The 231546-nt window shown below is 45.3% G+C and overlaps 1 protein-coding gene across 1 annotated transcript; it reads right to left on the minus strand.

The window, feature by feature from the left end:
* Positions 1 to 75014: 75014 nt before the first annotated feature.
* On the minus strand, positions 75015 to 223268 carry MID1 (midline 1). The gene is made up of 10 exons (XM_007084803.3): positions 223035 to 223268; positions 176707 to 177422; positions 142938 to 143033; positions 121592 to 121699; positions 111313 to 111461; positions 103270 to 103397; positions 98020 to 98163; positions 88494 to 88655; positions 84194 to 84401; positions 75015 to 79018 (listed from the first exon to the last, which is right to left on the minus strand). The coding sequence occupies exons 2-10, from the start codon at positions 177364 to 177366 to the stop codon at positions 78670 to 78672; spliced, it is 2004 nt and encodes a 667-aa protein (XP_007084865.1). The 5' UTR covers positions 177367 to 177422; positions 223035 to 223268; the 3' UTR covers positions 75015 to 78669.
* Between the last annotated feature and the right edge of the window lie 8278 nt (positions 223269 to 231546).

Below are 231546 nucleotides of genomic sequence, written 5' to 3' on the forward strand. Positions count from 1 at the left end.
TTTTTTTCTGCATACCTGAAACACTTCATACCAAGAGAAAAACGAAAAAAGATTAAGTTTTTTTTTGTGGCCTTTGTAGTTTTGCCATTTTTTGGAAACAAAATGGTGCGATTGAGTGATGGCATTTGGATTTTTTTCCTACGGCGGAATTTCAGTTTGAATTTTGCACTTTGTGGCTCCAATTTTGAATTTTCTGACTCTAAGTTCCAATTCCAAAGTTGTGTGTGCGCTGCGTGATTGTACTCGCTTAAGAAACTTAATTATTTCCTTTCCCCTCCCAAGCTTTTGGCCCAAGGAAGGAAGCTCCTCCAGCAAGATGTCTAGAAGTACGTGGTAGTATGGGGTAAGTCCAAGCTGTCGGTCTGAAGCATCAAACATAAAACACAGCCACGGGGCACTTGGGTGGCTCAGTTGGTTGAGCTTCCGGCTCTTGATCTCGGCTCAGGTCATGAGCTCATGATTCATGGGATCAAGCCCTGCATCGGGCTCTGCTCTCACAGTGTGGAGCCTGCTTGGGATTCTCTCTCTCTGCCCTTCCCCTGCTCAAGCTTTCGCTCTCTCTCTCTCTCAAAACAAAACAAAACAAAACAAAACAAAACAACACAGCCATATCTTAGGACTGATCGGTTGTTGGGCTCTAAGCGAGAGAGATAGAGAATTGCTGCTTTTAAAGACTTCCGTTCTGGAATTTTGTACGTTTGAGTGTGCATGCAATTCCTGTCAAAACACGGCTATCTGTGACATTCCACGTTTCTGGGCAAAAAAGCAACAGAATGAAGAGCCAGTGAATTCGTTATTAGTTACCTGATGAGGTTAGGAGGCAGATTGCACCGGCAATGAATCAGCATAAGCTCGCCCAGTCTTTCCTGGACAACCTGGCTTCCAGATTTCTCCACACTCCATCTGTGCTCCGGGTGAGAACAGCCTGGGGCAAAAGCGAGAAGAAAGCAGTTTGTGTTCAGCGCTCCTTCTTCAAGCACATCCGGGTCAGGCCGACCTCAAGCTGGCAAGCCCTTTTAGAAATAGAGAATACGTTCACACGGTTTAAAATGCAGTAAGTACCAAAGGGCTTACAATGATAAATCTCCCTCTTACCTGCCTCCTCCGGGCACCCAGTTCCCCAACCTGGAGGCAGCCAACACTGGCAGAATGTTTTATGCACCATTCCAATCATACTTCAGGGCTATCCAAACAAACATGTGGGTACGTATTTTTTAAAAAAACTCACCTAAAATGCACATAGTTCTACGCCTCACGCTTTCCATGGAACATGTATCTTGGTTATTGCATCATACCTGTGTATATTCAAATGTTCTCACTTGTAAAATAACGCGACAATATTCTACTGTATGGATGCACCGTAACTTATTGAAATAGTTCTCTCTTAATGGTCATACAAGTTCCTTAAAATATTTGGCTATTACGAGTCCTACTGCAACGAATGAGCTCCACATACACTGGTATTTGTAGAATAAATTTCTGAAAGTAGGGGCGCCCGGGTGGTTCAGTCGGTTGAATGATCGGCTTCAGCTCAGGTCAGGGTCTCACCGTTCATGGGTTCGAGCCCCGCGTCGGGCTCGGTGCTCATAGCTCAGAGCCTGGAGCCTGCTTCGGATTCTGTGTCTCCCTCTCTCTCTGCTCGCCCCCCTGCTCATGTGCTGTCTCTCTCTCTCTCAGAAAATAATATAAAACGTTAAAAAAAAAGAAATTTGTGACAGGATTCTTGAGCCAAAAGGTATGCGTATTCATAATTAGGACTGAAATGGGTAACTTGCTCTCCCTACAAGTGGTACCTAGACGATATGTAATGAGTGGGCGAGACTGTGTTCCCATAACATTTATTTTGCTTCTTTCTCCAAATTCTTACCAATAATCTGCTGTTAAATTTATTATTTTATTTTATTTTATTTTATTTTATTTTATTTTATTTTAGAGAGAACACGTGAGTGGGAGAAGGGGACAGAGGGTGAGAGAGAATCCTAGGCACACTCCATGCTCAGCATGGAGCCCGACGCGAGGCTCGAGCCCGTGACCTTGGGATCACGACCTGAGCTGAAATCAAGAGGTGGCCACTCAACTGAGCCACCCAAGCTCCCCAAATTTATCTTTACGTTTGCTGAATTAATATATGAGAAATGGTATCTCAATGTGCATTTAATTTGCCTTTCTCTTACTGCCATTTCACCTGTTACAAGTTTTTTTTGACACGGGCCATTTGCTTTTTTAGGTATCAGAAACTTGAAAAAATCCTGTTGGTATAACACATCCAGATTGGGGATAAATTGCAATGTGCTTTTTACTATGCCACTTTTTACGATGCTGTGCTTTACTATGTTCTACTTTTTTCAATGCTGAGGATCCGGTAAAGGGAAGGAAGATTGCCAAGGCAGAACGGGGACGATAATAGCAAAACAACGGGAGCGCATACCAGGGAAGCGGGCAGGAAGCAGACAGAAGCTTTAGTGGCGCTGTGGGCACCGTTACTGTGGGCTGCGCCGACTCCGTGGTCGCTTTCCATTTGCTAATTTCTACAACGCCTGTTGAAGGTGGGGGTGAGTTTATAATGTAGTATGTCACAGGGCTGGTCCCCCCTTTATTAATCTGTTTGTTTTTCCAAAACCTTTCCTGGCTATTGTCTCTCTTCTTTCGTTTTCCATGACACTTTTCGCTCTTCTATTAGCACATATTGACATTTTTATCGAGGGAGTTTTGTATTTTGGACCGAATCCAGGGCGACCTGACATCTTCAGCTGGACAATGATGCGGCAATGATTTATTGTGCATCTATTATGTTCTATTATGCGCATCTGCCGTGTTCTGAGTGCGGGGATAGAACAGTGGACAAAACGGAACGAAAATACTGCCCCATGGGACCTTACATTTTACGTGGGGAAATAGACAAGCAACAAGAAGAAGGAGATACAATAGAGAGTATATTAATGTTAGATGGTGACAGGTGCTAAGGAGAAAATTAAAGGTGAGACGAGTTGGTGGCAGCACGGGGAAGCGTGCTGTAATTTTAGGAAAAGTGGCCAGAGACGGCGTCAGTGCGAAGGTGCATTGGAGAAAAGCCTGAAGAATTGAGGGAGCAAGCCATGTGGATATTTGGGAAGAGCATTCCTGGCGGAGGGAACAGCCGGTACAAGGGTCTGAAGCCCTAGCATCTCTGCAGGGTTCGGGGAAAAACAACGAGCAGACCAAACCAGGATAAACACGTCGAGACGTTGCAGCAAGGGAATGAGCCCGCAGCAAGCAGGGACCGGGAGCCGTTCTAAGGACTCTGGGGCTCATGAGAAACCCGAGCTCAAAGGGACCTGGGAAAGTTCACAGCTTTCCAGCCTCTGTGTTACAGAGAGCCATGCTGGAAGCCCAGTGGAATGAGTGTTGGACAATTTTCGGCGTCTGCCCTGAAAACTAGCCCAAGTCTGTGTGGTGGTGGTGGTGGGGGGGTGTTGAACATGCAACGGCCACTTGAAATCCAACTTTGTCATTGTTAGGTACAGATAGCCTACAGAAGAAGCGCGAGGTGACCAGGAAAATTATTTGCACGCGATGCAGATAACCACGTGTGACCAGGAGCAAACTATTACCCATGAGTTGGGGAAGGAGTGAGGACGATAGGGAGATGAGTCCATTCATCAGGTAGGGGTCAGTGGGTCTAGTGGCCAATGTGACTACAGATGCAAGTGTCTCAAATTGATCTTTGCATCATCACGTATTGATCACTGTAGGGGGTATGTGCCATCGATCGTCGTGGCTACCCAGCCTCTTTGGCAAAGCCTTTCTATACTCGGGCAAACACAGGAGTTATGAGTTCTCACTCACTGACCCAGAGGTTTCCTGGGATGTGGGATTTTAATTGCTGAAACCGGGGAACTTTGCCATTAGTCGGTCACCCCAGGTTTTACCTCTCAGATGTAGAATCAGAGCTCAATCCCCCCAGGGCTCTTTGGGGGCTAGGATGTGGCCTGTCACCGAGACTCGGCCCTTTAGAATTAAAAAAACCACCCAAGACCTAGAATCGGAGCTGAGCTAGGAAGGAAACAGGCTTGCAGTGAGCTTCCTTCGCACTGGCAGGGATGACAGTCCGGTCGGCTGCCTTTCAGGGGCGGGCGCAGTGGCTGTGAGCTTGAGTTCCTGATGCAGAAGAGCGGGAGTCTGGAACGCGATCATCTGCAATCAAGCTGAAGTCTGGGCTTGGTAGTGGTAACAGCACAGCAGCGGTGGTGTCCCCCCCTCCACCCTCCCCAAAATCAGGCTAATTTGCAGCATGGTTTTGGCATTTTTCCTGGAAGCTACGCCTTGGGTTTGTTTTTGCAGCCCTCCCATGATTCCGGAGCTACTGAATATCTTTCAATAAACCCTTTCCTGCTTAAACTCACCAGAGAATGGATTCCAGCGTTTGCCAGACAGAATCCTGACCAATAAAATAAAACTTGAGTACTTCATATATGGGATGATGGCTATAGCTCCTTTTGAGCGTATCCTTTTTTCACTAAGATGTAGATATTCCGAGGGAGAGGCGAGACAAACCGCCTAAGGGAGATTCTGCTATAATTTCATATTCCGAATATATATTTATCAAATTTCTGGCACTCTAGTGCTGATTACTCATTCTTCTTTTGTTCTTTTTTTGGCTTCTTCATACCAAAAAAAACCCAAAAAAAACCAAACCAACCCAGGACTCCACTGGGTTTGCTAAGCAAATATGTATATGCTGCTATGACACCGGGTGAAAAAACGTGGTTAATGTGTAAGCCGTGTGTTTATTTCCATTGCTCTATTCTTTCCCACTTTTGATGTATTTAGCTTTTTGCACGGTATCACTTGAAAAGTTTTTTACGGGGGAGGGGTTCACTTGCCTAAATTGCAAGCCACATCTTGCATTTAAAAAAAAAAAAAAAACAAGCTTTTTATTTTGGAAGAGTTTTTGATTTATGCAGAAGTTATGAAGACAGCACAGAGAGTTTCCACACACCCTTCACCCAGCTTCCCTTAACATTCACGTCTTACACAATCACGGCATTGCTCTTAATTTCCCCTGACGCCTAAATCACCCAGAAGTGCTGGATCTGGAAACGTCACATGCTATCAGTACCTTAACAGCAGGTCGTCATAAATAAACAGACGGCATTTGGGCTTTACCAATGGCTTTTAAAATTCTTTTCACTCTCTCTCGCGATGTATTTTGACACGGAAACCTGTGCTGCCAGAGGACTTCGCTCCATGTAGACTTCATTCTGGCCTTGCCCAGTGTCCAGATTAGCACAGATGTCCTTGACGGGTGTGTGAAGATCACAGGTAGAACTTGAGGAGCCCCCCAAGGGTAGAGTTTGTTGGAGGCAGCCCAGTAGGAAGTCAGCTCAGCGTGTCAACATCTAGTTTACCCAGACTGGGGAAAACAGGACTGGCCACAAATGCGAGATGTTCAATCCACCCGGACTCACAGTACGTCATGGTCCGCAGACCACACGTTGAGTAGCAAGGCTGATTGGTCATGATGCAGCTGTTACAGACAGCATTAAAGGAGCCATATTTGTCGTGGGTGGCGTTAACCTCGAGACCAGAATCAAATGGATTGGAAGTGGCTTTGTTTCTCTCGTAACATGGATTTGCACCATAGGCTTATATAATTCTCTTCACACACAGACAGTCTCTGAAAACAGTTAAATGCTGCAAAAAATGTAATAGACTTGGGTGATCAGTTATGACCATTTAAGTTCAGACTCTAAGTTCCTGCAGAAGAAGAAAACAAAGATTTTTTTTTAAGTTTATTTATTTTGAGAGAGAGAGAGAGAGAAAGTACAAGCAGGGTAGAGGCAGAGATAGAGAGGGAGAGAGACAGTCTCAAGCAGGCCCCTTGCTGTCAGCACAGAGCACAACGTGGGGCTCGAACTCACGAACCTTGAGATCATGACCTGAGCCAAAATCAAGACTTGGATGCCTAACCGACTGAGCCACACAGGTGCTGCAGAGGAAAATAAAGATTTAAGGAGACCCAAGACCATGGGACTTGAGGGATGTTGGAAGCTTTTATGGGTTTGTTGAAAGTCAAAGTTGAAAATATCTCCACAGTCACATGCCACATTAAGGATAAAACATGGAACAGAAAGAATTATTTTGTATTAGGAACCCAATTTAACATTTCATAGGAGACTTTCATTGTAGTTTGATAATGCTAGGTGGACATCTACTAGAGGAATCCAAGACCCCGTGACAGTAGAGAAGATAAGGAAAAAAGGATATTTGTGGAGATATTTATAAATCGAATCAGTTCTCAGTGCGGTTGAAAGAATTGATCTTCCTTAGGATTTCTGAGCCAGGTTGAAAGTTCAACTAAGAACAGTTGAGATTTGAAATAGAAACTGCTACCCATAATATAGAAATGTGATTTAAGTTTAGGAATGGAAGAACAATTTTATGTCAGAACTACTATAAATATTTTTGTGTCGATGTGCAATTTATTCTAAAGGACCAAATTTTAAAAATCAGATGCTACATCTCTATTTTCTGTAAGCTATTAAATACCAAATCATGGGACCTGGAATCCACGTGGCAAAACAAATCGAATGCCGCAAAACATGCTGAAGGTTACAACTCATCAAAATTCATACCTGTGGAGTCCCTCTCCTACCTGGGAGAAGGAGCACATTTTCTATCAACTCCTTGAAGAGAAAGTTGAGAGAGTTGAGAGGTAAATGTGTGCCTGCGGGTAACTTTAGTGCCATAATCATCGCATCGGACAATCGTGGAGGAGTCTGTGTGGATTTACGTCAGCCGGAGAAATCAGTGGGCTTCTGGCCATGGGATGCAAGTGAGGGAGACCCCCTGAGGGATTCCCAGTTCTGCTGGGGCCACCTCTGGGCAGTGTGGCCTTACAGGAAAGGTCTTACAGGCCTTACGTGACTTACAGGAAAAGACCTGTCAGTGTTCCCCTCGACGTTAAAAGCCCACAGTGGGTTTCTCTCTCTTAATAGGACATACCCCAGATTCTAGACTTCTCGAGAATTAAACTGATGACTAATAATAATAAGAAGAAAATTCAGTGTAGTATTATATGCGTTATAGGTACATAGTATTGTATGTATTGGTTTGCTATTGCTGCATAAGAGCAAACTCGGAGGCTTTACAAGGCTGCAGTCAAGGTGCTGGCTGGGTTGCATGCTCATCAGAGGCTGGACTGGGGAAGATTCTCTTCCAAGCTCCTCCTGGTTGTTAGAAGAAGTGGTGGTTGGAGGACTGAGCTTCCAGCAACTTGCTGGCTGTTGACGGGAAACTACTCCGAGGTCCTGGAGGCCGCCAGCGGTTCCCTGCCATGTGCTCTCTCCATGGGTTGTTTACAACATGCCGGTGTGCCAGCAGAAAAGTATCTGTCTCCAGTCTGCTAAGATGGAGTCTTCTATAATGTCACCATGGGAGTGACATCCTGTCACCTCTGCCATGTAACAGCCTAAACATGGAAATGACGTCCCATCACCTTTGCCATATTCTGTTGGTTAGAAACCAATCACAGCTTCTGCTCACACTCGAAAGGAGGGACTCGTACAAGGGCATGACTCACTGGGGGTCACCTTAGGGTGTGTCTGCCACAAATAGTGAGAAATGAAGCAAGATTTGGGGCCCTGCCTTGTGTTGTTTGAGGGCTCTGCTTTGTGCTACGTGGTGCTTTTATTTACCTTTGAGTGCCTGGCTCATAGCAGGTGTGTCATGAACTGAGGGACAGAAATCCTTCTGGAATGGACTTCCTTTTGCTCCCCTCTCTGAGAGGTGATGCTGGAGGCAAACAGGAAGGGAGTTAAAGGGAAGAGACTTCCTCTGCTGCCTCCCAAATGAAACCCTGAGACATGACAATATCTATGAAATACGAAAACTTCAAAATCATAAGTAAAATGCTGCTTCTATCAGCTCAGTGATTGGGGGAATCATCTTATTGGTGTCTGAAGAGTTGTAAAAAAATTACTACTAAATGTGACACATGGGTTTTTTTTTTGCCAGCCTCAGTCAAGAATTCACTCAGTGAATATGGTGTTATTCGTTTGGAATGTTTGTACCATCTTTCAAAATCTGTTCATGAGTGTGGCTTTTATTAATATTTATTTATTTATTTATTTATTTAACGTTCATTCATATTTTGAGAGACAGAGAGAGACAGAGTATGAGCGGGGGAGGGGCAGAGAGAGAGAGGGAGACCCGGAATCCGAAGCAGGCTCCAGGCTCCGAACTGTCAGCACAGAGCCCAACGAGGGTCTCGAACCCACGAACCGTGAGATCGTGATCTGAACTGAAGTCAGATGCTCAACCGACCGAGCCACCCAAGCTCCCCCATCAGTGTCGCTTTCAGATGCCACCATGGCCAGGGCCTGTCAAAAGACACTGAGCTTAGGGGCACCTGGGTGGCTCAGTCAGTCAAGCATACAGCTCTTGACTTGGGCTCAGGTCGTGGTCTCATGGTTTGTGGGTTTAAGCCCCACATCTGGCTCTGTGCTGGCAGCATGGAGCCTGCTTGGGATTCTTTCTCTCCCCCCACCCCTACCCTCTCTGCCCCTCCCCCATGCGCACACTCTGTCTCTCTCTCAAAATAAATAAACTTAAAAAAAAAAGACACTGAGCTTAGAATTTGCTAGTTGGCTTGGCATCTTGAGCTGAATCCATGTATTTTCAGCCCAACGAACATTCACTGGGCCCGATGTCCCAGACACGGAACTGAAGACACGCAGGCCGGGGTGGGGGTGGGGGATGGGGGCTGTTGAGTTGCCTTCTCGACCTCCCGGGCATGACGGTGCTGTCCCCAGTAACGATTCCATGCCTGGCACATGATTGATCCTGTCTCCACTGCGTCTTCAGGGAAGACCTTTTCCTTTTGGCTCTTGCCGGTCGAATGTGATTAGAGAGTCAACGATGGGAATTTAAGAGAGTTTTCTTCTTAAAAAAACACAGTAGGCGAGAAAAATATTTGGTCAGCTTTTCAAAGTGGAAACAACTGGCGGGGGGTGGGAACGCTGCGGCAGGTATTTCCCTTGGTTTTTTTTTTTTTTTTTAAAGTTCAGACTGCATATGTTCTTTAGAAGTAGAACCGGAAAGGAAATGTGGACAGAAACGCTTTGTCTAGGGTGTAGCACGTGAATGCGAGAGAGTGACACAGGCTGTCTGCAGGCTCACGGCCACCCTTCCGAAATATCTTGGGGGCGTTTAGTAGCTGGCAAGGTCCGCACTGGGTTTGTCTCCTCACCGTCCCGGTGTGCTCTGCTAGATTTTTCTTCGGCAAATATTCACTCCCCTTCTTCTCTCCTCCTCACCCTCCCCCGCCCCGCCATCACCCGCACAGGAGTTGATTTCTCTGTCCCATCGGGCTTGGCTATGTGACCGGCTGGGACCAATAGAATGAGGGCAGAAGAGACGATGTGTCAGTTGTGAGGCTAGGCCTTAGGGAGATTAGCCCCTTGGGAGCTTCTGACTTCTGCCAAGAGAGTGCTAAGCCCGGCTGGTTCCCGCTGCTCCAGCCCGAGCCCCAGGACGAGATGTGTGGAGCGCCTCTGGACTCAACCTCCCATGTGAGAAAACTGGCGGCTGTTGCGTGCCCCTGGCATTTGGTGCGGGCGCATTTCACGCCTGTGATACACCCGACGGTGGCAGGACCTCAGAAATCAGAGGGCGACTGCGTTCGTCCACCCCAGCCCTTCTCAGGCTCGAGCCCGTGTCAGAGCCACCTGGAGGGCTTGTGGCTCGGCTTCCTGGGCCCGCTCCCAGAGCGCCTGAGTCAGTTGGTCTGGTTTGGAGCCCCGGAGTCTGCATTTGTAGCAAGCTTGTCGGGCGCTGCCGTGCCGCTGGTCCAGGGACCCATTTTGGGAACCACTGACGGAAAGCCCCGATCACGAATGGGAGCAACCGTGTTTGACACGTTGTGCCACACAAATAGAAAAGGTTGAGTTCTGCGGATGTCGCCCTTTTTGATGTGATCTAAGCTGGGAACAGGCTCCGTTACCCAGAAAGTAGGCTGCAAGGAGAGAAAGCAGGTGGTACCGGTGGTGGGGGTGGGGCGAGGGCGGCTTGTCTTAAAAATGGATTTTGATCCCTGGGGGAACGAAAGACAAGGCTCCGAAGATACTCTGTGGGGAGTAGGCACCTGGGTGGCTTCGTCAGCTAAGTGTCCGATTCTGGCTCAGATCGTGATCTCACGGTTCATGGGTTCGAGCGCTGCGTCGGGCTCTGTGCTGGCAGCTCGGAGCCTGGAGCCTGCTTCGGATTCTGTGTCTCCTTCTCTCTCTGCCCCTCCCCTGCTCATGCTCTGTCTCTGTCTCTCTCTCTCTCTCTCTCCAAGGTGACTAAATGGTAAAAAAAAAAAAATTAATAAAAAAAAATCTGTGGGGAGTAGCCTGGATAGTCGTAGGCTTTAAGAGGCCAGATGGGGGGTAGTGGCTCATCAGCTAGCATTTTGGTCTTGTTAATAAACATTTATGTGTCTTCTATCCTGGTCTGGAGACATGGAAGATGGGACTGGAACACTTGAGTTTATTGGAACACTTTAAAAATGTACAATAAAGACCATGAATGTAGGCATCTTTACATCAGGATGAAAAACGAACAACTTAAGGAATCATCTGGAAGTTTTCAAACATCTGCAGACTTGGCCTCACGTTGATTTTGCCTGAATACAATAAGTGTGTAATTTGGAAATGGGAAGAGACAAGTCTAAAACATTAACTGTTGGATCGTCTTGCACATTCTGCTCGCAGTGTAGATGAGGTCCCAGTGGCCTGATGCTGACGTATTTATTGATACAATGAGAGGCAGGAAGCTGATCACAGCTTGGCCAGGCACAATTCCCAGGAAAAAGAGTAATGAAATCAGATCACTTATTTGTAAAATGCATCCAGCTTTGAATTACATGGATTCCCCTGAGAGCCCAAATTGGTTATACAATGGAGGACGGTTTATAGAAGTCGCTTGGTGGGTGATGGGTAGACAATCTGATTTTGAATTAATATTATCCTTATTCATATTTACCGATAATCTTTTTTGAAGTCACTCGTTGATGACCCAACTGCGATCCTCACCCCTCTGAACTCTGGCACACTGTCTCTCAAACTTTGCCGCATGTTCGAATCAAACCGGGGAATTTTGTGCGTCGGGAAGTCCAAGCCATACCCCAGACCAAGTTCATCAGAATCTGGGGACAGAACTCAGGCATTAGCCTTGTCTGGGAACTGGTGCACACTTTGCTATTCAAAATGGTGCCTGACCCAACAGTATTGTCACCTCCTTGGAGTTCCTTCGATACGCAGAGTTTCAGGCTCCACCCCAGACTTACTAAATCAAAATCTACTTTTTAACAAGCCCCCTTACCCCACCCAGATGATTTGCTTGCACTTTAAAGGGCAGATAAAAGTCACAAAGGACAGCACCAGGCTTCCGTCCACCATTGGCCCCAGCTGCAGGGACCCTTTCCCGACCAAGCCAGGTAGGTCTTTTCGCCACCCCCGCACAAGCAGAGCGCTGATCCCCCCGCCGGTCACAAGTGCAGCATGTCTCTTCCACCTTTGCTACTGAGCAAAGATCAGCATTGTTCAAAGGGAGGAAAAGAAAAGAGGGAAGGAAGAAGGAGAAGCAAAGAGAATGAGAGAAGCTGTCACCAGCACGGATTTCTTATTTTAACCAGAAACGTCCCACACTGAGTCTTGGCCGGCGCAAATTAAAGGAAAGCACCAGTTCCTTTCACCAATGACCAGGAGAAAAGTAGCTTAAGGGTATGCACCACGTCAAGGTCTCAAGGATAGTGGTTGTGATGCCTTTATCCCAGGGGTCAGGAAATTTCTCTGTGAAAAGCCAGGTTGGTAAATATTTTTGGCTTTAGGGCTATATCGGCTCTGCTGCAACTATTCAACTCTGCCACCAGAGTGTGAAAGACGCCCTAGACGATATGTAAATGAGCGGGCGAGACTGTGTTCCCATAACATTTATTTTCTTTTTTTTTTAAAAAAATTTTTTTAACGTTTATTTATTTTTGAGACAGAGAGAGACAGAGCATGAACAGGGGAGGGTCAGAGAGAGAGGGAGACACAGAATCGGAAGCAGGCTCCAGGCTCTGAGCCATCAGCACAGAGCCCGACGCGGGGCTTGAACTCACGGACCGTGAGATCGCGACCTGAGCCGAAGTCGGCCGCTTAACTGATAACATTTATTTTCAAAAACAGGCAGCTCTTTCAGTTAGGGGTATAAACCGTGAAGCATTGAGGTGGTCGTTGTACAACAGTGTGAATGTACTAAGTGCCACTGAATTGTTACTTCATTTTTTTTTAAGTTTATTTATTTATTTTTTGAGAGAGACAGAGACAGCGTGGGGGGCAGGGCGCAGAGAGAGCGCAACCCCAGCACCGGCAGCGCGAAGCCCTGCGTGGGGCTTGAACTCGTGAACCACGAGATCGTGACCTGAGCTGAAGCTGAGAGTTGGACGCTTAACCCAGTGAGCCACCCGGGCGCCCCGAATTGTTGGTTTAAAATGTAAAATTTTAAAATATAAAATGGTTCATCTTATAGTATGTGAATTTTGAATTATACCGCAATAAGAACGTTAAAGGGGAGCCTGGGTGGTTCAACTGGTTACGTGTCTGACTCTTGATTTCAGCTCAGGTCACGATCTCACGGTTCATGAGATTGAGCCCCATGTCGGGCTCAGTGTCACAAACCGACTTCCTATTGTTCCCAAAGAGCCCTAATTAAATTACTGTTTTTTCTCCAGGGAGTGTTAGTTTGCAAGCTAAGGTCAGTGTTGCTGCCTGCCCTGCCCTGAGCACAGTGAGTGATCCGAGAATTTTCCTACATAATGGTGATGCATCTGCCGAAATAAAAGATAGTAGACCCAGATTTCAGGGTCTTCCCTGCTAATTCTACCTCTGTGGTCTTTGTGTATCATTTAACACCGAGCCTGGTGTTTTTTGTCTCTAAAGAGCGCCCAGTCCTCTTACGTATTTCTTTGGTTGGTACCTGAGTGAAATGAGTTAACGTATGTGTGACACTTGTATAGATGGTAAAACTCCTTATTAACTATCAACTAAAGGAGGCTTAAGAGTCCCAGAAGAGCAGTTTATGGCTTTATATTATAACTATATTTTGAATGTCGTAATAATAGAAATATTTCTCATACTTGAGAGAAGTGTCATTCTCCTTGTATTAGTTAGAGACCACTCAGAGCACAGATGAACTACCTCAGCTGGCCCCTTGACCAACCCACCAGCCCCATGGGTGATCCTAAAACAAGGTCTACAGAAGAGTGGCCCGGCTGAGCCCTTCTCAAAACGCTGAACTATAGAATCGTGCACAAATAAAATAGTTATTTTTGTTTGAAGATGCTAAGTTTTGGGGTAGTTAATTATGTAACATAGATGGACTGAAAAATCTCCCAAGAAATTCTATATTCCTAGCAAAGAATAGAAGAATGAAGGGTTTTGTGAGATGTTTCCAAGAACTGGGGAAGAAAATGGCTTACATCGCGTTCTATCACATTCTACTGGCCGGGACTTAGTCTTATGGCCCCCTTCAACTGCAAGGCAGGCTGGGAAATGTAGTGGTCCTGTGTTCCCAGGAAGACAATACAGCACATTATCTGCCATAGCTATTCGTAGCTTTTTCTCTCATTTTCCTTTTGGTGGATGGAACATGATCTTTGTTCTCTTCCTGTAAGTGGTGGAATCACAATCTCATTTCTTAACTGGTGTATCTTGTCATATTCGTTTCAAAACCTCATCAGGTTGGTGTCAAAAACTCTCCCCGACCCCCAAATCAGACCTGATGTTTTAACAATTCTGGCAATTCAGACCTGGAATTTCCCAATGCTGGTATCAGGAAATACAAAGAAATACAAAGTATAGAATTCCTCTCCACTTAAAACCAAAGATGTTGTCTTTTTTTAAAGAAATGCTTATTTATTATTTTATTTTGCGAGAGAGAAAGAGTGAGCTCGAGCCGGGGAGGGAGAAAGAAAGAGGGAGAGAGAGAATCCCAAGCAGGCTCCGTGCTGTCAGCACGGAGCCCGATGTGGGGCCCGAACTCACAAACCGTGAGATCACGACCTGAGCTGAAATCAAGATTTGGACGCTTAACTGACTGAGCCACCCAGGTGCCCCAAAGATGCTGTCTTAATAGGTATTACACTACAAGTTTCCCCATCAACTTTGTGCCCACCTTCCTGACAACCTTAAGATAGTATATCTTAGTTCTTGTGGTCAGAGAAGATTTTATTTTGTTTGTGACAATAACATTACATACAGTTATATTTATAGTCAACTATTTTTTCATTTTTAATTCAGACAAAACAATGAATAAGAAACACTACTGAAAAGCTTAAGTTGGGGCTTAAGTCAGTTAAGCCTCTGACTCTTGGTTTCAGCTCAGGTCATGATCTCATGGTTATGGTTCGTGAGTTCGAGCCCCCCATCGGGCTCTATGCTAACAGTATGGAGCCAGCTCAGGAGTCTCTCTCTCTCTCTCTCTCTCTGTCTCCGCCTCTCTCTCTCTGTCTCAAAATAAATGAATAAACGTAAATAAAAAGCTTAAGTCAGCATATTGAAGAGAAACATTTTAAAAGAGGCAAGTTTAAGATTCAAATTGCAGGCTGGCTTCCAGCGGTTTGAAGTTCCAAAGTGGGAAACTGAGAGCCCTCATGCTCTCACATGTCACACTTTCTGTAACATTATTGAAATTTTCTACTGCATTAAAATAATAATAGAAAAAGTAAATCCTTCTCCTGATACAGGATCCCTCCCCATCTTGTTCCCACGGCACGGTCAGTGGCGCAAGGTTGAGGAGAACAGGGGAGGAAAACAAAAATCTGTAGACACACAGAAAATGGCTAATATTAGCATCTTCTGCGCACAGTTTGCTTCAAAGAACAACATGCATTAAAAAGGAAGGATGAAAGTGATTTCTACTAGAAAGTGATTGTATTTTATTTTGTTTAGAACAGAGAGGTGTTGCTTAGAAGAGGAGATTTAAAAGGAAAAATGTGGTAAAATTATAGAAAGACTAAGCTGAAAAGGAATTTTCTGAGGTTTACCCAATTCTCTTAATTCAATTCACTCAATTGAATTGGTTCCATTCCATTCAATAAAATCAATAAACATTCGCTCCGCATCTATAGTGTATCAGCCTTGGGGATGTAATGACAAGTAAGATCCAGTCTGCCATCAAATATCTCAGTCCTTGTGTGAAGAAACTTAACCTGGAGATCTGAAGTGACCTATGTAGGTCCTATAACTCATTGGCAGGAAAAGCAGGGCTGACATTCCTGCCTCGTGACTCCTGATTCGGCAATGGGCGTGCCACACAGGCTATGGCTTCCCTATGCCAAATCAGAGATCACACCAGAGAACTCACCCAACTATTCGTATGCTTCGTCTATGCAATGCTGAAAAGAAACCAGCAAAATGAGGTACTAAATATAAGAGGTAAGATTTTATCGTTTACTTTTTTAAAGTGTATTTATTTATTTTGAGAGAGATGAAGACAGCACAAGTAGGGGAGGGGCAGAGGAAGAGGGAGAGAGAGAATCCCAGGCAGGGCTCCATGCTGCCGGTGCAGAGCCCGATGTGAGGCTCAAACCCAGGAAGCCACGAGACCATGACCTGAACCGAAACCAAGAGCTGGACGCTTAACCGGCTTGAGCCACCCAGGTGCCCCGAGAGGTGAGATTTCATAAGAAGGGAGAGGGGAGAAGGACACAAGGAATAACAATCCCTTAGAAAATCGCGGTAATTTAGACATTGGAGTCAATTACATCTGATGATCATTGAATTTCCTGGTTTGGAGGAATTGCGGGTCTCAGCAATAGTTATAGTAATAATAACAGTAGCCAAGATATGAGTAGGTAATACTTTTTGAGTGCTTACTATGTACCGTTGACTAGTTTAAGGGGCATATCTGAAATAACTCCGTTAAGTCGAAAAAGAAAACTACGAGGTAAGTATTATACTTATCTCCATGTAATCATTAGCACTTAGCGCTGTGTAACCAACCTCGCCAAAATTCAGTGGCTTATAATGACAGCCATTTATCATGGCACTTGAGCGTATGGCTCAGCTGGCGGTTCTGCTGGTCTCGGCTGGGCTTGCTCGTTCACCTATAGTCAGCTGCAGGTCACCTGGGCTGTAGATCGAGGATGGCCTCAGCTGGGTTGATTCTGCTACATGTTAACCCCCATCCACATGTCTTTCAGATCCCTTCAGCAGGCCAGCTCGGGCATATTCCCACAGTAGAGGCAGGGGTGCACGAACGATCAACAGGAGAAGAAGAAACACATAAGCAGTTTCGAAGCCCGCTTGCATCCTGCTTGCTTGAAATCAGGGGAAGCATCATGACAAGCATCTACCACAGAGGTGAAATAACTTGCTCTTTTGATTGGGATATGGGTTCACCTGTGTGTCATAGAGGTCCAGACCAGTAGTGGATTATTACCACTGTGTGTAGTTGTCCAAAGATAGGCAGTCCAGGCTTGTGTGTTTGGTGTGCTCCAGACTTCCGGGTTTCTTTTATCTGGTTTCTCCGCCTTCTTCTCAAGAAGCGTGTTCATTTGCAAGGTCTAAGATTGGTCATCACTTCAACCATGTTCCAAAGTAAAGATGGCTATCAGTGAGGGAAGAAAAGTATGCATTCCCTCCCCCTTACAAGTAGGGGTAGAAATCTCAGGATTTCCACTTCTGGTGATACAAGCTCCGTGATATGGACCAATCCTCCTACAACTAAAAAAGCTATATGGATTATTTTTAAAACCCAAGAAGCATCCAAGAGCCAATAAGATACTGTGGGATTATTGGTCTGATGCTCTAGAGAGGCTGCTAACTCAGAAAAGTTGAGCAAAGCTCTTGGAGCTGCCTGTGTCCTAGGGGGATGCTTAGTTGTCCTTTTGGTGACCCCAAAGGACTAGGAGAACAAAAATCTAAATCTTGTTTAGACAGGGCAGCAAAGTATTGTGCCCTAGAACAAAGGCAAACTGGAGGTAAACTAACCCTTGCCTCATCTGAAACCCGGCTTTGCAAAACTCCGATTTTCCCTCAGAAAATCTCATACCTAAAACTTAGATCAAGGTGATACTAAATCACAAACACTAGCCCCAGGTCCCAACAGAGGCAAGTATAACTAAGAAAATATCACTTTAGTCTTCCAGTTATTCCTACCAATAATACCTCTGGTGTAATATCAAGCACATGACCAAAGTTAACTAGACATGCAAAGAGACAAGACCATATGGGCAAGAACTAACAGAGACAACAGCAGACTACAGTGATTTGACTGATCACATGTAGACTGTAAAACAATAAAGATTCTTATCGTTAAACAACAAAATTTGAAAACAAAACCTTAAGAAATTGACAGAGAACTGAAAGATATAAAAATTGATGTAACAATTTTGTAAAAAAAAGCCAGACAGGAATTCTGGATTTGAAAAATATGACAATGGAAAATAGCAAGGTTGACAACTGAGAATAAGCCCAAGGATACAGTTCAAAATGAAGCACAACCCAAAGGATGAAACTCGGAAGAGACAGAAGATAGTCATAAAGCTTAATGTATGTTTCATTGGAGTCTCACAAACAGAAGGGAGAGAGAGGCAGGGAGCGAGATTGGAGAGAAGTAATTTTGAAGTGATGAAGGCTGAGAATCTTTGGAGATGATGAAAGACGTCAATACACTGAGGCCCACTGAATCCCAAACAGAGTTTTTAAAAATCCACATATAACATATCTTACTGAGCTTTAGAAAACAGAATTAATAAATCCTACCGCTTTTGTTCTCATTGTCCAGATCATGGTAATGTAGCTACAACTATCTGCAGGAAAAGGTGGAAAATGTTGGTTTTACTCTGTTGTTTATTCAGATGTACATGCTCTGACAAACACTGAGAGTTTATCACCACGAGAGAGATCAGAAGCATCAACATTGACATTGACACCTTTTCAAGGTCACACAGCTAGTCAGTGGCAGATCAGATGTTTGCTTCAACATGGCCTGGCTCTATAGCCTGTGCCCTCAGTTGCTTGCTCTACAAGCATGAGACTATAGTACAATGCTTGGGTTTGCAACCGTTGACCACAAGTCAACAGAGTGTGTTAATTACGCAAAGGGACTATTAAAGACACATTGGAAACAGGATAACCAGGCCGGGATCATGCTAGTAGAAAACTAGCTCTTCTCAAACATTTCAGTGTTGCTCACATTCATTAAAGAATATGGTGCCCGTGACACAGGGTCTGAAAGTGCACATCAGGCTGCAAATACCCCATCTTTAGGCATCTGATTAATGTTTCTGAGCACAAGGGACAAGGTGTCGTCAGTCTCTTAGTGAGTTAATTCTTTGCATCTCAAAATCAGAGTCCCAAGAACACAAGTAGTAGGAGAAGAGATGAAAAGTTGATTCTTGTCTTTCGGCATCCAAGGTCAGTTTTTCTCAAAAGTGACCTTAGATATATACCAAATAGAGTTATATATTTTTATTTTATTTTATTTTTATTAGTTTTTTTTAATGTTTATTTAATTTTGAGGGAAAGAGCGGGGGTAGGGGCAGAGAGAGAGGGAGACACAGAATCCGAAAGAGGGCTCTAGGCTCTGAGCTGTCAGCACAGAGCCCGACGCAGGGCTGGAATTCAGGAACTGTGAGATCATGACCTGAGTTGAAGTCAGATGCTTAACTGACTGAGCCACCCAGGCACCCCTAGCGTTATATATTTTTTAAAGTAGCTCTAAGCCAGGCGCTTGGCAAACTGCGACCCATGGGCCAAACTTCTCCTGCCTTCTGTTTCTGTTAATAAAGTTTTATTGGTACACAACCACATCGATTCACATACATTTTACCTATGGCTGCTTTTGCACTACAGTGGCAGAACTGAGCAGTTGTGACAGAAACCACATGATTTGCAAAGCCGAAAATATTTACTATCTGGACCTTTTCACAAGCAGTTGGCCGATCCCTGCTCTAAGCAAATGACAACTTCATGATTCTAGGCAAAGATAAATTCATCTTCGTCTTCAGCCGCATTATGAAGGAACATCTGGGGTCTTTATCTCCCCTTGGCCTTCTTTTTTTTCACGGGGGAGATTTAAACTTGTTTTTTTTTTTATTATTGAACTATAGTTGATGCATGTTATATTAGTTTCAGGTGTGGGGGGGGGGGAGATTTTGGACTGCGTGAAACCTCCTCATGTTCAGTGAGCCCCCAGAATTGAACTTGACAATTTTGGATATGGATTTTAATAAACAAGCATTTCATAAATTCTTAATTTCTTTTTTCTTACTGGATTAATTTTCTGAATTTAATTTGGTCAAGTAGCTTGATGAGGGTGGGCAAAACAAAGCCATTTTATACAAAGAGAACTCACTGCCCTAAAAGCCCTGCTTGGTACAGGTTTTCCAAAGAAAGGGCGTTTTCTCTACAATGGATGATTGAAAACCAAAGACATGTTTTTCTAAGGTCAGACCATAAGGAATCATAAAATCAAGATTTCTAACATTTATGGATTTGCTCTCATTACTTTTTGGCAATACATGACTTCTTGATTTTTGAAAGAGGGACAAAATGGTGCAGAAAGCTTCTGGAACATGAATAAAATATATATACATATCTTTTATAATTTTAGTGTAAACAAATTCCAAACATATGGATCACATTTCCTTTTAAAAATAAAGGGTTTTAGCATTTAATGGGAAAAGCGATTTGCAAAATATGCTTTGGGTTTTGCCAAAACCGAATCACTCAAAATGTACAATTAACTCTAAACGAAACCAAACTCAACTGTCTTTGCTATAAATGACTAAAAACACATCTCCCATTGTTGTTCATGCCTTTCAGTTCCCAAGTCGAGAAAGGGAAGTCAGAATGCGCTGTGAAACGCACTGTTCTCTGTAAAGTCATGCATCAAAATACAGTTGAACGGGAGAGTGTTTCCCAGGGGAAGATGTGTGACCTTCTCATGTGTAAATCTATTCTGACTAGTTATGATGTTTAGGAGGAATTATAGAGAGGAACTGACGTGCTTCCTGGTAAGGGATCAAGTTGTTAATTTCCACGGGCCATGAAATGCTTATTTGTGCCCTGAGAGCTAGATAATCTGACAAAAGTCTTCTACATTTTAATGACCTTTTATATTTGTAATGAGAGCAGTAGAGTGGTAATAAATGTGCTATTAAAAAATACTTTAGGTTTTTTAAGGTTTTTCTCTTAGATCATATTCATTTGCAGAAACAAACACTGCTGTTTTAGAATCAAGGGGGACTGACTAATTGTCGGGGTGAGACACTAGGGGGTGTTTTCTTTTTTCCTTGCGGTTTCCAGCCGTCCTCCTTTGCGGGGATCCAGCTGACTGTGCCGGCAGGTACAACCCCAAACCGGGAGCCCAAGGCTCCTGAGAACTCACATATCCACCAGTCTCTACTCTGAAAATAATACATGTGCCTCCTTTGAGGAAACATGGATTAGGAATTAGGAATTAGGGCTGGTGTGGAATATGCAGGTGACTCTCATGAGAATTTCAATTTTAAATGGCACTTCTGGTCAGAGAGGATCCATCCGTCTGCCAAGAGTTGAAGAGGGTGATAAAGTTGAGGAGTACCTTATAATGATGCAAATACATTCTCCCTTCTGGACGGAATGGGGAGACCAAAGGGGTGCTCTTGAAATACTGAAACCTAGGAGTGTAATTAGAACAGATTCAAAACCACCATATACACAGAAGAATAAACGAGGAAAATGACAGGAAAAGGAAAGAAGGGAAATCAAGGAACACTCGGCGTAGTGCCCTCCCAGTCATTTTACTGTCCCTCGAAATCTTTCATTTTCCAAAAAGCTATCCAGGAAGGAGAGTAACTTAATATTTTCATATCCATTTCTCCAGCTCTTTGATGCGACAAAAAGGGCATGATAGCAGAAGAAAACCTGTCAATCGGGCATCTCGAAGGTCAGTTTCTGTCATGTTTCAGTAACATATTCTTATTATATTGGCACTTTCCGAATTCACTGTGACTCACAATTTTCCACACCATACATCCGCTTCCAAATCATTCGTTTCTTACAAACGTCACTAAGTCCATTAAATTTAAGCTTGCTATTTTCAGTTTCCGCCGAAGCTGATCTAAATGCAGACCCTGTGCTGTCGACACAGCAGCAGGCTGCAAAAGCCAATAATCACCACTGTTCCTTGTGAATCAAAAACGCTTTTGCAGTTCAGGAGATTGGTCCCAGCAGTCGGATCATTACTTCTTGAGTTGCCCATTATGTGGTTAAAATTTACATAAATATTAGGTACACTCAGTCCCTTCCCTGTGGCTTTTCCAGAAGGACCACATTCCTGTATATTTATTAGCCGCTTTCAAAGCTTCTTGTTGTTACAACTTGCAGAATAGAGAAAGTCGGAAATACAAAGAAGTCTTAGATTTGTACAAATCAGGGCTGTGTTCATATAATCTTATGAAGATTTCATAAGTAAATGGATAACTGAGTTCTAGAAAGCAATTGGGGCAAGAGTAGTCCTGTCCATCTCTCCTTCTGGAAAATATCCATAGGCCACTTCTCGTTCTCTGGCCATTGCACACCTCTTACCCTCTGCCTTGATTTTGAGGGGATACTTCCCCTCCTGATATCGTATCACGCGCGACTCCTTGTCGCCTTCCGTCAGAGCCCTTGGCCCCTCTTACTTCAAACTTCCCTCTTGTTTCCCCTCCCCTCCCCAGCCCGTACCATTTTCCTTTCATCGGGACTTTCCTCCACTTGGGTTACTTTTCCATCTCTGGTGCTCACGGAGGCACCAGAGGTTCACGAGGTTCGGAGGTTCACGAAATTGTTTCCATTTCCTCCCGGGTCCACGGGAAGACTCTTGCATGAAGCGGGCCATGAGATGATACACACATGATGTTGCCCTCTTCCAAGCCTCTTGAAAGTCCTGCAGAAACTTTCACCTCCCTTCCATCCTCCCTTCATGGATGGGTCCATTAGAACGCGGCCGGCTGGTTCAAGCCTCTGGAGGTCCCCGAAGCTGCAGGGGTTGGCGGAATCGCCAAAGAGAAGGAGCCTGGTTGAGAGACAGCTGCCCGGGACAGCTGTGTGATGGGGGACGTCGGCTCTGCATTTCGCCTACTGCTTCCTGCAGTGCCTGGCACAGAGCAGAAAGGCCCTCAATACATCTCGGCAGATGTCGCCCCTTCCTCAAGAAGACGCCATCACAACTGGGGGACCGTCAGACACCGTAGCCTGGGGTGGGGAGGGGGTTGGTGAAAACTGAAGATGTGGGGGGAATTAGCCACGTGCCCTTCAACGCCATCACCTAGTCTGTTTACTACACAAAGAATGTCTTGTCATCACTCACTCCGTAGAGAGTGTAAATAAAGGCAAGTTTACATAAAGCAGTGATGTTGCCTATGTAACCATTTATTCTCTGTGTATCTGTCTTTGCCTGAGTAGTGTTCTAGGCACCAGGGGAAAGGAGGTGGCTATGAGAGATCAGGTCCTCATCTTCAAGAGTCTGTTTTCTGAGCCAGGAGCATTATGATATCTCCATGCTGGCCGTGGAGCCTAACGTGGGGCTTAAACTCATGACCCTGGGATCAAGACCTGAGCTGCGGTCAAGAGTGAGACCCTTGACCGACTGAGTCACCCAGGCCCCCCCGATATCTTTTTTGAAAGGCACCTTTCCTTTGTATAAATCATAGGGATACTGAACAGTATGAAGCATCGTGTATCCCTTTTGGGCAAAACATAGAGATCAGGCAAATGGTAGAAGCCACTGGAAATCTAGACACTGTAAATAGGGTATCCGTATCATTGCTCGGATCCTATCTCCCACCATTCATTTGCAAGGACTTTATTATCTGATTACAGAGGTCACACATGACTTATAATTTAATTTCTCCACTTACATTTTTTTTCCTTCATTTTTTCCTCCTCCTTGAGGATGGGGACTAAGCCTTACATTCAGTTCAACAAATAGTTATTGAACACAATGCTCCATTTAGTTCCCTTGGGGAAAAAAGATTGCAAACTCCTCTAAATTCATTCCATACTTCTTACAAATAATCCCTGTCGAGAACTGGGCTCTCTTTGAAGCATTTACTACTCAAGTCTTTTTTGCCACCAAAGATTTTACTTGTCTCAAATTTCTTTTTTCCGTGTTTTCTTCCATACTTGCTTCCTCAACATTTCAGTCCCTATTTTTGAAAAATTATATCATTCAATTAGTAAATTAAATCAAATGTTGGATGTCCAAGGGAAATTCTCTAAATAAAGGACTTATATGAAGAATTCAATCATTTAATTGTATTTAATATTTATTTTAAAGCAGAACTTTGTAAAAACCAGATTTGATTAAAATAGTGACATGTTTTGGTACGGTCAGTTAAGCGTTCGACTCTTGATTTTGGCTCAGGTCCCGATCTCATGGTTTGTGGGTTTGAGTACTGCATCGGGCTCCGTGCTGATGGTGCAGAGCCTACTTGAGATTCTCTCTCTCTCTCTCTCTCTCTCTCTCTCTTTCTCTCTCTGTCCCTCCCATGCATGCGTGCTCTCTCTTTCTCAAAATAAACAAATAAACTTAAAAAAAATAGTAACATGTTTACATTCAGTGCCAGTTCATTTCATTTTTTTAGTGTAGAGCTTTTCAGAATGAGGTTTCTGATGTCGACCCCACAACTACTGCTCAACTTGGTCCACTTCTGGTGGAAAGGGAGATTAAACAATGTGACAGAGTAACTCAGGAGAGTGGTCTAGAGCCCTGTAAGGAGGTAGTTTGCACCCATCTAAGGAGGAGTTGGAAAGTGAGAGGGAGGGAGAAGTGGGAAGAAGCTGTCAGAGCAAGAAGGAACTCAGACTCACACGTGATACTTCAGAGAATATAGAAAATAGAGTTGCCTAGATTTGGCCAAGAAACAAACAATCAGAAGTCACCAAAAGAAAATGACGATAACAAAACACAGGATACCCAGTTAAACTTGAATTCCAAATACATCGATTGTGTGGGACATACTTATACCTGTGCCTGTTCATTGTTTATCTGAAAGTCAGATTTAACTGGGACTCTGATTTATCTGGTGACTCTAACTAAAAAGCCACGCAGTGTATAAGTGAAGAAGTGTTTTTAAAATCATTTGTGTGCATTCACGACTGGCTTTCTGTCTCACATAGGCCATCCAAAGGCCCATTATCCTACATGTCGTGAGCTAGAACAGTGGGTTAGGTGTGTGGGCTAAAGAGTGTGTTAAATAAAGAATCAAGAAGCACCATGGAAAGAAATGATTGGTTTCCCAGAAGGGACTGGTCTTGTTGGTGGCACTCCCCGGAAGCCAATACTTTCCAACCCAAAAGATGACTTTCCAGCAGGGAGTGAAGAGCCCTGACCCCAGGCCGGGCGGAAGAGACTGGAACGGGCAGAAGGGATAGGCTGAGCTGAGAATGAGTCCCCATGGGTCAGAGCCTAGAGACAGGAAGTGACCCTTGGGAGATGTCTGGGGAAGGATGGGGCACCCGATGGGCACTCTATGGCAAATTTTTAAAACCTAGGCTCTATTAACGTTTCGGACTAGATCATTGTGGTGGGGGCCATCCCGTGCCCTGTAGGATGTTTAGCAGCATCCCTGGCCTCTGCTCACCAGAGGCCATTAGCATCCCTGCCTCCAGTTTCAACAACCAGAAATGTCTCCAGCCATTGCCAAATGTCCCCTGGTAGGCAACGTTGCCCCCGGTTGAAAATCCGTGTCCTATGGACACAGAAGCCAAGGAACCAAGAGCGATAACAGAACCGGAAAATGTACCTACGAGTCAAACGGGGCTGGCAAGGATCTGTGGCAAGCATAGCAGAGTCCCATAATCATAGCAAGATCTCACCATTGGGCTGTTTCCTCGGGAAGCCCGCCCCACCCCCCACCTGCTGCCCACCCTCGCCACTTGCAGAGCCTGCACTTGCAGAGAAATGGCAGCCTAACCAACAGGATCTCTGAGGGCATAGCAGGAAGCTTTGAGAGAAGACCATCTTTACTCTGAGAAATTCACCACCACAGCCTCTGACTGGCCTTCCTGCTTCCACTCCTGCCTGCTGTAGTCTCTTCTCCAATCGCCAGGGTAGTCTTTGAAAAAACAGAAATCAGGCCTCATGATACCCCACGTAAGACCCTCCAGTGGCCTCCTGCTACACTCAGGCTAAACCCCAACTCCTCCCCATGACTTGCCAGGGCCTGCATGATCTGGCCCCTGCCTCTTTCCTCACTTTCACACTGCCCAGAGATCCTCCTTGATCACTACCCCCAATAACACTGGCCTGATTGCTGGTCCTACTCCAGGGCCTTTGTTCATGCTATCCCCCCCTACCTCAGACGCTTACTTTTCATGAGGTTCTGTTTGAATATTACCTCCTTGAATTTTGCCTCCTGACCACCGTATTCAACTGGTTAATTAGCAATCTCTTTACAAAGTTATGCTTTTGCCCCTTACCGTGCTTAATGTTTTCATAGATGTTATCAATGTTTATATTTCATTTATATTACCCATTTATTCATTATGTTCATTTATACTATTCAATATTTTTGTATTTACTTTTTTATGGAATATATGTTTACAGGGTTATTTACTTGCCTCTCTCTGCATTTTCAGGGCCTAGAAGAGAGCTAGGCCCATAGTAGCAGCTCCATAAATATTTGTCGAACAAAAGAGTGACTGGCGATTGGCAAAGCTAATTACAGAAATGTAATTAGTCTTATATGCTTTTTTTAAGTTTATGTATGTATGCATGTATGTATTTGAGAGAGAGAGTGCACAAGCAGAAGAGGGGCAGAGAGAGAGAGAGAGAGAGAGAGAGAGGATTCCAAGCCTGATGTGGGGCTCAATCCCATGAACTGGGAGATCATGACCTGAGCTGAAATCAAGAGTTGGATGCTTAACCGATTGAGCCACCCAGGCACCTTGAATTAGTTGTATATGTTTAATCTAAGCATTTGTAAATGCAATCAGTATTTCTTGGTCATTCTCTGTAATCTCTTTGTATTTTGTGGGCCATTGGAGAACATCAGATCAATAATATCATTTACGGTTTAGGAGGAAGGACCATATGTCCCCAGATGCCCAGGAGTGTCCCAATTTGTGTCTGTTGTCCCAGTGGAATTATTAATAGCACTGTCACTCTCAAGAACATCCTCGCTTGCACAACAGATTGAACTTACACACGGTATGGATGTGTCTTTTAACAAGTAATAGAAGACAAAGACAAAACAAGATGAGAGGGAGGCTGGGACTTGCAGGCATGACCTCATGGAAGATTTGGAACTAGAATGGAGCCTGGAGGGACAGATAGGAAGAAGGAAGGGCTTTTTGGATGCAGAAAGTCACATGTGCAAAAGGACCAAGATGAGATCGTGCCACTGTGGTTAGACCCGGCAAATTGTGATGGAAGGTTTAGGCAAGAGAACAATCAGGGGTAAAATTCAAAGGCATATAAGGGGCAGACGGGAATGGACTACATTCCAAGGCTAAGACTTAGGGCCGCATCCTATAGTTGGTAACCATCCATCTAAGGGTGCTGTCATGCTCCTGTCACTTAAGCACAGATTTAGATGGCCAGGTTGGAATGTTTGACACTCACTGAAAAAACAAAGTCTTGAACACAAATTACTGTTTTAAATCAGTCCCAGATAAGATAGGAGAGAAGATGATACGGGCTTTAGGGAAACCTAGGGGAGGCAGAATCGGCTCGTTAATGGCACAGCTGTTTCAACAGTTAGAATTAAATTCAGCACGATGATCCAATTTAGTTTTAACAAACTCAGATCTTGCATTTCACCTTCTTCATAGCTTCCGCTCCTCCAGAGAGCCAGCAGAGCTTGGTTTTGGTATAAGTCGCTGCCACTCTTGTTTAGTCAACATTAAAACAACAAGACAGAAGAAGAACGTCTGCTCTCGTACTCTTGAGAAAATAATCAAGTCGCTAAGGACTTGATCCCAAAGCACTGGAAAAGGGTGGGCATGACTGACTCATCCACTGAAGTGAGTAATTTTTAGTGTTGGACCAAGTTTACTTCCAAGATCGGTCAACAACATTTTGGAGTCTCATGAAAACAAACCAGTAAAATCCCCTCTTTCAGTCAACTGCACCTCTCTAGAAGTTTTGTCTTTATAAAAAGGATATTTTATCATTCGGATGCATTTTATTCAATAGGTACTTTCTCTAGAGCATACGGATCTCCCCTTTTCCACCATTGTTGGCGAGACACAAAAGAACTCTGCTGACGTGATGATCCGGCACAGCCATGGGTGGTGGCCTGGAGTCTCTAGTCACAGGTGTTTTTACAGAGACACGGTTTGGGAGTTAAAAGCGTCTTTGTTCCTAGGGCACCTGGGTGGCTCAGTCGGTTAAGCATCCAACTCTTGATCTTGGCTCAGGTCATAATCTCCCAGTTTGTGAGATTGAGCCCTGTGTCGGGCTCCATGCGGACAGCACGGAACCTGCTTGGGATTCTCTCTCTCCCTCTCTCTTCTCCTTCCTCTCTCTCTCTCTCTCTCTCTCTCTCTCTCTCTCTCAAAAATAAATAAATAAACATTTAAAGAAGGAAAAAAAGCATCTTTGTTCTCAAACTAACCCTCTGGGTTCCCTTAGAGAAAACATGCTTTATGAAAAGAAGAAACAAAAGTGGAGGCAAATGAAGGTCTGATACCATCGCCACCACCACAAAGTGGCTAGAGCACGAGCAATGGGTACGTTATCTTAATTGTCACCAAAGGATTTGAACTTTGGCTAAGAGTCCTTCATCTACCTTTTCAGGAAAAGTTGGGAAAACCAAAGTCCTCTGGTTGTTACATTTCCGTTGTTGTTTGAAATGTTCCATTGCCAAAAAAATCATTCTTTCCGATGAATGACAGAGTGGCCCTTAGATGGCCAGGCCATCATGCACTGAGCTGGTGGCCAGGGTGGTGCTGAGGAATGTGAAAAATGCCTGTACACAATGAAATTGAAGCTGGTGTAGCATGCTCTTTGCAGTGGACTCAATTTTTATTGTTTCATTGTCAGCGATGGGGATGGCAGCGGTGTTTCCGGAAATGGAATGGAATTTAGATCTCTGTTTGGATAAATGTCTTCAACTTGCTCAAGAATAGATTAGGAAGATTAGGAAGAGAGATGGAATGAAAATGTACGCATACAAAGAGCAATCAAAATGGAAGGAACCATCTTCAAAAAGTTAACTAATCTCTTTTCAGGGTTCGTTTCTATTTCGTTTCCATTAAAAAGGAAAAAAAACCCAAATTATTGGAAAATAATTAGTTGTTTCCCTCAGAATAAGACAGTAGTCCAAAGGGAGCCTCTCTGCTTAATATGGTGGAATTGGCCATTCTGTAATTTCCAAGACTAGGGCGTACGGAGCCTTGCCAGTTTCTCTCGGAATGCTTGCTAGCGGGGAAGCCTGCCACCATGCTATGAGGAAGCCCAAGCTAGCGTGTGCAGAAGCTGCATGGAGAGAGGGATGACCAACCAGCTCTAATAATTCCAGCCATCCCAGGCAACATACTATGAGCGCCAAGCCTCCAGATGACTCCAGCCCTGACCTCCACCTGATAGCTACCACTGAAATGAGACTCCCAGCAAGAACCGTCAGCTGAGCCCAGTCTACCCACAGAAACATAGAGATAATAATACGTGGTTTTAAAGCCACTAAGTGTTGGGTGGTTTGTTGTGCAGTAACAGATAATTGGAGCAGTCGTTGAAAGTAACGTCAACTTTGCCGCCAGGCTGCCCGGGATGGACTCCATGAGTTCAAATCCTGGCCACCGCTTTGGATTCTTACTTGCTCTCTCAAAGCCTCAGCTTCTTCATATTTGTAGAACGTGGATGATGACAACAATAGTATGTTTGAATGGTGGTTGTGAGGCGCAAATAAATTCCTATAATGTATGTAGCACACTGCTTGTCAGAGGGCACACACTAAATAAATTTCACCTGTTTTTATTAATAACTAAAATAACCCACAGAAACTGAAAGGCTTTCGGGGGGGAAAGAACCCATTTGCTTGCTTAAATAATGATCCCTGTATTTGGATCATTTGTTCTGCTTCTGGTGGGCTGACCAGCTCTTTGAAAAAAGATAATCTCTAAGATGGTGAACTTGAAAAGGAGCTGGCACATTCCAAGATCGTTTTGGGGAAATGATGCTCTCTGTCTTACGTCGGTGAAAAACTTCATGTTTCTTCTGAAAACTCACCAACAGAGAAGCAAACACAGAAATGAGTGTGAGAGCATCTGTGGCAAGGTTAACTCCACTGGGCCGTGGATAACGTACACGGTACATTCCAGGAATGGTGGTGCCTTGGAAATTTATTATGTGTAACATTTAATAAAGGGAAGAGTTTAACAAAACACCCTGGAGATCTGTGTTCTAATTGAGTATCTGCTTTGATGTGTGACTTAGAGCAAGTCACTGGAGCTCTGTCTCTTATTTCCAACTATTATAAAACAGGATTAGGAGCACATTCAGAGCACCCTCAGACACTGAAGAATGAAGGGGGTGGGGCAGAGGACCCTCTGCGGAGAGCACCTAAAAATGTGGATGCTTAACAGAGGATAGCCAGAAGGTGTGTGCGATAATATCGTTAGCATCAGGACAATCAGGAGTCCTTCTGGGTTTCAGCAGGGGCAGACTGGGTCAAGGAGCATGATAACGTCCTAGAGGCATGGATGCCTTCCAGCTTAGTACTTTTGATGCCAGAATGAGACTAGAAGGGACCCCCTTCTTATCTGTGGAATAAAGTAGTATGTATATCTATATCTATATCTATATCTATATCTATATCTATATCTATATCTATATCTATATGATCTATATTTATATCTACCTCTACCTATCTCTCTATCTCTATCTATCATCTATCTATCTATCCATCCATCCTATCTATCTATCTATCTATCTATCTATCATCTATCTACCTATCTACCTACCTATCTGGTATGCATGGTGTATATATCAATATACCATATGATCCATATACAACATATATATTATATATCATACAGTCCATATACCATACCCAAGTGTATGGACATGGTGGGGGGCGGGTATCATTTAGAAATCTCCAACTGAAATCATACCCACCTGGCTCTGATCAAACATGAGCCTTTAAAGTCAGTGGAGCCCATGATCGGCGCCTTCAACAGGTCTTTGAAATTCATGCTACAAAATATTAAGCAACGGGAGAATTTTCCAATGGCCGGGAAGGGCATGTCTGTTGGAAATGATAACGAGAGCGTTTAACAGCAGACAGCACTAACCACATTTCACTGGGAAGGACCCCTTTCATTTTGGGGAGAATTATTGACCAATTCATGGCTTTTCTCCAGTTTTGGATTGGAATGTCTATCTCTTAAGTCTTGGGTAGGCCTAAATCACCTTCATTAGCATCATAATTCATTCCAAATTTAGCGCATCCTCTTGTAGACTCAAAGTCTCACGGCTCCGCAAATTGTAAGTGAATTTAGATTTTAACTGGTGTGCAGCTGGAGTAAATAAAAGGCACTTCCATTTAAAGATCTTACAGAGACAGTAATTGGAGCCTCCGGTGGCCCCTGAGACTGTTAAATAGACCCAGAGACTGGAATGTCACTGAAGGCAGGGCCAAGGCATTTTGTCCTGCTCACAGCAGAGATCCCGGCACTCAGGACAGTGCAGGGCGGGCATACAGCAGGCGCTCTATAAATACTTGTTGAAAGGATGGGGTGACTTGAAGGCTGTGTTGAAGCAGAGATGCATCTGTTTGGTGGCAGGTAGAGATGTGAAGAATGTGTGACCTTCAGAGGATCTTGTTTCAGAAACGGTCAAGAAGGACCAAAGAAGACAAGACAGGAGCTTCCACTGGGACTCTACCCAGGCCTTTGGGTCCGGGAAGGGAGACTCCAAGGCAGGGGATTTGTGCGGACAGACTCCTGGGGGACTGCCAGGTTAGGGCTCTGGTGTTTGTGAGGAGGACGTCGCATCCTGAAGTCTGGAAATAGAGGACATTGCTTCTTCTGGAACAGGAGCAGCTTCCAGACTGACGTAGGGTGTGGGAGGCGATGACCACCGATGCCTGATGTATGTTACACTGGGCCCAGTGGAAAATTACAAGACCCATTCAAATCTCTACACAGCAGTCAAGGAGCCTTTGTTTCCTAAATGGCCAAATCAGAGTGGAAACTAGGAAGAGGGCATTTATGAGAGAAGACAGGCAGAGGACTTCATCCTTGGGCCACCGTGTTGGTTGGGCCACCACGACACCCACAGGTTTTGTAAAAGAAATACATTATTAAGTATGACAAAAAGTTCCTTTGTTCTCTAGTAGAGGTGAGGGGGCTGTTCTAGCAGATGATTGATCCCATATTTGACCATCATTTTTCTTTTGTTAGTCCTCTGGGTTTATTACCTTTCTTTTTGTCAACTCCTTTTAAAAACATGTCTGGGATTGCAGAACCTTACCCTGCAATATATGTGAGGCTCTTTATGGATTTCGTGACATCACCACATCCGATGTTCGACAGGCTTGTATGGTCACATAACTGAGTCTGTAAACCGTTTCCATAAAGGGCCAGATTATAAATATTTTCAGCTTTGTGGGCTATACAGTCTCTCGCAACTCTGCAATGTAGCATGAAGCCAGCCACTGACGGTACATGAGAGAAGGAGTGAGGCTATGTGCCAATAAAACTTTACTTACAAAAATAGGCAGTGGGCTCGATCTTTGGCCCATCGGCTGGAGTTTGCGGAGCTTTTGGTCTAGACTCTCGCTATTCAAACTGTGCTCTGTGGACCAGGGGTACGGGCATCACCTGGGAGCTTCCCGGCGATGCAGAATTCTGGTCCCAGATCTCCTGGATCAGAATCTGCATTTTAACAAGCCCCCGGTGATGCACGGGCACATTAAGGTGTGAGCAGCCCTGAGCTGAATGGTGTAGGGTTTCCTAAGGGAACCATTCTGTTTTCCTCCCCTCACTGCCCCTAAAATCTACTGGGGTGCATGTATCTTCCTTACCCCTGTGCCACCAGATCATATCTTGGGCAAAGCCCCTAGGTTTTTTGTTTTGTTTTGTTTTTGTTGTTGTTGTTTTTGGTGTTTCTTCTGGGCACAGCCTCATTTTTAGCTATTAAGAAGTCTGGTCCAATCTAAACTGATGTTTTACCAGCAAACGCAATTCCAAGGCTCTCAGCCTTCCCGTGGCTGCGCTCGCCCAGCTTGGAAACCTCCGGGAAGAAAAGGGGAAGGGACTGTTTCCCTCACTTCCGATCACGGCCTTTCCCTCGCCTGCTGCCAGCGGCTTCTGCCTCCTCCAGGGTGCAGCTGGAGGAGGAAGGAAGACCGGGGAGCAAAGCCTCCCAGTGGCCCCACACTCGTGCGGTCTGCTGCGGGAGCCTCGTCTGGGGAGCCGTGCAAAAACTGGCTCTCCCTCCTGTGCGGTGCTTCCGTGGGGTGATCCCGCGGGACCCTAGGCTCCTCCCAGCTTCCCGACTGCAGCCATCCTCCCTCTGGCCTACCTCACACCTGCTTTGTGTTGGGGGTCATCTCACTCTGGCAAGCGTGTCCTTGGGCACATCATTCTGGCGCGGCCACCACCGTCAGCATCACCCTCTCGGCCTCAGGAAAACTTAGCCCCTTTCCCCAACGAGCTCTGGAGGCGTGCGTGGCCTGTGCCAACGCCAGCCTCTGACGTCTCTTCTCACCTCTGAACTTGGCCAGGCCAGGGTCAGGCGGCACTCTTTGTGGCCCAGATGCCGGGACAGGGGCAGGATCAGAGTCCCCGAGGCTGGCCTCTACCCTTGCGGCAGGTAGAGAAAGCACGCTGATCGCTCTCCCACAGGGGACGAGAGCAGACTCGTGACCCTCTCTCTTCTTTCTATGGGCTGCCCCCTTCTCTCAGTGCCTGGGTCTCTTCACGGGCAGGCAGGCGGCGGGTGATGAACAAGGGTCACAGAGCCAGTCCTGAGCCTCTTAGCAAATCCTTCACGAATTCTGGCCTCACCCGTTGTCTTCAGCTTCGGGCCCCAGCCAGAAATTCCCACAGAACAGCCTGTTCCAGAGAGTTTGTCCTGGTACCTTTATACAGGAGGACAGTGACACTTAGCAAAGTTAAGTGGCTGGCACAGGGTCCCTGGCCAAGGAAGGGTGAGCCGATGATCTTCGATGATCTTCGACTCCAAGGTTGGACTTCTCCCCTCCCAAAGCTTCTCTTTGAGACACTCTCTTAACCCTTCAGTTTACGTGCAAGCAGCTGGGCCCGGAGAGAGAAGTGAACTGTCTTGATTTCCAGCTAAGAAACGTTGCCATTACAGCCTCTTTCCCTTTTTCGTGGAGCGGAAGATTCCGCAATCAGATGAATGAGGGGCGATCTGAAAGATTCAATCACTTAAGAAAAGTCTGCCTGTTAACCTATTTTCCTTGTCGAGAAACCAGGAGTGAACTGACAGGGAAAATGTTTTCTCTGCGAAGAAAGTGGCTCTCAGAACAGGCTACGTTCAGTGATTCCAATTTCGTTTTAAAAATATACGCGCACACGTAGAGAAGTGCCTGGAATAATACATCACAGGTTCCTGCTCTTGCTGGGCTCGAGGATGTTGGTTACGATCTGTGTCAACCTTTCTCATGCTCTTCTGCAGTGTTGGAAGTTTGTTCTGATGCTCGTGTTACTTTTACAATAAGGAATAGGCACACATTTATCTTGACAAAATACAGAAAGGAGGGCTGTTTGTTTGTTTTGAGCTTTTGTTACGATCAATTTTCCATTCCCTATAATTTCAGCATCAACATACAGGGCGCCAATAACAGCCTTTAGAATTTTGGCAAGTTCTTGCCAAATCTGTGTCTTATGAAAAAGGCAACCATGAATTTGATGAAATAAGATTTCCAGGGAAGCGTATGATTTCAGGAAAAAGGATTTACAACCCCCCCCCCCCCAAATCACTTCGTGGAGAAAAAGCCCTGAGTATGTTTAGGTGAATTTAGTGTTTGCGTCAGTTCTGTGATTGACGGGGCTTTAAGCCTGGAATCTTCCCTGTATATGACAAAGTCACCAGGAGCCTGGTCTGCCTTCACCTTTGATCTGCAGAGGTCAAGGTTTCAACGGGGATGTGTGTTGACTCTCCTGCAGCGTTTATTTCTTGGTTTCCGGGTGGCCGGTTTGAAAAGCACGAACGCCGTCCCAAACCCACCAACTCGGTTTCAATTGCCACACCGAATGCATTTGGAGGACACGGTCCAACCGGGTCATCCTAAAGTTGAGATGGGTGAGGCCCCGGAAGACCCAGGAGGAGCAGATTTGCATTGTTCTCTACTTTGCAACCCCTATAGGTTGAATGTTGTCTCGCTATCACGTCTGAGTGTTCTTCCGGATATGTCCTTCCCTCTCCCCACATACCCTTCCCTTTGTCTTCCACCCAGCTGGAGAACAGCACAAAGCTGCCGCAGATAGCCCTACTTTTAAGCTCCCACCCCAAGGAGGAAGGAATTCTTCCTCTTTTCATGGGGCATCATCCTCATGGCTATTTATTTGTGTGTCTCACCTCCCCTGGGACGCTTTGGGACTACACATGATTAATCGCTGGGTTCCCCACGTAGCTTCACGCAGGGTCTGGCACCAAATGCACACTCAGTGGCCTTTCTTTCAAAATCTGGCTATTATTTTCCTGCAACTTATGCATATGCACTGTTTAGAAAGTTACATCGTTCCACAGGCGCGATTTGAAAAGAGGCACTCACCACGCCCTCCCCCCGCTTCTTACTTCCTGCTTCCCAAGGCAACGACCTTAACTGTTTGGAAATTGATCTTCATGCGTCTGGGTTGCACTAAGTTGCACGCTTAGACTGCTGTTTCTTAATTTTTCGCTTTCTGCGTTATCCATTGGCTTGCGTCTCGGAGGTTGAGGAGCGAGCTCTCTGTTACGTCACCACCTCGTGGCCTCCGCCACCCACGTGCACACCTCCTCGCCTCCAGTCCTGGAAATCCAGTCATTCTATAACTTCGGCCAGGTCAAGATTCAGAGTTCGCAGGATTGTGACGAGGTGGTGCTGGCCCAACTGCTCTCTCTGGAGGTAGCAGTAATCTTTTTTACTTTTCCAGTTGGCTTGGTTTTCGTTTTTTAAAAAAAAAACATTTTTTTTAATGTTTATTTATTTTTGAGAGAGAGAGAGTCAGAGCATGAGTGAGGGAGGGCCAGAGAGAGGGAGACGCAGAATCGGAAGCAGGCTCCAGGCTCGGAGCTGTGAGCACAGAGCCTGACGCAGGGCTCGAGCCACGAACCGTGAGAACACGACCCGAGCCGAAGTCGGACGCCCAACCGACTGAGCCCCCCGGGCGCCCCAGGTTGGCTTGGTTTTCTATGCTCATATCAGATGCCTTCGCAAGCACTACCTTGTTTCAAATCTCTCCTCTTGTGGCTTTCCAACACTCCAGGAAATCTATCCAGTTCATCTTCTTGGCAACATCTCCACCCCTACCTGGATTCAGCTACCAGAATCGTGGGACTCGAGTGTGGGAAACAGGGAGAAGGTCGGAGCTGGCGCCTCAGTGTTTAGAATATATACGTATATTGATTCCCTTCTTTCCAATGTGGACTCAATGCTCCAGTTTCTACTAACCTTCCTACTAACGTCTCTACCAACCAAGTCCACTAACCTAGAGTTTCTCAACCTTGGCCCTATTCACATCTGGGGCGGGACAATTCTTCATTGTGGAGGCTGTGCTGTGCAGCGTAGCATGTTTAGTAGCGTCCTTGGCCTCTACCCAGACCCCCGGTTGTGTCTCCCCGAATTGCCAAATGTCCCCTGCGGGGCCGAATCACCCCAAGTCGAGAAGCGCGGTCTTAATGCTACCTGGCGTTTCTCAGGAGAGGAGCTCTCTCTCTTTCCTGAGAATGAATATCCATTTTGGTTCTGGGTTTAGTGGACACCAAATCCTTAGTTGTTCAGAGGATCTCAAAGTGTAACTGTTTCTTAAATCAACATTCTGCTACCCTTTCTATCGTTAGCTTCACATTTGCACTTCTGGGCTGCAGTATCTGAGCCGGTCCTTTCCGGAGCCTTTGTGGGATTCTGTCACACCGGTTTTCCCCTTGGCCTGATACAGGTCCCCACTTTCCCGGGCCTGCTAAATCAATGAGCATATCCTTCTGCACACCAGCTGCTGAAATTTTGTTCCTATGATCTCCTCTCTGTTTCTTTGTTGTCCTGGGTTTCTGCTTTTTATTTTTAAATGTATTTACAGCCTTGGGAGTTAGGGATGGGATTTCAGGAAGGGGAAGAGGGACACGTGCGTATTCTACTTCACTGTCTTTGACGGAAGCTGAGTCAGCCATCTTCAAGTTGTAGAAATGTCATCTACCATATAATGGGGGGAGGTGGGGAGGGCACAGGTAGGGAGCCGCCCTGTGCAGGGATTGTAGGTACCACCTTGAGTCATGTAAAGGCAGCCTTCGGAAGTACTCACAAGACCAACTGAACATCTCATGTTTCCACCAAATGATGCTGTTAGCACACGAAGCACCTAAAAGTGAGGTGGGTGTGGGGGAGAAGTCTATTACTTGGCTGCCGCTTTGGCTCCATGGTAGGATTCTTTAATAGATGAGTCACTCTTTCCTTTGGGATGTGGCTTACAGTGTTTGGTATTAATCTCCTGTCATGCTTCATGGTTCAGTCATGAGGGTCTGCCCTTCTCCTTCTTGTCTGAGAAAAGCAGAGAAGGAGACTTGGGTCTCAGGGAAGCATGGGAATATGGTGGATGTAACACCTCAGTTCCAGAGGCCTGGGCTTCAGATCTTTGCCTGCTCTGCGTGCCCCACCCCCCCCTCCTGTCTATTATAAGAAGGATGGGGAAGGGGGAGGGGAGCGTTGTCACAGGCCCCTTTCTTCCACAGCTCCATGTTCTGGCCTCTCAATGGTTTACCTCCTGCCAGTCGGAGGGGTGCAAGGTGGAAGTGTGAGACCCTTTATTTGTGACTCAACTGCTTTATCTAATGTAGGCGGATGAATTCAACAGGTTGTAGCGGCCTTCTGGCTAGCTTAGGCTGACGGGTACCAAGTTATCCCTAACGTGGAATACACTTTCCAACAAAATGCACTCACTGCCTGAATCCTAAACATGATTAGTTTGGCTTCTTAACCAGTCTTCTTCCAAAAAGAAAAGAAACGAAAAGAATATTTTGTAGGAAAATTCCTGATATGGCCTTTCCTCTTCCTCTGAGATTAGATAAACCCAAAACAGAACTCTAAGGAATGTCCTATGAATCTATTTATGAAACATTTCTCATGTGGTTGTAAGTAGTACAAATATTATGGAGGTTTTGGGGGCTACCCCAAATATTCCAATTCTCCTGTTTTTGCTGACATGCCATGGGATGTCACTCCTCTAATTGCTCTGAAGGTAAGTGTGGCCAGGGCACTTGCATTGGTTAAGAAAATGAGAGGAGATGCTTTAAGGAGTCGGTATGTAATTTCACATTTACCCTTTGCTTATCTCGATTATTATGGAAGAATATCCAGAGGGAGCTTCCTTGAAGTACCGACACCTGGAGGCTGTTTGTTACTGTAGTACAATCTAGTTTCTACTGACTGATACAAACTTGGTACTTGATGGAATTTGTATGATTCAGAAACGTCAATAACATTTCCCAGCAAAATGTGCGTGTGTAAGACAGAAGCAAAACCATTTTGGCTGCAGCTAGGTTGAGAGTCCGGAGACCGAGCTTGGCTACTCCTTTCCTCCCTGTGTACTTCCGAAACATCTTCTCACAATCTTATGAGGGGACAGTTTGAAAATCATTACCAAAGACTTCCAAGCGAATATCGAGAAGTTCTCACGATAAGAGTTTTAAGCATCCTTTTCATCCAGAAGCAATGTGAAAAATCCACTCCACAACCACTCGGTAATAAGCCAAAACTAATTATGATCAGGCAAATGAAATAAAAACTACAACAATGGGGGTCTTTTCCCAGCGAAGGTATCCTCATCACGTACATGTGGGTTCAGCATGAAGACAGGGTTATGTGTTTGCATTTCCATACCCAGCAGAACTTTGAGAACAGGACTGATATCAGCACGGGAAGTGGGAGACCCCATGTTAGCTTGTCCCACCCTGGGTCTGCTTCTCTCTTCTCCTCACCTGATTCCTCATCCCCATGTCAGTTCTGCTGTCAGCTTAGTGATTACGTGTTAGTCACAGCTACAGGTCTCAATACTCTCAGGCATCCTTAAATGTTATGGTGTCCTAGTCCTTTGAGAATCTAACTGAAACCATGATCTCCAGGAACAAAATCACACACACACTCAACACGTACATCGAAGTGCAAGAGTTTTAAGAAATCTTGATCAAAATGTTCTCTACATCTACCCACCCAGAAGGAATTTGGCCTCTTGAAGATGTGTATATTTCTGCATTTGGTCAAGATGGGTGTGAAAGAAAGACACTCTCATAGTTTCACATGTTGGTTAATATTTCAAGAACATCTCAAATGGTAGAATTCATTAATTCCACATCTTTACTGTGGTGAAACGTGTGCAACAAAATTTGCCGTTTTTAAGTATGTATGTCAGTGGCATTGGATACATTCACATTGTTGTTGGAACCGTCACTACCATGGGTCTCCAGAACTTTTTTCATCTTTCCAAACTGAAACTCTGTACCCATTAGATACTAATTTCTCATTCCCCCTCTCCCCCAGCCTCTGACAACCACCGTTGTACTCTCTGTCTCTACGAATGGGACTACTCCAGGGATCTCATACAAGTGGAATCATACAGTATTTGTCCTTTTGTGACGGGCTTATTTCACTCAACATCATGCCATTAAGGTTCATCCGTGTCGTAGCAGGTGTCAGGATTTCCTTCTTTTTTAAGGGCGAATACTGGTCCATTGGGTATATAGATAACATTTTGTTTATCCATACATTCACTGATGGGCACTTCAGTCGCCTCCCCCTTTTAGCTATGATGGTGCTCGCTTTGGCAGGACATACACTAAAATAACTATTATGCATAATGCTGCTATAAACACAGGTGTAAGAATATATATGCAAGTCCCTGTTTTCAGTTCCTTTGAGAATATACCCAGAAGTGTACTTGCGGGAACACATGGTAATTCTATTTTTACCTTTTTGAGGAACTGCCATATTGCTATCCACAGCAGCTGCGCCATTTTCCATTCCCACGAGCAGCGCATGAGGGTTCCAAAACCTCTGTGTGTTGCCAACGCTTGTGATTTTCCGTGGGTTTTTTTTTTTATACTGGCCATCCTAATGGGTGGGAAATGGTATCTCATTGTGGTTTTGATTTGCATTTCCCTAATGATGAGGGATGCTCAGCATCAAAAGATGCTTATTGGCCATTTTTGTATTTTTGGAGAAATGTGCACTCTAGTTCTTTGCCCATTTTTAATTGGGTTTTTTTGGTTGTTGAGTTGTAGGAGTTCTTCAAAAATTCTAGATATTAACCCTTTATCAGATGATTTGCAAATACTTTCTTCCATTCCATAAGTTGCCCTTTCTTTCACTCTGTTGATTGTGGACGTTGATGCACAAAAGTTTTGAATTTTGATGTAGTCTAATTTGTCTATTTTTTTTAGTGTCATATCCAAAGCATCATTGCCAAATCTGATGCTTTAAAGGTTTCCTTTCATGTTTTCTTCTAAGAGCTTTGTAGTTTTAGCTCTTGTGCGTATACGTCATTGATCCGTTTGGAGTTAATTTTTGTATGGTGTAAAGATTTAACTCCATTCATTCTTTTGCATGTAGATATCCAATTTTCTCAACACCATTGGTTGGAAAGACTGTCTTTTCCCCATTGAATGGTCTCGGCACTCTTTTTAAAAATCATTCGACTGTATATGCAAAGATATGCAAAGATTTATTTCTGGGCTCCTTATTCTATTCCATTGGTCTGTCTATCTGCCTTTATGCCAGTACAACACTGTTTTGATGACTATAGCTTAAGTACTACATTTTGAAATCAAAAAGTATGATATTTCCAAATCTGTTCCTCTTTTTCAAGACTGTTTTGGCTCTGTGGAGTCCCTTGGAATTCTATATTAATTTTAGGATAGATCTTTCTATCTCTTCAAAAAAAATCAGTGAGATTTTGATAGGGATTGCATTGAATCTGTAGATCACTAAGTGTGGCCATCTTAACGATGTTAATTAAGTCTTTCAATCCATGAACACAGGATGTCTTTCCAATCATTTGTGTCCACCTTAATTTCTTTCTGCATTGTTTTGTAGTTTTCAGTGTAAAAATCTTTCAGTTCCTTGATTAAGTCTATTCCTAAGTATTTTATTCTTTTTGATGTTATTGTAAATGGAATTGTGTGTCTAATTTTCTTTTCAGGTTGTTCATTGTTAGTGTATAAAAACACAATTGATTTTTGCATGTTGATTTTGCATTGGACAACTGTGCTGAATTCATTATTTAGTTCTACCAATTTTTCAAAGAATGTTTAAGGTTTTCTATATGTAAGATTATGTCATCTGCAAACAGAGATAATGTTCTTCTCATCCCATTTGGATTTATTTGATCTCTTTTTCTTACCTTATTGCTCTGGCTAGAACTTCCAGTAAAGGCGGGCATGCTTTGCCTGATTTCTGATCTTGGACGAAAAAGTTTTCAGTCTTTCACCATTGAGTATAATGTTCACTGTGAGTATTTCACATACGGCCTTTATTATGCTGAAATTATTTTCTTTTAGTCCTCATTTTTTTGCATGCTTTTATCATCCAGTGTGTGTGCTGAATGTTGTCAAATGTGTTTTCTGCATCAATAGCGATGATCATGTGGTGTTTTTTCCCGTTATTTTAATGTGGTGTATTACATTGATTCCATATCTTTTCAAGCATAAGATTAAAAATATTCTCAAATAAACTCCAAGCTAAAGGAAGCATTGATGTGTCGTCTCATTGCTATCTCTGCACGCAAATGAGGCCTCTCCACTCTCCTTTCCAAGAAGTCTCCTTGATTCCTAGGCCTCTGCCTCTTGCTCCTTACTTTCTTTGGGGTCTCCTCGTGAAAATATATTTTTAAGTTAAGAAATATTAACCTCTTGAGAAAGAGGCAAATCTACAATGCTACATCATAGATGGTTATGACCGAAAATGACTTCAGAGTTTATTTTGTCTACCTGTCGCAAGGACACAGAGCTTACTTTGTTTAAAAAATGTGCTATTGAAGTACAATGCATTTCAACAGTCTGGGTTTCACATCCCATTACGTGTTTCAAGCTTGATACACACATATGAACAGAGAGAAAAGTGATTACATACAGGACTAGCTATGAGTAGATTCAAAACTGTTTAACTTCAACTGGAATATGTCTTCTTCCCGGTTCTACTTCTGTGAAAGCTATTTGATTGCTTTTATACGTCGGTGTGCTAATCCAAAAAAAGACAATTTACCCAAGAAATTCTTGTATATTACCTCATTGAGTCCTTAAAACAACTCAGTGAGGTGGATATTATAATTCCCAATAGACAGACACATACAGGTCAAAAGAAAGATTACAAAACAGTGGTCAAAAAGACATGTGGAGAATTCTAGAGAGAAGGGATATGATTAGAGCATGAGAAAGGAGTTAACAGTTTGGATTGTTACCTTGTACCAAAAACAAGGATTAAAAATTTAGATGCAAACACAGGGTTTTTTTTTAATTAAAAAAAGTTTATCTATTTTGAGAGGTGGGGACAGGCAGAAAGAGAGGGAGAGAGAGAATCTCAAGCAGGCTCCATGCTGAGCGTGGCACTTGATCCCAAGACTGGGAGATCATGACCTGAGCCAAAATCAGGAGCCGGCTGCTCAACCAACTGAGCCAGTTGGTTGACCCAGGCACCCCTGTTTTGTTTTATTTTGTTTTGTTTTGTTTTGTTTTTTAATTAAGTAGGCTCCATGCCCAATGTGGGACTTGAACCCATGACCCTGAGATCAAGAGTTACCTGCTCTACCAACTGACTGAGCCCGTCAGGAGCCCCACAAACAAAAGTTTTAAAAGGGATTTACTAGTATTTGCATTATAATGGAAATAACCGCATGAAGCCATGACCATAAATAGAAAAATTATCCTCTTTTTACAATTCAAATCCAAGTTAGTTAACATCTAGTGTAGTATTGGCTTCAGGAGTAGAATTTAGTGATTCCTCACTTGCATATAACACCCAGTGTTCATCCCACCAAGCGTCCTCCTTAATGCCCATCACCCATCTAGCCCGTCCCCCCACCCACCTCCCCTCCAGCAACCCTCAGTTTGTTCTCTGTAGTTAAGAGTCTCTTATGGTTTGCCTTCCTCTCTGTTTTTATCTTATTTTCCTTCCCTTCCCCTATGTTCATCTGTTGTGTTTCTTAAATTCTACATATGAGTGAAATCATATATTTGTCATTCTCTGACTGACTTAGGTCACTTAGCATAATACACTCTAGTTCCATCCATGTTGATGCAAATGGCAAGATTTTTTTTTTGATTGCAGTGTAGTATTCCATTGTGGGTATATATAGGATATATATGATATCATAAATCATATCATATATCATATATATCATATATACACCCTATCTTCTTTATCCGTTCTTCAGTCTGTGGACATTTGGGCTTTTCCCATAATTTGGCTATTGTCAATAGTGCTGCTATACATATTGGGGCACACGTGCCCCTTCGAATCAACATTTTTGTATCCTTTGGATAAATACCTAGTAGTGCAATTGCTGGGTCGTAGGGTGGTTCTATTTTTAATTTTTTGAGGAACTTCCAAATTGTTCTGGCTCTATTAGTAAAGTGACCTGGAGGTCAACTAGTAGCACCCATGTAGAAGTCCTTACTATACACCCTGAATGCCCAGACTTGGGCTTCTATTTCTATTTTTCATTAAAGGAGCATTTTGTGGGGGCACCTATGTGGCTCAGTCAGTTGAGCATCTGACTCTTGATTTCGGCTCAGGTCATGATCTCACAGTTTGTGAGTTCAAGCCCTGCATCAGGCTCTGCATTGGCAGTGTGGAGCCTGCTTGGGATTCTCTGTCCCTTCCCTGCTCATGCTCTCTGTCTCTCTCAAAATGAATAAAAATAAACATTAAAAAAATTCAAAAGAGCATTTTATGGATATTGGATTTCATATCCTCCTGGAGGGAAAAACAAAGTGGGTATAAAATATTTGTTTTTACCCAAAAGTCTTGTCTATGGAAGGCTGAGTCCATGATGAATACTAAGAAGGAGAACAATTAATATACAGTGGCCTGGGTGGCTTAGTCGGTTAAGCGTCCGACTTCGGCTCAGGTCATGATCTCGCGGTTTGTGGGTTTGAGCCCCACGTCGGGCTCTGTGCTGACAACTCAGATCCTGGAGCCTGCTTCGGATTCTGTGTCTCCCTCACTCTCTGCCCCTCCCCTGCTCATGCTCTGTCTCTCTCTGTCTCAAAAATAAATAAAACATTAAAAAAGGAGAACAATTAATATACAGTGTCCAAAAGGAAGTCATAATAAAAAATAAAGATGAGAAGAATGGGAAATAGTCCATTAACTGTATTACAGAAGGGAGTATTGATTTAAAAAGGTGTTTGTGAGGAAGCTGCTGATATGCCAGGGGTTCCCGCTCATCTCAAGAAAATTAAAATAACCAGATTCTATTTATGGTAACAGAGCCAGGATGATGTTACCAGGACAGAGAAGGGATGGGCTCTGTGGAGATCTTCTATTAAAAAGGTAAGGATCTTGCCCCTGTATCATCATCAGTGCCATTGGTGGGAGATGATGTTCTCATGGTCCATCAGACATCCTACTTCAGGGAAACCACCTTTCTTTGGGGGAATATCCACACCCCCCCCCCACCAAAGCAACAGGAATTTGTTCTGGCAAGGCACCCCGCTGGAAGCAGGGGAATTAGAATTGCCTGGGGACATAGGTACCAGGGAAAAGCTCCCCCCCAAGCGATTCTGACCCCCTCCTACTTGGGAGGAGTTAACTCTCCTTGTTGAGAATCAGACTTCCCACCGACTTAATTGCAAGGGATTCAACTTTTGCAACCGTGAAGGTAAGAGTCCGTGAAACAGCACACAGCATCTGATTTCCAAAAGGAATGTTACATACGAATTTACAGAATTTAAAATAAGGACGTTATGATTTACGTGAGTAATGTGTACTAATTAAATCATCTTACGGGCAAAACTCCAAAGTCCTGAGTTTCTTGGTGTAGCTAAAACAATTCCATGAAATATAGCTAAACTACTGAAGGACATAACTATTGTCGATGAAAATAGCGAACCTGAAGGAGCTGCTTTGTGTTTTATTAAGCTGGGAATTAAATAAGATGCATGAAATGCCAGTGATTCAAAATAGCAAATCTGTATTTTTTCCATAATGTGCCTAAGCTAGCAATGAGGACTAAACATTACATGTTGTGTCCAATGCAGTGGATTGCCATGTGTTGAGCACAGCGCCCAGCCGTACCCTTGCCCAGGGAAAGAGGGCTATCGTCAGACTAGAGACGTCTGCCCTGGGCACCGGCACCCATCCCCACACCATGGCCCCCCACACTGGCAGCCATCCCCACTGGCTTCTTTCCAGTGGCATGATTAGAAATCACACTCCCCGTGCTTGATTAGCTTTTGATCTGGTTTGGGAATTGAGATACCAAAAGAGGAGGAAATAGAACATTTCTCAGGCAGTATAGAGACCTTCTATAAAGCTCTCCTATGCCCCTCTTGGAACAATTGCCCTTGGAACTAATTGCTATTTTTTGTTACTTCCATGGCTACTTTATGGCTGCTGTTATGTGAGTACTGCTTTTATTGCTTTCGTGACATGATTATTGCTCCCCTGTTAGCTTGTGATGCCCTCCAGGGCAGAGCCCTCGGCACCCTGGTCCATGCCTCCTGAGCTGAGGGCCTTGGCGGACAACAGGCTGAGCCGAGCATACGAAGAGGGTTGAAGGAAGTCAAGTAAGCAGGCTGTAACTACCAGGCTGACAACAGGCTGAGTCGAGCATACGAAGAAGGTTAAAGGAAGTCAGGTAAGCAGCCTGTAAATACCAGGCTTGTCCTCAGTTCCCAAACCCTTCCCGTTTCCTCACCTCCCATCCCCAGTTTTTCTGGGCCTTTTCTAGAGCCGCCCCATTGAGTATACCAAATACACTCTCAACTTCCAGATAAATTCCTCTTCTCTTTAAGATCCTGAATCAAGTTTCTGTTGCTTGAAACAAAGCACAGTGCCTGGGACATTCTCCCATGGTTATCTGGCTTTTTCTCCCTTCATGCCTTTGCCCCTGTCACCCTGCTTCCTCTGTCACATGGGGAGAAGGGAGTCACATAATCTAAGAGCTCTGGAAACTCCCAGAACATGGGACTCCCAGAACATAGGATTTCTCCTTCCCAACATCCAGTTACCCAGGATGAAGTGAACACAATGTCTACCTCAGGAAGTTGCTCTGGAGATCAAGAAAGATAACGCACACCAGGCATACGGCTCAGTAGACACTGGTTACCCAGCTCCCAATTCCCCTCACTCAGCAGGGATCAAGTCATTGCCGTGTGCACCCTGGATACTGTGACCATTTAAATACTTTATTATTTATCTTCTTAGGTACTGATGCCTTATTTCCCCGATTGCAGGGAAAGCACCTGACTTCGCGCTGGCCTCTGCAGAGGATTTGAACTTCTATTGGGTAACTTTGGGGAGGACGGAAGGAAGCAGGACTTCGCTCTGGATGGCATGATCTCAGAAAGCGGGGCTAATTCTGGGATTGGATATTGCAATAATTCTCAACCAGGAGGAGGAAAGGCTAGAACAAGGCCAAAGCTGTAACTGATAAAGAAGCAGCAATCACTCATGAGGGGGGAGGACAGGGGGAGGGTTTTTATTCCGTGGCTTGGACAATGTTCGTGTTTTGTCTATGCTCCACTATGTTTACAGAGGACTCTTGGTTTTGTCTTAATTCATTATGGTCACAGGGTGGCCTTGTCTGATGTTGATGTTCTGTGAAACTGTTCATGTTCAAGAGGAGAACACCCAGGCCTGGCGGGAGTGCCTGCCAGCTCCTGATGTCAGAGGCTCCTTTTCTTTCTCTCAACAGTAATTCAAGCTGAAATTGTCTCGTCTGTCGGGCCACAGCTTTCATTTATATGGAAAACTTTCTCCATAATGGTTGAGGTTTCTCAAGCCTTTATAATTATAGCAGACCTCCAATTTCCTGCGTTCCTGGAGTGAAAATCCCTGCTGATGGAGAGACCCTGTTATTGGAGGAGTCTCGACTCATAGGATACAGACCAAATTATTTTACTCTTTGTGATAACTGCTAACCCGCGTGCTGCCCTCTTCCTGGGCAGCGGGCTCTCTGAATATTCCGTTCAATATAACGTCACGACTTTTGTCACTTGCGGTTATTTCCAGTCTCGTGTTGGCCGAGGAGACGGGATCCTGCGTGTGGCTAAGGTCTTCACTGCCCGCAGCCTCTGGTGACGGTGGCCGCTCTCTCTGGCCACCTCTGCAGGCAGCGACTTGCCAGACCCGGCACGTTCTGACTCTAGCCTCGGGCTCCACGGACATGGTCCCTGCAGTTGGCCCACCTCGTTGCCCTTTCCTCCGGGTCGGCCTGCCATCCCAATGCCCGAGCATCTCCAGCACCAGCTCTGGGGCCGGCAGGCACAGGCGGGGTCCTCCTTCCAAGCCCGTTGGGAGCCCCCCTCTCCTCTGTGCACGCGAGCATCCCATCTCTCCCCAAGGCTCCTCTCTCCACTCCAGGGGGGGTGTGTGCGTGAGGGATTTTCCACCGAACGCTCTCCCTTGCTTCTGGGAAGGACTTTGGTCCATACTGGATTAAATAAAATATAGTATTGAAATTAATTTTACTTGTTTCTTGTAACTGTTCCTTGAAAATTTTTTAAATTATTGGGGCTCCTGGGTGGCTCAGTCAGTGAAGCATCTGACTCTTGATTTTGGCTCGGGTCATGATCTCGAGGTTCGTGGGATCGAGCCCCACGTCGGGCTCTGTGCCGACGGTGCAGGGCCTGCTTGGGATTCTCTCTCTCCCTCTCCCTCTCCCTCTGCCCCTCCCCTGTTCTTTCTCTGTCAAATTAAAGAAACATTTAAAAAATTTATGTTTGCTTATTTATTTTTGAGCCCCCAAGGGGCCCTTCAGATTTTTAAAAATTATTTATTTCTTAACATCGACGTATAGTTGACATGCAATGTTATATTAGTTTCAGGTGTACAACAGAGTGATTTCACAATCGTATACATTACTCAGTGCTCACCGCGATTAGCACAGTCACTGTCACCGTACAACATTATTAGGCTATAAATTTAACACTACCTATGTGGATCCATTATATTTCTATTGGGCAGGACTGTTCCAGACCAGGTGTTGGCATACCACGGCCCACTGGCCAAACCCAGCTCAGTACCTGTTGGTGTAAATACACTTTTACTGGACTACAGCCATGCCATTTGTTTTCGTTTGTACAAGAGCAGAGCTGAGTAGGTGAGACAGAGATCATTGGCCTGCGAGGCCCCAGGTATTTGCTATTTGGTCCTTTACGGACAAAGTCTCTCAACCCTGGTGCTTAGATTATCACCTAAAAGGTACTTTCTAACCCCATCTGAGGAAATCCTCAGACTAGAGACTGGAAAACAAGTGCTTTTTGGTGAATGCGCTAACCTGACCTCTTCCCAGCCTGCTGTCCTGGACCTGAGCTTCGGCCTCCAGCCCAGCCATCCCTCCTGCAGACTGGCTCCCCCCGACAGCCGTTTCTCTGTTCTAGGGGAGTGTCGTACAGCCTTTCGTTGATGGGGAATCTTCGTAGTAAGAAACCAAGGACCGGTTTTCCCTCTGACATCTGTGAATGCCTTAAACCCCTTAATTCTACATTAAGCCCTAGTTCAGTCTCTTTTGAGAATGAGAGGGGAAGGGGCAGAGAATCCCAAGCAGGCACCCCCGTCCTATTTTAGCCTTACATCTCCAAATGGTGAAACCGTTCAATAAAACAACCATGATTTTGAAAAAAAAAAAAAAAAAAAAAAAAAAGTACTCTTTAAATGCGTGGAATGTATTGAATTAAAAAAAATTTTTTTTTTAATGTTCACTTATTTTTGAGAGACAGACAGAGACAAAGAACGAGCAGGGGAGGGGCAGAGAGAGAGGGGGACACAGAATCCGAAGCAGGCTCCAGACTCTGAGCTGTCAGCACAGAGCCCGACGTGGAGCTTGAACCCACGAACCGTGAGATCGTGACCTGAGCCGAAGTCGGACGCTTAACCGACCAAGCCACCCAGGTGTCCCTGGAATGTATGGAGTTTTTAATTCAATATTGCATATATATTATAGTCTTTTATTTCCCAGAAAGGTGATGCGTTTAGGCTAATCCTGTCTTAAGGTGAGTAGTTAAGTAACCCGGACACCCCGCTGCCCACGTTGGCGGGTAGCAGAAAATTTGCTCCGTTAGTCCTGTCATGCCAGCGTCCTCATGGAGAGTTCGCACCCAATTCCTCGTCGATACACGCTCAAGAACTGGGGACTGACTGCACCTGGGGAAAATGCAGGTTACCACTTCCATACAAGTATGGGTGACCGGTGGGGCTCCATATCAAGATAAGAGTCCACTGCGGATGAGCAGTAGCCGTGATGATTAAACGGAAATGCCCGTCTCAGCCTCAAATCACAGGCTCAAGGCACGTGCTGAGATTACACTGAGCAGAAAGCAGTGTCCTTTCAGGACGGGGAGCAGAATCTTCCGCGTTATCGCAGAATCGTATCTAACAACATGTGGTCCCTTTTCTTGAACGCCTGCTGCAGAACCAATTGTCGCAAATGATTACACTCTTCATTTGCCTCCTGACCTTTCATCTTTTTTATTCTTGTCAATTCTCCTTGTGAAGCGTTACCGTTTTAGTGGGGTGTGTATGTCACGAAAGCACGTTTTGCATCGCGCTGGAAATTATGGCCGCAAAGCCTCCTTAAATTACACTCTAATAGTATTTTCTTGGAAGTCATTATGAATTTTGGTTCTTCCTAACCTTTGCCACTGGGGATCACATAGCACAGCTCAACGTTTCCGTTGCTGCGTTTTATAATGGTGGTAATGTAAGAATTTACTGGGGACTTTATACACGGAGACAATAGCACGCCACTTTATGAAGCTATTAAACACCATGGATTTTCCCACATGAGAGATCAAGCTTATTGTATTTCCCCAGTCTCCCAGCAGCTTCCCCCGCAGCACAGCTCCGTTGTGGGAGATGGTGCGGTGTACCCGGCCGCCCCCTTGCCCGAGCTTGTTAGCGTCTTGACTGCAACCCAGTAAGATCACCAAAGCATGGCCATCACAGACAACTCGTGCTCTGTCACCAGGCTTGTTACTGTGGGACACCTGGCCTCTATGCAGGAAAGGTTATTATATTTCCTTTTGACAATGGAAGCTTTTCAAGGGCCAACAATGCAATTTTTTTTTATACAGAGATTAAAGTTAAAAACATGACAAGCAGAGAGCAGTGTGCTTTTGTGTGCCGATATCCAGCCATTTTTCAGCCCGAGATGGCAGTGAGCTGCACGATACAAATTCTAACTTGAAACTCCCAGGGTTCTCCAATTAGATGCTTATCTTTTCTTTGATGGGTGAGGCTTCGTTTAAGACAAAATTTCTAATGGGGAAAATATGTTTTCACTGCCCAAATGCATCTGCTACGGGAATGGCAGGCCGCTGAAACGCAGGAGACGTTATTTACATTTTTAAAAATGGTCAAATAATATACCTTCATGTGCATAAGATCTTGAAATTCAGGACTATTTCCACTTAGGAAGAGCGGTGGTAGTCATTAAGGCTCCCTTTGGGGTAATGTAGTTATTAAAATCAATTGTGTTTTATGGAAATGACCAAAGCATTTCTTAGGTTTGAAGGTTCGTGTTTAAAAAAAAAAAATTAAGAGTCCCCTGAATCTGGAGGTATTTACTGTGTGGTTTTAGTCCCTGATATAACTCTAAAACTATGTGAAGCTGCCTATGAGATATAAATCATTCCACCACCAAATGTCCTCGTTTCTTCTTTGATTAGAAGAAGGAAGTTTCTTTGTAACGGTGGCTGGTCCGCGGGCTGTGTCCGGGTCAATCGCAATGGGCCAGGGCCCTCTGACTTGTTGGATGGCCGGTTCATTGCCCACGCGAAGACCGCGCTTCTCATTCGCTGAGGTTTACGGAGGGCAGGAGCCCACTCGGGGACCTCCGCGGCCCTGTGTGTTCTTCGTTCCCATCCAGGGTCCCCGGAGAGCTGGACCCATTCCGCCATGAGCCCGCGGGAGAAACCATCACACGCTGGGGACATCCAGCATCCAACTGGACCCCCACCCAACAGTTTTGATTTCGTAATCCTCCTCTGCGAACGGTTTCCCTAGGGATTGGCGTTCACAGCCCGGGTCCGGGGGGACCCTCTCCGAGGCCGGGAGGGTGAACGCAGCTCCCCGCTGGCGCCCGTCAGAGGCGGTCCCAGCACCTGCTGGGCAGCACCTGCTGGGCAGAACCCTGGGCCGCCCTTGACTTAGGTTTTCTCACAGGACGCTGTCCGGGGAATCAAGGTGCGGAAGGTCAGACTTGGTGAATGGGAGTACCACGCGTTTTCAGGTCCACCTCCTGCAAAAATAAAACTTTCTCAGGAGAGAGTGAAATGCCGGAGGCCCTGACCCCGATCTCCCAGTGCTATTTGGGCTGCACATATTTTCAGCATCTGTCATAAAAGCTCAGAGTGTTGTGAGGGGCTCTAAGTTGAATGGTGTGTAATTTTTTTTTTCTTAAGTCTCTTGTTGCTTCATAGCTGCTGCCTGCAAATGTGGAAAAGCTTTTTTTTTTTTTTTTTTTTTTTTGCATTTAGTTTTAGAAGCACAAAGAAGAAAATACAAAGCCCTAAATGCCCTGGATTAAATTCCCAGAGAATTTTGTGCTCAGAAAAACATCCAAATGCCAGCTCTCTTTGGCCTGTGGAAATTTCCAGAAACCCAGGGCCCGAGGCCCTGATATTAATTTTCTTTTCGCTCCTCACACCTCCCTACCCGCACCCACCTAAGGTTGTTGAGGCCCCCACGTCACTGGCTCCCTCCCCCCCGAAACTCTCCTGATAACTGAGGAACTCAGTCCTCCTTTGCCCGGACAATCATTCACATGCTTGGGAATGTGGGGAATGTGACTCCAGGAGAAATGAGAAGAAAATAATTTTTAATTTCAAAGAGAATCCGAGATATCTCTACACTGTGAATATATGAATAATGTACAATTTATGAGGTGCTGGAAAATATACTACATTACATCGTCCAATTTAATGCAATCCATGGAGCTCCAAATGCCCTTTAGAGTGTTTGAAGCCAACATTTACAAATACAATTTTAAATAGAGGATAACTAAATGGGTGTTATTATTCTGTTTCGAGCCTGCTAACGAATTCTCAAGAACGTAGCATGAATTGGTTGTCAAGGTAATGTCTGGGAAGGTGGCAGAAACTGTCACTAAGCCAAGTGGAAAAATTAAACCCTCCCTTCGTCATATTCCAGGAATTCTCAAGCAAAAGGAAATTCCTAGACACCTCTTAGAGCCCTTTTGTATTCTCCTTTCTTTCATCCCTCAATCCTCTTTTCCATTTCCCTGTAGATGACCAAACGAAATAGAATGCTCCCCAAGAAAACTCATTTAAAGAAGTTGAGTTCAGGGTCAGTCTTTTTTTATTTTATTTTATTTTATTTTATGTTTTTTCATCTACGGGTCTTTCTTTTAGTTTATACCCTCTGGGCTGATTCAAATTAGAGAGAGTATTTTGGGCTCTCTACGGAAGACACAGAGTGGAATAACTTAAATTGGAAATGCATGTTTCATGATAACAGACATTTCCACTCTTGCTGGGCATTTCCAATTGCTGGAAAGCACCTCTGTGACATGAGCTAATCCACAGACCCTCTGGAGACTCGGCAGAGAAACTGAGGCCATGAAAGTGATTACAGGGCCATTAAGCATAAATGGTGGAAAAGAAATTACATTTGAATTTTTTTTTCATGTTCTGCTTTCATATAAATTACATAAGACAATGGAAAGAAAAGACCATCTGGGTTTGGATTTCATAAAATGGGACTCACATCTGCTTTGGTATGTCCTATAAATATTCCCTCATTAGAGAGTTCAGTCTATGAAACACTTTTGGTCAAAGAAGCATTAAGAAAAAGGGGGAGAGATTGCTTTTCATGGATGCCGATTATTTTTAAATCCTCAGTTCTAAATATTAACTGGCGAACACCTCAGAGGATTGTGTGTAACTTTATTTTTAGAAATTAAAATACCTTACGCTCTGTCTACTTTGGCCAAGTAGTGCACGTTGCTTTTTTATTTGTTAAACAGGAGAGTTGATGGGCCTTCATCAAAAACGAGCGGCCTTTTGTGCTCGGTTCAGCTTTTAAAAAGGGCTGAGGATGGAAAGGTCTATGTTTATAAAACACGTCCTTTGGCCTCATCAACATGAATGAGATGAATTTAGTTCGCTTTCTAGCAATCTCTCTTGTCTCCTCCTTCTCTCACCTTCCATGTCTTGCTTCCATCTACTGTGTATTGTGTGATGTGCCTATTCTGTAACCAATCAGCGATCCCAGAGCTGGTGGGGGGCTTGGGGGGTCTCATTGGCTGAGGCCTAATCACATGCCCCACGTCTGAATCAGAGGAGTCCACCCAAAACTGATGGGCCAAGAATGAAGGAGGGATGATCCCTGCCTCTCAGCGTTTCTGTCTTTGTTTATTCCTCTCCCCTTGAGTCTGGACCGGGCCTAGTCACTTACTTCTAGCCGATAGAATACAGCAAAAGTGATAGGATGTCACTTCTGTGATTAGGTTACATAAGATTGTGACTTCTGTCTTGCTGTCACATTTTCTCTATTGCCTTATGAGCTTGCACGTTTTGGTGAAGCAGGTTGCCTTGTGAGAGAGGCCCATATGAGGACAACGGCAATTGAGGAATAGAGACCCTCAGTCCAGCCACCCTCTAGGAACTGAATCCTGTCCACATGTGAACTTGGAACCAGATCCTTCTCCAGTCAAGCCTTGAAATGATACCCCCAGCCTTGGCCATCCACTCCACTGCAGACTTGTGACAGACTGTGAAATAGAGGACCCACTAGCCGTGTGTGGACCCCTGACTCAAAGAAACCGTGTAACAGGAGCGCCTGGGCGGCTCAGTCGGTTGAGCATCAGACTCTTGATTTCAGCTCAGGTCATGATGCCAGAGTCGTGGGATCGAGCCCCGCGGTCGGCTCTGTGCTAAGCATGGAGACTGCCTAAGATTCTCTCTCTCACCATCTGCCCCTCCCCCGAGCTCACACACACACACACACACACTCTCTCTCTCTCTCTCTCTCTCTCTCTCGTGTGCACTCATGCGTGCACAAATAAAAAAAAAAGGAAAGAAAGAAACTATATAATAATAAGTGCGTACTGTTTCATGTTGCCAAGTTCGTGGTAATTCGTAATCCAGCAATAGGCAGCCAATAAAAAGAGTGCCCCAGAGGGAACCGAGCATACAGGCACCGGAGAAGGGTACTGTTTAAGGTGTACCTGGAATTTGTTTTAATCAGGTATGGTCTAACACCCAGACCTGAGAATGAGGGTCACGAAGGAAGAAGTCCATACTCACAGATCTCTAGAAACAGGGAAGGATCAGAGTCAGGAGGCAGAGGGGCAGTGGAAAAGCAGGGGCAAAGACTTTTCACAGCAAAGAAAGGGACAAAGCAGGGTAGATAGACCTGGGATTGGCGAGTTGGAACAATTTCAGGGCCCTTCAGGATGCAGGGACTGCCCCTCCTTGCCTGGTAGCTGGCTCTGGCGTGGTATTAGGGCAGGGCAATTGTGTTAGTCTGTTCAGGCTGCTTTGACAGAATACCATGGACTTGGTGGTTTATAAAGAACAGAAATTTATTCCTGGCAGTTCTGGAGGCTAGAAGTCTGGGGTCAGGGTGCCGGCACGCCTGGGGTCTGGTGAGTGCCTCCTCTGGGTTGCGGACTCTCGCTATGTCCTCACTCGGTGGAAGGGGCGAGGGGGCTCCCCAAGGTTTTTGTTTTTTTTAATGTTTATTTTTGAGAGAGGGACGGACGATCCGAAGCAGGCTCCGCGCTGACTGCAGCGAGCCCGACGTGTGGCTTGAACTCACAAACCATGAGATCATGACCTGAGCCGAAGTCAGACACTTAACCGACTGAGCCACCCAGGTGCCCCCCAACACCCCACTCTGGTTTCTTTTTATAAGGGTACCGATCCCATCATAGGGCTCCACTCTGAGGACCTAATCACTTCCCAAAGGCCCCACCTCCGAATACCATCATACCGGCGGCTAGGATTTCAACATATGAATTTTGGAGGGGTGCAAATATTCCGACCATGACGCAGGTGGTGGCCCAACCTGCGAGAGCTTGATCAAGGAGGTAGTTGGCAGGTGTGGGCTGTGGACGATTGCTTTGCTGTCCCTAGTTCTGGAGGGGCAGTCTCTCCAGGATCGGCCTGGCCCCGAATGTCAAAGTGTCATAAAATACAGAAAACAATACATAATTAATGTACGATAATAGTAATTAATACATGCAGGTGAAGTCTAGGCGGCCAAAACAATGGCGCGTTATAGGCACGAGCTCGTTCGTCGTCTCGGCAGCCCTATGGGTAGCATCGCTCTCCCCCCATTTTTTCTCCAGCACAGAGAAAAGAAAATAGCCTGCTCAAAATCATACAGCAAGTCACATCAGCGCTCAGAGACTAGAGAGGGCAGAACATGCTATTGGCAGAGAACGTTTAACCCTTAAGAGACTTGAGATGCGATTGCTTTCTAGTCTTTGTATGGTTTCAGGTGTCCTCAGAGAATTTGTTTCGGAGTCTAGAGATCTCAGGTGCCGCACTAAACAGGAACCTTCTCTATGCAAACTGCTGATCTGCCCCAAGCAGCTGCACGGGAGCCTTGAGAATCCCCGAACCTCGTCCGCCCAATACTGGCAGGAAGAACAGATCATTGCTACCACGGCCGGCCCTGCCTCCCTTCGCCAGCCTGACCCTGGGGTCGCCACCGTATGCTCTCACCTGGGCAGTTTCTGGCCCAGTCCCGACCAGGAATGACAATGTCTCACCAATCTCTAGTCTGCCAGTAGCGGGGTCTGGAACTGGTTTTGCTGTCTTCGACCCAGGCCCTGCGTACTAGGGCCGGGCCCTTAACCCGGCGGGACGCCTCTGTCCCCGCTGCATTAGCACGGCACGCTTGCCTGGCAAATGCCTGGTTTCCCTGGGGCGAACTGCATTTTCCTGACCTAGTAGGGTCCCTGGGACACGATATGTTTGCAAAAAACCTGAGAATTCTCCTTTTCAGGGACAAAGCAACCCAAGCACAGGGTGGGGGCTGGGCTGGATAGATCATAAGGGCTGTTCTTGTCTTGAAAAGCTATAGCTTCATGTTTGCTTGCTTTCCTCTGTCTTGTATTATGGTAGTTTCCTTCATTATTTGGTTTCTCCTATTAGACTGTGAACTTTGGGAGACTTTATCGATGTATCTTACACACAAATATATTTTTTAATGTTTTTAAATGTTTATTTTTGAGAGAGAGACAGAGAGACAGAGAGACAGAGACAGAGCATGAGCAGGGGAGGGGCAGAGGGAGAGGGAGACACAGAATCTGAAGCAGACTCCAGGCTCTGAGCTGTCGGCACAGAGCTAGATGCGGGGCTCGAACTCATGAACCTTGAGATCATGACCTGAGCCGAAGTCGGACGCTTAACCGGCTGAGTCACCCAGGCACCCTACATTTTTTTTTACTTAAAAATATTTATGTGTTGGGCGCCTGGGTGGCTCAGTCGGTTAAACGTCCGACTTCGGCTCAGGTCATGATCTCACAGTTCGTGAATCGGAGCCCCGCGTCGGGCTCTGTGCCGACAGCTCAGAGCCCACTTCAGATCTTCTGTCTCCTCTCTCTGCCCCTCCCCAGCTCATGCTCTCTCCCTCTCTCTTTGTCAAAAATAAGGAGACATTAAAAAGATATTGGGAAAAATTTTAAAAAATGTAAAATGCTTATAGTCTTGATTGTTCTGATGATGGAGATGAAAATGGGTTTAGGAAAAATGACATTCCAACAAAAAAGTCAGAAATGGAAATGACCTTTCATCTTTAGAAAAATGTTTCCCTTTCATGTTGCTCTTTTCTATTTATTCTGTGTGATTAACTCGGCGAACACAGAATCCCAGTGACCTGCACTGTGTCTAATGATGATGAAAGTTTTGTTTCAGTTAAAAACAAACCATCTCACACGTACAAAAAAAGGCGAAGGCGTCCATTAATTTTGCTAATTTACTTCTCGCACATTCTGGAGATGCTAGCCAAGATTAGAGTCGTGCTGCTCAGTTCTGTTTTTAACATCGTGACTGAACATTTTCACGGTGCTGAGCCGACTGGAATGACCCGGGATATTGTGTTTTAACATAGAGCAGGAGTTGGCAAACTACAGTCTTTAGGCCAAACCCTACCCTCTGCTCACATTTGTAAATAAAGTATTGTTGGAACACCATCGTGCCTGAGCAGATGTGACAGAGGTCGTCCACCGGCAGAGCCGAGAATATTTCTTTGTCCCTTTAAAGAAAGTGACTGCTGACGTCGCACCTTAGCTTGAAGGGCAGTTAATAAAGGATAAGCTTTGATTTGACTTGATTTGATTTTACTCTTTTATGGTGCTCATTTCCTTTTGAGCAATGAGGACTAGGCAGTTTTTCAGTCCATTTATAGGATACCTCCCTCTAAAGAATTTTAAGTCTGTTCGCGTATAGATTTGCACATCTGGTCCAAGGCTTATACGTTTTTGTTGTTTTTTTTTTTCCGGACTCGGAGAGGTTAATTGGCCTTCATAAAGTTGCACACGCAGATGATAGTGGGGCCCAGAGGAGCTCTCAGGTTTACAATTCCTCAGTCAGGCCCCTTGCAATGAGCATTTGTGTTTGAAGCTGTGGTTCCTACATTACACCAAGACCAGTATAAAAGGAAAATATTTAGTCGACCGACCGGTTCTGTGTGTACCAGTTAACCTGAATAATACCACAGCCCAAGTGTGTGTCAATGCCGACAACGATACTTGCAGACAAACGTGTCATTCAAGAGGCACTACCAGTGCCATCTGGTCCCTGACCCCTTTTCTAAGTGGCTAGGTTCGAATGACACTTTTATTTTGTACCCCCAGCGCGTCTCCCCTAAACCCGGGGCCAGCCTGAGTCCTGGGCCTTCCGCTTTCAAGGCCCTCCTCTGTCCACACCTTTCCCCAAGCCCAGAGTTCTGTTGCGCTAAGTGGATGCGAAGCCCCCTTCTGGACCATGCCCCTTGGACCCGAGACCTAGAAATTCCCTGCTCAAATGGCTCAGCCTACTTCCAAGCCTGCATGGATTGTTCCCGATGTTCCTCACGTATCCAAGAGCACAGGGCAGACTGTGCTGCTGTGCACACCCCCAGACCTGAGAGTTGGCCAAGGGGACAGCTGTTGGCCTAATGTTCATCTGGCCTTGAATGTGCAAGCCGGGGCGTCTATTCTGATGCGCCTGAGGCTCTTTGTGGTTTGCAGTAGAGCTGGAGACGGGAAAAGGGGTTGTGCTCTGGACTGGCCTCAATTAAAAATTTTTTTAATGCTTATTTTTGAGAGAGAGAGAGACAGAGCACTCATGGGAGAGGGGCAGAGAGAGAAGGAGACACAGAATCCGAAGCAGGCTCCAGGCTCTGGGCTGTCAGCACAGAGCCTGACGCGGGGCTCGAACCCACGAACCGTGAGATCACGACCTGAGCTGAAGTTGGACGCTCAACCGACTGAGCCACCCAGGCGCCCCTGGATAGCCCTGATTTCAACTCTTGCCCGGGCTCTGCAAACTCCTCGCGGAACCTAAAACCCATTCTTGGTTTGTACACTTGGTTTTTCAACCAAGTATTCTTGGTTTTGTAAGCTAACTAGCTTACAAGCAATCTCTCCCTGCTAAAACGTAAATCCCTGGAATGCAAGAGCCACCTCTCCTATGTTTCCACATCTCTGGCACCCGCACAGTGGTCGCGACATTTGGGGAGATCAGTAGATATTTGAGGGCTGAAAGAACAGTAGCCTCTGTGTCACTAAATTGACAACCGCGAGGGAAGTCAGCGCTCCTGCTACTGTTGTCGCATAATGAACCACCCCAAAGTTAGTGCCATAAAACAACCATTTGATTATGTTCACAGCTCTGTGGGCCAGGAAGCCGGACGGGCACACAGGGGTGGCTTGTGCCTGCCCTCCAATGTCCAGGGCCTCAGCTGGAAAGTAGGAGACCGGGGGCGACATCACAGCTGGGGCTGGCGTCCCCTGGAGGCTCGCTCGCTCATACGTCTGCCAGGTGATCCTGGCTGGGGCTGGACCGCCACGTGTGGCCTGTGCACTATCGCTGCTTGGGCTTCCTCACGGCATGGTGTCTGGGGTCCAAGCGTGAACATCCGCAAACCAAGTGGTCTCGGAAGTCACTGCGCTCGCAAGCTCCACAAAATTCAAGAGGAAGGAAACTAGACGCCCATGTTTTGATGAGAGGACAACCCAAGACATCCTAAGGAGAGCATGTGAGACAGGAAATAAGGCTGTGGCCAAACTTGGAAAAATGGAATCTGCCACGGTTGGGTAGACCCTCGTTTAGGAAAATCAACCCATCTCCCCAAACCCATGGAGAGGGAGAGCAAACTTTTCCAAGAAAACAAAACAAGTGAAACAAAGATCTCCTTTCCACACCTCCTCCCCCGCAGTGTTCGGGGAGGACGTGAGGTGTGCGAAGTGGTGTAAAATGAGGACTGTCTCTCTGAGGCGAGAGGGCTAAAACGTGCTCCATTTAGAATAACGATTCGTGGCTTGCAATGGCTTCTTTCCCACTGAGTGGTTGATCGTTCCATTGCACTCGCTTCGTCCCAGTGGTATAGAGTTACTTTTATATGAAGTACTAAAATAGCTTTTCAAAAATAAGACAGGAAGTTTCATGCTCTAATGAACTAATACAGTAAAATGTCAATATCATTAGCTGGAAAAATAGCAGACAAATGTTGAGTTAAACTCAGCTACGAAAGTTCTTTTCTTTGGAAAAGTTCTCGTACTGAATAATGCTTAATTTGGCATTATCGAGAATTTAGAGTCGTCACGTTAATACGGCAAAAATGTATGACAAATAAGGAAATGCTGTAGGTAAAGATTCCATAAATTTGTTGTCCAAATGGTTTAATTTCAGTGTGGGGCACGAGAACAAAACCCAGGGATTGTATGAAATCTCCAGAAGTTTAAAAGTGTATATAAATTTAAAGTAACGAAGTGAATTCAAAGAGGAGAGTCCGAACTGATGGGGGCCCCACAGACACACCATTGTAAAAACCCAGACACGGTAGCCTCCCACAGTGTCTCTCAAATGTTTCAATTTAATTTGCTCTTTTATTTTTTCTAATTTTTTTTTTAATGTTTATTTATGTTTGAGACAGAGAGAGACAGAGCATGAGCAGGGAAGGGGCAGAGAGAGAGGGAGACACAGAATCGGAAGCAGGCTCCGGGCTCCGAGCCATCAGCACAGAGCCCGACGGGGGGCTCGAACTCACGAACTGTGAGATCGTGACCCGAGCCGAAGTCGGACGCTCAACCGACTAAGCCACCCAGGCGCCCCTAATTTGCTCTTTTAGATTCTGAAAGCCGCTCTCAAAACCTGGAGGCGCATGCTTCCAAGGCTGGGTCAGAAGCGATTTTGAATGGGGTTTTCCAGAACCTCCCAGAAGGCATTTCTTTCTGCACCTCATCCTTCTCCCAGCTCCGCCCTCTTAGAGGTTAAGGAAGTCCCTGCTCCCATTCCATTGGCTTCTCAGAAGGGGGCGAGCTTTTAGCTCCAAAACATCTAGCCTCTTCCAAAATTCCCTGCTCCAAATGCAACTGCTGGGTCTAATGTGGCAAGCCCTGGCCTGCCGGGATCGCCAGCGGAGGCAGACCAAATTGACCTTGGAGATGAACTGCGCAGAAACATCAACCAAGAGTAGTTTCCAGTTGAGTAGCCTGTTGGCTTTCAAATCCACTCTGCGGAACATCTGGAGTTCCTGCTTTCGAGAAGAAAAGGGGCTGTAGCAGAGGAAGCCCTGTGCGCTCTGCCCACGTGTTACTTAGATGGCTCTGGGCTTATCTGTTTTATGTATGGCCTTCCTTTCAAGTCGTCGTTTGAAGAGCTTTTATAGGTTAGCGTCGCACATGCGCTGTTTACATTCACCTGAGTTGGTCCTTACAAATCCTGGTGTCACAGAATGGCTTCTGGGCATCTTTAAATAATTTAGAGAAAGCTCATGTCAGTTCTCCACTCCCACCCATGGTTTAGCCTAGTTAAGTCATTGTTTTGGCATCAAGACCTAAAATAATAGTGATAGTAATAATAATAACAATAACAAAAAACAAAAGAGGTCATGGACAAAGTAATGGTGCCCGATGCTCCAGACCTCCCTTCCAAAGCACAAGAGAGAGTCTCAGGATTTGAACATTCTTTTTATTAAGTGATTGAAAATTATTTGCTTAATTATGAAAAATATAGAGAGTAATAGGTCCCAAATTAATGACACATGTCGACCGCGACTTGGCTCTGCCTGGAGCCTCACTGTTTTGCTTGTGTTACGAGGCAATTTGGGGAAAGAGAAAAGGGAGGAACATTGAGAAGGCCGTGTCAAACCTCCAGTTTCGCCAGAAGAAGATCTTGTTTAGCCGAGTAAAAAACATGTGCACCGTTAACCTGCTCGAACCGCACCGCACCGCAAAGAACGGTAGGAAATGCAAACTTGGGCTCAGTGGCCATTTCCTAGCGACAACTCTGCACCGAGGAGAGGGCGTAAGAAGTTTTGATGGATGGACATACTCTCTGCCACACTGCTTCTGGGAAATAGAACACTTTGCAGTGGCGTGGCCAGATTAGCATTCGGGTGTGACCTGACGGGTTGAATGTGCTAGGCCCTTTCGATGAGGTCTATCACTTGCCCCCCACAAAGCCACCCTCCACTCTTGCTTCTTCTTCCCCAGAACCATCCAACCTTTAGCCACCGCCTACGATGCAGTATTGCAATGAATTCAGGTCTTCTGACCTCTCATCCCAGGGAAAGGGGGACATGAGATGTTCCGCTCGACTGGACGCTGAGGGGATTTCTTTTCTCCGCTGTCCCTTAGGGCCACCTGCCATGGAGACTGCAGCACCCGGCAATCTGCATCAAGCCAGGCCTGGCGTATCGCTGATAGACCTGCCTCTGAAGCTTCCCTCATTAGAGTCACTTCCTCGTTCTTAAACCTCTTCTTCCTTTGGTCTCCTTGGACAGCACGTTTCTCTCTCTCCTCTCCCTTAGATGATCAGGGATTTAAATTCTCCTCCTAGACTTATGACTTCCAGTCTTCCAATCTTCCTCTCTCTAGCCTTAATGTCTCCTTTGAGCTAAAAGCTGGCCACGTGACAATTCTGGGTCCATGTCAACGGAAGTCCACGTTTCACGTGGTCTCCTCGGAGACGCCCTTCCTGACTACTAATTTACACGAACCGACCTCTCCTACTCCTTGTTAAATATCCACTTATATTGTCTTTGTAACCCTATCACCACCTGAGGCTGCTTTTCCATTTCTTTGTTTGCTTGTTATATCCTCGGTGAAGATACTCCACGGGTGCTAGGCCTCTGCCTACCTTGTGCAGAGCCTAGCACGGCGCCTGGAAAGTGGGAGATGTTCCATAATTTGTCAAATGAATACGTGAAGAATTCGTTGTAGGCAGGCCCCCTCTGAAATCCTCAGTGCAGATTGAGGGACACGAGGGAGGAAGTAGCAGACATATTGGCTGGAAGAGCTGGAATTACCTTTCCACCAAGACCACTCAAGACAGGGGAGGGGGAATTGCCCATCAGGGTTCTGGAGTGCTATTCTCTTGGGAAACAGGGGTGAGGCAGATAAAACCCGACAGATAGTTACTAAAGTTTGTAATTATGGCATAGAAAAAATACACTTTTGAGCCCCTAGATTCCTGGATCGGGGTGGGCAAAGATTTTTCTGTAAAAGGCCAGATAATAAGTATTTGGGGACCTGTGAGCCATATGGTCTCTGTTGAAACCACTCAACTCTGCCGTTGTAGGACAAGAGCAGCCATAGACGGTATGTAAGCAAATGGGTGTGGCTGTGTGCCAACAGAACTTTCTTTCTGACACTGAAATTTAAATTTCATGTAAATTTCACTCGCCACTACATTTTTATTCTTTTGATTTTTTTCCAGCCATATTAAAAAAAAAACAAAAACAACATTCTGCGCTCACAGGCCAGAGAAAAACAGGCATCAGGCCCGATTTGGCCCACAGGCAGTAGTTTGCTGACCCCTCTTCTAGATGGTCAGACAACTCAGCCTTTATACACATGAGGATTTTTTTTCCCCCCAGCTCCCACGGCTACTTTATAAATAACGTTTCATAAAACATTTTCATGTAATCCTTGAGTCTCTAGGGGTGTTCTGGGTTGGGGGAGGGAATAGGGAGAGAGTCTCCCAGGCCTAAATGGTTAACGTTTATATTGCAACATAAATAACTCTTTGCTCCAGATTGCCTGTGCTATCCATGTAGAATGATTAATGTCAAGATGATAAAATGATGCAGTCTCTTGAATTTGATTCCAGCTGTTCCCGTCTTTGATATGATTTGTGAATGACATTTGTATTTTTCACTGGTGATTAGTTAATGCTGGAAAGGACGGCCAGATGATAGCTGTCTAGAAATCTAAAGCCAAAGATTTACTTGGCTGGAAAGCTGTTCAATAGAATATCGTTACAACATTTACCGCAAATTCATTTAGCATTTGTTATTAGAAGGTGCTCAGCATCAGGGAAGCAATCTATAGCCTGTAGAATTTCTCCGACCATTTGATTACACCATGATTACAGAACAAGGGTAACCCAAAAAGGCTTCTATCCACATGATGCATTACTCTTGTTTAGGTCGCAAATGAACTCTTAAAGAAACGATTCCAGTTTTTCTGAGAGCTCCTTGTCAGCTTGCTCATGGCTAGAGGACATCCCAAGTATGCATCTCGGTTTAGAAGCCACGTGTCAGAAGTTACTGGCTTTGGCCCACGATGACATCAGTGACCATTTACCGAGCCACTGACAATGTGCCAGGCACTAAACTATTTTACACTCATTTTGCCTTCACACCAGGGCTTTGACACGTTATACTACACTGTTAGAATATTTTTCCATCCACCAAGCCATCAGGAGGGCAGGCGGTCTGGTCTCGCTCTGTCTGCATCGTGTGGCCTCTTGGGTTGTGACTCTCTCTGGTCAAGGGGGGGATGAGCTTAACCCCAAGTTCCTCGACCTCAGCCCTGGTGACCTCTGGGGCTGGACCACACTTGGCCGTGGGGGTGTCCTGTACACCATAGGACAGGGAGCACCATCCCTGGTCCCCACCCAGCTAGGTGCCTATAGCACACCCCCAAGTTGTGACAGTAACCCTTTTGTCTCCAGACACTGGCAGTGTCCCCTGCAGGACGGAATCACCCCAAGTTGAGAACCACTGGTTTAACTCAATCTCCCCAGTGTAGCATCGTGCAGGTATTGCAGTCCTCGGGGTTCAGCCTGTGTTTTCACTTCCTGCACGAGACCATCCGGTAATGAGTTTCCTTTTACGTTAGGAATTGAAATGGGGGTCGCACCTACTTTATCATGAGTTCTGCTTCATGGAAAATAGAGTTCATTATGACGTTGGCAACAGGGACTGGATTCTTTACTCTGGATCCAAGTTAGTATAAAGGAGGTATCAATGTTTTTGATAAGTGGAAGGAGCAGATGATAAGGGTCTCTCTGTCTCTCTCCTTCTCTCTCTCCCTCCCTCCCTCTGCCCATCTCTTTTGGATCAACATCTCCATCTCCGGAATCTAGAGGTAGACAAACCAGCGTTTTCTCTGCACGTAGGACCGTGAAGTATAGTTTTTGTTTTCCTCTGTGCTATTCTTTATGTTTGAAACTGTTTGTAATAAACATACATCGTTTTTAAATGTTTTTATTTATTTTTGAGAGAGAGAGAGAGAGACGGAGTGCTAGTGGGGAGGGGCAGAGAGAGAGGGAGACACAGAATCCGAAACAGGCTCCAGGCTGTGAGCTGTCAGCACAGAGCCCGACCCGGGGCTTGAATTCGTGAACCACGAGATCGTGACCTGAGCCAAAGTCGGACGCCCGACTGACTGAGCCACCCAGGAGCCCCTAAACATGTATCGTTTTTTATGTCAGATACAAATTCCTTCAGAAAAATGGAGTCGCTAATCCACGCTTAGATTTATCAATTTCTTAAACAACACGAGCCTCAACTTTCTTTTTTTTTTTTTTTAATTTTTTTTTAACGTTTATTTATTTTTGAGACAGAGAGAGACAGAGCATGAACAGGGGAGGGGCAGAGAGAGAGGGAGACACAGAATCAGAAGCAGGCTCCAGGCTCTGAGCCGTCAGCCCAGAGCCCGACACGGGGCTCGAACTCACAGACCATGAGATCGTGACCTGAGCTGAAGTCGGACGCTTAACCGACTGAGCCACCCAGGCACCCCGAGCCTCAACTTTCTGATACAGACACTGATGCCATTGTAATTCTAATGGTGAAACTTCTTGGAGAGAACTTGAATGGTGGACATGGGGAAATGATGTTACTTAGTTGTGCACATACAATTAGAGCAATGTCCTGAACATTTGAGATGCCAGGGACCTGGAAAAAGAAACATCCCGTCGCCAGTTCTGAGTTACGTAATATTCTCATTAAAGAACAACGGGGGACAGGAACAGCGGTTGCTTTGAATTACATGCTATATTTGGGATTAGCAACAGTGGATTAACAAGGTTTTACTGCATTTCGAAGGCGTATCAATGGTTAATTGTCAGCTTTCATATCTACGTATGAAATGTACATACCAACCTTCCAGGGCACGGGATCTTCAAGGCAGAGGTTATGTCTCTTCTGGATTCTGCACAAGGCTGGACCACACTGGAGAGCCCTAATACACTGGCAGAGCATTCTGACCATTGATAACGGCGTGCGGACCCTTTAGCTCAAGATCCCAAGGCCAAGGTAGAAACAGCCCGGGAACAATGCCTGCAAAAGCTTTTTATGACTATAAAGCCCCAAGCAAGCGTATAGCTTTCCCAATCAGCAAACGCACTTGGCTCTGGTCTGTCATTAAAATGTGGGCATGGGCCCAGCCCCAGGCCCGGGAAAGCAGCCCCCTCATGAGCAGGCTTCCCTGAGCAGAGCAGAAAGGCCTGGCTCTGGGCCCCCTGGAAGCCGGGAAGTTTCCTTGAGTGGCCTGGACGCCAGCTCCCGCCTAGAGAAGTTGGGAGAAGTGATGGCTTTCAGGCTGAGGCCTACAGAAGCAGAATTCCCAAATTCCCAGCCAAAGAACATAATCCTGAAGTGGAAAAACAAATGAAAGTCATACAAACTGAACCCAACAATTCCCTTTCCTCATTGGAAAGGAAATGGCGGGGAGACGGTTGTGGACAAACAGCGCATGGGGGCCACACTCCTTCCTTTTTCTTACGGCGGAAGCCAGAGGGAACTCAGCTCGGAGCTAACGAGGTCGGAAGGGCCAGTCCTTCGGTGGGTCCCGCTGATCGGCAGTGCCCTCCATGGGGCTCTCTACGCCATCAGGACACGTTTCCTCTGGTTCTTAATTTTTGTTTAGCTTCTGGTTCTTTGGCCGATGGGAGCAATCGGATTTCTTCACCAGAATTAAATTGTTAAGTCCCTTATTGCACAAGGGAGGAAACGTTCTCCAGCAATTTTCATTCGGATGAAATGGGGATAAACTGGTCTTGAAATAGAAGGAAAGAATTAAAATAGTAACTCTATTCCCAGGTACGTTTCCTCCCGTAGGAAACAGCGGTTTCAAGTTTGTGGAGCAGGTTAATGAGTTGGAGAACCTTGCCTTTTGGCCCATGTCCTAAAATAAGACTTAAACACACTTCAAAAATATACAACACTTCTCATTAATGGTGAATAAAGAATTAGGGTTTGAGTCAGGATGTAAAGGCTGAATGATGCATATGGTAACGTGCAGCAGAAATGAGGTTTTTCAGAAATGAAATATTTCATTGATTAAATGATTCCTGGAACACCACGGGCATTTATTTTGCTTTGCTTTTTCCCTCGTGCTCTTTGATATCGTTCCACATTTTCTTCCGTCGACATACATGACCAGACTGGAGAAAAACGGACTAAATTCGAGGCCTTTCAAGAAGTGCAGTTGCTGTCAAAAGTCTACAGAAATGGAAAATTTTAAAAAAATATTTTTTCCTTTTTGGTTTTGCTTGAAGGTCGTGGGATGGATCGGAGGACTTGTAACCCGGTTCTTTTATTCTACTTATGTTTACCTTTTATGGCTCCATAGCGGAAGCCCTGTCCTCCCGTCTAATGGGAACGGGAATGGGCGTAACTCGAAAAGCTGGGCATCTGTTGACTAGTTACGGTTACGTATTTTCTCTTGCTGTCAGTTTTCCTTCAGCCGAATTTCTTGGATCGCCTAAACAAACCCACACATCGCTTCTTTCGGTTCTGCATGAGATGCCGGAGGCCGGAAGCAGTACCAGCTTCTGGGTTGGGTGTGGCAAGTGAACGTAGGTTAGGCTAAGCATCAGTGGTGTCATTCTTTTGATCATGGAACAAATTTGATTTGAGTACGTATTATATAAATCTAACACTGATATCCTCCCTCCGTCTCTTCTTTCTTTTCTTCTTTTCCTTCGATTTTCCCTCCTTCCTCCTTCCCTCCTTCCTTCCCTCCTCTCTCTCCTTCTCTCTCTCTTCCTCCCTCCTTCCTTCCCCCATTCTCTCTCTCCCTTACTTTCTTTTGGCAGTAAACATCTACTAAAGACATACAACGCACTAGCAAGTGGGTTAGGCCCCAGAGATATTAAAAGGTAATCAACACAATCCCTACCTTCAGGGAGCTTAAGGTCGAAGAGGAAAAAAAAAAAAAAGTCCCTCAGGGGGAGGAAGGCAGAAATCTGTGGATTCTTCTGAACTGTGTAAGGAAGGAAGGAAGAAAGGAAAGAGAAAATATGATAGCTATACTCTGGGGCTACTGTGTTCTTTCAAAAAGCAGCCCCTCATACCATATGGAAAATACGCTTCCGGCCGTCAGCAAAACCAAAACAGAGTCAGAGACCAAAACACTGTTCTCTCAAGTTAGCCTTGGGAAGAGAAGCTTCATGTGATGACAGAAGAGCAGTGATGTGGCCGTGACCAGGGACCCTGAGGTCTGATGTGGAAGGTGAGGGTGCCAGTATTTCTTGTGCCGCAAGAAAGTTCAGAAATAATCTGTTTTTGCAGAGCAGAGAAATATTTTGAGGGCTTGAGGAAATTCCCATTAAGTTTTATTTATTTATTTATTTATTTATAGAGCAGGAGAGAGTGAGCAGGGGAAGTGCAGAGAAAGAGAGAGAGAGAGAGAGAGAGAGAGAGAGAGAGAGAGAATCCCAAGCAGGCTCCGTGCCCAGTGTGGAGCCCAACTCGGGGCTTGATCTCATAACCGTGGGATCATGACCTGAGCAGAAATCAAGAGTCAGATGCTTAACCGACTGAGCTACCCAGGTGCCCCCTTTTAAGTATTTTTTTTTTAAATTTTTTTTTTCAACGTTTTTTATTTTATTTTTGGGACAGAGAGAGACAGAGCATGAACTGGGGAGGGGCAGAGAGAGAGGGAGACACAGAATCGGAAACAGGCTCCAGGCTCTGAGCCATCAGCCCAGAGCCTGACGCGGGGCTCGAACTCACGGACCGCAAGATCGTGACCTGGCTGAAGTCGGACGCTTAACCGACTGCACCACCCAGGCGCCCCTTATTTTTTAAAACACGTCTATGGGGTGCCCGGGTGGCTCAGTCGGTTAAGCGGCCGACTTCAGCTCAGGTCACGATCTCACGGTCCGTGAGTTCGAGCCCTGCGTCGGGCTCTGTGCTGACAGCTCGGAGCCTGGAGCCTGTTTCAGATTCTGTGTCTCCCTCTCTCTGACCCTCCCCCATTCATGCTCTGTCTCTCTCTGTCTCAAAAATAAATAAACGTTAAAAAAATTTTTTTAAATGTAAAAAATAAAACACATCTAGTAAGCTCACTTTTTTTTTTTTTTGCAGTAATAATAATTTGTATACGAAAGCTTCTTGTATCGGAGTTCCACATTTACCTAGAATCAGATGTCTTGGGTATTTGCTTATTGGCAGCTTCCAGATCTAGGGAGAAGCTGGAAGTGTTTATTCTTCCCACAACCCTGCCTCCCTCTCTCCTGACTTTACTGATAGTGCCCCGGGCACACGGGAGATGTTGAACCGTGAGCCGGACGATGGCTGCATTATTGCCAGACACCCCACAAGTGACCCAGTGGCCCAGGAGCGGAGAGGACGGGATAGAAAATCAGTAGGAAGGTGACATGAGAAGATCCTGTGGACAGAAGGAATATTATGCTAGAACGTTGATGGAACATGGACAACATTATATTGTTATAATGATATAAGGTTGATATTATGGTTGAAGCCCTCATCTGGGCCAGTGGTTCTCAAAAGGGAGTGACTGAGTCACCCAGGGGACATTTGGCAGTGTCCAGAGATATATTCGGTTGTCACACTTGGGAGCAGCAAAGACCAGGGTTGTGGGTCGACGTCCTACAACAGCCAGGATGGTCCCCAACAAGGAATTGTCCAGCTGCAAATGTCCACGGCGCTGAGGTAGAATGCCCCTGCTTTAGAGAAGGGGCATCTAGGGAAAAGACTGAACAATGACAAAGGCAGGGAATCGGAAGACTTTGTCCACAGAACCAGTGAGGTGAGGGAGTATTCACGGCAAATACAGTCAACAGCTACTGGCTTTTCCGTCCTTTGTCTCCGTGAAGGCAGAAGATTCTATGTGGCAATCTCGTTAGACCCTCCATACATAAGCAGAAAGTTCGTAACATCCTGCCTAAACTGAAACGAACTGGAGACACAGACTGTAACTAGCAAGAATGAACAGCGTCCTCACTTTTCCCCAATTCAGCGGCGCATTGAACCCGCAGCCACGTCGTTTCCTTCCAGAGCTGTAAAGGTGTCATGACGTCGATCTCCCTGCCGTGGAGCTGTTCTGCGACACGAAGCCTGGCCGTCCGGCTCCGCGGATGTCTTTCTCGGAGGGCCGTGTCTGACGGCGTTAAGGGAAATTGTTCACGTTTGTGTCTCGGATGCTGTCACGAGCCGTGTCGATTTTGCTCCTGTCAGAGCTGTCCCTGAGGACTTCCTGCTCTTAGGGGCAAAAGCCTCAGGAAGGATGAGCTGCCTTCGCAAGCCGGCCGCCCGGACATGGGCAGTAGCTCTCCGAAGTCACTGGGACGGAAGCCCGGCCCGGTGTTCTGTGACGTCCAGAAGCGTCTCCGGCGCCTGCTTCCCCGAGGGGAAGGGGAGGCCTGTGGGGCTCCTCTGGGCTGTCCTCCAGGCCCCGGATGAGTCCCGCCTGGCCATCTGTGAGGACGACTGTACCCTCATCACTTGTTTAACCACCGGCAGCACTGCTGGGAAATGCTCAATATACCTGTGCTTCAGGGCCTAGGAACGGAGCCCGGGAGGGAGCAGGCGGCCTTCTGTTTCTGGCACCAGGTCCCGTGGCATCGCTTAACGAGAACCGCCCGTGCGGCACCATCAAGGGCTTGGGCCCTGCGGGCCGGTCGGCCCCCGTGAACCCTGGGGTTCGGGTTCACGCCCTGGCACTTCTGCTTCCAGTCAATCACCTGAAGGTTTCAAACGCACCCCCAACGGCAGGCTTCTCCGTTTCAGGATGTCCTGAGCGCCGGGTCTGGAATGCGGGCAGGGAGCGAGAGGCAACCGACAACAGATGCTGCCGCGTGGACACCCGCCCCTCCTCTCTCCGTGCAGACCCAGTCCCCGGGGGGGGGGGGGCAAAGGTCAGAGGCCTCCATCGGGCAACTTGTTCCACGCTGAGGGCCGGACGTCTGTTCGTGTCTGTGTCTCTTGCCGCTTCTGAACCTGGCCTCACCGAGACGGACTCACCTGAGGCGTGACGTGGGGATCGAAACCAAGAAGACTCATCTCTGTCAGCATCTACGGTAGCTTGCTTATTGGGCGCCAACAGACTCCAAAAAGCAGTAGGCCCGGCCAGAAGGCTGCATAGCCGACTCCGCAGCCGACTCCATTTGGATAGGCTTCCTCCAAATCCTCCAACTCCAGACCTGGTTTTCCCCAACTGACCCCGCCTTTGCCATCTTTTGGGGGGTGAAAGAAAGTGAGAGTTAGGAGGGAAGGAAAAGGAGAGTGCTTTACTTATTCAGTGAATCGACTCACAGGAAATGTCCTTCATTGGGAAATCTACTTTGTCCGCTGTCGACTTAGCTACTCCAGCTTTCGCTTGATGAGGGCTGGCATGCTCTATCATTTGCCATCCTGTACCTTTGGACCCATCTCCGTCTGTCTTGCTGAAAGTGAGTTTCGCGTAGATTGAATATTGTGTCGGACGGATTAGCCCGGAGCTGGTCTTGGGTTGCTTGGGAAACTTGGGTTTCCCGAGATAACCTGGGTTATCTTTGGGAAACGTGCCTGTGACGGGTTCCTTTAAAGGGGCTGCGGGGCAACAGGCCTGGGAACGTGGCAACAGAATCTGAAGGAACGGAGGAAACAGAGAAATCGGCCCATATAAAGAAGCAGGCAGGAGCCCCCGGGTGACCTAAGACCAAGCTGAACAAGCAGGCGACACAGGCATTGGGCAGGATTCCAGGTGCAGGGCTACTGCTGCCCGGGGGGGCTCAGAGCACGTGCTGCAGGTCAAGTCAGGGGGCCGGCTACTGAGAAGAAATGAGAAAGGAGGCTGGGGCTCTGTGAACCGGTAGTGGGGAAGCTGGGCAGAAATGCCGAGGAGGCGGGGCACCGAGGTCAAAGGGAACCTTCTCTAAGACCGAGGGGGACTGTGACGCCTCGGAGCCCATTTGATTCGCACCTGGATTCTCTTAGAGTGTGGGATGAGCTGAGCGGGCAAGCGAGAAGTGCGTACGTACGTACAACCCCAGACCCACAACACAGGGACAGGAGCCGGGCAGGAGGTGACAGAGGACACGGAGGGGCGGATTTACTCGCCCAAATTGAAGGTTTGATTTTTGCTTGATGACAAGGAGTCACTATAAAGAGAGGGTGGAATTTGCTAGATGGTAGATTTCCTAGCCTTTATTTTGATAGTATTTTTTATTCTGTAGCATTTGTGGTTTCTGCAAATACGAAGGACATTTTTTCTTTTAACACAAGGCTTGTAAAAAGGAGAATAGTGGATGTAGTAGGTTTAAGAGGCAGTTACAAGAACACACGCATGAGGAATTATGATTCTACTCTCTATTTATTGAGCACATACAACACGGCGAACATTGAGCTAAGTCAGTCTTGGCCTCAGACTTCGGGAACACTACCGTCTAGTGGGGGCAAAGGAACAGAAAAAGTAAACAAAACTTACACAAATACCGGCTCAATTTCAAGTGTGACAGACACGCAGGGAAGCATGGGTTGCTTTACGGATCAAAACTGGGGGAATTTGGCTCAGGCAGGGAGGTCAGGGTAAGACTCTTGGGGAAGTGATGGCTGAGAAGGAGCCTGAAATATTAGGGGTATGGAAGAAGGTGAGGGGAGTAAAGGTCTGTGGCAGACCAGAGCGGGGCTACGGTAGCCACTGTGGCCAGAGTGCAGAGAGTAAGTGGAGAGTGGTCCAAGGTGACGCGGGGGACAGACGCAGGGACCGTGGCGAATCGTATGGGCACCGCAGAAGAGCTCCAGGGAGAGTTTTAAAGTCAACGTATAGGGGTGCGGAGTGGACGTGAGAAAGGCCGAAGGACTGCGCGGGGTGAGTGTGACATGACCCGATTTTGAGATCACCTTGGCTGCTCTGTCACCTGGGGGCTGGTGCGGCGTGGATGGCGGGTTAGGTCAGCTGTAGAGTGGGAGATCTGGAGGCTGGGACTTGGAAGTTGTGTGCAGAGACAAGAGTAGGTCAAAGAGATACTTAGATAAAATCAACAGGATTTGGTGATGGATGGGACATGGAGGGCGAGGGAGGCACTAAACACAAACCTGTGGTTTGGGGTTCATGAAACGGGTTGGATGAGGCAAGGTTCGGGGGGAGAGAGCATGAGTGCAGCTTCGGACATGTGGAGTTTGAGGTAGCCTTCAGACATCCAAAGGAGATGACCAAATAGGCAGGCCGACGTAAGGGGCTGAGCTGGGCAGAGAAATCTGACGTAGAGATTTAAATTTGGGAGGCTCCTTGCACAAAATGGTGAAGGAGGAGGGGGTGTGCATGGCGTTGCATAGGGAGGGATTACGAAAGAAGTGGTCAACATCTCGAAAGCTGCCGTATGTCAAGATGAGGCCAAACGTGTATGGTAGAGCGAAGGCACTGAATGCCTGGTGGAGGGCGCGGGGTATAATGAGAGGTGACGACATAGAGGCAGAACGTCTGAACCTCCCTTTGAGAAGCTGGACAAAAAAGGAGGCGAGAGAGGGTAGAAGCTGGAGGGAAGATAAGACTGGGGAAGTTACAAGCTTTATTAACTGAAATATTTTACTGAAATTGAACAGCTTTTAATGACCAGAAGCAAACATTAAGCTTTGAGAATAAATAGACCGTGTGGAAGCACCAATGTTCATTAAATCATTTTTTTCTGTGTCTCTCCTTAATTGGTAATTGGTTTTCGGCCATGACACATTTGCTTGTTAATTGCTATACTTCCTATTTGATCATGTTTTTATAATTCTCTCTGGACAACATGGCTGCAAAAGGTCCAAAGGGAGACCTGAATTCCTCTCCATAAATCGCCCATGTTGAGACAGAACAGCTGCAAGAAAGCTTTTCCAGAAGGCCTCAACCCCGTTTTAATTTTGTTCTTGAATGTGCATCCCAGGGAGAATGATACTCAAGAGAGAAGGACTTTGCAAGTTCCACTTCTCTCCCTTTCTATGCTCCTCTTCTAATCACAAGCAACTATCTTCTTCAACATATTATACATCTATATATATACATATATATTGTATATGTATACATATATATATATATATATATTTTTTTTTTTTTTTGACAGAGAGCAAGTAGGGGAGGGGCGGAGAGAGAGGGAGACAGAGAGTCCCAAGCAGGCTCTACACTGTCAGCGCAAAGCCCAACACGGGGCTTGAACTCACAAACCGTGAGATCATGACCTGAGCCAAAACCAAGAGTCGGACCCTTAACAGACTGAGCCACCCAGGCGCCCTTGTATTTTTAAAAATAATAATTTACCAAAGAAGGCGATGTGGGCTACTCTCTGGAGTGTATGGCATGCCCTTCAAGTTGACTTTGAAAGGTGATTAATTTCAGCAGTGGTTGTTCAGTTTCAAACGTTCAAATTAGATGTGCTTCAAAACTCTTATTAAAGGGAATATATTTTACACACCTGTCACTTGTGAGGAGGGCTGATTCGAGTCAAAATTATGAAAGAGGTAACGCTAATCATTAGACCCGACACACTCTACTCTGCTGAATGAAAGAATCTTCTAATAACCTTTGAGTGGCCCCGTCTTAAGCACTCGGTAACTAATTCTCCATGAGTTCTGTGATTTCAGGATTGATGTAATTCAAAGGTGGAAAGGACTTGAGAGCTAAGAGGCCCAGAGCCCTGAGGGGCTGCTGAGCCCTCAGGGAGAGAGAAGGTAGTCAGAGAATGTCCCATGGGCTTCGGGCCACAAGTCCAGTACTATATCCGTTATAGCAGGGGTTGGCAAATTGCACCATGGGCCAAATGCAGCCCCGTGCCTGTTTTTGTAAAGTTTTATTGGAACCCAGCCTCACCCATTCATTTACGTATCCTCTATGGCTGCTTTCACTCTATAGCTGCAGAGTTAAATAGTTGCCACAGACATAGGTATGACCTGCGAACCCTATAATAACTCGCTATCTGACTTTCATAGAAAACGTGTCGAGGGGCGCCTGGGTGGCTCAGTCCGTTAAGCATCCAACTTCGGCTCAGGTCCCGTTTTCACGTTTTGTGAGTTGGAGCCCCGTGTCAGGCTCTGCACTGACAGCTCAGACCCCGGTACCTGCTTCCGGTTCTGTGTCTCCCTCTCTCTCTGCCCCTCCCCTGCCCGTGCTCTGTCTCTCTCTCAAAATAAATAAACACTGAAAAAAAAAAGGCAAAAGAAAAGGTGCCACGCTCCAGGTGTCTAGCGCTTTCGAATCACTCGAAACAAAAGGACAGCGTCCCGGGCCACACTCTAGACCTTCTCAGCCCCAGTGTTTCAGAAGGGGATCCAGGAGTCAGCATTTCTAAAAAAGAAAAGGCAAGTTTCGTGCTCTGCCGGGTTAACAATCACCGCATTACATCATACGGCCTCTGAAGCACTTTACCTCGAAAACACACTTCAGGTCGTGAGCGCATTTTTCACACGGGAGAGGGGACTGGGTAAAGCCTTCCGGGGCTTTGCTTCACAAACTGTGGCCAGCATCAGAATCGCCGGGAAGGCCTGTTAGAACTTACTGCTGCTCCCACTCCCGGAGATGCTGCCGAGGAGGTCAGGGCGTAGGGCTGGAGAACGGGCATCTCTAAGCAGCTCGCAGGTGGCACTGAGGCCGGCGACCCACGACCACTCGGCAGAGCCCGGGCTTCCATCGAAAGGGCTTGCACCTCTAACGGGAGAAGGTCAAGTCCCGGGGCCATGGGATGGGGTTGGGGATAGACTTAAGACTCGACATCAAGCCTTCTTGCGCTGGATCTCCACTCCTGTATGGATTTTATTGTGGTTTTGAAATTCCCTAGGGATTATTTCGAGGCTTGTAAAGGAACTGCATTTTGAACGGAGAGAAGCGGGATGCCGGATGGGAGAGTTTCGGGCAGGAAAAGGAAACACCGTATGTTGCAAAGGAGTTCAAAAAACCAGCAGAAGCTGAGTGTTTGTGGAAACCACGAATGCGAACACACAAAATGATGACAAGGCAACAGAGACAGGCGAGACAGAGGGCCTCGGAACCACAAAAATGATTTTATTTTGAACCAGAAAGCAACAACAATGGAGAGAACAGTCCGGGCCGAGGGCGTGGCACTGCGACTCGAGTACCAGGGACTGGATTCGTTCAGGTGAAGGAGCAGGCCTACACAGAGTCCACTCTGCCTTTCCAAACTGAGCAGATCGCATCCAGATCTCTGTGACACCAGTCACTGGATTCCCGTTTGCGCAGGCCTGGACCGCCTTTCAGATTCCAGATTTTTATAACGGTTTTGTAAATCTTGTTTAAACTGAAGGAGCCACGGCAGTGAAGCGTTTGCAGTGAAGCGTCCCCTTTTCTTTTCGAGAGATCAGGCATTGAATGTTTTGCCCGGATCGTTCTTGGCTGTGGGGGGCTGTGCTGTGCACTGTGGGAAGCTGAGCGACATCCCTGGTCTCTACCCACCAGATGCCAGCAGCGCCCTCTCCCAAGCTGGGGTAGCCAAAACTGACTCCAGACATTGCCAAATCGCCCCCTTGCTGAGAAGCACTATTTCCAAAACATCCTCCCGCTTCCTGCTTAACGTTTCACACAGGCAGACCAGATCATCAACTTCCCAACACCAAAAGCACACGTACGCGAGCGTACGTGCGTGTGTCTCTTCAGGCACCGCATACGGGCCTGGAGCCGAAGCCGAATCCCACGCTCGCTGGACGGTGCCGGTTCAGTTCCTTGGCAAGTTCAGGGTCAACATCTCAGTACCGTGATGAACCGCCCGTTCGTCATCAGGCCGTTTCCTCTTCTCCAGCTGAAATCATCGTTAATATTTGCAGTCAGTTTTTGAAGTCATTTTTTGTTTTTTTCAAGCTGGAAAGAAAATCTCCACCCACGCCCGCTCTCCTCTTAATCCGTCTAGATTCCTCCTTGAGTGACACGGCCGGCCACGTTTGACACCGGATGCAGGTTTCTTCATTTGTATCCACCAGGAAGAGAGGTACCATGTTCCTGAGTTCCGTTATGAGGACCGGCTACATAACGTTCGAGGCCCAGCGCAAGATGCAAATGCAGGCCCCTTATTCACAAATTATTAAGGATTTCAAGATGGTGACAGCACCTGTTCACACACCCACGACGTCAGACCCGGCGGCCTTGGTCAGCGCCGCATCAATTTGGTTGTATTAATTTATGGATCTCGAAAACAAAATACGGTGACCCCAGTCCACTTAAAGAATTGTACTGCAGCAAATGTTTATAGCATATATTTTTTTAGACTCTCAAAAAAAAAATCCACATGGAAATCTTTTCTACATCATTACAGCAACGAAAGGAAACACTGTGGCCTTTCACCATATACATATTTTCCTGTAAATAGGACAACAGGGAAATAGTAACTGCTACTATCCACAAGGTTTTTAAGTTAGCAAAGAGTGACACTTCCACAACCAAATTATAACATAATCCCTCTCGTCCTTATAAAAATAGCCAAAACATAAACTAAATGGCTTGCGGTGAAAATTTGAGTAGTAACTTCTTTATGTTGAAAAACATTATATTCACGGAAATATTGTCCTTGTAAATGCTTTACATTAACATCATAAGGCAAACCGTAGCATCTACTGGCACCTGGCGACCATGATTTTAAAAACTCAGAAGCTGAGTTTTAGACCCTTTTATTTAAAACCTGTTGGTGTACAAAGTGCATTAAAATATCCATTATCCAGCTACCAAAACAGTATGTAAAAATTACAACCCTTTCAGTTTGTCCAGGAAGGCAAATACACATTGTTTTATGTTGTAAAAAAAAACCCAAAAACATCGTTTCCAGAGAATGATTAATTTTTTTCCATTGAGGTGTCCATCTGTGAGATGTGAAATTGTCCTAAGTAGCTATCAAAATATTCATCTGGGTATAAATAATATAGTAAATATATAAACTCTGTTACGAAAAAAGGAGAGTGTCTGCCAGTGAAGGGGACAGAAACACCCATGACGTGGCCCACGGGGTCCGGGCTCGCAGTCACATGACGTGATGCTGAAAACAGTGGGTCTGTGGACGGATTTCGGGGAGACAATTGGTTGATTTGGTTAACAACGAAATTGCTAAAAGCAATGCTTAAATTCATCAGTCTGTTCAGTCAAAATGGCCAACCCAGTAGTTCAGATCAATACATTAGCAAATGAAATGACTTACGGGTATCATGCCCTTCGTCAAGATAGAACCAATGCCAGATTCCTGGTCCGGGTCCAAGGACTGCTTAAGAAAGCCTTCCTTCATGGACCGTTCCGTCTTACCGGATCAGCATGTCCAGAATCCCACCTGACAGCTTATTAGCTGGTTCTACTAGCAGGTTCCAGCTCGGTAATAGTTTGATTTTTTTTGCGTGTTTTTTGTTTTTTGTTTTTTTGTTTTGTTTTGTTTTTTGTTTCACAACTCTATCGTAAACTATACTAGAACACAGAGGGTCCTCTACATCTTTCAAGATGTGTTTAATAAAAGTCTTTTTATAACTTTCGAGGCACGTGTACCAGTAAATAGTACTTTACGCAACGTCCCTTGTCATTACCGACTCATAAATATTAAGTGTTTTTCGGGTGAGTTATATTTGGACGTGGTAGAGACAGTCAGGGCCATGTGCTGATGTCCTGGAGAGCAAAGTCAATCCAAAGTGGTGTTGCCATTTGTAACAGAAAATGTGTATTCCCTCAGCCCCAGCAAGCGAAGAAAAATGATTTGGGGGAGAGGGAGATAGGACAGCTATTAAATGTGGTAAAGCAATGTCACAGGCCTAAAGACACTACTAAAAGGAAGAACGAAATAGACTTATGTCATGAAAGCAAACCCTACTTCTGATCAAAGACAAATCAGCCTCAGACGTTTTGAAAAATCAGTAGGATTCAAAGAGACTATTCTCAATTGCAATCTCAATTCTTAATGTTCTCCCAGAATCCTGAATCCTGGGAAAGGTAAGGTCACACATGGCCAAAGGCTTCACAACCTTTCTTTCCAACATTACCCCACCAGCCATTGGAGGGTGATTAAAGCCTGGGCCATGGTGGAGTCCAAGCTCCAGAGTCAATTCAATCAATTCTCTCTTTTGCTCTCCGTTCCGGTTGAGCCAGTAAGTTTTTGACATCACAGTTAAAACACTTCGAAATAAACCACGGTAAGAAAGCCCGTTTACTGCCCTACTAGGTTCAAAGCTATGTTTTCTTTTTAAGATACTTGCATATTCTGTTATGCACGGTCAGGGCGACAGGACCTACAAGGGGATCGGTATGAGATATGAGGATGTGAGAAGATGGATAAGCGCACAAAACTACAAGAGTTTTTCCTCCAGCCCACAGAGCGTGACGAGACGAGGGCTGTTGTGAAGAGCCCGTCCGCTTCTGGGCCTCTTAATGTGCAAAACCAAATACTTTCTAAGAGTTGGAATTCCGGTTACGTTTCTTTTATAAATAATCTATAATTTTCCCTGTAGATACAAAAAAAAAATTGAAGAAATTATTAAAGCGTGTACTTAATACAAAAGACAGCAAAGGGGGAGAATCGCCTATGTTGAGTCCTATCCTAGCCGATTTCTGGACACTTTTTGGCGAGATTTAATCACACTCTGGAAGCCTGTGCTTTCTCGGTCCCTGAAAGGGTGGCCACGGCCCTTTTTAATCCCCCAGAAATCAGCTCCACATGGCCCAGTGCTCACGGCAGCTGCTCTGTGCAGTCCAGATGGTCTGGGATCGGAAGGCCAGTTATAATGGTCAAACACTTGTTCCACAGCGTGAAGGTGGGGCACACAGGCTGCGAGAATGTGATGTCGAAGGTGTAGAGGTGGATGGAGTTCAAAGCATCGTAGAAAGCGATGGAACCGTTATCATAGTCCAGCAGGATGCCGACGCGCCGGAGATGGGGGGCTGGCTCGATGGGGGTTTCCTTGCTGTTGTGTCTCACCACCCAGTTATTGTGACAGCGACACAGAGCCCAGGAAGCAGAGTTCTTGCCGATCCACTCGTGCTTTGGGGCCGATTTGTAAGCAAGGCCGATGGCATACCTGCACAAACAAAATGGTGACAGCGAGAACGGTGAGGCGTGGGGCACAGCTGCGCTAGATCCCTTCTACGGTTTTCCGGGGTCACGAGAACCGGATTCATTCTTCAGTGAAAGCTTGGCAAGGACCCTGACACAGGTGTTCCTCATCTCCTTCCCTCCCACACATACAGTGGGTGGAAATGGGCTGCTGTATTTACTCATATTCCTGTTTTTAGTTCCGACATTACATGAGAATTTGAACTTTGTGTTTTGCTGCCTATCTCCCTTCCCTTCCCTTCCCTTCCCTTCCCTTCCCTTCCCTTCCCTTCCCCCTTCCTTCCTTCCTTCCTTCCTTCCTTCCTTCCCTTTTTTCCTTCTTTCTTTCCACTCATCAAGACCCACACAGTGAATTCTCTAGACCAGCGCTGTCCAACAGAACTTTCTGCAATGAGCGAAAGGTTCTGCTCTGTTCCGCATGGTAGCCACGAGCCACATGTGGCTACTGGGCACTTGAACTGTGGCTGCTGAGACTGAGGAACCAAACTTTAAATTTAGTTAGTTTTCATGAAGTTAAATTATGCAAATAACTGTATGTGGCTCAGGGCTACCATACACACTAGGGTTGGATGGCACAACCCTAGATTTCTCCTTTTGACCTACTTTGAATTTTTCAACCGGCACCGTGTCTGTCATTTTCCATGACTTCAAGCACACTTTGCAAAAGGCAAGTGTGGAGAATGATTTTCATTTGCAGGGCAAGTTCCTCGTCCTCTCCTAGCCATTTTCCTCATCTATAACACAGGGACAATGACAGCGTCTATCTCGGATGGTTATTTTGAGGAGTAGAGGAAAGAATACATGTAAAATCCTGGGCACGAGGCCTGGCAAGGAATCTTCAGTAACTGCTGTTTTATTCTTTTTGCCCAATAACACATTACCAATAAGCATCAGCATCAGTACTTGAACCTCAGATGACTCAAAAGGCCCCAAACTTAAACAACACTCTCCCATACCTTCCCTCACCAGAAATTATGTGATTCATCGTTGCCAAGAGCCCTTCTAATTAACTTCCTACTACATTTATAAAAAAATTCTGAATGTCTTTGAGAGACAGATATCCTGGTTATTCTAAACGTACTCGTGGGGCGCCTGGGTGGCTCAGTTGGCTAAGCGTCCGACTCTTGATTTCAGCTTGGGTCATGATCTCACGGTTTGTGAGTTTGAGCCCCGAGCCGGGCTCTTGGCTGACAGTGTGGAACCTGCTTGGGATTCTCTCTCCCCTCTCCCTTCCCCCTCTTGCGTGCTCACTCTCTCTCAAAATAAAGCTTACAAATAAATAAATGTACTCTCAACCGCTCAAAAAAAGTTGAGAATTCTTTCTACAATGTTCTAAGCTCCCTAATCTCTTTTTACCCTGCTGAGGTATGCCACCATTAACATTTGCGATATTTCAGACATTAAGATAAGCAAAACTCATCATTCTTAAGAAAGAATAAATGATTCAGAGCCCAACTTTTAATATGTTGTAGCAGAAGCCAGTCTAAGTGGATATTGACATATGGTACCTTACCCAGTGCAGACAGAAAAAGACTTCATTGGTCTTTGATAAAATGACATTCTTTTAAAAATCAGATGTTGGATTTCAAATACAATCACTTTAAGAGTGGTGTGTTAAAAAGAAATGAAAGTAACATGCTATCACTGAATTAAAAAAGAGGATGGAATTGAAAATCAGTAAAGGCCAGTGTACCAGCCTGTCTGCCATCACCTTGGCCTCCTCTCTTCCTTCTTGCCAATCCTGTTCTGCATCTCAGGGTGAATCCCAGGACTGTATCTCCCAGAATCCCTTTTCAAGTGGGAGTCTGGGTCTCGTCCTGCCACCGTGATGGCTTTGCAGAAGATCTGGAAGTTCTAAGAGGTGGGGAAATGCCCTTTTCCAGACAACAGACAGCAGAGGTGAGGTTTGCGGGGGCTTCTGGCAAACTCCAGAACTTACCGGGGGGGGTTCTGGTAAGCCGCTGGCTCCCCTCCTCCGTGGGGCTCCTTGACTGACTTCTGTTTTTCTGCTGAACCCTACCTACCTGAGGCACGTTGGAAAGGTTTTTGTTTTGTGTTTGAGTATTTTCCCCAGAGACCTTCACTATGCCCCAGCAGACGCCGTTTCCGTTTTTCAGATAACCCGGAACCTGCGTTTGCGTCACAAAGTAGCCATGTCTGTATTGCTTCCTTCTTGTCGCTGGTCACCACTCTCATGTTTTATTAAAGAACTCTGCCGTTGATTTCCCAGCTGAGCCTTAACTGAACCCGCCGGGAAGTAGCCGCGGCAGGTATGACGGACTTCATTTAGCAAATGGGAAAACACGGAGGTTAAAATTAAGAGCAGAATCCAGAATCTCGCCCCTTCCCCCTCGACTTCTGGCCCAGTAATCCATGTACGAACCCAAGTTTAGTTAACACCATTTCATAAAACACCAAGTGCACATTAACAGCATTAGGGAGTGAGAAAATAACTCTGTGTATAGTCCATTAAGCAAAGGAAAATATCATTATATGATCATTAATCTGTAAAACTATGTACGTATTTCCATCGAGCTTGAAAGGTGCAGGCAGAAGGTAATGTTCCATTAAGTTACGCAGTGAGACTTGGAGAATTCAGAAAGTATAAAAATTACGTTTCTCAGAGCGATGTTAACATGCCTCATTGCAGGGATCATAACATACATGTTAATTGAAAGTCGGGACTGTATTTCACGAGAAAATATACGTGTCGTTAGCTGGTGCAAATCAAGGCATCACAAGCATTTGATCATATGGGTCACCCCTTCCTCTCTAACACCTCCCAGGAAATGTTAAACCACTTTATACATGAGAATTTTTTCTGAAATTGACACAATCTAGTTTGTAATGATCCAAAGTGCGGCAATTAATTTTAGAATTTTCCCCCCCTCATGAGTTGGTTTTGACATCTGGAGGGTGTTTTCAAGGTAATACCGATCTGTGTTTATATAACTGAAGAGGTCTGGTGGAATTTCCCGCACCATTCGTCAATGGGAATGAGATCATAATGATCGGGTATCATTTATCATAAATAATTATTAATGGGGTTGTAATTATTTAGACACTGGATTCTGTCCCAGGTTAATACAGCACGTTAATTAACTAGAAATGTTTGCTCCTTTGCACCTGCAAAAATTCATTGTATTTTCCTTTGGGCTTTTATCTTGCCCCACTGCAGCTATAAATGCCAATCTGGCCCAGAGCCGAATAGGGAGGTTGGGGGGAAGGATTTGTCCTCTATCCTCCGGCAGGATGTTGGAACAGGACAATGTTCTAGGCAAAGAGAATCGTGGGGATCACAACGGAAGAAAACCTACTTGCTTGGCCAATATAGGTACCATTCTGGGGAGAAAGGAGACACCCAAGCTTATGATTTCACTTTTTAGATTTCTGTCGACTTGTACCAACACTGCAAGGGACTTCGGACACAATGTGTCTTAGCATCCTTATCTCAAAAATAGCACTGTTACAATACTCATCATTGCAGGTTATGCCGATGTGAGGTGTGTCTTTTTAAGCAAGGTTGAAGCTCTCACTCGTCAAGCATACCACTGTAAGCCCTAGCGTAATTATAATGTTTCAAAAGCACAAGCACGGTGGTTAAGAGCAGAAAGAGATCAGCAACCTACAACCCATGGGCCAAGTCTGGCTCTCTGCTTGTTTTTAGAAATGAAGTTTTATTTGTGCCCTGCCACACCCATTCGTGGACATACGGTCCGTGGCTGTTTTCCCGCTACAACAGGAGAGTTGAGTTGTTGGGATAAAAATCATCTGGCCTGCCAAACCAGCAACACTGGCTCTTTAGCCCTTTACAGAAAAGCTTGTGAACCCTTGGCTAAGCGCTTGTACCCTGCAGACTTCCTAACCCTGCCACCTCTGAGCTTTGTGACCTTGAGCCAGTGGGCATGTGCCTCAGCCATCTCATCCGTAAAGCAGGAATAGCAGCACCTGCCTTTGTGGGGCTGTTAGGATGAACGGATGAGTTAACATCCGTAGAATGCTTAGACCAGCGCCTGGCACATATGCCAAATAAAAATAAAACAGCTGCCTTTTTGGGCAGTAGCGAACAGGTGTTTGTGAGACGGCCAGCCAGAGTAAGGGGTGGGGGGCAGTCTGTGGCTGTGGAATAGACAAGGTCAGCTTTGTGAGACGAACTAGGCAAGGTTAACCAATTGCAGCGTGGACACCGCACCCTGACTGGATCTAACGGACCTTTCGAAGGGATTTCCAGCCTATGATCGCTGCTTCACCCTCTCGGCTCCTGGCTATTTACAGTAATCGGCCCAGTCCAGAATCACCAAACATACAGGGCAACGGCAATTAGTTTTCTTTAAAGGTCGGGAAGTAGTGTTTTAGAGTAGGAGTCAGCTAACGTTTCCGGTAAAGGGCCGCCGAGTTCGTATTTTCGGCTTTGTGGACCACAGGGTTCCATCTCAACTGCTCGACTCTGCTGTGTGGCTCAAAGGCAGCCACAGACAATGTGGAAAAGAATGGGCACGGATGTGTTCCCATTACACTTTATTTACAAAAACAGGCACGGGGCCCCAGGGCTCTAGTCGGCTGACCCGCATGGGACAGGACTCGATCACCTTAGCTGCAATTCTCGGAGTGAATTTAAAAAAAAATGTTCTTCCTGGCTGAATGGTAGATCAGATGACTGCTTTGCGGATACTCACCCCCTCCTCTCACCTCCACGGGAGGAATATACTTCCCTAGACCACTGGCTTTGGGTGTGGCTCTGTGACTGGCTTTGGCCAATCGGAGGTCAGCAGACGGTGACGTAAGCAGAGGCTCCTTGAGAAAGACATGGCCCGGGTGCCCCTCGCGTCCAAAGAGGATGAAGAGACACAAAGAATGGACCTAGATCCAACCTGCAGCTTAAAGCAAAGCCCGGCTGAGATTGGTCTTGACAGCTAACCCATGGATGTGGGTGGTTGGTGAGCGATAACGAACGATCATTTTGAAGCCACTGAGTTTCGGGGCGCTGGTTATGCAGCATTACCATAGCAACAACGGACTAAAAAGGCTTTTCTGCCTATTATTCTTCAAGATGGGCTCTGGTATGGATGAATGCTCCGACACAGCACAGCCTAAGACGTGCCTTTTGTATAACGGGAGGACGATAGATAGAATTGCCTACCATGTGCTTCCACTTATGACCACCTCCCAGTAATGCCGACCGCTATCAATGAACACGTTTCCAGCGACACCATAGCTCCCTTGGCTGGTGAAGCGTTCAGGCGTGTGACTCTTTTTGGATGATGACTCATCACGTTCTACTGTCAAGTTATCGTGGGACACCTTCAGCTTCCGATGTGCAGATTTGGGGTCCAGTTTAAATGGTTGGCCTGGGAACGAGTTTGCGAAACACAAAGAGGAAGAAGAAAAGGACTGTTTATTTTGACATGACCAAGAATGTCTTTTCAGAATCAGATTTATTTTTTTTTTAAACGTTTAGTTATTTTTGAGACAGAGAGAGACAGAGCATGAACAGGGGAGGGGCAGAGAGAGGGGGAGACACAGAATCTGAAACAGGCTCCAGGCTCTGAGCGGTCAGCACAGAGCCTGACGCGGGGCTTGAACTCACGGACTGTGAGATCATGACCTGAGCCGAAGTCGGACGCTCAACCGACCGAGCCACCCAGGCACCCCTTTCAGAATCAGATTTAAAAAGCACAGTAATATAGTGGAGATGAACACGTCCCTGCCTTCATGAACTCCCCGTCCATCAGTTCCAAGACAGGGATCCAGAGTTGTTACACCTAAGGACTCAACAGTACCATGGGCAGGGCTCAACCACAGCTATCTTCATGGGTCCCAGATGGACCCAAGCAGCACAGGTACATACTGGCCAAACAGTGTCCCAAAAGGAAGGAGAAAATGAAGACTTCATTTTCAACCATTCCCATATTCAGTCCAGCTTAAAATGTGGCTCATGCTCAGCAGACTTCAGACAAGAAACCAAAGAAATCAAGATTGCAGATTTTGGCAGATGGAATATTCTATAGGCTTTACGTTATTCTGAAATTGTTGAAAATTAACAATTGTTCCCGTGAGCTCAGAATGGCTATAGAGATGTGTATTTTGGGGGTGCCTGGGTGGCTCAGTTGGTTAAGCATCCGTCTTTGGCTCAGGTCATGATCTCAGTTTGTGAGATCGAGCCCCGCATCGGGCTCTGTGCCGACAGCTCGGAACCTGGAGCCTGCTTCGGATTCTGTGTCTCCTCTCTCGGTCTCTCCCCTGCTTGTGCTCTCTCTCTCTCTTTCAAAAGTAAATAAATAAACTTTAACAAGAAAAAAATGTGTATATTTCAGCCCACAACAAGGTCAGGGAAAAAAAATGTGATCATAACACCTGGGTTTTCTACTCCTGAGTTGTGTGTGTGTGTATACATAATCAAATAAATATGAAATAAAAAATATATATTAAATAAGGCCCTCCCTACCTCTCTATTTCATTATTCACATTTGTGTTTTGGAGACTGAACCATTAGAAAATCTTGGCAGAGTCCCACCTGAACATCTTGTCATAGCCGTTGTTACTCCTTTGGCGTTAACACTGCTTTGGAGGACCGCCTGCCATCCAACACCACATCGGGTACAAACTTCTAAAGGTGGGAAATGAGTTACGAGAGGACGCAAATACCATGATGCCCAAACTCCACAGCCACTGGTGCAGTTGGTAGGCCTGCTGGGAGATAGCCAGTGGAAAAGTTTGGGAAGTTGGCTGTGGCGATACATGATGCCGCTGAGAAACTGTCACCGAGAGCCTGGGGGAAGGCGTGTTAGGTCACGTGCGGGGAGGCCAGAGGATTTCCAGTCTCCACTCAGATACAAACATGACGCCGACACCTCTAAAATCCTTTTAGATCAGGGCCAGCACATCTTTCTGGTAAGAGGCCGGATAGGTATTTTTAGCTCGGCTGGCCACGTGGTCTCTTCTGTGGGCGCTTAACAATGCTATTGCGGCACGAAAGCAGCCAGAGACAAGAGGTAAAAGGACGGGCGTGGGTCATGTGCCAATAAAACTTTATTTATAAAAACAGACAGCCAAATTTGGCTGTAGTCTGGGCTGAAGTCTGCTGACCCGATTTAGATTTCTGTCCACATCACAGAAAAGGTTAAAGAGAGAGCTGAGAAGATCTTCAAGTGTTGATCAGGGCACGGACATTCTCAGAGGCTGTGAGACCTAATGGATTACCTGTGTCATTTACATTTCAGCTCGTCCTGTGAAATAAATATGCCCTCAGGAGTGATCACATCAGCAACTATTAGGGATAAAGTATGAACCAAGGCAAGAAGAGCATGAAGATAGTTTTGCTTCAAATATTTCAACTTTTAAAGGTGGAAGACGGAATGTATGCAAAAATAACCAGACGCTAATGGGCAGACTAGGAGGAAATGTCAAAAAGGCCGCCATCACGGAAAACGAGGGCCGTGTTCTGGTTGCCCTTCTTCCAGTGAGAAATATCAGAATGTTATAGCCATCAGAGAGACTGGCCTCATGGGGCGCCTGGGTGGCTCAGTGGGTTAAGCGTCCGACTTCAGCTCAGGTCACGATCCCGCGGTTCACAAGCTCGAGCCCCACATCGGGCTCTGTGACGACAGCTCGGAACCTGGAGCCTGCTTCGGATTCTGTGTCTCCCTCTGTCTCTGCCCCTCCCCCTCCCTCTAAAAAATAAATAAACATTAAAAAAAAAAAGAAAGATTGGCCTCATCATGGTGAGATGTGTCCTGTCTCGTCTCAGCTCACACCCTCACCTACACATGCACGGAGCGGGATCACGCCAGCTGAGGTCAGGCCCAACCCCTGCCCCCTCAGTGAGCAAATTCCACCTGTGCCTCAGCTGTGTTTCTCACACAAACCCTCGCCTGCTCTGTCCAAGTCAGAGGCTTCTGCTTTCATGAGGACACATCGGTGCAAGGAACAAATTAATCACTTACTTTACTAAAGAATTCAATTCACTGTAATATTTGCACACATAGGAGTTTGGCAAACCACAGCCTGCAGGCCAAATCCAGCACACTGTCTGTGTCTGTCAATAAAGTTTTATTGAAACATAGCCACGCCCATTCATTTATGCGTAATCTGTGGCTGCTTTTGCACTACAACGGCAGAGCTGGATATGAGCGGATGGTGACGGAGACCGTCTGACCTGCGCAGCCACATTGTAGAAAAAGTCTGCCAACTCCTCGCGTAAAACTTGATAACATCTGTTCAATGACTGCATGTCTAGAAATAGAAGATGACATTATCTATAGTCTACATGAAATGAATCCATTATCTTTAACATTTACTATTTAAATCTGATGGAGCATAAGCAGGATGTCTCCAAGATACAGAATTAACCTCGGTGTATGTATTTACTCATTTTTTTCCCCCTAATTAATCTCTAAAAACATCTCCTCCTTTACCAGCAGAAACACTGGGAGGAGAAAGGAGCCCAGTGTTTAAGAGAATATGTCTTAAACACCTATGTCTGGAGGAAAATAGACGTATTTGACCACTGAAATCAAGGCCTTGGGTTAAGTGAGGGTTCCTCTTGAAAAGCAGTTAACTATTCCGTTGACCAGCTGAGAACCTTATAACACGGTGCCGTACCGACACGCCCCAATTTGCTTTCTCTCGGGAGGTCCCGGGCAAAGAAACTCCATGTTACGGAACATATTTCTAGATCAAAAATAGTCAAGAGAAAAGAGAGGATAAAACAAAACACATGTGGGCAGAGACAGAGAGGGAGACGACGGTGTTACAAGACACATGTATCGGCCAGATCTCTCTTTGTTGTGTCCTGTGTGGTGTGGGATGTTTCGCATCAGCCCCGGCCTCTAACCACTAAATAACAGTAGCATCCGCCTCAGTTGTAACAACCCAAAATGTCTCCGGACATTGTTCAATATCCCTGGGGTGGGCAGAATCGCTTCTAAGAATCACAGACCTAGCCAGACAGATATCTGGAGTAAAATAAAGAATTCCTGAGGAAACAGCTGTTCATGTGCTCTTCTGCTATGGAAAGCAATACTACAGGGGCGCCTGGGCGGCTCAGTCGGTTGAGCGTCCGACTTCGGCTCAGGTCATGAGTTCACAGTTCGTGGGTTCGAGCCCCGCGTCGGGCTCTGTGCGGACAGCTCGGAGCCTGGAGCCCGCTTCGGATTCCGTGTCTCCCCCTCTCTCCGCCCGACCCCCACTTGCGCTCTGTCTCTGTCTCTCTCAAACATAAATAAACATTAAAACGAAAGTTTTTTTTTTTTAAAAAAATGAGCAGACTGAAGTGCAGAGAGGTGGATGGACTCACAGCCCTTAAGGGTCGAGTCAGTTTTGGAACCCGTTAGCTCTGGACTTGCTTCTTGAGGCCGTCGGCGATGCCCGAGGCAGAGAAAAGGAACAGAAAGGGGGGACCGAGGCAGCTGAGAGGAGAGCAGGAGGGAGGCGACACTTACTGTTTGTCTTCAACTTCCCAGGCTCGCTGCTGCGGCTGCCCGCCTGGTTGATGGCCTTGACGATGAAGATGTACTTGGTGCCGCTCTGCAGACCGTGAACGGTGTAGTGGTTCTGCTTGATGTTGGGCACGATCATCCAGCTGTCGGCAGAGTTACACAGACCTGCAAAACCAAGCAGAACACGGTGCGGTGCTTTGGCGCAAGCGTGGGGCGACGTCTGCGCGACTCCGAGTCTGTGTAATCGGGGGTTACGTGAACCACAAGTGGGGTGCTTGGCCACTTCTGAGAGAGACCCCTAGTATGTTCCAGTGCTCAGTCTCCTGCCTACGGTAGGTGATCAACCTGTATTTGTTATTATATATTCCTAGTGTGTGCTCTAAATGGAAAAACCAGTTACAACTATTATCTTGCGGGGGGACGCCTGGGTGGCTCAGGCGGTTGAGCGTCTGACTCTCGGTTTCGGCTCAGGTCATGATCTCACGGCTTCGTGGGTTCGAGCCCCTCATCGGGCTCTGTGCTGGTGGCGTGGAGCCTGCTTGGAATTCTCTCTCTGTCTCTCTCTGTCTCTCTCTCTCTTGCTCGCTCACTCTGCCCTTTCCCCACTCATGCTGTGTCTGTCTCTCTCAAAATAAATAAACCTTAAAAAAGTATTAAAAATTATAACACAGGGGCGCCTGGGTGGCTCAGTCGGTTAAGCGTCCGACTTCGGCTCAGGTCACGATCTCGCGGTCCGTGGGTTCGAGCCCCGCGTCGGGCTCTGGGCTGACAGCTCGGAGCCTGGAGCCTGCTTCGGATTCTGTGTCTCCCTCTCTCCTTGCCCCTCCCCCGTTCATGCTCTGTCTCTCTCTGTCTCAAAAATAAATAAACATTAAAAAAAATTAAGATAAAAAAATTGTCATAACACAAATTCTGTTCAGTGTAAAGAGCAGCAAAGGCACTTCTGTCTGGTGTCTTGTGCACGTGTGTGTGTGCGACGTGTTGTTAGGGGCCGTGGTGATGTAAAGAAAGCGGCGGGTTCCCGCTGGGTCCGCTCTCTGCGCCCTCACCCCACACTCTTGTTACGGTAACCCTTAAAATTTGCACCTCGTCCATCGCGAGACTCAGGAAAGTGAGAAGAGACCTGAATCACGGATGAGAAGCTGAACCTCCAATTCCTCACCCTGCCCCGGATCCAGGCCTAAGTGACTTCGCACTGGCTCGCTCCCCAGATGGGATATATCGCCCTACGACACGGCCTTCGATTTGGCCGTGTGATTGGCTGCAAGGGCAGGCATTACAGGGCCTTGAGACTTTGTGTTGAGCCCTCGTGCCTCTGCCTTTGCCACGGGGAGAACATTCCCCAGATAGCCTGCTCATCGCAGCAGGAGGAGAGATCTAGGTCACAGCTCTACAGGCAGCCGGTGCCTGAGGGAGGCCAGCAGGGCCTGGCCCAGCTGCTGACAGGGGAGCTAGGAAAATGATCATCGGGGCTGTTTGCGATGCAGACTTAGTGTGGCCGTAATTAACCAAGTCAGGCGCCTACGAGGGTTCCCTACGAGAACCCCGAAGCAGGCAGCCGAGGGCCCAGTGCGGCTCTTAGAAGAGCAGGAACGGGGAGTTTTGACCAGCTGCATTCCCTGGCACGGCTGGTTTCAGAGTAGAGTTCCGGCTGCATTCTGCAGGATGTGGGTTGGGGGGCAGGCTGAGGATTTATGATGCTTGGAAGAACATGGAGGGAAAAGGAAGCCCGTTTTGTTTTGCAGCTGGCTGATGCTGAAAACATCTCTTTGGTATTGGGCCCAACTCTCCTCTCTCCACCCATCAATCTCCATCCACTCTAAGAGAACATTTTCCCAGCGCCCCCGCCCCCCCCCCCCCCCCCCCCCCCCCCCCCCCCCCCCCCCCGCGACTGGCTGTCATGAAGTTTCCTGGCTCTGGTGAATTTCCTTCACCATTTCTTGGTAGAGGGCTGGGCCCCTCCACTTCCTGAGGGGCTCCCAACTCCCCCCACTCTTTCCCTTTCAGTGGATTTGCAAGTCAAAGGATTCGTTCTTTTGATCTTGAGGCAACTTATACCTTACCATAATCCCAAGAAGCAGTCCCTTAATCTTTCTTTGGTCTCACCTCTTTGAGAATCTAATAAAACATTTCTAAAGAAAGAAAGTCACATGTGCATTTCCATACCAACCCACAAATATTTGCATAGCATTCCAAGGTATTCACAGCCCCATGACATCTGTCTTTGAATCCTACTAAATGCTTTCTCCAACTCTGGAGCTCAAGTGTTCCTGGTAGTCTCACAGTTGGAAGGAACCCTGAAAGTATTTTGTCAAGTGTGAAAATTCACCTCATATGATTTGTACCTTAGGTGCATAGTATCTTTAGACACACTTCAGTGAGTCATAGATATATACATGACCCTGTGAGTTTTCTGTCACCTCTTTTCATCCCCACCTGCGAACATTTCGCCAGGAGGACTGCCAGACTTGATAAAGCCAGCGAAAAACAAGGGAACAACGGGAAACTCACAGAACGGGTTGAGTGGGTGTCGGAGACATGGCATCCACCCCACTCCTCCCCCCACAATTTCCCCCTAACTCTTAGACCCAGGAAAACACGCATAAGTGGTTCAGCAACATGGGACTCTCCTTACTACGTATCTTTTTTGATACTTTCTCACCTTACTTTTTCCTTGAATGTAGCTGCAAGAAACTCAATGGTTCTGGATAGCGGCATGGCCAAATGAGAGATTTCGATCCAACCAAAGAAGGGCCATTTTGAACGCTGAGCTCTGGGCCCCAAGCCTGTCTAACTCACTTTAGACATTTAATAATAATCTTACAATAGCAATAAAACAAAAACACCGAGCTTTTCTATTGCCTAGGATAATCTACTCATATGCCTAGACCTTTGTCAACAGCAGTCAAGCACGAACGAAAACAATAACAGCATTCAGGAGAATCAAATGAGAATCCTATCAATGTCACTGCGTTTACACTGGTCCCGTTTAATTGCCTACGTTACAGTAAAATGAGTATTGTGGTCAAAGAAAGCGAATGTAAAAATGTTTCAATAAACTTTACATCACTGTACAACCGAAAAGCTGGGCCTCATGTGGTGGGGGAACGCTTTCAACAACATCCTAAAGCAGACAGCAACTTGGCCTATAATCCAGAGTCTTAACCCAACAAAGATTTAATGTTTCAGAACGCTTTACTGAACAGGAAAGGGACTCTGACCATCCTGATTATTTTGAAGAGGTCACTAATTTTTCTCCTTGACTATTAAAAGAACAAAATGTTTACGGCGTAGTAAAATTTGATTGGATGGCTTTGCACTGGGACAATCTGCTTTCGTGAATACTCACTATTCCTGTTTAGGCTTACCTTTGTGTTATTATTATTGCCGGGGCAATAACCGAGGAGTTGATTAAAAATGCCAAGAAAGCAACACCGACCATTTTCTTTTGGGGGCTGGAGTAAGGGGGTGGGTGCCTCAGAGTACAAAGCTATTGCGTGGCTAGCGTCACTCTTGTGCCAGACCTCTCTGCCCCGATACCCCACCGTGTCGGGACTGTCGACCGGGTTTTCTTCACCTCTTTATGAGACACCCATGCAACCATCCCGACAGAAACTTCCCTCGTCTCCAAATTCGTTTTCAATCGTCTTTGAGGGTATTCCGCCGTTCACCTTCTCTAATTCAGCTTGAAGTATTAAAACAACAATGGAACTTGGAAGATAATTAGTTCATAATGAAACTTAATTGAGTTTTTCAATTTTATACATTTTGTTCTCATTCACAACGGGTCAGAAGCATTTCCCTACATAATGCCGCTCATTACAAGATCCTAATTACATTTGGGATTTCAGAGCCTTGTATAGCAACTGTCATCTTGCAGTAAAACATTATGTATAAAACATGATGCAACATGGACACCCTTCTGAGAGGCTGTGCACCGGCTGCTAACATCCTTTGTTTCTTTTCACAGATTGGACAGAAGCGCACATTCTTTTCCTTCTTCTCTATCTGTTTAATAACTTTCATGAATGTTTTCAAAATGACTAAAATTAATTAAATACAGATAACTGCTTTGCCATGAACACTTGGAGAAATGCATCTTATGACTTTGGCTAGTGATAAAAATAGGCTGCTGGGAAAAGGCCCCATTTAAGAGTGCAAATGGTGCACTGGAAGAAGTTCTGGAAGAAAACATGAAAAACGTGGCAAAATTAAATACATATCTACTTATTAATAAGCAATTCATTAACATCTGCAGTCGCAAGTCTGTTAATAAAAATGCATAATAAAAAATTAATAGCATCGTTAATTTTGCATTTGAATATATGAATTTGGTTAGGGAGAGCCTTTTTATAACATTAAAAGCTGCACAGATCTTATCTAATTCTCCTTCACCAAAGTCAGTTGTGGGCAATTAACTAGGATTTATTCTGACAAGTGAAGGCACCGGTGACCTAGCCGCACAAGGAGCCAGGACCAGTTTGGGAGTATAATGCCTTCGAATTTTCCGTACAGTTTTATTATTAGATCTTGTCATTCAATGTGACATCTGCAAGGGATATTCCTCCAAATGGTAGGACAGATGGACAAACAATATTCAGGGAAGGGCTTTCACGTGACGATTGTGCAAAATGCTATCGCGTAGACAATCCAAATGTCATGACAGACATTTACCATATGACCAAAAATACTAGCTTTTTATTGTTTTTAAAGGTTCTTTGGTTTTTGTTTTTAACATCTATTTGCTTTTGAGAGACAGAGAGAAACAGGGTGCCAGCAGGGAGGGGCAGAAAGAGACAGAGAGGGAGACACAGAATCCGAAGCAGGCTCCAGGCTCTGAGCTGTCAGCACAGAGCCCGACGCGGGGCTCGAACTCACAAACCGCGAGATCGTGACCTGAGCCGGAGTAGGTCACTTAACCCACTGAGCCACGCAGGCACCCCCAAAATATCAGCTTTTTTTTTTTTTTAAATGCAATGACAGGCGACTGTAGTCTATATTTTTGTACGAATAAGAACTTTGAATATTTATGTGCCAACACTGTGGCAAATGCGGGGCTAAGACCTATACTTTTGTTATCTCAACCATGTGAAGGTAAAACGTTACCTCTTCTTACAGATGAGGAAACAGATTCAGAGGACGTTAGATGATTTGCCCCCAAATTACGGAGCTAGTGTGGCCCAAAGTTGGGATTCAAATCCAGGTCTCTCTCAGTCACTACAAACACGTATAATAGTTAAGAAGAAAATAATTTGAAGATCTTTGCATCTCACTTGCCTTTTTAAAATGTTTTTTAATGTTTACTTTTGAGAGAGAGAGAGAGAGAGAGAGAGAGAGAGAGAGAGAGAGAATGCCAGCAGGGGAGGGGGAGAGAGAGAGGGAGACCGAGAATCTGAAGCAGGCTCTACGCTGTCAGAGCAAAGCTTGACGTGGGGCTCGAACCCAGGAGCAGTGAGATCGTGACCTGAGCCACAGCTGGCCGCTCAAGCGGCTGAGCCACCCGGGGGCCCCTCAATTGCCTATTTATCTAAGTTTATTCTTTCCTTGTTACAACTTGATCCTATAGGCCTCAGGGCTTCACTATAGTGGCCCAATGGACATTCAAGGGACAAATAACTCTCAAGACCAACAAACGGATGAGTGTACCCCCATTAGATGAGCACCTACAGTGTCCCTGCTTTCCATCCGTCCTGGGAGAATGGCCTTTTTGGCACCTGTGCGTTAAATAAGCAAGGTCTGTCATTTTCATGAAGTCATTCCCATGTATTTTCTTGTGGCCACTGCTCTTGGGGAACAAAACACCTTCCCTGGAATCACCAAGCATAAAGCTGTGGATTCAGGAGCGCTGTTGCCACGGGATTTCCATGGGCATGGCCTTCGCTCCTCTATTCCATTTATATGTCTTGTTGGGGTATTATTTTTCATGCCGACAGCATGGAAGCCAAGTTAGTCACAGCTTAGCCACCTGAGAAGCCCTAAGTTTCAAGCAACAGATCTCTTCTTTTCATTCTGGGGATGGAGGGGCGAGCTGGTATCGAGTTAGGGTTCTAGAGCGGGCTGCCTTCTGGCTCTGCTTCCTTGCTCCTGGCCGTATCTGTCCCCTTTGTGATGGAACCCTGAAGGCCCTCGCGTTCTGACTCTGGCCTCGCCCAGGGGACTTGCTTTGGCCTGTGGCACATCAGCTAACACGACAAAGGCAAGGGCTTGCAAAGCACATGTGCAAGCGGGCCTGCCCCTCCACCCGCACGCTGCGATCGCCAGGAGAAGGCACCTGAGCGGGACTGTGGGAGGGCACAGTGTGCCCCGGCCGAGCAGCCGGACCATGACGGAGCCTCACCAAGGTCAGCGGGACCTCCTAGCGGACTCCCACCGGATTCCGGACACACAAGCAATGCGTGTGGATTGTCATCCGCCACCTAGCTTCTGCGGTTGTTGGCTGTCCAGCAGAAGCCAAGTGATACAAAGGCCCGCCAGTCCAGGCCAAGGCGCTACGTACTGTCCAAACGCTCATAATCATTTGATTCAAGACACCTCAGGAAAAGACATAACTTGGGTAGCCGCCGCGGTTCTCACTCTACTATTCATGATTTTGTGCATTTCTTTCTCCTTGAGTGTGACCAACACCTGTGACCTGCTTTTAACCAAGAGAATATGGCAAAGGACAAAAGTCTTGCCATCGTTATCATCGTTAACGCTCCTGGTGTTATATTATATGGCAAAGGTAATGGGAGTCTGCAAACGTACTTAAGGTCCCTAATGCGTTGTCCCCGGGTTCATCAAAAGAGAGAAAATTCTGGGTGAAAAAAGCAAGGTAAGGAGCTGTGTATGGCATGTTACCTTGTGCGCCCCTAAAAAGGTATTTCTCTGTGACTGTGATTGTATACGCACGCCCGTCTATTAACAGACTGTCCCAGGAAAGATGCATGTGAAAGAGAATTGATGTAGTGGGTAACTTTGTTTTTTTTTCTTAATATTTTTCTTTTTTTAAAGTTTATTTTGAGAGAGAGAGAGAGGGAGAGCGTGTGAGCAGGGGAGGGGAAGAGAGGGCGAGAGAGAGAATCCCAAGCAGGCTCCCGCTGTCAGCGCAGGACCTCACATGGGGCTCGAACTCACGAACCACGAGATCGTGACCCGAGCCGAAATTACGAGTCAGATGCTCAATCGAAGGAGCCACCCAGGGGCCCCACAGTGGGTAACTCTGGAACTGAGGTGGCTGGCGTATTGAAAAGCATCCAATTTTCACTAGATACATTTTATACATTATTATACAGTGTTTGTGCATTGCTCACTAAAAAGAAAGATTTTAGGGGCGCCTGAGCGGCTCAGTAGGTTAAGCATCTGACTTCAGGTCATGATCTCGTGGTTCATGAGTTTGAGCCCCACGTCGGGCTCTGTGCTGACAGCTCAGAGCCTGGAGCCTGCGTCGGATTCTGTGGCTCCCTCTCTCTCTCTCTGTCCCCTCCCCAGCTCATGCTCTGTCTCTGTCTCTCAAAAAAGAAATAAACGTGAAAAACAATTTTTTTTTAAATAAAAAAAGAGAAAGATTTTAGGGAATCAGCGTTGCTTCATGATTTGTGGGGGGCATGTAGGGCTGGGGCTGGGGAGCGAAACCAGACGAATCGAAAATCCTGATACCCCCCGTGCCTCTCAGATGTGCCCCCAAAAGCACTCCAAATAGCTGAAGATAGTAACGGTGTTCCCCGGGGATACGGGTGAGAGGTGAAGTCTTTCTGGAATCATCTTCTCCTGCCCTCGCCTTCTTCGGTGCTAGTGCCCTTGGCGGGTCCTGGCCAGCTGTGCCTCCGTGAATTACTACGGGCCTCCTAGTTCACGTCTCTGCTTCTAGTGTTGCCCTGTCCCACTCCCTCGTCCCCAGCACTGCCCGACACGGCTTCCAACCGATCAGATGGCAGTGCGGCTCCGCGTGACGCCCAAGCCCACAGGGGAAGATCCAACACGCCGTGGCCGGGTCTTTACTGCGGGTTAGGATTTAGAGACTGATGATTAAGGACATGTGCTTTCCGGAACCAGACCTACTCGGGTTTGAGTCCTGGTTCTATTTCCCTGTCTTCACGTCTCCCCGTCTCCCCTTCCTCACTCAATTCTCCAACCAGGCTTTCGTAGGCGGTGTCTCCGAAAACGCCTGGCCATTCTAGGTCTCTACAGGTTTGCGCCTGATCAGGTGGCTGCCTGGCGTCCCCTTACCTCTCTGATACATACCCACTCTCTTTCGAGACTTAGGCCATCATCTCCCCCAAGACGTTTTTGTTACACCTGCCGCTTCTGCCCTCTGTTTCCCCCATGCTCGGGCGGCTGGCCAAAGCTGTTCTCGACGTTTCACAGTTTTCCCCCTTACACATTCTTGGAAAATGGTAAGATTTTAATAAAGCTTCCAAGGCAGGCCAATTAGGGAGGGGAGGGTCCGAGGGGTGAGGAGGGAAGCCTGGGAAACGAGGCGCTAAGGAAGCTGGGGGGTCCATTTGTTGGCATGAGCCAGTGACCTTCAGTTACTCAGAAGCAGGGCTCTTCGCCCATCACTCTTTTAATTAATCCTACACCTGATTTCTTTTTTAAGCATCTCACGTCTCAGAACTGTGTCAGAATTACACGGGAAAGAACAGTGTGGTGAAGCCGAGAAGAGGTTTACATAATAAAAGCACATTAAGTTGATACTGAATTTTTCAAAACACTTCTTTGTTGAAAAGTGGTTTCTATTCTATTCTATTCTATTCTATTCTACTTTGACATGCTCTATTTTAATTTGCTAAAGAGGCTTCAAACTTGCTCCCCTGAAGAGCCACTTCCTCTGGTCCTTTTCCATTTACTCAACTCAATTGAAATAGCTGCGGGGGTGGGGAGGAGAGATTCCTTTGTGATCACCTCTCTGGCCAGCAACTGGGGCGATGTGAGATCATCGCATTGTCTCTGATGCCAAATATCTCACGGGCCTCAGGGAGAGAGGGGCCTCTCCGTGTTTCAAGGAAGGGCTGAAATTCTTCCCAGGTGGGGCCGGTTACTAACATTGCTTGCCTCTCCATTTTATTACATTCTTTTTTTTTTTTTTTACATTGTGAAACAACACTCGAAAAAGTACATAAAACTAAATGTATGATACGATGACCAAACCATGTGACTCCCACCCAGAAAGTAGCCACCCCGCTTTTATCTCTAGCTGTTACACGTTCATATGTATCTCTAAGCAAAAGAGTTTCCTTTTATCTTTAAGTTATGAACGTACAAACGGACTCGTACTGCGTGTATGCTTTGGTTTCCTGCTTCTTTCTCTTACGTGTTTGTAAGATTCATCCACGTGGTTTGCTAGAGATCGTTAATTTTCGTCGCTATTTGGCCAGCTAGTTTTGCTCGTAGAGCACAAGCGAACGCCATCATCTTCTTGGTTAGGAACGGCAGCCAATAAATACCGCGGATTCTTTCCTCCCTTGTCTTCCCCTGATGCTTAAATTTAGAAACGCAATCTATCCGGAAACAGTCACCAAACAGAGAGACCGATAGGGTGCACAATACTCACTAACGACATTGGCTTGTCCGGTGAATATGGTGTATTGGAGCTCATAGGAGACCACACTGAATTCATCATCGGACGTCCAGTGAACGGTGATGGTGTCGTAGGAAGCTGTGCAGAGCTCTTCTCTAATTGTGGGAGGGTTGGGAGCTGTGGGGATCAAGAATGCTCATCAGCAACGAAGCAGGCACCTCTGGGATACGTTGCAGAGGAGATGTGTGACAGTCAAAGCAGGCCTTTCTGGACAGGTCCATCAGGACCACCGTCCTAGAGACGGTGGCCCCAATCCAAAGCACATTTGGTTGGCTGGTGATCGCTGTGATTTTTAACAGGTAGCGTGACTTCGGCCCTCCAGGAGGGACTTGTCTCTATCGTGAAAGCAGGTTGAGGAGACTAAGTGACTAACACTCTTGTCCATGCAAAAAAACATGTTAGGCAGAAAGTAAACGAGATGAACTTTTGGGATTTCATCCGTAGGGGGGGGATGGCAAACTTTTTCAGTAAAGGGCCAGATGGGAAATGTTTTAGGCTTTGCAAGCTATATGGTCTCTGTCACAACTACTCACCTCTGCCTCTGCACTACAAAAACAGCCACAGACAATTCAGACTCAAACAGACATGGCCAGGTGCCAGGAGAACTTTAGTTACAAAACCAGGTGAGCGCTAGATTTGGCCTGAGAGCCAAAGTTTGCCAACCCGAGGTATGTGAGGCCACGTATCTTATGAAACCAATTGGAAAAATACTGATGTTCGTTATTCCATAACAAACCTGCCAAGTAATTGTTTGAAAATTTTCTTTCATTAGGTGTTTTTTTAAATTTATTTATTTTTGAGAGAGACAGAGACAGAGACAGAGAGAGCAAGCGTGTGTGGGTGTGTGTGTGTGTGTGTGTGTGTGTGTGTGTGAGTGGGGGAAGGGCAGAGAGAGAGAATCCCAAGCAGGCTCTGCACTGACCGCACTGTCAGTACGGAGCCTGATTCGGGGCTCAGACTCACGAACCGTGACATCATGACCCGAGCCGAAATCAAGAGTCGGACACTTAACCGACTGAGCCACCCAGGTGCCCCTTTCATTAGATGTTTCGATGCCTTATAAAAAAGAACCCTTATTAGTGTGGCCCTATTTTCTTCTCAGTTTTTAATTTATAGGTGATATTTCAAATTAAAAAGAACATGATGAACAACCGATCATATCTAAGAAGTACATTTTCCTTCCCCGAAGAAAACACTGGAGAAGGCTGCGATTTTATGTCTTGAACACAGTCTGGAGCAGAGAAGTCTAAATCCTACCAAAATAATTATTTTAAGTTGATTTAAAATCTACCGGCTTGATTTCAGTAACTGGTTTTATGAGAAGAGTTTGTGAGCAAGAAAAAGAGTAGGCAGTGAGTGCTTTGCACCGGCAATAATCTTTTAGAGCAGGGGTTGGCAAACTATGGCTATGGGCCAAATCTGGCCCACTGCCTATTTTTGTAAATAAAGTTTTATTGGAACACAGCCAGGCTCATTCATTTACGTATTGTCTGTGGCTGCTTTTGTGCAACAGCAGAGTTGAGTAGTTGGGACCATATGTCCTGCAAAGCCTAAAATATTTACCATCTGGCCCTTTATAGTCAAAGTTTGCCAACCCCTGACTTAGAGAACTGATCCAGGCCTTTATTTCCACTCTTCTGGATACTAGAACCTAACTTCAAAAAAGGAGAAAATTGCAGCATTCTACAGATTGGTAGCAGCCTCAGTTTACATCATTGCAGAGTTCTTTCTTGCTTTAAATTGCGATTAGGATTGATGAGGCCTGAGCAAACCCAAAGAAGGAGAAAAGTTTGTAAACATGGCAAATTTAAGACCCTAATTGTTTTCGTATTCTTCCTTTTGCCACCTGACGGTGTATTCAGGACAAATACGGTAGGTGGCCAAGTATGAAGTATGTTTGCTGTACAAAGTCACATAGACCAGCTTTGTCTCTTGGTTATTGGATTCTACAAACATTATTAATGAGCACCTACCCGTGGCAGAGGCTGCATTAAGCTGTGCATTAAGACAGAAAGGCTCTGTAGAGCCTTTAAAGCATTCTTTCTGGGATATGTATTTACACACCTATCTCCCGAAGTATCCACATGCAAGACTTAGCGTCATGCGCTGTGACTTTGATGTGCATGAATCAGCGACACCAACCCGGAGATGCATTCTGCGGGGGAGGCCCGGCCGCACCATAAAACGTGCTTCCAATTGTCCGTGTTCGTGTGGGATCACCCCGCCTGGACCAGTGGAGAAATGCTTATTCTCCCATGATCTAAACAGTTTATTGAATTATTTTTTCCATCCACCGCTGTAGAAAGGTTGTGTTCTTTCTGCATTGCAATATATGATTAAATATAAAGAAAACTTATGCTCAAAATAAGCGAGTGGCTGGGAGGCACACGGCAGTTGCTGCAATCGGGGAGGAAATGTCACCTCTCCGGGTTATTAACTTGACATACCGCTTAGAGGCATGTCACAGGGAAAAAAAAATCTTGTTTTCACAGCCACGCGGGCTAACCCTGTTTTGATTATCAGCCCAATGGGTTTGTCCTGAAAAGTCAATACCTAATTTACGGTAAATGAAAATAGCACCATGCTCCCAATTTCAATATTCATGGACCGGGTAGCAGAGCTGTTATTTTCCTGCCTCTGTCATAAACAGGACACAAGAAATGGCGGGCTCATATTCCGCAAACACTTCATTTCCTGCTTACGAATGTCTGATAGGCTATTTGGACTTGGCAATATCAGCCAAGCATCCTATGTTATGGCCAGGATCGCTGTTATGTCTAGAAGTGGACCAAATTTGTATTTGAGGTTGACAGTTAAGAAGGCATAAGAGCAGGTACCCCATGTGATCTTTCGTTTGGCATAAACAGGCATCGGGGATGATACATGGTGTGCTTGGTACTAGTCGGGGCCAAGTGCTTTCACATTTTCTCCTTTAATCACTACTCTGGCATTGGCTTAGAGATTAGCCCATGAAGGTGTGCCCACTGAAATACCATTAAACAATTCTTGGGGAAGGGGAGGATACACTCAGGTCAACGAGACACTGATTTTGTGCAGAAAGGCCAAGTGCCCAGCCAAACAGTGTTTCGTTCTTCTGTGTCCTTGGCCGTGACCTTGTGACGTGGATCTGGCCCATAAGACACAGGTGGGAGTTTGCTAGATGGGTCTTCTGAGCAAGCTTCTCATTTTCCTAATAACCCAAGACAAAGCTGGCTCACGGATCTTTGTCATCATCTCCCCTGTGTCCCTCTCTTTTTGCCTGTAATTTGAGCATAATGCACGGAGGTGGGGTAGTTGTGCTGTGATCGATCGTGTGGCGAAAAGGCAACACAGTGAAGACGGCAGAGCAGAAAAAGAAGAGAGCTAGAGTCTGAGGTCGTCAGTGAGCCGCTACCCAGGCCCGGGACACACAGCTCCGTCCTCCTGTTCCTGGGATACAAACACTCCTTGATGGGTTTAGTCACTGCTAAGTGGATTTTCTGTTGTTGCGATCACACTCAACCCCAAATGATGTAAGAAAAAAAGAGCTTTTTTTAATCGGATGTCATTATGAAAAACAGCTTAGCCAGAGAAAGCACTGTCTAATGCAGTAGCCACGAGCTCCATGTGGCTTTTTAAATTTCAATTACATTTAATTACAGTTAAATAAAAGTAAAAACTCGCCGCACACATTTCAAGTTTTTGATGGCCCCATGTGGCTAGCGGCTACCATAATGGACGGTGTAGATATAGAACGTTTTTATCATCGTGGAAGGTTCTATGGGGTAGTTAGTTTAGATAAATCTCAGAGTGAAAAGCTTAAAAAAGGAGGGCAGGGTATTCATAAGTGTTTGAAACCAAGTTTGGTTCCTTACTGCAAATGCATTTTTGAGTCAACTTCTTTGAGTGGTGTGGTTTGAAAGAATTACAGAAGATAAGAAGTTTGTGGGATGACCGCTTCCCTTGCAAATGCAGAAAGGCTAAAAACAGCGCCTCGGATGCTTGTGAAGAAAAAACCTGTCTGGGTATAACGCCCCTTGGATATAAAACTCCTTGATTTTGATCCACAGACTGTAAAAACAAACTATACACAATGTTCCCTTTCTCCTGCTCCGTCTTTTCCAACCACTCTCCCCCAAACACACACACACACACACACACACACACACACACACACACACAGAGCTGGAGTCGAGAAGCTGATGCCATGCTAACTAAGCCAGGGATGCGGTCTCTCGAGGGCCGCCTGTCCTGAGTTCGGTGCACATCTGGCTTCACTGTATACATGGAGCTTTCCTGAAGTCATAGGCACCGGTGGGTTTGGCTAACACAAATAGAGGTCATCTAAACAGTCCACATCCTCCCAGCGAATGATTTCAGTTCTCGCTCTAGAGGTTGACAGCAAAGAAAAATCTGGAAGCATGGTTAGGAATGGGAGGAGGCTAAGGTTTTCTTTTATTGTTGTTTGCTTTTGTTTCTTAAGTTTGACCCAAAAAATGCCTATTGGAAACATGGTACCAGGAATTCGCGTGTGATTTCTGGGACGTTTGCCACGGTGACCTTTGCCAAGATGAAATGCGGTCTTTTACGAGAAAGACCAGGAGGTCTTTGGGAGTCTGTACAGACCCAAGCAAATGCTAACTCTGCCAAGTCCTTGGCTACCTGACCTCCCGCAAGATGGGTGACCTCCGTCCTCTGCAGAATGAGGCTGACAACACTTGACCTCAGTTGGATGTTGGGAAGATTAAACAGGCTCTCACATACAAAAAGCCGGAGCAGGGTAGACACCCAATCGAAGTTAGCTGCCAAGTTTTTCTCTGGCAAGACACCGTGAGAGCCCGATGCCTTGCTGAGATGAAATGGAAAATAGCCACACTCCCTTATGTATCCCTGTGATGGCCAACAGAGCCATTATTTGTGGTACCCACACTCTGAGAGGGAGGGAGAATGGTGGTAAGTATGTTTTCAGTTATTGAGATTCTCCATTTTCCTCTGTTCCCAGTTTGGTCTCAGACTGTACTGTTTTGAGTGAATAAAAAAAGAAAAAAGAGTGCCAGAAATTGTTTATGGGACTATTAGACTCCATTCCTAAATCAGAAGCGCACCCCTCTGGTTTTTAGGGAACGGATCTGGGGGGCAAAGTATGCGTATCCCCGAATGTACACAATATTAACCCCCCCCCACACACACACTCACACACACACACACACACACACACACACACACACACACGCAAGACATTACCTGTAAGGTAATCCAGACATTCTAGCAACTTCTTCTCTCGGGAAAAATCTAAGGCAAAGGTGTCAAAGGTGTCATTGAGGTTGATTTCAGGAATTAGGACCTGGGATGATGCAGTTGCCATGGAGACTCTGTAATGTAAACAAAACAACATTTTAGAACTGTCAAGATGGCTTTCGCTGTCGCTGCATAGGAATGAAAGACAATAAAAGGACAAGAAATACCATTTTAAAACCGTGCTGTTTTCACACGTGAGCCTCAGAAAGGATCTTGGAGTGGCACAGCACAGGAACACCATACTAATGAATGGAAGCTCAAAGACCAGGCAAAGGAATTGGGTAAACAGTAGAATAGCGTTCTGCCTCCCCCCCCCCCCGCCGCCTTTCTTTTTACCTCGGAAAAAAATTCCCCACGGAGGTGAAAGAATATTCATATTTCATGTTGCTGTGTATTTAACAGCCTGGCCCCTTCACATCTAACCCCAGCGAGAAGCTCATAGCTCCGGGCATTTCTTCACACATCTGTCTGGGAAACGGTTTGTTCCTTTCAGACCCGACCCTGCTCTACTTCAAAGAGGAGTCTCCAAAATTTCAAACTGCATAAAAGGCAAAGTGAGGATTAAAAAAGAATGTTTCCAGATATTGGATTAGTTTCATCAATTACCAGCCCCTCTCTGAAATACACATTAAGAAAGGAGTTTTCTCCCTGGCTCGCTCCATTCTCCTTGTATTCATTGTTTTGCCCCATATTCCCGGCAGATGCCATGAAAAATATTCATGAGCTTTCTCTCACATTCCTCCAACGGACACACCGTTTCTCCTCTTCATTTAGGGTTGCTAGTTAGAGTTCTCGTTCATAAACTCTACGGCAAGGTACTGGTGGGTCTGACTCTCCTGCTATGTATGAGAGATCTCCCGAGAGGCCTGTGTTGAGCTCTCAAGTCGATTTGCAAAGTTCGGTTACTAATGGCAGAACAATCTGACTAGTTTAAGAACCGCAGGCGATTCTCTTAAAGGCAATACAATTGTGGCACGATGTAGGCCACTTCTGAGCATATCAGGTTATGCCAGCCTCATAATCTTGGTGATCTGGGTATTTCATTAAGTTTGGTAAACACCACCATTTATACAAGGTCACAAAGCTGGCTGGCCCCAGCCAGGAGGAGAATTCCAGGCCTCTACTCTTCCGTTTAACCTAGAAAAATTTCAACCTCGTTACCTAAGGGGATGTAGCTCCTTCTATACCTCTTAGTGGCTCTTAAAACTTTGTGTTTTATTTTATTTCAAAAATTTTTTAATGTTTATTTATTTATTTATTTTTTTTAATTTTTTTAACGTGTATTTATTTTTGAGACAGAGAGAGACAGAGCATGAACGGGGGAGGGTCAGAGAGAGGGAGACACAGAATCTGAAACAGGCTCCAGGCTCTGAGCTGTCAGCACAGAGCCCGACGCGGGGCTCGAACTCACGGACCGCGAGATCATGACCTGAGCCGAAGTCGGCCGCTTAACCGACTGAGCCACCCAGGTGCCCCTAATGTTTATTTTTGAGAGAGAGAGAGAGAGAGAGAGAGAGAGCGAGAGAGAGCACACAAGCATGGGAGGGGCAGAGAGAGATACACAGAATCCAAAGCAGGCTCCAGGCTCCAAGCTCTTAGCACAGAGCCTGATGTGGGCCTCGAAATCATGAACTGATAGATCACGACCTGAGGTGAAGTCAGCCACTTCACCAACTGAGCCACCCAGGCGCCCCGAAACTTTGTATTTTATAAACATAATATATTTTCGGGGCGCCTGGGTGGCTCGGTTGGCTGTGCATCCGACTTCTCAGGTCACGATCTCGCAGTTCGTGGGTTTGAGCCCCGCATCGGGCTCTGTGCTGACAGCTCAGAGCCTGGAGCTTGCTTCGGATTCTGTGTCTCCTATGCTCCCTGCCCCTCCCCCGCTCACACTCTGTCTCTCTCTCTCTCTCAAAAACGAATAAACATTTAAAAACCCTTAAAAAAGATAATAATAGTTACACCTGTGAAGTGCTCAAAATCCTTAGAAATAGAATTTCTATACTTGTACTTCTGGTACATTTTCAGTTCTGTGGAGGGGAGGGAAGGAGACAGGATAATTAACAATGTAATAATCGAAATGATATTGGGATCCATAGATGAACGTTTGAAGAGGCATAAACTCTGGAAAGAAAAGTTTCAAGTGTTTCAATGAGGGTGGAGAGTCTAAATTCACCACCTCACCTTTTCACCAAGAAACAGTAAATAGCAGAGTTACGGGATCTTGTTGGCTAAAGATTGCGCCCGAGGGAAATGGGCAAATTATTGTGACTAACACACCTGCTAATTTAGACCGATGGATAAAGGGACGGTTGCTAGGCATTTTTTACAGATGGTCAAACTGTACTTAAACATGCTTTCCTTATGACCCATAATCAGAAAAACTCCTCAAAACTCCGAGAGATCCCAGGATTATTCAGCAAATATTTACTAAGCCCTTAAAGTATGCCAGGGGCTGAAGAGCCCGACATATTTGCATCGGTGCAGAAAAGTTAAAAGAAATGCTCTAACGGCATTTGAACTCCTCAAATAAAAATTTCAAAGCGAAACCCCAATTAGAAGGTCTTGGGCTGAGAGGACCTTAAGGCCTCTGACTCTCGCCTTAGCACTTGCCCAGTCCAGGGGCAGAAGCTTCTGTTCAGGCTCATCCAGAATAGAGTTCTCCCAAGTTTCTCCGGGTCCTATGGTCCACAGGTAACTAAAAATGTGCTTCGGTCACGTGACAGGGTTAAAAATGCCTGTCATCTTGATGGTGGGAACTTTGCGGGGTGGGAACGGAAAGGCTGAAAGTCCCTAAGCCTGAGAGGCAAAGACTGACAGCAAGGATCTGCGGAGTTACTGCAGCCTTTAACACCTACACAGTTTTTTGATGGAAGGAAAGATATTTATCATTGGCTACAATTTCAAATTCTTAATTGGAGTGATGGGCGAGGGGAGAGCTGCCAGATTCAACATTTTAGGTCACGTTTTTATTCCCCAAATCCTTGTTGCCCGTCTTCTGGCCTTTCAGATGAGCTGCCAAAATCCACCAGGGCCATCAGTGTTAGGCCACTTTCGCAATTCTGTGCCTTCACAGTTGTGTGTGTGTGTGTGTGTGTGTGTGTGTGTGTGTGCACACATGTGTGCACATGCCTGTAGGTGTATGTGAAGCCTTGGTCATATTGAGGCAAATAAGGACTTTGTGCCCTATGCTGATGTTTAAGAGGGTGGACTGCACATTACTTCTGTTTCTGGTTGTACTTTGATGGCTCTAATCTCTATAACACTCTGTTTGCTAGGAGCCACATGGGGCCAGTTTTCCAGAAGGTGGATGTGTCTAGAATTACACTGCTTACAGGGTTTCTGTCAAATAGTCCATGTCAGGGCAAGATGCTCTACCCTTCCTGCTGAATATCGCCCCCATGCCAGGCCCCCGACAATGGCACTTAAATGGGTCGTCTCTCTTGGGCGAGAGGGCACATCACCACAGTAAAACCCAGCGAGGTCTCATGGCAACAAAATGTGGTTTACTTGGGTCTGCTCAAGATTTCCCGGATGCATTTGGCTCTGGAATTTTGTTGTTTTAATACCAACTAACACCCCACCAGAACACTCTTCAAAAACCACTCATCACATGTGCTTAAATTCTTAAAACACCTTGGATCCTTGAACTGCTTAGGTGTTCAAGGGCAGAGGGGTCACTCTGTGGGGTCGGATACCCTCCTAGAAGGTCTGAAAAATGGGTACCGTTGAGAGGGAAGTTTCCTTTAACCCTCCTCTTGAGAATTCGCTGCGAAAACTTCAGATTTCTCATAACCAGTAGACCAACTTTCTTATGCTTCAATTCAGTGAAAAGTTTTGCTTAACGTGATTTTGTAAAGACGCCCATACAATCCCACAAAAGACCTATACGTTAGCGTGGCTTGAGAATGCGGTATGTTATACAATCTGTTTGCATCAACTCAGTGAGTAGGAAGGACGGGAATGAGCATTTGTTGCACGTTCACCTTGGGACGGGAACTGGAATAATAGTTTTACCACATTATCTCATTTTGTCCCTGTGACAACCGCATTAGGTAGGACTCTTCGACCTGTTTTATAATTTGTTCACTCATTCATTCACGTCAGGCAGTTTGCTACGTGCTGGGGCTATAATGGTGGAAACAAGATGGCTGGGGTTCTGCCTGCTAGGAACGTGCGAGCAAGATTGGACTCACAAGTGTTAAAGGAGCAGCCCCAATGCCGTCCGTAATTACTGCCAGGCAATGAACCCAGAGCCGGACACTTGATTCCAAAGCACATGCATCTCCTACAAGGTAAAGCTTGAGGGTCTCTCTCCTTTTTTTTTTTCTTACTGTTTCTAAATCAAAAAGCTTTTTGCAGTTTGATTCAGCCTGTAGGTGAACATATCCACTTCAAGTGGTTTAAAGATGTCGAAAAACCTCCCCCAAGTCTCACTTTAGGAAGGCTTGCAGGATTCCAAGTTTGTTCTGGGCTTTCCACCCTTGACTAGAAGAATAAAGATGGTTTGGAAGTATACAGGTGCCAACGCCCAAGGCAGACACAATAGGAGGCAGAGAATCATGAAGTCACGTCCCAGAGTGGAATGCTTACTAAGTAAAGGATTGAAGAGTTGAGACAGGCAGAGACCAGCCCCAGAAGAGACACACAAGGCAGGGCCGTACCGACACAATGAACTCTGAAAACTTAAATCCAACATACAGTATGGAGTATCAACGACGTTAAAGGCCTATTCTTAGGATAGGATACCAGCAGTATTATCAAAATTACCGATAGAGGTAGCTATTACGAGCCCACTCCTCTTAGCAGAAAATACCTCACGGATAAACCCCAAAGGATCGCAGTTAAAAAGTGGCAGTGCTGGGATCTGCCCAAGTTTCCCAGGTCCTAGTCCAAGCCCCCTGCCCTTTCCCTTCATTCCAGTCCTAGAAAGAGAAAGGCTCGGGAAGTGACCAAGAAGATTGACAAATGAAGACACAAGAGAGGAGCTGCAGAAACGGGGGGATGAAGGATGTTGGCAAATTTTTACAGGTACTATGTCTTTAAACTTTGATGGAAGTTTAGCCTTCTCATAAACAGGCGGCCGACTTTCTTATGTCTGGACTTAGTGCATAATTTTGCTTATTTACAATAATTTTAGGGGTGCTTGGGTGGCTCAGTCAGTTAAGAATCAAAGTCTTCATTTTGGCTTAGGTCAGGATCTCACCGTTCGTGAGATCGAGCCCTGCATCAAGCTCTGTGCTGACAGACAGAGCCTGTTTGGGATTCTGTCTCTCCCTCTCTCTTTCTGCCCCTCCCAGGCTCACCCTGCTGCATTCCCCGCCCCCCACCCTCTCAAAATAAATAAACTTTAAAAAAATAATAATTTTATAAAAGTGCACACACAATCACAGCGAGAACTATGTATTAGTGATGCTTGAGAATATATTGCTCAGTTGACCTTTGAACAATGGGGGGGTGGTTAGGGGTGCTGACCCCCACCCAGTTGAAAATCCATGTATAACTTTTGATTCCTCCCCCGCCAAACATAACTACTAATAGCCTACTGTTGACCAGAAGCCTTACTGGTAACATAAATAGTCGATTAACACATTTTTTTGTATGTCATATGCATTATATTCTGCATTCTTACAATACAGTAAGCTAGAGAGAAGAAACTATTAGTAGAAATATTAAGAAATATTATTATAGAAAATATTATTAAGAAAATCATGAGAGAAAGTACATTTACAGCACTGTACTGTATTTATTTTTAAAAATCTATGTATAAGTGCACCTGTGCAATTCAAACCCATGCTGTTTGAGGGTCAACTGTATTATACAATTCATTTGTAGAAAGAAAACTCAAAGTCATGTTTCTGTTCTTGAAGAGATGGGCTTGTTACGGGTGGAGGTGAATGGGACCAGTTATACCCTGCTGGATCTGAGGGAGATCACGTGTGGACATTCATGTGCTTATGTTACACTTCAAAGGTAGGTAGGCCTTCTTTCAGAATGTTCTTTTTTTTTTTTAATATTTATTTTTGGAAGAGCGTAAGCAGGGGAGAGGCAGAGAGAGGAAGACAGAGGATCTGAAGTGGGCTCCACGCAAACAAGCTGACAGCAGTGAGCCCGATGTGGGGCTCGAACTCATGAACCGCGAGACCATGACCCGAGTCGAAGCTGGACGCTCAACCGGCTGAGCCACCCAGGTACGCCCAGAATGTTCTGTCTTAACTGGTATGGGGCCACATTCTCTGCCCTTGAGAATTTCTTCATATTACACGTGATCAAATTTTTAGGGATTGCTGAGAAATGCACTTCACAGTAGCCATTTCATCTGGCCATCTCGTGATTTAAAGCTGGAGAAAAGTACTTGGATCCCAGTTGGAAATCATGACATAAGTGTAAACACCGTCTAGTAGACTGCCCTAGGTACACCGGAGTTATTAGTGGTATTTGCACTTTCTAACTTTAGGATGCATATAAAACAATTGGATACAGTCCAGATGAGAGCTGGGAAGACAATTAAACGCTTGGAACCTAGGAGACACGAGGAAAGAAACTGGCTTCTCTTAAGAGTAGGGACGTGATCATTTTAAGGATATAACCAGCTGCTATCCACGTGCTTTGGAAGAGATCAGGTATCGGAACCAATCGCGGAAGAAATTTTTCTCAACTATAACAACACGGCGAGGCCGGTTCAATACGAGACCAGAGTTGTCAAACTACTACTGTACGTTACTCTAATTGAAAGAAGAGCGGAAACGGAAATATCAATGCCTACCTGTACGCGACATTTTGAGAATTAGCACAGTGGCCGCCACAAGCAAGCACTCAACTAATGTTGGCTTTCTTTCTCTTTCCTTGAAGAAATTCAAGTCATAGGATGGTATTTTTCCCCCTGGGCCAGGGGTTGGCAAAATACAGCCATAGGGCCAAATACCTGTTTTGCGAAATGTTTTTAGAAACACCCTTTAGACAGTGTTTCTGTACTGTCTAAGCGAGGCTGATAGAGAGCTATCACGGCCGGGTTGAGTAGCTTCCAAGGAGACCTCATAAGTTGCAAAGCTGAAAATATTTACTCTCTGGTCCTTTATAGGAGTTGGCAGACTCCTGCTCTAGGATAAAGACCAGCATGAATGAGCTGCCTGGGGTTGTCCGGTGATTGGATTCTATTATTGCTCTGGATAAGGGAAAAGTGACTCTGAAAAGCAGAATGAATGAGAGGTCAAGGGCACTGGCAAGGCTTGGAGATATCATTTAGGTGAGTCAGGTGCGTTTTGTGGCTCCACGAGAGCTGCTGTAGGTTTTTGCATCAGGGAGAACAAGTGATTCTGTACCGATCAAGTACTCGGACCAAGGGAGCACAGACTCCCACCAGTTCTACTGCTGAACCGTCCATTCAAATAATGTTATCTCCATGTTCCCTGCCCTAGAATAAGCCACACATTTCAAAGCAAGAGGTAGGAGACTGACAGGTGGGTCCGCTCTCTCTCACATGAGTCAGCTTTGACCTTTCAGAAGAGGTGAAGCTTCTCGACCAAATAAAAACAGGTCTAACGGAAAACAACACCTGGGAGTTTGCTCTTTTTTTTTTTTCCAAATAGATGAGCCCTGAGATGGAAGAAAAGATTCCCTTTTATGTCTTTGCCTTCATTCTGATTCTTTGTTATCAAGCGTACGATAAGATCAGGTCTGAGAGTCACAATAAATGCTGGTTTTGTGCCACCATAAGCTTTCTCCCCCCAAAAAGCAAGGCTGATTTTATTCTTTCTAGCTGGTGGACTCTTGTTTCAAAGGCCTTGAACTCCAGGGCGCTGCTGAAAAGGCTTTGACGTGTCAAAGGGAAGCATCTTTAGCTGGAACAAAGCTGCTCAAAGCCTCTATTCTCCCTGGTACTCAGCCTTGAAAATGAAAACAAAAGCAAGGGGAGGGCAAGGCCAACCAATCGCTCCCCAGACACAGGAGCCCAGCGGCTGAGAACTTCCCAGCAGCCCCCGCACTCACCTCTCAGTGATATTCTTCGCCGTCTGTAGGAAGCGCGCATGATCGTTCTCCTTCAGAGAGTGTTCCGCTTGGGAGATAAGTGATGCCGACCGCTCAATGCACTGCTTGCAGTTTGCAATCTGCTGAGCCAGTTTGCGGAGCCTCATCACCTTGAAAAGAGGAGATGGTTACACGGGTGGGCTCGCTTAGGGAAAACGCATCGGGCCGGACCCTTCTGATGCGTGCGTTCTGTTGCACGTAAGTTGTCCTTCAATAAAAGTCCGACAAGCAGGCAGAGACATATGGAAATCTCCGATACGGGACTCCTGGCTTAGACAGCCTTTGTCTCCTTGGAGAAGCGTTGCTAATTTGTTTTATGGGAAAATACTGAATGGCGAATTACTTCCTTGTTGATGGGGAAACAAGGTGTTGCCCCATGGTAAGTTACAAGGGTCACCAGACCTCTTCCCCCACTATTCCACTCAATTACTGAAAGATCACAGGGAATGCTGGAACTTTCTCTTATCTCAGGTTTGCAGCTGGGCCATCAAGCAAATAAAACATCTCCATAGGTGCAAACGTGTGGCTTCAGTAAGAACCATTTTCTAAAAAGTTCTTTGCAATCCATGTAATAAAATTGTGATGTGAAAACATGAGGTATTACTATTTCCCACGCGATCTAAAACTCATGTGTTAAATTCACAGAAAGAGAGCGTTTTTTCCATTGATTAATATTTTTCCTGTTGAGCAGATGAGAGAAGGCCAAAAAAAGCACAGCTGGGCCGTTTCCCCTCACTGGGAACGTCATTTCCAGGCACTTTGTGCTTACTTGATAACTAAGAACTATTTTGATAAGCGTTTCCCAGTCGGGATAAAAATGCATGTTTGGTTCCAACCTCCATTCCGATTCCTGATCCTGTCTTGCTTGAAAACGACCCTCAAACGTAATTGACCGTAACCTCTGGGGTAGGCCAAGATAAGTGCACGGTAACCCACTTGACCATGCGCTCGGGTGTTTGAAATGTGCTACGAGATGAAGCCCTCGGGCCAGAAGCCAAGTTAAAATTAGATTGCTAATTAGAATTGCCGAGCGCCCGGTGCCCTCTCCACACAGCTCGGGACAGGTCTTGGCCGGCTTTATGATCATTCCGGAATGGAAACCAGCCCTGGGTGAAAGGGTAGGGAGGAGGCCAGTTAATCTGTCTTACAGACAGGGCTGGCTCCAGCTCCCTCCAGAATTCCTGCTAACTCCGAGAAATTCCTTCTTTCTCCAAGTCATCATTACCATTCCCATGCAGCTTTAATCGGAGAAAAGGAAGGAAGGAGATGTCAGAACTCGAGGCCTCTAAGGAACATCTGATTCCAGCTTTGTCGTACTGCAGCAAACAAAGGAAATGAATATGCTGCGCTGAGAGACCGCGGCCACAAAATTTCAGGCAAGAGTGAGAAAAATTCCCGAAAGGAGAGTTAGAGAATGAAGTGTCAAAACCTTGGAGCAAACGGTATATGATACGAAGCCTGGCAAAAGGCTTCACTCGTCAGAATTCTAGTGACCCTCCGCAGCGGATTAACCGTGGTCGTGAGTTGAACGAAGTGACGCTTAGTTTACACGAAACTGAATTTAGCTTCTAACGTGAATACATCCAGAGGAAGCAAAATAACTGAAGAGTCCCTCGAACAAACCAAGTGGATGGAATATTTGGAATCACACAACAGAATTAAAGATGTTTAATACGATTCTAACAAAAGACACATAAGGTCGCAATATTCCCTTGGAATAACTTCGTGTCAATCACTTATCCTTTCAGTACGCCGGTCAGTGATCCCATGACTACACATCTAACAATGCTTGAACTCTATTCTCTTCTTTCTTTTCTTCTATCATGATATTGGAAATTAAAAGTGACATTAAGAGGAGAAGGGAGGGGCGCCTGGGTGGCTCAGTCGGTTAAGTGTCCGACTTCGGCTCAGGTCATAATCTCAAGGCTCGTGGGTTCGAGCCCCGCGTCGGGCTCTCTGCTGACGGCTCGGAGCCTGGAGCCTGCTTCGGATTCTGTGTCTCCCTCTCTCTCTCTCTGCCCCTCCCCTGCTTGCACTCTGTCTCTCTCTCTTAAAAATAAATAAACATTAAAAAAATTTTTTTTAAAAGAGGAGAAGGGAAAAAACCTCCTCAGTCATGCGTAAGTTGAAACAGGCCAAAATGAGAGCCTCCTTTGAACACATAGGAATGCTTCACAGAAAAAATTGTTGGAATAATTTTAATTTTAACTCAAGTGTACAATTCCATCTGATACACCAGATCAGAGCTTTTCAAAATGGTGTGCATAAGAAGCTGCTGGGGATCTTTTAAAAAGAGAACTACAGATGTTTGGGCTCACGTCTCAAAATCCTAGGTAAAAAGCTGTCACGGGCAGAGCAGCGGGATTCTGCATCTCAACAGGCAATGAGGTACAGGTATGATGAAAACTAGCCCTGAAAACACGAAGTAGAAGACGGGCGCCTGGGTGGCGCAGTGGGTTGTGCCCGACTCCTCATCTTGGCCCAGGTCATGATCTCACGGTTCGTGAGTTCGAGCCCCAAATCGGCTCTGTGCCGGTGGCACAGAGCTGTCTTGGGATTCTGTCTCTCCTTCTGTCTGCCCCTCCCCTGCTTGTGCGCTCGCTCCCTCTCCCTTTCTCTCAGAATAAACAAACTTAAAAAAATAAAACATTAAATAGAAGAGGGGAGGAGGAAAGAAAGTAGCAGAGTGTATTTCTGGTACGAAGGGCAAATTAGGTTTTGCAAAACTCTGTGTGTGTGTGTGTGTGTGTGCGCGCGCGTGTGCACGTGCACACAGGCTGGATTTGATGTCCTATGTATTTCTTACTGTGAGTTCCAGTTAAAAAAAGAAAAGATAAAAATACCGCTCTAAGTTAGGTGTTCATAAGCTATGGTCTGTGAGCCATACTCCGCACACACCCGTCTGTGTAAATAAAGTTTTATTGGCACACTACCACATTCATTCATTTAGGGCTCGCCTGTGGCTGCTTTCACACTACAACACTGGGCAGAGAGGTGAGCTTCTGCAAGAGAAACTGCCTGGCAAAATAAAAAATAGTTATTATTTGGCCCTTTACAAAAAAAGTTTGCTAACTGAAACGATTCTGATCAGATGGCCTTGATCGGAACCACACTCTGGGAAACACTACCCTACTTGGTATACAGCCCTTCGGGATCAGACACGGAGCATTTAGCAAAATACTAATTTCTTCATTAGAAAACACTTCGTGTATTATTTTAAAAATCTGACAAGATGAATAAAATTTGGTTTTTGAAAAGAAACACTAGATCCTGACACGTAAGAAGAACCTTTATATTATGTGTTACTGCCACAGGGGAAATTTTTCCGAGTTGGCCCTGCTCTTTTTTCCTTTGGGAAGTGTTGATTGCACACTGTAATTTCAGGAATTCATTCCATACTCATCATGGAAATATCCCGCCTGGTGGATCTCCTTTGACTGGGGACACCGGCTTCAGTATGGCAATTTGCTGGCTGTTTATTATACCTTACGCATGCTTTGAAAAGTAGCCCTTTGTTTTTCTTGAAATGCATTTTAAATGCTTTTAATATATGTGCTTTTATGTACATTGCAGGATTCCACCCCAACACTGTTATGTCCTAGCAACTGATCCTCAGTCATCACAAATACCTGAATGGCCAAGGAAGCCGGTCCTTGGCATTTCAATCAGGCTGAAGAAAAGCCCGAACGTGTAGTCCGGTTAATGATCTTAAATTTTGGAGATTTAGAGTACACAAAAGCAGTGAGGACGAGGGACCCTTTTTCTCTGCGGCTGCGGCTTTCTACCATCGACCTGTGCCTGAACATAACACACGTGATTTGCTTCATCTGGAGTCTGGTGCCAGCTCTTCGTGTGTTGCCATGAAATTTATCTCCCACTACTGAAGAGATAAGACAATTCTTTCCCAGGGAGTCTCATGGCTTGAGACTCTCCAGTCCGTCCAAGTACAAAGGCTGCCAAGCTATGTATTTCAAAGAACGCACAATGGTCTGAGAGCGATGGTCTGTGTCGGCACCAGAGACACATGGTGGCAAAGGCGCGAGGTGGATGAAATTCACCACCACGATCCCCCAAATCCTGCTGGCGCCTCCTCCAGCTCCCCACTTTCAAGTGCCGCTCAGAGGGCCCCCCAGTCCCTTCTCTGCGTTCAGCGTCCTCAGACACGCTTGCCCTCCCTGCCCAGCCCCTCAGATTTAAAGGGTGTAGGTACCCATGTTCCTCTTTTCCTGAAAATCTATCTCTTACACCAACACACCCTGGCCAGGGACCCAGTCACTGTGAATTCCGAGTTTGGGGATCAACTATTCCTTGGCGATATGCCAAAGCAGTCACTCAAGAGAAAGCCGAACTGGGCCTCATCTTTCCCAGGTACTGTGTGCTTTCTAACACAGCTTCTGAGATAATGTCCCTGGGCACTTTCTTAAACAAGGGAGAAATTCCACACGCACAATTTTTCAAGTAATGGGGCAAATTTCCTATCCACAGTACCGGCTTTACCAAATCTCGATATTTTCATCGTATTAGCATAAGATTTTTCAAAAGGAAGTAAAACATTATCGATAGCATTGAAGCCCTGTGTGTCCCTCCCTAATTTCACTCAAGTCCTTCTTGAGAGGAAGACACCTTTTTTGAAGTCAGGGTGGGTGACTCCCAAGCATGTACAACGTGCCCAAACACTGTATGGGATTTTTTTTTTTTTTTGCAGTTTATCAAATGTTATATAACAATTCTCATTCTGTACAAAAGTACTGTAAATCTTGTTTCTATTTTTGTGATTTGTCCATATGAATACATATCACCCTGCTTCATTAATTTTAATTTTTCAAGACTGTTCCATCATATAAATATGCAATTGTCTTATAAACAGCTTCACTGAGGGGCGCCTGGGTGGCTCAGCTGGTTAAGCATCCGACTCTTGGTTTCGGCTCAGGTCGTGGTCTCACGGTTGGTGAGATTCAGCCCCGAGTCAGGCTCTGTGCTGACGGCTCAGGGGCTGCTTGGGATTCTCTCTCTCTCTCTCTCTCTCTCTCTCTCCGCCCCTCCCCTGCTTGTGCTCGCTCATTCTCTCTCTCTCAAAATAAACATTTAAAAAAATAAACAGCTTTATAGAGATACAACGAACGGATAACAAACTGTACATAATTAACGTGCAAATTTAAAAGTTTTCAAATATGCATAAACCCAGGAAACAGTCACCACATTCAAGACAATGAACACATAGATCATGCCTCCAGTTTTCCTGTAGCCCCTTGGTAATTCGTCCTGCCCACCCCTCCCTGTCACTAAGCAACCACTGATCTGTTTCCTGTTGCTGTAGATTATTAGAAAGTGTTATTTCTAAACTTCCATATGAATGTATTCATGCAGAATATACTACTTTCTGTCTGGCTTCCTTCACTCACCATAATTTATTTTTATTTTTATTTTTTTTTTTTACTTGTTTATTTTGAGAGAGACAGAGAGAGTGAGTGGGGGAGGGGCAGAGAGGGAGGGAGAGAGAGAATCCCAAGCAGGCTCCACGTTGTCAGCGCAGAGCCCAACAAAGGGCTTGAACCCACGAACCGTGAGATCTTGACCCGAGCCCAAACCGAGAGTCAGAGCTTAACCGACTGAGCCACCCAGGTGCCCCCGCTCACCATAATTTATTGAGATTCACCCATGTCGTGGCATGTATCGGTAGCTTGCTCTTTTTTGTTGCTGAATAGTATTTCATTATGGATGTGCCCCAAACTGTTTATTCATCTGTTGATGGACATTTGGCTCATTTCCAGTTTGGGGCTATTACCCTTCACACTCACATGAAAATTCATGTACATGTCTTACAGGGACATATGCTTTCATTTCTCTTGGTAAACACCTGGAATGGCTGGATCATATGGTAAGTGTACGTTTAAACTACTTAAGAAACTGTCAGTTCAGGACGTGTGGGTGGCTCAGTTGGCTGAGCGTCTGACTCTCGATTCCGGCTCAGGTCACGATCTCACGGTTCACGGGTTCAAGCTCCAAATTGAGCTCTGTGCTGACAGCGTGGAACGTGCTTGAGATTCTCTCTCCTTCCCTCTCTGCCTCGCCCCTGCTCTCATGCACGCATGCATGCACGCACACACGCACACACACGCTCTCTCTCTCTCTCTCTTTCAAAAATAAATAAATATTTAAAAAAGAAAAAAAAAACTATCAGGGGTGCCTGGGCAGCTCAGTCAGTTAAGCGTCCGACCTCAGCTCAGGTCATGATCTCACGGTTCGGGAGTTCAAGCTCCACATCGGGCTCTGTGCTGACAGCTCAGAGCCCGGAACCTGCTTCGGATTCTGTGTCTCCCTCTGCCTCTGCCCCTCCCCCACTTGCACTCTGTCTCTCTCTCTCAAAAATAAATAAATATAAAAAAATTAAAAAAACCTGTCAGTTCTCCCAAATGCACCGTTTCATTCCTATAAATAGCATGTGAGAGTTCCAGTTCCTCCACATTCTCAAAAATACTTGCTATGGTCCAGCTTTTTAATTTTAACCCTTCTACTAGGTAAGAAGGGTATCACACTAAGGTTCTAATTTGCCCCGATGACTTTTCTTGACGACTTCCTTAATGACTAATGATTTTGAACATCTCCTCATGTTTTTATGTGCCACCAACACATCTCCCTCGGTAGAGTACCTATTTAAATCTTTCATCCGTTTTGGCAAAGGTATTGTTTATTTCCTTACTAACGAGGTTTTAGAAGTTGTTATATATCTGCATACAAATACTTTTTGATTTAGATAAAAATTTGTCCCCAATCCGTGGCTTGTCTTTACATTCTCTTGACAGTGCTTTATAAAGAGTTTTTACTTTTGATGAAATACAATTTGGAACGATCTGTTTAATTTGTAAAGATTTCTTTGATGTTTTTTTCTCATTCTGTATGAACCAATCTTTGCCCAACTCAAGGTTCACCAGGATTTCCTCCCATGCTTTCTTCTAGAAGTTCTTTTTTTTTTTAAGATTTTTTTTTGTTGTCAAGTAATCTCTCCACCCAACGTGAGTCTCGAACTCACAACCCCGAGATCAAGAGTCACATATGCCTCTCCGACTGAGGCAGCCGGGCACCTCCAAGTTCTGTCCCGTTGTCTTTCACGTTACGTATATGATCCATTCAGATTTAATTTTGGGGGGCGCCCGGGTGACTTAGTCGGTTAAGCGTCCGACTTCGGCTCAGGTCACGATCTCACGGTTCGTGAGTTCGAGCCCCGCGACGGGCTCTGTGCTGACCGCTTGGAGCCTGGAGCCTGCTTCGGATTCTATGTCTCCCTCTCTCTCTGTGCTTTCCCCACCCACAACTGTCTCTCTCTGTCTCTCAAAAAAGGAATAAATGTTGAAAACAATTAGATTTAATTTTTGTATATGGCATGAAATATGGATCGAATTTCATATTCTTACATGCGGATATCCCCTCCTACGGGGAGGCTAAAACTCAGTTTCCAAATTCCCCTCGTGGCCAAGTTTTCTTTGTAGTTTCAGGGTCTACATTTTTACCTCCCAAACTGCTAACTTGTTATTTTCCTATTTCTTTCTCTCTTATTTTCTATCCTTTTGTGGTTTCACAAGTTTTTGCTCTTTTAAAATCAAAGTTATGCCCTCATTTATTTCTTTAAACATCTTTTTAATATTTTCCCATAAAATGAATTTCACCTGGGGTGAGGTAATGTCTTTGCTGAGTTTGTCGGCTGTATTTTTAGAAATGCAAGCTTTCCTTATATGCTCCAGAACTGTGGTTTGAGTTTCAGATTTAAAGGGAAGGAGTTAGCCATAATCTTTACTTCCCTCGCCCTCCTTGCTTAGCCCACCCCGCCCAGCGGGTTTACCGTCAGTCGCCCTCACCTCACCCGTGGGGGTCCTCATTCGGGAACCCGGGTATTACCTCCGCCTCTCTGAGGCTTCTGTGTGGGTGTCAGAAATAGTGCAGAGCCAGGCGCTAACCTGACAACGGGCTTGTTCCAGACTCCCAGGCCTGAAGTTTGCTAAAAACTCTGACCCTAGGGAGAGGTTGGCAAGAATCCTTTTCGGTGTCTTTTAAGGAAGCGAGAAGGCTCATACAGCCCGTGGCACGAACCAGTGAGCCTGATTTCAGTCCCCCATACCATCCGGAGCACTGGTACCCTTCAGCCCAAGGCATCAAGAACTATTGACCCATTGGACTTGAAGGCGGAGCTGCTTCGGTCTCTTCCAGACCAAGTCTCCACTAGCCTGTGTTTTAGCCACAGCCGCGGCTTTGCAGGTTCGTCCCATTTCTGGCCCGTGGAGATCTTTCTCTTGTTTTGGGTCCAGCTACGTCTCTTCGCTTTCCTACTTTGCTATGTGCTCCTGTCACTGCACGTGCACCCCTTCACTATCTTGATCCGGCTCATGAGAGAGGTCGTCATGCTGGGAAGTTAAGCAAGGGAAAGGCATGCTGGCCGGGCTGAATTAAGGGCCCCCAAAGATGCTCTTATCCTAATCCCAGCAGTTTTTGAACTATGGCACCTTACATGACACAGGGACGTTGCGCATGTGATTAAGGCAGGGACCTTTGAGAGAGGGCGTATTATCCTGGATGTTCTGAGTGATCCCAATGTAATTAGAAAGGTCCTTAGAAGAGAGAACCAGGAGAGGCTGTGTCAGAGAAAGAAACTTGAGGAGGGAAGCAAAGGGCACAGAGTGATGTGATAGGGAAACCAGGAGCCGAGAAATGGCAATGAATGGATTCTGCCCTAGAGCCTCCAGAAGGAAACAGCACAGCCAAAACCTTGACTTTAAGGCCAGTGACACTGATTTTGGACTCCTGACCTCCAGAAGGTCAGATACCAAATCTGTGTGTTTTAAGCCACCCAGTCTGCAGTAATTTGTTACAGCAGCAGTAAGAAACTACTACGAGCCTTGAGAGGTGGTGCACGATAATGGAAGGGGAAATACATCCCGCGAGGATTCCAGGCGGACGCTAAGTTGTACAATGTGTATGTGGGGAAAAGTCGCTTCTCAACACAGCTGAGTCAGTTCTTGGCCAGGGACTGGTTTCACATTAATCTGTTAATTCACTGTAAACAGCTTCAAGAACTATTTGATTTGATTTCACTTTGACGTCTCCGATCACCGTCACAATTTACCTGTATAAATAGCTTTCAACCTATACAGACAAAGTAATCTAAAATATGATACAATATTGAATGTACCTTTGAAATTTTGTAGAGAACAGAGAAGAGCACATATATTGGCTATCGTTACCTCTGTGCACCACTTAATAGTTGCTAATTTAATTTAATTATACATATTTCATGAAAGTATGGTTATGAGCAGTAGTAGTTAAATCTTGAATGAATGTTTCTGTTTTTAAAATGGCTACAAAATCACCTTTGGAGGGAGGCAGAGAAATGGGTAAAATAAAATGGATCCTAAGTATTTCAATAAAAACCGTAGGGATTTTAAACACATAAACATTAGAAAAGAATTACTATTCATATATCCACAAAGGGATATATGATACAGTGAAACTACAGGAGTTTTGCCACCACAAAATTATACCTGTCTGAATTCGCTCAAAGGCATGGGAAAACACTTCGCCATCTCTATATAAAATCTGAGTCACTGAAACATTTATTTAATACTGTGATAATTGCTAGGATATAGCGATAAATAGGAAATGAACTCTTCCTCTGTGGAACCCACCTTCTCCTAGAGAAGAGAGATGAAAACAATGGCTGGGGCGCCTGGGTGGCTCCGTCGGTTGGGTGACCGACTTCGGCTCAGGTCATGATCTCACGGTTCGGGAGTTCGAGCCTCGTGTCGGGCTCTCTGCTGACAGCTCGGAGCCTGAAGCCCGCTTCAGATTCTGTGTCTCCCTCTCTCTCTACCCCTCCCCTGCTCACGTCCTGTGTCTGTCTCTCAATAATAAATAAACGTTAAAAAAAATTTTTTTTTAATAAAAAAAAAAAACAATGGCTGTAACAGACCAGAGCTCCACACTGCCCTCTGGAGTTCAGTAATGGAGTAGAGGTAATGTAATGCAATCCTTGTATTACAGATGTGCATAGGAGACCATGATAATACAAAGAAAGGGGTAGAGAAAAAAAAAGGTCAACCAAGGGACTTTGAGCTACGTCTTAAAGACGTAAGAGGAGGTTATAGAAAATATAGAAAAAGGGGGTATTCAATATTTCCTAAGCTACTGAAGTGCATGAGAGTATGACATCCTCTCCAGGAGAATATGGTATCTTCTGCCCTAGAAATCATACCTTCCCTTCTTTGATCTTGGTTCCAATAATTTGTCGTCTTTGTTGAATGATCTCAATGAGAAGATCACACTCTTCCATCAATTTGGCTTCTTGACGTGATGCATTGACCTATAGGACAGATAGAATGGTGAGCATTTAATTTGGCCTTTGTTTTCTGTTAAATGCTCTTTAATGTAGACTACTACGTTTCTGGCAATCACTAAAAAGATACTTTAAATGTTAACTCTTTTTCCAATTATACAAAGATGGAAAATATAGGACTTACATGTCTACTCCCTTCCTTACACTCTTGGAAAACACTATTATCCAATGATAGCAGTCTTCTCTGCTAAGCCATACTCAGCCACAGAATCTTTCTTAACACAACATATACACAGCTATTACCAATTAGTTGGAAATTGACACTTGAGATATATTTGCAATTCCTTCTTCTATATCTTGAAAGAGAGTGGAATTTTGGCCTATTAGACATATAAAGTAAGTTTAAAAAGAACGAATAGTATTCCTTTATGGAGGATAGACTACTATTAACGTCCATTGGACACATTTTCCAAATGCAAGGTAGCAAGACTATATCATATTTACTTAACTCTTCTTTTAAATACAGCCATCAACTTTGCATTTAGTCACTATGAAAACACCAAAAAAGAAAACGGATGGTTGGATATTTTATTCATCTTATGACATAATTTAAAATTTTACTTTTGGTATACGTCTGAAAGACTAAGATTCTACAATGAACATCAGCCATTCTCCAGGAAAGGTAGATCATTATAGAATGGCCCTTATTTGAAGTTTTTAAGACTCATTATATGCAAGGCAGGGTGACAATTAGCTCATTCTTGGCAACTGGGCTTGGGAAATACTCTGCACACGCTATTTCCTCCACCTCTTGACAATTCTGAAATGCTTATTCGCAAACAGAGACCCCAAAATCACAGCTGTGGGAAATGGGAGATAGCATGCTTGAGTTTTATGATTTTGACACAGCACACAAGTTGCAGTGTTACAGAGAATGACAATGGCATCATTGATTACTCTACCATATCTCAGGGAGGAGCCATGGCCCAGTCATTAAGCCCTTCTGATTTGGGATACTTTATTTAACTGGAGTAATTCCATTCTCTATGAATGAGATAAACTGGAAGTAGGGTCAGAAGTTCAGGATAAATATCCATTGATGGCTGTTCAGAGGAATCACGTCCTGTTTCCAGAGGCCAAGATTCCTTGCGTTTTATTCCTGATTATTATGAGACGCAGGAGAGAGACTACTCAAGACATCTTCTTATTGAGAAGATAATGGTCACTGGCCATTTGCAGCAAACCCCGAGATCAGGTCCTATGTCAGATTAGCACGCAAACATGCTTGCTGAATGTGATGAACAAAAGAGAAAATTAAAAGACGTTTTGAGGGGCGCTGGGGTGGCTCAGTCGGTTAGGCGTCTGACTTTGGCTCAGGTCATGTTCTCACGGTTTGTGGTTCGAGCCCCGCGTCGGGCTCTGTGCTGACAGCTCGGAGCCCGGAGCCTGCTTCGGATTCTGTGTCTCCCTCTCTCTGGCCCTCCCCGGCTCACGCTCTGTCTCACTCTCCCTCCCAAGAATAAATAGACATTAAAAAAAAAAAAAGACGTTTTGATGGGTAAGTACAGAATGTGGAACTCAGGCTAATATTTCAAGGAAGTTCACCACCGGACTCAGTTTCTCTTACCATGACTTTTATGTTGTCATTTCTAATTTCCCTTGAGGATTCCCAAATAAAAACTCAGCTATCCATGGACATATTTACTCAAAATGTCACTACTCTCAAGGAATTTCTTGTCTTACCTTTTGACCTCTAACTGAATGTAATAACTGGCTACAAATGAGCTGTGAAAAGGAAGGAATCATATTGAAACCATGGGCACATTATGATGGAGAGAGTGAAATTTCTGGAAAGTAGCACCTTATACTTGAAAAGTATCTTTGAGAGGAGTGCCTGAGTGGCTCAGTCAGTTAAGCGTCTGACTTCACCTCAGGTCATGATCTCGTGGTTCATGAGTTTGAGCCTGGAGCCTGCTTCGGATACTGTGTCTCCCTCTCTCTCTGCCCCTCCCCTGCTTGTGCTCTGTCTCACTCTCTCAAAAATAAACAGTAAAAAAAAAAACCCCACAGAAAAGTATCTTCTAGAATGAGCCCCAAGAGTGACAATTTTGATAGAGTCCAATTTACTTATTTATCTATTGTCATCTGTGCTTCTGGTGTCATAGCTAAGCAACCCGATCCAAGGTCATGAAGAGTTAGGCCTCTGTTTTCCTCTAGAAGTTTTATCTCTTACATTTAGGTCTATGCACCATTTTGAGTTAGGTTTTGCGTATGCTTCCAAGCAGGGTCCAACCGTGCCTTCTTACTTCTGGATAGCCAGCTGCCTAAGCACCATCTACTGGAGAGACTATTCTTTCCTTCAGTGAAGTGTCTTAGCACTTTTGTCAAAAATCAATTGACCGTACCATGAAGTCCTCAGGTTTTGATGTTGCTAACATATTCTGTGCTTAATGACATTCTGGTTTTGACTGAACTGGATCCAACCTCACTAATAGTTCTAGAGGTAGGTGTCATGAAATGTGGCGTCGAGGACTAGCTCTACTCATAGGTCGATGTTGGAAAAGTCCAGGAAGATAACCATTTCAAAATTCTCCTATTTTGTAAAATGAGGGGAACGGTATCTGCTGTCTCAGCCACGTGGGATTATTGTGGTAAGTACATGAACTAATATCTGAGGAAATAACTACCACTGTGAAGTCACAGACAAATCTCAAGTAGTATCATCTGCATTGAGAAGTAGCTTTGTTAATAGACTATGATTTAGTTTGGGATCCATTTCACTCTCAAGATCATTGGGATTTGGGTTACTCCATGGGAGGAAAAGTGTCCCAGTTGCCATCCTAGCATGGGGTTTGATTTAATCCAAATTCTGACCATTTGATATTTATGATGGATAGATTTGTTTTACAAAAAAAGTAGACTGAAATCTACTTTGTTGAGCCAAATATGTTTTGGGAAAGCTGATACCACAACCACCACTGGCCCAAAATATAATTTCTCAGAAATTTGGAAACATGATCCATTCATTTTAGGCCAAGTATTTTCCTTAGATCTTTCAAAAAACACAGAGTTGACTTTCCTTTGAAACCAGGAAAGTTGAATCTCTTTTGATACTTTGATGAAGCTTCCAAATTTTTGTAACTCTAGCATTCTTCTATTCCAAAAGGTACAATAAAAGAAGTTGAATGCTATCCTGTATTTCTAAAATTCTCCCACTACAAAGAAGTTTTCCACAGTTTTGCTGTTTTATGTGTCACTTAAAAGAAGTTAATGACTTGATTGGATTTCATTTCTTATATGGGCTATTAACCCAAATATGGGTTTATTGGTCGCTCGCAGTGTGTTCAGGTGTTTCTAGTTCGCAGGTTTGGTTTGGAAGCTGGCAGCTCTTGGTTATGATTTCAGCCTTCGATTTCTGATTCACGTCTTTTGATTCAGAATCATGAAGGCTAATAATACAAACAAGCGCTTTGAGTAGAGCCAACCTAAGGATGAAAGAAACAAGCCTCAAACCTTCTTTCATAGACCTCTATGTCCACCTTCTTGGTCCCTCACCTAAAGACAAGAGTGGGATGAAGATAATTAGGGATGACGAATCATTCCCCCCATCCTTGTCCCTAGTTCTTAGTACTGACTTCATCTCTAAAGTAATTCTTCTAAAGTCAGATCCCATCTGCATCCTGTCAGGACTCATGTCTTCTTTCAGGTGTTATTATCCCATCTTTAGGCCCTGACGCCTTATCTGAGGCTGCGAGCGGGACGGCCAATGTTATGCAAGCTCAAGCCTATTCTTACAAAACACTCGCGTCCCTCACTTTGAAAGACACGCATACAACTATTGATTCATTCACCTATCTAATCATTTATTCATTCAAATGATAGCCAACGGGGTTCCGAGAGCATATCAGGCAGCACTCCAGCGCTGGGCACAAAGTCCACACTATCACAGAGTTTACATACAAACATAGGGGGAACAGGCTGAACAAGTCAAGAAATAAATAAAAATTTCGGCTCATGACTAGTACATAGAGGAAATTAAAGAGGGTGATGTGATTGCCCGTGCCTGAGAGTAGGGCCCGTTTTATTGAAGGTCAGTCAAGAATTCTCTGAGAAGTCTTCGAAGGGGTGCAAAGGAACCAGCCATAAAATATAGAAAAGGTGTTTGCAGGCACTCCCAACTCTGCTTTTAACAGGGACCTCCTCACAAGCTCTACAGCGCAACCTCAGTATTCACAGCTTCCGTATTTGCGATCTGTACGCTCGCTAAAATTAACAACTCCACTTGTAACCCGAAATCAATACTTGTGGCCTTTTCACATGCACGTCGGGCACGCTCAGAGCCTGAAAAAAATCTAAGTCACCCTGCCAGCACCCAGCTGAGGTTGAACAAGGACACGCTCAGCCTTCTTGTTTTAGCTCTTCCATAGTCCGAGGGTGGAGACAATAAGGGTAGGGCAGTGTGGTGTAAGAAGGTCTGGCTCTGGGGCCAGATGGATGGGCTTGGAGTCCCAATTCTGGCACCCGTCAGTGGGCCAGCCTCAGGCAAGTCAGTTAACACTCTGGAAGCTCTTTTTCTCTTTCATAAAATAAAGACAATAGAATCTACCAGGAGACTTGCTTTCAGGATTTAAGATCATATCATCTATGCAAGGGGTTAGTGTGTGTGTGTGTGTGTGTGTGTGTGTGTGTGTGTGTTTTCTCCCCTAAGAGCGATGGTTCAGTATTGGCCAATTCAGTGTTCCTGGCGACTTTATAGAACATAACTGCCACACTTAATGAGAATCAATTGTATTTCCCTACTACCGCGTGTGTCCATAATCGTCACGAGTATTTTAGGAGCAGGAAGGGTAGAGTGAGAGGGGAGATTACAGAAGACACAAAAGAACAGTCTGGCTTGTATAGCTGGCACCCCACTCTCTCTTATTCCTAGGGCGCTTTTGCTTCTTCTCTTCGACCAACTACAACTATCTCACCCTCGACAGCCTAGTGAAGGAGAGATTGGAAAGTCAAACAATGAATTGAGCACAGAAGGCCACCACTCCTGTCTTGGCCTCCTAGCCCTGAGATCGAATTCAGCTGGGGGCCATTCGACTGCAGTAACACTCCTGTCAGATACCAGCAGTCAGTTGTAGTCCCGTGGAAGTTGCCACCGGGTGCCAAGCTCATCTGCCTTTGCTGGATGTGCAGGTACACGTACTCATTCCCCAGCTTGGTTAATGATAACATAAATCTTGGCTATTTTCTCCAGAGCACGTGGTTAGCAATGGCCAGCAAAAAGTACCCCCCCCCCCGCCCTGTTAAGTTTTATTAGATTGCAGACACATGTGGCCTTAACATCTTTAGAAATGTTTTATGGCGCTCTTAGAAGACAACGTCAATGGGGAAAAGTATCTAGCCACTTCTCACGGGTAAAACTGGACTAATATGTATTTTAGAAATCCTCATTTTCTAGGGCGCCTGGGTGGCTCAGTCCGGCTTTGGCTCAGGTCATGATCTCACGGTCCGTGAGTTCGAGCCCCACGTCGGGCTCTGCGCTGACAGCTCAGAGCCTGGAGCCTGCTTCGGATTCTAGGTCTCCAGTGCCCTCTGCCCCTCCCCTGCCCGTGCTCTGTCTCTCTCGCTCTCAAAAATAAAGAAACATTCAAAAATAAAAGAAATCCTCATTTTCTCATCTTAAACGCTTTGTTGAAATGAGTTAGCCATCTCTAGATTTTGAGAAAAGACCCTTTGCATCCTCTCGTGAGAAGGATGTGCTGCCTTGATAGGTTACTTTCTATTCGTACACAGATGCATGCAGTGGAGGAAGTTTTGGAAAGGATGAGGTTTATGTGGTGGAAAAAGGGCATTTTATTTCAGGGCGTTGAGGAAGGAGGGGTGCCTAGAATTGGTCCTCATGGCAAAGGCAAAGCTGTACCACGATTCAAATGAAGGTGACCTGGAGAAAGATTAAAACCCTATTTTATTTTATGCTATGTTGCTTTTCTCTCTTACTAAGAATATGTGATTTTGAGGAGCACGTGGGTGGCTCAGTCGGTAAGCGTCCAACTTCAGCTCAGGTCATGATCTCACGGTCCGTGAGTTTGAGCCCCGTGTCAGGCTCTGTGCTGACAGCTCCGGAGCCTGGAGCCTGCTTCCGATTCTGGGTCTCCCTCTCTCTGCCCCTCCCCCGCTCACACTCTGTCTCTCTCTCAAACATAAACAAACATTAAAAACTTAAAAAAAAAAAGAATATGTAATTTTGAGTCCGCATCCAAATTTAAAGGGGTCGGTGTTAAGATTATGTCTTAATAACACTATTATTTCATACTGTTCTATGCTACAACGTCTATAACAATCCCACAGGTGCAAAGGGAAATACGAGGATCTGAGGGTGCTTCGGGTTTTATTGCCAAAGGCAGCTGTGATGAACATTCCAGACCCTGGGGCAGAAGTTAGACGGAGCTGCCAGAAGGAACAATGAAAGCGACTCTAACACTTGAGTTTGTATATAAAACTGAGCCAAGGAGAATTGAGTAAGAGCAGACCGTATTACTGTAATTCATCTAATATGTTTATATGTAATCTTCACCCTGAAACTCTCTCACACCGAAGTCAAATATTTGTGGACGTAGCTCAAGTAGATGAGAGGGGGAAGAGTGGCCAAGTTCCCAGGGTCCCTGTCTTTGGGGCAGAAACCGGAGTACAGGAGAATATTTTGTAATATTTAATCTATTCATCTGACTAAAACTTTCGAAAGCCCAAGAAATGCTTTTCAGAAAAATAAAAAGATGGAATCCCTTCATACGGTGCTAACCATAGTCTGGCCTTTACCATGGAGTGATGTGCGGGGAAATGCTTGGGCCCAGAGGAGACCAATTCTGCATATTGATGGACTATCCACACGGGATCTTGCTATGTTTTTGCTACGGGATCAAAAAACAGCTCCCAGAAACCTCACGATAAAATCCTCCTTTCTGGAGGTTTCTAAGATAATGGAGCTTGAATGTCGGATAAGGAAGTGAGACGCTATTAAAAATGGCAACACACTGTGGTGAGCTGGGCAATAAAAGGCTTCTTATAAATGAAACACAACTGTAACAATACAATAAAACTGCCCGGCAAGAACACCACTCCTAATACCTAAAACCTTGAAGCTTCACACAAAGGGATTGCCGCCCCCCACCCCCCCCAAGAGGAGCAAACACAACGCGCCCATCCGAAACGTTGTTCGTTTTTCAGTAAAGCGAATCGTCAGACAAGGTGAGAAGATTTAGAGTGAACAGGGCTAAGGGAGGCAGTAGTTCAGAACTCAGGGTCCCTAGAAAGTCTTCCTGGGGTGGAATGCCAGGCCTTCCTTACTTCCTAATTGTATGTTCTCAGGCATTTGCTTAAACTCTCCATTTCTCAAGTCCCTCAATATCGACTCTTACGGGGTAGACCAGGTGTTCCTGGGGGACCGCTGGCAATGTCTGGAGACATTCTTGGTCGTCACGAGGGGGCTGGGGGCCATGCCTCATATCTAGTGGGTGGAGGCCAGAGACGCTACCCAGCAAACATCCAACAATGCTTGGAAAAGCCCCCACCACAGCAGAGAATTGTCCGGCTCCAAAAGTCACCAATGCCGAGGCAGAGAAACCCTAGGGGAGCTTGTGGTTCAGAGCTAAACGCACTAGCACGTGAAACGTCACTGAAAAATGTTTCACATGTAGCAATTACTCAATAAATGTTAACTACCACCATTGTTAAGAGATTCTGTTTATCTGGAATGTCCACACAGGAGCCATAGTACGAGTTCCAGGACCGGTCAGCCTGTGGTGATTACCTGGGGGACTTAATAACAGGAATCCAAATTTTTTCCCGTCTACGTCTTTCACCAAAACAATGGCTTTGGAAGCTATAACATGAGGACTAACTCCAGAATTTGGGGAGTTATTTTCCAAATCCCCAATGCATTCTCTTAAGGGCTCCTTCCTGATGCAATGGGGAGGGGACAGAGGAGAGCCTTCCATGATGTACCGCAGGAGGTGAGAGACTTTGCTATAAAGGGTTAGATGGTAAATATTTCAGCTTTGCGGACCATATGGTCCCTGTTGTAACTACTCAATGCCGCTGTTGTAGTGTGAAAGCAGCCACTGACAATACGGAACCAGATGGGTGTGGCTGCGTTCCAACAGAACCTTATTTGTGAAACCCGGTGACGAGTCGGACTTGGCCCAAGGGGCATAGTTTGGCAACCCCGAGCAAAGGGGAAAAGAGCATGGACTTTGTAATCAAAGAGCCGCTGGTGTGAAAAATGTGTTGAATCTGTGTAGGAAGGTCTCCTCGTTTGCATACTTTCAATGAAAATATCCGTAAGCTCTCTGGCACATAGTAGGTGCTTGATAGATATCAGTTTTCTTCAAAGCGGTTCCAAAATGAAGAAGCGGAATGGAAGGTGTTGCTCGTAATTCATTCAAAAACAATAAACTCCTCCCTTCCTCTCTCTTATTAATTACACACGTTATAAAATAAATGCTCCACACCCTTCCATTTGGGTTGGGCACACAGAACGAAGAAAAAAAAAATCTATTAACCTGTCATGGACACTTGGGCCTGTCAAGTCTTTTTCATAAAGTTTCTGAAAAGCGGTGCTTTCTATTAAGTAATTTTCAACTAATGTATTTGGCAAAAATCGCATTGTGGTCAGAAGCTAAAAAAATTATTTACAGCGTGGGACAGTTAATGGAGTGCCGGGGAGGACAGAGGTGATCCGTCTCGGGGAAGGGAAGTCATTTCTAATGGAAAGAGGAAGCTTCTATCCCATGACCTTACATTACTCATTTTCAGTCTCACATGTCATTTCTCATTAAGTGGCATTCTTTTTAGTTGTTGTGCCGTGATTCCCGAGTAGTGATGGACTGGAAAAATACAAGGTTGAAGTCCTATTCGGGCTTGAGTGACTCAAAGATAGATGCCATCTGGCGCCCCGCAAAGTTAAGGAGGATGAGGATCGGACCTTGCTCTTCAGCATCCCTCACAGTACGTGAAATACACTCGACTGTATCACTGGTAGGACTCGCACTTGGGCGCACGACTGGAAAATGTTAAGCTTCGTTCTGTCTTTCTGACGCGTCCCCAAGTAACATCTATGAAGCCCTGCCGGGGTGTCGTCACTCCGGAATGCCGGCAGAAGCAGGCAGACTGCTCTTTCAATATCTGTGATGCCCAGTGTTTAATAATATTCACATTTAGTCAAATAAAGTCAAAGACAGGAGGCTTTAGGGAAACCGAACACGTGAGCTGGGGCGGGGGGGGGGGGGGGGGGGGGGCAAAGAGCTGCTTCCAGGAAGCAGGGCAGGGGACAGGGATGGAAATATAAGTAGCTGCCAAGGAACACCAGTAGGGGTGGGGAGGTGAGACAGGGCATGAAGCCAGAAGCACGTGTCTGACCGAGACCACGGTGGCCGACTGCAGATTAATCCCGGTGGGAGACTGGGAAACTCAGAACGGTCCTGCTGATGGGGAGGAAGGGTGGGATTTACCTAATATCTCCCATGGGTGGCTGGTCGGAGGCTGTCAGGGGTGGTTGGGCAGTAATTCTCTGGAGTTAACGGCTGGGCACCCTGGGTGGGGGAGCCCCCAGGCAGAGTGTTACGGGCTTCCAGAAGCTCTCGGGCCAGGAAACATAGGACTGGTGAGTGCTGTAAGCGCCTGGCACTGACCATTACAGACAGAAGTGCCTACATCAGAGGGGACGATGATCTGGACGTTTCTTAAGAAAGAGATCTAGAGGAGGTCAGAGGGCACCGGTGTCCCACTCATCCAGTTTGTTCTACAGCCCCAACGACTTCTGACTAATTGCAGGGCTGAACAGAGTTTGCATCTGGCCGTGCTGTCTATCCTGACCTCGGTTGTTTTTTCCTTCGGGCCACAATCTACCCACAAGTGTTCATTTACAACTGACCACAAATGGGTCTAAATCTGAGCAATGACAGGCAAAGTTGCCTGAAAAGAAAACACATGAAATCTAGTGAGTCAGACTAAAATATATGTATTTCTTTATCTAGAGACCCTTGGATTTTCCATCATTCCAACTCACTGTGAAATTATTATTGTCTTTTTAAAACAATGGCTCTCTAGTTCTAAGCTTAATATGTACAGTCTTCTAGAGTAAAACTGAATCTTAAAATACTTAAGTTAGGGATTACATGAAGAAGTGCCTCTCTCTCTCTCTCTCTCTCTCTCTCTCTCCCTGCCTCCCTCCCTCCATTATCTGAAAGATACTGTCTTCTCACCTCCTAACTGGGAAACAGAATGCTCTGTTTACATTTGTCAGGATCAGGGGGTGGCGGGCAGGCGGCATCCTGCCAGGTAATGGAAACACTGCTCGCTTTAATTTTATGACCAAGAACAAAGCCTTCTTATTGTTTCATGGAAGGCTTCAAGGCGGGCCTCACGGGCATAGTTCTGATTTTTTCGAGACCACAAACAAGAGGAATTCTTTAAGGCCATTTCATGAAAAACAGAAGGCAAAAATACTTTATTCTGCAAAAATTAAAGCAGACCTTTGTTTAAGTAGCCAGAGCCCGACCCAGGTCAGTGTTTCGTTAAGAAGGGACGGAGGCTATGTCACCGGTATGAGAGAACACCACCTTCCTCTCGGATATCGTCACTTCGGCGCCGTTATTTTCAGGTAGCATGCTGCAGGAAGAAACATCTTGCACCAAACGTGATCGCGCCAACACTGCCCTTGCGAGCTCTCTCTATAAAACTAGGAACCACGCAAGTCTTCATTCGGTGCTTCTTAGGATTCTGCCAGCCAACTCAACTTTCCATGCAGTCCCTCTCCGCTCCCAGGCTAGGTGGTTAAAGCTACTGCTTTCCAGAGATCTCCGCAACGGTCTGGGTAGCTGAGGAATGTACACGAGAGGAAATGACGACACTCCCACCTCTCCCAGAACGAAGAGGGCATCAGTGGTGGCCGGGTGGCCATCCTGGGGACTTGTTGGGTGCCCACGATGTGCAAAGTGGCACGAGGGCCCAAACTCTTCCCTCCAAAGACGAGGACTCCCTTAGAGAACAACTAGCACACACGCCGGCTGCACACAGAATTAACTGCACCAGAAACCCCGGAGCCAGACATATCTTACTGCCCCTTGAGAAAAGCCATGCTGAGGTCCGCCGCAGAGAGCTGGCGATGACCCATCGCACTCACACAGAGCCCGGCTAAGGCAAAAAGGTGAATTTGGAGGCTTAACTCTGGGGAGGGGTGGTCTTCTCTTGACCTTCTTCGAATTGACTTCCTTGATTTGATTTATGACAACTGAGAGTCACCGTCTCTCTCTGAAGCTGTCCCTGCTTACTTGCTCTCCTAAGGTTTTTTTCTGAAACTGGGGATCTGGTGCCCATGAAGGTGCTGAGGGTGGCAGGAGGGAGATGGGACACAAACTACAGAGCACTGTCACTGTACAAGCTGGGCTTTGCCAAAAGGACACTGAGAAGGAATCTAACCTGGTCTGGAAGAGAAAAGGAAAGACCAGAGAATTCAGATGCATGTCAGTTGCCGATTTTGAGGTTCTGGGGTGTGTGTGTGTGTGTGTGTGTGCGTGTGTGTGTTTGTGCACGCACTTCAAACGTGTGTTTGAAGATCAAGAGAGCCTAATACTGAAAATGTCATTCTAGGGGCACCCGGGTGGCTCAGTCGTTTATGCGTCCGAGTTGGTTTTGGCTCAGGTCATGATCTCACGATTCGTGAGTTTGAGCCCCGCATCAGTCTCCACGCTGACAGTGTGGAGCCTGCTTGCGATTCTCTCTCTGCCTCTCCCCTGCTCGTGCTCTCTCTGTCAAAATAAATAAACGTAAAAAAAAAAAAAAAAAGAAAGTGTCAGCCTGTAAGCCATCTTCAGACCTAGGCTGACTAGCCATCATCCCACATGTGTGAAAGTGTTCAAAAGTGTTTCCCCCAACTTGTTTCAAAGTGGCTGTCTGGCCATTTTTTTTCTTTTACAAACCAGAAGGGATAGAGAGGGTATCCCAGAACATCAAAAGGAAGGAGATAGCTGTGCAACAAGGGGACGGGGAAGACCCACTGTGACCTCCCTTAAGGGCTCAGCAATGACCCAATGGACAGTTCTCTCATCCTTGACTTCTGTCCTCCTAGCCCTCTGCCAGTGACAGGGCACTTGTGCCAGGAAGAGCTCACAGTGTGCGTCAGCCATCCGGCTACTGCCTCCAGGAATTACGGCTGCTGAGATGTGCCACCATAGAGACCCTGTCCTGTGTACCGTCTTCTCAAGAAGGATCCTTTTTCGGGGCACCTGGGTGGCTCAGTAGGTTGAGTCTCCGACTTCAGCTCAGGTCATGATCTCATGGTTTGTGAGTTCGAGCACCGCGTCGGGCTCTGTGCCGACAGCTCGGAGTCTGGAGCCCGCTTCGGATTCTACGTCTCCCTCTCTCTCTCCGCCCCTCCCCCACTCATGCTCTGTCTCTCTCAAAAACTAAATAAACAAAAAAATTAAAAAAAAGAAGCAGGACCCTTTTTCTGCCCTTCAGGATGAGAATTCATCTGATGCACTGATCGACACAAATGCACCAGTGACAGAGGGAGGGCAGAAGGAGGCAGCTGGTCTCTCTAGGAGAGTCCTGATTTCTCATCCCTGGCCACGTGCCGTGTGCTGGACGCAGGAGATACTAGGAAAAGAAGGATAGCGTCCCGCTTCCCGAGGAGTCCAACCGACCAGGAGACGGAAGACATGTGTTTGAAGAGCACGTGGATATTTGGCCAAGGACTGTACCTGTATCAACAAATCGTCATGGTGTTTTCCTTAGGCTTTTAAATTCAAATGGTGAATCTCATTATTCTATTCATAAATCCAACAAATTTTATAAAACCAAGAATCATCACTCTCGGGGGGATCCTGAATCAATGTTTAACTCACTCATCTTGAACAGACCTAACTCCATTAAACAGTCAATGCCATATATTAATTAGTTGATTCAGTTCCTGTACTCATTTTTTTTTTAATGGCAGTAAATCTACCTACAGGAAAATGCATAAATCTTAAGGGACAAGTCAATGGATTTTGATAACCAACACAGCCACCAGTTTGACCAAGACATAAAATATCTCACCCCAGAAAGCCCATGGGTAACCGCTGTTCTGATTTTTATCACCAAATTCCTGTAACATTTTAAATTGCATTTATAAATGTAACATATTCAACTTACTTTATAAGCACTTTCAATGCCTAACGGTGTAAAATTAAAACCCTAACAAGGTAAACCTTCTCACGTCCTTAAGTAGCTCTTAGAAATCTAATAAATTAAACTTACAAATGTAGTGAAACTCCAGTTTTCTCCTGAACGTTCCCAGCACTGGTTTCAAACAAACTATTTTACACTTTTAACGGAACAATCACAGGTCTAAAAGAAATTACGTGTTTCGGATTGGAATTTCAAAGCTCGCCTGTCAAATTTCTGTAATATGCTATTTTCTCTTAAACGCTACACACCCTTAAAATACATGTTTTTCGCTCCACATTGTAGTACAAAACATTGATTCTATAGATACTGTTTCGGTTCTCGTCTTTACACATACTCCTCAATCTTCCTGGGGAGGAGGAGAAAAAGAACTTTCTTTACTAAAGGGAGCAAACTGATCATCTCAAAGATGTTATGGTGAGTTGGACAGGGTTTCCAATTCCCAGCAGATGGGATCGTTTCTTGCCGGGAGAACTCCCCTAGGAATCTAAGATTCTGATCATCTCTTTCAACGCTCTCACCTGGTTTGGGTAGCTGAAGTTCAGTAACCACTCAAGTTGTTTTACTACTTAATTAGATTCAGTCACCCTGCCCCCCCTTTTGTCTTACTGGCTGATTCTTGTTACGTCTGCCTTCAAGTCACATATCCATGGTCATCTGAAGGACATTCACCTCAACAGGCTTTGGGATAATAAAATCAGAAAGTTACGGTGGGACCTTGTAAGTGGTCGTTTTTGTTTTGGTGTATATCTGTGTAAGTCCTCCCACTGTCGTCTTCTCTACATGACAGCCACATGTCGCTGTGGAGCTGTGAGACTCGATACAGTAATCACCTTCTAACATCTGCAAGGAGGGACAAGGTGCCATCTTCCCAACCTACGTAAACAGATGGAAGGCTTTCTTGAACTTACCACAGCCCCAAACGAGCTTGCCTGGTCAGAGAATTAGGCTACTAGGATAGTTTTCATCACCTCCTATATAGAAACCTGATGTTCTATCTAGTGAAAATACTTTTAAAAGCATAGTAAAAGCTCTATCATAAATTCCCAGGCCGGGAAGTTACCTCACTTGGTTGTAAAAATCTTTATTTGTGCTGCTCCTCACTGAAAGCCTTTTACACGCAGTGGTAGCCTCGGGCTTTTTAAATAGCTGAATTTCAAATTTCATATTTCTGTTTCAAACGAAAATAATCAATGCTACAATTGTGCTCTTGTTAACGAACATTTTATATGCATGACTCAATTATTTTGCTGGCGAATTTCAAAATCAGAACAGAGCTCTTCAGTTTTCCCTATAACATTTAGCAATTTAAAACAGAAGTGAATCAAATGAAGGCAAAAGATGATGTGTCCCATTTCTCTCCCACTCTGTAATTATCTTATGTACAGAGATGATTTCAGCTTGATTATCGTGAAAAGCAATTTTATATTCATTTGTTGAGAAACATAATTTAAGCTAGATATTGAGACCCAGAGACTAAAGAGGCTAGTTCAGTAACAAAATGACAGATTGACGGTTGGGACCGCTTATCTCTCTGAAGGGCAGGCACAAGCACAATCACGAGACACAATCTACCTGACAGTCACCCTCTCACCTGCGATCGTCCCTCCCGCAACTGGATCCATTCAACTACCACCATCTCACGTGAAAGCTGGAGTCAGAACTAACCACAGCGGCCATGTTTTAGATCTGTCCCGACCTATCCTTATTATTCTTTACATCATGCCAGAAGCATCCTTACTGCGCTAGTCACCATCTGAATATTTCAAGGCAAGAAAGAAAATTAAATAAAATTGTTTTTCAAATGGGGCTCCGTCGGTTGAGCATCTGACTCTTGACTTCGGCTCGGATCATGATCCCAGGGTTGTGGGATCGAGCTCCGAGTTGGGCTCCGCACTGAGGCGCGGGACCTGCTTGGGATTCTCGCTTTCTCTCTCTCTTTCTCTCCCTCTCTGCCCCTCTCCCCTGCGCATGCACATTCTCTCTCCAAAAATAAATGAATGAATGAGTGAATGAATGATCTCCAGGCAAGGAGGTTGTGTGTGGAATAGTGTAGGGGAGACACGATGAAGAATTCCTATACTATGGGGAGAAACCACATTAGGATATATGTATTCTTGGGGTGCCTGGGTGGCTCAGTCGGTTGAGCGTCTGACTTCGGCTCAGGTCATAATCTCACGGTTCTCATGGGTTTGAGCCCCGCATTGGGCTCCACACTGACCCAGTGGAGCCTGCTTGGGATTCTCTCTCTCTCCCTCTCTCTCTGCCCCTTCCCTGCATGCTCACAGGCTCTCTCTCTCTCTCTCAAAATAAATAAATATCCCTTAAAAAATTTTAAATAAAGATACATGTATTCTCTCTCTTTCCCACGGCTCATCCACTGGGCCCCAATTAAGGCCAATTATTTCACATTGAAGTATTAGCTCTGGAAATCTGCATTACTAAATTGAAATATGTTCAGAGGAATGATCTTCAGAGGCACGTACATGTACTCACACTCCAATCCAAGCCACCTGGTAGGATTCTGAATATGACACAATAGTTCATCCCATCCAAAGTAGAAAGAATAGCAGGTGAGGGGAGGTTTGGCTCATGTTTTAAAATTTTTTTTAAACATTTATTTATTATTAAGAAACAGAGAGAGAGCAGGAGCATGGGAGGGGCAGGGAGGGAGGCAGACACAGAATCCGAAGCAGGCTCCAGGCTCCGAGCTGTCAGCACAGAGCCCGACGTGGGGTCGAACCCACAAACCGCGAGATCATGACCGGAGCCGAAGTCGGACGCTCAACCGACTGAGCCTCCCAGGCTCCCCAGTATCATGTTTTTAAACAACTTTCAAAGCTGAAACTTGGGAATGTCATTCTCAAAGTAATACCAAACTAACTAAGCCTTATATTCAGTCATTCCTGAGACTGATCTCTTATTCCAAAACAAGACTGGAAGACTTACTGCTGATGTCTTCCCACAATTCCTCACGAATATACCTAAGATGGTAACAGGATCCAACCCCCCTTATGAAACTTTTTTTTAAAGACAAGAACAATGAATCTAAGGAAAGAGTTTCAAGCATGTGTTACATACTACTTTAATAAACGATTACACTCAATCTCCACGGCTGAGAAAAGTGAAGTTTGGTACATGAGCTGTCCATTTTAGCAAACTGGATACATAGCCATTATACACATGCAGTAGTCAATCTTCTTCTCGTCTGTCCTGGGAATCCTAAGACTTGAACGTGGGAGAGCAGCCTTTACCACAGTGGCTCATAACCCATGGATGATGTGGTTTCAGGAGGACAGAATCTGACTCCAATTATACCTTGAGAGCATTCTCATGAGGGCTCAGATGGGGTGGGAATCTAACCCTCCTCTGCAAGTGACAAGAGATGATGACTCTGCACATTCAAGTTGGCCCCCAGCGGGACGTATGTCCTACAAGGTCAGACACCTGTCCACAAAACACAAACAGCACATTTGGCGTTCAGATGCTGGTCTTTATGCGATGGCTGTGGACAGAGCAATCGCCAAGGTTTCCAGAGAGAGGGGGAGAGCGCTTTTGCGTAAAACTGTATAAGAAAGTTAATTTAAACATAAAACCTGGGGCGCCTGGGTGGCTCCGTCGGTTGAGCGTCCGACTTCGGCTCGGGTCATGATCTTGCGGTTCGTGGGTTCGAGCCCGACGTCGGGCTCTGTGCTGACAGCTGGGAGCCTGGAGCCTGCTTCGGATTCTGTATCTCCCTCTCTCTCTCTGCCCCTCCCCTGCTCATGCTCTGTCTCTCAAAAATGAATACACATTAAAAAAAATTTTTTAATAAAAAAATAAAAAAATAAACATAAAAATCTCATGTTTCTTTTTAACCCAGCAATTTTTCCTCTTATTTCAAAGCTTACAAATTGAGTGCTTTTAGGATGTGGTAAATGACTGAAAAAGTCTTTTACAGACCCCCTGCTTTCCCAAATCAAGGTTTTTAACCGTTTCTTACAAGCTACTGTAACATATTACCCTCCTCCCTCTCAATTCACGGAGCCCAATATCTGGGCAAAAATGGAATGAAATTGCCCTTAGTTCACCCCCAAGAAGTCTGTCACTTCACGTGTGATCTAGCAGTGGCAAGACTCAGAGAAAGCCAGCAAAAGAACAAAGTTTCCATTAAAATCAAAGAAAAAGATCGTTTAAGAACTCAGCGTGAAAAACAATGGCAAAAGGAATTTGTTTAAAAAAAAAAAAAAGCCTTTGTCTTCTCCACTCTGATCTGGCAATTAATTAGTCACCCTTGCCCAGTCTTTCTTTACCATCTCTCAGTGGATTTAGTCATTGGCCACCTGTAATCCCCCAAAGGAACATCTCTTTTGTGCCCAGGTGTTATAGTCTCTGTGAAAGGACTCGATTCTCAGAATGTGTGGAGAATTTGAAACATGTCAGTATTTGCTTAACTAAACTAGGCCCTCTGATTTTGAAAATAAAACGGGGAGGAGGCTGAGACAAACTAACGCTACACTCATCCCAACGGAATTCTCTAATGTCTTCCTCTCCTGAAGAAACCAAAGCCCAGTGGCTAAAAACCCACTCATTTTTAGAATCCCAGCCACCACATCACACACACACGTTTTGGGAGTCTACCTGATACTGTTCTTTTCAGTATCTCTCCCCTCCTGAGGCCTGAACCGCCTCGGCCTTCATTCTAGTTTTAAAAAGATTTGGGGCGCCCGGGTGGCTCAGTCTGCTAAGCATCTGACTCTTGATTTCGGCTCAGGTCATGATCTCACGGGTCGTGATTTCGAGCCCCGCGTCAGGCTCCGTGCTGCCCGCGGAGCCTGCTTGGGATTCTGTCTCTCTCTCTCTCTCTCTGCCCCTCCCCTGCTCGCTCTCTGCCTCTCTCTCAAAATAAACAAAAATAAACTCACATTAAAAGAAAGATTTGGTACTTACTGTCTAAGAGCCATTTCATTTGCTTACCCTCGCTGTAAAAACAAGTTATGAAACAATGGGGATGTGTGGGGGGAGGGAGACCTTCAAACTCTTTTCATTCTAAAGAAAAGCAGAAGTGAATCCCAGGAAGGAGGTGTGGACTTATAAGGATGTGGCATTTCCTCAGGATCTGGTGGGAATTCGTTGATTTGATTTACAACAATTGAGAGTCACGGGATTATTTTCCCTAGGAATGCTCATGCCCGAAAACAAGGACACCTTCAGGAAGAGGAAAAGGAAGAAATACAGTCTAGGAACCTAGGATGCGAACCAGGAAATTCTTTTCCACCGCCTGCATTTAAAAGTGCCTGACAAACTCCACTGGCTTTTTGGAGTTCAGTAGTGCGCAGTGAGGTTTTCCCTTGGGTGTGCACTTAGTGCATTTTGCACGAAGAGGTCCATACGAACTTTCCATTAGCCAAAAATATCACTTCCTGAAAAGAATCAGGGATGCCAGGTGTCGCTGTGAAAATTACCCAAGTCTCTGTGTTCCTCAATCCCTCATTAAACTTTCAAGAGCACATATAGCTAGACGAGGATGCAATTATTAAAGCCCACCTAGCTCTCAGCTCTCGAAAGCCGGCTCCTACGGATCCCCCCGACACACCTTGCGTGTCTACAGAACGAACTACTTGCTCTGCGCACATACACTCTTTCTCATTCTATCCCCGCGCCTCGGTTTCAAGGCCGCCTACCCTTGGAGGCGGGCTCACAGCAGGCACTGCCTTTGGGACACCCAGCCGGAAGAAACGTCTTGCTTCTCTGAAATTCCAAGTACGGGGTCCGTACCTCTCTTACGGCAATTAGTTTCCGATTTGGCATTGTGGTTACTGTTTTGTCTTGGACAAGATGGTGGGTCCTCGGCACCCAGCACAGTGCATGCCCCACACACGAACGGAACGAACAGACTAGCGTGACGCTTTAACCAACCGAAGTCACCGGCTGGAAGCAAAAATTTACACCCTCGCCCAGAAATATCTGTGTAGTGAACACAACTCATAGATCAACGGTGTCCAGGACAGAGCAGAAAGTCACGTTAAGCTAAATTATCCAACACGCGGAAATAAGGCAACAAGAAGACTGTGCGCCCTTGCCGGGGCGGTGGGAGAACATCCTCCACCAAGGCCGCCCGAGGAAGGGTCATGTAACTCCTCAGGCTGGGATGTCACAGAGTTCGGCTTTCTATTTACTCTCAATCGAGGCTTAGTCTCTGCAAAGTTAAATGTCAACTTGGACACTTGGAGAAAACTGATGATATGCAACTCATTTTGCCCAAACGTTATGACTTTACTGCCCTTTACGTCACCAACCAGTTTTGCATTTCATTCAGCTACCTGATTCTGGCGCCCTTCCTCCCGCACTCCCACCCCATCCCCACCCCCACCCCCACTGTTTGCCGGTCCTTCATCGGTGACCTCGATAAATCCTCAACGGACCCATTTGGTTATTGTATGAGAACTGGATGCTCAACTGCTGGGAAGTTACACTCTGAGAATATCGATAATTATGAATAAGAGACACATGTAAAAACATAGGTACTCCTCGCATCACTTTTCTACTCATAATTCATTTTCTTTCATTTTTGTCTAGAAGAAATTTCCCAAATACCAAATTTATTCACCTGCAAGCATTTCTTTCCATTTGGAGGCTTTGTTCGGAAACACAGTAAAATGAATGAATATTCTTTACTCCTTGTCTAGCATAACTTCTCATGGCCTACATGTGTCTCCTTGCAAGCCTGCTAAAATCAATTCAGTAGTAACTTTATTTATTTATTTGTTTATTTATTTACATGTTTATTTTTCAGAGAGAAAGCACACGAGCTGGGGAGGGGCAGAGAGAGAGGGAGACATACAGGCTCCGTGCTGTCAGCGAAGAGTCTGATGCGAGGCTCGAACCCACAAACCGGGAGATCACGACCTGAGCCGAAGCCGGACACTCAACCGACCGAGCCACCCAGGCGCCCCAGTAAGTAGCTTTATTTCGAAAGCCTTTATCACAGCTAAATATCTCATCTTTTGGCCTCAAAACAAAATCTGCTTATAAATTTCTATCAATCATTCGAAATTGCTGAACATCATAGAAAGCAGTTTTACACGTTACAACGATAGCATTTTGTAAATTCGAGCCATACTAATACCGCATTAGGAGCAAGACCGTTGTTCTGAAACCACTACCGGCCGTAATGGAAACCAGACCCTGAGTGCTTTAAGAAGTCACTAGCTGAAACTGAATGGAATGATCACCCAATCTGTAAAGGCTTTGTAAGATTTCCCCGTAAAACACAGGTAATTTCTTTTTTTTTTACTGGAGAGAAATTATTCTTTCTGATTGTCCTAAACGTCAAATGCCGTCACATCATAAAAATAAAATATAGCACGTGGATCATTCCATTTTGTTCATCCATTTATTCCTACAACACATATTCACTTTACCCTACAATAATGAAAACATTATGCTTGTTCACTGTTATTTACCATGTTGTTTAATCAACAAGGCTCAAAACGTTCCCTGGAGACACCCTTGCCACAAGCGAATCCATTCTAAGCACACTCTTGACTTAATCCCAACAAGTGGTCAATTTCATGGAAACATATGTGACAGCGAAGATGCATTTCATAGACACCTGCGGTGGGTTGAATCATGTTCTCTCCCCGCCCCCCGCCCCGGAAAAATTACATCCAAGTCCTAACTCCCGGTATCTGCGAATATGACCTTATCTGGAAGTAGGGTCTTTGCAGACGTAATCAAGTTGAAGTGAATTCGTGCTGGGGTAGGATGGCCCCAGTCCGACGACTGGTGTCCCTGTAAGGAGGTTTGGTCATAGACACAGAGACACAGGGGGAAGGTCGTGGGAGCACAGAGGCAGAGACAGCAGTGGGGGCAAAACAAAGCAGTGCGTGGGGAGGGATTCTCCGAGGTTCTATTTCCTTCGATTTTGTGCATCTCTTCTATTTGGCTTCTCCAAACGATCTAATTTTAAGAAGGCTGCCATCTTAAAAATGCAAAAGCCGAGGGGATAAACCAGCCCAGCGGTCTGGCGGTTCTCACATGAAACACAGCGCACAGAGACACTCACCTCCACGTGCTGGCAGGTTTGGATGAGTTTAGCCAAGAGGGTCTCCAGTTCCGTGTTCCTCTTAATAAGGTTGGTGAGGTTACTCTCTAAGTTTTGCTGTTCAAAAAGAGAAGAAAAATATTATGCGGCATACTTTTAATACTTCAGCATACACAAAATTACTCATACTCAGGAAGAGCCGATCCATTTTTCAGAAACCTCAATGAAATCGACGCAGCTTTAAGGATTTATAGATTTAAGCTTGGCTTTGAGAAGCTGCATTTAAAAGAACCTTCAAAAAAGGTTCAAATTTCATTCTTTTTGTTCCTGCTTCTCGTACGAACTCCGGCACATGTACCTGAATAATGAGTTATAGGTCACGAACTAGGGAGAAAGGAGGTAATTGGATTTCTACTTCTTTACCTGAATCAGAAATAGCAATAATATAAGGAGTATATTCCCACAGCAAATCAACCATTATTGGATTTTTAGGATTTACCATCTTACGGGCAGGCTGAGGTCAGCCCCTCAGAGGAAGGTTTGAATTATCCGGCTATCGCTGACATTATGACTATTTATAGGCATTTATGAGATATAAGAGGTCCTCGCCATACACATTTACTCACGGTACGTTTTATTGCACACACTTCTTTTCTTTGCCTATCAACCTATCAATGCCAGATCAAATTTCCTTGAAGGCCACATTTTTCACATCACTATCCTGCTTACGAATCTAGAATTATTCCCTATTCCTTGAGAACATCAAAGTTAAAGCCCCCTGCAATGACTATTAAACCTCATTTTCAACCACAATAACCCACTTCTCATTCTTCGTTTATGCCATCCATTCATTTATCCACTCCTACAAGTACTTACGGAGTTTCTGCTAAAAGCCAGACTCTGAGAGATACTGGGGAAGCAAAAATAGAGACTCCCACTCCCCGTCCACAAGGAGATAGCACTGCCACTGGGTGAGAGATGCTCTAAGCGAGCCAAGGGGCAGAGTCGGGGCCACCTGGAGAAGGTTTCCCGGAGGACACAGTCTTTCCGCTGAGTCGGGAAGGATGGGCGCGGGTGGAAGGATGGGCGAGGGAGTGTCTGGCGAACAAGAGGGGATTTCTTGGGAAGATGGGATGGACGCGAAGGTGTGTGCGGGGAAGCGCGTTCCACGGGCAGGGGTTAGAACAATGTCACGGACCCAGATCAGGGCAAAGGATTAGGGCGACTATGTGTTTCAAAAGTCAGCCAGTTCACAAATTCAGCGGACATATGGGGCAGAAGGAAATTTTGTGGAAAAGAAAACAGATCGAGGATTTGTAATGCCATCTGAGAGAAAGGATTTGAAAAGAGTATGGGGGGCGGATTATGAAAATTAACAACTTCATAAAGGTGGTAATAGCTCATTACACGGTGAAATTGCTTTCTCAGAGCGTTTACTTCTCCTACTTTCCAAAAGTTTAGATTTAGGAAGGTGTATTCAGGAAAATAATCACTTTTATTTAACGGCTAAGATGTGTAAGTCAGAAGCAGAAATCTCTCTGGTCATTCTTAAGCAAGTTAAGCCTATTAATCCGGTCTTTATCCTATTGCCTGATTCTTTTTATTCCAAGGACCATCTTTTTCATTTCCCGCGGATTCTTTATCACAGCTCCCTCTTCTTGAATTACTTTCTCTTCCTGTTCCCAGGATGCAATTCCCTCCTTCATAATTTCAAGAGAACGAAACATTCTTATTTATTCCTCAGCCTATTCGAAAATTTAAAAAAAAGCAATTCCATATTTTCCTGCGTGCAACACTTCCCAAGAACCCGAACTCTTGATGATGGGGCTCGAGGTTGTTTCCCTGGCGAGGACCCTCCCACGAGACCCCCGTGTGTCAGAGAGGCACAGATCCTGGTATGACTCGGTGCCTCTGTTTCCTTCCCTGAGAATTCTATCTGGATCCAATTCCAGAGAAGGTGGGAGCGACGAGTCCAGGATGTACCTGGGGAGTCCTGGGTCTCCTGTCCCGTGCGGGATTGTCTCCGCCGTGTGCCCCTCAGGTCCCCACTGCTCTGTCTCGTCCCCACTTCTCATGAGCAGCCCAGTTTCAGCCTTCCCTCACCATTCTACATTTCCTTTCATTTCCAGTCCTCGGAGATTCTCCTCATATGTTTATACACGGTTATTAGTCTATTTATTTATTTATTTATTTATTTTTGAGAGAGACAGAGAGACAGAGCGCAAGCGGGGAAGGGGCAGAGAGAGAGAGAGAGAGAGAGAGAGAGGGAGACACAGAATCTGAAGCAGGCTCCGGGCTCTGAGCCATGAGCACAGAGCCCGACGCGGGGCTTGAACCCACAAACTGTGAGATCATGACCTGAGCCGGAGTCGGACGTTCAACCGACTGAGCCACCCGGGTGCCCCGGTTACTGGCTTTAAAATCCATTTGAAAATATTTTATCTGTAATTCTCATGTGTTCGGAACTCAGAGGGAGGTTCTGTACATATTTCATCCGGACTGGAAGACCAACACGAACTGTCAAACACTCAAAGAGTCTCAAATAGAAATATTTTAAAGGAGAAAAATGCCACCAATCATTTTATGGTCGGAGACCAGAGTATAATTTTGAGACACTCCATTATTCAGTGTCGTCCTTGATCTAGATATGACTACTTTATGGTGTATTTGTCAACTTCTTTTGGTATGTTAATCTTAGGGAATCTTTTTACTTGTCTTTTTGGCTGACCCTTCAGAGCAGGAAATTTCTAGGGAAAGACATCACCTAACTGTTTACAGTTCAGCTATCACAGGTGTGAGTTTTCTAAAGCGAGTCAGCAAAAGAGAGCCGAATAAATATAATCTAACACATTTAGATTTTACAAACATCTGCTTGCTTCCCCTCCCTTTATTGAGCATACATCATGTATAAAAATCTGTTTTTAATCAACTAATGTGTAGACTAAAGCCTGTGGTTTAAACACACTGACCTATCTAGATCCTTTGGGGTTATTCACATTTAAATAGTACAAGTGTTACTGAAGTCCACAAAGAATTACCGAGTCACTTACAAGCATAATAAAGGGAAGTGAAGCCGGGAGACACTTGTTTCCAAGAAGTACCAAAGGGACTGACAACACTTGCGAAGAAAGCCCGGGTAATGGGAAGGTAACAAAATCCAGCGCTCAGCGAACCATGCATCCAGAAGCTTCCACCACAGGGACTTCTGTGGAGTTTTCTAGAACTTAACTGTATCGCTAACATCCTGTGTGGCGGTCAGCAGGTCCTATAACCTCCTAATTTTGGCTGTGCTTTGTGCAGAAGAGAGATAATATTTTTTGGCATAAGGGTCGGGGGACTAAGCGTATGTAAGTATCCACTTCCCTGTGGATATCTAAGGAATTCTACAGAGTACCAAAAAAATAGTTTTAGTTTCCTGTTCTCACCTCGAAAACGTCAACATATTTACATCTCCTTACGGTGCTGAGCTTTGTGGAGACCGAAGGAGGCAGGCCGGAGTGACCACACATGCAGAGTGAGGAGACGGGGCGGGGGGGGGGGGGGCTGCCCTCCCACCTGAATTCTCCTGGACAAGGGACTCTCGGGCTCAGTCTTCCCATCCACAATCTGGGCTACTGTCTAGGTCAGGGGAGAAAATGAACACGTACACCAGGAACCATCGAAACGCGTTCAGTTTGGTGTCGGTAGCAGGCACCACAAGGGGACCAACCCCGTGCCTCAGGCTTCCTGGTGACTTTAGGCTGCGAGCACCTATTCTTGTCCTGTTCTTCTCCGCACTGGGGTTTTATCTGGCCCCAGGCAGAGCAGGCTGGGGTGCTGGGGAGAACAAGGGGAAGCTGATGCCTCTAGGGGCAGTGGGTGGATGAAAAGCCCAGTTTCCCTCATCTCCCAGGTGGGAGCGCTCTGAGTCGTGCCCCGTAACATCTTCCAGAGAGCCCCAGCGAGAGGGGCCCAGTGGCCCACAGCAACAACCTGCTCCAGTCCACACCCTCTTTCCGCTTCCTTCCCTTCTTGGTCCCGCTTCCCCTCTGCCCTACAGATGCCTCCTGGGTCACCTTCCAACGTGGATTGCGAGCCATGCTCTTCTTCCGGGAGAACTCAACTGAAAGTTTACTGGGAAAATAATCCTAGTGTATTATTTTTAAAAAATTTTTTTAATGTTCATTTATTTTTGAGAGACAGAGCACGGGAGGGGAAGGGGCAGAGAGAGAGAGAGAGAGAGAGAGAGGGAGACACAGAATCCGAAGCGGGCTCCAGGCTCTGAGCTGTCAGCACAGAGCCCGACGCGGGGCTCAAACTCCCACTGTGACATCATGACCTGAGCCGATGCTTTAACAGTCCAGGGCAGGATAGCGGATTTCACACCAATCTCAATACGAGCCTGTAGGCATCGGATATGGACACCAGCCGAGAATAGTCAATGCAACTTAACAGATGAGCTTTGTATTTCCACATACGCTGATCCCTAATCGAATAGCAAGGTAAGCAGACAAAAATACTGCTAATTTTAGCCTTTGGAGACCCGTACCTAAGAATCAGGTTGCAGGGAATTAATGACTTGTCATTGAGTGCTACTATTAAAATGTATGCCTGAAACAGGAGATTTCAGTAATTCCTTTCGGGTTTATCCAGGCCTTAAAGAATGTTTGCTCTTATTCCGAAGTCAATGCTTGAAAATGTCTTTAAAGTATAATATTAAGTCTGGATGCCTTTCAAGGCAAACACAGATCTGGCTTGTTTCATGCCATAATATTCAGAGCGACATTCAGGAACCGTGTTTGTAGCCCTGACATCCAACACCACCGCTCCAGCACCATCAGGATATGAACACGTTGAGTGCCACAATCCATACATTTTCTTCTAAGAAACTTTAATCACAATCCTTAATACGAAAACACACCCGTATTAACACATGCCACCTGCGTGAAGGCAAAAACTCTTTATATACGTAACGAAACACTTAAGATGTTTTAATTACATCGCAGGAGTTTAAGGTTCAACTCATGACGGACCGCGGATACGTGTGATTTATGCTGGTTTTATTTTTTAATGCCTTTTTTCATTGGTTATGATAGCTAACATTTCCAAATGCCCTGGCAAGACAGGCCGCCCAGGGAACTTCAAAAACATAATAAAACTCCATCTACATACAAATTTAAGTCTAGTGTTCCGTGGACTACAATTTGAGCCATTTTGATACGCGATACTGTATTTACCTTGTCAGGTTTTATTTGATAGTTCTATATTAATTCCACAGAACCTGCTCCATATAGTTATAAATTCCATCGTCCAGAGTTCGGGGTTTATATTCTAATCTGGTAGTCAATAATACACAGAGAGCAATTTTTAAATACCATTTATGGTCTAGAAGAGCTTTCAGATTTTAATGGAGATAGGTAAATATCTCAGTAGAGTTAGATTCACCTAGTTCTAATTTTAGCAGATCCAACAACTCCTCATCCCCTGGCCTTATTTCTGCCGGTAATAAGAGAGGCGAGCAACGGACCCGTAACCACATGTGTCACTTTTGAGAATCAATACTGAGGTGAAGGAAGCTGGATTACTAGGAACCTCTGAAAATCTGAAATGTAGAAATTCCCATTGCAAAATTTGTGCCCATAGAGAAGTATTTCAGATAAAACGATTGTAACTTTTATCAGCGGAACACACAGGAAGCATTTCCTAGGATTATTGCGTAAGTGGAAGGGCCGTGAAGGTCCAATTTGGCAGCTCTTTTGCTGCCTTTCTCTGCTCATTTGCCCCTATCCAGCCTCTGGAATCGGCCTCCACACAGCACATAAGAGGCAACCAGCTGTCAGTCCAGAATTAGATGGTGAAGGGGCGCCTGGGTGGCTCAGTTGGTTGAGCGGCGGACTTCGGCCCCGGTCATGATCTCATAGTTCATGGGTTCAAGCCCCGCGTCGGGTTCTACACTGACAGCTTGAGCCTGGAGCCTGCTTCAGAATCTGTGTCTCCCTCTCTCTCTGCCCCTCCTTTGCTTGTGTTCTCTCTCTCTCTTTCTCTCTCTCAAAAATGATAAATAAACTTAAAAAAAAAAGAATTAGATGGTGAAAAGATCATGGAAATATCGGAAAACAGACTGACAGTAGTAGTTGATTATTTCTACTCAAAAGCTTTCAAGTTGGGGAAATCTGAATCTCCCAGAGCAGGGGACGACGGCACGGTACAGCCCGCAGACCAAATCCCGCCTGCCACCTGTTTGTGTATGGCTTGCCAGCTCAGAATGGTTTTGACATTTTCAAATTGTTTGAAAAAATGAAAAGGTAAAATTTTGTGACCCACGAAGAGTATATGAAATTCAAATTTCTGCGTCCATGACGTTTTACGGGAGCACAAAAACTGTCATTTGTTTAAGGGTTGGCTGTTGCCACTTAGGAGCCACAATGACAGAGTTGATTACTGGTCCTTTGCAGAAAGTTGGTCTCCTTAGAAACAATAAAAACATCTTTAAAAAAATAACCTAAACACTTTTTATTGGCTAATACGGAGTGCTTTCTCTGTTGGTCCAAATCATTTTAAAATTTCAACAACTCAGCTCACTTAACATTTTCTTTATTAAAAACAAATCTTTTTTAATGTTTATTTATTTTTGAGAGACAGAGAAAGACAGAGCACGAGCAGGGAGGAGCAGAAAGAGAGGGAGACACAGATTCTGAAGCAGGCTCCGGGCTCCGAGCTGTCAGCGCAGAGCCCGACGTGGGGCCCGAACCCATGAACCGTGGAGACCATGACCTGAGCCGAAGTGGGATGCTCAACTGACTGAGCCGCTCAGGCGCCCCTCACTTAACATTTTCAATCCGTGCTATGAGAGCGGAGGAATATGCCTAAAATTTCAATCATTCAGCGACCCAAAATTCTAAAGAAGACTCTTTTCGTTTCTTTTTGTTGGCTACCAAAACGATTTTTAATTCATAAAAGAAAACAATGGCTTTCAAGCATGGGTGAAACGCAAATGTCCGAGTCAATTCCTCTGTCAACTTTTGCTCAGAGAAGCAGAAGATCCAGCCTGAAAAAGGCTCAGAAAGGACCTCATATGGAATCAAGGTTGTTCCAGCAAGAGCATGGTGGGTAAAGACGGCAGCGAGCACAGGGATCAGTCAGTTCTTTCTGACATGTGAATAAGTGTCAAGCGTTGGGTTGCAGGTACACACCGAGTGTGGAATCACTCGTTAATCGCTTTTTCCATCCACTCGACTTTCCTCAGTCTTTTTTCTTAATCATAAGACACACCTCAAAGGGGTCCTTAGAGCACAAGATAATTAATGTCTGTAAAATCCCCTGAAACTGATGAACGTCATACACCTTGTTTGTATATGTCACTTCGAGCTTTACTTCCTCCATCACTCAGAGATTGAATAATCTTGATCTTATCCCCTTTCCTCCGTTTTAAGTAGATGATGACATTGTTAGATACTCATTAACGAACATGTTCTGACTTTTCTACTTAAATAGGGTTTTAATACCATCAAACATTTTTATCAGACCTGAATGTCTCATGGTGGATGTTTAGCCTTCAACGAATGGAAATATAGTTGAGTCTTTGATCTAATAATTTGGCATCGATCACTCTGATTTGCTTTGTTTCTATAGCAACATTTATCTCCTCAAACTTTTAGGTTTTAGAGGAATATGCCTTTTCTGGACCAGCTGCTGAAAATGATTATTAAAATTCAATACATGGGCAGCTCTGCTCTTGAATTTGTGGCATTCCCAAGAAGGATTCATATTGTTCACAAAATTCATATCCCCATCTGGGAGGTGCAAAAAGTATTAAAGCCAAGGGAGGTTACACTCTTTGACTCAAAAAAATAGATTAAAATTCCATTCCATCCAAAGGGGTCTGGTCTGTTAAGAATTTACAAAATCAATGTTAGTAAGAGAATTCCCCATTTGGGACAGCCTAGAGAATCAAAGAAGAATATGAAAGCATGCCATTGTTTCTCAGCCCTGAATAACCTTCAAAGACAGAACCTTCCTTGGGTTTTAGACCTTTGAATCTCAAATTCCTTGAATTCAAACCGCATCCTTCGTCCCTGACTTGACCATCTTTACTCAGCCATTTCCTCCTCATTTAGTAGGACCGATTCTGTCTTTGTCCAATCAAGGTGATTTTCATGGAGTCGAAATTAAAAACACATAGAAGTTATGGAAGGAAGGGAGGAAGGAGGGAAGGAAGGAAGGAAGGGAGGGAGGGAGATGATGCCGGATCACAGGGTAAGTGGTTCCCACCCTGGCCTGTTTGCTGCAATCACCTGGGGAACTGAACAAACACCACGCTCAATCTACACCCAACCAGAGTCTGAATTACTTAGGCTGGGGTAAGGTCCAGGGATTGGAATCTTGAAAACTCCCCAGGAGATTCTAATGTGTAGCCAAAAGCAAGAACTATTGCTCAAAACTGAGACATCGGGCTGCTGAATCTTTGGGTCTATAACACAGTGGACACAAATTCATAACTTACTCACTTTACTAGTTTTACACTGTAAGATTTATTCAGAATAAAAAGAGTCTTTTTTTGTAATGCAGCATATACATATAGTGAGTGCAGGGATAAAAGTACATACAGATGTCGCTAGAAGTGTGAATTTATGGGAATTTGTCATAGAAAAGCCCAGGAACCTTACTAAAACAGTGCTTTGCAGGCAACACCGATTATTACGGTTCAGAAATTCAGAGGACTTTTTTGACTGGAAACTACAGGGCAATACTTTGTTGAATCACTCAAGTATTCCTAACGGCTAAAAAGAACTTCTGGGGGTGCCTGGGTGGCTCAGTCGGTTGAGCGTCTGACTTCGGCTCAGGTCATGATCTCACGGCCCATGAGTTAAAGCCCCGCGTCAGGCTCTGGGCTGACAGCTCGGAGCCTGGAGTCTGCTTCCGATTCTGTGTCTCCCTCTCTCTCTGCCCCTTTCCCGCTCACAGTCTCTCTCTCTCTCTCTCTCAAAATAAATAAACATTAAAAAAATTTTTTTAGAAAGAACTTCTGGTTACCTTGATTTAGACCTTGCAACCTATTACTATCATACCAACTTAGTTTGTTGATTTCAGCAGTAATTATCTCACCAGAAATATAACAGAAGTATGATACAGATGTTTATAATCCAACAAGATTTTTTAATGTGGTAAATCAAAGATGTAGGGGGGAAATGTTAAGAACTCTCGATGACAAAACAATAGATTCACTGCCCTACCCAGATTCTTTGAAAGGTCAACTCCGGCAACACAACTGCCCTGAAGACTAGAAAAGCCTCTAGACTAAAAGGTAAAATGCAAATATTTACAATGATGGAAACCGCAGTGAAACCATTTCATTCCTTCCATCTTTGTCCATAATATTCTGTGTCTTTGATCGAGAGCCACCTGTCTACTGGCCAAAAAAAATAATAAAATAAATAAAAATAATAATAATAATTCTAGAGAGTGAATTATTTTACTTGTGGTGCTTTACAAAAAAAAAAAAAAATGATTAAGCCATTTTCCCAGAGTTGGTTTGTGTATACATGACTAAAGACGTTTTAAGGTTCAATGTATTTCGGAAATGAACAAACTCCCATTTCCCCGAAATATATCCTGGTTTGCACATACAATGTTTTGCTAAAGAGGAAGTCAAAGAATAAATGTCGCTTTAAAAAAAAATATTTAAAGCCATTTGCTTTTAACCCAGTGAGAGAAAACTGTCCAATATTCGGAGAACTGGAAGGAGACTTGCCAGTTAAAACAATTACGAATTACAAAGTCCCATCTTGTCCTGTCCATAGAGTCTAGTTTGCAAAATGTAGCGTGGACCAAGCAGCGGCCTCCTCCCCGGGGAGCTGGTTGGAAAGGCAAACTCTTGGGCCCTGCCCCAGACCTGCTGAATGAGAAACTCGAGGCGGCCCAGATCCTGTGATTTAATAAGCCCTCCAGGGGATTCTGGGGAGTGCTAAAGTTTGAGAACCACTTACCTGAATGTTGTGACACTCTGGGGGGGGGTGCGGGGGAAGTAAAATTTTTACAGAGAAGAGAAGCTAAGTGGGGGGTAACTAATGCCTGTGCTGTTCTTTTGATCCTATTACTCAGTCTTTGTCATCAGGCCTTATTCTTGGCCCCTAGCTCCTTCAGTCTCCACTGGGAAACAGGGGTGAAACAAGGCAGGGCTGGAGAATTTGGGCAGTGCGGGGAGATGACCCCATGTCATGGCAGACGGAAGGCTTGGGAATGAATGTGTACCTCAGTCAACCGTGCTTTTTACCCCGTCACCATTGGCAAGTCTGAATTGCTTTTTCTAATAAAAACATAGATAGAACTCAGATGTTCAGAAAGTTCCAGGAAAAAAAAAAATCAGTCTTGGTGAAGTTGCCCCAGTGTATTCTCAATTACTTATAAATGCTGTTTTGAAAAATGTTTAAGTGGTGTTGAAAGGGGGAGAGGGCAGTCAGCCAGCAGAGGACCCAAACTCATCTGTTTATGATGAAAACATAATGCCACCACCCCCCCCCCAACTGGTTGAAGTAAGTGCACCTCTTTAAGATTTGGCTTGACACAAAACACACAAAGCTGAAAGCAAACGTTAAAGTTCGCTCTCAGAACGTTTCAGCGTGACTTTTGTCATCTGATTTTCAAATGTCTGTGATCTTGGTTGACCACTGTGATCGGACACTCCAGGGAGGTCGAACGCTAACCCATGATGTCAGAGACGGCTCGACAGTTCAACAGTGACAGTAAATCATATAGTGGCCTTCCACTAACCATTGTTTTTCTCTAATGCGTTAGTTTTATTTGAACGGAGCGTCCCTTATATAGCTAATGAATACATTTTCAAATCAAACACATTTTACTATAATTAAAGGCAGACTTTAGCACTGCGTAATTTTGACTGCAAGTGAGTCTTACACCAGAATGTGTTCTTTCCATCTCCAAACAATGATGACAAAACAGTGACTTCATATATATCACACACACACACACACACACACACACACACACACAGACACGTATATACATACATATGCCTCAGCCATAAATATTGCCTCAGCCAACATGTATTCTTTTCCAGCTTTGACTCTCTCCTCTATCCTGATAATATTCAAAGTTTGACCTCAGATCTCAAGTGTGACCTAAACTTTGGTCTCTTGTTCCCAAAGCTTTGATGCTACCTTATTTTATTTTTTTTTTAATTTTTTTAACGTTTTTATTTATTTTTGAGACAGAGAGAGACAGAGCATGAATGGGGGAGGGGCAGAGAGAGAGGGAGACACAGAATCGGAAGCAGGCTCCAGGCTCTGAGCCATCAGCCCAGAGCCCGACGCGGGGCTCGAACTCACAGACTGTGAGATCGTGACCTGAGCCGAAGTCAGACGCTTAACCGACTGAGCCACCCAGGCCCCCCAATGCTACCTTATTTTAAACTCAACTTTCTTAACAGCATCATCTGCCCCTTTGAAATTTCACTCCATTTTCTAGTCTTTACAAAGGATAATGACCATTCTCCAGGCGAGAACTAAACTCAACATACTCTTAGACTTTGACCTCTCCTTCATGCATTCTATCAACCACTCTCTAGGGTTGCCTGGTTGTCTATTAGAAGGCCCCTTGACTTCAGCTTTCCCTTTTCTTCTCAAGGTTACCACTCTAACCATCTTCTTCCGAGAAGTGTTGGTTTTCATCCCTCTAATTTTTGCTCAGCCAAGCGGGTCCATGCGTGGTCACCAAGGTAATCTTCTGAGTAAGTTTGTATTACTATAGTATCACATGATCACAAGTCCAAAAGCTGTCTAGTCTTAATTTCCCCAGTAGAAGCCAGCTATAATCACTACTGCCCTGCAGAATGAACACTGCACTTCAGATAAACTGTCTGAGGTCGTGTCTTTCTACTTACCTAGAATTTTTTTCGTTCCACCCTCCAGCACTCTGCTGAGAATCTAGCCGACTGCTCTACGCGCAAATTGAGGCACCAATAAGTGCTTGCTTGACAAAGGAGTACATGAATAATAATTAATGCAACTAACGATTTCCTGTCTATAACAGAAATCACACAAAGCCAAATCAGAATTCTCTTTCAAACTCGGATAGGATTAAATCATACGTTTCTGAAGACATCAATACATATTTGGGACATCAAGCCAGAGTTCACTATAGTATAAAAACACTTTGATTAAATTAGTTTCAGAAACTGCTCTCTGGCCAAGGAGCTATCTACTACGCATTGGATCAGGCAATAAATCTTGGACTGTATGTGCTGACAGGTGTAAGATGGTTTATTGAATTGTAAGACAAGGAATTGCACGGCATTACTAAGAAAATACATACTCTCTTGCAATGCAACCTTATTTTACTTAACAAAAGGAATTTAAGAGGATACTATACTGTTAAAGTAATCACACGAATGCTTCCCATACATCATTAATTGTATATATTAAAAATAATCCAGGAATGAAATCATTAGATTGTGCTGCTGGCTCTAGATCAGACAGATGACTTAATAATGATCCATTTCCCTGAAATAAAGCTCATTTCTGCCTGGTAATAATCAGAGAATTTACACTACCTGTGACCTTCAATACTGCTGCACTCAAATGTTAGCACTGTGGTTTTTACTCTTTTATCTGGTTTTTCTTTGCAATGTTATTCCTTTTTACACAATACCTAAAGAAACTGAGCCCATATATTTAACTTTCTCTTCATGATTGAACTTCATTATAATGATTTCCCGAATTTTTCCATTTAACCAGTTCCTTGAAAATTACCACTAACCATTTGCAGCTATAAGCTTCCCCAATAACCAAAAAAAAAAAAAAACCAATTTTTTCATTAAAAAAATGTACCTAAGGGGACTTTCATGTTGGTTTAACGAAAAATGGCATCTTGGGTGCTCAGGATACAAGGGCAACCTGACATGTCCTCGGAGAGGTTGGTACAATTATGCCACGATCTACATGTAGAACAGTGTGGAGGTATGCCAATCAGAAAGGTGCGTTTTGTTTTGTCAAGATGGAATGATATTGCTAGAGAATTTGATATTCCTGCCCTTGGCCTCTAGCTCCCAAAGAGTATTCTAGCCCTAAACAAAATCCTAGGTCCAGAAAAGAGATCTCCTTAGGAGCCCTCTCTAGCATGGGATGCTAAAGAGATTTGATTCTGGCAAGAACCAGCCCTTAGGGTCAGAGGGAGGCTGAAAGATAGTGGGTAGGTGGGTTCCTGGCTCCTTGTGGAAACCAGAGCTGTTCACGTGAATCTTAATGACCATTTACTTCCTGAAACCTTATGGAGGAAATCTGGGCCAACAGTTATTGGACACAGCAACATCCGAAGTGTCTCTATTAAATACGCTCCTGTTGTATAGAGAATAGGACGACTGGGCCTCTGTTCATCACCATTGTACAAGCGATTCATTAAGTGGGAATGGAAGCTCAGATCAAAGCATCCTGCACGCTTCCTGCAAGACTTTAAAGAGCCGACCTCTCTAAAGGGCCTTTGCAAGGTTCCAAGATCTGAGAGACTCCCCAAGTCTTCAGAGCACCAAGTAGTTAGGAAATCAGTCAAAAGACTTCTGCCTATAACCTGAGTCTGTTTCCTGGGCTGCTGGTATTCCACACAAACAGTTCTGGCTGTGGTCTGTAGCATGCTCTGTGGTGCACAGAAAGAGATTCAGAACAAAAGTAGCTCAATTACAATCCGATGCATTGTTTCAAAGTATGGGAGTCAGCGTGTCCTTGATCATCGGAGACCCGGTATCTCACCCTCGGAGGGGATTCCAGGGATAGGATACGGAGTTCTATCCGAATTGAATCTATGGCATAAGCAACGAGGATCCCACCCACACAGTCAATTTGGTACACCTTAAGTCTCCCAGTGCCAATATTCTCCAGTAACACATTCAGAGATTCCCCCTGCCTCTTCTTCTTGTTAGAAAACCTCAGATACAAAAGACGTGAACTCCCTCGAAGGAAAGCATCATTAGGACAGGACTCCGGCCTCGCTTTTTCCCCAGTGGATTCAAAATACCTGATACCATGTTTGCTGCATAGCAGATTCTAGAGAATTTGCTAGAGAAATGGGTGGATGAATGGGTGAGTGGATAGATGGATGGGAGGGTGGGTGAATGAATGAGGGCTCCTACAGAGTTTAGGAAAATAATGTGGCACGTTAGTCCCAAATCCTGAGAAAGAATTAAGGTGATGCAGAAAGTTCTCAGATTATACTGTTCTCATAGTTATCCTGGTGCCACCGAAGAGTTGGAAATATTTCCGGTTCTCGTAAATGAACACTTCTGATTCTATCGAGAGCTTTCTAGAAGGATCCACACACTTGGTAATTGGACATTCTGTGGAAGATACCAAAGGCAGTGGACCTATCTGCCTCCTTCTCTGTGAAAAAGCTTGATTCTCTCCACTGTATGTGCTGAAAAGAAAGGCCTTGCCCTCAGGGCGACATTTCTCCTGTGGCGGGAAAGTTGCTGTTGCAAATTAGCAGAGTAGATGCTTGTTTTTAGATTACAGACAAACAGAAAACACCGAGTTCAGGTGCTAGTAATAGGTTTTCCCTGCAGTGATTCACAACTGGTTATTACAACGTCTTAATGTCCGAAACACTAACTTTAAAACTGGAATCTGAAGAAAACATTTCATGCTACGTGCATTTCATCCCCTTGATAACCAATTACGTGTATCAGCGCTGAACAACAAGGGGAAGTTGTCAACTGACAAGCATTTTCTTTCCTGTAGTCCTAAAATACAATGAGGGTTTAAAAATGAGGACACGGGTAGTTTTATGTTATTTGCATTCTATAGTATAGTGAAGTGTATCCTGAGGATGCGAGCCTGGAATTCTAGTTTAGGGTCCATCTCAGGAAGTATCCTAGAAATGTGAAAGGAAATTGGCAAAATGAGTTTAAAGCACAGAAATCCCAGGTGTGAATTTTCTGAGCACAGGTGGAGTAAATGAAGAGTCGGATAGAAGTATGTGGGGGATGGGGGGGAGGGGGAAGGCTTTACGGGAGAAACACCTTACTCCAAAGACTTTTGGGACCCTCCATGGCCAGGTATTTCCACTACGTTTCCCAGGCTTAATCACACTCCCCAGGACTGTGGTTCATTTGCTTCCAGGCTGCCATTTTACCATTTGACTCAAGAGTCAAATCTGTAAGGGGAGTTTTATCACCACTAATGCAACCCAGCATGGACCATGTTCCTACGGCACAGAATGAAATTTGGCAAAATCAATGGTCATTTAAAATGGCTAACAAACCTCTGGATCATATCAATTAAGTCCTTCATAGAATTTTCACCTACATTAAACATTACAAATGTACAGCTGGAAGGCATGTTAAAAAAAAAAAAAAACACCCAACTGTATACATTACAACCCTTAATGTGTTTTGCAGATTTTTTTTAGAGGCTGGGATGAATCCAAATTGACCATGTGTATGCTGTCTTTGGCAATCATGTGGTTTTCCAAAACAATTATAAAAATAAAAGAAACATTTGCTCATTGCTACTAGTGTATACAATGTCTCCATAGGGTACTTTCTGCTGTCGGAATAGACGCTCAATACCTTTAAAAAATGTTGTAGCTCATTATTCACCAACGTCTGCCAGTTGTTGAGAAATGAAAGAGTCACGATGAGGGTTGGGGTGGGGGATTTAAGACTTAATGAACGTGGTGATTAACATCACAAATAGTGTCTAAACAAAAAGCTGAAGAAGCAAAGGACTGAACTTGAACCTTCACAGTTCCGGATGCTTTCTTTCCTACAACTAGTACATGAGTTTATAATGATAAGTAACATTTCAAAAATAACCATGGACGTAATCTAGCATCCAGATTTACTGGACAGTAACCTCCTTAACGACAATGGTATCTTTGTGCTAATCTTAACTTCTTCCCACGTGAACATGGAGTAGGATCAATCCATGTTTGCACGGCATCGGAATATATATGGACATTGGTGGCGGAGGAAGTGAAGTGTTCCATTGCATCGTACTTCACACTCAAAGCTTTTCGAAGACACACCATCCACTTCACATGGGAAGGCCCCATCACAATTATATTTAAGTTTCCTTTAGTTTCGAATTAAAAAGAAACAAAGAATTTTTAGTGCAATCAACCACGGTGCATTAAGGGGAAGTCTTAGTCCAACGACCACATACCAAACATGTCATAATCTTCCCCATATGACACACTTACTGGCCTACGAGTGTTCACAACAATATCCACACCCCAAAGTCTACCTACTTTGAATCCAATTTGAGGTGTGCTAAGTATTCATCTGCTTCAAAAGATCAAATATGGACCACAAGATAAATCTCTATACCTTTGACGATGTTCGATTTTGGAATGCGTAGCAGCAGCAGCAGTAGTCATGATAACAGCAGCTAGCATTTATTGAACATACGCTGTGTGCCAAGTATTTTGCATATCTTACGGAGCTCTAGTCCCCTTCATAATGCTACAGGAATGCATTATTACCCCGATCTTTAGTGATGGAGAAACGCACTCCAAGAGCGTCACTTTCCCAAGTTGGCACAGCAAGTGAGTGCTGGAACTAGGCCCCTGAGCCCAGTTCTGTTTGATTCCAAGCTCGTTCTCCACTCCCCACAGCATCCAACTTTCGCGGCATCATCCTCTAAAAAGTCATTCATGTCCGTCACTTTCTTTTTTATTCCATTGTCACATGCCCAGAAGATGCCTCTTATGAGTACAACAGGTCGTGCTGGTTTTGCAAACGGAGACACCAAAGACGGAGTCAGTGTTTCAAAGGGAAGATTGGGATTTCCAAGGTTACACTGATGGGAGAAAAGCAAATAAGCAAGATTCTTCATCCGAGTGGCCCTGGTTAGAACCAAGAGGATTTGGAATCTCAGTCAACAGTAACTGCACCATACAGAAGGACCTCTGCTGGGCCAAGGCATGCTGGGAGCTGCTCACCAAGGACTTAATGAAAGACCTTCATTTAGGAAATACTTGTCTATCATGAATTGAAATCTTCATCGGAAGACTCTTCCGCAAAAGGAAAATATTGTTCTATTTTAATATCCAACTCATTCTAAAAAAACCCAACTCTGGGTCATTGACTTAATTTAGTTTCATAAAAAATGACAGGACTGCATCCAACTTAACAGTATAAATACATAAGATACTGGGGAGCCTGGGTGGCAGTCGGTTAAGCGTCCGACTTCGGCTCAGGTCATGATCTCACGGTTCGTGGGTTGGAGCCCCACGTCGGGCTCTGTGCTCACAGCTCGGAGCCTGGAGCCTGCTTCACATTCTGGGTCTCCCTCTCTCTCTGCCCCTTCCCTGCTCGTGCTCTGTCTCTATCAAACATAAATAAAACATTAAAGAAAAATTTTTAAATGTGGAATCTTGAGGCTAGATAATTAGACTTTCAACACATAGTAGGTGATTGTGATACCGGTTGACAAACTCTAAAGGTGATTTCTTTGGTTGTACATGCTGTACATGATTGAAAGAAATAAGATATTGTTCTTCACCCTTTCCTCAGTCTACAATTAGAGAAAGGTCCATATTTTCCTTCAGTGCATCTAGTAATCCCTTTGCCAAAGGGACTGAAGTCACACCAATATTCAGATCACAAAATTAAAAGAGAGGGAAGGGGCACCCGGGTGGCTCAGTCAGTTGAGCACCCAGCTCTTGATTTCAGCTCAGGTCATGATCTCGTGGTTCGTGGGATCAAGCCCCACGTTGGGCTCTGCGCTGACAGTGCAGAGCCTGCTTGGGATTCTCTGTCTCCCTCTCTGTCTCTCTGCCTCTCTCCCATTTGCTCGCTCTCTCTCTCTCTCTCTCTCTCTCTGTCTCTCTCAAAATAAATAAACATTAAAAAAATTTCTTTTAAAGACAGGGACATGTTCCTGGAAAACATCTTCAAAATGGGATGTGTGCCTGTGGTGACAAGATGATTATTTCTGAATGAAGGAGGGGGTGAGAGGAGAGAGAAACACATCCGAAGCAATGCCACTTTAACGTCCCCAAACAAGGCTGGGGTTGATTTGTTCTGTTGCTTTTAAAAACTTTCATTTGTCACTTTGTAGTAGTCCCAATTCTCATATTTTCTTAATTTCTTTTCTTCTTTAGTTCTGTTTGGCGGTGTTGGCTGCTGGAGTAAACTATGTATTTGAAAAAGCGTATAGTTTAGATTTCCAGAACTTCGAAAAAAATATTGAATATTGCCAGTGTGTTTTAAGTGGAACTCCCAAACAATAGCATGTCGTACGTGGACTTCCCATGGGGTTTTAAGACCTTACAAGAGAAATGGCCAAGTCCCATGAGATTGCTTCCTCCACGTTTTGGGCACGCCTGAAATGTTCTGGCATTATGCTCTCGGCTTGTCTTTTATTGCGTGGAATTTATTACTTGGGAAATATTTTTGAAATATTTTAAAATAATAAGTATTCTTCGAGCAGTAACAGCAAAAACAAACAGAGGGGGAAAAACCGAGTTCTGAACTGTTTTTGTTTCATGAAAATTATTTTAATTTCAGCTATGTATAAATCATCATTCAAGGGCTTAGCGGCATTTAATGACCTCACTCCGTCTTCTTTATAGCTGTTTTCTCAATGATAATGTGAAACAAACAAACCTATTTTTTACAACATTTTCTATGCCTATTGTCCCCCCTACAAAGGCAACCTCAAGTGCAGAGCTTATCTGGATAAGGATCAGTTCAACCTTCAGCAAGCTGTCTTATCATCTAACACTTCCTTGTCAGAAGGAACGCATGGTATTAACTCATATCACCCATCTTCTAGTACAGTCCTTTGGAACACTTTATTTCATAAAACCGCTCAGGGCTATAAAACTCTCAACAGCACTGAAAAAATGACTCTCCCGGAGCCTCGGGAACCAAAGATTAAGGCAGCAGTGAAGTTTTACTAGGGCGGAGTAAGCCAAGTGGAAGAAGCAAACTTAGCTACAGCTGTCCTCACATCTGTGGGGGCATCACAGAGAGGGGGCATCACGGGGAAAGGGCACCGTAAAGAGGGGTGTCATAGAGATAGATAAGGGACACTTCCTGTGGGAGACAAATTTCATTTTGTTTCACCATCTTTATCCATTCGGAGAAATCATTGACAGAAAGCCATTTTATCATTGTAAACAGGACACGTCAGGACAGGGCGCACTTTTATCAAATGTATTCTTTAGACACAAAATGGAAGAGAGAATCATCTTCCTGAAAAATATCGTTATGTGTGTAACTAACAAATGTAAGTCAATCTCCAAGAAAAAAGACCCGATTCAATGGCTTTTTAACCTTCCAACAAACCTATTTTTATGTGTGCATTTGGAGGAAGTGTTACACAAACAGCAAAAAAAATAAAAAATAAAGAAAAAATATACCAACATTGTCATTAAGAGCCAAACCCATAACTCTCCCCATTAATTGTGACGGCTTCATTTCCTCTACCTTGGCCTTACTCCATGGTCATTCTCAAGGACTCTTAGGGAGGCATCTCTAGCTATTAGATAGAACGCTCAAGATTGCTCACAGTTGTTCGAAAGAAATTAGTTTTGGACTTTCCAGTTGAACAAAAAAACAAAACCTTGGACAGAAATATTATTGACTGGCTTATTACGTTAGTAAAACAGAGACACTGTGATTGTAGATCCTCGGATACTTGTCTTAACTTACATAAAGGTATGTATTTAACTTCTATAGAAATTGGGTATGTTATAGACCCTGCCTCAAACAGGAAGGCTGCATCCAGTGGAAGAACATTTACTGAAGGTTGGTGTATTTGTGGTCTAGCCATATGGGTTTCCACCAACCGGTCGTGAGACCTAAACCAGGGGTTGGCAAACTATAGCCCGTGGGTCTAATCGGCCAGCCACGCGTTTTTATAGTTTCATTGACACACAGCCACGCCCGTTTGGGTAAGTATTGTCTGTGGCTGCTTTCACACCAGGACAGGTGGAACAGTTCCGAAAGAAACCATATGGCCCAGAAAACTGGCAACATTTAGTAGCTGGCCCTTAAAGTGTTTGCTGACTCCTGCCTTTATGAATTAATCTAGACCTCAGTTTCCCCGTTTGGAATGGAGAGACTGAGCAAGACTGAAGTTTTTCAAGCAAGTCTGCACGTTAGAATCACTTGGGAAGTCAGGGGGATCTATGCGCAGCCAGGGCAAGACTCATTGCACTAGACAATGACAAAGGCCCTTCCAGCTCGGGGCATTCACGTTGTGAACCTCTTGTGAAATAAACAGCATCTGCCTGCAGGAACAAGCGCTTGGAAATTATGCCGGCATTGAAGGCTCATGTTTGATTCCAAGACTCACATTCCAAGTCTCCAAGTTGAGAAGCTGAGAATCTACAGTTTTGCTGATAAAGAAGCACAGCTACATAAATATAAACGGTGTCTCTGGAAGATGGATTTGAACTAGACGAACAGATCTAATGAGTTAACTTTGGAACTGTGGAATGAATCCACTTTGAATGTATCACCATTAAGACCATTATACATCAAATGCACGCCATTTGGGTGAAAATCTCGGCTGCCAGCCTGTTCTCTGCAGACTTCCCACTCGGTCGAAGGCCCCAGGCTGTCTCTGACACAAACAGCTACACCTGGAAGGTAGTCTTGAACACGAGCCGCCATGACTCGGAAATCTACGGGACAGCAGATCATATCAAGTGCACCTCAATCATGTTTGAGGAAGGGATTAAGGAACGTTTAATAAGCTTTCGGAGGGTTAAATGTTGCTGAAACAGCCCGAAGGACGGCATGTGCGGGCCCAGACTGCTCAAGACAGGCCCCAGCCTAAGGTAGAGGAAGCCTGCCATGCAGAGCGCCTCGGGGCGCTGCCATTCTGCCACTCAGGGCGGCCACAGATGGCGGAAGCGGGATTCTCCAAGGGCTGAGCTTTCTACATCTCCAAATACATTTGGTTTTGGAGGTCACACAGACAAGTCAATGCCTCTGAGAATGAGGCTGAACATTTCCCTTGGTGTCACTGGCAAAGATGCTTTGGGTCAATTCAGGGTGCCCCAGTCTTGGCCTTTGGGGTCAGATGATTCTCTGCTATGGGGGCTGGGCTGTGCATTTAGGATGCTTAGCAGAATCCCCGACCTTGACCCACTAGGTGCCATTATCAGCCCCCTGGCCCCCCCCCCCAGTTGCCAGGAGAAGGCAATCGTGCACTGCTAAGCTGACCCCCTAAGCTCTTTATGATTTCTTAGTATTCTGCCTCAGAATGGAATTAAAGGTAACTGTTCTGAGGGAGCAGAGAACAAAATGTATACACAAAAAGTATATATACAAACAAATATACGGGTACATAGTGATATTTTATCCTACCTCTTGTGAATGACAAATATTTCATCACCTCTGCCTGAGGTGAAGTTTAAAAAAAAAAAATCAAACGGTCTCTCTCTAATACTTTCTCTAGAGAAATCATTGGGGAGCGATTTGCAGATTCAGAAATGAATGCAAAAACCTGAAAGGCAGTGTTTCACTTGCTTATGTATTCAAAATTCAAAAGAATGGCTGGTGGGCTATGTATGGCTTTCCTTTTTTTTATCTGATGGGCAAATCCTACCGACACAGTGGAGACTATAATCTGATTAAATTATTATGGGCTGTTCCATTTATTTCAACAAGTATTTACTACTGATAAAATGCCCCGTAGCTTTAAAAAAAATGCTCTCGTCACTGAAAACTGAGTAAGCAGATACAAAAGAACTACAAGATACAGTCACCGGGTTTGAGAAATGGACAAAAAGTCTACGGCCATACCACCCTGAACGCGCCCGATCTCGTCTGATCTTGGAGAAATGGACAAATGGTTGGGCCGAGAAGGCTCTGCGCCCCAAGAATGTTCATAAAACAGTACCGAATGCTACGTAATCATGAAAAGACAATACGGAACGTCTGGGGTGAGGGAATTTCATGAAAAGCTAAGCTAGAGAAGTCCTCAATGAGCCTAGAGCTGGGTCCTTTAAGAACAGCATGGAGTGAGTAGAGGAAGGGATGGAAGGATTGAGGAAGGAGATCCGTCATTCACTTGTGTTTCTATAAACTTTATATTGTCTGACTTCTTAGAGTCTGTACTGGCTTTATTACTCCTCGTCCAGGGCTTCCCAAGGGTCAAGCGTTACAGGGTTTAGTCCTGAATTATTATCACCTCCTGTTTTATTGAGGAGCAAATGAGGCTTAGAGAAGTTAGTTTTGCTTTTATCCCTAACTTAAATGCATATGACTCTAAAATGGCAAGGCCAGGCCCCAAGTTGAAATCAGACCCCAAACCCATCTCAGACTTGCTGAATCAGAATCTGCATATTAACAAGACCCCCGAGTGGTTCCCGTGTACATGTTACGTTTGAGACATTCTGGTCTAAGATACTAATTGAAGCCTACAATTCCGACGGGTTAGCAATCCTAGAAGGAGGAATGGAGGATAGACCCAAAAGCTGTTATTGACTAACACGTAGTGATCATTTTTATCTGTAGCCAGGCTTTGCCAAGAATAACTAAATATGAACAAGAGCTCAGTTGGGTCTCTTAAGAGGTTTGAAATGTCAAAATCATAGACCGAGACTCTAAATTTACATTTTTAACCAGGGCAAATAAATAATCACATTTCAAGTGATGAAATGAATTTAGGGATCACTGGAGATTCGTTCATTCCTTCATTTAACACTTACATATGCAGTGGCTGATGGGTATGGAAGAATTCGACATTACTGGAGATACATAAAAATGATTCCACATGGATTTCCGTATTTCAACTTTGTATTTTTCCATCTTTATTTCTGTTAGAATGGAAAATAGATCATCTTCGATCATAGTCACCACTTTAAAGAAAACTTCTTCGCTCTGTCCAGGGAGCCCCTGTGTCCAAAGTTAAGGCAAAAGCGCTTTCAAGCCCTTTTTCCTTGTCAATAATTTTTTGAGGTGTGGGATGTTTGAGCCATAGTTCTTTCAGCCTTAATCCTAGGCAATGATTCGTCAGGGACAGGGTGGGCTCCCTGGGTCTGAGCCCCAAACTTTTATGTCTCTAACCGTACTTATGCTATTTAATTTCCCATGGCCGCGTGTTGCACATGGTTAAAAAGGTTCCTCTTTACCAAGCTTCTCCCACCCACTAGACGCTGGGCTAGACACTTGGCCCTACATTATCTCATTTAATCCTCCCAAGACCCCTAATGAGCAGGTATCATCATTCCCACATCTTTGCCGGGGAGACACGGTTGTTCCAAGGATCAAATAATACTTGAAAGTGCTTTGCAAACTGTCAATCTGGAGATTTACCAGTGCTAGTCATTACTCTTGGTAATAGCTGGTTCTCGGTGTTGAGTCAACAAATACCCTTGAACCACATCTCAGAACAACTGAAAGCAGCATCTTGAAAGAGAACTCTCCCTCCCTCTACTACCACCCAGCCTTGGCCCACGCGACATTTTTCTAGAGGTATGGAGGCAGCACGGTGGCCTTGCCTCTTACGTTTCCAGATGAATTTCTAGAATACAAGAGAAAGTGTAACTACTTCACTTAACAAGATGAACACTACACATGGGCGAGCCCCTTTTTTGCCAGGACCCTGTAGAGCCTGATTTCAGCAATCCAGGGGGCCAGAAAAACATCTCTCTCCAAGTTCCTTGGGTGGGGTTTGAACGGGTACCTCAGGTCTCCTAGATCTTCCAGAAGCAACAGGTCATGCTGAGCGGGAGTCTTAAAATCTGTCCATTTTGCTTCTCCCCATACCAACCGAGAGCAACTGAGCTCTGAACAGCCATATCAAGGGTCAAAGGAGGAAGGGATAAATCTCTGACTCTACCACGTCAGGATATTCATCCTATAGCGCCTAAATTTGTAAAAAAAAATCCCCAACAAAGCCAGCCTACCGGTTGGCTTTGGCAACACAAGGGCACTTCCTCCAGTTGCCTCTCATAGCGTCTTCTTAGAGATGGGCCCCTTTAGAGTGGAAATGACAGAAACTGTTCTGAGCCTGGCTATTTACCTGACCTATTAGCTCCGTCCAGGAAGGACACGGAGACTGCGGGGGGAAAGCAGACCTTAATAAATAAGAAAGGGCCTGGCCCAGATTTTATTATGGATTGGGGACCTCATCTCTTGTCCTTTCCTGCCACTCCAAAGGAACGCATGGTGCGAAAGCAAGTCACTGCTTGTCCTCCGCATGTGGCTTTTCATCGGAAAGTGTTTCCACTGCAGCTTCTGGAATTAGGCAATTTCCAGGGAGCAGCACCTAAGCCATCAATTTTTGGCTATCATTCATAGCAAGAACTATCTCATGGATTGAGTTTCATACACTTCTTTTCATAGTCCTTTCATATACTCTTATCACACATTATCATTACATCTAGACTTATCTTGGTTATTCGCCTCTGCATTCCCAGAGTTTACCCAGTGCTAATCTCATTAGCTACAAACAGTCTTTGGGTGAATAGACAAGCCTTCTTTTCTTTCTTTCTTTCTTTCTTTCTTTCTTTCTTTCTTTCTTTCTTTCTTTCTTTCTTTTAAAAGTAGGATTTGATAAAACAGATGGGGGGAGATCATTTATAAAGGTACAAAAGGCGGAGAAGCTTTTCATGATTTCCATATTGTTTTATTAGTAACCTAGTCTATACCAATGTGAATAAAAGCCATTATTTTCCTGATCCCACCCCCCCACCCCTTAAGCAGTAAAGAAGATAGAAGGGAGGAGGCAGATGATAACCCTGCTGTTCTCTGCATTCTGTCCCCATGGAGTGACAGGAAGCATAGAGAACAAAATCCCCCGGGTCCACTATCGTGGAGGACCTCCAACCCTTCTCCTTCTGCGAGTTCCTTCTTCTGAGCTTTCTTCCTCTCGTAGCCCTAACCAATACCAAAACCTCTTCTTCCCATTCTAAGGGACACGGCTACTAACATAGGCCAAGGTCAGCTTGCTCTATCCTTCCCTCATACAACACAAAAGAAAGTTGGCCCATGGAACTTGTGATTGGTCCAGGCTGCCTACGTGTGACATTAACCCTGAGCTGGCTTCTTTTTCCTAGGAAATAGTCATAGGTCCTCTGTCAACACCCACGGTGTTGATTCTATCAGATAAGCCTAGCTCATCCCCCATGGACTGGACTTCAAAATGGTGCCTGTTCTTAAAGCCATTTCTTTCAGTCTACCACTCCCTGCTTCTTAAAAGTCCATTTTACTACCTAGCTCGGTTTAGAAAGAAGGACAAATCAAAGTTTCCACCCAATTATAATTCCCCTGAAGGTTGTTTAGTTTCCCATGTCAGCCAGAAACACAAATCGACCCTATAACCACGGAGTAATTTATGATACTGTCATGAAATCCATGATTGGATTACACCAATGAAGCCTTTAGTGTAACAGTAAATGCCCAGATGTAATAATACGTCACGTTCATGGAACGCTTACTATGTGCCAATCACCATGCTCGGCACTTTACAAGCATTTTCTTTTTTGACGAGAAATGTAAAATGTGTTTCCTCTGTCAGCTTCAAACCTATCCTCACGGGTATGCCAAGACTTTATGTATCATGCCCCAAAGTGCAAAACATCAAGTGAGTAAGTTTTAAGTGGATTTTGTAAATGCAGTTTCGTCAGATTTTTCCAGAATGCTTACGTCACATACTGAGAATAAATGAAATCTTTAGCCACATTCACTTTCGCAGGCCACTCATGTCCTCTTTATTACTTAGCCGGGACTAAAAAATGTACCACTCTTTCGAAGATGGACTTAATTCATGATCTGCCAATGACACAGAAGGAAGGAGAGTTTTGAATATCACAGCCTTGAAAAAATGGAATGTTTTTTAACGTAATTTCAGCATATCGTACTGGCCTTAACTTTGTAACTGGTCGCGATGAATCGCATTCTTTCAAAACTTTTCAACTTAAATCCAAATACCACGCACAGATACTCCTCACTTATGTTTACTCAGTTAATGTATTTCAATAAAATTAAATTGTTAATCTGTATGTTAAAACATTCAGGAAAAAAATTACCCTAAGGGCGGGGAGTGGGGGGGACGCCTGGGTGGCTTAGTCGGTTAAGCGTCCGACTCTTGGTTTTGGCTCAGGTCATGATCCCACGGCTTGTGGGTTTGAGCCCCGCGTCCAGCTCTGCGCTGGCAGCGCGAAGCCTGCTTGGAATTCATTCTCTCTCTCTCTCTCTCTCTCTCTCTCTCTCTCTCTTTCTCTCTCTCTGCCGCCCCCCCCAACTATCTCTCTCTCTCTCTCAATATAAATAAACTTTACAAATAACTATCCTAGGAGGGAAATTAATGAGCCATTTAAGCTGCAATTGTAATTCATTTGTTTCCACGTGAGCATCTCCTTTTCTCTGTGGTGTCCCCAAGGGCAACTGGGTCCATCTATATGAACCCACCTCCTGGCATGAGGTCTGGCCCTTCAAAGCCACCCGGTCTACACTGGCGCAGCGGTAGAAATGACAGCATGGGGATATCCTGAAACAGCTTTTTTGGTGGCCCTAGAGGCATCATCCTACATCCACGATGGTGGCTCACAGCCAGGCCAGGTGCGTGTTCAAAGTCACTGTAAAATCAGTGCATTTAGTCCCAGTGCCTCAAAAGGACCCAGAGGAATGCCCGGAGGGCGGCGGGGCTGAAGGGACGCAGGACAGACCGGGCAGCGGGATAGCCGTGTCCAGCCCCGGTGTAGTCACCTCGCCGGGTGGTTGCAGGCAACTCCTTTTACCTAATATTCTCATCTACAGGAGGGGGGTGAAATAACGTGAGCTCCGAGGTTGCTTGTGGCTCTAAAACGTTACTTAGGTGTATAGCAGGCATTCCGAGGCTTGAACGGCATCCTGCTTATCGTGAATCAAAAAGCCAGAAGAAATCAGCACATGTTATCACCAGTGTGTTGCGCTGCACTAGGACAGGAGGAAAAGAATCGCCTTTCCACCTGGACCCAAGACCCGCCCGGCAAGGACACCCTCCTACTTCTTCTCAGTCTTCCTGGGCCACTCTCTGAATCTCCCAGCTTCGCGTGTTTCTGTTGACGGTGTGGCGGGTTCTGAGCTGTGTGACGCTACTTTACTTCGCCAGTTAACAAGGACACCGCTCTGGGGGCGCCTGGGCGGCTCAGGCGCTTGAGCGTCCGACTTGGCTCGGGTCACGATCTCGCGGTTCGTGCGTTCGAGCCCCATGTCGGGCTCGCCGCTCTCAGCACAGAGCCCGCTGTGGATCCTCTGTCCCCCTCTCTGCCCCTCACCGGCTTGCGCTCTCTCAAAGAGAAATAAAACGTTTTTTAAAATGTTACAAAAGAGAGACCACAAATTCTAAAGGCATGGGAACGTCTTTTCCTCCCCTACCTCTGTGGATGCCTACACGTTCGCGTGACCTCACCTTCAGAAAACATACGTCACATAGCGTCCGTCGCAAAAACAAAATGACTTCAGCGTTCCCCTGTAGAGAAGGGTAAAAATGTCTCACGCTCTTAACTTGGCACTCGAAAGGCTTTCAAAATCTTATCCCAACAGGACTCTTCCAACACTCTCTCTCCCGGCCCCCCAGTCGGCGCCCCAGGCTCCAGCCAGCGTTGTCTAGGATCCCTAAACTCTCTTGCAGGTTCCTGCCAACAGGCCTCACGTCCATCAACACGTCCATCAACAAGTGGATATTCATTGTTGCGCCTCTGCCCTTTGCCAGGCGCTTTGGAAACAAAACTACAGAACACATGAAAACGGTAACACTACCCTTACCTCACACACAAATAATACAAACAGTATTAACAAACGACTGGCAGGCAGTCTATCTCCAAAGTCCACACTGTAACCATCCTACCCCCTGGCTCCCAGTAGACACTGTTATGCCCTAACATACACTGCAGGCTTCCTGGGGGCCAGGCACAACACCGAGAGTTTATGTGAAACATTTTATTTTGTTCTCCCAAGTGTCTATATAAGTAACTACATACTTAGCCCTGTTTTTTGAACAGTAAGCAACGTGCCCAAGAATGACATTTGTTTACATAGCCACATGGCTACAAGGTACCTCTATACTTGCCTGTGCATCTTCCAGAACTCTCCAAACTTACTGAAAATGGTTCCAATAACACCAAAGCATCAGGCGAAAAGACCTTCCTCTCTGCAGGTGCAAGAAGGGGGAGGAGATTCTTCAGGGAGAAGGATGTGGCCTTGAGCTTACAGTTAAAACTCATCCCTGGGGATGGTTTCCTTTCCTCCGTGTGTCATAAATCCTTTGGGTACCAAACTGAGAAAATTAAAATCTAGGCTTAAGGTAATTTACAAATACTTGGAAACCACATTTTAAATATATATCGCTGACTGAAAAAAACCACAAGCAGAATTGCATTCTCAAGGGGCCAGTCAGAACTGGTGAGACCCCATAAAACCAAAACGTTCTACAAGACCTATGTCCGACTTATGCACATATCCCACCGGCATCATGTGGTGAAATGTCAGAGGGCATATCCATATTTTAGACTAAAATCTAGCCTGGGATTATTGTGAACTAGCTTGAACTCTTATACAGGGTTGCACAAGGGATGTCGCAGGAGATAACAATAAAAAAGAACGACCCAGCAATGGCACTACTAGGCGTTTATCCATGGGATACAGGTGTGCTGTTTTGAAGGGACACGTGCACCCCCATGTTTAGAGCAGCACTATCAACAATAGCCAAAGTATGGAAAGAGCCCAAATGGCCATCGCTGGGTGAATGGATAAAGAAGATGTGGTCTAGATATACAATGGAGTATTACTCGGCAATCAAAAAGAATGAAATATTGCCATTTGCAACTGCGTGGATGGAACTGGAGGGTATTATGCTAAGTGAAGTGAGAAAGTGTCAGTCAGAGAAAGACAAAAATTATAGGACTTCACTCATATGAGGACTTTAAGAGACAAAACAGATGAACATAAAGGGAAACAAAAATAATATAAAAACAGGGAGGGGGACAAAACAGAAGAGACTCTTAAATATGGAGAACAAACAGAGGGTAATTGGAGGACTTGTGGGAGGCGGGATGGGCTACATGGGTAATGGGCATTAAGGAATCTACTCCTGAAATCATTGTTGCACTATATGCTAACTCATTTGGATGTAAATTTTAACAAATAAAAAAATAAAATGGAAAATAAACAAACTTTAAAAAAAAAAAAAAAGAATGACTAACACCAGGGAAGTTACAGACATCTAGGAAATTCAACGTTTTCTAATAAAAGGCTGGGAATGGTGAGTGTCATGGTCCTTTTCTGGGAAGCCTTTCTCCATCGCTCAGGTTTAGGGATGGTGTTTGCTATTGTGGGCATGCAGTGCTTCCCCCCACCACCAACAGAGAAAATATTGACCTGATTGGAGTTCTCTGCTAGCCTATGAGCGCCACGAAGGAAGGAGGCTGTGCCCGGTCATTTATTAAGCATATACTGGCTTAGCAGTTTTCGGCAGCCCGTTGAAACAACACCTAGATGCCAGATATGGTTAACTGGAGGGGAAATGAAACAATGGGTTTAATGGGTCTATCAAGTGCCCATCACATAACAGCGTGAAACAAATGTGAATTGTTGCACAATTAGCCGAGATCTAGTTTATCAAAATTCACGGCCTTTAAGCCAACAAAACGCGATAGGGTCCAAAATAATGGTTCACGTCCAGTTGGGTGGAATGTCATGTAACGCCTGGCTCCTCTCTCATTTAGATATTATAGGATGCTTTGTCACGTAGAAGAATGAATATCTGCAGTATTGTTATGGCCTTAAATTAAAATTTCCACGGAGGGTTAATAGTTGATCATCAGTGAAGCAGCTGACAAGAGTTTATTGGGAATTCATGATCTACAAGCCCCCACGGTCAGTCTTAGGTGAGTGCCGGGGCAGTGCGAGCCCACAGGGCTCTGCCTAACTTGAGGTGATTAAATCCCTGATGGAGAAAGAATATGTGTTCAATTGACTAGATAATTAGGTACACATTGAAGTAAGGAACTGTTGTGGGTTGAATTGTGCCCCCCCCCAAATTCACACGTTGAACCCCTAACCCCCAATAACTTCAGAATGCGACCTTATTTAGAAATCGGGTCATTGCAGATGTAATTAGTTATGATGAGGCCATACTGGAGGACGGTGGGCCCGTCCTCCAGGATGACTGGTGTGCTTATAAAAAGGGGAAATCTGAACACAAAGACGAGCACAGGGGGAGAACGGCACCGAAGAGAGAGAGAGGAAACAGTCACCTACAACCCACGGAGACATGCCTGGAGCACATCCCTCCCCTCACAGCCCTCAGGAGGAGTCAACCCTGCTTACACTTTGGTTCTGGGCTTCTTGCCTCCAAAACTGTGGGACAATAAATTTCTGTTGCTTAGGTCACTGTGCTTGTGATCCCTTGTGAGGGCAGCCTAGCAAATTACTACAGTGATGAACACTAAATTCTTCTCACTGACCAGGGTCTCTCGACTGGGCACTATTGACATTTGGGGCCAGATAACTCTATCCTTACCATGGATGTGCCATGTAGCACACACATACACACACACACCTTTGCACTGGAACCCGTACTATGCCTGTGACTATTTTCAGAGAAGGGACAAGGTATAGAAATTCTGAGGAAAGAGAATACCAGTCTAGCTAGGTATCTACTTATGACATTCCTGGTTGCAAATAAAGTACAGGACTTTCCAAATTATGGAACCTTACAATCTATAAATGAAACCCAAGAGTGAAATCCCTTGCCTTGACCTCCAGATAAGAAGGACTACACAGGAAGGCTAAGCTTGAATTGGAACTTTTACCCAACTGTGACCAAATTCCACTGGGATGACCCATTGAAGTGGACATTATACAAATAAACTCCCTCAGCCAGCCTTTAGAGTCAGAAATGCAAAACAATGGTTTGGACCTTCAGCATCAGCTAACTTGAAGTGAGTCTATGCTGAAGTTGAAGGGCAAGGCAAGGTCAATTCCTCTCAGTTTGTATATTTTTATAGGTATAACTAGAGAAAAGAAACTAGAGCTCCAACATCGTATGTTGGAACAGGGAAAAAATGGAATGATTGCATTGTAATTCCTCGGTCACTCTGCCATACACTATATTAAATTCTCTTATATGTTATGTAGTTCACCAATCAAAATTTAATCCAGATTTGGGGCACTGAGAGGCTTCTTCAAATTCAATTAAAATGACGCAAGAAAGTCCACAGTATGACATGCTCCATTTAGAGACGTGCATTTGGTAGGAAGACTTTTCTCTTTTCAGATAAAATTCTACATGTTGGGATTTTTATGTTTTTCCTTTTGTGCCTAGAAGGAGATGTGCAAAAGTACATTCCAATTCTTTACATAAACATACGTATACTGAGACCTAACATGAGTAAAGGTACCCCCCGAGGTTTAAGATCAGTGCAAGAAATAATTGTTCTTCGTCATCATTGCAGAATTCCCGTCTTCAAATAGTGGACTTTTACTAACAGAAGGACGGACACACACGTTTTTCAACAGGAGACCCTTGCGTCCCTACATATCCAATTTACAGAGCATAGTCACTTGTTCAGACCAAAGTAATAATTGACAAAAACACCCTTCCTTGGCTTTGGTCCTTTCAAATATTAATGCACACGCTGTGCTTGGGTTTTAAGCAAAACAAAGAAGTACGTACGTTCATAATTATGTGACAGCTGAAATATCACAGACGCCCCACATGTCAGGGTATTCTTATGATTTGTCCATTCTAATGGCGTGTTTTGGAGCAAACACGTTATGTTGGCATGTTATCTGTTTAAACGCTCATAAGCGCATTTTGTGAAAAGGCTGTAAGTAAATGCTCGGAAGCATATTTTGTTGAGTGGCTGTAAATGTGCTTGGGTGCACTGGGTGCTGTTTATATGCTTATGCTTCTATAATTCGAAGAGAAAATATACTGCTTCATTAACTGATACTGTTACCAGGAGGGCCTGACAATTATCAACGACCACTAACCCACTGGCTCGATCAGACAAGTGTGCAGGGCTCATAATTGAAGAGTTGTCAGTTTCATCACAAGAAGGGCCTAGAGCATGACAGTATCTCCTCATAAATTTGGAGATGTTCTGTAAATAATTAATAACTCCCCTCTGATAGTACACAAATAACGAGCAGAACCTGACTACCAAGTTTAACTACCGAGTCCGGGGTTGTCGAATATTGAACATCACGGTGGGGTTTTGACACCTGATCATCAAAAGGCAGTGTCGATCCAGTCAGAGGAACATTTTGTGATAAAGAAAAGACCCCGTCCGCCAGGTTTACGTCGGGAAAACAAAACCACCTGTGTCCGGTCATCTCAAACGTTCAGTCCCCCACCAAAACAGGGGCGAAACGGTCACCTTGGTCTCCAAGATGGATCACCGCATCCATTTCCGAAGAATTTGTTTCAGAGGCACAATTCGACACGCATTGCCTCCGCCATCGTTAACTTTGGAGGTGTGCTTGTGGTAGTGCTGGGCACACTAGAAAACTAGGCAGCTTCCATGTCCCCCTGTCCCCAGCACCTAAGTCCTCGGGCTTAACTCCCTCTCCATGGACACTTAAAAGTGAGGCGTGCTGCCCAGGTGAGGTTTTGTTCCCCAAGTGACACTCAGGAGCGGGATTCACTTCAGCTCCTCCATTTCCCTCCGCGTCTCAAGACACAGCCAGACCAAATCACAGGTGTGGCCCATTAATCCCAGCGTCACAAAATAAACAATGAGGTCCCGGGAAACACAACCACCCATTAGCTGAGGAAAAGTGATAGGAACCATTTGTGACAGGTGACGGTGTGCTCCCAATGGTAGCACTCTCGATCATGTGATTCATTTTCTGTTTGCTCAACAACACCGTGTGTGTTTTTCCTGAGAGGAAGGACTTGAATATATATTTACTCAAAGCTCTTAATTCCTACTTCCTTTCTTTTTAATTGGCGTCTTGTGATCTAAAACTGACTGGTGAGCATAGTATCTCACTATCAGAGCAAACTCTCGGCTGAGTTTGCCATAATTAGACCCACCGTCGCCTGAAGTTGAACAGACATCAGGAGACCTGACTTATTTCTTCCCTGGTGCATTCTATCCATATTTAGAGAGTGATTTTTTAATTTGACGTATAGTCATATTAATTATCGTTCCCCGAGCTGGAGTCAGGTTAATAATTTCATGTTAAAAGTGGAAGTTCAAATAGTCTTGCCTGTAACCTTCCTGAACACAAAGCCTAAATGAAAAGGAAATCCTTCGTGAAACCCGAGATGGTCAGCGTACTCTAACTCACCAATAAGCCAGATATCACTCACACGAGAAATGAAAGGTCACAGGTCCTCCAAAAGCCCACAGTTGCCACAGGCTGTCCTCCTTGTGTCCTTTCGTTTATGCGGGTAACTAGATCCAGGTACAATTCGGGTGAAATTAGCTTTCCTGGATGAATGAAGAAACTGAATGCCCCCCCCCCCCCCCGCCGCAAATGCCCAAAGCCAGATTTTATCTGCCATTCCTTCTTTCCTTCTGTCTGTCTGTCTGTCTGTCTCTCTCTCTCACACACACACACACACACACACACACACACACACAAAACTGCAAGGGTTGAAGACGATCCAGATTTTGCAAATTCATCGTCACCGTGACAACGCTAAAATTACAAGCAGCCGTCAACTTTTACAAGATACCCTTATTGTGCAACATTTATAGGCTGCCAGAAAACATGCTAAAACTAATCAGATAGCAAAGGTGAAGAGGAAACCTTCACCTGCCAGGTAGCTAGCAGTGAGTACACTTTTTATTTCCATGACATTTGCTGGCAGAAAGGGGTTGGCTTAAGGCGGATCGGACTAACCTTCAACTTGTCATAGCGTTCACTCAAAGCTGCCACCTGATGATCTCGGTGCCGCCCAACCAGTTTACACAAGGCACAGATTAACTGGTCATCGGTCACACAGTACATATTCACCTTCTCATCCTCGTGCTCCAGGCACATCAGCCCCCGGATGTGCGAGTCCGGAATTGGCTCAATCAGACGATGCCCTGTAAAGGGCTTCTTGTTTGGGTGAGTGGCTTTCAGGCACTCATCACAGTAGGACACTTCGCAAGTGACACAGGTCTTCACAGCGTCCTGGGCAGGATCCTGGTCACAGAACTGGCAGAGGACTTTCTCGGCGGAGGTCATGGTGTTGGCGTCGAACGCCCGCTCCCGGCGGGTCTCGCTGGGGGAATTGGGCCCGCTCACGGACGCTTTCTGGAACCTGTCGATGATGTTCTGCAGGGTGACGTTGCGCTTGAGTCCGTCTAGACCTCGCTGGCTGAGCGTGATGACATGTCGGCAGGTGGGGCACTGGAAGGCGGTGATGGACTCCACGGACTCGTTGGTGGCACAGTGCGACACCAGGATGCGGTGGGCACAGTTGAAGCAGAGGCTGTGTGCGCAGGGCAGCAGGAGAGGGTCCTCAAAGAGCTCCAGACAAATAGGGCAGGTCAGCTCCGACTCCAGTGTTTCCATCTTCAGGCAAAGCTCTCCTGGGTCATCAGCAAAATCCAAGGAAGCTGATCAGCTATCTGGAAACAGAATGTAAGATGTGATTAGGCGCGAGGGGGTCAGCCATGGGGGGCTGTCAGCTTTGAATGCGTCTCAAAATGATTCCGAACGCGGATCACGGAAGGGTAAAATGCGTGTACGTTCCAAATAATTCTCTTTCTGTGCGCGTGGGGCAACGAGGCGGGGAGAAACACCCTAAGCCAGCACACCAACGGACGTTTCCTCTAAGTCCCAGTCCCTGAAAGCAGCGAGTGGGTTTTTGCCATTTTGCTTGCTAAAAGGTCTTACTCCAAACTGGCAAGTTACTGAAACGGCAATGTCCACAATTTGTATCTGATCCCAATAATCTGAGTGGGTCACGGCCAACTTCTACCTTGTGCTGAGAATTAAAATGTAGAAATGCTACCTAATGAGCGAGAGCCTTTCAGAACTCGGAATCGATGAACTTACACGCGAACGTTTATGCGTCCGCAGGATTTCTCCCTCTGTGACACCAAAGCAGTCTTCAGAGAAGGAGAAAGACACCTCCCGTGGAAACGGGCATGAAATGTGCGTGAAATCAAACGCGTGGCTTCCGCGGCGACGATAACGCTTAAATACGCGATGTCAGCTTCCCAAATATATTCCCGAGGAAAAACACTGACTTTCGCAGACATGATCGTGACAGAGGCAATGTTTCTGGCATGCGTTCGCTACCCTCCTGAATAATTCTACTCGTTGATCCCGCAGTGGGATGGTGGGTGGGCAGAGGGAAGCAGAGAAAAAATATCTACGGGCCTTTTCAGGGGCCGCGGTGAGCTTGGGTCCCAATGACTAATAACGATTCAGTGAATTAGAACAAGGATTCTCGGGGCTTTAACATGCATCTGGTAAGTCACTGACAACGGTAACGCCTGCAGATCAGACGGCAGCGTCAGGCCGTCGCGTTACCGCGCGGGGAGGCTCGCGAGGGCTGCCGAGGGGACCCCGCGCGGCCCTCCCGGCCGACAAACTCCCATCCAGGGCCTGGTCCCTGTCGCCGGCGACGGGCCGGGACACGATCCCCGCCCGCTTCGGTGCTCGCCCCCCCTGCCGGGCCGCCTTCGGGTGGCTCAGCTGCGCGCTGCTGCTTTTGTGAACCCTCGCCTGCCTTCCCTTCAAAAAGGGCAGGGGAAAGAATCCCACAGAAACGCCGGTTCATTAACCGGGAAGGGGCCCCGCGCTCATTAGCAGGCCTGGGAACCAAGCCTCTTTGAACCTTCTCCCTTTAAAGACCATCAGCAGAGGTCTGCGGAACAGCGCCGGGCATGTTAGATGCAGCCCACTGCGGGCTGTGGGAGAACGGTAGGGCTCGGGGGACACCAGTTCAAATCACGCTCGGGGTGGGGGGGTGGGGCGGGGGCAAGGCGGGGAGGGGTTCTCGGCCGGCTTCAGGGGAAGGCTTCACATCCACAGCTGGGTTTACGGGATTCCGACAGTCGGCCCTTTTGTAGTCCCACCTCCGTGTGTTTACAAAATTCGAGGTTTCCAGCCCATGCCGCCCCTTTCTGAAATAGCAGCCCTCGGAAACGCCACGTGGTGCTCGGGTGAAGCTTAATGCTCATCCTGCCAACCACCGAATGGTAAGCGATCATTAAAAGCGTCAAGTATGTGCTGAGTTTGTTAAAACTTAACGAGCTGCCGGCTTCATAGGAGCCCGGTAGCTGAAAGAGATCTTCGGCCATTCGCGAACATTAACTACATGGGAAAGATTAAGCGGGCAGCTGAGATTTGAAATATTAAAGCTTGCTCGTGTTTCCACAACCTGCAGCGGAAACCCCAGTGGGGGGGCGGGAGGGGGGGGTCGCTGCCGTTGGGAGAAACCCGCCGTCCCCCCTCGGTCTCATCCCCCCTCGGTCTCGGCCACCTCTTCCGGCAGATGGCCTGGAAGAAATTGAAAGGGTTTTACCTATTAATCACTATTTTGGTTGATCGCGGAAAATGAGAATGATCTCTAAATCGAACTCCTTCTCTCTTCCCACCGGAAGAACGTAAATTAAAGGGAAAACGTAGCTCTTTTGGTCGGCTTTGTTCGCAGGTGGAACGAGAGGAGCCCCAATTCTGTCTGGAGAGCTGTGACGCTGGTAACTTTTTAAAAAATGTCCACTTACTTATTTTGAGAGAGAAAGAGAGGTGAGAGGCAGAGGGGGAGGGACAGAGAGAATCCCAAGCAGGCTCCGTGCCGTCAGTGCAGACCCCGACACGGGGCTCGATCCCATGAACCTCGAGACCGTGACCTGAGCCGAAACCAAGAGTCGGATGCTTAACGGACTGAGGTGCCCAGTCATGATTGTACTTTTATGTGGGTGCCAGGATTCTATCCCAGAGTGGCACGATCAGAATTTCCAGAGGTGATTCCACTGCTGACCCCGGGAGAAATGCTGACGTTTCATTCAAGGACATCAAGTGTGCTGGCTCGAGAAGCCGGAATCTGGCGTCCTCACTAGCCCGGCTCTATGATCGTGGGCCAGCCGACATCACGCCTTACCTGGATTATCCTAATACCCTTCCAAACGGCAGAAGCCAGAGATCCTGTTAAAACATGACTGAGCCTGCCCCGTCTCTGCTCTACCCTCCAGGGGCTTTCCCATCCCACTCGGAGAGAAACGCACCAGAATAACTCCAGCCCCAGAGAACACAGACTCAGACAGTGACCTCATTTCCTCCCACGTTACCCCTTGTTCGGCTCCGGGCACATGGCCTCCTTGCGATTCCTCAAACGTGCCAAGCACGTCCCGTCTCCCCCCTCACAAGGTCTGGGGAATCCGCAGGACTCTCTGCATCGGTGTCACCTTCTCTGTGAGCCCGCATAAAACCAAGTCCCCTGCTACCACCACGACCACCTGCCCACCCATCACGGCCACCCTTCTCCCCCGACCTCGGTTTGCCTTTCTCCACAGCTTTTATCGCCCAACGTATTCTATTCGTTTGGTCACTGAGCCATCTCTCCCCACTGCCCCAGCAGAGGGCGGGCTCTATGACAGCACAGACTCCACTTTGCTCAGTGACAATGTATGGCCAGCACGTGGAACAGCGCCTTGCACACAGGCAGGGTCAAGCATCTGTTGAAGGAGGTGATAAACGTCCAGATGTTGGGGTTAAAACACCTCAAAGAATAAAACATAACCGCCGCCCTGAAGGATCTCTCAACGTATCGGAACAGAGGTCAGCAAACTTTGTGTCCTATAAAGGGCAAGGCAGTAAACACTTTTGGTGTGGCGGGCCAGGCAGAATCTGTCGCAGCCGCTCCAGTCCACTGCTGTAGCGCGCAAAAGCAGTCACACACCAGGCGCGAAGGAGCGAGCGTGGCTGGCCAATAAAATCGGATTTACAAAAAACAGGTAGCCAGCTGGACTGGGCCTGAGGATCTTATGTTGCTGACCCGTGTGTCCGAAGGTAGAGACACGTACAGCTAGACAAAATGCAAATGAGAATCCCTCCCCAAGAGATATGAATAAAATGCAGCAACGGCGGTGAAGTAAGACTCTGACAAGCGGGTACAAGTTCCGAATGCTAACGAGAAATGATATGCAATGGAAATAATGGCAGTCGAGTGCTTAGGGGCACTTCATGTAAGAATGATTTAACAGCAGCTGCTCAGAACAGGATCTTTTTCTTTTATTGCCATCGCGTTTGGCGTGGCAAGCACTTTGTGCAAGTGTCTACGCTGTAAGCGTTGATTTAATGGTATTAAGCCATGACTACATATCTGGATACCCAGAGAGGTGCAGCCCATTTTCTGGATCTTTCGCCCATATGTTGCCAAAAAGGAAGGGGCCACGGGTTCGCTATCTACAGTGGATCTGATTTTTTCTTTCTCCTCTCCTGCAGATCATATTTTTGTTACATTACCCAACAATATGTTAGCGGTAAGCGTGCGTAGCATTCACCCACCTGAAAAAAGTAGCCTCGTTTATTGTCTAGCTTCCTTTGAAACACCCTTTTCGAGAAATGAAAACACCATTCATTCTTTCACCAAACATCGAAGCCCCTCTAGGTTCTCGGACCTGGGACATGACAAAAGACACGTGCCAAAGATTGGGGGGCAAGAAGACAGGAAAGCTTCCCGGAGGAAGCATCATGTGAGAAAGATTTTTGAAGACGAACAGGGGTTCGCCAAACAGGTTGGGGGAGGAGGCTGTGAAAATGTTCTGTTTTTTCTTTTCTTAAATCCCATAATTTAATTTCTAAGCTTCAAAAGAGAGAGAGAGAGAAAGAGAGAGAGAGATTCTTAGCCTAAATGCACTACAATGGAAGGAAATCCCACGTGCATATCATTGTCAGGAAATTCTATAGCTCAACATTTTTCTTAATGGGCTGAGCGGTCCTCATTCACAGGAGGATGTGGGCAATCCTGGGAACCCCTTGCAACAAACTGGGAGTGGCAACAATTTAGAGCTCACACCCCCGCTTGTCCACGGTTTGTAGTCTAGAACAGGGCACGGAATAGAGAGAAAGGAGAGAGCTGGACGGGTGGCCAGACAGTCGGGGACGACACGTAGCTCGCCTATTAGCTGAGTGGCCCTGGGAGTGTGTCCCCAGATGCTCCCTCCAGTTCCTTCCAGCCCTCACTCGGAACAATCCCTAAGCAGGACAGTCCTCAGGGGCAGGTGCGAGACACGTTTTCAAGAAACTTTCTTACAAATCCAAGACTTTCGAGGAAAACACTTGTTTACAATGGAAAATTAATAAATGGGTGTTTCGGTTGAAGTGACAATGGACACATCCCACCCTCTCTCATTCTACGTGTCACCGAAACTGCTCTTCAGGTTTTCCTCTCTCTAACCACTGCCGACTTCTTCCAGCCAATCAAAGCCTGGGTGTTTCCTAAGCCAGAGTCTGGCCTTCCATCCAAAAGTCATCGAAGAGTGGTCAAAAGGCAGACTTCCAGATGTAAAAGAACGTACTCGCGGGGATGTAACGTAGAGCACGGTGACTCTCGCTCACGATACGGTATTGCATAATTGGAAGTTGCTAAGAGAGGAGATCTTAAAAGTCCTCATCACAAGAAAAAAAGTTGTAACTGCGTGGTGACGGATGTTAACTAGACTTAGTGTGGTGATCATTTCATGACGTATACAAATGCGGAGTCGGGTCGCGCACGTGAAATGAATATAACGTTCTACGTCAATTCTAGCTCAATTTTTAAAAAAGCTGTCCCGGTTGTTCGTTCGTTTCCCGTACGGCCTGAGAACGACTCCTGGGCTTGTCCCTCGCAGTGCCAGCTCTTTCCAGAAGCCCAGCTCATCACTGCCAGTTCTTTGCTTCATTTACTGTAAATGCCCTACTTCACAGCGTGCACCTCCTGGGTTTCGTCAGCTTCCCTCCGGAACCTGCCTGCCCCGCAAGCCTCCTGGTGCCTCACATTCGATCCTCCCTCCCTCCAAAGAGGGCCTCATCCTAATCCCCGGAACCTATATGTCAGGTTACAAGGCAAAGGGGAATGCAGGCTGCGGACGGAATTGAGCTTGCCACAGCTGAGCTCGAAATGGGGCGCTCAGCCCGCACTGCCCAGGTGCACTCGATGCAATCGCCAGGGCCCTTGGATGTGGAAACGACAGGAAGCGTCGGGTGATGAGACGCAGAAAAGACTCGAGGGCCATTGCTTTGAAGATGGAAGGGCCACGAGTCAGCGAACGGGAGCCGTTTCCAAAAGCTGCAAAAGGCAAACAGATTCTTCCCTAGAGCCTCCCCAAGGAACACAGCCCTGCGGACACCTTGACCTCCAGCGTTGCTGAAGCCATCACGCTGGTGGTCATTTGGTACAGCATCAATAGGAAGCCACACGCTCTCCTTCCCCCAAATCCAAATCACTAGCCAAGACATGTAAGTGTCAGTCCCTAGTTCTCGGGTCGGTTTCTTTCTCTCTGCTCTTGCTCTCACTGCCTTCCGGGTAGATCTACACCTTCTGTCCTGCATTCCTGGACTATTACCAACCCTCCCCACCCCCCCCCCCCCACGAACACACAAAACCAAAACAACAAGCCACCACCTCCCAAGGTGATTCCTTCCCTCCAATCTTTTGTCCCTCAGTTTCATCTTGGCCACATGCTTCTGGCACCAACGGCTTCTTCCTGTCGCCTGCCTTAAAGGCCCAGGCACTGAGCAGCACCCGGCTGCCCAAAGCAGGAGTCCCGAGGGATGCCTCATCTCCTGTCTCGAAGCCATGCCCAAGTTTCTCCCAAAGTGCTCCTTCGGCCTGATTCCCACGCACTCACCTCCCATCCCAGGAACCGGGACTGTTTGCTGCTCTTAGCGACTGCCTTTGTTGTTCTGCCTAGCACAGATCATTTTTTCCTTTGGCAGATTGTTTTGTGTTTCGTGTTTATTTTCTTGTTGTTGTTTTCTGGTTTTTTTAAGATGACGGACGGCAGGACCTCGTAGAGGCCCGAAGAACCCTGGTCGCTGTTGTTTTTGGAGATTTCATATTAAACAAAGAAGGATTGTTTTAAAAGACAGCTATAAATAGCGTGACAGGTCTTAAATGTTTACAGTGAACAAAGTAAAGCTTTTAGGTGAAAACCACAAAGCAGCATAACTATCATCTGTGCAAAACAACCAAAATATTCATTTAAAGATCCTAATTCCTACTCCTGAAATCATTATTGCGCTATATGCTAATTCACTTGTATGTAAATTAAAATAAGTTAAGCTCTGGGACTGATAAAGGCATGCACGATACAGGCGCGCGTGCGCACACACACACACACACACACACATATCTCACACAGAGATAACACTCATAGTCTAGATTTGAGGCCAATGACGGACAGGTGGCCTGAGCCAAACGACCACCTACTCCTCGAAATCCCCCATGCTAAACCTGGATGTCAAGAGGCTCGAGCCTTTTGGGGCAAAGAAAAATTAATCAACAGAAAGGGCTGCAGGAATGATCGAACCTTGGCATCAGGTGGTGGCTAAGGTGGTCTGGCTGAACCAGCTGCCTGGGCAGGTGGCCCCTGGCCCCCTCGGGGCTCCAGGTATCATCATCCTTTGGTAGCACTCCTCCCAGGAGGAGGACTTTCCTGGAGGGAGAAGGGCTTTCTTTTGTCCAAGGTGCGCGATCTGGGGGGAAGCAGACTGCATGAGAAAGTCCCCAGTGGAAGAGAACGGACAGCAGGACTTAGTTCAGACACAAGCTTTGGACCTGAGAAGGCAGATGGGGAACTCAGGACGGGTGCCCTAATGGATTACTGTCACAGGCCAGGCAACGGAAGGTCTTTTCTGCCTCCTCCTTTAAAGTGAGAGAGAGGCAAAAAACATTGTCCGGGCAAGTCAATGCAAAGAAAACGTTTAACCCCTTGCCTGTGCAGTCACAACCCTCGCCATCATCCTGCTCGCTAGCTCATGTAAGAATTTCACAACTGTATTCCTTATCGTCTCCCCCAACTCCTGCTATGACACAGAGAAGGTAACCTACAGCCCGAAGGAACCCCCGGTACCCCGTGAAGACGACACGCCTTGCACGGCTTAATCCGTGGCCAACGTCAGTGAGGGGGCTTTCCGGTTCAAAATCCCCAGAGTGTGGAAGTTTCACCCATAGATGCCAGAAGTGACCAAGAATCAGGAGTCTCCAGACCGAGTGCATTCTATGCGTTCAGTCACCCACGAGGCACATCATCCGTGAGTTTTTAATCCCAAATGTCTCTTAACGGGGTTTCGACATCTTAATCGTAAGGTGAACCCATCTCTCGGCGCTTCCCTACAGGTTCTGGGTCTCCACGAACAATAATCATGTTTCCAATTATGAAACAGAGCGTGTATTGCAGCCCCCACTGATTTTACTTTCGGTCTCACTTTGTACGCCTCTGAAGGCCATCGCTCTGAGGGAAATTCATGAGTCACCAGACCAAGGAATAAACTCGGAGAGCAACCCTGGGTGGCCCGTGGTCAACTGTTACTACCAGGTGGCTCTCAGCCACTGCCCGGACGATTCCCAAGGCACTTCCTCCGATTTTTTCCTAAATATCCTCTGGGGTGGGGAAACTAAGCCTGATGTTCCATTTACCAACACAGAACTGAGCCGACACACACACCACCCAAACTGTACAAATGTTACACCAAATCACATAAAAACGGTTTGAGGGGGGAAAAAACCCTTGAAAGTGTTTTTTCACAAACAGCATCCCCCATATCCTATGAATAAATTTTCTTTAAAGCATCCTACATTTCAGAACAACGACCAAGTCCATTTCCTATCCCCTATTCACAGGGGTAATGAAGATTTAGTGGACTTATTGCCATTTGGGTTTTTGCTATGACATCATCCCTGTTCTAGAACCACAGGTGGAATTTTTTTTTTTAAGAACTGTGGACGGGGCACCTGGGTGGCTCAGTCGATTGGGCATCCGACTTCGGCTCAGCTCATGATCTCAGTTTGGTGAGTTCGAGCCCCGCGTCTGGGTCTGTGCTGACGGCTCAGAGCCTGGAGCCTGCTTTGGATTCTGTGTCTCCCTCTCTCTCTGCCCCTCCTCCACTGGTGCTCTCTCAAAAATAAATAATATGTAAAAAAAAATTCTTTTTTAAACTGTGGAATGATGTTTTTATCTTGGATCAGAGGCACATGGGCCTTTCAGAGGACTCAAAACTTTGGAACTGGGCAACTTTGGAAATTAACCTGTTTGTGAGGCAGAAACAATGGAAACTGGGTGCTATATTCCAGATGAATCCACCACAAATGCACTATTTTCAATAACAGAATACAGGCACCCAATGTTTGCGCATTCGGCCATGGTTTAGGATTTAGCTTTGAGTTATAAAAACTACAGCTTTGAGTTCTAAACACCCGACCCAAATGCTACTTTACTGATTAGCAGCACCCTGGCCGATTGGAGACACGGGCAAGTCGGTAAATGCACAATAAAACCGGGCCATGAAGCTATGGAAAGGGGAGGGTGAGATCCAATTGAATGTAACGGCATTCTGAAAGACTGGAAATTGATATGACAACAGAGGCGGTCAAAATGCAAAGTGGCTCTTAAAGCAACAGTACAAATAACACACGAGCGGAAACAGGTGGAGAAAAAAAGAAAGTGATCCTGTAACATTCTATAGGTAATGTCTCTGAAATATCACTGTGGTTAACCTCCGACTGTCAGCACCCCAAATTGGTTCACTTTATCGGTGACAGACTTAAGAATTTCTGCCAGCCGAATTTTAAGGGACCAGAGGGACTGACTGAGGAAACAAAAACAAAAACAAAAACATGACAGGCAGATGAGCACGGAGGCACCAGCCTCAAGTTTTAAAGTAACTCATTAAGACGATAGATTTTCTTAATAACTTGCCACTTCCTGTTTATTTATTCTGAGGAGCGCTTAAGTTAAAATGTTCTACCTGCCACGGAAAGTGAGAAGCGAGGAAGACTTTTAATGTCACCAAACACCCACCTGGTGGAATTCAGGCAGACTGAATGAAACCGTTCACAAAACCTGTCCATAGTGTGCTCGATTTTTAGTAATTGGATCTCCAGGATATTCTTTAAAATAATCACATACTCTCTTGACCATGCAACCTGATTAATAATGAATGAACATTCCTGAAAAGAATCCTTTGGAAGCACAGCAGATGTCTTTGGGGATATGAAGGCTTTAATGATAAAAATTAAGGGGAAGCGGGAGCTAGGTCACACTGTCTGGTTATTTTAATTGAAACCTAGTCTTCCACATTTACTTAACAGAATGCTTAAATACACCTTCTGGAGTTCATTTATACAAGCAGACAAGAAAAAAGACACCAATGACAACGCAAAAAAAAGCAATCCCGATTTCTCAAGGACCGACCGCCCGACCCCGCTCTGCCTTAATAGTAAAGAAACCCCCTCAACCGTCTCAGAAATGCAACTTGCTCTCTTGAAAAAACTGATAGATAGGTTAAAAACAGGAAACAGCACATTTGTCCTTAATAGTTCTTTGAGCACCTCTCCAGATTCTTACAAATAGATCGCCTTGAATACCCACCAATGGACTGCACCCTAGTTCTTGGTGAAGACACATCGCCGTAGGCAGAGGAAGGGGACCCGCGAAATGACAGGCAGGCCACCGAGACCAGATGGCGGGTGGCAGGCAGTGCCGGAGCAGTCCTGTGTGTCTGTGAGAGCGTCAACGGTGAAACACAACAGGAAAATCGACGCGACAATTCCAGGAAGCCCAGCTCCACCTCATCCACCCCGCCAGGGTTGCTGAGTTGAAGAATCAAAACTCCCTCTTGCTTTCCAGCTGCCTTTTGCACAGACCCTGCCGAGGCTGCCCTATGTCCTCGCCCACTCCACGTTCAACTCAAGCCAAATGAAAAGGCAGCTCGGGGCGGATTAACACCCACTGCCTCGTCCCCAAAACGACGACGATTTGGCACTGCGATCTGTACCCTCATGGCTCACGGGGCCCAGCAGCGGGTCAGTGTCCCGCAGCCGAGTGCCGGGTGCCAGCTTTTCCATGCTGCCAACGGGAGCGTCCCGTCCGGCTCCCGGGGTCAGCAACGGGCTCTTGCCTCCCTTGCATTTCGGTCCTTTTGGCGGCTTCCTGAGCACATGATCACACTATGCTCTGGACGCTGTTGTTGTTTTTTTAAATAATACACTTATTTGTATCTATCTTCTGAGTTAAAATATAATATCTGGAAGAAGTTTTGATTTTTTAATTTTTTTTAATTCATTTTTGAGAGAGAGAGACAGGCAGACAGAATACGAGTGGGGGAGAGGCCGACAGAGAGGGAGACACAGAATCCGAAGAAGGCTCCAGGCTCTGAGCTGTCAGCACAGAGCCCCACACGGGGCTCGAACTCGTGAACCGCGAGATCATGACCTGAGCCGAAGTCAGACGCTTCACTGACTGAGCCACCCAGGTGCCCCCGGAAGAAATTTTTTAAAACATCACATCCAGGGGCGCCTGGGTGGCTCAGTCGGTTGAGCGTCCGACTTCGGCTGGGGTCATGATCTCGTGGTTTGTGAGTTCGAGAGCCCCATGGGGGGCTCTGTGCTGACAGCTCGGAGCCTGGAGCCTGCCCCGGATTCCTCTCTCTCTCTGCCCCTCCCCCACTTGCATTCTGTGTCTCTCTCTCAAAAATAAATAATAAAAAAATTTTAAAAATAAAAAAATAAAAAAATAAAACATCACATCCAGAAGAACAATCTCTCGTACAGACTCCATAAAGCAGTCATTTTTTTCTTCCCCAAATAGAGAGCTAAATTGCAATCTCTCATCCTGATAAACAACTGAAAATATAGGTGTATGAAATATACACACATGTATATACACACATAAGCAAGCAACACATATACACACACACACATATATATATATCATGCCTGCATACAACATGTCGTATGCACACGTGTTTATACATACATATGATGCATACACACATACACACAGCAAATCTGTGATAGGTGTCCCAAATTTCAGTCGCCAGAACGGCAAAGAAAGAGTGAATTGAGAATGGAAAGTAATCTTTTAAAAATTGATTGTCTAAAGGAAGAGGAAGTAGTCTTCCCAAAAGCAAAAAAAAAAAAAAAAGAAAAGAAAAAGAAATTGTCTTGCCCTGCAATTCTTTCAAGGATGTTGCTTATCACCATGCAAGACAAGAACAGGCAACTCAAGTAAATCATCAGGAAAGTGTAAAAACACACACACACACACACACACACACACAAAAACCCCACACACTGATTGCAAACCTGCACGATTCACGTGCAAAATCAGACATCCGGCCTCCACCAAAGGTGTTTAAGAACCTTCTTGATAAAAGGGCAAGCAGGAGGCAAGGACTGTTGCCTGGCTGGCGTGTCGTGACGCCTACTTTCGTGCCATTGCAACACCTCACGGTAAACCAAAGCGTGCTTCACATGTTTGGACATAAAAATGCAAACATACACTTTCTTGGCTTATGTCTGTACAAATCACAATTTCATCCGTCTGTTAACAATAAACAAAGGGATTACTCAATTTCACAAAGAGGTGACTTCCCAAGGAAGACCTCGCTGTCCACAGGAGAGACACGCATCCATCATCAAACAGAATTCGAAAGAAGTTTTCGGCATGAGATGTGAAAGCGTTGCCTTTGTTAAAACAACCTTAAGCCTGCCAAAATTTCTACGAGACATGCCTAACTTGTCCGTATTTTGGCGCTGCGGTGGCAAATGAGCCTGAACGTCTAGAGTTGGAACATCAGGAAACAAACATGGACTTCACCCCTCAAAACCGGAAGAAAAGGATCAACAACCGCAACCTTGATCATCTTCTACAGAGCATCATCTGACAACCTCTACAGGCGATTTCCCACCGCCGGAGGGTCTCAGACATTTCATGTCTTTTACAGTTTACGCGAAGAAAGCAAACATCCAGTGTTAAAGGCAAATGGCACCTATTTCGCATTCAGTTGAAAGTGACGGACGTTTTCCCCCGTCTGTGCTGTACCGAGCGCCAGGCAAGAATCTGGTGCTGAGGGCAGCGGCAGCGGACACGAAAGAGAGGGGAGGGAGAGAACACCTGTCACACCTAGTCTCCTGACACCTCCAGTGTGGTGGTGGCAGAAATGGAAGCTCCCGTGGACGCTTCTTCCCAGTGTTTCTAGTTCGACAGGCATTTCTACACCCATGCATGGAACTATTCTCTGTCTCTATAAAACCCTACGTACGTCTACAGTGGAACTGATTTTTGTACACACCCACACACGTAAGCGCCTTTGCAAAATTACGTGGGACTTGACAGAACTCACCCTTCACAAATCCCTCGGTGACAACATCCCTCCTGGATCAGAGAGACACGCCTTCCTCTGTGCAAAAACGGAAACCTTACACGATTTATATATCACATTTTTTTTTTAAAGCCTGCCCGTATCTGAAAAGGGTTACCTGGAAAACAGCAAAATGACATCAGAGGTCTGGTCTGTGAAGGACGGACCAGTTGAGCTGGATTATTGCAGCAAGTAGATTCCATCTGGAAAAACGCTTGCCCCTTGGGAAAACCTTCTCTTACTTCATTCCTACAATGCTCCTCTAGAAGGCAGAGAAAGTGCACTCTCCCCCCTTCCCACTTATTATCCACCGGGAGAAAAATGCATCAGTAAATAGTTCCTGATGATGGCCAGTATGGCATTTCACCATTGTTCTCTGAACATCGAAAAGCTTACGTTCAGTGGCACGCACAACTCCTCCAGTCCCATGACTCACTGAGGTAATGACAATGTCATATAGTAACTGATGCCTATTGTATGGACAGATTGGGAAATTCTCTCAAACGCGATAGCTCCTTTCCTCAAAGGAAATCGCTTTGTCTCTCAACTTCAAAGTTAGCCACACACAAAGGCCTCATGTTCACAATGCCCCGAAGCTACTTTGCGATCTTGAAAACTAAAGAAAAGTAACCTTGATTCACAACTCCTGGTTAACTATTATGAAGAACATGCTTTCAATGTTTCCTGTGATCACTGAGGCCCTACCGTCAGGGGATGAAGTCTTTTGTTTTTTGGTTTTTTTTTTTTAAGGCAACAGAAACAGGAGTGACTCTTTTGTTCGGAGTTGTTATTGTAAAGCACCACACGAGAGAAGGGGGACGATGGAAGAATGGCAATGAAAAGAACAACAGTGCTGACGAAAACAGGATATTAAGAACAGCATCTGAACCGGGCGTCCTCACAGAACAAAGGCAGGTGGCTTCTTGGGAGAAATCTGAGCAAAAATACTTTGAAAAGATTTAAATGCTAATGGATGAATGAGTTTTCCAGGCAGCAAGAAATCTTTACGTCTGGGGCGGTAAAACTGGGTTGTCATTTAAATACATACACACACACACACACAGTATCATGAAATTAAAACTTTCAAATCAGATTAAATCACTCACTTTTTAAACCCATGATCCACTCCTTGAAACTTCTAGATCTGTTTCTGCCCCATCTAAAGTAAGATACTTTTTATTAGATAACTGAAGGAACTTAGGGTACATTCGTAAGGAAACGGAATTTGTTACAAAAATGGTTCTCTCCATTCGGAGCATACTCTAACTTACACTTTTTTTCTTCTAACTTACATACTTTAAATATAACCTTTAAGGAGAGTTTTCAAGAACTCCTAGGGAAGCCACGGAATGGATTCTTCGCTGAGAAACAATCACCGCGACCGAACAGCTAACGTAAAGGTCACAGATGGGTTTGGTCAAATCATGCTCTTCTTTTTTTTTTAATGTTTATTTATTTATTTTGAGGAGGGAGGAGGGGTAGAGAGAGAGATAGAGAGAGAGAATCCCAAGCAGGCTCCACGCTCGGTGCAGAGCACGACACAGGGCTCGATCTCACAACCACAAGATCATGACCTGAGCTGAAACCAAGAGTTGGACGCTTAACCGACTGAGCCACCCAGGCGCCCCCAAATCATACTCTTCTTACCTTCTACTTTTTTTCCAATTCAAATTCCGCTCAAGCTGCTAATGGGACAACACATTTAGTGAGAGCATCAGAGTTCATATGGTCTGCTGGACTTACCACATAATGAGAATTATAATGATCATTATTGCAGTCTCTGAGCTAGAGGGTTCAGAAAAGTAAAAATATATCCTGTCTTGCAATGCTTCCAAAATGGCCGTCCGTTTCCTCTTCTCTCTGTTCCGCTGCTATTCCACGTCTTTCGCCTTTCTCCATCCCCTCCTTCTATTGCCAGCGGAAGGAAAAGCAAAAAGACTTTCCTCTTTTAGACAACGCATTTCATCTGGCTCTCTCCTTGATGTGCTGGCAGAAAAGCTGGGGTTAAGCCTCGATTGAGCTCAGCTGGCCCAACTACGCTTGGTCTCGTTTTGGGGTGAGACCGTCAGTATGGTGTCGTGCAAAGAAACGTGTACCTGGAAACCAGATACACCTGAGTTCAAACCGTGGCTTCTGCCGTTTCCTATCTTGTACGGTTTCCTTATCTGCAAAATGCGACAATGAGAACAATCTCGAAGGGTCTTTTGAGGATTAAGTGAGGCAAAGTTGCGAAAGCGCTAGCAAAATTGTAGCTCCCACACCCCTCTTCCTCTCGTGTCCCCAGTCACCACTTCCCACCCTTCTCTGAGTACATTCATGATCTGTATTTTTTATTGCAAACTGTTCCAGATCACTTTTGGAAACAGGAAGGATCTCAATCCATGTCCTTGTTTAATAACATTCATGGGCCGTCTTGTATAAAGAAATAGTATATAACGAATAAACCGGCATTCCTGCTGTTAACATTAATTCTTTTTTAATAATTGTCTTCACGTAGGCAAGGTCCTCTGTTTCCCAGACATCAATATACCTCTATTCATTGCCACTGGGCCTCCGGCCGTGACCTCGAGCCTTCAGTTTTCCGCTCCTCACTGCAGAGCTCCCCGTCCCACATGAATCCTAGGCCAGAATTTTTGATGTCGCAGGAAATAAGAGACCCTGGCACGGGTGGCGCAGGTGAGACTATCAAGACCAGTGACGGCTTTCAGATTTTTCCTGCTCGGGAGCTAAGCTGTTAGCCTACCAGTTTCATGGATTTCGGCAGAAGACATGAGACCCGTGAGTCAGAGACAAAGGACGGTTTTAAGGCAGGGCACAGCAGGCATCGCGTGTCTCATAGTCACGCTGGTTCCCCTCGTCCCCCAAGTCCACGGAGCGCCCCAGGTGCTCACTGCATTCGTAGAGGGTTTGCATCACAGCTGAAAAACCCGAGCTCAGGAAACCCCAACCTCTCATTATGGGCTGCAAGCCAACCTCTCTGGCATTCGCCCTGTAGAGAACATTATCTTTACCATAACGGACAGCAGACCAACCTACTTTCTACCCCGGAGGGAGATACTCTGTCGAGATACTCTATGTCAATCTTCTAAGCTGTTGGCTATACGGATGAATATCCTCGAAAAGACCGTCTGGAACAAAAGCCATCCGTACCTCAGCTCGCCAGAGGTACAGAAACGTGAGAGGTCCCTGGAGAATTATTGTCCAACAGACACAGCTCCTGGCTCCTCCTGGAGATCTGGCCCAGGAAATAGGATTGATCGCCACCGGGCTTTCCAGCAGTGAGGGCAGAGGCACTTAACGTGACAGTGAATGACGCTTGAGTCATGGAAGACCAGGGGTCAAAGGAGCCCGCCAGAAAGTGCTCCACACTCCTCACCCCTACCATCCTTTAACATCAGCTGGGGTTCCAGGAAGAGAGCAGGTGGGCCCCACCCATAGTAAACAGAGCCCTTAACTACTTCCTTATTAGCCCCAAATCAGCCTGTATCTGGTCTTTGCTCTTAACCGAAACTAATTTTAAGAGGTGGGAAGAGTAAGCTGGTTTTGTTACTTCTTTGATATTAGAAATCCTACACGTGCGTTAAGTTGGCTTAAGCGTTTTTTTTTTTTTTTTTTTTTTTAATGTTAGAGCTACCTTTGGCGTAAAACCAGAGAGCAAGTCATTTCTCTGAATAGTCTTTCATTCAGTAGGTATTTTTGAGGTCCTGCTGTGAATCAGGCACTGCCCCTGGGCCCTGGGAATACACGGGTGAATATGTCCTGGGAGGGCTTACGTTTTAATGAAAGGGACATAAAATAAACCAGGAAATGGGTGAGAACCATACATAAAATGAAAGAAATAAAAAGGATATCATGATAGAAAATAGAGGGGTGGGTGAGGTCTACTGTAGCTACAAACACGTTTATACTCATATCTGTGCAGGCTTTCTTAATATTTTGCCTTGCCGCCCTGCCAATAAATGAGCAAACAACATCTTAATTTCAGTATAAAACTTTCCAGCGTTTGGGAGCAGAGTTTGGATTTAATTTCTCAAGTTGCTCAATGTTTACTGACAGATTTCCTTAACGGATGATTTCTGTTTCAAGGACGTGAAAATCCAACTTTTACCAAGAAAAAAGGAAGAGGTCACTGCACGAAAAGATAACGTGACCAATTATTGGAAAGCAGTGACCTCTTGATTTTTTCTAGCATTAGAACTTGCGAGAAAAGCCACGATCACACGGTGGACCCCAAAAACCCCAGGAACTACGGGACTTAGAACTCCCTGAAGGTCTGAGAATCTTGATGGCAGGATGTTAACACGAAGTCGAAAGTAACAACGGGCCAGGCAGTTAAGGGTCCAGGGAAGGGCGTGAAGGAAATTAACAGACATTTCAAGAGTCATTGGTTTTGCTGTTGTCTCTCTAGGAGAAGAAATTTCAGGAAGGACAGGAAAGAGGTGGGGAAAGAGCTCGGGGGTTAATGAACAGGTACAGCTGGGGCTCCATGCCCAGAAGATCAAAGAGGAGTGGAAACCGGGGGAGCCCATGGCCTGAGAGCTGTGTTGGCGTCTTGTGGGCAGTGATGTCAGTAACGAAAGGTATCTCAAGAGAAATAAATTCCCGGCCTGAAGGGAGACCAGCACGGCAGGAATCGTGAGACGGTAACGCGTGGCTACTGCAGAGGCCAAGGGCCCAGCTTGGGAAGCAGGGGTGGCAGGTGCCAGCCCTACACCACAGAGACACCAGTAAGCAGGTTTAGGAGAGGACGGAGCACCAGGCATAGCGGCGTTTATAAAGCAAGTCATTCTCGGAGAGGGAGTTCTCCCCAGCCCAAAGATTTTTGGCCTAAAAACCAACATTAAAGGGTGTCCGGGTGGCTCAGTAGGTTAAGCGTCCGACTTCGGCTCAGGTCACGATCTCAGCGTTCGGGAGTTCGAGCCCCGCGTCGGTCTCTGTGCTGACAGCTCGGAGCCTGGAGCCTGCTTCGATTCCGTGTCTCCCCCTCTCTTTCTGCCCCTCCCCTGATCATACTCTCTCTCTCTCTCTCTCAAGTAAATAAACATTAAAAAATTTAAAAAATTAAACTAAAACCAACATTAAAAATGTCTCATTGGAAGCTTGATAATTCTGAAAAAAAAAAAAAATACTTGTAATCATATGAAAACAAATCCCACAAAGGCCATGAGGCTTCTTCTAGTGTCTTCTTAAAAACACTCTCGAGGCAGGCTAACCTCTGAGAGATTTTCCTTGCATTATCCAAAGGTTTCCTGTCGTAACTTTGAGAGAAATTATAAATGCAACTTATGAAACAGGAAGTCAAGAGGTTCCCTTGGAATTTATATCGAAAGGTATGATCTCAGGGACCCGACTCCAGGGGTTTTGTTGTTGTTTGCTTTGTGTCTTATTTGTTTGTCGTCTAGGATTCTTTGAGTCTTAAAGGAAAAAGTGCTTCATTTTCAGCCACTAAGTGAGCACTTCATCTTGCGCGTTTTATCCTCTCATTGAATCAGATTATATCAAGAGCTGGCTTTTTGGATATAAACAAAGGCGAAACTGGAAAGACTCAGTACTTGAGATACAATCTAGGGCTTAAAACTTCACTTACGAGAAACTACCTAGCTTTGAGAACAGTGAGCTTTCCGGGTGGCTAAGCTACCTCAAAGTGGAGATGTATTTATTCTGATAATAAATATGGACGTTGTTTGGCAGAAGTATCGCAGTTACGTGAGGAAGCATCGCGTTTTGGAAAAGAAAGACAAGAGCCCTTCTCAACGTCTGCTCGCTCATCTTTAAGGTAAAGATGGTTACGGCGCTCCTTTACCTTGTCCTGATTTAAATCAACAGACACTTGACCCAGGGCGCGGTTCCAAAGGGTCCTGCCAGTTGTCTAAGTCTATTCTTTCCATTACAAACTCCTCCAAGTGACTCCCTTGTAAACGGATGCAAATATTCCGTTCCCCCGCTCTATTCATTCTCTCCCTCAGAGTGGGAAATGCCTTTCTCCGGGGGCGCTGGGCCGAGGGGGCAGGACGGTGGCAGGGTGACTTCCCAGAAGGGAGCTTTGTTGTGCCCAAGCCACTGCCAGGCAACCTGCCTGAGCATCAACTGCCAAAACATCACGGTCCGAATAGGGGCGCTCCGGCCCCCCCTTGCCCCCCCCCCGGCCCGCCCCCGCCTAGCAGCGTCCAGAAAGCAATTCTTTGCATGGGTGCTTCTTCATCGTGATCCTGACTGGCAGCTCCGAGGATTAAACGCAGGTCCTTTATGCACATTAGCCCCCTGGAGTGTTGAACTCCAAAACCTCTATTTTCTCCCAGTTAGCCACTGTGGTACACAGCCTTTCTTCCACTCTGGGCTATCAAAAGAAAACAAAACAAAACACCAGACCCTACAACAATATGATGGACATGGTAATGACGGAGAGTCGGTAGGGTAGTGGGCAGATTCTGAGACTGGGAACCCATTTCCTTCTTTATCATTAAAACTTCACATTCTCAGCAGCAGAAGCTTGCTCACAATGGCACCAACAATCGACTGGGGGAATGAAAACCCTGTGCTCTGTGCGCGCGTATATCTATCTCCATTAACACACGGCCCGCAAAACTGCTGAATGAAAGTCGACACCGGAGCCTTCTTAATCTAGCAAAATTTCCTGCTTCGTGGCTGCATTAAGAGAAAAAAGAGAGAGAGAGAGAGAGAGAGAGAGACCATCTGGCCTCTCTCTGCTACTTAGGGTTTTTGCTCCCCACTTCCTGGTTATCTTCAGCAACGCATTACATTTTCACTTATAAATTATTTTTACCACGATGCATTTCCTGCGGTGAACTAGAGGCCGAGTAGAAAGCATTGTTCTATTTCTAGGAAAATACTTCTCCGTTCCTAATGGCAGGTTGGAAAGGGGAAAAGAGCACTTGAAATAGGAAAATGGAGGACAAGTCGCAGCGAGAGCATTAACTACTCATGTTTCTTTCGACGTAAACACGTCTGCCACCAAGCTCACTCTGTCTCTTCCTCTCTCTCTCTCTCCCTCTGTATATAGAGAGAAAAAGAGAGAGTAATAATTTAAATCCCAAAACAGAAAGCCACCTCTGCCCCGCTCATTCAAGGTGTACTTCGTACTAATCAGTCTCCAAATAATAAGTCAGAAAGTGGAATTCATTTTTGCACGGGAACAAAGACCCTGATAAAAGTACAATCAACCTTCAATGAGCTGAAATTCTCCGAAAATGGGAGAGTTCTGGTTAATTTAATTTTCTGGTTAACTGAACCTCAAATAGAAAACCTTGTCTTTTTTTTTTTTTTTTTTTAAATCCTCGTTGAGAACGTTCCTAAAATGCTTGAGCCTGCTTTTCTTGCGTTAACTACAAATGGGATGGAATTTAAAAGTTCTTAGGTAGTTCCAAATTGTAGTGTTTCTTGAGATCATCACCATAAAGTCTTCTTCCTTTTAATCATAAATTGAGGAGATTTAAGAGATGGAGCGGAACGTAGATTTGTACTCGTGACCGTGAATTTTTACATTAATCCACGATATTGCCTTCTTTCTTGTATTTCACCATCTCTTGGGAAAGTACAACGTAGAAAACTGGTTAACAGAGACGTTTGACTCTGTTGGCAAAATTCAGGTAGGCTGAAGTTTCTGTATGCTTACGTGTTAAAGGGACGAAAATTCCCTCTATACCTGTTCAATAAGTGTAAATAGTGAATACTTTTAATACAGTGCTTCCCATCAAGCTTATTAACACAAATTAAAGACCGTGTCAATTCCTCTGACGTACGGATTTAAACGGACCAAGAAAGCGCTAGGATTTAGGTTTCATGGTAGAACGTGATGGCAGCTCAGAACTGGCCCCAAACGTCCTCCTTCCACAACATGGTCACAGCCAGCCCAGCCCTCTCTTGGGTTCCGTGTTGCAAGTTCCCACAGAATTCTATGCCGCGCCACCTGCGGCTATCAAACAATAACACCATATTGACTCAAAGCACTGCCCAACGGTCAGAGCCCTCGAGTCTTACATCAGGCTTCCGGGAACCAGGTCAGCTAGGATCATTTACGATTCCAGATACCTCACCATGTACGCGTGAAGAGAAGACTGGGGCTTTTGCTCTCTAGGTAGAATCTCTCTAAGTAGGATGTCTTTGTCTCTGTCTCTCTCTCACATACACACGCACCTCTTTTTCTGGGGGTGGGGGGGGGAGTAAGGGGTGTTACGATGCACTCATCCTCAAAGAAGCACTGGGCAAATCTAACGTAGATTGAGACCTTATTATCCGCCAGGAACTGTTAGCCACTGGGCGCACAGTAGGATTTTCATAAAGATTTCTCCAAAGGACTGAATGGAAGTGAAGGGATCAGCCATGGCTCACTTATGGACCTATACAAGATCGCCTTATAGGTAGGCTAACGATACCAAATGATTCTGAACAATGACTATTTTCAAAATGAGGCAGTGGTCACACCCTAAAAATAGGACTTTACTGTAAGGCACAAAGACAGCCATTTATGTATTAATGTTATCAACCACTATGTCTTGGGCACAGATGTGGTGAGTATATATGGAGGATGTATGTATCGAGTGTGTATTTTAGATCTCAAAACCTACAATGCAGCATAGAGCTTGCCCGCGATCAGAACCAGGGCCTTCCTTCTGGCTCGCTATTGTCCTTCTGTCCATACTGTCGGCTCTTCTCTCAGTCCGTTTTGCAGGTCCTGCCCCGAAGAAGGATACTGACACCCAAAGCACAGACACTTTTCTTCCCCTAAGGAGCCCTCGGGGAATACAAGAGATCGAAAGCCTTAGAAAGTTCTGCAGACTTCGTAAAGTGGGACACTCAGAAGCAGCGTAAGGGGCCTGAGGCTGTTTTGCCTCCGCCATCTGTCATGACGGTGATTTCCAGGTTGAGTGGGTGCCTAGGACATCCTTGGTCAAAGGTCTGGACGAGTAGCTCCATCCCATGTAGAACCACTCCAACACCCTTCCGGCTCATTTGCGGAAGCATCGGGAAGTGCTGGACATTGTTACCTGCTAGCTCTGCGAAGCCCTCCCGTTCAATACTTTAACAGCTTCCTTAGAAACGAGCAAGCAGGTCTCACGTTGCACGACTCACTTAACTATTATATCCTGGGAGACAGTGTGCTTATACTGATTTCTCCCTGCACTAAACAAAGAGTATCTATAAAGGGAATTGTTAACTTAATGGAAATAATACTTACTTGGTGGGGGGGGGAGGGGTTGGGGACTTCTAGGCAAGAATAAAGCATGTGTTAATACACCTAACACGCAAGTGTTTGACGTGTAATGCCAACTCACGTAAGGCTTCCTTTGAACCTCCCTTTTCTTGACCATTCTTCCATATGCCCACAGCTGACATGTTTTTAAGTACCTACCATTTGTCAGGCACTTTCTATCAATTACAGACCCAAAAGGGTAGGTACCATTTTCTCCACTCTCTACATGGGGAAACTGAGGCTCCGAGTTAGGGCACCTTGCCCAGGGCCACAGAGCGGGAACATGGCAGAGTCCAGCTGAGAACGTGCCGCTCCATCACAAGGAACTGGAAATTTCCGATGTACGAATGCAAAGAAAATGTGGATGCTGTAGCTTCCAGTAAGTGCTTCAACTACTTCGAGACTTTAATTTAAAAAAGAAAACAAAACTGGAGCCCCAGTTGTAGGGTGGCTCAGTAGGTTAAGCATCCGACTCTTGATTTCGGCTTAGGTCATGATCTCACGGTTGGTGGGTTCGAGCCCCACGTTGGGCTCCGTGCTGTCAGCATGGAGCCTGCTTGGGATTCTCTCTCTCTCTTTCTCTCTCCCCCTCCCCAACTCATTCTCTCTCAAAATAAATAAACTTAAAAAAACAACAACTAATAGTTAAGCATTGGTCCTGTGCCTTTACCAGGAGCCATTCAGGAATTTCACAAGCTAAGCACTCGCCAGTCTCCCTTGGAAGGACTGACATTTGGATCATATTGGCAAGTGGGTGCTTTAAACACGAGAGAAAATTAGGAGAAAAACCTAAGACTGGATTACATCCACGAGTTCACTCACCAATATCTCCCCAAGTACTCTTTTTTGTCTTTTTTTTAAAAAGTATAACAAGCTCGTCAACCATCCTTTTCACTCAGTGAACAACGGCTTGTGACCTCCCAGGTAGCAAATTCACAGGAGAAACATATCAGTTATAATTAATGTTTACTAGGATAAATGTAAATATTTAAAAACACACAACAGTTCCAAGCACATGTGATTTCCATTTTATTTTATGAAACACTAAAAATCCACTTGTCCACCCCATTAATTATAAGCTGCTCCCAGCCCTGACCTGTATATAATTCCCTCTGACATAAATTGGAACAAGGTGCCCAGAGTGGAAACAGCCTACACCCTAACTGGGCTACAAAATGTCAAGTTCCCAAACCTCTCAAAAGTGTAACCTGACATTTTTCTAAGATTAGAGGCAGTTTGTGAATTTAAAAAGAGGGCTTAAAGACTCACCACAGTTAAATCCTACAGTAACTCCTGAAATATCCAAAGTAAACAGGACTAAGGGGGCTCTGGGGACACCAAAACCCTACTAGAAGAGAAGAAACACTCTTTAGTAGGTGGTATTGCTTTGCAGAAAATAATGTACGTGCGTTCAACCAGAATTAAGAAGAATGCGACAGTACACTTTGAGGCATGAAGCCCTCTAGAGATCTAAAGGAGCCATGAATGGACCATGCGAAAAATTTCTCCTTTTGCTACACATGAATGATTGAGTTTATAGTGCCTATTAATCTTAAATGTTGAAGGCAAAAAAAAAAAAAAAAAGAGAGACTGGTTAACTTTTCTAATAGTATTTTTCTTGACACAATTATAGTATGTGTTCATTTATAACATTCCCCAAAAGCAAAATGCCTCGAAAAGAATCTGACCACCAAGAAGCAGCATTCGGTCCATCAATCTTTCGAGTCATTTTTCTATCGTCTTATCCACAAAAATGGGAGCATACTTCACAGGCTGTTTTGCAAGTTGTTATTTTAAAATAGAACATACTGGGTGATTTTTCATGTTCAAAGACTCTTGTGATTTCTCAGGATTAATCTTAAGTGCCTTTTAGTACAACTTAAGTATTACTGCCAGTTGCCAAATCAAATAGACCGTACAAGTTGAAGATTTAATAAATATTAAAATGTGAGCAATTTCTTTTTTCCCTTTACCAGCATGCATTGCCAGTGAGGGCAATACTGCCTTCAAGGGTGAGAAAATTAGTTCTTGGTGGCAAATAGTCTCACTCTTTTTATGTACAAAGCACAGATACACATAAATAGGTATACAATATAGCTGCGTAAGGAAAATTTTATGGGGGGGGGGAGCAATTAGGAAAAAATGTTTGAAAAGGCTCCTTGGAGGATCAATGACGGAAACAGGTTGCCAAACACAGTGCTATGCCATCAGACGTACCGCAAACAGTAGCCTTTACGTCACTGGGATCCAAGAGATGAATTTTTCCATTTTAAATGTCTCATCCTTGAATGAATTCCAGCCCATTTCGGAGCTGGAGAAACCCAGCTTCCCAGCGGCAGATCTACGGCGAGTTTTTTGTGACGTGCCCATGGTCGGCACCTGTTCCCTCTCCCATGTTCTTACTAAAGACTCAACGGGGTCTGGGTGAGGAGGCACACGTTGGGTGAGAAGATGCTCTGAAGACAGATGAAGAAACCATCTCCGAACAGACTCGTACCGTGGGAGTCTCTTAGTAGCTCTTGCTCTGTGCTGCCCTCTAGTGCTGTCTGGGCCTCCGGGATACCTCTTCCCGACAACCCTAATCCCCAGAACCCATGTCGGCCCTAATCCCCAGAACCCATGGATGTGAGGTATCACTCCCCCGACCATGTTGTTAAATAACAGCGCAGTTGACGTCAGGGGAAGGGAGATGATCCAGATGGGCACATGGGCCCTTACGATAGAAAGCGTTTTCCACCTGGTGGCAGAGGAGGAATTTAGAGAGATCATGTGTGTGCAAGAGACTCCACGTGCTGTTGTACTTTGCGGATGGAGAGGGCCACATGAGAAGACGAAGACAGAGGAGACTGGGCCGACAGCTACCAAGGACACAGGGAGTTCAGTCCCCAAAACCGCAAGAAAATGAACCCGCCAACAACAGGTGTGAGCCTGGCAGCATCTTCTTCCCCACAGGGCCTTCAGATCAGAGCCCACCCTGGCCAACACGTTGACTTCAGCCTCAGGAGACCCCGAGCAGAGAAGACAGTGGGCTACCCGGACCTGTGACGTACAGAAGCACGAGCTAATAAATGGACGTGGTTTTCACCTGTAAGTCTGTGGCGACCTGTTACGCAGCAACGGTGACGAATACACCTTCCTTTTTCTACTTTACGATCGTACCAATTATACCAGTGGAGGACATCCTGGCGATGTCTGTCTCCCAGGTCACAGACCCTGGGTCAGTGGGAATCAATTCAAATACAGTTGCCAATCTCAGGCCTCTCGCTGGCCTGTGTGACCCTTTGAGAATCTACAGTCAATCCTGCCAGTCAAGTCCCAGCTCTTGACCCCTGCTCGGAGCAATGGTCCCTCGGGGGGATTTTCATCACCTTCCACTTAATGACCAAGTTCCCAGTGCCCCCCGCCACCCGGTTTTCTTGGTGCTGGGCGACCTCGCCGGCTCAGGCATCCATCGGATGTATTTCACTCAGATTGTCTTTTACTCTTTATAACGGGCTGACCAAAGAATCATGTGAGAAGATAAGTGGAAATCTGAATGCTCTGCCGGGCCTTAGTTTTCCTAACTCTGCTGCAGGGAAAATTGAAGCAGTGATTGCTAAATCATATGCTAAGGTGCAAAGAGAAGGAAGGGGATTAGGGATCAGATGTGGCTGAACAGGAAGCTTACCCAGTATTTTATCACTTCTGGTACCTGCTGCCCCATTTTATATCTTTCTGGGCCTCATTTCCCTCATTCAGAAAAGAGTGGTGGAAACATTTACCTCACAGAGCTGCAAGTAAGAATAAAAATGGTAAAGTCCCATATAACAGAAATTAAACTACATAGACACTTTAAATATCACCGTGAGGGGCGCCTGGGTGGCTCAGTCGGTTAAGTGGCCGACTTTGGCTCAGGTCATGATCTCGCGGTCCGTGAGTTCGAGCCCCGTATCGGGCTCTGTGCTGACACCTCAGAGCCTGGAACTTGTCTCGGATTCTGTGTCTCCCCCTCTCTCTGCCCCTCCCCCACTCATGCTCTGTCTTTCTCGCTCTAACAAATTAAAAAAGGTATCTATCACCGTGAGAAGAAATCAGGTAATAGTTTGTATAAAACGCTTTCAACCTTCCAGGAGGCAGCTCTGTAAATAATCTCTCTATGTCTTCTGTTATCACCAGAAAAAAGCCACAGTTAACCTTCTTTAGGGCAGACTTTAGCCGTGACAAATTGAGTACCGTATGACATGGAGACAATCAAACGGCATTGGGATGCTGTATTCATTACTCTGGCCAAGAATAAGGAAAGAGTTTTAGGATTAGGAAGAAAGTTCTGCAGTTGCCATATTTGTAAGGATATTTCTATTGGTTTTGCTGTAAAGTGGAATAAACCATAAGCCCCCTGAGGATACAGCCCATGTATAATTCACCATGGATACCACGGTGGGCACTTGACTTATTCAGGCACCAAAAAATCAGTTCGAGAGTAAAGTTTATGCTACAAACTGTGGTGAGCTCAACATTCGATTTTTTCCCCCTTGAATTCTCTTCTTTATGATCCGGGTAAATATAGATCCCATTTTTCTTCAAATTAATAGATCTAAATACTTCCATTACAGAATTGAAGGGGATGTTCAATCGAAGGGGCTGGGAGCAGTGGGTCAGACCTCCCCCAAATCTCCATGTTCCTCAACTTTTGACTTGTGCTCAAATCAGAAAATAAGGCCCCCAAAGTGTAGCATAAAATGGCCCACATATTCCCAAGGTTTTCTTCCTTTTGCATTTCCGGCTCATTTCCCAGGAAGTATTTCCAGGCTCCTGGTGGCCACCCAGGATCCTGTGAGAAGCATCTAACACCACTCACTCCCGGGCTGGAACGTTGGGGACATTTATTTCCAGATGTAAGAGACCCACTTTCTGAAAAGTTTTTCTTTCCGGAAATTAGTTGTCATTAGAATAACATCGGATGCACTCATCAGTCAAATTAAAGATCATCTTTCTGGATGTGTGTCAAATGCAGATAAAGTATAAAGAAGCATTGTTGATAGTTTTGTAAAAATGTGGACTTAATGAGTAACTTTGCTGGTAAAATTCAGCAGCCGGGGGCAATGAAGAATTCCCAGGGCTTTAAATCCACAGCCTTGGCAGACTTCTTAATGGCCTGTGTTCAAGATATCCCTAGATTCCCGGACTTAAAAATAAAAATCTCAAAACCACACAAGGTAGCATTATTACATGCTCAATCCCGTTAGCTGATTTTTTATTTCATAATTTGCTACAACGTGGACTGCTGCAATTGAGTCTCTCAATAGCTTGGCTTTTAAACATTATGTAGCATTATTTATTGCCTTACCTGGTACATTGGGGTAAGGACTTTAACACGCTTCCCAACAAACTGCTGACTGGCCAGGTACCTTTTTCAACCATTAGCCGGGAGCCAGAGTGCGCAAACTATGGCCCCCCGCCTGTTTTATATGGCCCCCAAGCTCTAAATGGTTTTTACATTTTTAAGTGGTTGGAGGAAAAAAACTCAAAAGAATCATATTTTGGGAGATGTGGAAATGACATGAAATTCAAACGTCCGTGTGCAATTGTTTATACCTACTGCTCATGGCGAAGTTGAGCGGTTTCGACAGGGACTGCGTGGCCTGCGAAGCCCAAAGTACGATCCAGTCTTTACAAACAAGTTTGCTGACCCTTGGCCTAGATGTATGTGGTATGAGAAGGGTGCAAACAGCTTAAACTTCGCCCCCTAAGAGTGCAGGGTGTCCGCAGATGCTGGAAGTCTCATGACCTAGCTCTGTACGCTGCCCCGTTACACTTATATGCACACACGCGCGAGCGCGCACGCACACACACACACACACACACACACACACACACACGCCTCTTTCTAATTATTGGAAAGAGGGAAGCAACACCAGAACCCACCTGTATTCTCTATGATTGTGGGAGTTCTGCTGGGACAAAATCTACATGATAATAAGCAAGTGATTCCCAACCACTTGGACCACCAAGGATGCCTTCTTCTTCTTTTTTTTTTTTTTAAAGGCTGGGTGCTGGGCTTATTATTTTTAAAACCAGTGTCATTGAAATAAAATTGATATATCAAAAACTCAACCAGTTAAACTCAGTGGTTTCTAGTGGATTCAGAGTTGTGCAACCGCCGCCACTATTTAATTCCAGAACATTTTCATCACTAGTCCCCCCCCCGCCCCCCCGCAAAAAAGAAACCCTGTACCCGTTAGCAGTCACTCCCCATTCTCCCTTCCTCCCACTCCTGGCAACCACTAATCTACTTTCTGTTTCTATGAAATGTGTTTATTCTGGACTTTTCATATAAATAGATCATATAGTATGTGGCCCTTTAGGGCTGGCTTCTCTCACTTAGCACAGTGTTTTTCAAAACCTCTTTGCTTTCTAACTTCACAAATCTCCAGGTTTAGAAGTATCTGATGAAAATAATCATTTAAAAGCTAGGACTGTACAATTTCCTTCGAGTTTTCTATAATGATAAAAAACAAAAAACAAAAAAAAAAAAAACCCTAGCACACAAACCACTCTTCCAGTCCGTAGAGATGCCTGGGAGTCTCAGCCATGCCATTCAGGGCACGACGTCACCACCATATGCTCATTCTATCATTTACTCAACAAATATTTATAGAGCGCCTGATACCTGCCCAGTACTGTGCCAGACGGGCAGTGAGACAGGCCTGAGTTTCAGATCTAGTTCCTTACAACCTTACTTTTCACTAGGTGCTGGCTCGATCTGTCAACCCCTGAACATCTTATTCCCAACACATTGTACGTATTGTCCAGGATTTTAGTCTTTTACGTAAAAATGATGTAACTTCTTAAGATGTTCAAAATAGTATCAGTGGCCTTCAACTCTCCAGATATCGGAAGAAAGTTCCAGATGCTTCTTTCCCTTCTTCTCCTACTCAGCCACCCTGTTTTCTTCTCTTCCATGTTAGGACTCCTTCCTTTCATTACTATTTCGAGTCCTGTAACACACACCAACAAGACATCACGAAGATCCTTGGAGTATCAGACAAGCAAAAAGAGCAAAACTCAAACCTTGTCCATTCATGATTTTTTTTTTCCGTAGCACCTAGACGCCCGCCATCATCTGAGTACTCACTCACTAGCAAAGTCTCAGAAGTTCCATTTCAGAAGTGGGCTAGACAAAGTCTGTAATCTAAGCAGCAAGAGGTTTAAAATAGTGGCTTTAAGATCGCTGGGTCTTAGAAGCCGAATCGTATCTCTCCCACGGACAGACCATTTCACTGTTGGACATTTGTACTTACTAGCATTGCTTGATCCTAAAGGACAGGGTCCAAATCAAACACATCTGGGCATATTTAACCTGGAAAAATGCCCCCAGAAGGCCCTGTTAGCTCTGTCTTTGAAGCGCCGTCAAGAGAACAGAGTAACCGCACGTGTTCCGCGCTGTGTAGATGGGGCCAAACATGGGTAAAAGCAATAGGGAGACAGATACAGATTTCATCTGAGGACAAACTGTACCTGCGAACGACATCCCGGATGGGACCGGGCCTGGGGAGAATCCCCTCCCCTGCTGTGCTAGCATTCCTGGGTGCCATCAGAAAAGGTGTGCTGGTGACATTATAGGAATCAAACGGGGACAAGGTATGAAGAAAGGAACCAAAGTCCTTTAACTCCCAGTGACATAAAGTCTGTGGCCAGGGTGGTGGGCAAGGAATCCAGTTGGGGAGACTTTTCGTTTAAAGCCACTGCGATGGTTCAACCCGACTGAACTGGTCTCTCAAAAGACTGGGGCATTTTTGAAAGTGACAAAGATGATGTTTCGATGTCAACGGTGACATAGCTTTTAAAGCATTCATGCAGCAACTTAGCAAACAGAACGGAAAGCATTAGTTAGCATTTAGAGGTAAGTGTTAGAAATTTTTAACCTCTCTATATTATAACCTTTATAACATTTAATATGACATCCTTTTGTTAAAAAAATATGTTTGGGGGGCACCTGGGTGGCTCAGTCGGTCGAGCGTCCGTCCGACTTCGGCTCAGGTCATGATCTCACGGTCCGTGAGTTTGAGCCCCACGTCGGGCTCTGTGCTGACAGCTCAGAGCCCGGAGCCCGCTTCGGATTCTGTGTCTCCCCCTCTCTCTGCCCTTCCCCTGCTCGTTCTCTCTCTCTCCCTCTCTCAAAATCAATAAACTTTAATAAAATAAAATAGCCCTTGTCCGGCAATAAGGAAACCAGAAGTATGTTATTTTGAGTACAGCACCCCTTTACACTGAGCACATTACACTGAGCAAACCAGTCATTTCCTACAAGAAGGGCAACGGTAGCCTCTGAAGAAATGTGTATTCTCACATTAGAAGCAACACTCCTCTATATAATCCTGTAAACAAAGGAAGATCATTTTCTGGGCTCATATGGGTTTAATATTTCTTTCTCCAAAGCCTTTTCTCAACATAATCTACAAATCAATCCTTTCGGGCACCTTTTCAAGAGACTCCAGCATTTTCAAGTAGTTTTGAGTATTATTTGTCATACTATGAAACTAATACATTTGCAAATGTTATTCTATTATTTGGGGAGTCAGTCTGTATTTCAGCCCATTTGTTTCTTGGCAAATGTTCTTATTAAAACTCATACACTCCCAAGAGCCTTTGCTGTATTTAAGTGTCACTTGAGTTTAGTCTGCTGGGATCACAAGCGCATAGAAAAGAACAAAAACACTTCAGGACGCACCTTCATCTAGAAATAGCGATACCTCCAGGCAGTTTATAAATCTCTGTTCCTGAGAAAGAAAGGCTTCATTCTGCATTGGCTCCGCGATCGTGGGGGATTTGTATTACAATACAACTCAGTGGCGTAATGTACAGGCAGGGCCATAATAGCTGTGCATTAATGATAACTATTGTCCAAATTTTTGAGCACGCTGGAACACTCTGTATATTCTGTTACTAATCAAATGAGGGAAGGGTGACAAAAGTGGAATTTAAATTGTATAACTGATACAGTAATATTTAATTTCTACAGGAGGTTATAGTTTATTCTTTTCTCCGGTAATTTGTAATGTGTATATAAACATAAAATAACATTTTAATTCCAATATCAAGAATATACTACTTATAATACTTCAAACAATAATTATTTTTTAATTCCAATAGAAAAATACATTTATATTACCTATTACGATATAATAAATACAAAATATATTATTTTTACCCTGTAAATACAATGTAAGGTAAAAAATGTGGTATTTTACAGACTAAAATAGTTATTTTTACCATCTAAGTATAATTAAAATTTTAGAAACCGATTGTATTTTCTCTTGCCTGCTTTGGAGTTCTTTAAATGTCTTAAGACCTCAACCATTAGAGGGACGCCTGGGTGGCTCAGTAGATAAGTGACTCTTGATTTCGGGTCAGGTCAGTATCTCATGGTCCTGAGATGAAGACCTGAGTTGGGCTCCGTGCTGAGTGTGGACGCTGTTTATGATTTCTTTCTCTCTCTCTCTCTCTCTCTCTCTTTCTCTCTGTCTCTCAGGCTCTCTCCCTCTGTCCCTCTCCCTCACTTGCTCTCTATCAACCAATCAATCAATCCTCGACCATTATTCAGTGAAACAAGTTAAATCAGAAAAATATCCAAGATTGTGCCAATTCCTCTATAAAACTTTCTATGCACACACAGATATGCCTCATTTTATAAAGATATTTTATTCCTTATTCAATTTTAGATCTGGTCAAATAAGCATGATATCTAACATAAGGGATAAACTATCAATGTGAAGTAACATAAAACCGTGCTTTCATGAAGTTTTGTTGTTAATGGTGCGTGTTCAATTCGTACAAGCTCTTTAAGAAACAACAGCTGGTATCTTTCTCCATTAGCCACTAATCTTCACCCATAATGTACAGAAGCAAATGGAAAGACACTGGTGCTTATGGGAAGTGACCAGGCAGGCATGTACCCAAACCTACCTCATGGTAACGAGAGGCCCATCAAGTGCCCACAGCCCAGTGCGATAACCTGCAAGCTGACATTCTCCTTCTCATTTACCTAGACCAGTGATTCTCAAAGGGGGTGGTGGGGTATTTTGCTCCCAGGGGACATCTGACATGTCTGGAGACATTTTTGCTTGTCAGATCTTGGGCGGGTGCCGGGGTTGCTGCTGGCGTCTAGTGGGTAGAGGCCAGGGATGCCACTCAACACCCTACGACGCACAGAAGAGCCCCACAAAGAACCATCTAGCCGCAAATGTCAATAGCGCTGAGGCTGAGAAAACCCTGACCTGGAAGAATCTAGATCGGATGGCAGGGAACATTTAGGATGCAAGTCCCAACAGCCTGTGAAGATGTGTTTGCATACACATACCCCTCTGTACATAGATTGACAACGGGGCTAGATCGCGCCCCTAAATGTGTCTACACCCCAAAGTGAATAGGTGTCAAGTGTGGCTCTGCTATGTCTTGAGGAAGTATCCATTCTCTGTGTTTCTCAAAGCATAAATTGGAGGCCATTCTAATGTTGAAAGATCTATTTTATACAACACTGCTCCTTTATTGCTTATCAATATGTTAGCCAGGGCTCAAATGAAGACCCAGCAATCACAGGGAATTTTGACAATTCAGCCATGAACCACGATAGGCCCATTTGGGTGTGAGAATCTTACCTGGGAGGTACTGAATACATCTACATTATTAGATGTACATCTAATACATTAGATGATGAAATATTTCTTCACCTTTTAAAAACCAATACAAACGAGATACCACTGCACACCTACCAGAATGGCCAAAGTAAAAATACGAGCAACACCAATGCTGGGGGGAGGGGGGGGAGGGGCGGGGGGCGGGAATCACTGATGCATCGCCAGTGGGAACGTAAAATGGGTCCACCAGTCTGGAAAACCGTTTGGCGGTGTCTTACAAAATTGAACATGCACTCACCACATGACCCAGAAATCATACTCCTGGACATTTGTCCTCAAGAAATGGAAATTTATGGTCGCACAAAATCCTATACACCGATGCTCCTAACAAATTTATTTGTAATGGCCCCAAATTGGAACCAACCCGATATCCTTCAACAGGTGCATGGTTAAACTGTGGTGCATCTTTACCGTGGAATACTACCCAGTAATGAAAAATACCAAACTAATGATCCACACCACGACTTGGGTGAATCTTCGGAGAATTATGCTGATTAAAAACAAAATACCAGAATCAAGAGGTTATGTACCGTTTGATTACATTCATGTAATATTCTTGAAGTGACACAATTATGGAGATGGAGAACAGATTACTGGTTGCCAGGGACCAAGGATGGGGGGGGGCAGGGGTGGGTGAAGGGTACAGGGGACCTCCTTGTATATTGTTTTGCAACTTCCTAAGGATCTATAATTATTTCAAAATAGAAACATTCTTTAAAAACTCGATTTCTACACCAACAGAGCCCTGGGAGACAGGAGCATCCAAATGGCCGCATTCACAGTTACAGGGTTGGTCGTGGTTAGTTGTTCTCAGCTCTCAGTAATGGCGACCCTACGCACATCCAAAATACATTCTTTTCCAATTCTACCTTGTGTAGTTACTGCTCTGCTTAGTATTTTATTTTTGCGTGAAGGACATAAATACATAAACATGCATATAAGTGTCATTTCAGGGGCTCCTGGGTGGCTCAGTCGGTGGAACGTTCGACTTCGGCTCAGGTCATAATCTCACGGTTTGTTGGTCCGAGCCCCGCGTCGGGCTCTGTGCTGTCCAGCTCAGAGCCTGGAGCCCGCTTCGGATTCTGTGTCTCCCTCTCTCTCTACCCCTCCTCCACTCATGCTCTGTCTCTCTCTGTCTCAAAAATAAATAAACGCTAAAAAGAATTGTTTTTAATAAAATTAAATTAAGGGACCACTGTAAAGAACAAAACAGATGATGAAGAAATGCTTTCTTGGATTATGCCATACAACAAAGACTCTTTCCTTAACCAAACTTTAGTCAGACTCCCTCAGTCCTCCTCTTGACTAAGCCTCAACCCTGGCCTCATCCCTACTGGGCCTGCACAACCCAGTGTTAGCCAGAATCCTGCTAAGTCAGTTTAGAGAGAAGCCCCCATTCCTGGTATCTGGACATCCTGACCTGCCTTCAGGAAGATTCTGTTAAGTTGGTTGAATAAGAATTCTCCCACCCTGATGTCTCCTCTTAGTAAGTTTCCATCATGCCATAAATTTCTAGCTGTAGGAGGGGAATCGGATCTCTCTCCACTGTTGCTATCACGATAGTCCTGAGTAAAGTCTTCCTAATGGTTTTAACATGTGTCAGAATAATTTGTCCTTTAACACATGAAATCATGAGATGTGGCATTGTTTTAGCATATCAGGAGACCTTGTCCTACAAAGGTATACTTCTTAGCAACAAGTTACAGTTTTCTCACACTTTACAGGGATTATTTTTACAAATACATGAAATCTACATGCATTTGTGCACACACACACACACACATACACATGCACAGATATCTGCCTGAAGGGATGCCTTTAGAGGTTTACATCCATGTAGTACATAACTCCACTGGGTACGTGTGTGTATATACATGCCTCTGTGAGGGCGGGTGGGTATTCATTCACTCAGAAGCTAACAAGTGGAAATGTCCACAAAACCCAGACTTCCCTGAAACCTTAAGTTTGTTTCCAGAAAAAGAGAAGGTAACCTAACATCTCTTTAAAAAAAGTTTTTTAATGTTTCTTTTATTTTTAAGAGAGAGAGACAGAGCGGGAGCATGGGAGGGGCAGAGAGAGAGGGAGATACAGAATCCAAAGCAGACTCCAGGCTCTGAGCTGTCAGCACAGAGCCCGACGCGGGGCTCGAACCCACGGACCTTGAGATCATGACCTGAGCTGAAGTCAGACGCTTAACTGACTGAGCCACCCAGGCGCCCCGGTAACCTAATGTTTCTTATATGCCTGACATGTAACCAATACTCTAAGTGCTTTGTATTTCATTTTTCCTACATAGTTCTTCATTTAGTCGTTACATCAACCCTATGAAGTTGGTGATAATATTCCCATGTACAGGTTTGGAAAGCTTAAGGAATCCAGCCAAGGTCACGGAGCTAGCAAGCGGCACGCAAGGGTCCTCGCCCAAAGGTCTCTGAGACTATGCTTCCAAATCTATTGCCTGGAGTGATTCTCTTATCCAAATAGTAGTTTTATCACTGTCAAAATAATGCCAAACACCATTGTACACTAGACCTCGTGTTTTCAATTTTTTAAAAAAGATTGATGCCTTTGGGGTGCCTGGGTGGCTCAGTCGTTCAAGCGTCCGACTTCGCCTCAGGTCATGATCTCACAGTCCGTGGGTTTGAGCCCCACGTCGGGCTCTGTGCTGACGGCTCAGAGCCTGGAGCCCGCTTCGGATTCTGTGTCTCCCTCTCTCTCTGTCCCTCCCCCACTCATGCTCTCTCTCTCACTCTCTCTCTCTCTCTCTCAAATATAAACGAAAAGAAACATTTTTTTTAAAAAAGGAGGGAGGGGCACCTGAGTGGCTCAGTCGGTTGAGCAACCGACTCTTGATTTGGGCTCAGGTCATGATCTCAAGATCAAGCCTGCTTGGGATTCTCTCTCCCTCTCTCTCTGCCCCTCCCCTGCTTGCTCTTGCTCTCTCTCAAGATAAATAAATAAACTTAAAAAAAAAAAAGGAGGAGGTTAGCTCTGTGCACTGTTATGGAAAGATCTCCAGGATAAAGCAGTAGATAAAAGCGTGCAAACAGTGCATGTGAAAGGCCACTGCTTATGTAAGATGAGGGAACTCTAGTCACATCTGCCTACGACAACCAGAACATTTCCTCGGAGTCTGCCACCAATACCTAGAAATAGATATCACCATCAGGGATAAACAGCATCCTTCACAACTTTGGGCTGCGGAGGAGGGACGATGTTTATATACCAATTAGGGATTTCAGAAATCCCCTAAAGAAGTTTCTCTCCAAGATGCTAGTACTTAAATCGGCATAAGGATAAGACAGAAACTACAATGCTCCGAGCTGACAGTTTCAAACAGCGTTTGAAGCCCCCCCCCCCCCCCCCCCCCCGGATCACAGTTAGGACTTGCGCCTGGGCCAATTACTTTCATACTGTTTCTTTAAATGATCCGCAGCTAATCAGCAGTTTACCTGGTTACATACAATTCGGCTGGTTTGGTAGTGCTTCAAGGGGACGCTCGCTTCTCGGGTCTTCTGCATTCAGACAGGATTTGCAGAAGAGCTAACAACAAAGGGACTTAATTGGAAAACGAGCAAACGGTCGCGTTTTGAAGAGGAACCAGGAATCCATATTCTTGGGGGCTTTTGCCTGATTACATTTGTTAATAAGGAATGCCAAAAACATGTGCACCAAAAACCGTCCAAGGTCTTTTGGTAGCAAATTATACTTGTAAATGTGATGTAAGTTGATCACTGCAAGAACTCACACACTCTTTGAAGATCTGAGTTCATAAAGGTACGAAGGAATTAAGTGGTTCATTCCCCTAGTGATATAAAGTATTAAATGGCAGGGAAAAAAATGTGTTTGAAATCAACGGAGGAAATAATTCATTTTGAAAATTATCCCATAAAAATGTTAAATAGGAAAAACATGTTGGGCCAGTTTCTACCAGATAAATAAAGCAGAAATACGCAATGGGCAAACTTACGGATGATGGGCTGGGAAATGTCCCATCGAGCTCTTTGTTTTCTGTAATTTTTTTGTTATTCAACTATGGCTGTCTTAGGCACGGTAATCTATTCCATCCCCAAACGACAAAGAAAGGAAGACTAATTCTGATCAGCAGAAAACTGGCTGGCCTTTGGAACCTTGGAGAGGGCAATGGCTCCCGATCAAGGAGAAGTGAATGTCTTTGAAGACTGCATCTTAGATTGTTTTGTTAATACATAAAATCCTCCCTCTTTATCATGCAGAAGACTCATTTCAAAAGGAAAATGCAAGTCAATGAGGATTAGTTTGGCTTCTTGGAGGTCAGAACTAAATATACAAAACTAATAAAACCACGACGCTGAAATAAACAAGAATGTGCAATTGCTCATCTGTGGGAATGATGTAACGAATACTGACATAATTTCCAAGCAGAAAAGCAAAACTAGGTCAAAGCGTGTTGGCCTAACATAATAAGCATTTTTGCTCCCAGAATTTTACCATGTAGGCTGTGTCCGCAGGCATTAATGTCTTCTGTTATCAATGTTCGGGGCTGTCACAAACAATTCATGTCTTATCACTCTTTGTTAGTTAAACCAAAACAATGTTAAAAAATATTCCGAAAGTGTCTCATGTTCTTCTCCACTCAGAAATTTCTCTCGCTCAGTTATTAGGGCTTTTTTTTTTCCCTTCTTTCACTCAGAGCCATACCAGATCAGCAGCATCAATCTCTCTTCAGAAATCCTCTTTAAACACTGACCAATGAAAAAAGCCTCAACTGAGTCACTCGGTGAGTAGCCAATTTTTCCGTTCTGCTCTCCCATATGCTGACTAAAAGAACTCATACATTCTTCTTTCTATTTCTATTTCTCCATTTCATTTTCCTGCACTATTTCCACAAAGCACCTTGATTCACCTGGGAGAAAAAAAGGACTCGGTCACTCCTCAAACTTTCTCCCATGTAAACATAATCCTCCTAAGGTTTTACTCTCTGACAGGTTCACGCTTATTGAAAATCGGAGCAAAGAATATGTAGACAAAAGTAGTACAAAATCCAAAGAGAAGGCTACGTGGAGTTTGGATTTTTTGGAGTTTTGGAGTCTTGGATTTGGAGTTTTCAGATAGTATCTGCTCCCAAAGGGACTGCCGTCTCTCCTGACTCTTGACTCCCTAGAAACCATCAACCCGTTCGAAATGCCTTGGCATTTGTCAGCACATTAAATTAGAACTGGCCTGTGACCCCAAATATCCAAATGATGTCTTACTAGAAGGCATGCAGTACAGTCAAAAGAGCACAAGATGGGGAGTCTAGAAGACTCAGGTTCCAGAAGTAAACTTGCTCCTACCTTTGCCCCCTGATGGAGGGTAAAGCATTCCTCTGAGTGAAAATTTCAAGCCACAGACTCTCAACTTTTCACCAGTACTCTTTGTCTGAATTCCTAATGCATCGCCTAAATAAGTCGGTTTCTAATATTTGCCGACGCCTTCCACTTATATGTTTATCTGGTCGTTCACCCAGTTATTGGCAACCCAATCGGGCATTCAACAAGTTCCACTTGTCCACAAAGAGCTCCTTTCCTCTTAATCGTGTGGGGAAGACCACCGCAAAACACACACGACCGAAGCCACCCTCCGCAAGCTGACATATGACACATAACACGGTCTACTGCGTGGACCCTTTGAAAACGTATTAGTCCTGTTGTCTCCATAAACCGGTAAACGTCTCAGAAATTTCTATTTCATCATTTTAACCATAACTCTCAGACAGTCTGTCACACCCAGAAGCAGTGAAAATGCTTGGTCCAGCATATGTCTTGAATTTCATGGAGAAAATGTGGCCACCACATGCAGAAAAGACAGTAGAAGACTTCAGTCTTCTCTCAGAAACGTTCGCTCAGACGCTGAGTGACCTTGGGCAGGCCACTCACCTGGCAAAACAAACCAACCGCAGGGCGGCCAAAGGCCTAAAACACCAGGTTGGGCTCAACGAGAGCGAGCGGCAGATTCTATCTTGCTTTCGGGCTTTGAGCTACTGGAGGACGCATTCCATTTCTTAACCACTTGTGTAGCCCCATCATGGAAATGTAAGCTAAGCTACCTGCCATGTTCCAGGCTGTGTCCTCACCCAGAAGGCAACTGAATGGGATCCATGGTTAAGCAGCTGCAACACAGTTTCATTTTTCTCTAATGTCCATCTATTCGGCCCTTACTGTTCCCCCACCGAATGCCCTTTTTTTTCCTCTCGGAAACGCTCCCCGGAAAATGCTCTCTCCTGCTAAAATTCATCCAGCTTCCACCTACAAAATATTTAATGATTCTTCTTGTGTGCCAGGCACCGTGCCCCCTGTGGTTCCCTGGCTGCCATTCCCAAAGACCTCAGTGAGTCTTGAAGTTCGGGCAGGATGCTAAGAAGAGAACAAATGAAGAGGTCTGACCCACAGGCAGTCACATCAGCAAGTCCCATCTGCCAAAGGCGTGACCTCGCCCACAGATGTTGTCCCTGAAAGGGCAATCGTGAGTTTTGCAGCTCCAGGCTCTACCGCCTGCTTTTTCTCCAAGGAAAGGGTCGCCCTGAGGTTTGAAGGGCTAAGAGTCATGAGCTCTTAGCTCATCCATATTACTTCTCCCCCAACACCCGGTCGGGACCATTGTCTAGAGGAAATAGGAGTGTGGTTTGGAGGTGGGGCGGGACAGGGGGGAGGCTGGGCAATTATGGAAACTCAACTCACTGTATATTAGAATAGGGAGTCCCAGTAGGACCAAGAAGGTATCAGAAGGATGGAGAAAGAAAAGCGCGACTGGCGCAAACCTTTCCTATTTCAAACCTTGCCAAGACTGGCCCGTTACCAAAAGTATGGCAAATCTCTCTCCCTCTGTGCTCCATCCTGTGCAACATGGAGGCATGCCCTCAAAACTCAGAACTGAATCTGACATTAATCAGATTTTTAAGTTTGCTTATTTGAGAGAGAGAAAGAGAGAGAGAGAGACAGAGAGAGCCAGAGAGAGCCAGAGAGAGCCAGAGATACTGCGTATGAGGGGCAGAGAAAGACAGAGAGAATCCCAAGCAGGCTCCACACTCAGTGTGGAGCCCGATGCAGGGCTCGAACCCACAAACCATGAAATCATGACCTGAGCAGATACCAAGAGTAGATGCTTAACTGACTGAGCCACCCAGGCACCCCTTAGATTGGTTATTTTGTAAGATAGTGATGTTTAGGGGTGCCTGGGTGGCTCAGTCGGTTGAGCGTCTGACTTCTTCGTGAGTTGGAGCCCCACACCACACAGTGCCCGATTTAGATCCTCTGTCTCCCCCTTCCCTGCCCCTCCCCTGCACACGTTCTCTTGTGCTCTCTCTCTCAAAAATAAATAAACATTAAAAAAAAAAGATAGTGATGTTTAGAAATGGAATCATTTCTCACTGGAAAATGTTCTGGGTTTCAAACAACAGACCCTTAGAGCATAAAGTCTTCCAAGATTGGGGAGTACCTATGAGTTATTTTTCTCTATTGGTAAGATTTGATTAAATTACTATTTAAGAATTATGATAGGGGCACCTGGGTGGCTCCATCAGTTAAGCGTCCAAGTTCGGCTCAGGTCATGACCTCACGGTTTGTGGGTTCAAGCCCTGCGTCAGGCTCTGTGCTGACAGCTCAGAGCCTGGAGCCTGCTTTGGATTGTGTGTCTTCCTCTCTCTCTGCCCCTCCCCCACCTGCTCTCTTTCTCTCTCTCTCTCTCTCAAAAATAATAAATAAACATTTTAAAAATTAAAAAAAGAATTATGATACATTGATTTTAGCTAGGGATTCATAAACTTCTACAAATGGATATGTGGTTAAAAGTGAACTAAACTTCACAATTACAAATCATTTGTCAAGTCTCCCAAGTTCAAGAAGGGTTTGGCTACCATCAATTTATCAAGTGGATTCTTATCCATACAAATATAGTTGTTAATAAGCAGGCACTCTGCCCACGAGTAACTTACATTGTGCTACGGGAACGATAAAGTATATATCAGATCAAAGATTATTTGAGGACAGGGATCATATTAAAATCATGCCCGTAGCCCCAAAGTGGCCTGGCATATAAAAATCATTTAAACTAGCATAAATGGGGGCGCCTGGGTGGCTCAGTCAGCTGAGCGTCCTTTTTCGGCTCAGTTCATGATCTCGCTGTTCTTGAGTTTGAGCTCCCATCGGGCTCTGTGCTGACAGCTCAGAACCTGGAGCCTGCTTCGGATTCTGTGTCCCCCTCTCTCTCTTCCCCCTCCCCTGCTGGCACTCTGTGTCTCTGCCTCTCAAAAAAAAAATAAATATTAAAAAAAAACTATAAAGTAACGCAAATGAATGAACTACTGAATATGGTAATTCTGTAAGTACTCAGTAAGTGTCCTTGAATGATGTAAGAAATGAAGGAGAGACTTTGTCGTATGCTCATCATAAACAGTTAACCATATATAAAACTTAAGGGGCGCCTGGGGGGCTCAGTCAGTTAAGCGTCTGATTTCAGCTCAGGTCATGTTTTTCCAGTGCCTCAGTCTTCTGCCCTCTTTAACACTTTCTGTAGGCCATTAGCCATCCAAATCTGTGCCAATGGGACATTTTCCTCCGGGGAGGGGAGGGGGGAGGGAACCTTGTGGATCCAGAAGCCTCCCTAATGTTTTGTCCTTCCATTTAAAAACATTTCCAGAACATGCCAGATTAAAAAACCAGGCAAACAACCTTCTAGAACAAAACCCCTGAGATGAGTTTCATGTGCAATAAAAGGAGTTGATAATGAGCCAGAAAGGAGTGATGTTGATAGAACTGTCCCATATCTAAATGGAGATTAGATTCCCGTTTGACCTGGCTTTGTAGCCCTCTCTTTAATCACAGCGTATTTGATATTCTCTTCCTTGAATGAACTCATTTTCATCGTGGCTTTGGTCACAAGATTAAAGAATCGCTAACTAATTGTTCCAAGTAAGCAGAGCAATTCTCCCCGACTCCAATCCCGACTCCCAGCGGTGCCCACCGCCTGGCCTTCCATCGTAAGACACTTCAAGCCTGACCTCTGCAGGTGGAGAACGGAAATGCACAGGGCCCAAACGATTGTGGTCTTTCTTTTTAAAAGCCCACCGAGTTCTGAAAACACAAACGTTCACACTAGGTACGACAGGGATACTGATAGAATATGTTGGCCTCCCCTTTCATTTTAGAAGTTGCTCTTTTGAAAGTAGCAACCATTTGACTGCAAAGCATTTAAATTCCATCTGCAAATTAACTTTGTCCCGGCTAACCATTAATTCTTTCTGCCCATCGAGAAAAACCCAAATGCCTTAGATGAACTGAGATCCTGGAATCATGCGGGTTAAAAAATGTCCTGATCGGCCCCACCTTTCTCTAATCAAACAAATTGCTCTTTGTCCAGTGACCAAATCCCCCCTTTCCACCACCGTGCAGCCCAGGTTGCCATAGCTACCTTGGATGTCTATTTACCACACAAGGGATCAAAGCCAGGAGACATCCACACACGCACTTAGCCTTAAAACTTGCTGGAATGCCTGCGGATAACATGTGCCCACAAATTAAAGGATTTGCCCACAGCCTATGCGGTCCACAGCCGAGCAAACTACGAACGCACTTCATAATGAATGGCGAGGAAAAGCCACCGAGAAGTATTTCAAAACGACCCTATTTTAAATTCTGGTTAGTTACAGTATCTTCCTAGCTCAGTGTTGGGACAAATGAGAACAGAAATGCCTTTTACAGTTTTAGAGGCTTGACTTTCAAATGAAGGAAGCCATCAAACATAGTTGGATGCTGTAGGGGAGGCCTGTTTTAAGACCTATCGCTTCTAATTCCAAGCCTGGCACACACAGGTAGCCTGCCTTTCGGAGCGGGTAGGATTCCTCCCCAGAATTCTGCCTAATTTGCTGTGTCTCATTCTACGTCACTGTTCTCTGCCTTCATTCACCTCACCATTTGTTCAATGAGGATCAAACTGCCACCTCGTTCTCTCCTGGGGATGTGACAGAGAATAAATAGATCGCGTTGGTAAAGGACTTTCTAATCCTCAAAGGAAAGATGAATACAAAGACATTCATTATGAAACCAGATGTCCTTGGGCATTTTAATTCCAATCTGAAGAATGCATAACAGGCCGAGTCACAGCTTCCTTGTAATAGCACCAGGCTGGCCTTGCAAGAATTAGCAGCTGCTTAAAGCATTGGCTCACTACCTTGTTTTTCCCCTTCACACTCGTGTTAGTCTATCAGAAATAGAGCGCGCACCTTCTTCTCTTCGCGTGTTTTGGGAAGTCGTCAGGATATTAAAAACACAAAATACGTCTGGTAGGCAATTCCGTCTGGAGCAGCTGATTTTTTTTTTTTTTTCCTAGCTCGAGAAAGAATTATTTGTCCTTCTCACGTGCGGGGACAATGAGTGGTGCGCTCTTTAGGGAGGGTATCGGGCCGTTGCAGGAATGCCAGAGGGAAACCTGTTGTTTTTGGCCGGCCTTCTACAACAGGTGGCCAGGCCTTTCCTTTTGCCTGGGAACATGGCAAATTCCTTCTCAAGGAAGTTTGAGGAGAGTGTCCCATTTAGGACCAGAGTGCAGAGAAAGATTGGCACACACTTTAAAATTACTTCCTGATAAAGGCAAATCAGGTTCACACTTCTCGTCTGTCCTAATTCGGCGTGACCTTAGGAACCCTCAAATAATATTATCCTTCTATGCGTTTTTTTTTTCTGCCACCCTGGCAGAAAGTTAAACCCCCCCTCTGAATCTCATCGCAGGGCAAGCAGCTTTCTAATTCTGCTGGCCCTGTCTGCCTACCCGCTATGGCTCGTACGTGGCAGGGGTCTCCTGGCTGCCGCACCATTGTTCAGCACTGTGCAGCCCTAGGGACGGATCACTCCTCAGCGAAGAGATTGGATTTCATTGCAGAGCGGATGACACAGGGACCTGTTTGATAGTGAACGCTGCAAATCCGGCTGAGGCTGCCGGGCTGGGATGGCAAATTGGCCGGTGGGTGCGATTCACCCTGCCTGGTCGCGGCAGTTTGGCCCGAGAGAAACTCAGATCAAGACAGGATTAATCCACACCAAGAACTCCACCACTCATCCCCTCCACATTGTTGTTCTAGCTGCCGTGGAACAATGTGTTCGATTCTTGAAAGGCTGGACTGCCCCGATTCTTTGGGTGAGCAATGACCCTCCCTCTCTCTCCCCCTTCCTCCCACCCCCGCGGCATCCCACCCTCTTTTCGAGTACTGAACAGGCCAAAACATCATTAGGCACACAGAGTCTCGAGATTCGAAAGTCGTTCGCTCACTAAATAACGAAGGAGCCATCACATGTGTACCCTTAGAACTTCAAAACCGGGCTGAATTCCAGTTCGCGCGAATGCCACGGCAAGCCAGGCATGGGGAAGATCATGCCAAGCCGGACAGCCTGCCTTTGGCATCGGGCACAGGGAGTGCCACCGTTCCACAGGGATCGTGTGGGAACAGGGATTCTGAAAACTGAGCTCAGACACCACCAAGGAGAGGACAGGTGGCCGTGCCCGGGATCAAATGACTTCTTTGTTCCAGCTGAGGACCTTTGTCAAAAATGTTTTGCGTTCCTCTTTCTCCTTTTAAATCCTTCCCATTTGGGCTTCTCGCTCCTTCCCCCCATCCCATCCGACGGCTCGACATAAAAAGAATGGGATCAGTTGTGGGTTTGCAGAACTAAAAGAAACCGAGCCTCGGCCCCACGATCTCCATCCAGCAAGGCAAGGGCAGTTCACTGAAAACACACGGCACTTGCTGATCTAAACGTGCTTCCCTGCATTCACAGAAACTTGCCAAGCACGCTGGCTTAGGGGGCGAGCGGCAGAGGGTCTCTGCGCTCGACCAGTGGGGGCTCTGCACCTCCTCCCGAGGCTGCAGGAAACGGACGGAAAGTTCTAAACCCCTCGCCCTGGCCCCCAAAGGGAAAGTTTTGCTTCCTATGCAAATCACTTCCCCCAAAGCTGTCGGAGTGGAGGGTGCTGAACTCATCTAGAAAAAGATGTGAAGAGCTTTTCTGGCGGTAATACAGATGCTAACTCTTCCTACCCAGATTTACTGAGAGCTGGCAAAAGCAATTTACACTCCTCTGGTCAATTTTCTGCCGTTGCCAGCCTACCGGCATGTTTTTCCAATCTTGTCTTCCCTTCCTAGGAGCAGTGATCTTGATATTTCTATATTGACATAAGAGTCTTCCATAACTTGGAGTAAGTTGCAAATTGCACCTTTTCTTGGCTTCATACACCCACTTTTTCCTTTTCCTTTCTTAATGGCAAAGCCATAAACCTCTGCCTGGGCTGATAAGGAATGTTATCACTCTACCCCGAAGCCACGGAAGAGGCTGTCGGTTTAGAATTCCTTTCAGAGACTCATTTAAGTAATCCCAAGCCTTTCCCAGCTCACCGCGTCAGGGTTGTCTTCTTACGGCCAGAAGCAACACAGTTTCACAACTGCTGGAACAGAAAAATAAATCTGCATTTTTCTGGAAGGGCCGGCCGTCTGGGCTCATTTCGGGCTGGTTCCGCCTTCTCAGCCACAAACACAGTGAAGTGCTCAGAATGGGAAGCCAAAATGAGATAAGACGCCCCGTGTAATTCTTTTTCAGGATATTCAGTTATCTTTATTCTAACCCAAAGCACAGGATAGAAGCTTCAAAAAAAGCTCGAGAAAGACCCCGCACGACACAGCCCGGCGACTGCAAACTGGAATTGATTTACATATTCGACAAACCGCTTTTCAGCCCTTTACAATGACTGGCTGACATCACCGATCACCATTAGAGGCAAAGCGGGGCGGGGAGGGGGGGGTGGAAAGCCGGGGGGGGGGCCCTCAGGAAATCGGCTCCTTCGGTTCCCTCAGGAAAACGCAGCCCCGACTTTCCGCCAATGGATGGACGTGGACAGCATGTGCTAATCCAGAAGGCTCGCCGGAGTACCATCGCGGGGGGCCCAGGCTGCGCCCTCCCGCCCCACCGGCCCGTAGAGCCCCCGGAGCTTACCTGCCTCATGTTTAGAATTCCATGACCCATCCGGCAGGGAGCGAGCTGCCTCGAAGCCCACGCCGCGGTCTTCGGAGGGGAAACACCAAACCCAACAGAAGCCCGCAAGACAAAAGCAACTCAGGGAGACCCACAGGCAGCAAAGAGCACGTTTTCTTCCTTTTTCTTTGATCTGTTGCTACACGCACTCTGCCCAAGACAATGTCAAGTTTCTCAAGCTTTCCTTCCCCAGCCTATGAAAAGTCGGGCTCAGGGCAGCAAGGACCGCCTGGCTCCTATTTCAAATCGGGGCTCCGAGCCGTCGTAGGCGGCTGGCTTGGGCCCCGGAGGAGCCCCGCCAATCAGGAGGAAGGGGTGGGTCCTGGGAGCCCGAAAGGCCGCCTCCGCGAGGATTAGCGAGCTTTCGGGATTTAAATGGCTGGAAGCCGCTGGAAACGGTGCGAAAGCTCCCAACGTGAAGCCTGAGTGCTGTTCGTATCTCGCTGCCCCGGGTCCGCTCGAAGCGTAACTGACTAGCTTCGACCCTAAGGCCCGGAAAGTGACCCAACCGTGTTTAGAAAAGGGCATCTGGCACCGAAGCCCTACTTGGGCGGAGACGCTGGGGAGGAAACCAAATGGTTTGTGCGGAACACCTTCACTGACGGGAGCACTCGGGGGAGGACGGTGCCACCCACCTCATTTCCATATAGACGAACTGGAGATCCAGCCCAAAACACCCAAACCGAAACGGGAAGGTGCACGCAAATCTGTTGAAAAGCGGCAAGGGAACAAGAATCGTTATCTGTTGGGAGCCCGAGGCATAACTGCTCAGAATACTGTTATTCGAAAAATAAACGCTGATGTGTCCTTAAGAAGAAAATGACTAAAGGAAGCCTATCTCCCTTTCTCTAGGGTTCGCCTTCCCCACAGGGTTGAATGTGGTGAACTTATGAACAGGGCCTAGCTGGCCATCAGCTCAGTAGGATGGGAGGAAAGCTGGCTGGCTTCTGGTAAACTTAAACCCGGACTGAAAAAGAATTCCCGAAGTTCGCTTTCTAAACTTCACATAAACAGGAACTTTATTCAACTCTCAGCCAGCATGATTTCAAGGCAAATCGACCTTTGGATTTCAAAAAAGTGCACGTCGAGCAAAGACTACTTTCTGTGGCACCAGTGGCGTCTTTTTTTTCCCCCCCAAAGAGTGGCCAAAATGATTCTTTTGTGAGAATGATTCCATAAGTATTTTTAAATTTTTGTATAACAGGTTAGCAGGTAACCAACGGGCAGTTTCAAAACTGTCATCTGCGTACCCAGTTCTATGAAAACTCAGCAGCCCAGTATCTGCTGGCCAGGAGGTCCATAACCCCACCCCAGCCCCCCACCTCGGTAGGCCAAGGGCCCGCCTAGTGACACAGGCTGGCTTTAGTCCACTTGTCCTTGCTTCGGAGCCCTTCAGTTACGACGCAGCCCAACCTCAGCGCTACTCACTTGGGGTCAGATCATTCTCCGCGGTGGGTGCCGTGCTGGCCGTTGTGGGATGTTGAACAGCGCCGGGGTCTAGGCCCCCTAGACGCCAGTAGCATTCTCATGACAATCAATAATAATCATGCGGGGGGGGGGGGACGTAAAATCATGCCAGATTGAGAAGCATTGATGTACCAGCTCTGAGATATTGGTTCTCAAGCCAGAGCGCGCAAGGAAACTTCTGGGGAGATTGCTAAAAATGCAAATCCCAAAGGCCCTGCTCCTGTTCTAAGGGAATCTGATCAATTGCTTTGAGGAGGAGCCTGAGAATAGCATTTCTGACGCACAAAGGACTCCGATTTGCTTTGAGATGTACTGTACGTATCCCTGCCCTAGGTATGCCCTCAGCCCCAGGACATAGGGAGCGACCCCCAGCTGCTGCCATTAAATATCACTCGAGTTAAATCCCAAGGCGCACCTAATTTATCACCTTCAACAAAAGCTTCTCACAACTGCATGTGCCTTCTGCGGTCATCATCTCAAAGGTACATATGAGCTGGAATTTCCTCTCACCATCACCGTGCCCTTTCAAAGTTTCATCCATCTTTCTTCTCCTTTACCCACTCCCCTACCATCGTACACGGTCAGATGTCACCACTTTCTGTTGCTTCCCCAGAATGCCCCAAGACGAAGTCATCCCTTCCCTCCTCTATGCTCATAAAGCAGTTTATAGACACCCAGTGGTGTGCTGGCAAATGTTTGACAACCAGCTCTCCAAAATTTAAAAAAAAAAAAAAAAAAAAAAAAAAAAAAAGGCAAGATTTGTAGTCGCATTTGCCAATTTCCGCGGTGTAAGAACTCGCTCCTTTCCCACCACCAGGACACTGAACAGAGTTAGAAAGGGTGGCGCCGAATCGGCGCTGTGGTCATACACTCTCGTCTCTCTCGTATTAAACTATGCCACGCCGGAGGGTAAGAATGGCGTTCTATTCGTCTCTGTAACCCCAGCCACTTGCAACGTACCCGTTGTGCAGTAGGTGGGCAACCGACATGCATGGGGACAAAACGCAATGCAATGTGCAGCTCAGACCGGAGTGCATGATGAGAGACCAGCCTTCTGAAACAGAACCTCGGATTCCCGGGTGTATTTGGGAGACACTATATTTTTTATGTTTTTATATGAAGGCATCTCACACGTTTGCATCCACATCTTTACACCATTCGATCAGCTGTAGATTGCAAAGATCTCCAGGAGGAATATAGACAGTAGCCCCTGGGAAGTACAGGAAAGGTAAGAGATGCGGTAATTGATGACGGTTATTTCTACCATCTTCTCCTTATGCACTAAGACAGGAATGCTAACGGTGGTGTCATTAGCAAACACCACTTGCGACTGCCTCCTGTCGGCCAAGCATTTCGCCAGCTTCTTCACCGACGTGCGCCGTTTAATGTCCGCCAAAATACCACAAAGTAGACATCACCGTCGTCAGGCTAAGAATGAGCAGACAAGATCATGGAGGCAAAGTAAATAGCCCAAGATCGTATTGTTATAAATCGCTGTACCAGGAATCAAGTGTTTGGGATTAGAATTTTTCTGCTTTTCGTTGTAAGACATGCTGTCTCCGGAAGTGTTCGGAAGCTGCCTAAAGAAAGTGGACGGTGTGAAAAATGAAGTCTCCTTCATTTATAAATACGCCAATATAATTTTTAAAAACTTCCAATGAAATAAATGGCCCCTTGGGGGTCGCCCATCGAGCGAACATTAGGTCCGCTCATCGGAAACGGTGTAGGCAAGTCAAGCGAAACAAGGAAAGAAACTTGCTTCACCAAAGGAGAGGATGTCCCCTTCCCCAGTGTGTGATTAACAGCGTTTGCCGATGACAGCTGAAGGGATGTTGTAGTCTTAACGGAGCCTAGATGACAGTCCTGCGTGGTTATGTGCGGGTCTGGTGATAAACAGACCTGCACAGCAAATGGAACAGGTGCCTGGACAGGTGGCCCTGGGCAGGCCCTCCTGGCCATGGATGGATATTAGCATGGCACCTGACAAGTGTGCCACCTCTTTCTGGATTCTATTAGGGTCAAAGCATATGGGATTAGCACTTGTGTGCATAAATAATGGTTGACCGTCAGTAACGTCGTGTGGTTTATTGAAATATGTGTCAGGACACGACATTAAAAGTCAGTGAAAACCAAGCTGAAATGGCCTAATCGGCCACTTGGAAAGCGTGCTTGGTGCAAGTGAAGTCTTTGGGGTCTATGGAAAGAGTGTACTTATTCTCCTGCAGAGGATCCAGGAAGCCAGTTGCTTTATACTGTATATATGTATACATATATAAATATATATATATTGAGGAATACTGTATTCGAGGTAATTCGTGAAGTTGCTTTAAGTGGACAACAACACAGGTCCCTGCTTAGAAAAAAAAAAGGAAGGGGCGCCCCGGTGGCCCAGTCGGTTGAGCGTGCGACTTCGGCTCAGGTCATGATCTCGCAGTTTGTGGGTTCGAGCCCCGCGTCGGGCTCTGTGCTGACAGCTCAGGGCCTGGAGCCCGCTTTGGGTTCTGTGTCTCCCTCTCTCTCTACCCCTTGCCCACTCACACCCTGTCTCTCTCTGTCTCTCGCAAAAATAAACATTAAAAAACAAAAAAATTTAGAAAAAAAGGAAAATCCCACCTATCATTCATTCTTACTGCATGTCACCAAAAAGCAAGTTTCTACTCGCTGAGTGCGGGCGTTCATGAAGTGCATTTCTTTCAGTTGGTTGATGGAAGCACTGAGAGATACCAGAAGCACGGGGGGTAATTTGGAGTTCATTTTTGGTGTTAATGTGGCCAGTAAACTGGCTGATGGACTTCGAGCAGACGAACTGACATCTTTAAGTCCAGATTTTTCAGGGGGCAGTTGGGCATATTATGGGCTGAATGTTTGTGTCCTCCCACAATGCTTATGTTGAAATCCTAACCCCTAATGGACCAAGACAGATAAAATCATAAATGGGAAAGGTTTTTTGTTAACTATTGCTTGTATGAATGTTTTGGATGACAGACACTGGAAAGAAGGAAAGAAATCTGTGAATCCAAAAACGGAAGGAATAGACACCCTGTGAGAAACGGTTTCGGAGAACGGAGCCTAAGGACAGACCTGCAGACAGGACAGAGCTGACTAACTGGTCAGGGTTTTCAATGCACTGAACTTGCTATTTCCTCACTTGAAAACTAAGGACGTGAAACAAATCATGCTATTTAAAATTTTAATCATAACTTACTACGTACTAATTCTCTGCGTTTAGGGGTGCCTAGGTTAAGCATCCGACTCTTGAGTTAGGCTCACGTCATGATCTCACGGTTCATGAGTTCGATCCCCATGTTGGGCTCTGTGCTGACAGTGTGGAGCCTGCTTGGGATTCTCTCTCTCCCTCTCTCTCTCTGCCCCTCCCCCATGCACATGCATGTGCACTCTCTCTCTCTCTCTCTTTCAAAATAAATACATAAACATTTAAAAAATAATAATAATTCTCTGCTTTTAGAGGTGAAACATTCTGACATTTCCTAGTTTTTGTTGATGAACTAAATAGGGCTGATCCCTCATTATTTTCCTCTTAGTAATCTGGTAAAGCTTAATGCATGAACTTGGCAATGGTTTTTATATACTCCTCCCGCTGTCAAATATTCTCTACACTCCCAATTAAACCTTCTGCTTCATGTCAACGCAATAATATCCTACTTCCCCAAAAGTAATTCTTCAGCTTCCAAGTCATCTGCTTTTTTGCTCCAGTTTTGCGCCTAGATTTGCAAGGAGAAAGTTATTACAATGATTTATTTATTTTTTTTTTTACTTGCCTTATTAACCCCTTTCCTAGGTTCTGAGGTCGGTAAGGCCTGCGTCAGTCAGGGTTCTCCAGAGAAATAGAACCAGTAGGATATATAATGTACATCTTGGGATTTATTTCAAGGACTTGGCCTGTGTGACTATGAGCACTGATAAGTTTGACATCCATAGGGCAGGCTGGCAGGAGCTCATCCTACAGTTTTGAGGCCAACTTTCTTCTTCCTCAGGGAAACCTCAGGTTTGCTCTTAAGGCCTTTGACTGATCGGACGAGGGCCCCCCACATTCTCAAAGATCGTCTCCTTTACTTAGAGTCGACTGATTGTGGCTGTCGGCCACATCTGCAAATGCCTTCAAAGCAACCCCGAGATCACAGTTTGATTGAATAACTGCTGACTACAGCCTAGCCAATGGACCGTTGTATATCCCTGATAACAACAAGCACACAGTATATGGTCAATTAGTTAAGAAATGTTTACTGAATCGCTGCAACTAACGATAATTGCAAAACCTCCATCAGTAGAAGGCTCTCTTCTTTATAAATAACGAAATTTTGCTAATAGACTTATCGTGTGCTTCTCAACCACAACACTGGAAGGGAGGAGCTCTAAAATGTTGAAATAAAATGATTTCCAACTGATCATTCTATCCCAAGTCAGACTATTCATCAAATGTCAGGACCGAATGCCGCTACTTTCATAGAAAGACGCCAACATGTTGCATCCCTTCTACTCTTTCTTTGGAATCTACTCAAAGATGTGTTTTAGCAAAAGGAGGGAATTAAACCAGGGAAGATATGGCAACGGGTCTCAGAAGCAGAGAAACCAACATGAAGAGAAGTGAAGACGATAGTTGGGGCGGTCTTAGAAAGCCCCTGTCTGAGCTATAGCAGGATGATGGAGAACTCCCGGACAGAGGTCTCCGGGGGGCTGGGGGGATGATACTGATGGATCACATTTGAGGATGAACAGGTGCACATAGATATAAGCAAAAGGTGGCACTATCATTAATTCCAGGAAGAGCAAAAGAATGCCCATAGAAGGAAGCACAGTCCTAAAACACTCCTGAAATCAGGAGTGATCTCTGATACAGAGACCGAGGCAGAGGCTACTGGCAGCCAATCCAATACCCAGCTTCCCCTTGTTTCTTTCCAACAGAGCTTCAATGTATTTGGTGGCAGAAATGTGCCCGACCAAAGAACATTTACCCGTCTCCCTTGCAGGTGTGGCTGGTGATGTACAACTATATGGCCAATGGAATTTTCATAGAAGCTGCTGTGGAAGGCTTCTGGGAAAGCTCTTAAAAGAGATGCACGGTTTGCCCTTCGCGGTTCCCAATTTCCCTACCGGGAATATGGATGCGATATCTGAGGGGCTGGGGCCATTCTGGAACCATGAGAGGGATGGAACAAGTGGTAAAGCTGGAAAATAGTAAAGGCAGAAGGGTCCTGGATTCCTGAGGACATCTTAGAGTCTCTGAATGAGCCCTGAACTCCATGTTCTGTGAGAAAAATAAATTGCTGGGGTGCCTGAGCGGCTCAGTCAGTTAAGCATCTGACTCTTGATTTCGGCTCGGGTCATGATCTTATGGTTTGTGGGATCGAGCCCCGCATCGGGTTCTGTGCTGACTGCACCTGGGCAGAGCCTGCCTGGGATTCTCTCTCTCTCTCTCTCTCTCTCTCTCTCTCCCTCTCTGCTCCCTGCTCTCTCTCTCTTAAAATAAACAAGCAATTTAAGAACAAAGAAAAATATGGGGCACCCGGGGGGCTCAGTCAGTTGAGCGTCCGACTTGGGCTCAGGTCATGATCTCGAGGTTCGTGAGTTGAGTCCCACATCAGCCTCTCTGCTGTCAGTCCGGGGCCCGCTTCAGATCCTCTGCCCCCCCCCCCTCTGCCCCTCCCCCACTCATGCTCACTCTCTCTCTCTCTCTCTCTCTCAAAGATAAATAAGCATTAAAAAATAAAGAAAAAGAAAAAGAAATTGCTAATTCTTTCTGATCCTATGCGGGATGTTAAAGATACGGTCTAAAATTCATAAACCAAGAAACAGCAATAAAAGCATGTTACAGGAAATATGAAAGTACATATCAGAGGAAATCTTTATGAGTTGAAAGCGATTGCTCCCAGAATGGAGTGGTGGTTTTCATTACAAGTCGTTCATATATTTGTACTTTGAACATGGATTACTTTGATACAAATTAAAAATAATTAAAAATAAACAAGAAGATACTCCACGGTGATTAAATCAATTTCTCGGCCCTTGAACTCACTTCCTGTATCAGCAGTGTGTTATGATTATCTGGCCCATAGTTAACCAAAGAGTCAGGGTAGAGCATTCGAGAAGTTACGTGCCTGATGGCGCATTTTGAACCTCAAGGGCAATGTCACCATGTCACGCACATATGATCTGATTGGCATTTCCTCTTTCCCCTACCACAGATTTAATTTGCTCAGAGTTTATGACTGATTTGCCATGTAGGGTGGGAAATACGCATATTAAGACAGCCTTGATCCAAACTGCTTTAGACTAACATTCTTTCAGAATCAAGGCAACCCTGATGCCTTAATAATTGGTTAGACTAATTTAAAACAACAACAACAATTTTTCTTTTTATTCCTAACTGGCATCATCCTTGATTTAAATTCATTTTTAAAAACTGGGTTTAAGTATGGCAGGAAATAACTGGTTACTGTTCTTTATATTATTACCACGTTACTTCTTATTCTTTTCTCTCTCTCATTTTTCTTGCATAAGAAACGGGTTAGTCTCTCAAACCTTTAATATTTTAATACTCAAAGCTGATTTTTAAATTAGCCTTAGAGATGAAAAACAACATTCACTTATGTGACTCAGATCTCAGTTTTTATATGTGAGGAACAAACAAATCAGGCTGGTTCTTTGATAATCACATGGACAGAAGGTGAATAGAAATTTTAATCAAAAGAAGCTTTGAACAGGATTTGCGCTCCTTGCTTGTAAAAAGACAATGCTTTATCCTTTAGATTGACACTTCTCAAATGCACAGAAAGACTGCAGGCATGGCTGTATTTTTCTCCCCCTGATTGGCAGAAACCCTCTCCCACTCCACACATAATATCTATACTTGGATTCAAGATGGCGGAAAAGATAAAAGCTACTTCAGAATCATGGTTTACATGTCTCTTTCCTCTGCTAGACACAAATGAGGGTGTTTTTCTGCTCTCTTTTCATAGCCAAGAAAATAATAGTTGCTCTCATTTCC

Source organism: Panthera tigris, chromosome X (genome assembly GCF_018350195.1).
Source record: "Panthera tigris isolate Pti1 chromosome X, P.tigris_Pti1_mat1.1, whole genome shotgun sequence".
Lineage (NCBI taxonomy): Eukaryota > Metazoa > Chordata > Mammalia > Carnivora > Felidae > Panthera > Panthera tigris.

Coding starts and splice junctions, on each gene's coding strand:
- MID1 (XM_007084803.3), bottom strand. CDS start 177,366: ATGGAAACACTGGAGTCGGAGCTGACCTGCCCTATTTGTCTGGAGCTC. Junction 121,700..142,937: donor AAACCTGCCAGCACGTGGAG/GTGAGTGTCTCT, acceptor TCTGTCCTATAG/GTCAATGCATCACGTCAAGA. Junction 79,019..84,193: donor GTCATAAGTGGAAGCACATG/GTAGGCAATTCT, acceptor TTGTTTGTGCAG/GTATGCCATCGGCCTTGCTT.